The sequence below is a fragment of the Limanda limanda genome, chromosome 18, assembly GCF_963576545.1.
Source record: "Limanda limanda chromosome 18, fLimLim1.1, whole genome shotgun sequence".
NCBI lineage: Eukaryota > Metazoa > Chordata > Actinopteri > Pleuronectiformes > Pleuronectidae > Limanda > Limanda limanda.
Window position 1 is genome coordinate 15,424,190 of NC_083653.1, and position 288,358 is coordinate 15,712,547.

The 288,358-nt window shown below is 42.8% G+C and overlaps 5 protein-coding genes across 5 annotated transcripts in view; 4 read left to right on the forward strand and 1 right to left on the reverse strand.

The window, feature by feature from the left end:
- Positions 1-29,380: 29,380 nt before the first annotated feature.
- On the forward strand, positions 29,381-181,957 carry LOC133024636 (kelch-like protein 29). Its single transcript, XM_061091797.1, has 13 exons — positions 29,381-29,653; positions 66,954-67,101; positions 70,340-70,852; positions 95,223-95,361; positions 102,678-102,874; positions 105,444-105,556; positions 107,474-107,620; positions 120,689-120,887; positions 136,987-137,169; positions 139,695-139,875; positions 166,357-166,550; positions 178,613-178,757; positions 181,774-181,957. The coding sequence occupies exons 1-13, from the start codon at positions 29,381-29,383 to the stop codon at positions 181,955-181,957; spliced, it is 2,616 nt and encodes an 871-aa protein (XP_060947780.1).
- Positions 181,958-186,302: 4,345 nt separating this feature from the next.
- On the reverse strand, positions 186,303-260,072 carry atad2b (ATPase family AAA domain containing 2B). The gene is made up of 28 exons (XM_061091782.1): positions 259,886-260,072; positions 258,008-258,174; positions 257,708-257,739; positions 257,462-257,609; positions 256,831-256,930; positions 256,598-256,721; positions 256,270-256,416; positions 255,680-255,755; positions 255,384-255,485; positions 255,038-255,149; positions 254,767-254,882; positions 254,391-254,565; positions 254,085-254,173; positions 252,269-252,428; positions 250,659-250,749; positions 250,209-250,520; positions 248,679-248,820; positions 247,004-247,190; positions 246,668-246,853; positions 240,606-240,741; positions 239,035-239,228; positions 238,773-238,932; positions 235,848-235,970; positions 233,296-233,424; positions 215,446-216,150; positions 213,736-213,857; positions 194,578-194,706; positions 186,303-187,359 (listed from the first exon to the last, which is right to left on the reverse strand). Exons 1-28 carry the CDS (start codon positions 259,982-259,984, stop codon positions 187,318-187,320), a joined length of 4,305 nt encoding a protein of 1,434 aa, XP_060947765.1. The 5' UTR covers positions 259,985-260,072; the 3' UTR covers positions 186,303-187,317.
- LOC133024625 (interferon a3-like) lies at positions 205,209-206,349 on the forward strand. The gene is made up of 5 exons (XM_061091783.1): positions 205,209-205,340; positions 205,419-205,511; positions 205,746-205,895; positions 206,053-206,133; positions 206,251-206,349. The coding sequence occupies exons 1-5, from the start codon at positions 205,209-205,211 to the stop codon at positions 206,347-206,349; spliced, it is 555 nt and encodes a 184-aa protein (XP_060947766.1).
- Positions 260,073-261,612: 1,540 nt separating the features above from the next.
- ubxn2a (UBX domain protein 2A) lies at positions 261,613-266,901 on the forward strand. The gene is made up of 7 exons (XM_061091334.1): positions 261,613-261,686; positions 262,098-262,160; positions 263,460-263,562; positions 263,983-264,092; positions 264,910-265,047; positions 265,649-265,810; positions 266,475-266,901. Exons 2-7 carry the CDS (start codon positions 262,117-262,119, stop codon positions 266,656-266,658), a joined length of 741 nt encoding a protein of 246 aa, XP_060947317.1. The 5' UTR covers positions 261,613-261,686; positions 262,098-262,116; the 3' UTR covers positions 266,659-266,901.
- A 5,111-nt stretch (positions 266,902-272,012) lies between these two features.
- mfsd2b (MFSD2 lysolipid transporter B, sphingolipid) overlaps positions 272,013-288,358 on the forward strand; it is a 19,083-nt gene continuing 2,737 nt past the window's right edge. Inside the window, exons 1-10 of the mRNA XM_061091809.1 lie at positions 272,013-272,348; positions 276,569-276,694; positions 276,831-276,955; positions 281,686-281,809; positions 283,469-283,547; positions 283,635-283,816; positions 285,077-285,167; positions 286,790-286,911; positions 287,370-287,453; positions 287,848-287,931. Coding sequence (XP_060947792.1) covers positions 272,013-272,348; positions 276,569-276,694; positions 276,831-276,955; positions 281,686-281,809; positions 283,469-283,547; positions 283,635-283,816; positions 285,077-285,167; positions 286,790-286,911; positions 287,370-287,453; positions 287,848-287,931 — 1,353 coding nt within the window. The remainder of the gene's footprint in view (positions 272,349-276,568; positions 276,695-276,830; positions 276,956-281,685; positions 281,810-283,468; positions 283,548-283,634; positions 283,817-285,076; positions 285,168-286,789; positions 286,912-287,369; positions 287,454-287,847; positions 287,932-288,358) is intronic.

A 288,358-nucleotide genomic window follows, 5' to 3' on the forward strand; every position in this document is an offset into this window, starting at 1 on the left:
GCAATCTTAAAGGCAGTTTGGACAAACTAGATAATGTAATATCTAATTTCGTCTCCGCTGCTCAGGCGTCTGCAGAGCTTCCCTCAGTCAAATGCTCACATTCAGCTCGTAGAGGCTGGACAGCTCGAGTGGCCTCCGCAGAGTTGTGTGTTGTGCGGCGGCCGATCGATACTTTTAAATTCATATTTACTTCTGCCCTGGCTGTGCTGAATTCTGTGCTCTGACTTAGAGTAATAAAATTGAAAACAGTGGCACTAGAATACCCCCACCCACCATATCAGATGAGTAACAGGCATGTAGTCCAGACACTGTCAGCACTGCTGATTGAATTTCCTCATTATTGCATTATTACCCTGAAGATGGCTCTTGGCTATGTGATAGGCTGTGTGAATATGCACTTTATTAGACTAGCTAGCCCCCTCCCCCTCCTCCTGGTCTCCCGCGGCTCCACCCCTCGCCGCGCCTCAACCTGTCTCAGCAGTTTTGACTTAATTGGTGGAGCAAACAATAGTGGTTTTAGGAGCTGATGGTGCTGATGCAGGTTTGCTTTGTCTTCCGCCTGTGTCTGGTAATATCATGGTGAAGCAAAGCAGATCAATCCCATCAGATTGATAAACCTATTGATAGGCTTACAGATCTTTAATCTTTGAATAACCCACTTTCAATCAATCTCAAAAGCCTTTGCTATTACATTTACAGGTACTCTGGATGGTTTGGCACACAGCTCATAATAAGTGATGCCAAGGTATCCATTATAATGCAGTGGCAAGTAAGCAGAGCTGTTATGACTATGTTCATCATTTTGACTGACACCTCCAATTCACACATAGCTGACTCAGACAAAGAGGGCAACTATTTCAGATTTGACACACGCCCCCACTTGAGTGCAACTGTACAAGTCATTCCAGAGGAAGAAGTTATGCCAACAGGAAATTATACTTAAAGTGCAAACTTATTTACAGTAAGAGTAAGACGTTTTAATATTTCGATTTTTGGTTGAACAAAGACACATTTTGGGTGCAGCTCTGTTTTAAGCTTTGTTCTTTTTAATCATAAAAATCTCACAGAGCCAGCAAAAAAATTACAATTAATTTCCATTTTAGGAAATGGAGCTACAATGAAAAGCCTAATGAAACCATACAAACTTATTGTATAAAAATATTTGTTATGAAGTTAACTATTGATTATTGTATTGTTGGTTTGATGTGTTTTTTTTCTAAAGGAAGGTTAATTTGAAAAAACAATTGGCTACCTGTGTTTATATTATTCATATGAAAGAGGCAGGTTAATATGAGATTTTTCTTCCTCCTGCTCCTTTTATTGTACAAATGAATTGTTGTGGATAACACTGAAATGGATCAATAAACTAAACCTAACTAAAACAGTATTTCACAAATGTATTATTACAGCAATCATCACTTCCATACAGGGTTAGTAGCATCCAGCTGTTAAAATACAGTAACATTTTATTCTTTTCTGTTGTTTATAGGCTGCTGATCTTTCTTTTTTTCCCTACTCGGCTTCTTTGACTGAATAATTTTACGCACATATATAATATTCTTTTTTTTACAAATTCTTAATTGTACGCTCTTATCTTTATACTTATTGTTGTTGTCTTGGTCTCGATACATTTCTCTTCTTGGCTGGAGCGACTGTAACGAAACCCAATTTCTAACTGAAAATAAATATTTTGGGGAGAAATTAATGAAGTATTTCTGATTTGGTTTTTTAAATGCCTTGGTAATGTATCAGTACTCGATATTAGTCAAAACTCTTAGTCCAGTTATCGGTTCAGTATCAGGAAGAGAAAATAGACTCAATGCAGTGAGATCCTGCTTAAGAACACATCACATCTGCATTGTAATGAAGCAGTGGAAACAAATTCTCTCATGAGCTCAGAGACCCACATGCGTAGCCAAGTTTTAAACTTCTTAGCATAGAACGGCAGTGGGAGAACAGAGGTGGATGCAAATGAAGGAGGTCGGGCCATTTAATACATGGTAATTAGACTCCGCTGTGGCTCAGAGGTTGACCTTTTCCGCCGCAGCCAGGATTTGTACCTGGACAGAGCGGAGCCCTCTGTGGAAATAAAAAAACGGTATTAAGTGGAGTCCAGTAAAAAGACAATAGGTTAAGCCCACAACCCAGGATGAAAATATCACATCTTATCAAGCGTGCTCTCTCTATTTCCTTATTTATTCCTTTCTTCATATGCAATATTTGTAATTGCATTTTAATCTCTGTGGAAAAAAACCCCATTGTCAATTCAATCTCTCCGTTGTTTTTGATGGGAATTTGTTTGCTGCATATATTAATAAATATAACACGTATTCTTGATTGTACAGGGCTTCTCATCCAAATGCACATGAGTCATTTTGGAGATAAAACCAATTTCAAAGCGGCTGGTGCCAATGGATTTGTCTAACAGACAACTTAGTCTGTTTGTATCACTTCCTCCCACTGTTCAAAGTGCTGAATCCATTATTATTATGTTGTGAGTGTGACTGCTGTTACCCTGCCAGCAGTTAATTCGCATTACAAATACTGGATAAGCCTTTTTTAAGTGCATTGGAAACTCACCAACTGATAAGCTCCATGAATCTTTGAATAAAACTGCTCACCTCACTTTTGACTTCCCCCCCCTTTCCAATTTGTGTGTGCATATATGAACTTATGTAGCCCTTGCACCAGCACAGAACTATATAACAAAAATCAAGAATGTAAAATGGATGCAACTGACCTTTTTGCTGAAACCCTCGCATGACCACAGATTCATCTAATCATAACATAGAAACCATAACTTGGCACGGCTTGTTTGTCGAGCATTGTATTTCTCCACATGTCAAAATGGTGTGCCTAGCGCTTTATTATGTGCGACACCCAATAAAGTGTTTGGAGGGCCTGTCATTTAAAAGTTTTCTAAAAGAAAGTGCTAGAGTTAAAAAAAAGAGAATAGGATTAAAAGGTGTGTTCATCTCCTCTGGAGTAAGCTGCAAACCTCAACATGCCTGACTAGCTCACCAGCTAATGTGCCCCAGTGTTACCTCCAAGGCTGAGGAGCGTGTCATTAAAGATCCAAAATTTGTGAGGTTTCAATCTTCCTCGGAATAAGAACAAGGGGAGTAAAGTCAGTGATTCTGTCCTACTGCCCTTTATTAGATTTGTGAGGTTAAACTAAAGCAACTACAGACAAACCGTGGACTGTATAGAAAGATGGACGACGGGTGTCCACCTCCTCTCACTGACCAGGAGTAAAGCCCCACCACGCTGCATACATACGCTGCAGTCTTGCATATGGATCACGAGTCTGAGCAGTTGTGATCGGGGATGCTCATCGCGACATTTCACCACATTGTCGAAAACTATATTAAAAGATTAAAGGCTGATAAGAACTACCTTAAATGACTGAAACCTTTGGATCCATGTCCCATCCACTAACACGGAAGAGGCAGAGTTTAAGACTTTGAGCTTGAGCCACTTGGGCACCACTTTGAGGCAACCACACAGTTTAAAGGCTAAACAAGGTTAAGTTAGCATGAAAGATGGAGATACATTTAAGGTTGGGTTAAACCAGTGCTAACTAGCTCTACAGTCCTGCATTGTCATTTCTTCATAGATCATCAACTGGTGGGAATGTGAGCTTTTCGTCTGGGACATTTAGTTTTACAGCCTCATTCTTTTAGAATGATGCTGTATATATTGCCTCTGAATGTTTATTTTAGAGACGTTTTACAGACTTGAGTTAAGATGTAATGGCTGCAGGCCGTGCATTCAGCAAACACACTATCATTAGCGTGTTTTCTTTGCCGTAACTAATGAAGTCTGAGAACATCAATTGACATTTCAGTCGCCAAAATCAACCGCCTTGTTTAGGAGTGAGATGCCTGCTTTTATCTGCCTTTGTCTGAAATCAAGGACTAACACTACATTTTTTTTACCATGAATGTTAAGTGGTAAAACTAATACTTTTATCATTGTGAACCACGTTAAATATTGCATGAGGCAGACGCCAGGATCCTGTTTTTACCTTAAGCCTGAAGTCTTTTCTTAAAAGAAAAGTTCAAAGACTGCGGAGAGGTTCAAAGTCTGTGTGGATAGTGAAGTATTTAGAGGAGTGATTTCTTTTAAACACTATGATAGCATCTTGAAATGAGGCACTGTGCAGCTGTGGCTTTGTACTTAAACACATATCGGTAGACAACAAATTTGAAAATCAAATGAAAATGTTCTCCCTGAGATTTCTTTTCCAGTGCTGAGTATACAGTCCTACTTTCAACTCTATAGTCCTTATACAGAATAACTGCTGAGGCAGACATTCACTTTTTTTGTGTTTGACCGATGAAAGGGAGAGAACGACTCAAAGAAACTCTGAAGATGACAAAAATGAGAGGTGGGGGGGGGGGAAGCTGAAGAACGCATGATGAGAAGGTGAACCTAGATAAAGGCGGCATGGTTTTATACAAGGATGAAGGATGAGCAAACACAAAACAAACCTACTGACGGCTACACAAACTGAAGCCACACACGCAGACACTAAGCACACACACACTAAGCACACACACACTGAGCACAGGGGTCCACAGCTGTGGCCATTTATTATGGTTTGTTGAGCACCAATGCTCACTGTGAATCCGACCGGATCAAACCTTCTTCAGTTCCTTGGATACAGCAGCTGATTTAGATACAGCACACACAACTATAGTGTGTGTGTGTTTAAACAGTTATACCATTGAAAAATTCTGAATTTAACTGCTCAACAGCTGTGAGGTCAAATAAACAGGGTCAGCAATGCTCCTAATTGTTATCCATGTTTCAAAGGGTCATGTGTTAGGGTCATGTGCTAGGAGCCTTACAAATCAGCGAAGGCTATGTTGTGACCGGAAAGGCCAGTGTATCTGTCGATGAGTTGATGCGAAAGAAAATCAGATAGAAGTGCAAGAGTGTGTGTATGTCTGTGTGTTGCGCATCCACACGTGTGTCTTTTTGTGCTTCAATGTGCTTAAATGAGTTCATTGTGCCCTTACACGTGTTCACATGTGGATGGCCCTGGGTTTGTTTGTGTGTTTATTGAAGTACATGTGGCCGCACATCGTGCACACGTACGTTATATATATACAATATTTTGTCCTTGTCTGTGCATTGGAGTCTGAGTGCTCTCATGCGTACAAGGATATATCTTTGTGTGTGTGTGTGTGTGTGTGTGTGTGAGATTGTCTTTGTGTGTATGTGTGTGGTGTGAGGTCAGTCATGGTGCAGTGAGGAACGTGGGTCATCATGGGGGACACGATATTTCGGTCCCTCCTAACTGGTCTTTTCAGCGAAGGGACACACAAGCACCGCTGTGAAATAACTGAGGAAGAATATCTTTCCCTCTCTGTCTCTGTCTGTCTCTCTCTCTCTCTCTCGCTCATTGACAAACTCTCCGCACGCACACAGTCACTTAGTCACAAGCAGTCACTCTATATCACAGGGTTTCACACCAGTGTCTTGTGCGTACACACACAAACGCATACACGCACAAACGAGTGCTCTAGCAGACACAAGCAGAAAAAAGTACACACACACGCAGAAGTGCAAGACACAGCTCTGCAAGCACAGAATTGAATAGTCACACAAGGTCACAGTCTCAGACCTTCTCTCACACACATGAAGATTTCCTTAATAAGAGGAGGACATAAGGAGACATTAAAAAGGCAGAGTGATTAGATTGATTTAATGTTAAAGAGGTACACTGGGTCTTTAATTATCACTGCTTCCATCCGTATTTATTTATTTACAATTTAAAAAGCATTAAACTGTTTACAGTACACTTCAGTAATGGTCTGATCGGGTAGAATCACCTCTGCAGTGTTGCCCACAGCTTGAGAGTTAAGTTGTGGTGGTGTGGTGTGTGACTGATGTGCATGCAAAGCCTGGTGCAGTTTAGAGGTGGAGAGTGTAAGCGAGGGGATGCAATTTACAGATGCCCCCAAACGCATCACATTGGCAGAGGCGAGAATTTACATATTGGCAGGCGTGCTCCTTAATACATTTCACAGTTTGCAAACATTATTTTTATGAAAGCCAAGTGAAATGCTCACACCGACAAGCCCTGGTACTTTGAAGCGCAAACGCAGTCCATCCATTCATCCATCAGTGCATCCATCCATCCATCAGTGCATCCATCCGTCCATCCATCTATACCACTTATCATTTTGAGGGTCACAGTGGGGATGCTGGAGCCAGCTGAAATTGAATAAAGACTGACACATACAGACAAACAACAATTCACACTCTCATCTATGGACAATTTAGAGATGTTGAATGTCGGTGAACAGAATATTGAAATAACAGAAGAGGTGTATATTGTAAACGTTTGTCGTACGCCTTTGTGTGTCGGCCCTGAGACACTGTGCACCTGGAACGACCCTCAACTTGATGAGATAGGATAGTTAATGGATTGGTTCAATGGATTTATTGGACTCTTACATGTTTCTACCAAACAGCCACAGATACATTTATATTTCCGTCTTGTATTCATTTTTATGTGCGTATGTGTTACGTAGGCAGCCACATTAGTACTGAAATTGTCAATAAGCAAAGATTGAAGATCATTGATCAAGTGAGTCATATGTGAGATTTTGCCACAGTCACCTCTGCCGAGACGGAAATCTTTTCATAGGCGTTTGTTTTTCCATTAGCAGGATTATGACTATCAAATTACGTAACCAATCTTGAAGCAGATCTGGATAAACGGTAGAATCCAGGATATTTTCCCCTCACTTTGTTTTAGATGGTAAGATAGGGTGTAAGCCTTTGTAGAGGTGTGCACTCTCCAAGCCTTCTTCTAGTTGTATATGATTTAAAAATAAGTCTGGCCTGTTAGTGGGATGAAACCAAGCAAGTTGAAACCATCCAATTGGGCTCTGAGAAATAATTTTCTGACCATGTACTTGAAACTTGGTATACATAATACATAAATATGGTATACATAATGCATATACATACCCATTCACACATTTTATAAACGATATAGAATTAACGAGGCGAACTACATCAGATCAAATATGATCTGCCCTCAGTCCATGTTAACCGGCTGCCCTTTGTTCTGGATACTAAGCATCCAAACAGCTGACATTTTATACTCTAAACGATCAGCCTGTTCATCGGATATTAATCAATACTTTAATCACTTTTAATTAGCCGGAGCTCAAAGTACAAATGTAAAGCCCATTTGATAACAACATCTTGTGTTTGCTGCAGTCACTTCTCCTTCTCTTCTTCAGTCCCAGAGAAGACGCAAACAATAATGACCATAAAGGAAAGTGTGAACCCAAACTGTACTAATGACTTTAAGGCATTGTACAGATACATTTACTATGTATACAGCAGGAGGCCATTCAACCCTACATGACCCGCCCTCCACTCCACCCTCCACTCCCTGCACGGCCCTACAGAGAGGGATGCACACCGACACACACGCCCGAAATCTGGATCTGCACACACAAATTTCCACAAGGCTGAAACACAGTAGCTGCACGAGCGGTTTTTGTTTGGCTGTGGCGAATGAGGCAGCCAGTGCAGCGTAGTGGTACAAATACAGTAAACACATTTCCAGCCGGGAAGGGAAGTTGTTTTGAGTGGAAGCGGGTTGTCCCCAGCTGAGCCCGCTGACTGAGAGTTTTGGGCCACGGTTCTGACAGGAACAGACCCTGAGAGAGGGAAACACAGCGGAGATGTGCATCTTAAGGAGGATGTTGCAGTATTTATTTGTGTCTGTGTACAACGGGGGGACCGATGAAGTGAGAGGAAATGGCATTTTATTGTCTTAGTCTGTTTGCATTGTTTTTTTTTCTTGCTGGTAAACTGTATGCATGGCGTGGAGTTGCATACATACAACTTGTGCGTGTGTGCTTCTTCTGCAGCGGTGTGTAATGGTGTGCGTTCATTAGTGTCTGTCTGGGAGCAGAATATATAATACACGGTAATGGTACGTCTTGAGCAAGTGCTTTAACTCTCCTTGGCGCCATTTAATGGGTTGCTTAAAAAGAGGGAATTGATTTCCTGGTTTCTGCCTCAGAGATGCTTCCACGTATAGCACCAAGGGCTGCTTTAGCATTACATGTTTTTCCAGTTCTCCTGTGTGTGTGTGTGTGTGTGGGTGTGTTGAGAGAGAGAGAGAGAGAGACAGAGAGTGCGGCGGGAGACAGAGACAGAGACAGGAGTCGGGAGAGAATAAGAGCATGAGAGAGAGTGAGAGACTCTGCAGAAAGGGCGAGTTTAGTTCCTCCCCAGCTCTTTAGAGTTTCCCTGGTGAGTTGGCTGGCAGCTTGTTTGCCGGCTAGGCGGCGGCAGCAGGAGGAGCAGCAGTCGGAGGTAGAGAGATTGCGATAAGCCTCTTCAGAGACAGACAATAGACGCTATAATGCTGTTGGAATTAACGACTGGCATTCCATCATTTCTCATCTGATTAAGACCCAGTGACAATCTTCTTGCTACAGTCTCTAGTTGTCACCAGCTATGACTAATGAACTGTGATATGCTGCTCCTCTGCCTCTCTCTCTCTCTCTCTCCCCCTCCGCGTCTCTCTCTCTCGTCACTTCACGCTCTATCGATTATTGAAATGCTCTCCGATCCCTCCCCTTCTTTACACACCCTCGCCCGCGTCTCCCCTCTCCCTCTCCGCTCCCTTTCATTTGCCTGTCTCCCCTCCTGTGCCGTCCTTTATCTTGTACCATTCATTTGGATAATTTGATATTTGGAGTTGATAGAGCTCTGAATGGAGGCCCCGTGTTTTTTTTCACGCACATTTGTCTCCATCTCCCGATCCCTCATTTCTCTATATGTTCCCCCCTTCCTCCCGTTTTCAGAGCATGCGATAATGAAATCAGACTCCAGCCCTTCATCTGTATTAGCGGCATTTGCGGGTCTAAGAGAGACTAACAGCCTGCTAATTTTCTGCCTCTGATTCGTTAAACTGACAGACATTTGCATAATTTAGCCGGCCGCTTTCTCCTCCTCAAAGGTTGCCTGCAGACGCTTCTGTCGTTGCATGCAACTGAAAGCTGTCGACACAATGGCTTGTTTGATCAGATTTGAATATTTGTTTTCGAGATTGGAGCAAGAATCACAGAAATATGTCTCCAAAAATGCTATTGATTTTCAAAGGCGCCAAATTGATCCGCTTTGCAGGAGAGTTAAATGTTTGATTTATTTTCTTCCGACAAGTTAACCTGATTCTTTTTAGGTTTTGTACCTCGCCCAAAAACGTCTCACCTTCAAGGTCTGCTACAGTATTCACACACTCCCACTCCCCCCCCCCCCCCATTCTCAGAAATCCACTCCTGTGTTGGGAGGTGGGAGCAGAGTTTCTTCTTCCTTCTCTGTGATGCTGACAGATATGAGCGGTGACGGCAGCAGCTCGGTGGCATCTCTTTCACCGCTCCCCTTTGAGTTCAAGACTCGCACATTTCCAGTGAATAATGTACACATGCACGGTCACATGCGCAAGCCACATGAGTCTATAAAAACACACACACACACACAGTTCCTCTGACTCACACACCCGTGCCTTCTCGCTGTCTTATTTCTTACACACTGTGCATACAGGTGTTCCATTAACCTTGTAGGTTGAGAGTGTCTCTAGGTAGCTTCATTACCTTCAGCATGATTAGCTCTAAACTAAACTGTTGCTTTGAGGTCTCTCTCTCTCTTTCACACATATACACACACATACACACACACGCACACACACAAATTCACACAAAAGCACCCCTCCTTCCTTAGCTTCGTGGCCCCGATTGTCAGAGGGCACTGGGAATTTAGTCATGCTTTTCACCATAGATAAGTGGCTGTGTGAGGGAATGAGAATGTGTGTGTTTGTGTGTGTGTGTGTGTGTGTGTGTGTGTGGTTTGGTGTGTGTGTGTGTGTGTGGGTGTGAGAAACCCTCTCCCCGTCTCCATGCATTAATGAAGAGATGCGGTACCAGGTGCCCTCTGTGAGAAATAAAGACAGTGAGCGAACCCAGTAGAAGAGGAGGAGGAGGGGGAGGAGGGGTCGGTAATGTGGCTTGGCATTTCCGCGGCCTCCTTCTCCTAATGGTGCTTCCGTCTCGTTGGGATTATTCAGCCGGCACAGTGTGTCACGGTCGGTAAACCGCGCCGTGCCGGAGGGAAAGGGCGTGCTGAGAGGGGACAGGGGGTTGCAAGGTGGAGGTGTCAGGAGAAAGCGGGGAAATGTTCTCCAAAATGCCCGCAGGTATGCAACCTTTATCAAAGTGAAGGGGCCTGAGGGAGGGCATGAAATGGCAACCTCCACACCCCCGCACCCCCCCACCCCCAACCCATCGCTTTGTGCTCGGGGATTTGAAAGGGAACCAGGTGAAGAGGGCTGGGAAGTGTAACTCAGAGTCTGCTACATCAAGGGAAAGATGCAGAATGCTAACAGTTAATAAATGAAATAAAATAAAGATATTTTTGTATCTATCTACTAAGTTTCACAAACACCTGTCTGTATATGGAACGCATATATCACGAAGCATTCATCTCTTCTGCTTCACACTTGGTATTCCTATTGTTCCATTCCCAAGGGGGTGCAGTGTCTGTAGCAGTCAGACAGTCAGTGTGGTCCTTGTGGACCAAGTGGATCATGTCTTCTTCTACGTCCTTGGATAAGTAACATCAGTGCTCGAGAACTGGGTTAAACCACAGATCAAAATGAATGTGTTGTTTTTTAATTTCCCCATATCGCACTGACGGACATTAATGAGTGTCACAGTGCTGATCTCTGTCGTGGTAACAGCATTTATAGAATCACTTCCTCTTTAGCAATTTGTCTTCAAAGTAAAAGTGCAACGCTTCCTTTATTGCTGTAATGCTTTATTTTGAGTTGCATTTTTTTTATTTTGGAAAGGTGTGATAGTGTATCTGAGGATTGCACCTCTTGCTGAACAGACCTCTGAAACAGAGTATGTATGAAGAAATAAAAACATTTAAGCGAATCACTCAACCTTGTATAGACCACACATGTTAGGGTAATAAAGCAAATTCAGTTTCCTTTCACGAATAAATCGTCACCTCAGATAAACCGCAGGAGGAACACAAAGTTTTCTAACTTCACTCTGCCCTACACACTGTTCATAGAAAGCTCTGCACACAACGTCCAGCACACACACAATAACAAGTGACAGTATAATGTAGAACTGTTTGAGGAGGACTCACTACTGACAAGGAATTATGCTGAAGCAGCTCCCGAGTATAAACACAGGCCGTGAGAACAGCCAATTTGAAAAACATTCATGTTAACAACGGGCACCGTTCTGGTTATAATAATTATACATTACTTGTCTTTACAATCCAGATGTTTCCATCACTGCTCCTTCTCGCCCTCTGAATTCAGCTTTTACAGGACAATTAAAAAACGGCTGAGAAGAAAGCACTTTGCCCTACTTGAATGTTCTGGAGGGACTACTCGAGAAAGTGTTCCACACTCCTCTGATGAAAAATGTCTGCAGAAATGTATAAAACCGCTCTCCCTCCCGAGAGCGGTTTGGCATTTTTGTTTTACTGATGTCCCCGCCAGCCCTGCTTTTACAATACCTGTAAGTTATTGCTCTGCTCTCAAGCCCCCACCCCCAACAGTTCCTTTCCTCCCCTTGTCTCATCCCTCTTTGTTTCCTTAACGGTCCTCCTGTAGACCTCCCACAAACACATCACATATGTCTTCCAGGCGCCGTAACATTTAGTCGCATACATCCACACGAGCAGCTGCGGGTGTATCTTTTATGCGTAAATATGTTTTTCCATGCTGCTGCTGTCATTGCTCACATCTCAGTCCATTCCCTACATAGTGTATAAATTCATAGGGGCCAGATGTTTTTTTTTTTTTACCTCCTCCTGCTGTACACAAACATGCTTCATCCCTTCCATTTCCGGCTGATCGGCTTTTCCACCGCTCCCACAGAACCTGGGGCTGACCCTTAGAGCATATCAAATTCTACATTTCACGGCTCTTTTTTTTTTTTACTGACACTGCTGAGTGCTGGAAATATTATCCGCACATTTATTCCTCTCCGGGTGAAGGTTTCTCTCTGAATCTGCTCTCGACATCCACGGCCGTGTTTGTCGCCACCAGAGGTCAGGAGGTCGAGGCACTGTCCCTATTTGCGTTGCATGGGTTCCATTACCATCGATTCCTCATTCTATGTAAAAAACGCAGTTAATACTAGGGCGAGCGGCGAGCCTTGTTTTATTTATGAACATGTGCCCGTAGAGACATCCATTATCTTCAGTGGTTACAAAGCCCCAGTGTAGGAGCTGGTAGGGGAGTGTTACACAGAATCCCAAACTGTTTCCACCGTGAGCCCATCCGATTTAATCAAACTTCTAAATACAGGACCCAGGGGCGAGGCGAATTACACCCGTACTATAGCATGCCCGATTTTTTTATTTTTTATAACCGTGGAGTATGAAAAAGCCTGGTTCAAACACTTTGGATCTCGCATTGGAAATGAGAAGCAGCTGCTTTAAAAGGCTGCTTATAAGGAGAGCATTGACAGATCCTGTGCTGTCCAAGGCAATTCCTTTGATGCCAATCACACGATAAGCCGTTGCTCATTTGATGCCGATGAAACGGTGGCAAGGGGTTCGTCGTGGCTGTGTGTCACAGGGTTCGTCACAGGCAAAGGACTTAACACAAATCATTAGACCAACATGTCATTAAAATGGGTTGGTGTGATAGTCGAGCCACATAAAAGAATATTCTTTTTCAAGAAGACAGAGACGCGGAGAGAGTGTGAGACGCCTCATCTGCATCAGTGGGGATGTGCAGCTCTTTGTGGTCAGCTAATTAAGATTAAATTGAGTGGATTGATTGCAGCGGGGTGTGTGCGGCGTGTGGTGTGGCCTGTCAACGCTGCTGTCAGAGAAGGAAGACCGTGGCAACAAGGGAGAGATGAGAGCGGCCTTGGTTTCGTCAGCCCGGGGACGGCTCGTCAGCTGTTTGCACTGTAGTCAGGCAAAGATCCTGCATTTACATTAATTGCATTCAGTCATATGTGCAATCCAGAGAGTAGGCTTCACAAACCTCATTAATGTTCGTGGCAGGGGAAAGAATCACGCAAAGTGTTAGCCCCATTTAATGTGAAAAAATTCAATTTAAAAAGGAAACCAAAAGTAATGTATGAAACTTGTGGATAATGGAAAGATAAAGCGTGTTATAGGCTGCAGAAAGTCACAGAGGTGGAATCAAGTTGAGGACGTGAGAACTTTTATGTGGGAGCCTTTATGAGCACTACAGCCAATGACCCGTCCAAATCTGCCAAATGCAAACTAGAGATGTTTCCGTACTGATACCAGCATCGGAAAGGCCTGATAGAAATGCAGAGTCAGGCATCATCAGTTAGGGAAAGCTATCTACTGATCTGATACCACATCTTTTAAGTATATTAGGTTCACGCAGATAAAACCGAGGGTTTCTGGTACCTCTTCTTTGCTTCTCCAGAAAAGCTGTTGCACTGCACTGCAACTGACGGGTACTGTTTTTAGAGCAGCAAAGAAGAAGTGGTTTGTTGTGTGCACAATGGAAAGTCTCACAAGTAGCCTTCAGTTTGCAGGGGTGAGCATATACAACACTAGCCATCTCAATTGTTATTTAATCCTAGAATGTCACTGTTTTACACTTCCATTGTTCTATTTTAATCTCAAAATGTCTTTTGTTTTGTTAAACACTTACACAGCAATTTAGAAGAAGTAATTGTAGTGTTTTCCTAGATTTATTTTTGTATTTATCCAGTTATGACTGTCAAAGTAAATGTTGCAGCTACTGTCCAAGAAAAAATACTTTTCCCTGTGATTCAATCAAAACAAGATCTATCGTCCAAGATGTGTTTCGTGGTTATAATTAATACTTAATCGGAAATCAAAACATGGCCTACTCTCATCTTTGTCTATAACCCACCAAATTAATGAAACAGCTTAGAATAGAGAAACCACACCCCGTTAATCATTCTGTAGCTAAGTAGCAGTTTTAGTTTTTCCCTTCACGTCGACAAATCTTCAGTGAGACGCTCAATTTGGACGTAGTCATGCATCAGTCCTCGAGACTCATCTTTAGCCTTAGATAGCATTGTGCTGCTGGATTGTGTATTTGTTATGTTTAGGTTTTGCAATGTCGCTTATCTAAGCGGCCAGATAACAGTAGATCAGCTGACACCTGTTGCAGCACATCCTTGATTCATGCCTACTTTTGCATGAACCCATAAAGATACAAAACACGTCAGCTGATTATGACTAAAATCTGTGTTTGGTGATTATTGGTGATAAATAAACCTACAGTGTTTTTCCTTAATCATTTTAAGGATTCTTAAAATAAGGATTATGATTTTCTACAGCTGTTAGTGGTGACAAAGAGCATTTATCCGAGAAGGCTGATGTGTTGCGTTTGTGTTGGGTTCATCCTGCAAGTTAGTAACACATCCAGCCTTTCTCATTAGTTTCCATCAACTGTGAAACTGTTCTTAGTCCAGCCGGGGGTTTGCATTTCAGACCCTGTGCATTTTAGCTCACGACAGTAATGTAGCATTTTTTCTCCGAGAAGCCGTTTCTCCAGACGGTCATTACTCATTTCATTGTCACTTCCACAAATTGTATTTCAGGCTAAAATTCCGAAGACCCTGCGAGAGCTGTTAAAAAGAGTCTGTGATTATTAGTGAAAGGATGCTTCATCTGTCAGTATCTTGCAGCCTACCTCGAATCGACGCACACTTTGACAGTTGTCCAGTTGTGTATTGACGCTTTATGTCACCGTGTCTCCTCTAAGGCTCGGCCGCCCCCATTAAGCTCATACATTTATCTCCATTTGCCCATCTATCAGTCTCGCTTTACTGTAACCCATCCGGCTGCACTGACTGTCCGAAGCAGATGAGACGCCCCATTACTTATTTAGCACCACTTTAAAGGGGGACCCGAGTCAATTGAGAAGCCGCTCTCTTTTACGGTAACAACATTTGCCGATCGGGCCTCAAACACGGGCCGGCGTAGATGAAATTGAGCGCGTGGGGAAGTCAATAAAGGACACGGTGGATGATGTGCCCCGTGGTCAGATAGTTAAGTGAAGGTCAACCTGCCCGGGCGCTGTGTAATCTGGTGGCTCTGCGGAACGATGACAGGCGAGACGGGTCCGTAAGGCCAAGGTGGAAAAGTTGCCCTGCCTTCAATATCCCTTTAATCGATGTGACCAGGAGAGAAGAGTGATAGTTTTTACTTCTGTAATGGAATATTTTTTTTTTTTTGCCCTCTGGTGTTATAGTGGATCCTTGTTTTGAAAGGGGGGGGATTTGATGCATTGAGAACTCATGAGAAAGGACACATGATAAGGGGGCGGGAGGACAAGCTTTTCATCCGGCTGTGGCTTTTCTCCAGCGTGGACACTTTACCCAACCTAATCAGGATTCCCCTCCTTTATCTGAGTGCAGACCGACTGTCCAGGCCTATACATCACAGTCCCTCTGCATACACACACACACACACACACACACACACGCACACACACACACACACACACACACACACACACACACAGAGACACACACACACACACACAGACACACAGACTCCCCTCTCCTTGTCCTCTCTCTCAGTTCTTCCTCGCCATATATTGCCGTGTATCACTCACCGACTCTCTGGCAACATATTAAAAAGAGGGATAGTGGCTGCTCTCTGTTATTGCCAGGAAAGTGATTTACCGTGGGGCCACATTCCCACCATATTGATTAAAGAACATGTGTGCGTGTGTGTGCGTGCGTGTTTCACCTTGCATCTCGCCGGGCTTTCTCATCTTCCCTCTCTGTCATTGCCTCTCCTCCTCCTCCTCCTCCTCCTCTTCCTCTTCTTGCTTCTCCTTCTCTCCTTTCTCCCCGACTTTTATCTCTCACTTCACTTCCGCTATCTCTGATGTTGCAAAACTCCTCCGTCTCTCTCTCTCTCTCGCTCTCCCTCCCTCTCTCTCTCGTACGTTGGTTCCAGATTCATGTGCCTGATTGTGTGTGAGTGAGTGTACAGCTGAGGCACGAGGAGGGGAGGGAGGGAGCGAGGGAAGATGAGTGAAAATAAGAGAGACAAAGAGAGGGCAAGGAAGAAAAACCTTTCCCACTGTAATTCCATCTTCTGTAGCCGCAGCACAATTTATTCATTCAAATGATCACAAGCATAAAAAATAGGTACTATAGGTTTGAGTCATGTTTAAAATTCTTCCTGAGCTGTACTCCACTGCTCCATTGTATTCCCCCAGCTTTGATGAATGGATGAATATTGCACTTTAGTTTAAGATTATTTTCACTATCAGTTAATCATACAGTCTTATTTGATTAATTGATTGATGAACTCTGCTAAACTGACTAACGTCCCAAACAAGGTCAACAAATCCTTTCTGAGAGGTTCACATTTGAAGTTTTCAGTGAACTCAACTCAACAACTCGGTTTGCCATTCATGCTTTTAGGTCCGATGTATTTTCTCCTCTTGCAGCAGACTTGACATGCTGGGTGACGTTTCAACAACACAGTCATGATGAAAAACTCTGTCGGGTTGTGTGGTTTGGAGATCACTGATGCAGCTGTGCCGCTCTCACACAGAATGGCTGACACTTGACAATTGTAAGCTCCACTCCACACGGGACAGTTTCTGGACACAAGCAGCGGAATTTGTGTGCCTTTTCCATATTGATAGCAGAGCTGCAGCTCTTCATTTTCTCATCTTCAGCAGATCCTGGCAGCGCTCGCTGAGTTTGGCTGCATGAAAGGTGCTCGCTTGTTTTTTTGCTTTAATACACTTAAAGGCATGTAAAACTATAAGTCCTGCACAGGTCCATTTTTGCAAACACACCCCAACACAGCTCCGTACTGGACCCAACCTGTTACCTTCTATTGTTGTCAATTTAAATCCAGACCTGTTCATATGTGACTTGCAACCTGAGCCATCACTAAGTGCTGGTTGCTGGTTTGCTGTCAGAAGTAACGATTCTCTGAATAAATTAATTTGTGGCTGATAAGGCTTCATACAAGCTGATCTAGATGTTAAAATACTGCACACAGAATGTTAATTTCTGAATTCTCCCCCCAAAAAACTAAAATTTTAATATATTTAATACCCATAATATAATTTTTTAATATGCCGACATCAGCATATTAGCCAGCAGGACACACACAGTCATGTTGCTCGATAAACAACTTTAATGATTTATTGCTCTGCAAAATTGTTTTCTGTTTTTCGTTTCGGTGAACTGATGTAAGACTTTTGACTCCATTTATATAACACTGCTTTCACAGTTGCTCCAGCTCCATGCTCATAAATGCTAATCCACAAATTACTTTCAGATATAATTACACATAATTGCATAACGTCGAATAAGTACCTTTCTGCCCACTTTTGACTTTTGTCTCCTGTGTTTTTTCTCTGGCGTTATGTCCCTTTTTTTGATGGGACTAATTAAGTAGAAGGTACATTTTCTCTAATGTTATATCAGCCGCAGCGACTATTATATAAACTTTCCATCCCTGACAGAGACGGCTGTTCACTAAATCTGAGCAGTGTCCGACCTTCATCCAACTATAGGTGGGAGGCGGGTCGCAAATCCCTGCAGGATGACACACATCGACCCATTCAGATTTAATGCACTCTGTCACTGTGACAGGGGCATAAAACTATACTGTGGTAGAACACATTCCCCCGGTCGCTACCTCTCCTACAACTCAATGCACACCTCATTCTCCTTATCATTACCTCTCTTTCCCTTTGCTTCTTTTTTGTTCTCTTTTTTGGTCGTTTCAGTGGCCTCTCTATTTGTTCATTCCACTTGCCTCGGCCGTCTCCCGGGCCATTAATCTATACCACTCACACGGCTCCTGTGGGCCGGGGCCCGGGCTGCGGCGCCATTCACCGGGTGCGCTGTGAAAAGGCCACTGTGTTCATACAGATATGAAACGACAGAGAGAGAGACAGGGACAGAGAATGGCTTTTAGAGAGAGAGCACCCAGAGTCATGAGATAAGTGGGGAGAGAGAGAGAGAGAGAGAGAGAGAGAGAGAGAGAGAGAGAGAGAGAGAGAGAGAGAGAGAGAGAGAGAGAGAGAGAGAGAGAGAGAGAGAGAGAGAGAGAGAGAGAGAGAGAGAGAGAGAGAGAGAGAGAGAGAGAGAGAGAGAGAGAGAGAGAGAGAGAGAGAGAGAGAGAGAGAGAGAGAGAGAGAGAGAGAGAGATATGCCGAGATGGGGGAAAACACACTCGCCCCCCCCCCCCTCCTTCACTTCTCGTGTCGTCCTGGGCAGACGTGATAGACTTGTGTATTTTGGAGAGTAAGATGTTGCCTGGAACAACTGCACCGAGGTGACCGTGGCATCTGCCCTTTTGAAAAGGTTGGGATTTGAGGAGATTAATATGCCGTTGGATCACCATGGGGGGGTGGGGGGGTTCTGGCTCGCCTGTCGCTGGCCTGGACATGCAGCAGCCGTCAGTGGTGACAGGGGACTCCAGCAGATGGCCTGGCTTAATCAGGGAGACAGCTCTGTCCTGGGTGGATCTTTGTGTGTGGGCACACGTCAGGGACAGTGTTTATGTGACTTGGAGAGGGCGAACATTCGGATGTGTACTCCATTAATGCATGTGCACTGATACTTGTGTGTCCGCGGCTTTGAAGGAAAAAGCAATGAATACATGCAGCCTGACTCGAGAAGAACGGACGGAGTTGGGGAATGTGGCGTGTGGGAAAATGTGAACTCAGTTTTTTTCTCAACATTAACGTAATTGACAATCGAAGAAAGAAACGTCAGCTTTTGATTGAATAGATATTCCCGTGCGCAAGTCATTTTGACTTAAATCTATAAAAGGTCCCGTTCATGCAGCTACACAAACAACTCGCTAATAGTCCGATGGGTGTATTCACATTTTTTTTAAGCAAAGTGATTACATCCATTTTAGACACCATCAGTCAGGGGGAAGACACAATAACTCATTAACAGTCGGTAACTTTGAAAAACAAATGAATTTGTGTGTAATTACACGCATGATGAATCAGCGTTATTATCTTTTTTGAAATTGGGGTTCTACAAGTGTCAGTCTGCTCATCCGTTATCGGCTCTGGGTTTACTGTGGATATTCAGATGGAGGGCTCACTGGATGTTTGCTTTTCTTTCCCCCATCTCACAGTTCAACATGTTCTCATTAGGGAGCCGAGCAGCACAGCCGGGCTGTTACTGTTGTCTAGGGTGTCACTTGGGGGGGGGGGGGTGGAAGCAAAGGCAGTGTTTGGGAGCAGACCATCCCTCACCCACGGGATCTGGGACCTATTTCCCTCCCGGTGGCACGGATTCAGGCTGCTGCTCAGGTGTTCCAGGGGAAGGCGTTAAATCACCGGCTGGCCTCGAACTCGGATGGGTCCAAGCAAGGAGCAAAATTTGCGGTAGCGAGAATTCCCTGCGACTAAGGGAGGTTGTAGTTCAGTATATCTCGTTCAGTGGCTCAGTGACAGTAGCTGTTGACGGCAGAAAGTGTTATTTGTTCACTTTAATGCTCCCCGCACCCCCAACCCCAGTCTGGGGATCTGAACCAGTGAGCTTTCCAGTCATGAGCGTGCTTTCTGTACCGCTGTCCCCGCTGTCAGGAACCAAAGCTTAAACTCCTAACGAGGGACATTTTGGCTGTATTTCCTCTTCATTTCCTCTGAAATGCCAACTTAACTGGAACATTTAATAGAGCCATTTAATAGTTACTGCTGAGGAATGTGGGGTCTCGGGTGGCAGTGGGATTTCAGTCTTTGTTAAATTGCCTTACACTGTTATGTTCTTGAATGTGAGCGCTTCAGATGAATGCTCTCTGTAGAAATCATTTATATTTCCACATAATATACTTTATTCAGTCCGTGGATGGAAAATCTCTCGTTGCCCTCTGGTCGGGTCTCTAAAGAAGGGAGGGGTTAAGTATCTCGCTCAAGGAGTCTTGGCACACCAGGGGATCAAAACCTGAAGCCCTCCGGTTGGACGGTGACCTCTGTAACCGCTCGGCCAATGCAGCCGTCAACAATGTGCGCGGATGTAAGGGAGGTAGGACCTAAACGTAGAGCCTTTGTTGCTTCGCGGGGGGTCAAGATACAATCCAGCCCCGGAGCATCTCTATGGTAATGACTGAGAGAAAAATCGAAGCGGCGCCGGGTATCTCCATGGCAATGGAGGTGATGTCATGATCCCTGCTGCAGGCGAACTCTCTGTAGCTTATGCAGCCTCAGACAGAACCACGTGCCCTGGTCCAGCTTTACAGGCTGGTCTGCTCATGAAACGTCGCCGCCGTAAATCACATTCACTGGATCCACTCCTCTTCCTCTCTTCCACATTGTCTCCTGTCTTTCGCCCATGTTCATTTCTCCCGGTCTCTTCTTCACTCGCTCATCGCCGCTGCTCTGTCTCTCTTATCGACGTCTGTATCTCCTGATCTCTCCTCCGGCTTGGCCATGCACTCAAAGCCGGTGGTGCTGAAAAAGATGGATGCTCACTGCCCTCTGTAATCTCCGCGGCAGCCATTTAGATAATTAAGTCACTATTCTTGCACTTGCCTACTGTCCCGCTAGCAAAGCCCAGCTGCACACGCTGCAGAAATGTAGGAGCCCATACGTTGTGTCTGTGTGTGTGTGTGTGTGTGCGTGTGCGTGTGTGCAGACATAAGCAAGGAGAACTGTTTGTTTTGATGCTGTTGTTGGTTTTGTTTAGAGAACAGAGACATTTGCAAAACGATGCAACGGAGAGAGAAGGCGACAGCTGGCATGGGCCACAGAGAATACACACACACACACACACACAGACACACACACACACAGACACACACACACAGACACGTGAACACAGGCAGAACCACACTGCAAGATTGGCGCCTGGAAATCTGACGCTCCCACACCCCATACAAAGAGCATGCGGAAGGGCTGGATGGGAAAGTGTGCTCACCAGCCCCGGGGCTTTTTCTCCAGCTTCATGTCTTGCCGTCTTGATAATGTGGTGTTTTGTTGAAAGTCAGTGTTTTAATTAACTCAGCAGCGGCGTGCGGTGTGCGGCGGTGGAGGTAGCAGTGCCACTGCTCCTCAGGCTAATCACTTGCCCGGGATACTGACAACCAAACACTGGCGGGGTGCTGCTGAATCGGTCACGGAAATATTTCAACACGCCGTGGTCATTTCTGTCTGCACGGGTCCCAGAGTGAGAGCCGTGCATTTTTTTGTACAGAAAAATGGCCGTGGGCACCTGCTGTTTTCATCATGCAAAAGCAAAATCACAGCCTGTGTGTTCAAACTACAGTCAACAAGCGTCTTGGAAACCCTTGCATCATGCATTAACGCAAAAACACACATGCAGTAAACACGTGCACACATAACCTGCTATTTCCCAGATTGATAGAGAGTTTTACTTTCTTTTCTTTTTTTTCTTTTTTAACTTTATTTTAAAGAAACAAAGATACAATGAAACACACATACATACCAGGAACAAAAAGTTGGTCACCTTTACATTTATACTGATGGAAATAAATGTCAATTCACACAGTAACAGATCAGTGATGATCCTGTGACGTCACAAACACAATCCATTTTTCCCAATACTGCAAAAATGTGTCAAACCGTAGATTCAGCGAAAAAGTCACTCTCCATATATTGAATATCAGTTACAATATCTATCCAGTCAGTCTCTGTTGGGGGTTCGGCCTGTAGCCATTTCGTGTTACAGCTTTCTTGCTGGCTGCTAATAATATCTTTAACAAATATTTGTCTTGCACCAGTAGGTGAGCTGCGATTTTGCCCAAATAAACGAGAGTTTTACTTTTTAATGCTAAAATAATTTTGCTGATGTACACTGAGGAGAAGTTTGCTGTCAGTGGTGCAGGTATATGCAATATTTCTTAATCCTATGAAAAAAATCTCCCTCTGCCTCCCGTTTCCTTATATTCCTCTTCCCTCTGTGTACCTATTATGCCTCATCCCGTCTTTTTCCGCGTTGAATGATTTGACCTTTGCTTGCATGGTTTATCAAAGAGGAGACGATCTGGAGGTGAATGTCTGCGGCAGAATGTGTGCATGTCACCCACCAGTGTTTCATCCATCAAGGTGTCAGATTAATGTACAAAGTGCCATCTCTCACTATCATCGCCTCGGAAACCTCGGTGGAAATCCTAATGGGCAGACGAGATAAGGGCTGGATTCAGATTAGTTGTAGATCTGCTCAGAGTGACTGGTGATTATTACTCCTCGGTTCAGGTATACTTGCGCGTCAAATGCTTCCCGGTTGTCCTGTAAAAGTAGCTGTTTAATTAAAACCAGCCTATATGCCAAAACACAAGCTATTTCTGTGCCGCTGCTGCAGTGTTGAGACATTTCACGTGTTATGATGCACCACTGATGACACTGTGTCCTCGGATTCTACTCAGGCTGCTAATGAGACGTACGAATTGTAGCTAAGTGCTGATTCCCTTCAAACAGCAGGGATTAATTGGTCCCATTATTGCTAAGAATTAGCTCCGACAATGGGTTTGTTGGTTTCCATGCAACTAGGATGCTGCATCCATTTTTGCATCCCTGAACATCACACTTTTTTCTTTCTCACTGCAACCCCCCCACACCTCAAACCCTGTCCCAGCTCATGAGACAGACACAGTTACTGCACATTTGGTTTCCAGTCTTTGCTTCTCCCTGTAGCTTCCCCTCTGTTGTGTGTGTGTGTGTGTGTGTGTTTTTTCCTTCCTCTGGAACATCAATTAAGATTTCTTCTATATCATGCCTTAAAGAGAGAGAGCTAAAAATACCTAGGAAACCCCGGTTCGTTCCTGGCATATCGGTTTGCTTAATCAATCAATACTTCACAAAAGTGAAAAAAATACATTCCTTTGTCTTTGGAAAGGAAGATCTCAAACGCCTGGGCCACACTAGGTGCGTGAGCAGCAGCACATGATGTGTGCGTCACTGATCTGCTGTGTGTCGGTCGTTCACACAGGGAGCGTTCTCCTGTTTCCCTTAATAAAAGTAGCACTAAAGCTATCTAAGGTGTGAGGCTGTTCATATTCTGGTCCTGCAACAATCACAGTACAAATCTCGTTGAAAGTAATAAATGGATTCAATCCAAAGAACAGCGGGCGTGCTTTTACTTTAAAGGAGCTAGAGGAAGTGTAAAACATTTATGATTTGGACATATTCCACAGATAAGCTGTGTCTCAATTCATGGCGGCGCGACTACTCTGTCCCATTTCGAAGGGTCTTACAAATGCGTTCCACACCTGTAGACTCAGGGCTCATGGGGACAGTGTGGCTGCTCCAACCCCGATAACATCACTGCCTCAATGAAAAGCAAGACGTTCAGTGACGCAAGCGTTAGTAAAGAAAGTTTAAATTCTGTGTAGTTAAGTAAAGTTTCAAAAGTTTTACTGTGCTTGCACATTGCTTAATTGCTGTCATCTATCTTGCTCCTGCAGATGCACATGTTTATGTATGCTCTACCTGAATGTATGGGCATCGAACGCGCACCATCCAAATTGAGACGCTGTCTTCATCAGCTGGTGTGTAGCTGAGGAGGAGAATTTAAAAAAGCCACAGTCTCAGGCTGGCGTTGCTCCGGGCTATTCCTGTACCGACAGTCTCTCCCATTATTTAAATATCTGGATGAACACCTCTGTTGTCCTGGAGGAGCTGTCAGCACATTTACTAGTGTGCGATCTGTATCGCTGGATATGCAGCGTGCGTGTGCAAGCAAGCAAGCTAGTGCACCTGTGACTGTTACACTGTGTGTGTGTGTGTGTGTTAGAGGTTATCTGTGTGCACGTCCCACAGGGGCCTCTCATTTACAGCAATATCTTGTCCTGGTACAGTTACAGCATACCTCTTCTCCCCGGCCCTCGTTTGTACCAGGCAACTTGCCGATGGACGAATTGATCATTAGCACAGACCTGTGAGAGTAGCAGGGGATTGTGTGTGTGTGTGTGCATGTGTGTGTCAGAGAAGTGAAAGCTGGGATGTCACTGGGTCAATATAAGTAAACTCCACTACAAATTGGAAATGGAGCCCTTCCTCTTGGGGAGTATCTGTCACGGGTGGAATAGCAGGAGCTTTTGAACGCAGGGCAGAAAGTGCCAGCAGAGCAAACATCACACCCCCGAACAGAACCGTGACACACAACTCCCGGTCCCGGATCCCATCCTCAACACCCTTCCCCTCTATTTCAGGCTACGTAGCCGACACACACACACACACGTTACCGCTGCTACGTCTCATTCGCTCACTCGTTCACACCAGCTCGCTGTCTCTCCATCGCTGCCACGTCCTGTCCATCTGTTCCGCTCCCTCTTTCTTCACGTCTATCCACAGCCCCCCCCGCTTATTCCCACATGGCTTTGTTAACACTGCTCTGTCACACACACCCGACATGCTGCGTGCCGCCTCTGAGCGACAGATGCTGTTCTTTACAGTGCGCGTCTCACGTCTCCCACCTGCCAGAGAACTTTTTATTTTGGCTAATGACTCCTAACCGCGGTGTCAGCTGGGAAAGTTAAGTTATCGGAGACTCCTGATGTGCTCCTCCTCCCCCATGGGAACGTGCAGAACCACGCATGGCATCTCCATGGTGACGGCAGCGCTGTCATAAGTTTGTCAGCTACAATTGACCTCGCAACACGTGCAGACACTGGCACACACACATGCACTTAATCCTCTCCTCCTGCTGCTGAACTGAACCTCTCTCTCTCTCTCTCTCTCTCCCTCACGTACGTGCACACCCACAACATCTCACTTTTCTGTCTCTGGTGTTCTTGCATTCGGATCATTCTGGCACATCAGCAGCGCCAGAGCAGCCGCTTTCTTGAAACGGGGGGGTCGAAAAGAACGCCCCTCTCTCGCTTTCCTCCGCCGCGGCCAACTGCTTTTAGGCTCCGGATGTGACTGACAGCACAATGGAGATGCCAGTCAGCCCATCACTCAGCTCATTAAGTTTGATTGCTGACATCGTATTTCTCACTCTCGCGTTTCGCGCTGGAGTCTTTCTGTTAGCATCGGGGCTTCCAGAGGATTAGCGATTTTAATCATTTGTTTAGATTTTCATCTCTCTCCGGGAAGGGTTCTCCATAATCAGCCGTTATTTTAAGTGGGAGTCAGAAAATAGCATTGGGTGTGGGAAAGTCGTACCTTCAGGTGAGATTATTAACATGCTGACAGGATTGCGGGAGCTGAAGAGCCTCATTAATCGCTGCAGGGTATGACTGAAACGCTGTCATTAGGTTCTTATAAAACGGGAAAGGCTCTTTTTTTATAGGCTGGCTTAATATATGCAAGCCTCGCAGCAAAGGTTATCATCTCTCCTCTGAAAGACCATTGTCTCGTCCGCCGCTGACAGTGACTTCATTGGATGTGAAAGGAAATGGGCAAATCTTTATTGGCACCCTCCCCCCGGGGCGCCGGCAGTGCCGAGCAAAGTGTCATTGGAGATGTGATGTATTTAAGTGTTTATCTGGTCTGGCAGAGTCCACAGGTGTCCCGGGTGTGGGTTTCCACGGGCGCCTCATAGCCAGATTTCTTTTTATCACATCCTCGTACTTTCCCCCCCTGACAAACAAACAAGCGCATACAGTCTCCGCCTCAAGGTGAATGGGATCACAATGCCAACAAGTGCACACACACACTCACACACTCACACAACTCTTAAAGGAGTCGCAGATATGAGTCGTAATTAGTCGCTGCAATCCACGTGTTTACAAAGGACCATAAATGTTGTGGGATTTGAGTGGATGACACCCGCTCAGCAGGGATCTGTTGCCTGCCTCGGGTTACGCAGCACACACGCTGACATGCATAGTGGAAAAAAGGATGACAGGAATTCACTCTGAGGATTGTGCACACGTTGAAATGTAGTATCAAGATTGTAAAAATGCCACTCGGGAAAGTAGGTGATAGAATTTGAAGCATGGTAATATGAGAGGCTCCTCTGCAGAACAACAACATTAGTCATATGCATACACTTACTTACAACAACCCACATTTATATTTAGTATGAAATGAAGGGAGATGTACCGCAACGTGTGTTTTGGAGATGCCAGGTCTTTTTAAATATCTTGCCGTGTTTCAGGCCAAGATATTTGTGTTCCAGGTGGGAGTATTCGAAGTTCAAAGGCCACTTAATCTGCAAAGCATCTTAGTTTGGACTTGTTTCTTTTAATTAAACCCAACTTTTCTTGTGATTAACCCAATCTACTGACACATCCAGGAAACAGGGGAAGAGTTTATTTAAAGAATTGGCTCAGAACATTGAGGGTGACTCACATCCACAAGTTGTACATCATACCATTTCATTCCCTTCATAACATACTGTTTCCAGTATCATGATGTTAGAAGATACATGTTCTTACACAGTGTAGCACGGTCAACAGCTTGTTTTCGACCACAAAGAGCAGATTTCTCTACATTTTACTGGCACCACGCTGCTCCTAAAGCTATTCACACATATTACCTGGCACAAGAGACACTCAAGCCCGCACAGCACCATCACCCATGTAGTGATAAAACTATATTTGCTTTTATTCTAGCACTTAAATAACAAATAATAGCAAATGTAACCAATAACCCTTTCATAGTCCACAAAGATCTATTCTACATAGATACAAAGATATACGTATATTATTGTGGCAGAGATGTCTCACACGAGTGCAAACTGAAAATGCAAAAGTGACGACACGACCGCAAAAGCCACACAGCATAAACACAACCACACCTGAGGTGAGCAGCTGCATTTTTAAAAAAAAACCATGGCTAACTTTACTGCTGTAACTACCTTTGCGTTTTATATTGTCATCATGCATTGTCACTCACTTTTGATGGTTGTGTTTCCGAATGTCGAAATTTGTGTTGTTTTGCATACTCATTTTCCATTGATGCATTTGTGTGAGACATCTCTGCCACTGTTGTATATAAACTGTTGGATGAACAGATTTATTATCAGAACATTACAAATTAAAATGGCACAAAGCCCAACAGTCCCCTTAAACTTATTAAACCTGAACCAAATTTCTCACACTCCTAGATCAGTTCCCCAAATGTGCCTGATTTTTGTTTTTTTATCGAGATTCACAAATAATTTTTAATAAGTGGTTTTGTGGAAATCTGTTCACTTTTTTCTCCTCTTTGGAGTTAGTGATAACTAAATATAATATTACGAGTATATTAAAAATAATATAAAAGAAGCCTTTCCCAAGGTATTTGTATAACCTTCATAGATTTAATTTAATTTGATTTGCTCTCCTATGACTTTATTCACCTAGTCCTTTATTGGAAATAAGAAAGACTGATAAAAAAGAAACGGCAAAGATTAATTAGAACATATTATTTTCATTCATGACACATGCCCTAGCCCTCTACCCATGAAACCCTGTATTCAAAACATATCCTGTGGAAATATCACATGCATTACTTTATACTGCCTCCACACTGAAGGTTACTGCACAACGCTCTCTAGTGTGGCCGCTCGTAAATATTCTTCTGCATGATCTAATGGATTTGTTTTCCAGTGTGTCCTTGTTCCTGAGGGTTTACAAGGAAGGCAAAAAAAAAACGAGTCTGTTTTTGCAATAAATCACAAAACTGTCTGAACTCGGAAGCGCAGTGGTGGTGACAGGTACTTGCTTGACATCTGAATAGGATTGATAAAAATAAATTGTAGAGAACTGTGAATTGGAATGTACTTTGCCCCGAATTCTAACAATACTGAAGATAATATTCTTTTATTTATTTATTTATTTTTCTCTTCTTGTTTTTTCAAGGATTTTCTGGCTGCTCTCTTATTTCTCCGGTGTGTGGTGAGGTGAGGTGTGTGGGGCACTGGAGATAAGAAAATATTACTTGGCACTAACTCTGCCATTGTTCCAATGAACTCTGGAATATTTTTAGAGATAATACCGGCTTATTCTGTTGGAAAATGTGAGGTTATTAAAAAGGGGGGTCACCGTGGACAGAGTGGGAGTTGCTCCATCGTGTGTTTGGACAGAGCAGGCAAGGAGAGAAATAAATGAAGTGGAAGATTGAGAGTAGGAGTAACATGCATGAAGGGAAAGAATGAAAGGGAGCAGAAGATAGAAATCAAGAAAGAAGTTATACAATGGGATGGTCACAGCAGCTGAAGATACAGTATGGCCAGTGCTCCGACCACACTGCCATCAAAGCGTCACGGCGACCCTTTCAACTTTCGGGCGCCACACTGGAGTTTTGAGCACGTGCGTTCTCATCGCATCCTGCCAAAAAACGCTACTTGCATACACAGCCATTCAGTAGGACTCCACGCTCACGCTTTGAACGCTCACGCACACAGAGCAGCGCGGCGTTTCAAGGCGATCGCTCCACAGTCGAAAGAAACAGCGTGACAGACCCCAGCGTGCAGAATAAAGACTTATCATCCGCTGTCATTCTCTTCCTGGCAGACCAGGGGATTTTGCATGAGGCTTGCTGAACCTGGTTTTGAGGTTGTTATTTATTTATTTCATCTGTTATCAAGGGCTCGGGGAGCGTTATGTGCCTTTGGTGAGGAGGAGTACAATGCACTACAAACCCCCCCCCAGTGATGGATTTCACTACTCAGATCCTGCACCGCTTTGATTCATGATATAATATGGAGTGATACGCTGCTCATGCTACACAAAAGTGCCATACCCCATACTGATGTAATTCCAGCTGCACTGTTGCCTCCATCACAGCATGCTGTAGCTACTTGAAAAGGGGGGGAACCCTCCAGTGCACTTCAAGGACAGTGTGATTGAATTAAGTAGCCATTAGATGTATGAGATGAGCTGTAATTGCAGGGGGTATTTATCTATTCAGATTAATGGGTTTAGAACACAAGGTCATGTACTGGTGCGCTGTACTCGGGTAAACTCGACTTGAGCCGTGTACCTGTTTGCCTCTGGCTTGGCCGTATTGTTTTAACCTCTGGTTGTTGAACCTAGAGGCTCTGTGAACAGATCTCGCTCCTCACGGCGCTTGCACTGACGCTGTTTGTTACGGACCTGCTCAGCAGTGCTCATTTCTCTCCCTCTTGTCGCAGCCCTCATTAATGACAGAGAATAGGAATTAGAGGCAACAAATGAGCTGCGGTGTGTTCATGTCAGTCAGCTGCAGCGTGAGCAGATGCTGCGAGCGTTTACACCTTCGTGTGAAAATGTTCTCTCCTCGGTTCGCTCCGTGTCTCATTCTGTCGTTGTCCTTTTTCTGTCTTTGAAAAAAAACCTGCCTTTGTGTCTGTTTCTCTTCTATTTCCAAAGATGTAATGAAAATTTTTTTTTAAATCTGACCTACACCTCCTTTCTTTCCGTTTCCCCACAGGCCTGCCCCCGTGGTTCCCTCTGAGAGGAAGAGGAAGTGATGTCACGCCACCACCACCGCTTTGAGCGGGACTACCGAGGACCCTGGGAGCGAAGAGACATCCGTCCCTCTGGCCTCCACAATGGAGGAGCCAATCATAGCTGTGCCTCCGCCGTCGTCAATGGCAACAACCGTCCGGGACTCCTTCCCCTCCCAGTGATTCCCTCTCTCCTCCCCATCCCGGCTACAGTTGCCGTGACAACATCCAGCAGCGACATAGCGGTCAAGCGATGCATCGCGGCAGCAGGATCCGTGGCTCCGGCGTCAGCCAAGGTAAGAGCCTCATCCAGATGAATGCCTGGACACCTGCTTCCTCTGACTTGTCTTGGAAACCTCAGAGTGCTTCCTCTTGCTCTGTCAAGTTTCTTTCAAGTCATTGTCTGTCCCTGTGTCAACTTTAAAAATTTGTGAAGAATCCCCAGCCAGATACACTTTCCAACTTTCTTCATGCTTTTGAAGCTTTCCAGCTTCCTTCTCTCTTGTGTGCTTCCAGTTCTCCAAACTGCTCTGCCCTTTCCAACTCCCTGGTATGCCTGTCTTCATGGTTCAACTGTCTCAGCCCTTCAAGCCCCTCCACGCTCCCTCCGTCCTTCTCTGTCTCTCTGTGCTGCCTCCTGCACCCTTCACCCTTATCCCCAGTCCACTTCTGCTACACTCTCCCCATCCAGTGCCCCATTCCTGGCAAACTATCTTCATTCTTCTCTCTGTGCCAAATGGCAGACTTGTCGTGCCTTTGCCTCTTCGGTAATTTCCTCTTTCATTATGTACGTGACCTCTGACAGAGGCTCAGCCGGGTGCTGCAGTCAGAACTGATGGTTAGAGGTGGTGCTTTTCCAAATAAGCAGACACACAAAGGTCCACATCCATAGATACACCCTGAGTTTTATACGATTTAACAACCCATTTCTCTTATAAATATGTGTTCCTTCTGTTCAAATCTCTAATTCCTTATGAAGGGATTAATCATATTTGAAGTAGCACATGGTCATGAAATAACAATCTAATGTTATATCCCAAAATATGTAAAACACAAACTTATAATGAGGCCTTAAGTGACAGAAATAGCAATCTTTGAGTTTAGCATCTGTGTATTTATCCCTAATTTGGCCAATTCTCATTTATGCCTAGACCTTATACATAAAAGTGCAGCTTGGAAATGTCTGAGCGGTGCAGTGGAGAGAGTGCACATGTTTACCCACTCGTCCAGGGCTTTGCCTGCTATCTGGCTGTCAGCAGCGTGTGAAGAGAGGGGCCTTTTTCCAGAGAAAGAGTTGGACATTTCCAGCCTCTCCCCTGCCTCTGCCTCCACGGAGACCATTCATCTTCTCTCAACTCTGCTCCCCACTATCCGATCATTTGCTTTAATTTGAACCTTAGCGAAACCATCTTGGCGTTTCTTTCTTTTTTTCTCTTTTCCTTCTTCAGCCCCTTCTTGGTCTCTCAGTGGGGCCTGCCCTCCAAGAGCAGAGGTAAACAATGCCCTGGTAATTTAGCCTGTAAGTGTGTCATTAGATACACCGCTGCATTCAGTGACCACAGACACAGTAAATCTGCTCTGGCACCACATCTGCCCTTCGCTTTTGTGCAGCCGAATAATTACATACGTCCTGACAAAGTCTGGCCAACTCCCACTGTGGCCATTGTCATCATTCAATGGCTGCCAGAGCAATTAGGTGCCTTGCCTTGCATGTGAGTGCACATTTGTTTAAAGGTGCACTATATGTGGGACTGTGTGTGTGCGTGAGCAGCAGATATTATGCAGATCTGTCCCTAGATGCCACTCTCTGAGCCTTATTCGGGGATCTACCTCTCTGCTTTGTCTCGCCTTTGACAGTCCTTTGTACCGCAGGCAGCAGAGACCAGAAAGATTTAAAAAAGGGAAATACCCGGAGTCTGGGCTCTGCTTTAATTAATGCATCGTGAAGATGCAGAGAACTCAAGTGCCAGCCAACGCCACAGTAGCTTGTCTTTCTATCTCCTTCCAAGCTGTGTGCTGTCCTCGGGTGCTCCCTCTCTCTTTTGTCATCTTCGATCAAAGCCGCTGGGGGTCACAAAGAGTCTGATGGACGGATGCAGCTCTCTCTCTCTGTGGTCCCTCTGTCTCAGCTCTGTCCATGGCTACACTAAAAAGCTGACAGGCTGTTATTGATCTCCACTGTTCAGAGATTCTCTTCATAAACACGGTGGCCCTCGTGGGCACATTGTCCAATAGCTAGACATGTACGGGTGTGTGGCTCTTCACTCAAGTGACAACTTAAATAAACTATAAATAAACTAAGGATTTTGCTTAATAGTAAACCTGGGTAGAGAACAGGTGTGTCGTATCGACCTTGTTGGCATGATGGTGTTGGTGTGTGTATGTGGCATGCACATATAGGTGTAAATGTGTGTGTGGGTGGGTGTAAAACAACTGCTGAGAGTTGGAAAGCACCATCTGGCCATATTGTGAATCCTGATGTAAAGCTAACCACATGGAACAGTGGACTAAAATGAACATAGAGCTACGCTTTGTACCCTGCCTATAATTAATTTTTATGAATTTTGGTGCCGTTGACATGGATCTATAGTTGCCATGCACACTTAATCCACGTTTGTAATAACCACAACTATATCGGTATCCTGCTGATGAACAGGGCTCGTTCTTCCATGTGATACTCTGAGTTTTATTAGGCGATAATTAAATGTTCTTTCAAATTAAGTGATTCCTTAGCCGGTTGGGTTTGCAAGAAAAATGAACCCCACTTTCAATCTGGCTTTCCAGCCAAGAAAGTTCATGTTAGGTCAGTAGCTGCTGTGAATTATACAGAATGTCATCAGTGTGGTGCTGTAAGGGGTTTGTGTTCATTATAGGCATTAAGAAATGTCTGACACATAAACTTTATATGCAACAAAACAACATGACAGTTTCTCTAAAGTGAAGGCAACGTGTCTTGATATTCCCCCTATTGGCTGACTGCAGTATGGTCCAAAAATCCTGCCTCCTCCATGTTAATGGATCAGACAAACCAAACCTTCAAAACGAAAACAAAAGTCAAACAACACCTACATTTTCTCAAAGATGATTACTGTCCTTTAAGGTAGCTCTTATCACAATGATATATCTTTTATTTTGTATTAGATTTTCAGAAAGTTTACCATTTCATTGCATTGCATCTGCTGTACTCATGGCTTTGCCCGTAATGGACTCGTCGGTAAATGACTTATGAAGAAGAAACAACCCAGTTCGCCAGTCACCTGTGTTTTTCTTCCACTGTTCGTACTGGTCAGTGTATCGTGATTGTTCATTGTTGTTTGCTGTTTAATTTGAATATAACTTTAAAGGGGACATATTATGCCCATTTTACCACAAGTTGATATGGTTCCTTGGGGTCGTAATGAAATGTCTGTAAACATTTTTGGTCAAAATACCACAAGGATCATTTAAAACAGCACCCTTTTTACCCTGTCTAAAACAGCCCTCCTCAAATTGACCTGTTTTGAATGCCCCCCCACCCCCCTCTCACCGTGTCACTCACACCCCCCTGTCACTCACACACACACACACACACACATCCACTTTCACGTCTTAAATCTCTCCTTAGCATATTTAAGGTTGTTAAAATCATTTTTTAGTCACTGTCCTACACATATTTCTGTATTTGTTTGTTGTGTTTCTTCATTGAAGCTACAATTTTCAAATTACTACACCTTCTGATAAGGATGTACATTTATTTAAATGCATGCTTCAGATATACGGTATACAGTATATAATTGTATGTGTATATTTATTCATACAGGGCACACACACAGACACACACACACACGCACACACACAGATAGACACAGACACACACACACACACAGACAAAGGGATGTGGGGGCTAGCATTCCCCGGAGCTAACACCGGGACGTCCCCGGAGCTAACACCGGGACGTCCCCGGAGCTAACACCGGGACGTCCCCGGAGCTAACACCGGGACGTCCCCGGAGCTAACACCGGGACGTCCCCGGAGCTATCACCGGGGCGTCCCCGGAGCTAACACCGGGACGTCCCCGGAGCTAACACACCCGACACCGGCGGTGCACGGAGGTGCCGGAGCTAACGCTAGCAGCAAGCTAATGTTAGCTCCCGACAAAAAGCTGTTTTGTATTTATACATTCTGCTTCTACCGGGGCAAAACACACACACACAAGACAGCGTTAGCTGCTGCTGCTAACAACAACAAAGTCACATCCAGCTGAGGCAGCACAGCCACAGCATCCACACAGTGAAGCAGCTCCGAGCTCCTACCTGGAATAAACAGCAACACGTCCACCAGAAGCGAGCCGCTGACATGGAGCCAGCAGCCCCCCAGCGAGCCCGAGCTGAGGAGGGGGCTGTAACTCACTCCGACCGCAGGCTCTGTTTCCTCCGCCTCTCACCCAGCTCCCTGGCTGGTTAGCGTCCCCCCTTGGCTAGCTCCCCAGCTAACACCACCCCCCCTCTGGTTGAGGAGGGTCTCTGCCTCCGCCATGATCACCACCTCGTCGGGGGGGGTTATGCCATGTAAACAGACCAAGATTGACGTCAGAAAAGCCAATAATCCCATTGGACGCACTCTAGCGTAGCGTTTCTGAGGAACCACAAAAAATCGCGGGAGTTGTTTTTTTCCAGAGTTTTTGGGACGGTAGACATGCCAGATACCCAAATTAACGTGTAGAAGCACTACAAAAGTGTAATTTGCATAATATGTCCCCTTTAACATATCGCCTCATCTGAAGAACATGATTATTGCCTGAGTCACGCCAGGTAGCTTTTTGTCACCAATGGGCTGTTCTTTTGTTTGTTTTGTTCATGGCTGTATACAATCGACAAACCACACACCATTACACTCAGTGTTTTCAACCTGCTCATTAAAATCAGAAGCCACCTTTTATTTGACACCTTTTTGAGTTGTGTCCATTCAGCTCCTGAGAAAGCTTTTGTGAAACGGCTACGCTCAGCTAGTTTCGCATACTAATGTCCCGGCCTGTTCATTAGTGTTTGTCAGGATTTTATAGGGTTTAAACATTGGCCAGAGCTGGAGTTTCTCTGTACTAAAACATTACTCAGAAATTCTCCTCCCACAGATAGCCCACTGAAACATGGATTTCCTTGCATGGGTCCCTGATCCCTTCATATAAAAATGTTAATCCATCCTCCCCTGATATTTAATAGAAGCAGTGCTGGACTTTTTATTTCTTTACTCAGTGCCTATTGAACACAAATGCAAGAGCCACTGGTTATATTAAAAGATTAAGTAGTTATTGATATGAAAAGTACATCAAGATAATATACCCAGATCTTCCCAGATACTTTTTTGCTGTTTACTCTGGAAACACTGCATATTATTCATCTTGTTCAATGAAATGTGCTGGTAGACTTTGCTGTTCTCTGATCTACGGAGCAGTCTAAAGTCAGCGGAATGAGCTATTTGTTTTGCCTGTGGGCATCTCGTTAGTCAAATGTTGTTGGAAGCAAACTCGAAGTAAGTCGGCGTTCTTCGGGACCCGTGTTACGCTGGTCAGATAGCGGCAGAGGGGATCTTTAGAGTTCAACGTGATGGATTTAACGTTTTTCTGCAGATTACCCTTTCGCATTTTGTAGTTGTTTGACAGTTTTCTTGCTGAAAAATGAAAAAGTTGGTTGAGCGCGTTGTATATGAGAATGTTTGTGAAATAGTCTGACCATTTTTCAACCTTCTTTTCACAGCACTGTCTCAGAAACATTTCGATGATCCTATTAACTAATCATTTTTATCGCATATCACACTGACATACAAATGCATGGACGCTGATCTCTGTCATGGCAACAGCATTCGAAAAATCCCTTCGAAAGCAATTAGTCTACAAAGTAAAAGCGCAACGCTTGTTGTATTGCTGCAACATGTTATATCGAGCAGAATTACAGAGCTTTTATTCTGATAAGTTGTGTCTTAAGGTCGTCTGTGATTAAGCTTAACAGACCTGCAATAGAGGTTTAGAACGTGCAATGCACTAGTTTCATTAATTTTACTGTACGAGCATAGGGTCTCATACGTACCTCATAAGCTATCGTCTTGATCAACGATGAAGATGGTCAAGTTAATGTTTCGACATCTCTATTTTTTAGTTCTTTAAAATCCATCCTCAAGTACGAGTGTTGCTGCAGCTGGAGGTAGGATAGCTGCTGCTGCTGCTTGATCTTCATCTGAAAATGATTCACTGTAATACCTGCTGCTGGCAGTCCGTTTAAGTGGTTTTCCTCAGCGACACAGAATCGTTCTGTTCAGCTGAGCACGTCTCCACGAAAACAGCACTATACATCCACTTCTTTTTACTGGCTTATATGCCATACAACTTTTATCTTGAAAGATGCCAGTATCCCTTGTTTGATCACTCCTCCTAGCAACGAGTAAAAAGAGCAATGATTATGTGAAAATTTGAAAGCACTGTAATTCTGTACTCGTCACGTGTTTGAAAAGGTCTGTTTTGAAAGCTGGTATTCGCTGTAAGTTGTCATTATAGCTCAGGTAAGTGAAAAAAGAAAATCCCAAGTTCTGGCAGCACCAATCAATAGAGCTAGACTTGAAACAAAATCACACATTGTGTCTTGCTGGTCATTGATTTCAACCAAGTCAGCTCGCCAATTGATTCAAGCCGACCCCATGCTGTGGCCAACACAACGTGGTATCCAGAGAACAGCAGGGGTCAGGGCCTCACTCTGACACAATCAAAAAAACTGAAAGAAAGAAATCTCACAAAAAGAATAGAAAATACCTCGTCTCAGGGAGTTTTTAACTTCTACTAGTTTGAGGCACTGGTGTCATTTATCTAGAAACATGAGTGACAAGGATAAGAAATGAAGATAAAGTAGATTCTGCTCTGCATCGAAACATTCAGTATTTGTAAGCGACCTGTAGTAACAGTATTGGTGTGTGTGTGCATCACATTGGCTTTATTTCTGTTTAAGATCTGTATCAAGACAAAAAAAAACTTGTCACATGAACACCTCTCCGGTTGCCTGGTAATGAACAGACTGGAGGATTGTGAAATGACTGAATCTTTATTGAGGTTGAGGCTAAAAGGGGAAGGAGTCTTTTTTTTGGAAAACTGGCTTAACCTTGTGACAAGTTGCTGTGGAAGGTATTGAATATGAGATGATTAAAGTTTAAGGAGGTGCACGCTGGGGGAGGGGGGGAAGCTGGAGAAGGCAGACAGAACAGAGACAGGCGGAGGGTGGTGGTGATGGTGGCAGGTGAGCTTAGCTTTTGAATCGGCTTCAGATAAGGACGGGAAATTACAATTGTTCTATCAAGTAGTGGAACTCCACCATGGAGATGTGATGGAATTATACACTTTCCAAAGCAGGAGTCCTCCTCGTGCTGTCCTATAGAAAACCCTGCTCGCTTGTAACGAAAGCCGAGAACTTGGAATGTGTGGCTGCAAGAAAAATGGTGGCTTCGCAGTTTGATATGAGAGTCATCCATCCGCTTTTTCTTATCCTGATAGACACAAATTGATGATCCACCCTGTTTCATTATATAATCCAGAATCTTTATAGTTCGCCACAAATCTTGACGGCAACAAATAACCGAGGAATCAAATATGTTTGTTGACATTTTATCTCAAATTGTGATTCAAAGTGACTAAATTATAAGTGGTGGAGGTTTTTTTCTGTCTTTATCTCTCTCTGAGGAGCAGAAAGGTAAACAATCCTCACGCAGCGCCGCCCGGATTTGATTTATTAGCCGCTAATGTACGTGTCGTTGTCCTATCGCGGATCCCGCTGCGTGCCGTTTGCATTCGCAGTGACAAATGCCACCGAATCCATCTCTTAGAAGACAATTCCTCAGAAGTAGACTCAAATTGATTGATGAGAAATGCACGGCGGCAGCTTTCATTCATTATCCACGCGCCACATCATGTAAGACCTGAGGCTTTTTTTTCTTTGTTTCTTCAGTAAGTGAGTCAAGCGTCTCTTTAGCAGACTCTCAGTGTTTGAACAGTTATGCGATTTTAAATATGTAGGGCCAGAGGTCTGTTGCTTATTTTTTTTTCTTTGTAAGTGGTAAAGTGATGCATCTGTCGGGGGTGTTTCAGCGCTGAAAGTCAGCATGTCTGACACCAAGCTGAGACGAACCTGTCAGCTCTTTCTGCCGCATCAGTCCACTTGAAATGTCAGTTTGGATAAAAACAGCCCTCAGTGGGTATATGCAGAAGGTTGCCCTCCAGTATGAGACGTGCCACTATTAGAGATCACACTTCCATTTTGCTCCTTCTGCTTTGATTTCATCTCACTTGGAAAACAGTGATTTTTTACTCCTGGCACCATACATGCTGTTTCCCAGGGGAATACATTCACGACTAGTTAAATGTGTTCACCAGATTTTAATTTGCTCTGACAGTTTAAGAACTAACCATCACAGTTTTGCCTACGCTGCTGTTTTACTTTCCATTAGTCATGCATTCGTTCTTTGTAATCTTCTCTCTCTCAACACAAACATCATCATGATGTTTGCGGACAAACAAATCCACCGCCGGGCGTCTGCAGCAGAGTCATTAAGAAACAGCGGACCTCAAGGGATCCACGCAGCGGATTAGGCAGCGATTTTCCTCAAGATGATATATGGAAAGTTTTGAGTGTTAACAAGGCAACAGTGATTGTGTGTTTACCGGGAGCAATTGCACTGGGGTATGGATGTCTCGGCACCATGTGGGGAGAATTAAAGCTTTTCCACTCGGAGTCAGACCAGGCAACGCTGCAGTGATTGCTAATCAAGGACAGAGATACAAAGCAGGACAGACAGACAGCGAGAGAGAGAAAGACAGCACAACCAACTCAGAAGCAGACAGACAACTCAGTCGTGACACTGGCTACATCCATACTACTCGTTTTTTGTTTAAATTGGCCTTTTCAAAATAAAATGAGCTTTGTCCCTGTAAGCGTTTTGACTCCTTATCAGTCTTAATCCTGTCTACATGATTTAGAAACACATATTCTGTGAACAGGGCTTATGTGCACAACAGCTGTTTGCAAAGTCAAGTCCCGTGATTATCCATGTTACACTCTGCACTAGTAGCCAATTCTAATGCTGGGTATTTTCTTCCAGAAGGGGGTCAGGTGATAGATGCCTGTCTGATCTGCGAAGGCCACATCTGGACCGAAAAGACAAGCTGTTGTGCTTACGTCATTATTTCCAAACATTTCCAAGACCTCTGTCTCAGACCGAATGGACTTATACGCAGCCCCGGCAATTTCAGACTACAACCTGGCCAGCAGCTGTCTAAACTTCTCCATTTTAGTGGGTGTAAATCTCCGGAGTAGTGTGGATGCCAGGCCGTATGTAGGTAGCAAGTGTCAAACTGTCAGGGTAAAAGCATTGTATAAAAAAAAGGGGAACTGTCAGACTTTAGACTTTTGTCATCTGCGTTTTTTATAAAATAGGAGTCAGGACTATGATGACAGGTTTATTATTAAATCTCACACCCTCATCACACAGTCGGGCCATCATCATCTTTTATTGTCAACTGAAAATATTGATGTTTGTCGTTTTAATTTAAGGGGAGAAAGAAGTCTTTACAGAAATGAAACAGTTGGCAGATGTGGGATGATAATGCAGCAGGTCAAAGAATGGGCGAAGGCGAGTGTTATCTTTGTCTTGTCAATCTCCCAGTGACAGGATGTTCTACAGCTTTCATCCAATTCATATCCTCTCCAGGGTCCCTCTGTGTCTGTCTTCCCTTTTCTATAGGGGCAGGATCTTAGCTGACCTTCTGTACCAGCGGCAGAGCTCCGCATTTACTCATCCCAACCACCTGTCTCTCCCATCACAAGCCTGCAAACCTGGCCAAGTCCTCTCTCTCTCTGCCTCAGATGCATCTCATGGATTTTAATCTTCCTGGAGAAAATAAAACAGGCCGCAGAGATGCGTTATTGTTCAGGAAACCATGGATATCCCGAAATAGTTTGACCTTTTAGTGCCCTGGCTTTGTGGTTGGTTTGTGTTGGTTACAGTGAGATGCACAAAAGGCAGCATGCACGGCTCTGGATGGAGAAAAGAGGGTAGTCCAGTAGGGGCTTGCTTTCCTTTTGTCGCTGCCTAGGGGATGGGAATGGAAAAGCCGGATCCTCAGCTCACCAGCTGTCGTACGAGTCTGGCTCCAAACTGACGGGCCTGATGGCTCAATCTAATAACCAGTCATTGAATATCAGATCCAATACTCTCTCTGCTTTTGTGAAAGATGAGATGCGGGCCTCTTCTCTATTAATGTCACAGTGACTGTGCAATGGGAGTGCGTGATGCTGAAAGGGCTGAGGAGTATGTTGTCATCCAATACTGTACATCTGCTCTCCCAGCAGCAGAACAACAGAGATCATTGTCTCGCGGCTCTTTGGCTGAGCAGAGAACCGGCGCGTCGGACGTCACTGCACAAACAACGGCGTGTTTGCAAAGTGCAGACTCATCTCGGAGGTTCTGTCTCGCTCTCTCTGCGTGTCTCCAGCGCTCGCTGTCGCTTTGTCTCCTCGTGCTCAGATGTGATTCTAAAAGAACCGAGGCTTATACTTGTTCTCTGCAGCGGCTCGGCTGATGAAAGTAACAGTCAGAGAAACCCCCTACCCTACTTTATCACTCTTGCTTTTTTTCCCCCCCCCGCCCCAATCACACTTCCATTACTATTTCAGTCTAATTCTTTGGCAAATCTCCCCCCCCCCTGACCACCGCGCCTCCAGCCTCTTCAAACAACTGCTCGTCTTTGCTGAAGCACAGATCCTCATCCCTGCGTCAGCGTAGCCGCCCCTCCGAGCGCGCTTGTGTGAAATTGGATTGCTGATCCGTTGGCGCTGAGTGGCAGAGATGTAATATGGGATAGCGGCAACCGCATGCTCTGATGCTGGAGACAGCTGTTACAGGACACCAAGGGATCACAAATGACGCTTGACTCCCTGGTCCTCATCTCTTCAAGACTCGGAAATGCTCGCAGCAAATCTCATGACATCGTAGAAGGGGGGGGGCGCCGCTGAACAACAAACAGAAACACACAAGGCTCTCGTCAGGCGCATTGCACTTCACAGCATGTGGGAGGTTGTCAGTTTTTCTCGATTCGCCAAAGTGTCACGCGGTCAGTGTCAATCCCCTGGCAATTTGAAGTGGCTGCCATCTTACATTTGCCATTATCATTTGTCACCGCTGCCGCCGCTGCAACTTCTCTCCTCCATTTTCCTCATCAGAGGGTGAAAGGTCTTTGACAAAAGGGGGATTTGATAGACAAATTAATCCTGTGATTATCACACATTCACCCTCTGTTGGTCTGAAATAGATTTGTAGTCTGTTCCCAGCTTCCCAGCAGTCACTCGTTTTTAATTATGGCAAGTTTTCAAAGTAAAAGCTGTTTAAGACACTCATAGAAACTTCTCAAACTTCTCCTGCAGCAGAGTTATCGTCTCCATTCTCCATCCTTAAGCTTGGGACTCCACCAAATGTAGCTTACACAGTCATATTTTGGCAGAACTGATGTTCTGGTGAAAAGACTCTTTCTTAGATTTGCACAGCTGCTTTTATTTGTCACTAAAGCTGCTTTCAGGCATGCAATGACGTCCGTACATTTTTCTGGAGGCTCTGTATGTGAGAACGCAAACGTCTTAGTCAGTTGCTCCAGCCTTTTTCCGGAGTGGGCATGTTTATGACATCACAAGAGATGTACGTGAAACTGGAAAAATCTCACAATTGTGAACGTGTCGAGCCGAGACAATCTCCTGCTGTGCTCTTCACATGTGAATGGGGGAAGTTCCAGACTAAATTTTCCGGAAATGTCCCAAAAATCATGTCAGAAAAGTTTTAACTGACACCACACAATAGAGTTGATAATTGTTTGAGATAATTTGGACTTCAGGTTAAGTTACAATCAGCCATTTTGGCTCCGATAGACAACAGAAAACTGCAATGTAGATGCTTATATCACACAGAGCTAATGCTGCTTCTCCATTCTCGGCACGTATCGTGTTCAGGTTCCTCTGTAAAACTACCTGCTGCATATTTTAGAGGGTACTTTTCTTTTACAGTAGACAGAATTTCAGTGAACCAAAAAGGACACTCTGCTCTTCTAGTTCAAGGCTGCCATTCATCCATCTATATAATTGAGCACATCATTAAACAAGCAGCTCGGCTCTCAAGTCGTTCAAAAGACCACACTTAGTATATTATTCCCCCGATACTCCCCTTCAAGTGTTGAATGAACCCCCTGCTGAGCCGAGCTGATTGTATGTCATTTTATGGGCAGAAAGAAAAAAACCTTTCTGCCAACCCCTCCATCTCTCCATCCCTCTCTTCCTCCCTCCATCTCTTTGTCTGTCCTGATCCAACACGGCAGAATAAAGAGCAATGGCATTTAAAAAGGTCCGCGTGTGTGTGTGGGAGGGGGGGGGGGGGGGTGACATTCAAAGTGCTGCCACCTTAAGGTTAACTCCATTCGAAAGGTGATGGTGAATGCCGGGGCTTTTAAAGCATCAGCCGTGTCATGAGGAATATCAGATATCAGCAAGGGGCCAGACTGAGTAGCGCTTTAAGATGCGCAGGTAAACAATACATCTCCGTCTGCCACATCTGACACCTCTACCTCGTGGCGCTCTCAGCATCAGCTATGCGGGACACTCAGGGGTCTTTCTCGTGTTATGCTGCCCTGGTTATTTTTGTTCCTGCAATTAAATCTGACTACAGAAAGAGTTGTTCCTGGCAGATGCCTCCTCAGGCTGAAACCGAGACATTTACTGTCTCGTTGTGATTTGGAGTAGGTGGGCCAAGAGTGCCCGCACTTTGTTTGACTGTAAATAGACATTGACAGCACTTGCTTTGAAATTTCTTTGCTTGACTTGGTACGGTTTTCAGTCGGGTGCACAGAGGAGACAATAAGCAAGGTTTAAGAGAGCCTGCTTGAAAAACCTTGGAAACAAAATCATTAGCCAATTGACTTTTACTCTCCTCTCCTCCTGAGCTGATATGTGGGAGGGATCTTGGCCATGTTTCGTTTTGCTCCAACGTCTTAGTTGAAAAACACACAACTTGAGGTTTGAGAGCGTGCATTTTGCTTGTGATTCAGGCTGAAATATCTCAACAACTATTGCAGGGATTGCCGTGAAACATCCTAGTTATTCACAACTTCTACGAGCCTTATGGATTTATTGATCCTCTGACTGCTTCTGTAAACCTATCATGATTTTCCTTTAAGGTGAAATGTCAGACCCATAAACTGCTTATAAGGATGTATCACATGTCTTCACTTCCTCCCACTATCCAGAAATAAAACCATAATATCCTGGTTACGAAAATCGCCACCTTGAGCAGTTGGGCATGATTTTTCACTCTGCTTTCATACCATCAAATAACCAATAAAAACCGTTTATGACCAAATACCTGTAAAGAAGACAAATAATGGCAGAGTAGAAGAATTCAAATTTTATTTAAATTTCATGGGATAAGTTTTATTTTACAGATTAAACAATACACAGAAAATATGCATTCATGTTTATTCTATACGTTAAAATATGTATCCATATAATAAAAGTCATTTCTTAAGCAATTCTATTTATTCGTTTAAATTTGTGTTTTCCTTTTAACGGTATTTATTGAGGGGGGGTTATTTTGTCATTCTTTGTCAAGTTGTGATTACAGTCCTAATCCCTACACGGCAATCACTCTAAGTGTCTTAGTGTTTGAATATTCTTATGTTCATATATTCACAATCCGTAACAGAAAAAAATAATTTCCTCTGTCATACAAAATAGTTTGAATTACTTATTACATTATTAAGTTGCAGGAAGTCATTTTGTTCTTTGTAATTTATTTTCTTGAATTTAACAAGGTCCTCATTATGATGGACGCTTTTGCTGGACTCCAGACAACTTTTTATCTGCCTCTCATTATTCCTCCATTTCTCTCCGTCCATTACTCGATTGTCGATCTCGAGCATTGTGGTCCAGTTGCTCTGGGCCTTGCCCGCACTCTGCTCTCAGGGGATCTACAGCCAGCTATTTTAATAATACACACATAAATAATAGATATTTTAAATGCAAATTCTAATAGGGACTTTGGGGGTGACTCAATCATGCAGCAGTTGTGGTTTGACCTTAACTCAGGCTAACCGGTTACCGGGAGCTCGTCTTTTCTCATTAGGAGCGCCACGCATCATCACCCTGCAACGCACTCGTCCGCCATAAACCACAACCACCGTATACATCATGTCAATGTTTTCTTTTTGTCTTCACGCAGTTTAGTAGCTGCGACTCGTTGCATGTTCCCCCGTTTTAGCACCATCGCTACACAGTTGAAGTGTTTAGTGGCACGCAGAGTTTAGAGTAACGCTTTTCATGGCATCACACTCATCAGATTACAATGGTTGATGTGATGAATAATGTACAAGCAGAAACAGCTTAACGTTGCTGGTATTAAAGCCGAATGCAAAGAGATGCTGACACTGCTGCTATTGTTGTTTTGTTTGTCGCAAAGACATTTATTCTGTTCAATACTCAACCACTGAGGCATCTCACATGGGGATGAAGGGGAGTAGACACTGGCTTGTTGTAAGAAATCTATCAAAAAGGTTTGGAAACTTCTGTTAAACCTATCACGTCAATGATATGTAATGGACATGGTGAATTTAGTATTATGTTTTAACAGCTGTAAAAATAGTTGTAGGGTTGTAAAAAGAAAAGTTTAATATGTCCTGAAATGTAGCCAAGTGGAATTTCCTCAGAATTATCCATTGGTACATAATTCAATTCAATGTACTTTACACCAAGGATAGGAAAAAGATGGAATTAAAATATTGGTTTGGCAGATGATACTTGCAGCCTATTAACAATCTTTCATTTCAAGTTAATACTCGTATAACATCCATCCATTTATCCATTCGCCCTCTGTGGAGGACCCCCGAAGGACAAAACACACAGATACAGATTCTGCATGTTTAATCTAGAATCAAAAGATTTGATTCAATATCCATCCATCCATTATCTCCACCGCTTTTGCTACTGCTTGTTCTTCTTAGCTAGAGCCAATCCCAGCTGACAGTAGATGAAAGGTGGAGTACACCCTCTCAATGTCACAAGTGGATACCTGGGCTAAAACCCAAAGACTCTCATGCTGCATGTTGTTATGTAGAATCAAATGACTGCAGTGAAATTATGATATTTCCTTCTAAAATGTAGTTGAGTGGAAGCATTAAGTAGCAAGTAATGGAAATATTCAAGGTACCACAGAATTAGAACACTTGCGTAAATGTGCTTTTCACTGAGGGAATACTTTATTGATTTCAAGCTTATAGTATCAGAACATCCAGCCAACCATACATCTATTTGCCCTCGGTGTAGTAGACCTTGAACAGGTTGCAAGTCAGTACCTGGGATAAAACACCCAGACACCCAACCTGCATGGTTCGACTGGTGCAGACACAGGATGTTCCTGCTGTGAGGTATCATCGTTAACCACTGTGCAACTGTTTTGTCATTCGCGACGATGATGAAGTATCTTTAAGAAAGAGCAGAGCATTCTGAGACTATTGAAACAATTAATCTGGGCTGTGGGGACAGTTACTGCATCTTGTAGAGAAATTCTACCACTGCGTTTCCATAAAAGACACTAAAACATCCCATAAACGGGTGAAAGCACAATGAATATCTGGGACTTCCTGTAGATATGGTTGTGTAAAAACAGGTTATGAAATTTGGAGCTGTGAATAAGGCCGTTTCTTGCCAAATCGGATTTAAGGTTTACATCAGAGAACTCTCAACTGCTTCAACATCAATTCTCCAATCCTATGTGTTGCTCCAGTGCAGCCTCCGCAATCCCCGCTGCTGAAATCAACAGCAGGCTCTCAAGAGTTACCTCCAGCTTTTAGTCCCTCCTGATCCCGTACACGCGTTTCCAAAGTCTCTGCCGCCACAAAATGCGGAAGAAACGCGGCTCATCATCCGAGTAACAAACAAAAGGCCACACAAGTTTGCATTCCTTCCTAATTTCTGCTCTCATAACAGCACTGCCAACGATATTGCAGCCGTAATCAGATTAGATACTTCTGGGAAATAACAGTTGATAATATTTGAAGAGGAAGATAATATCCCTATTCAAATTAGCCTGCAAATTGGAATGGAATAAATTGTCTGTTCAACATAATATTTTACAGAGTCTGGAGGCAAAGCAATCCAGAAGTAATTGAAAGCAATTAGATTATGATTACTAAATTTGATTAATCTGCCAGATTACACTCCTGGTTGATGATTTGAGGCAAGCAATCTGAGATCAGTATGATGTAATAGGATACACTTTTCAAGTAATCCACTACTTGGCCTATGCATTGTCACACTCCTGACACTTCTCTGGAGTATCTTCCACCTAAAATTTCAAGTTTCCTCAGTTTCTCTTAAGTGTGATTCTCTCAGGCTCAGTGACATCATCAACAAAGTGAATTCCTCCAAACTAGAAGTAAACTAATTTCACTGTAATCAATCATTGTCGGCGTAACAGCTTTATTAAATAAAGTAATTACTTTATAATTGCTCGGTGCTTGAGTGGAGCTGTTCTTTACATACCGGCGTGGTTATGACTTAAACGGCTGTACAGGTGTGCGAGCGACTTGTGCGTTTCCTGCCTCTCGTCCTCGGGGCCGGCGGCACAAAGAGTACAGGAAGCTCCTTGTGTTTTCCGGGACTTGTTTAAGATGCACCGCTGACCGGCTGCCAGTGGGCTTGGCGCTGGACTGATTCCGTCTTGTTCTCCGCCAATCGTTCCAAGAGGTACTGTCTGTCATGCGCTGTCATTTAGACAGAAAGGCAGTGTGTGTGTGTGTGGGTGTCTGTGTGTGTCGTGACTCGACACAGATGACAATGTAAGGAACGATTGTTGTACCGCCGCCTGCTCACCCCCCCGTCCATTATGACATCCCCTTTTCATTTGATCCATTACAGGTGCTATTACTCTGAGCTATAGCCTAAATGTCAGCCCGGTTTGGGTCATATTTCCATTTTGCTCTGGTTAAAAAAAACAAAAAAGGCGGATTGCCTGTGTCTCGCAACACAGCCGTTCCCCGTGTGTGGAGGGTTGTTTCTGTTGTTGTCGGATATTCTCCAGCTGCCATCTCAATTAAGAAGCTGATTTCAAGGGGCCTGTTTGCACAGTCTCACCACATCTTGAGTGTCTCCTGATGACGTGCTGTATGTCAGTACAGCGCATAGAGAGAACACTCTCAAGGTCAGATCGAAATTGGAACCATTTCATCACAAGGCATTATGGGGAGTGCTGTGCATCTGAGGGAGCAGTAAATATTGTCAAATGTGAGCCAGGCACACAGTTGGTATATACAGCACTTGTATGTGTTATTTTGAGGGTCAGGATTTATTGCGGACTTGTTTCTTTTTGCCGTGCTGTTTAAATGATGCAGATCTATGATGTCATGTGTTCTCCCTGTTTCCTCTTTATGTCACCGTGAGTCCTCACACAATGAAGAGCAGGACACTCGTAAAACAAATAGGGAAACAATTTAATTAGCATAGAATTTCATTTAATTTGAAGAGACCATAACCAAGGAGACAGAAAAGTGTTGTCAGGTCCCCTTGATGTTTGGAGCTTGCATGTTCTCCAGCTTCTTCCAACAGTCCAAAGACTTAAGCTTAACTGGTACCTCCAATGCCTTTTTTCCACTGGTCAAAAAGCCAACTAATGTCCACTAATATCTGGCTTTTGTCTGCAATGAGAATGGATTTAGTCGGCATTCACTCCCGGGTCAGGTGAGTCTGCAGTAGACATGGGTTTTAATCGGCTCCTGCTCTGATTGCAGTGACAGCCGGGTCACTGCGGGAATTTGGCAAGACAGCCGGGTCAGCGCCTCAGTGTCCGGCACGTTTGTGACATCGAACATGGCGCACTGTGGTATAAAGAACAGATAGGCAAACTCCTGTATTGGCTATGAGAAAGGAGTCAATTGTCTTTTTTTAAGTGGGTTTACCCGCATTTAAAACCCCACATATACTCGCTAATTTCCATGTAAAATAGGCATAAATTTCCCTTAATGCGAGTGGTTCAGCCCTGTGTTTGACAGGCAGCCTGTCCAGGGTGTACCCTGCCTCTCTGTCAGTGTCATCAGTCAGCCTGACCATGACCCTCAAAGGATAAGCGGTATAACTAATGGATGGATGAACCTTGTGTCATAAATTGAAATGTAAATAATGTATATAGTGCAAAATAAAGCGACCTGACTGATATGCTAATCTGCTCACCACCAGCCTGTGTCTTAAATGACTTTGCTGCTCTTGACCTGGAAATGAAGACAATGCATATTGAATGTATTCTGTGTTTGACAAGATCATGTCTATTAACACTAAGACCCCCTCAAACTGTTAGATCTAGCACGTCAGGATTCATTGCTCAAAGTTTTGATAAGAAATGTAAATTTCTGCTCCAAGAGACGTCTCACTTTCACACAGTCGAGGACTTATTCACTTGCCAGACAAAATCTCAATTATTTCAACCACTTGGACAGAAAATATATGCTGCGTTTCTCTTTCCCAAGGAGCTCAAAGAGTATATTCTGCTCTTTAGTTAGACTGTTTGTTGACTCGCACTCAGTCATGAAAAGTCTTTGCAAGCATTTTCTAATTTGTTCTTGAAGGGCAGTCAAGGCTGCATCACATTAAATCACAGAAAGTCTGGAGCAAGCCAATTGAAAATCGACTTCATTATTATCTCAGCCGTTGTGATCTCACAATAAAGATGATTGGAAATGAGGGTGAATTTCTTGGTACTGCAAATTTTGTTTGGCATCTAGGAGATGAAACATTTTTACGGAGCGCAATGTAGGTGTGTGTGGGTGTTTGTGTGGGTGTGTTTGTGTGTGTGTGTGTGTGTTCGTGTGCGTCTTCTCTCAGGAGTGATTAGGGTGTGTCTTTGTTCACCAGAAGACAAGGTTAAAAATGAATAAGTGCAGTTGAATAAACCATCTGTGATTTATTTGAATTACAGTTGCTGATTTAAATCATGATTCATCAGTTCTGTCCACAAGCGCCTGCTGTCAGACAAATAGCCGGCTACTTTATTATCATATTTCCACAAAGAATGACCACAATATTTACGACAACTGCACAAGGTGACAGGACTTTACTTGAGGCATGCTTGAATGCCTCGATTGATTTGTATTATTAATCACATTTAAATCTATGGTGTTTTGTTTGTATATGCTTCAGTTTACCCTGATGCTATATCCTTTCCTCCTTGGGTATCACTACACACCCACACACACGCACACACACACACACACACACACACACACACACACACACACACACACACACACACACACACACACACACACACACACACACACACACACACACACACACACACACACACACACACACACACACACACACACACACACACACACACACACACACACACAAGGCTGTAGGCAAGGAGATAGTGGATCCTGGAAAGGTCGGTGGTTCAATCCTCAGTTCCTCCACTCCAAAGTATCCTTTGGCAAGATACTGAGCCCCAATTGTGCATCAGTGTACAACTGGTGTGCAATGGAATAAATGGAGTACAGTTTCTGTGTGGTTTTGAGTGGTCGATACGATTATATAAAGTGCTATATAAATGTAGTCAATTTAGCATTACCATTTACACATGCAGAACAAATCGGAGCGCAGTCTCTGCACTGAACACAGTGGAGAACATGAAGTAATGTTAACTTGACAAAAATGCTTGTTAGAAATAGAAAATAACATGCCTATAAGATCTTTGTCAAACCGCCTGTTCGACAAACATGTAGAAAAGCGATAATTTCCACTGTTCGTTTCGGTGGTCTACGGGAAACGTGGTTTACACAACCACAGCAGGGTGATTATCCTTTTAACTAATTGTCGTGAAGAAACGAAACGTGTCTGAATGATGACTTTAGTTTGTCGTGAAATCGGCGAAGTCTGAAAAACCTACCGACTGCTTGAAACCAACCAGAGGAACCAGCCGACCGTGAATCACCGCAGCAGCAGAGGGGGGACGACAGAGGACAGTAGGAAGGACAAACACTGACTCATGTCTGCGTTCTTTATTCTCTCCAGACTTCACTTGATTGACGATGTGTAACACGTCATTAAGTTAATAGTGATTTTGCTGTTGTGACCATTACAGCTGCTGCTTAACGAATAGCATTTAATTGTAAGGTCTGACGTATCAGATGCTCTATCATGTTTTATAAAGTTAATGTGATATAATGGATCTTCTTGCTGTGATATAATATATATTATTATCCTAATCCTCCTTCGCACAATTGCCCACATGTTCACTATCAGGTAGACAGAAACATTTGAATATGCAACATAAAGGTCCATTCATATTAAGGAAAAGTAGCATTAGAATCTACTAGTGGCCCTTCCCTTAAACCTTTCGAGCTGGCTACTTTTCCCTCTAACCTGCTTCTCCATAGAAAAGCCTGGTATGTTGCCCACACAATATGTACAGTTTATAACAACAGCAAGGTCGGCACCATGTTGTAAGTTTCTCTCCCTACATCACTGCTGGATTCCTTTTGTCAAAGAAGTTCAGTAGCCTATACAGAAGTAAATCAAGATTCCTCAATACAGTACGCACACACAAAATTAAATGGAAATACCGCAGGCTGAATACTGAATGTCGTGCACCATGTCAGATTTACAATGCAGCCGATGATCCCAATTAAAAGCACTGGACTCTTGCGTATATGTGCTGCTACGTCCTTCAGGGATATATAATGAAACTGTTGTTCACACAAAGTAACACTCAGAATATGTTACATTATGAGGTATTTGAATATTTACTCAATATAACACTGTACCTTTACTCTTTTAAAATAAATATAATATTTAAAATGCAAAAAATCATAAAGTAAATGAGACCACACCATTGTATAAAAGATAATTAAAATTATCTCTGTTGCAGTGTGCTTCATAATCACAGTATTTGGCGGCATAGTGAGTACTTTATCTACTTAAAGTACATTTTGCTCTTGTAGAATACATGCATACATATACTGAAGCAATTCTTTGAATGCTAGAATTGTAATAGTATACTTCAGTTGTTATACTGATATCTCAGACTAATACATCAGTAGGTAGTGCTGAGCCATAACACATTAACAACATTAACCTATAGTAGCTGGATATTTTATACACAAAGTGACATGACGGACATCAATCAAAAACGGTCTTTTATTGAGACTGTTCTCTTGTAAAGGAAAAAAAAACTCTTAGGTGGTCTGTGCCAGCAGCTTGTTACGAGCCACAGTTACATTTTATTGTTAGCTGACCTTCAGTGGCCGTAATTATTATGACAGGAACGAGTGACATAGTTCACTCCAGGTGTGGGAGGATGGATCACAGCACACGGAAGCCAAATTTGTCTTTTATTTCAACCATGACTGATCCCCAAAGTAAACTGTGGGTTGATTATTGTAACCATGACAACAAAGGAAGTACTAATCCAACCCGACCCACTATACTTTCCAGTAGTTCTTGTGCCTGATTGACAAAACCACGACTGTTACTTAAACTTTTTGCAGGATTATGACATACAACAGAAACAAGTTAATCATTTATTAAGCGTGACGGTTTAGTAAATTACCCGTGTAGTGACCATCTGCGTGTACACTACTTTTCATGATGCATTGTGGGATACGATGAGTCCACTAGGGTAAAAATCATTCAGACATTACTACAGAATGGTGATCTACCTATATTTTAGACCGTATAGGGATTAATCAGTGATTTGGGATATAGCCTGGGAGACACTTCCGGTCGATGAACTTTGCTTTCATTTTACATTTAATTATAATATTTTATTTCTTGTCACAGCTTTAGGTTTTGGTCAAGTCAAAAGATCTCCCTGACTACATCAAACGTGATCATCCCTCAGCATTGAAACCAAGCATGGGAGAAAATACAGAACAGCCTTTTAATACAGAACTGTCACCTAGACTTTTCAGTAAAAGCCTTCGTGAGGGTAAAAGAGTTAAATATAAACAACATAAATTATGCAAATGGATTACAGATGTTGTGACTTGCTTACTCCAAAGAGCATCTTTGTTTCTCAAGGGTGTCTATTTTTCTTTTTTCTTAGCAAACTACTTCTTACTTTTTGTCCAAAAAGCAGAAACACTCCAGTCTTCCCTTCAAACAGTGAGCTGACATTATAAAATAGCTTGTCTGAGTGCCTGCTCCCGAGCTGTTTCTTAGACTGTGATGTCAACACGTTACACAATTGGTTGATTCAACTCCAAATCTGCAATTTAACCTTTAAAGCTGAAGCGGAGCCCTCGTTTTTTGTCGCCCAGCTGAATATTTCTTCGCATCGTGACCCAATATTCCCGCTTCCGTGTCCAGGGTTCATTATTCTATATTAAGGTGTGCCCTGGAAGATCTAGGTTGAGCTATCATTACCTGAAGGCAGCTTTTTTCCCTCTCTTTCTGCTGAAGGCACCCACTTAAATTGATTGTGGTCAAAGAAAAAGAAAACATTAATATTTATCAGGTGGAGACAGAAGGAGAAGACACAATCTTACAGTTGTTCTAATTAAAATCCTTTAAATTTGTATTGAGCGAGGTATGGATGTGACCAGAAATCTCATGTGTGTGACCTGCATATTTCCGTGGTAAATGAGACACGTTAAATGATGTGCCAGAGGGAAAATGGGTCTTTTCAAGCAGCACACACTGTTCCGATCATCACAGATAACCGAGCTGGAAGGCCAGGGACCTCATTTAAGGGCTATTTACCATACACCAGATTTTCTATGGAGCTGCAGCCGGCTGCAAGAAATGGGCAAAGAAAAGAGAGAAAACCTGCAAGAGGAAACAATAATTTGCGACCGCGTTTGTGTGCTGATTATATTATTTTTTGTACAGCTTACAAAGACACCGGTGGTTAATAATTCCATCTCATCTCGACATCCTGTGCTGTGAATGTTTTCTCGGCTCCTCCCCGGTCTCAGTACTCTGCACTGAAAATGAGGCAGTACGGGAGAAGAGGACCCACTTTTATCAAAAACAAAGAGGTGGGATGTGACTAATTCCCGAGCACATCCTCCGGTCGTATCGACGCTGACTGATTCATCAGAACGAAGCAGCAAAAGAAGAGCACCTCTATTTTAATGGGAGTCATAATCCTGGATCAGTGGAATTTGCCTGTGAAAAGCTATTGTTGTCACTTCTCAACATGTTTAGACAGATCCCATTAGATGTGTAACAATAAATGAGGAACAATGAGCTGTCTGTCTTTGTCATCAGCTCATTGTCTTGACATTTGTTACACTTATCCCATTGATAATCTTTCCTAACCACTCAGTCTTTAAGGTGGTGCACCAGTCAGCAAACTGGCAAAGCCCTTTACTGGCTATGGGAGTTGTGACTTGTCCGTTGGGAGCAAAGAAAGAAGTAATGTGGTGTTGTGATAAAGACTGAGTCAACTCAGTGTCAGACAAAGCTATGATCTTTTCCTAAACCTTAATCAAGATGTTTTTGTGGCGTAACCAAACCAGAACTTAACCATAGGGGTCTCAGATCAGAGAATGACTGTAATTTTGCAATGTTGCAAATATTCTTGTGGCACAAACAGCACATTGTGAGAAATTGCAGAAATTTGACGGCACAAGGCCTCGTTAGTTGGATTTCGACCATGATGTTGTGTCTTTCATCCATAAATATTTGATCATAGAATTCAAGGGGCTTCTCCCTAAATTTGTCATTGCTGTTGATTAGATGTTTTCAGGGGCCTCCTCTAATCTCGGGGCCACAGACATTTGCCTGCTTTACCTACCCGGTCGCTAAGCCCCTGTTTGTGACTTGTTGTCTTATTTGCCATCTGTTTTTATTGGCGCAATAATGACCACTGTTCCAAACGTTTAATTCACATATAGAAAAAGACAATGAGCACATTTTAGGGAATGGCTCAGTGTGTGTTTGTGTGTGTGTGTCTGTGTGTTTGTGCTGTAGCTGTAGGTGAGAGAACCTTCTCTCGCACTGATGAGTCACAGTAGGTTGAAAAATACCAGCTTTAGGGATTTTTTTTTCTCCATGTGCTTAATTAAAGCAACATAATGGCTACATCACCATGTTCTGTGTACAACACTAGCGCCGTGTTTGGGTTGTTGTTGCAGTTATGATTGGTATTAAAGTTTATTGGACAGTCATAGAGTTGCTGGGAGCTGGCTGGGGCTCTGACTTTTGGCCTGCCCACATGCCTTCGCAGGGCACTTCCCTCCCGCCAGAGTTATGGGGTACTTGACTTCGGAGAGTTTGCATACCAATGAGAAATGGAAGTGTGTGTGTGTGTGTGTGTGTGTGTGTGTGTGTGTGTGTGTGTGTGTGTGTGTGTGTGTGTGCAGGGGGGTCTTTCTTTTGTTCCCGCGCTGGAATATACAGCCTCGTTTTATCGGCTTAACGGCCTCATTTAGATGAGCCTAATGACTCTTACTAATGTTCTGGCATGGCCGAGCGATTGTCACTGTTCTCGAAAGCAATGTCCTCTGCATGCACATTGTATATCTCCATTATGAGGCCTGCTCTCACTGCAAAAAAACAACCTATTCATTGTCCCCTTCCATTGCTTAGGATTTATATTGATACAATGCAAAATGTCCTTGGTTATAACAGTTTAAAGGTTACAATGACTGGGTCATTTCGTGCAGCTGTATAATAGTTTGGGGTAAATTTGAAAGAAGTTGTATTAATCTACTATTCACATAGTTGTTATTAAGTGTATCCTGGTTCTTTTACTTATTTGCTCCCCAGAACTATAGTTTTTGGCCGCAGATTTAAGTCCTGGTAAGTTCACTAAAATGCTAAATACCCTGAATATCATTTCCTGCCGGCTCTTCAAAGTTCAAAGAATACATTGCAGAAAAAGGGAAAAGTTTAATCTCCACTTCCAGTCATTATTAGCACTATTAGCTGTCTCTGCGTTCGCCCCTATCACTGCTTGTGATGACTCCGCTGTGTCTCACTCTGTGTGCAGCCTGATAGCTTCCATTAAAGATCAGAGTGTGAAACCAGCACTTGGCTACTCTGTTATGGATCAATTTAAATGAAGGACCACGCTTGGCGTCAACACAGATCAATATGTGGACGGGCTTCCTGATGTGGTCATAACCACCGAAGCAGGCCCATTATCTGAAGCGCTCTCGTCAAAGACAAATGTAAAAGCACGTGCAGTCGAATATATGACAGGAAATCAATGCTCCCTGATAGGGACTGAAACCTGACAGCTCAATAAGCTTCGGAGGGGAGATGTTCCCTCGTATTCCTCCTCTTCCTCCCCGTCCCAGCCGACCTGTATCCTATTCCTACAAGGGACTTAACAGCTCAACCCTGCAGACTATTTCAGATTACAAGCGCCTGTCAACAAGTGCACAGGGAACGAGTGGGTAAGGGAAATATGAATCTGTGTACTACACAGGTGCTACTGCTGAGCACAGAGGTGTCTTTACAGCCCGTCTCCAGTGGTGTCATTACCTCATTCAGATACAGTAAAGGGGCCGTGCACACTCCTGGTCAAGAAGAGGGACCTATATGTGAAAACTTCATTCAAAAGAAACTTGCTGCATCAGCAGCTGCCAAGGAACTTAAAGATCTTAAAGTTAGAACACTATTTTTCCCAGAACCTTGAACAAATACAGGTATCTATGCAAAATTGTTGTATCAGAGGAAAGTATCTGAGGTGTTGATGGTCTCTGCTTTGAATTGTATTGATCAGCGTGTGTGTGATGTGTCGTCTTACATACGACGACAGAGAAAGAAGACACCCCAGGCTGTAAGCCCCTCTTCTATGTGCATGGGTATGCTGGTTTTATATTTGGCCGCAAGAGCAGTATTTAGTAACATGACTCATCTATGTAAGTGATTAATCATCTAAAAGATTAATGTTGTCTGTCTGAGTCCGTGGAGCAGAAACACTTTTTCATCTAGCACATTATCACATTAATGAAATAACTAAACCGGATAAAACAAATCTAATCATTTTATAAATGCCAAAGCCCAGTTAGCCTGTTAGTCTTCTAAGAAAGTAGATTTGTTTTGTTTTGTTTTAATGAAGTCGTACTTTTTATAGATTCGATGCTGGGATGTACTCGCTACAGGGATCCAAAGCAAATCTTTGTAAGTCTTCATGTTTCACCGGCACTGGGACGGATAAAATGGACACTAAACTATGATTCTCAGCCTCTCAGTTTCGAGGTGAAATGGGGAAAGCACACAAGCATGCCAACTGGCTGGAGGACGTTGACAAGTTTACTGTTTGTGTGATAAAACTGCAGCTCAGCTGCAGTATATGAGTCCACTGAAGAGAGCTGGACACCATCAAAACAGAAAAAACAAAGGGAAAAACAGAATATGGGAGAGCTACAACACGGTCAGGCTCACTGCATCAATTTTGGCTCTTGAAATATGTACCTTCAGTCCAGACAGAGCTTCTCCAGTATTTATCAAAAAAGGGGGAAAAAATAAAAACACAGACTTTCCAAGCACAGAGGATCCTCTTTTATAGCTGGTATGAATGGAATTCTTCAATTTCCTTCAGAATTCACGATAGTCTGACTCTGGAATGCTTGACTATTACATTTATTGGAATGGCATTTTATATAATGGCAAAGTCTCCTTTGAATAGATTCCTTTGATTTCAATGCAGACTTTACTTTTTTAACTAGTTCATGCTCTAGTTTGGAACCTTCTTGATTATTTATTTACCAAACTGCTTGCTGTTAAGGAATAAATCGAGCTCGGAGGCACCAGCACATCTTAAAAAACATCCTAATTTTACTTGTCAATTGTAACTTTCGACACAGGATATGGGCCTTGAAATTACTTTTGCCATCTGTATAGAGTCGCATTTGCATTTGAAAACCCAACAACATTAGAGCAAATCAAGAGAAGCTCATTCAAAAGCAATTGAAAGGCAAATCCAAACAGACAGAAAAAAAAATCCCCCCATAATTCAAGCAGAGGTCTGTTTATCCACCTGCCGCTGTGTAGTTCATGGCTATTGCTGAGTTTCTTTAAGGGTTTTGGATCTCTAATGATCCCAGCATGTTTCTGAAGGGTATATCTTACCCCAAGCAGTGCTCTGTGTCGACTCCCCCCTGTGCCTGCAGGAGCACAGAGCTGCCACTGACCACTTCATCCTGTGGGATAAAACCAGTCTTTCAGTCTCCACTTACACCCTGGGGGAGCAGGGCTGGAGCTCCAAGGCTGAAACCTCAAACGCTGGATCACGGCCACAGGTTACACATGGGGCTGCCTGTGCTTTGCTTTTTGTGGACTTGTGCTTTTGGCTGAGAAAGTCTGAAACTCATGAGAGCCATTTTCAGACATGAACTTTGGAAAATTGAAAGTTTTCCTTTCACATATGAAGAAGGCAGCTGAAGCATGTGCAGGTCAGGCTGCTTATATAAATATAAATATCAGCGTTTAGCATATGAGCACATTTTCTCGTGAGGCTTAGAGGTCGACCATTGAAGCACATTTAATTCCTTTTTTTCCGGTAAATGCTCAGTGGCTTATAAAAAAGTCCCCAAAATAATAGGCTAGTAAGAGGCTTGTGGGCACGCTGGGAATTTGAATACCTTCGTGGAGTCATGAGTGGTTTTGATTTGACTATGCTGCAACGCTGATTCTACTGCATCTCACTTAATACTGCTGTTCTCAGGCACCTCAATGAAAGGTCAACTGTTCTATTCATGTCCAGAGTTCATATATGAGGAGCTGAAATATTTGACCATTGTGCTCTCATAATGTCGCAGCACTGCGTCATTAATTAGGCACATTTGCAGCAACTAGCAGCCAGAGGCCGTGCCTGTGTTTTCAGTTTAATAACTCACATTTATAATCTGAATAGAGATTTTGCCTCCCAGGTGCTGCGGTGATGTAACACTGTAAAATGCTTTGTTGTGTTGGTTCCAGCAAACCAAATCCTATTAGATGTGGATGGGAAGATAAAAAATAAAAAAAATAAAGCCTTATTTTAACTCGTTCAGTGCCTGTTCTAAACCTGTCTGCTCGGAAAGAGCTGTTAGAGTGGCCTGTGTTGATGCTCCAGAGCTACTTCAGAATTCTTTCTTTTCATGAGACGGTTGGTCGTGTGTCCTCCTCAAAAAGATCTACAGTAAACTGTCACTTTTTATTGTTTGTGTGCTGGATGTTGTGTGCAGAGCTTTCTGTAAATTGTTGTCTCTGGTGCAGAGTAAATTAGAAATCTTTGTTTTCATCCTTCCCAGTGTACCTGCAGTGAAGCTGTTGCTTCCAACTGGATTCTGTTTGCGTTTTTTGCACTGATTTATGCTCAATGACTTTCATAGACAGAAACTGAATTTGCTTTATTACTGTTCACATGTTTAATTGTTTGGTGTTATTGTTTCATACATTGCATATTGGCTATTTTAGAGGTCTGTTAAAGCAAATTACCCAATCTGATGCAAGTCCAGCACCGGCGACACCCGTGGCTCTCTGTGTCAGTCCAATACAGTGAAATCAAATTACCTAATTGACCAGGCGCAACAGATATAATTTGCCACGGGCCACCAGTTGGTGACCAAATTGTTCTGTGTTCGACACTGCACCTCCTCGGCTCGTTAAAAATACACATGCCAAGTATGAAGTGGATAAGATGAACGATTCTGTCGTGTTTCCTATACAGAAAGTCAAACATTTGTGGAACCAGTAGGAAGATACTATGTGGTTTACAATAAGCTACAGTTGAGTAAAGTATTTTGTCAGACCAGAATGGGGTGTTGGCCAGAAGCTGTTTTGTACTTGCAGTCCCTATTGACCGAAAGGCTGCGTCTTTGTCTGCCAGATCTCTCAGTGCCCAGTGAAAGTCAATAGGAGGCTCCATTGGGATCGAGGCATCCATCTAACCGCCTGTCTGTCACATTTATAATCTCCCTGTGTATGAATACATCACAGAGTGAGGGTCATCGCCCATGGAATATGTTCCAGACCTGCGAGAGTTCGGCTCATTTCCATAGATGCTAATGCTAGATGTTATTTCCCCCTACACTTATAGTCTCTATAAACGCCGAGGCAAATGGAACCATAAAGATATTGCTTAAAAAAAGATGATCTGCCCAACATTTAACTTTTGTAAGCAAACGCATGTGGCCTTGTGAACTCCATACTTCAATTGAAAGTATCTTTCAGGAGCAGCATCTCCTGCCCCCCCCCCCCCCCCCCCCCATAACCTGCTTTTGTCACTTGTTTCGTCCAAGGAGAGACGAGGGCAGAGGCGGCGCGATCAATTCGGTGAAAACTATTTATTTTGCTACAATAGCATACGGCCCTTTCATATTTACATTAATATTCTGTGATGTTGACCTAATGATCGTTCCTCTGAAGGCAGCAGCGTCCTCAAAACCTCCTTCTGTCAAGGCAACGCTGAAGTACCGCATGTCAGAGAGCCACAGAAGGTGCATTCACACGATGGTAATGTCATTCCTTTGTTCAGATAGTCGGACTTTGCCCGGTGTCAAACAGTAGCTCTGCCACTGCATTTTCCCACTGAATTCCTGAATGAATTGCATATACTACGTGTGTTGCGTGTGTTGTAAAATGTTTTTTTAATCTCCCCACTTTCTTGGCACAGAATATATTATTTCCATCATATTGCAAAATCCAAAAGGAATACAATTTATTCCTTTGTGCTTAATGGCTGTTTGCCCCGTTAATACTCATTTATTACAGCCTCACAAATATATTTAACGCGAAAAAACACACTCGCACACACACACACACACACACACACACACACAGCTAAATAAAGTAGTCATTTTGCCTCAATTTCAACCACAGACAAGAGCTACAGTCGTCTCTAGGTCTCTGAAGCTGCTGCTGTGACAGGCTGTGGATATTTTGTTCCCCAAACACTCACCACACATCAGGCAGGGTCATGCCCTGCTGGAGACCTGTGTCTCTCACTGTCCTGGTCTGTGCCAGTGGAGGGCAACATGCTCCCTGACACGCTCTCCTGGGAAGTGCTACCATGACAAAAGGAAACCTCCCCAGCTCCCATGTCCCAGCACTGCGTCGTCTGTAAGACACATCGCTGCGTCGCTCGGTCCCACAGACAGGACATGTTCATGGTGCGGTTACAGCCCGGTCACTTACGCTGTCTCCAAGAGAAAAGAAGCTACAAGAAGGGGAAGGGGTCGAGGTAGTGTATCGAAGGGCAAACGCTGTAACCTCATGGGATGTTAGGCGTGGTTTCCAGCCCTGCTCTTCCACTCAAGCTTGTCGGCCTCGCCCCCGCGATCACGCTTCTTCCTCATGGTACGTGTGCGTCGAGCCAGGAGCCCGTCGAGCCCGTCGGAGTGCCTAAGCTTGAATTTCAGTGGATGTGAAGTGTGTTCCACTTCAGTTGTTTTGCCAGGGGCTCGAAATTTTACAGTCCGTATCCCTAGCCCTTTCTAGCATATATATATTTATGTATGCAGGCACTTGTGCTGGGGTCAGTGTTTAGCGTCTTTGTGTGGAAGGATCGGCCCTTGTTTGGATTTTCGAAGGTTGGTTTTACAACCTGCCAGTCAGGAACAGTCAAACACCAGTAATGGCTGACACTTGTCTTGTTCTTGTTCTTGTTCTTGCTTCAGTGCAGATGATTCTTTTTTATGTATTTCTCTTTTGGTAAATGATTAGCATTGTTAGGTAGAATAATGACAAATAAACAGCAGCAACTGAAACACTGATTCGACGACCTAACTTGACTTCTTTTGTGCGTTTTAATGTTTTAGCTGTTGAGTCTAACAACACAAACATTTCAGCTGCTAAAACACATTTTCAAAGCCAATTGTCGTTGCACTCAATATTACCCGTCTTTATTTTTGACTCAGCTCTTTGTTCCCCCTTGATTTGGGACAACAATAGAGAGATAACACAAGTTTACAAGCAGATTTTTAAAGGAATAGTTTTAAATCGTGGCTTTTGCATTCAGAGCCGTTATGGAAGTGGATTTTTACTTATCAGCCTCTATCAGCAGGGAGGGATTTCATTAGAGCTTTGCTAAAGATTTTCATCCATAGTGATTTCTCTGACTGTTCCAAAGTGTCATTCATTTTATTCACAGCGCGGTCTGTAAATACCGCATAATATTCTCTTTTTCGCCAACTTTTTAAGTCTTCCTTACAACCTTGATATCTTCAATTAAAGTTTCCTCTCATGTTTGTATAGTTAAATACTTGGATCAGCTCCAGTGAAAATAAATATTACCTGGATTTCCTCTCAGTCTCTGCAGTATGCAGCCATCATACTGAAGTACGCGCCTTTCTCCGTCGGTGGCGCCGCACTGTTTCGGCGTTTCGGTGTACCGCATTTTAAGATGGCGGACAAAAAAATGGCTGCTGTAGTCTCTTTGTTTACCCGGGAGATGCTCTGCTATGTTCCAGTCTAAAAGATTGGACACAGCCGCCCCGTGGTTCTGCTCCGGCGTTCAGCACCATTATGACGGAAGCCCAGAACGAATCCACTCCTCATTTAGGTGTCAGCTCGTTGTCATGGAAAGGAGATACCTCTATACAGTAAGTGAATAATGTCCGAAAAGAGAATGAGTTGTGCGCTCCTTGACGCTCCTGGTCAGTTCCAGACCACACTCGGGTTGGAGCTCTCTACACGGAGCCAGGGGAGGGAAAAAGGAGTTGTGTGCTTTTTTTTGTGCTTTTTCTTTCTCGCTCTCCGTTTTAGAAAAGCTGAAAATGATCTGTCAAAGACAATGATACAAGACTGTGTGATGGATGGCTGTGGCTTACTCTGCCTCTCAATCTTTCACTCCTTCCTCCTCTGCCATTCTCTCTGTTCCTTTTCTCTGAGGAAAGCCATTATTTCCATCACCCTCCACATCTCAGCCAAATTCACTGTATCTGTCCATGCCTGGCCAAAGGGAAGAAAAAGCCATTCTGTCGAGGTTGAATTTCATTTCCCTGCCTGCACACACTGTGTTTTTTTATAATTTGTTCATGGTTTGGTATCACTGTGAGATATTATTTTACAGGCGTGCGCCATATAGCAAGGCGTGGCGGTGACTGCTGTTGTTGAAATTTTGATTATGATAAAATTTTGTGTACGCGCGTCTCCCCAGAGATAGCCGGCTGATTGTGGAGGTGTATTTTCTCATATGCATTTAAATTGCACAATAATGGCGGCTCCACTGTGGACGCACCAGGAATCCAGCAAAAGATTCCCACGTCCACCCGGTCGCAGTAGATTAAACGGAAAAAACCTATCAGGAAAACAAGTGCCCATTAACACACCTTCCTGATTACAATGTCAGCTGACTGACATCGCACCACGCCGAACCTCCCCCTCGCCTGCGGTCTGTTGTTTTCCTCTGGTGTGTAAAGAGCATTGCATCCTGAGAAACACTGAACTTTAAAAGGTAGAACATAATCAACCGGACTTCACCCTGTGCATTACTATCTCATTGGGTCTGGCAGTCGTGCTAATGGCATTGCACGAGATTAGCTTTTCACTGGGCTATTGTTTGTGACACTGCTCTGTGTGTTGGTGTGTGTATGATAGTATGTGTGTGTGTGTGAGGCCCCAGCTTTCCCTCAACCATCCTCTTTTTCTCCTCTCTCTCCTCCTCCTCCTGCTTTCTCAAAACCCAGCTTTGCTACCACTCCAGCCCCTTTTTCCCCGACACCCCACCCAGACCTGTTATTAAATCTCATAGCAGTTAGTTGATTTGATCAGTGTGTACTGTAACGTTGTTTACCGCAATGGGACCTGGGTGTTATAGACACACTAATCTCTCTCCCTCTTCTCTTTCTTGACGTTCCTCCAAGAGTCGAGCAGTAAAGTAATTTCTCTGGGGAAAACCGAAGCCGTCTTCCTAACCGGAGGGGAGCGCGTACGTTCAGATTCTTGCTTTACCAACTCATGTCACAGACGCGATAGGTGCTCAGAGCTGCAGCTTATGCCCAACGTTCATGGTGCCTGTTTTCCTGTGGAGACCCCGGTGTCCTACCCTGTGCTATTGTAGGATTGAACCGTTGCAATAACTCACACAGGCAGACAAGGGCTGTCTCGAACTAAATTTAAAGGCAAACACAAGCAAACATTTTCAGTTTCTTTGGATGTGGATGTTGTGGATGACTCAAAGCAGCCAAAGCCCTGGATCAACACGAGGCCCCTCCTGTGTGCGCCCACAGCAGATGGGTGGCCAGTGGCAAGAGGATTCTGATATAGGCACAATAACGCTGCTGGCTATTGCAGGAAGGCAGGGTTCGCATAGTGACAGTTGTCAGCGCTTACCATGTCCGAGAGAAATAGCTGATCCGTCAGCCGGGATCAGACTGCTGTCTCCGCTGCCCCGGACGGAGCAGGACGAGTTTATATTTAGTGCCTGATGCATCTTGATTTTATCTTCCTCTCTTCAATACACAGATTCTGACATGTCTGCAACATCCAGTGGTTTGAGAGGGGAGAAGGACGCTCCGGATTTTGCTTCGTGTGCATATGTGTGTGTGATCGTGTGTATCGGCATGTGGGATTGTGCACGAGAAGCAGATGGATAGCTGCTTCAGATTCTGAGATTACATTTTTTTTTATATTGCTTTACAGTATGAAAATCAGTAAATGTTTAGAATATCAATTGTACATTTCTATTGTAAAAACAGTTCCTTGATGGAAACGTTGTTTTCTGAAAATAAACGATTATTCAGTAATATTTAGTTGATTAATTGATGAATTGGTTTTGATACGCAGTTTAATTAATGAAATGGAAAAAAAAATCCTTGTAAAATATTGAAAGGTTTTTGGAAGCTTTTGTCTGTGTTTTACCTAAAGTCAATTATTAATGTTTTTCTATGAAAGTAGAGAAATTTAATTGAAAAAGTAATCGACACATGAAATGATTATCAAAATAAAACACACGTCCATACAACCCAAATCGGTTGAGAGGATCTTGGGCTCCTATTAAAGATCCTCTTGAATAGGAGCAATACTAGATGTGCTAGATTGATTTAAAAAAAAAAAAGAAATGCCCTCAATTATAAGAATAGCTCTGTCGTTGCTAGGTCAATTTGAAGTTGAAAGGTAACACACTAACAATTAACGAGTTAAATATACTTAAATTAAATATATAAATATAAATAAGAACTCTAAACAAAATCTCAGAATAAATCAATATAAATTATAACCCAACTATAATAATTTAACACTAAATAACAGTTTATTGGCTTAATATTATATAATATACAAATTAATGGTCTCCCCATTGCTGTGGCCCTCGCTGCCGGCTGATGTGCTCCACATGGGGTCAGTCTTACCCGGAGCCTCCCTCTGCTTTCAGATGTGTCCGTGCATTGACAGGTGACTCATTTAGTTTGTCGTGTTGGAATTGTTTTTACGAACATTCGCTGCAGGTCCCCGTGTGAGAATCCTTTCAGGTGAAATACCGCCTAGCTTCAGGCATTTGTCGACTCCAGCTTGACGCAGCCAACAGCTAACTGTGGACTAACCTGCTGTCAGAGCCATGTAAAGCGTGTGCTGTAATGTCGAAATGCAGAAATCAGCATCGTGATTCCGTCTGATAGATACCGACCATGTAAGAAGTGGTGCCAGTCTGTACCCAAGCCTAGTATACTATATGCAGCTATTTTCAGATTCATGTGTCTAGGTATGTATGTGTGCATCCAAACATGCTTGCACCTTTCTGTGCGAGTGCCACATTCCACACTTGCAGTATGTGGTCCATGTGCACGGATGTTGCGTACAGTACCAGCCCCCCCCCCCCCTATCCCTCCTCCCCTGCCAGCTTGACAACAAACACAGACCGGCTTGGCACGACTCGCAAGTTATCTATCTGGCTCCCGTCCCTGTTCTCCGGCACGCTTTTTTTTGTCGAGTCAGAGGAAACCATCTGCTGCCCGGTGATAATGGGCGACCGGGGAGGAGGGGACTGGAAATAGGGAGCGCAAATAAAATTGAGGGAAAATGGCAGGCGCTGTCCCAGAACCTACGGTACCTTCCTGCCTGCCTGCAGCGAGTCTGCCATCTTAATAAACATCCCGTCTGATATCTCCTGGCTCCTGTGTGTGTGTGTGTGTGTGTGTGTGTGTGTGTGTGTGTGTGTGTGTGTGTGTGTGTGTGTGTGTGTGTGTGTCTGTGTGTGTCCTTGCGTGTGCGCTCACATGTATTCACACCTGCTCTCAGTGCACAAACATACTTCTGTTGTGTGGCTGTGTATATGACTGTGTGTGTATTTTCTATCCAACCTTGATCATTTTCAAGTTGGGATTGTTTCTGAGCCCGAGTTGATATGCTGTCAATGTGATGGCGCAGAGAAGAACCATTTCTTTTTTTCTTCATCTCGGTTTTTTTCTCCCCCGGTGCACTAAAAACTATGACAGATGGATTGGCTCTCAGCACAGAAGAGACAGTTTTTTTCCTCTCTGTTTTGGGTAAATGGGTGGGAGTATTAATGAGAGTGTATTATGAGGCGGGTGCAGGGCTAAAGGAGAGAAGAAGAGTCAATGTTGTGAGTTAATGAGGAGTTACCAGTGTAGAGGGGAAGGCGAAGCGTGGCTGAAGTGGAATACAGTCGAGCGCACGGAGGAGAGGAGGCAAAATGCTCATTATAACAAATGGCGGGCTGCAGAATGCAACTCCTCACCTTGAAAACGCTCTGGATTTTCCCTCCCCTAAGTCTCCAGGGCTCTGGGATGGAATTGAGCGCTTAGGGCATTCTCTGAGTAAACCATTCCAGTTTTCTCTTGTCTGAAGTCGACAGGTTGGAGCTGGACAAAAAGACCTGACAGCCTGTCTCCCCTCTAAACCCCGCGTCACTCTCCCACTCCATCACGCTGTTTTCTATTTTGCCTTGAGATGTTTCCCTTTCGCTGTTTGTTTTTTCGAGATTTCCTTTGCCTCCAGCACTTACAAACTGTCAGGCAACTTTCACCATGGATTTATCGAGGGACACTCGTTGAACTTATCTGCTCTTGTGATATTCTTTTTAACCAATAGAGCAGATGTTGTGCTCTGCTAAGGTCGTGCAATTTGTTGAAGGCCCCGTAGAGCTCCCACTTTATCACTTTACTCAGCAATTTTTGTATTATGTTTTTGTGTTTTCCGTCCGTCCATACATCCGTCTGTCCGTATCTACGCCAGTCCCATTATTGTGAACGTGAACACTGAAGAACGCCTTGAATGGAGCTCTTAGTATCTGGAATAAACATTTACTTGGACCCAAGGATAACTGATTCGATTTTGGTGGTCAAAGGTTTAGTTGGCTTCACAAAGTATGTTTTTTTTCCCTTGTGAATGCGATTTCTCATCTCTTTCAAATCTGCCATACTGGTTCTCTTGCAATCTTGAATTAACTGGTTGATTTTGGTGGGCAAAGGTCACAGTGACTTTATATAAAACCTGAAAAAAATGTTGTGTAAAGAGCTTCACTTGTTGTTGGAGGCAGAAAACTGTGGTGCTGTATTTCTGGTTTCTCCAGAAATGGCTTTGATCCAATTTGCAAAGCTGCACATCAATTCACTGTGATGTGAATAGTTTGGATCGCCGTTTTGTTGTCATGCAGTGAGCTCCCAGTCTGTTGGGGTCTGGTGGCGATGCTGTTGGAATGCATGATGGCGTGCTTGATGAAGTGGATGGCGGGTCAGCGAGGATAATGGAATTGAAGGGATGGAGGGATCAGCCAGGAGGACGCAGGAGGGGCCCGGTGACCAGGTCTTTTCTATTAACTCTGGGGGGCGGCTGGGGTGAGCAGGGGGAATCAGGCTTGGCTCTGCCCTCGCTCCTGCCTGGTTGTTAGGCCCAGCTTCCAAGCTGCAGATAGGGAGAGCAAATATTGCTCAGGGGTCCAGTGGTGATTAACCCTGTGTTTTCATCAGCCTGGGCTTGCCCGATAACATTTCTTACTCCCCTACCAGAGCAGAAATATTAGAGATATGGCTCCAAAGAAAGGCTTAGAGAACTCTCATTTTGGTTTGGTGAAGTTGAAAGGAATTTGCCACTCTGTAAAAATAAACAATATATATTTATTGTCACCTAGCCGTAGCTTTTTATTTTCTGTTAGAAATTACCCTTTTCCCTGCAAAAAAAAGGTGTTTTTTTCTGTTTACTCTATTTGCTGCATTTGTGATCAGAATTACTCCTCTCCCTTAAATGAACACAATGTTTAATTCATTGCAAAAATTAAGTTTAAATTGATTCCACGCTAGAAAGTCAATTGTTATTACTTTCTAAAAAGAGAAATATTGGTCTTTCTCCACAGACTCTTGAGGCCGTAAACACGATTCTCCCCCCCCTGCTTCCCATTATATATAGGCTGTAATCAGCACTCAGTCACTCAGTGCTGATTATACGCCATGCTCCATCATTCTCACTTCAATACCTTTAAGAACAATTCAGAGGGCTGGGATTTTCTGCGTTGTTTTCATTCAATCTAATGAATTAACTATTGTACTTAAACCATAGTTCTTGATGACATTGATTTTAGGGTTATTTACAAAGAAGGTGCATATTTAGGTGTTTGTTCTTTCCCCTCATATAATTCTCTAATAAGTGATTTTCTGTTCCCGCTGTGCAGGTCTCTGGTTTGTCACCCGGTGATAACCAGACCCCAGGACTGCTGCTGGCTCCGGGGGTGAGGTGGGGACAGACGCCCATCAACCAGCTCACACCGTGGGACACCGATGAGCCCCCTGCCAAGCAACATCGAGACAGCGAGCCCACCGGTAATGAATCTCACACACTCACACGCACACGCACAAGCACACATAAACACAAGCATGTATAAGTACTGACAGACACCTTCACACACACACTGGTTCCACAGGATGGGAGCTTAAGGGGATATAAGTTTTGCATCATCTGTATGCCTGCACACGGCAGATTTAACCCTGTACGTGGAGCACTCACTTTCACACACATGCTCACCCGAGACCGCTCTGGCCATCTACGCTAGCCTCCAATGCTAATGAGGCAACTTGACTGCCTTGCCCTACATAAAATACATGCTTGCCTTCACGACATGCATACTTTACATATGCAATCATGCATAATGCACGTACACAAGCGCCATCTTTACATACAGCAGAGTAGTTATACATATAATTATAGAAGCATCACAGTTATATTAGGAAGTTTAAAAAAACTACTATTTTGTTCCCTCACCAGCCGCACCGCCTCCCACCACCGCCACTCTGCTCTCATTGTATTGTTCTTGTTAATGTTATTGTGTCACTAGCTGAAGCTGATTTAGTCTAAATTAAACCTTTGAAGTGAAACTCTGACAGTCTCCACCAGGTCTAATTTAGACGTCGGCCTTATTCGGTGCAAGCTAACACTAACGAGTTAAGCCAATGTTCGTGTTTTTTACTCAGTTGCTTTCCTTCATTTCCTTTCCCCTGCATCTGCCGCCTGCTCATCACAAATCTGTCTCATTCAAGAATAATGCTGGCGCGAACTTGTTCCAGCGGAAATTCTGGCTCAACAAATCCAGATTGTAGACAGCTGTTACTCTGTGGCAGCAAAGCATCACGCTGAAAAAACACGTTTCAACTCTGCTACTGCCTTTTCAGCTCGCCTCCTAATTATAACGCAGATATCTTACAAAGCCAAGAGAAGCATTTGGAGGCGCTCCTGTGATGGAATGATGCGGTTGTGATAGTGACAATGTGGCGCCCGGTCTTTCTCTCCTGTTGTGCTCCCTCCTGCCGTGTGGCCACAGACCCCCTGCTGTGCATTGAGGGTCGGGCTGAATCGGCCTTGACAATCCTGAGACCTTATATTGTGTAATTGAGCGAGACTGCGCTCCAAGCTCACCCCCCCTCCCACTGCCGCAGCTCCTACACACACACACACACCAAAGCATGGATTGAGGTGCGAGCAGAGTGAGATGTCACCGACCCGGCACGCTGTCGCATATGACACTCAAATCCGAGCATAGTGTTGCATATTGATTTGCGTGTGTGCGCTTTTCCGAACTGTCACTGGCGTTTGCAACGAAGCCAGCTTCCCTTCCACACTTCACTGAGCTGTGTTGCCAGAAAGTTCTCTGCCAACTGTGCCAGAATTAATCAACGATTTCTTTCAACGGAAACTTCAGTGTTCTGTCGGTGGCAGAAAGTTTGACTTTGGGAAATAAGTTTTGTTTCTACTTTGGTCGCCTTGTACGAAAATAGTTTGGTTCCATGTTTTGGGTTAAAGTCAATTGGGGAGTAAAAACATATAAAACGTTGAGCTTTTTATAGGCAAACTTGCAACTTTAAGAAACCATGTTAATTCTTAGATCCGAGGCGATATTCAAAAACATGTACTTTATTTTGTTGACTTCGCAGGTGAATCCTATACATGTCGGCCATTGCTGCGTCATCTTAATGAAATGTCTCTCTAATTACTTTCCTCTGGTAAAAGATGTAGGAAATGTTGAAGGACAAGAACATTGAACTGGAGGACACATAGAATGTGTATGTAATAATTTCTATTGAATGCCATCGCTGAGGTAAAACCTTGAATGATTATGTGATATTAATATATTATATGAGCCCATTTGATTCTAGCACTTTTTATCAAGATGAGCTACAAAAGAGAGCAAGTGAAATGCTGTGTTGGTGCCCATTAGCTCAATGACATGTGAATAGTAAACTGAATTGGCCTCTCCTCTCGAGGCTCCTGATCCCACCCTCTCCTCTCCTCTCTCTTTCTTTTCTTCTGTCGCTCTTTATTCGCTCTCTCCCTCTCCGTCCCTCTCACTATTGTACTAGCAAGGCTGGTATTATGAATAACGTGGGCTTATTTCTTTTTTTTCTTACTTAGCTTTTTGCATGCTTTGATTTAGCCTTTGGCCCGTTGGCAGAGTGATGGGCTATTTTTGGAGCTTGGACTATGGCAGGAGGAGCAGAGGGAGATGGGGGTGTGAGCAAATCAGGGAGGGAGGGAGGGAGGGAGGGGGGGAGGGAGACGGCGCTCAGGTCCAATATGGCCACGTCTTCTAAGCACAGCCTCAGCATCCAACGCCTCAGGGTAGGGAAATGATTGGCTCAGAGTGTCTGGGTAAACACAGGCTCCAACGTAGATATTAGTGCAGACTGCCACATGCACTGAGCAAGTTTACTTTCGGAAGAGCATTTTTGTTCATCCAGCGGAAAAACAAATAGTTCAATCTTATTATGGTGTTGATCTTGTGTGCAGATCTTTACATTGCTTGAATCTTCATGTTTTTGTCACGAGTCATAAACAAACTCTGACCGAAGCAGATCAGCTTTGTGGTGCATTGTGGTGTGGAGTGGTGCAATCTTCAACTGTGGTTTTCTTCCTCTTTTTTAATCATCTGATTCCAGATTTTGAATCAGAACCCTGCACTTGTTTACTAAAATATTAGGGAACTAATTACCTAAACCTTCTCATTGCTTTACCTGCCTACCTACCTACCGTCGTGCTAACTGTCTTTGAACACGTCTTCTTCTTACAACAGTCCTCAGCAACTGGTGCAAAAATGATTGGTTCCGCCAGATCATTTTGATTATTTTGTATTCACCGTATCAGACTCAAACAGACATTCATTCAATCCAATTACAACATTTGTTTTTTTTTAGCTGCAATGCTTGAATAACAGAGCTTTGGTATTGCTTAACAGATCTCTGACACATCTGAATTGCAATGTATGAAATATAACAAAACTTCAGTTACAAAATTAAACAATAATAATGAAATTCAGTTTCACTTCATGAAAAACAATGAATCATTGCAGACAACGTCCAGCACACACACAATAATAAGGGACTCACTAATGACAAGGAATAATTCTAAACCGGCTCAGGAACATTAACACTGGAAAAAATAAAATAACCCATTTCAAGATTGCCATTTTATGTCCTCTGAAATGGATTTTTGGAATGGGCACTGAACTCCTGGTTAAAAAGTTTGGTAAAATATAGATTATTTTCTATTCTTTGCCTGTTTGTCCATCAGGTCCCGGGTCCTGGGCTGCACCGGTTGCCGCGGTGAGCCAGCCCAGCCTCCTGCCCCACTCCTACGCCCTCCCTCATCCGCCGTCCTTCAACCACAGTGTGACCGCGCAGTCGCCGATCATAGGAGTAACCGCATCCATGCAGACGCCAATGCCCCCGCAACACCCGCTCATGACCGCCCACTTCCAGCTGACGCCGCATTCCACACAGCAGCCGCCCTCCATGGTCCTGAGCATGCCTCCGTACCACTCGGCTCTGCCCACCATGGCACCGTCCATCCTCGCTGCCCAGGCCAACCACGTGGTTCACCCGTGCCCTCACAGCGTAATGGGCAACGGCCACCTAACCTCTCACCTCATCCAGCCCCCCGCCCTGCCGATGACCAATGGACAGGCAGCAGCGGCGCTGGCCCAAAACACAGCTGCAGACAATCAGGACGCTCCCAACGGGCTGCAAATGCTGCGGACGGTCGGGAGGGGGAAGTACGAGTTCAGCGACCCGGGACATCCCAAAGGTAAGCGCAGCCAGCCTCAGCGGACGCTTCCAGCACAGGAGGCTTTCATAATTTTTTTTTTAGAATCGCTCTCCTCCAGATACAGAACCTGTCATGCCAAACTTTCAGAGGCTAAATCAAAGCAGATCTGTTCTGCAATCTGAGCTCAGAAGTGAATCCAAGCCGGGGTAGGTGTCAGGTATTAAATCAATGTAGTCTTAGCTCTCTCCTCCTCGTGACCTCCCCTTATGTGAGGCCTTGCTGGAATGAAATACATAGGCCTCTGCCCTCTGCCTGTATACCAGAGCAGCTTCGATGCCAACAGTCGTAAACAAGGCCACAGACACTCAAAGCAACGGGTTGTTAAAACACAACTTGCAACCAGAGCTAATTCACTTCAGCTCCTCCAAGGTCAGAGAGTAGAGAAGTTCACCTGCTGCGGCACGGAGACATGTGCAGGGACCTGTGGATCCCAACACGTCTTAAATTGACTTTTTGATATTCAAGGTCTTAAAATATTTGGAAAGGTAGGGGGTGGCATTAAATCTGATCTGGGTATTTTATATTCCACATCAATGACCATCTCTGCCACATCCAATACCTAGGTGATTGTGACGGCAGTAGGCTGTGTGGCTGTGATCTGCATTTAAAACTACACCAAGGACGTGATTATCCAGATTTTGATATCACTGGCACTGGCCCTCGATAAAGTTTTGAAGACATTCAGTTTGTCGCTGCTATTGATTTGCTATTGGTTTAGCTGTACGGACTAAGGATGACTAGGAAAAGCCTTCAGGCATAGCTACCAGTCATCAGGCAGCTTTCAGCACATTCTCTCCGTCCACCACGTTGATTTATGAGAGAGGCGGGGGCGTGTGCGTGTGTGTTAATTGGAACCTTATTTCAGGTTTCGTGTGGTGAGCAAAATTTCGCGGGTAATTTTAGGAGCAGCTGCAGAGGCTAGAAAGAAATATGCGAAGCCTTTGTAACGACCTGGTTTTCTGCTTTAATTCACCATAAGATGCAATCTGATCTCTTAAGTCACAAACTTATTGTAGACAAACCTAATGTGCTTCATGTGGTAGCACAGAAAACAGTAATGATCATTTGTGTCTCTTCTAAATACCCATAAAAGTGGAAGGGAAATGTGGTCATATGCTTGGAAGGACACTCAAGTGTTATAGATATATACACGAAAAAGGGAAATAAGTCTTTGCTGCAGCTGACAGCAGTGTGTACCACATGGTTACATTTGCTGAGAAAATGTATATCCGCATTAATTTTGCAATGAATGATTGCTTTAAAACGCAACATTTACCATGAATTCACTAGATCTTGAAAGAATATTACATTTTCTTTGTTTAGGTTTGAAAAGTGTCTTTAAAGTCTTACAATTTGAGTTACAAAAAGTGTTCTTGGACTTCTACAAACCTGCAGTATCGCCTATAGTGGATTCTTTAAGAAGAAGTACATGTCGTCCTGGTTTCAAACTGCTGCACAAAGGCAGCATCTTATATCGCCGCTGCTCTGAAATTGCTTGGAAGTGTGTCAGGTTTATCTTTTCCTGCTCGTAGTTTCGAGGCTCACGAGGCCTACACTAAACACAAGAGAGGAAGAGCTTTCAGTCCCTGCCCTCACATCTCTCAGGGAATCGTTTGAAGCCTTGTTGACTCGCACCGTGTTTGTGAAGGTGCTCCGCCGCTCCGGCTTCACGCCCGCGAGTCTGCGAGCCGTAAATTGGTGTTTGGTTTAACCTTGGAGTTTATGGCGCAGGGCGCGGGAAACAGATGCTCGCAATCCCCCGACCAATTTTCGCATTTAATGAAGCTTTTAATTTAGGTTTAGATTGTTTTCTTTTTCCCGACTCATTTTGATCAATAAAATGTGTGCAAATGAACTTGTAGATTGCAGAAAAGCAATTATTTTGGGTGGGCTGCCGGAGATATATTGAAATCAGGTAGAATTGGAAACGGATAATTAGTCGAGCTTGTCGGCTCGGTCTGGCCTCCGTCAAGCGAGAGCTAGAATAGACTGTCGTGATCCATTAACCATCTACATGTCAAAATCTGTTGACCTTCATCTCACAAGCCGAGGAATCTGGAGTTTAATTTTAATTACAGTATTTATAAAGACCAATTTGAAAGGGAAGGAAACAGGATGCAGGGTTATAAAAGTAATTCATATGAAGATGAATTTATTACATTCAGTTTGTATGGTTACATTTTGTCAGCTGCTGTATTTCAAAGGCAGGAGGGAAAACATCCCCGTGTCAGTTTCTAGACATCATCCATACTTGAAACCTGGTGCAGCCTTCTATGAAGGTCAAACTGCAAATGGAGGCACTTGAATCCCAAATCTCCTGCACTATTTTTTATCCACCGCTGTTTACCAGTGCATCAACGTTTGTAAGCATGCCATTGGGGCAATAACGCAAGGACAGTGGCAATAGGAAAAAAAGTCGAGCGCTATGAAAATTCGCAGCCATGACGTCTTTCCAGCAGACCTGCCTGCTGACAGGAATACTTAACTTTGCCGCCGTAATAACAACAATGTCACCCTGCATGCCCTTCCCCTCAGCCTCAGCTCACTGCTGTTGTTCTGTCTCTGCGTTGGTATCTCTCTGATTATCTCTGTCTGCTGCTTCCTGTCTCTCTCCTTCCTTTCCTTCTGCCTTATCGCCCACTCCAAGAAGTCACGAATCCCAAGCTCCCACAGGTCTTATGCATTCTGTTTCAAATCAATTAACGCTGCATATCTCTGTGGCGATGGGCGCCTACTGTTCTGCTTCACCGGCATAGTGGTAAAATATGGAGGGTGGAACCTCCCGCGACCTGCATTCTGGCTCGCTTCTGTAACAATGATCTTGCAATTTTTTGCGCATACTTTTCAAAAAAGAAGAGACCGAAACATAGGTGACAGGAGAAGAAAAGTGAAAAGATGGGAAAGCATCTGCAGGTTAGAGGTCGGTGTTTCTGCAGTCCTCTAATGACTGATGTGAGGTTGGCAAATCTGATCCCAGGGCAGTGATTGCGGGCTACGCTCATGTCGGATATAAAAGTCTAGGACACACACCAACTGGTCACAGGATTTTATTTCAGTAACTTGTTATAAAATTGCTCATTGTCCAGCGCATCACACACAAGACTCCTGCATGGGTCCATTTTGGTTAAATACCTGCAACCGGCACACCTGCCAAGATCCATCCCGGACCCGACCCATTGCCCGTAATTATCACCAAGTCAAATCTGGACCCGCCCAGACCAGTTAACATACAAACACACATGATACAAACACATATGTCACTCACTTTAAATGGGTTATGGCCTCCCTGTCCTCTCGTTGTGGTGGTTGAGTTGTGTTCTCGGAAAATATCCTGAATTGCCTTTGCCGCAGCTGTCAATGTTTTTGCCTGCGGGTGTTTAGTTCACTTTGACCTGTGGATTTATATTAAAAAATAAATGGAATAAATGAGGTAGTCACTGTCCGACAGGTGGGACTTTGCTTGAATAGCTGATGAATTATTATCCTGCAATAGATCTAGCAAATGCTCTGGCCCAAATCCACGCATTATTTAACGTGACAATGCCCATTGTGCCTGTGGTTGTTTTCACACCATGAGACTGCACAGTAATACTTTCTAGTGACGGTCAAAACCTGGTCAAGCGTCTCACGCCGGGGGGGTTTCAGCAGTGATTATTTGACGAGCAGTTTAAACACCAACACCGCTACTTGGATGATTGTGTTGCCGAATGAACAAAAGTTTGAGCCGGCAGCCACGACTCTCATAAGCACTGATGTGCAATGGAGGTTTTTGGCACTTTTTTTTTTTTTTGATGGCAAAGGCCTGGATCTTGGAGTAGCTGACAGAGCTCTTCCTCCCTTAATCCAGCTGCACAACAGACCGCTGTGCGTGTGTGCGCACAACTTCTTGGGTGTGACTGCATGGATGTTTGGTCAGATGTCAGCTCCACAGCCTCAGAGCCAAGCACCACAGTGACAGAAATCACACTCCGTGTTTGATTTGGCTTTCCCTTCAAAGGGAGCAATTTGTCTTCGCTCTGCATCAGTGGGCACATCAACAACTGTGTGCTCCTCGGTCTGCGTGGCTGTGTGTATTTGTCATATTCGCCTGTGCTTGTGTTTACTGTGTATGGTGTGTTTGTGTACGTCTTCTCACATGCCATATGTTTGTGTGGCCATGTGTGAGGATTCCCGCAGAGCAGCTTGAAGGCAGCTTTAACCTCATCACCTACTGTGATATGTCAGTCACTGAGCTGTGATCTGCCTACCTAGTTTCTCCATCCACAGCAGGGCTTTTTCCTAATACCTGCCTGTCAAAGTGCACACATCAAACTGCTGCCATCTTGCCATCTTGTTAATTTCCCTCACACCACCTGCTCTCCAGTACATTTTGTCTTCATCTTCTCTTTATTTCCCTCAACCTCGGTTCTTATCATAATAACAGTATTTTACCAAGCTACCGATCGTTAAGCCCCTTTTTCCACTGGTCAAAAAACCCACTAACATCCATTAGCATCTGGCTTTAGTCTGCAACGGGAATGGATTCAATCGACATTCATTCCCGCGTAGACGCAGGTTTTTCATCAGCTCTGATCGGCACTGATGGAAACGTGACACCCCGGTGAATTCGCTAATTTGGCAAGACGGCGAGATGAGGGAGCTCCTTTGTTTCCAGGACATTTATGACGTCAAACATGATAAACTGGGGGAAAAGAACTGCAAGACACAGTCCTCTATTTGCAATGGGAAATGAGTCAATCACCTTCTCTTAGCATGTTTAAAAAACCTGCCTGTATCTGCTGCTTTTGGTTCGGGAGAGGCATTAAATAATCTATCCACATTTGTCACTCCATCCGCAGCTATGACAACTGTCAGCCACTGTTTTGTGAGATGTGGGAGGTCTGGCGTTGTTGTGAAAGACGCACAAGGGGAAAAAAAGAAAACAAAAGAACAGGAGGAGGCGAGAGTAGAGGAGAGTGTGAACATCAGAGAGAGGGAGATGCTGAGAGCTGATTCGCTGTGTGTCTATTGACCAAGTCATTAAAATCGATGGCTGTCCTGATGAATATCTGCCGGGGGAAGCTAGTGCCGAGCTCAGCAGGGACGGACTCACTCGCTGCAAAATGTGATTGAGCACCATTTAAAGGCAACTCATGAGAAAAACATATTAGTAGTCAAAAGGAAGCTATGATTCCAACACATGCAAGACTGGTTTCCCATGTTTTACCGCTGTTAAACCATGCCAGCCACTCAAATGATGTTTTTGATATTGTGTTCCCGGCATCGTTTTTTCCCCTTCTTCTTGTAAATGCCTAAAAATAAGCAGCTGCTGAAATACAGTCACTGCAAGGGTTGGATGATTTAGCTGAGAATGTAGTTTCAGATGTGTTAGGCCACCTGCTGCAGCACGGACCATGTGGCTCCTTCGCCCTCTTTTCTTATGTCAAACATCATTTTAATGCTTCCCTCCTCCTCACTGCCCTTTACCAGCTCCTCTCTCTCCCACACACACACACACACACACACACACACACACACACACACACACACACACACACACACACACATGCATGTGTAAGCACAGACACAGGGACGCGCTCACGCCAGTGCTAGAGGGGGACACACTGGTCGCACTCCTCCACCATCGCACACATTGAGCAGCACCCAGCAGCACCCAGCGCCACCCTGCTCTGCCCAGGAAGTTCATCTTCCAGTCAGCTCACATCAGCCATCATCTGGGGACCGAGCCGCTCCTGAGCTGCTAGTGAATGCAATTAAGATGCCTGGCCGAGTTAAGATCAGTGTTTTTATTTAGCGGTCCGGCGAGACGGGACTGGACTCGGTGCACCCAACGCCGGCTCAGCTTTCCTCCGCTGTAACCGCTTCATCTGCCTCATCTTCCCTATTTAAACTTCAACTTCAATTATGCATTCATTTTTGTTTACTTTCGGACAGAGCATATTGGCTCTGTGGAAACACCGTCCACCGGCGTGTTGGTTCTTGAGCCGTTACTGCTGCAATATTGCAGCTAAGTGAGGAAATTATAGATCACCAAATTAGTACGATAGTGACTGTTTACAAGGCCACACTGTGTGTGCTGGTGTTGTTTAATTAAAGGAGATAACGGACCTGTTTTGTCAAGACTTAGGGTCTTAGCACACAAGTTCTGTATTTTCCGTAAGAGTTTTTTAATCCATCATCCAGTTAAAATTGTCACACGCAGACACCTTGAACTCAGAGTTGGACGTGTGTCTATTCGCTCTGAGACTTCACAGTAGCAGATACGAGTCGTGAGGATGACTTTGTGGTCGTCTCGCTTATTGAAGAAAGGAAAAGTAAACATTGGTTCGATCCAATCTTGAGAAGCCGTCAGGAACAAGGAGAATTTCATCTTCTCGCGCAGGAGCTGCAAATGTATCCTGTCAGCTTCCAAGTCTATTTCAGGACGCCAGTGGTCCAGTTTGATAGGCTTCCGGCACTCAGACGACATATCAAAAAGAAGATTACTAATATCTTTAATCCAGATGATCCCAATCCCACATACAACATTTTTTGCTGACCCAGATTCAGCCCACACTGCCACACTGTCATCCGGCCAACATACTATGTGGTGACTCTATGTCCATTCCTGTTTACCTGATCCACAAGTAATCCATTGCAAGACTGCATGTCAACCAAAGAAGCTATTTGGGCCATATTTAGCATTTACCACATGGGCCGCTTTAGGATCACATCCAGATTACACCTTGCCTAGAGCACTGAATGTTTGCCAAAAAGGGTTCACACTTGTTTTGGGATAATTTGGCCACATTTGCTATTTTACAAGTGGGCCACTTTAGTCTCACATCCATTTTGTGAATGCTAGAAGTGCCACATCATTGGCTGCGCTGACCCATCCCAAACCAAATGCAGCAAATTAAACCCATTGCAAAAGGACAAAGGTTTTGGAGTTTGTGTGTAAACGTGATTGACACAACGTCAGGTCGTATTTATGAGCAAAGACCTTTAATCAAATCTCATCAGCGGTCGTTGTTTTTCATGGTTTTACCTTGTTACATGTTTATGATTTTACTACAAGTGATCGTGACACAGATTGCACATCTCTCACCTCTGGGATATTCCTCTGTTGACTGAAGTAGCTGCCTGCAGTTATCAAGGAGCCTGCAGTGTTATCAATATTATTAGTGGTGCATAAATATTCATTTTGATTCAACCAAAGGAACACACTGTTAGCATGACAGGCTGTTCAAACCAGTTATTAAAAACACAGCCAGTTTGGAATAGCCACACTGAGACCATTAATCATAGCATGCACATTAATTAAACCCTCCCCTTTTTCTTTCTCTCCCTCTTCCCCCGGTCTGCATCTCTCTTTCCACCTTGATAGAGTGCAGACTGCATCCTCCCTGCAATCTTAATTTTTAATATCTGATATGCTGACTCGGATCAGCGTGCACGCAGAATGAGCAGTGGCAAATTAATTAAAGCTGACGCAGTGTTGCGCTATCTTAAAGCTATCTACATCAGGATTAGCTAAAGCAGAACCCGGGTTATTATGATTCCAAAACAGGCTTAACTTGAAATATGAAATGCATGGATTTTCAAGTGTTTTTTTTCTTACTATCTCTCTCTCTCTCTCACAGTGTTCCTTAATTCTAGATAACTTCAGTGGGAGCCGAAAATGGGATTCACGAGCGCCGAGAAGGTTGCAAATTATTAATGAGGCTGAAATTTATTCCAGTCACTGTGGACTCAGTATGCGCAGGTAATTCTCTAAAATGAATACATGCAGTATGACGGCGATATGCTTATGAGCAACCTTGGCGCACGGGTCCATATGGGGCCTACATATCAATGATATTGACTCAAACATCTCGTTTTGGAGGGGCGGGAGTGGTCTGGAGACCGCTGGGCTCGGATGAAGCCCAGCAGCAACCCGACGCCGTCTCTTTAACTTTTGGCGAAAGGAAGGCTTCTATTGAGACGTCTAACTGTTTTCCTAGCACCGCTCGGCCTCTCAGGAGAAAGCGGGGAAAGGGAGAGGGAGGGAAGTAGCAGCAGTGTGTCACAGGAGCGAGGAAAGGAAAGCCGCGTGCCCTCGTTCTTTCTCTTTCCCTCGTTATCGTATTTTAAAGGAGAGGAGCCCCCCCGCCAGGAGCCCCCATACATTACATCCCCCCGCAGTTAATACAGGGACGGTGGATAGCTCATTAAGATTGATCATTCCTCGTCCACCTCCGCCGTGCCGAACGCGGCGGCGGCTTCATTAATCACCGGGATTTGGAGATAAAGCTCCGTGGCGGCGGTGGCGGCGGCGCAGTCACAGGACCTGGAGCCTGACAGCCCGGCTGCTACATGCATAATCACACAGGCGCGGTGCAGCCGAGGAGCAGCAGGCCCCGGCTCTCTGCCACGCTAGAGGGGGCACCGTATCTACACCTCCCTTCCCCCCCCTCCTCTCCTCAAACTACACTCTCCTCCCTCCCGCCCCACCTGTCCTCTTCAATGCAATTGTCTGTCTGTGGATTTCTTCCCCCTTTTCCCGCTCCTGACGTCACTAGTCCTCTACCAGCATCCTCCCCACCCCCCACCACCACCCCAGCATCCACCTGCTTCTCCCACCCTCTTATAGCCTCTGCTTTTTTTCCGTCTCCCTCTCCACTTCTTTCCTCCATATATTCCTTCCTTACTCTACCTGCCACCTGTTCCATGCTCCTGTAACTTATTTCTTCCTCCACTCATGCTGGAGTTGTTAGCCACTTATTTAATAGCCTGCTTTTTTTTCTAATTCCTCAGTTAGCAAAGTGGCAGAGGGAAATTTACGAGAGGGAAAAATTCAAAAGGAAAAAAATAAACGGTAAAAGTCCAGGTGGATATTTTCATCTGAATCATCCCATCAATCTGTCTCTTTTGCCTTATTACCCTCACAAAACGTCTGCACTTTTTGTCCAGAGCCACCTCCAGCTTGTCGAGCATTGTAATTACTTTTATATGAAATCTTTATGACTCTGTTTAAATCACCCTGCTACTGTTTAAAGTTGACATCCACGGATGCTTCAGGCCCCATTTGTCTGTCAAAGAAGAGAAAGGACGAGTTTTGTCTTTATTCCTGTCAGGTTTATTTTTGATTTAATTTTGTGTTCATGAAATAAACAGGATTCTCGCTCGACAATCGATACAAGTGCTGTGTTAGATTTATAAAAGTAGTAACTAACCGGCCAATTTTGATTTTAGCTGTGATCACATCCCTGCTCATTTGTAATATATATTTTAGGCAGGTGGAGGCTCGAGATAAGGATTTTTCCTTTTCCGCTGCTTTTCTTTCCCTCTGTGACACTTAGTTACGCTGTTTTTTTGCTATGAATTTAAAAGCAAATCAAAGATATTATTAAATTGAACAGACCTTGACAGTGAATGACTGACCAACCATTTTCTGAGGAAGCCTGTAATGGTATTTACATCTGTTCAGTTTTTTAGTTTTTCTGTTTGATTGTTCTTTTGTTCAACTGAGCTGTTTTTTCTGAAGCAATTAACCTTGTTGCTTCTTTACATCACAATTAATTTAGAAAGAAATACGCAGTTCTTTTTAATTAAAAGCTGCATTACAGCGATACACAGATACTTTAATCAGTTTATTTCTCAATTTTTAAACTTGTTGGAAATATTACATGATTAATGTTGAAACTGTTAAATCTAATGGGTGAAATGGATAATGCTTGCAAACATAATTCAGATCGTTAGCTTAAGTATCAGATGAGTGGCACGAGGGAAGCTAAATTTCATGAATAAATAGTTTAAATAGCTTGATACATGCATAGAGCTCAACAGTGTGTCAAAAAAGCCTTAATTTTCTGAATAGAGATTTGATTATCAGGCATATTATTGTAACCATCTAATGTAGACTAACTACAAGCTAAGAGATTGTGAAACCATCTAACATGCTCCGGTAGGAGACACAAGTCCTTGTGATATGTGTTGTATGGAAAACGGGTTTTATTCAAGGAGAAATACAGCACCCACAATTCTCAGGTGAAATAGTGATGTTTATAATTGCAGGAGCAGGGTGGATACGCAGCCGGGTAACTCATGTCAGCTGTGATGGGCTAGGTTACTAGACGATACACTATTTGAAACACTTTATACATAGATACAAGATAAAACTACAATATATTCCAACACTACATTAACAATAAAGTAAAATTCAAGAGGAAGCGCTGGAATTGCCTGAAATAAATCTTTTGCAATGATTTATGGGATGTGCAGCGCCGTCACTCAAACAGAATGATGTCTTCTACCTTCGCCTTTTCCTCCATATTCCGATGTATTTTTTGCTCTGCATCAACTGTTTATGGTCCCGATTAATCTCATAGCTGGTCGACCTGGTTCCGGGCTTGAAACTCCTTTTAAGAGGATTTTCTGAAATGTCAGTGGAGAAAGTGATTTGGAAATTTACTTCCAGAACCAGAGCTGTTTCGAGGCCACTGCTCCGCTTCATTCATCTGCTCTACCAATAGTAATGGACAAACACTTGAAAAAGCAAAAGGCAGCTTTGTGAAGGCAAACTTAACCAAAGCAAACACAAACAGTTCAAGTGGGTTCAAAAAGACTTTTCAACAAATCTGTTTTATTTTCATAAATAGTGTCAGATAATAATCTTTTTATAATTCAAGTTCAGGACGAGAAGCAAGCTAAACAAAATGTTATTGTAGATGGTTTAATGTTAACCTAAGTCTGTATAAAGTGTTTCAAATAGTGTATAGTCTAGTAACCTAGACATGAGTTTCACGGCTGTGTTACCACCGAGCTCCACCAATCATAAACGTTACTATTTCACCTGAGGATTGTTTAAACTATAGCAATTATACTTGTTTCATTAGCGTTGCATTTGTTTCATCTGTCGAATTTTAATAAAGTAGCAGTGGAAGTACCTCGCAGAAAAACTCTACTCAGACACGGCACTTGAGTAGATTGGTTTTTCTTCAGCATTTTTTAAGGGGGAAATTTAGAGGCTAATTTCAATCGTCTCATGTACATCTGGGCCCCATCCCAAATTTTAGAACACTCACTGCTGAATGTGTTGCCTGCATTTGTGATGAAGTGTGACATCGTTGCTCAGAGAATATCATGCATTGAGTATTCGGGAGAGGTCTCCAGCTGGAACACTGCCATTTGCCTCCGTGAGACGTGCGCGACCCGCGGTTACGTGGGAGCAAATTGATTTGTGTGTCAAGAAGTGTCAAAGTGAATGTCTGTTACACCCTCAAACGGGCCTGAATCTCAAACACCTAATGTCAGGGGCTATCTAATATGACAAGATTAATTGCCCCGAGTCAAATGTCGATGTGTTATTCCGCGCATCGCCGGTGAAATGGGTAGTAATGCATTATCAATGAGGCTGAGTGTAAACACAGCAGATGTTGCGCAGGAAGCCGGTCAATATCGAATGTTTTTTCTCTTAATCAGGAGCCATATTTGCAACCAGGAAGGAACTCAGTATCCAAAACAGCAGCAGATGTGCGGTTGCATCTCAGCAAGAAAAAAATAAAAAAGAGTCCAGAAGTTGTTCAGCGGCATTAGTTTGCTAATGTTCACGGTGTGCTCTCTTATCTGAGCGCCGATGCCCAAACTTCTTCCTCACGCAGAAACTTTTAAATGGGTTTGATAATGTATGCAGGGCATCTAATAAATACTAATGACAGGACCAGACATTAGCAAGAATGGCTCCCCTCTCCAAGTCATTATTCCGCAGATTTAGCAACTGGCTCGGCATGTGGAGATACTGTATATAACTCCTCTGTGACACGGACAAATGATAATGGCCCGGATGGCAATCAGGAGATCTTCGAAGGCTAGTGCTGCACTCTGTAAGCTAAATGGACTTGAAGCTTTAGCAGTAATACAGGCCGGGATGAGATGTCGAAACAGGAGTACGCTTTGACCATATTAAGTTCACGCAATGTGTTGTGGTGCTAGAGGCTGCAGCTCAGAATAATAGTGTAGGTTTGCTATCACTATTCTTCTGCTGTAGTGGGGTTAGGGTTAGGGCTCTCTCTCACATACAGACATTGTTTTCTTATGTCATTTCTTATAAGGATTAAAAAGAAAAAGTACTGTTTTAGGGAGTTGAATTTGGATTATGACTTTACAAGAACACATCAGCCACACACAAGCAGCGGAGCATGCTGGGACACAATCAGAGTTTGTGGGGCAGCGCAGTCGTCTATTGGACTGTTTTCTCTCCCCGAGGAGGGAGCGAGAGAGCGGCAGATGGAAAGAAAGGAGAGAGGGAGCGAGAGAGAGAGAGAGGCAGGAGTGAAAGAAAGCGCACACAAAAAGAAAATCTCATGAAATGCAAAGATTACTCGCCTGACTCCACTGTGGGCCTTGGAGCTCATCTCAGGTGTGCACTCTGCTGCGAAGGCCCCCCCACCTGACCCCACCGCTGACCTTTCTGCTTGGGCTGCTGTGACTTTCACAAAGTTACACAGTAAACACATTGTCTTTGAGGAGGGAGGGGTGGGTGACATTTATCTTTAAGCCGCGCTGGTGACATGGGAATTTTTTGTTGTTATATTGTTTCTCTGTGAGTTGTAGTCGGGTCGTGCCGCCGTTTCGGGTCATCTCGGACGCAATGTCGCCCCAGTAGAGATCCAGTATCCCACAGAATGCAAGGAATGCACGCAAACCAATCTCATAAACACTGGTGATGTGTAAGACAAGACGGCATAGCTACATTCTCTCACACACACACACACACACTGGCATCTGTCCTCAGCCACCAGTGCGTGCCTTGTTGTGAAAGGTAGAAAGTGAGACTCGCACAGGAGCAGGCTTCTGGTTTCGGTCCACGGAGGAGAAAGTAACTTTGTACTTTTAATTAGCGCATGATTGGAGTGTGCACTTTGTTTTATTTCAGGTCTGTTTTTAATTTAAATATTCTGAAAGGTGAAACCACTTGACAGCTATTCTTAAAGGAGCATATTGGGATAATTTCCTTTGAGTGTTTTCAACATTGAATGCACAACTGTACCTCGTATTTCCGTAATCGCAAAAACTAGCTGCCTGTTCTAAGGAGTAGTTTCACCAGAACTTTGCGGATTTAAAATGCCGATTTTTGGTCTGGCACAGCTGCATTTCATCGTCCACGGCAACAGCTGAACCTGATCACCAATAGCACATGTTGTCAGCGGTGAGTTGAAAAGCTGTAAGTCCAATGTATCACGATATTCAAGTTTTCCACTTTTGTCACAATTTAGTCAACGCAGCGAAGTCAGAGTGTGCCTCATTTGTTTGTGTATTCATGACGATGGCCATTACTCACCTTTTGGCAAAAATAGCGAAAAATAGACTCATCTTCTGGCAATGGGTGCACAATGAGTCCACCTTTTTTGTACAGCGGGTTTAATTACTTTTAGAAAAGCCTGTAAATGTTGGTGTGAAAGAGGTTTTTAGACATTATTACTTGAATAATTACGTTTTTAAGGTGTAAAAATTGATGTTGTATTGCTAATCTGTGGAATAGTGAAGCCCATTAGTCCTCACACTCCAAAGATCATTGCTGTAATAGCAGCAAAATACTCTCCTGTCTTAGCGGCACACCTTCTAAACCGTGCCATGCCGGTACCGGTAATGCCTCTCTAATAACTGGCTCAGCCCGCTGCAACCACTACGTGTCCTGTTGACGTGCCCTTGCTCAGTTTATGTGAGGTGCGTCGTATATTCGAAGGGCATCTGATTGCTTAAATGTGTTTAGTACTCTGTTTATTTTTCCATAGAGAGTTTTAAAAAGCGTTTGGAGTGATTGCTTTGTCCCACTGCCAGGTTCCACACAGCGGAAAACTCTGAGGACGGATGATGCAAAGCCAGAATGGACAGTTTACCTGACTGAGGGGGGGAGACAACGTTAGCGTTTGTTGTAGTCATGACGTCGCGGTTTAAGGTCAAATCTCATTCTCGGCAGGAACAGAAGCGATCCAGTGCAGCTGGCTAGCCGCCATTCGTTTGCACTGTGGGCAGCTCTCTGTTCTGCATGTAAGCAGGTGTGACGCACTCTAAGTAGGTCTCATGCACAACTGGAACAACCTGGATGCTCAGTAAACCATCTCAAGGTGAAGCACAAAAGAAAACCGATATTTCTCTGAAAGGCTGCATTCATGCTGATGCACTGGGCCTCCTGTCCAGATGATTCATTTCACTCACTTAGTCTTGCTTTTTCCACCAAGGTTTATAATGGGGGTGAGACCGAACTCTGGCCCTCGCAGTAATTTATATGAAACAGCAACTTAGCAATTTAATTAAAAGGGAAGATGGAGAAGTGCTGCGTACCCACTCAGTTCTAATCAAATCCCCTACGAATGTATAGTATGTTATCTGCACCAGCCAGCGACTTCTCAGACGCACAGCATTGTTATTAGGATTATTCTCTCGTGACATTGTCTTGTCCAGAGTCGCGTGCGTATGTATTTGGTTGTGTGTTGAGGTGCATTTGTGCATCAGCGCCTGTGTGTTTTTTACACTGTGACAAAGTCATCTGTTGTGGTGTGGATGAATAACTGAACCCCGAGTTTGACAATGACATCCTCCGTAATGCTTGAGCCGAGCGTTTGCTAATCTGTGCTACAGTAGGTCACAGTCCGCTCATACAATTTCATGTGGTTAACAAAAAACACACAAAAAAACAACTAAATCTCCTATTGGCATCTTGCCTTTTTGGCACTATGAGGAATAAGCCAATCCACAAATTCAAGACTCGGCCTGAGCAATAAAAAGACGGCTTTTTAAAGAATGCCTTCTATTTTATGTCAGTTCCCAAAAGCAGCCTTTATTACGAGTGAGGACATCTTTAATTCACATTAAGTGTCTCCTATAATGTAGGTTTCTCTAATGGTAAGAAATTGAGATACATTATTAAATGATTAGCCAGTGTGCAAACCGACCCATTCATCCAAAGCCATTGTTGGTTCTGGAAGAATTCCTAGATATATTTGGAGCTGCATCGCTTTATTTCAACAGGCAATTTGCAGAATGCTCAGAGCGATGGAGGAAACCGAAACTGTTGAATCAGAGTCTGTCGCTTCGGGGACAATTTGGCCGCTCTCTCTTGTAAATGTAAATATGTCTGTTGCCCATAGAAACAATTCAGAAGCAAAACGCTGGTCTGTCAAGGAGAATAGATGTTGACTCCGAAGACATTCATTCAGCAAGCCACTACATATAATGGCATCTATATTTCCATCATGGCATATGGATCCTTTTGTTTTGTGTAAAATTCTGCAACACTTGATATGCTGTCTTTCTGCAGCATTGCATCATCCAATCAGAGCCTTCTTCATGCTGTCTCCTTCCAGTGGCAGACAAACTGAAAAGTGACTGCTGCCTCTCACTGGAGCAGCAAATCTAACTAATTAATTCACAATTATTCATTAATCCAATGTGCATCACATTTCATTAGTCCTCCTTTCTACCCGACTTACTTAATCGTGCTGTAATGTCCTTTTTTACATGTATATATGTGCAGAGACGACAATGACAGAGTGATGGATTGTGAATAAATTTGTGACCACACCACAAGCTCACAAATGAACGTTAAGATGCCTTCAAGGTGCTGATGTAAACATCAGATTGTTTTGTTGAGATTGCATGAATCATATGAGCGAGCGGGTAAACGCGTCATAGAAATTTGTGTTTTTATGTGATGCAGACGTGATTTATGTTGTGATTTGTGTAGCTGTGTGTGTTTGTGGTGACAGGCTGTATGGATGATGCAGTATCATTGGCTAATTTCCTTATTTTTTGACTGCAAGTTTTTTGGTGATGGTTGAGCAGAAGTTTCAGTCGAATGCTTATTTGCAGTGATAGCGGACTGTTCAAAACTTCTGCCCACAACATTAAATCAGCTGGAATCTGGTGGCCCTCAACTTTTTCCCAAAGTGGCCACTTATAGTGACACTTACACAACTCAAGACACTGCAGAGGAGCCTGCAGGTTGCCTTGCACCTTCTTTTGCATGAAGCTGTCATCAGCTCAGCCTGTATGTGGGGAACCGTTAAAAATATCCCCTGCCCCCGAGATATTCTTGGATTGTGATGTTGGGCAGCTTCGCAGACAAGCATACATTTAAGACAGAGCTTTTCACCACCTGTAAAAGGGTTAAACGCTTGAATGGGTCTTTTATTTCAAAACATGAGCACGATATGTTAATATAGTTGGACAGGATTGTCACATTAGTGGCTTGGCACCATATTGACTTTACCATTTTGAGTAGGTTAAAAAAACAGGTTTAAAAACAGCCATGGAGGAGTTGTGCAGTGCTAATGATGTGTCAGGGAGCTATAAGGGGACCAAACACACACACACACACACACACACACACACACACACAGACACACACACACATACACACACACAAACACACACACACACACACACACACACACACACACACACACACACACACACACACATAGACTGAGAAATGGGTTTCCAGGAATATAAATCTATACCCATCTTTGATGTGCCGTTGGATCTTGCTTGATCTAAAGTCAATGTAATTACACATATTCCTTTTTTGCTTCTGTTGGCCCGATATGTCTCCTTTACTTCGCGATCATGTGACCTGACCGAATGACAGGTATTGGCACAATAAGTGTTACCTCTCTACACCCTAATTAAGACGCACTTTTGGTGAAAACATAATTTCTAGCCATGTTGAAATAACAACTTTGGAGGATCTCATATTCGTTTGGAGCATTTTAATTGGAAGTGAAAATAGGCATCATGGTATGATTTGTTTTTGTAGCCTAAAATGCTTTCAGCCGGAGTAAACTCCGCGATCCTCCTTTGAATTATTTTGGAACAGAAGTCATGTCCCAGATATTCGGCGGGTAGAGTTACTCCCATGGTGCATCTGTAGGAGGTTAGACTCACTCGACACTGATTGCAAAGAGAAAAAGCTAGACGTGTTTTTTCATTTTTGTCATGCACCAGGGTGAAATAGCGAGAAATCATGTCAAACAAAGATATCAGTGCAATAAAAAAGAAAGAAGAATGACTTAAATTGGATTCATTAATGCAAAGTTTTGGTTTAGCTCGAAAGATTTGGTTTCCAGTTATTGACGCCATTATTTCATACATAAATTAGAGGATTATTAGAGGAAATTGTTACAGAAAAGATACAGTGAGGAAAGTCTGAAGCAGCCTTTGCCTTCTTAGTGTATATTATAATAAAGTATCTTCTTTGTCATAAACTTATGTTGTGGCGCCTGAGGGTGAGAGGAGATAAGACAGAGCCCTGGTTTGACAGCCACAGGTGTATCCTCTTGTTAAAACCTGTTTGAGGGAGAATGACCACTTGTCACTTTCTGCCCTCTCCCTCCCTCCTGTCTAATGAGGAGGCCACCGCACCAGCCCAGAGCTGAGACTTTCTCCTCTTCCCACCAGACTCAGACGGAAAGAACAAGAGAAACATTGCGTGACATCCTGTCACTGTGTTGCAGCAGGCCAACACACGCTCCCGGGGCTCCCTTTGTTTGTGTTCTTATTCCTCAAAGCCTCTTCTTGTATTTGCCTTGACTTTGTTCTGCCGGTGACAATTGTTCACTTGCATATATGTGAGTGCGTCTGACCCTTTGCACCAGAGAGTACATGTGGAGGTGCGAGTGCCCGGTGCAGGACAGGGAGCTCTCTGTGCTACTTTACTACTCGAGGTATTTTCTGGCATGCCTGTTTGGAGAAGACAACAAAGGCCCAGGCAGTGTCTTTGAGGGGCACCGGTTCCTTTCCTCTGTCATGGTAACCCCCCCAACCCCCAACCCACCCGCCACCCCCCCCAGGCTCTGTCCAGACATGCTGACAGCATCGCTGAGGCTCGAGCAGCTCGGATCAGCAGTTTCGGGCAGCAGGGAAAAAATAAAGCGTCCTCATCGTGGACTATTCTCTGAGGCTTTAATGGCGCCACTGCTCTCAAACACTGAAATCAGGACGGCTAGAGACTCGAGGGGTCTCGAGGACTTGTGATGCCTCGCTTGTGGTGATTTGCCGGGAGTAGTCAGCGGCTGTTGAGACGTCTCCAGACATGAATGTGGCAGTGATTGTTAGAGGTACGTTTTCAGGGACCGTTTGGAGTAATTGCGACGTGAGAGAGACACAGGCTAGATTGGGTAACACACATCTGCTGGCTTTTATCTACGTAAAGCATCATTCGTTCAGCAGATGGCAGCGAGATGAGAGTCCTGATAGTGCTGATGACATTTTGCACCCGTTAAAGGCTGACATTTAGCCATTGTGGCTTTTGAAATGAACTGCCCTGGCTGAGGATGGTGAAAAAAATAAAATAAAAAGACTTGTGAAATGTTGCTTTTAAAATGTAGTGGCCTCCCCTCCTGTTTTGGGCAAATAGGACATGTGTGGTTTTGCAGTGTATTTTTTAGCCCGTCACTCATTGAAATGTTGTGTGAACAATCCAATAAATATTATATATTTAATACTAAGACATTTATATATATGATTTCATCAGAAATGGCCTAATGCATCGAAAACCGTAAAATACATGTTTGTAAAAACCTTCAACAAACGCGTCAGAATGATTTATCTTATTAAAATGTTTTAAAATATATATTTAAAATGTTTATGTTTTGAATATTGGTAATTTAGTTGATTATGTGATTTAGGAGCCTGGTCTATTTGCAACATATTTTGCAAAAATGTTGAGAAAAAAAGATTGTCGCTTTTCCAATTAAATTTAAATTTAAAAAACTGTTTTAAATTATCGTTTGTTACAAGTAAATTTAATGTTTGATCATTATAAGTGCACACAACTACATATTGAATTGATCCTAAGCATTTCTTATTTTGTCTATAATAATAAACAATTTCAGCAACTTAATTTGTATGAATAAGAAAACGTTATACATAGACATAGACTTAAAATCACAACTTATTAGATTGAGAGGGAGATATACAAACATAATAAAACGTTGTACTGCTTTTGTTTTTAACAACTTTTAACCAATGCACAGTAATGGATTTAAAAATGACTTAAAGTCACAGAAATTATATAACATGAAAAATTATTTATAAAAAGCCACTTTACTTGAGTCAAAACATTAACTAAAAGTCAAGAAGTGCAAGATTAGATTTTTTAGAGCTTTACTTTACTGGACATCCATTTTGCAATAGGGCCAAGTCTATGTTATCTGTTCCTGCGAAATCTTTTTTATTTCCTTTTTGAAAGCTTTGGTCAGGCAGTGTTCCGACCCTGAATTCAAATAGCCAGCTTTAAAGTGCGGAGATGGAAAAATCCAAAAAACACATATCATTGTGTCAAGTCATAATTTAAGAACTAGGGTTAAATGCTTCCTCGGCCTAAGAGCTGATATTGGGTTTCCCCCCCCACTGTTGTACGTGGCACCTGGGGTTGCAGAGTAGAGAGATTACATTATCCAACAGCTTGTGCTGACAGTGAACTCTTGACCAACTCTGTGAGTGTGGGTGTTTTCAATGTGTGCAGTCAGAAACAGGGAAACCATTTTAAAGTGGTGTTCTTATCAAAGTCAGCGGGAGGTGAGAAGTTTTATTTCCCCAAACATCCATTTGATGCTGTGAGATCGGCACCATAATGTTTTGGGGTCTGAGGCAAAAACCGGTTTGCCACAATTATTATATGAATATTTATTCATTTATATTCTATTTTCATTACCAGGGCAGCACTTCACATGGGAATACCCCTCACGAATCCTTCTGACATTATCAGTGCTTTGACTGTAGGTTCCAGACCTTCTGTTCTCTGCAGGGGGGGAGACATTTTGTAGGGGAGCCAAATGCTGTGCAAGCTTTTTGCTTGGAAAGAGTTCTTTTGTGTGCATGTATTATATTTATGCTCTCGGCCCACTCTGCTCGTTCTGTCGTAAAGGAACCTTTGAACTGGAATTTCTCAAACGTCTCAGTCAACAGAATGCCTCAGTCCAATCTGCTTCAAACCTAGAATAGTGCTGCTGCTGCTTCTTTGAAAGCAGATCCCTTTAGATATAAAATGAATATATCTTATAATGTCTGTGATTATATATATCATAATATCTTGTAAAATTCATTCAAATATTATCCAGAATACAGCAATGCGACTAGTAAATGTTGCATCATATCACTTTAAACTAGAGGGGATTGTTCATTAATTAATAAAACAATTTTAAGATATACATTTCTTCCTTTTTCCAAATGTCTTTTTAACTGTTAGTGTGATTTGTTTATTAATTAAGCTCTAACTATGTATTATTGGAAAATAATCTGTTGGGAGAACCAAAATCAACAAAAATGTGTCGAATTGGATTGAATTCTATTAATTTAAATATATTTTCAGTATATTTATCTTGCACGTAGAGCAAGACTTTTTCAGAAAATATTGTTGACTTTGCTGATTTTTTTATCAATTGTTTTAAAGACAATTAATAAATCATAAATTAATTTCGTTTTCACGTGTGGTGTGATAAAATGATTAAGTGCTATTTGATTAAAAACTGTACGGTGTAGTGAAGTGCTGTCCAAGCTAAAGAAAAGCCATTATGGCAGACATGTACATTGAATTATTGATCAGCCAGCATGGTTTGTTCTAGGTAATTAAGCTGTGAGTGTTGGTTGGAATTGATTGTTGAAAGTTTGAAAGAGAACAAAAAGGTCAAAGTCAACACCCCAGTGCTCTGTCTGCCAAAACACAGAATGTCAGCCAATTGAAACGAGATATGTGGAGAATTACATGTGTATTTGTGAAGTAGGAACGAGATTTGTCAGGAGAGAAATGGAACAAAACATTTTTTATATTTGAGAAAACATGGCTTTTTAATTTAAACCATCAAAAGTCACACTCTGCTGTATTTATTATAAAAACTGTCTCTCACAAGGTGTCACATCTCACAAGTCTTAAGAAAGAAACTTTACGTATTTTTAACCCCTTATTTTTGATTTCATGTGTCGTTTCATATTAATCAAAAATATATGCTATAAAATTCTAAGTATTCTGTTAGATAATTTGTGATGCCACAATGTAGAACAAATTTTAGAACTTATTTTCAGAAACACAATCCAGTGTGTGTGTCTGATATATAAATGGCTGAATTAAAATATATTTTTATTAAAGGTTTCAAACACTGTCTCACCTCTGCAAACGAAATTAAATTAAATTCCAAGACAATTCATCTTCATAAGGTTGTAGGAAAAAAGCTAAAATATTCGCCCTTTGCTGTAGAACAATTTTTATTTTTGAGCTTTACTTTTCAGTCTTTTCAACACAACTCAGAAACAGTTGGCGAGCTCCTCTGAAAATGTCACTTGTGAATACGCATCCAAATTTTAAATTTTTTCGTTACACAAAATGGTGGGTCTACAGATGCTCATGTTAAATACACGTAGAACCTTAAAATGGCTCCGTGTTTGGCAACCAATGGCACACGGAGTCACCCTTCTTACAGCAACCAATCACAGTCCAGCACTTGACTTGCCACACCTTGTAACATGGTGCTCGCTGATAGGTTACTGGAAATCTCACCCGAGGAAACCCATTGGCCACAGCGCTCGGAGATGTTTGACAGTAGAGTTACTAGGCTGAGCAGCAGAGTTGGCGCCGTGTTCGTAGCCCCTGTGCATGTGCAGTGTGTCAGCCAATCACAAGGAGCCGGCGCGGGGTGTTGTTATTATTGTGAACGGCTTAGGGGCAGGAAACTACTTTGGCACATTTTATCACTGTTTGCAGTCCACGACGTGTACTCCAGAAATGTAGCACATTATACCCCTATGAGGATATCTACGTACTTCCCACAAAACAAACCCATGCTGATATTTTCTGCGTCTGCTTACGACTCCGTGTTGCGCACAGTCCTCCAGGGATTTGTTTCCTTTGAGAGTATTGAGATGTTGGGTGTTTCAAAGCCGCTGAACGTGGCTGTGCCTCACCACACTCCACGCCAAACCCCCGAATGGGGACGCCATGTGCAGTTTCATGGTCCCCGGCGGTGATGAGTTGTTCCCGGGCGCTTCCCAGATCCACCCAAGAAGCTGATGATTAGCTCTTCCATCAGGCATTCAGGTGTATCTGCATGGCTCCGAGGGAGGCGGCCATTGTTTGCTGACAAGTGGAGTTCTCTGTCTCCCCCTCTCACTTTCTCTATTGTTGGGGCGAATGGAGGGTGTGCGGTGTGTCTGATTGGAGGTGAGAGGCATATCGGCCGCTGGAGATCCACTAATGCAAACTCAAAACTACTGTGTATTCACTATTCACAGCCCATGCCCACACAGTAATCAGATAGCTGTCTCACTGACAAACAGCGCTGGGGTGGAATGTGGAGGGAGATGGATGAAGGACAAGGCAAATGGCAGCTTTGTGTTTGCATGTGCATGGTCTGCTCCAACCATACAGTTGTGTAGGTGGTCAAAGCACAACAGACATATTGTCAAAAACTGCATCTATTATAATATTTCCCCTCATTAGCTATGCAGCATGTTTAATAACCAGGTCATTCTCTCTGGCAATTCATTTCTCGACACGATAACTGTGGGATGCGGCGCTCTGCGAGGAGGCTTTCTACCGTAGCACGCTCGTGAATTGCACCGTATTTGTCATGTGTCTTTATACGCTATAATTCCAGCTGCAGAATTAATTCAGAGCTGAGCTGCCAGTGTCAGTCAGGAGAATGGAAGGAGCTAAATGAGGAGATATTCCAGCCAAATAGAGGGGCGAGTGTCATTCCAGGTTAATTAAATCCCTGATTTGTGTCTGGCGTGAACACAGACCTCTTTCAGGATCATAGCGGAAAATGAAGGTCCTTTATTTCAGCATGGACGTTGCAAATACAATCACAAGTCCGATCAGTTTTGCACGATTAGTGGCTAGACGGTAACGCACACGTCCATCCGCACACACGTGCACATGCACACACCGTTCTCGGTGCACATGATGTTGACAACAGAATGCTCACTGCTGGTCAGATTGCCGTGTTTACGCTGAGGTAGAGTGGCTGCACTAGCCTCGGGAAAAATGACCCTCCTTCTGATCAAGGGAGGATTCGCCACCTTTCTTATCTATATCATCATTCCCGTGTCTCACACAGAACTGTGGCTGCTCTTTATCTCTCCTCAGCATGTGTCCTTATACAGCACAGACTGTGTTTGGTGCCATAATACCCTTTTACTACATCTCACAGCCTGCAGTCTCCATGAAATGCTCTGTTAACGCTATAAGACAGTGCTAGAGCCGGTTCCCTCCATGTTCTGTAGTATTCTCCTGTATTTGAATCTCTTAGTCTTTGCCTTTTTATCGGCGTCCTGAGTAGTGGATGGTAGCGGAGATTAACAAAGCTTACAGTTTTGGTTATCTCTCCTAAGGCTGTGGAATATGTTGCTAGTCTCCCGCTGATTTCCATTCTCAGCATCCCCTCATGGTGCCTCATTAAGACGCAGAGAAACAAGAGCCTCCGACCCAGCGCTGCAGCAAGGCCAGGCCGAACATTGTACGGCTGCACCAGATTATACAACTCGCTGTGTACTCTCTGCCTTCGACTGCACATTGGTTTGCTCCAAGCGTGTTTTCTCAGATTGTGTTTTGTCACTTTCTGTTATTGCCGTGTATCTTTTTCCCAGCGAGAAGGACGAGGGGTGTTTTTCTAAGAGTGAGAGAGTGAGCGAGGGGATTTTGGGTTTAAGCTGTTGTTTTCTCATTGAGCAACATTTGAAGGTCAACTCTGTGCTGACTAGGGCATTAGTGAGAAGCCAAAGAATTTTATTTCGATATGAATAATGCATTGACAGTGTCTCTGTTTTCAGCCCACACGTTTTTTTCACTTCATTTAGCTCGGCGCCATCGACGTTTTAGTGCTGCAGATTAAATTGCAAGTCAAATACAGTTTAACAAGTGTCTTTCCCCATAACAACCATTTTTTATTTTATTATATTTTCTTTTCTTTTTGTATTCCTACATTATTGGATCCAGCCCACTGCGACCCCAAGAGGATAAGCCATACATAGATAATGGACGGATGGATAGTTCTGTTAACCACTAGCATGCTTTGACCAATCACAGTACAGTATAGAATATGTGAGCTAATTATTATTTATTTTCTGTCATGCACTCTTTTTCTGTTATATTTACGTACAGGCTTCATTTTGCTTTGTCCGAAATGTCGAATCAAATGTGCACGTGTCACCTCTCGTCTATCATGTAATGAACACTGTTTCCTAAGATGCCAGCAATAATGTGTTCTTCAATCTACACTGTTTAACATTGTGCTCTGTTTCTTGTTGTCATGCTTTTTTTTGATGCACTTGTATTCAAAGAAAGAATTCTGAACCCCAAATGTGGCACTGTCTGTTTCTTTTTCTTCTTCTACAGAGATGTTGAGGGAGCTGAACCAACAGCGCAGAGCGAAAGAGTTTACAGACCTGAAAATAATTGTTGAAGGCAAAGAGTTTGAAGTCCACCAAAATGTTCTAGCTTCCTGCAGCTTGTATTTCAAGGACCTGGTGAAAAGGTTTGCCTTCGCTTCCCTTCTTCCCACCAGCTGTTGATCCAATCTGTTCCTTTCATAGGGCGCATTTGTGTCGCTTTTTTTTTTTCTTTCTTCTTTTCCCTTCCCCTCTCTCTCTTGCAGGTGTGTGAAGACTTTGGTTCCTAGCACAGGGCCAGCAGCCATTCCTCCCCTTTCCCGCTCAAATGAATGTATCTGAAAGTGGAGAAAAAAAAAAGAAAAGAAGGTCAACCCTCGTCATTACCTTTCCTCCCCCATGTAGGGCAAATTTAACCACATTTCCATTTTAATGAGCAGTGAAAATGTTCCATGACTGGGGATGTTCTAAAACTCACCAAAGGGCCAAAACAAAAGAATCATACCTTCTTCAGTTTGGGTGGTAATTTGCCAAAGCTCCACTGTCTTCTATGGGCAGAGGGATTTTTGTCCCCTGAGCTGCCACTTTTTTTCTGTTGCTGTTTTGTGAATTCTGCCACAGAACAGCCTTTTCTTATGCTAATACATCATGGCTAGTCTAATAAGACATTTCACAGTCATAAACAAAAGGACGAGACAAAAGCGCGTCTAAAACAGCTTAATGAACCACCACTTTCACAGGTGAACACCACCCTTCACTGATGTATTTGTTTGATGTGGATTCAAGTATTCCCTCTCTACTCTGCCCTTCATACTCCCATATTTTTTATTTTTGTTCATGGGCTGTTTTGTTTCCACGGGTGCCTGTCTCTGTCTGTGTGTGTGTGTGCCCGTGTGTGTCAGCCACAGATCCTTTTAGTGTCTCTAGACGTGTGTGCACAATGTGTGAGAGTGACTGTAAAGTCTGATAGCGCAAGTATGTCTTTTCTTTGTCTGCCTTGTTTTCCGGAAGGGGAATACCACAATTCCCTAATGTCCTCATCCTCACTTCAAATCCTTGCAGGTGTTTCAGCTTGATTGAGAGTCCCCCGGACCCAGAGTTGTTTTGCCGCCTTGCTGCTTGTGTGCGCGAGTGTGTGCGCATTTGTTCTCACTTGCATGGCTGGGGATGAAGTGTTGAGAAAATACAAAGACAAAACAGAAGAGATGCACACACACACACACACAGTCGCTGGCGGTGGCTGGAACGCCTTGGGGAAGTTTTCCACTTTGCCCTGCAGCCATGCGAGCTCATCAAAAAGCTGCTTATCAGCCTCTGCCGCGGTGGCCTCCTCTCTCGCCACCGATACACTTGTTCCTCCTGAATGAGGACGGAGTGAGGAAGGCCAGAGAGAGAACAGGGAGAGAAAAGCCACAGAGCAGCGTCTGTACTAGGATCACTCATCTCCATGACAGCAATACTCGTAGCGCCGTGAATAAAAAACGAGACGCTTGGTCTTACTTTGACCTTCACAATAGCAGAGACGCTTCCTGAGAGACTCCAGCGGCTTTGGACAGAATTGAAGCCCCTGTAGTGGTCAACCTGTCCATCAGATTGTCTCGTCTTGGCCTCTTATCCGGGAAGTACAGTCGCCCAAATCGTTAATGCGTGAAGACGTGACTCCTGAAAGACACGTCAGCTCCCAGAGGAGTGGTCTGAGTTTCATCAAGCTCATCTTAATGCCTGCTGCTGCCTACACAGTCTGATTTTTCTTGTTTAATTTGACAGTTTAACAGAGCAAATTCTCATTAATTGGTTAATTAATTGTAAAACTGCTTTGATTTATTGTCATAACGGCCGTCGTTTTTCACGAGATTATGTCTAAAATAGAAATGTTCTCATTCGACTCCACGCTGGAGAATATCTGATGGATTTGTTATACTAATTGTTCATTTTGGGAGGCGTCTCGGGCGTCGATTTAATGAAGTCACGATCATCAGCATTATGCTAACGCTGCACCCTCCACAGTGATGGCTGTTGATATTAGAGAGCATGCGGCGCCCTGACTTTATGGAAATGAGAGGTGTGTTAGGAAAGGACAGCGGTGAGAAGTTGACAGGAGAAGGACAGAGAGGAAGTAGAAACGTAGGAATAAATGTCAGTAACGACCGTACGGGGGGGTGGGGGGTGGGGGGGGGGGGGGGGCGACGACGACAGGTGAAGAGGAGAGCGTTTTGGTCGTAGTTGAAAGGCGTTCGCTGTCAGGCGGATTGTCACAAGCTTGGTTAGACAGAAGCGAAGACTACCAAACGCCTCTCGTGTGCCATTCTGGTCACTTCTTCAATGAGTTACAGTGACGCTGCCCGTGGCTCGCTGGCGTCCACATCTTTATAAGGTCACATAAGAGACGCAGAGAAATAGAAAGAGAGAGAGAGAGAGAGAGACTTCATCTCTTTATATGTTCGGTACCCAGTCTCCCTCGTCCATTTCATTCAGGAGGGGTTCACTGCTGTGTAGAGGCCCTGTCAGCCCAGTGTTAACCACCTGTGTGTGTGTGTGTGTGTGTGTGCACACTGTGTGGTCCAAGTCTGGAAATGTGTGTGTGCAAATGTACATGATACGAAGCGTCTACATGATTTGCTGTGTGTGTGTGTGTGTGTGTGCAGGCTTTTGCGTCTGTGCGTGCGTGCGAACACGAAAGATGGAGGGACATAATTCTGGTGTGTTATCCAGGCAGGCTGCCATTAGTGAGAGTAAAAGTAGAGATGTAATACTGGAGGGTGAGGGAGTGCACATCACACTTATTTTCCCTGACCTACACACACGGGAACACACACACACACACACACACACGTTTGTACTTCTATCTTAGTGAGGACAGCCATTGGCATAATGCACTCCCATGCCCCTTACTCTGACAATCCAAACTAAATGCCTAACATTAACCCTTAATCAAACCCAAACCTAACCCTAAAACCTAGCCTTTACCCCTAAACAGTCCATCAAAGGGGGGTCAGAAAGTGAGCACTGAAAGTCCTCACTTTCCCAAAATGTCCTCACTGTCGGCTGTAGGCTCATACTGGTCCTCATAAAGATAGCTGTACAAGAGCACACACACACACTCACCAACCCAATGACTCACTTACCAAATTAAAAATCCTTTTTGGAAAGGAGCCAACATGTAGCAGCATAGAATGACAAAGTAATTATGAAAATTTGTTCAAATTCTTTTTAATCACATTTTGTCGCCCATCTTGACAAGGACTCACCGGCAGAGGAGATTTTGTATCACAAAGGGACTTTTCCTGCTTGAATAAAAAATTTATAATATAATATATAAAAGGGTAAAAAAAAAACACATGCATTATTTTATTTTTGCTTATCTGGCAAATTTTAAATCCTCGCTTTTTCCAACATAATCCTCCAACGTCTGCCTCCCTCTTTCAGGTGTTCTCCTCCGCTGCCTACGCTCACCTAAAATATTCAGGCCTCCCCTAAAGTATATGTTCATTCAAGCAGCCAGCTCAGCCCACGCTACCTGACGAATGTAATGCCTCTCCGAAATGTGCACACACGTCTGCCCTTGCCCCCACCCAAAAACCTATTACCCTACCCTTTAAAGGACCGATGCACAGAGCAGGGAGACAGATCATCTCCGGTAATTCCATTTTACCCCTCGGGATTTTCAAATAAGTGTGCTCCGCAGGCATTTAATTTATGGCCACCGCATCTGTAATGTAAAAATCTTTCAGCAGTCCTGACACATGCTTTCATGCCATTTGTTTTTCCTCCCTTCTTCCCCCCTCTGTCAACTCATGGCTTTCACTGTGCCTGTGAGCCAGAGAGTGTTATAAGATGGGCTGGGAGCTCGGTTAAAGCCCATTACAGCGCAGGCCCTGTGTGAACTCCACAGCTGAGCCCTGTGAGCACTGCTCAGCCCTCTGTTGTTCTGCTGTCTCAGGCAGACAAAAGACACTGTAATACTTCTCTCAGAATTCAATTAGACGATATGTTCTGATTGGCTGCCTTTAAAGGGTCAGTTCATCCAAAACAGAAAACATGTTTTTTAGATTTTGTCCAACCTTTGAAAAACTGTGATATCTGCTCCTGTGCATTTTCACATTCCCATCCAAGTCCTCTTACAATGTCGAGTTTCAAAAAAAGATGTTAAACTTGGAAGGTGGAGCCCTGCTGTCATAAATCTTTTTTTGATGTTAGTTGTTATGTTAGAAGTAATTTTTTTATTTTATTTGGGGTCTTTAAACTCAAGTTTTAACCAGATTAAGCCTAGAATTAAAGAAATCAAATAATAAAAGATTTCTTATGAATAATTTTAGAGCTATATATATATATATGCATACACTTTCTACTATATAGACACTGTCTACTATTTTCAGACAGATCTTTTCTTTGAAAGAAAAATTGTTGTTATCCATTATTTTCTAGAAGGAAATTAAGCTCTGGATTGTTTATTTGCATCTTTATTTGTGATACCAATAAACAACCAGAAATTGAATTCCTGGTTGACCTCCATTAGTCAAATAAAACACTTTTTGTAACACATTTTCTTAATTGTCAGTGAACTGGCCATTTAATAACGAAGCTTCCCATCCGTATTCATATTGGCTTGTGCTTTTTGCTCTGCCATCAATCCTCAAAATAAACTTTTAGGTAAAGTTTTTCAAGTTTTTCAATCAAGAGTTCTGTCAAACCGAAGTCCATATTTCTTTTTCCCCCCCCTCTCACGCTGATGGCCCTCGGCTCACACTAGGACGCAGCTCCGGGCTTTTAAACTCTCCACCTGTCATCCTGTCCTCTTTGTCCTTTTAGAGGGTGTCTGACACAAACCGGGCTCTTTACAGCAAAAAAAAGAACCTCAGCATCAGTACCTGATCATACCTGATGCTGTATCGTGGCCTCATTACTGGAATGCAAAGGCAAGCAAAACTTGAGTCCCGACACTGACGGAGCTCACATTACGTGCGTTTATTTTTATAATTTATTCCTGAATTTATGTTGAGATGGGGGATGTAAATACAAATCTATTTTGGCCCAGAAAACGTAGGCTTTGCCTCGGAGTAACCGTCCATCTTAACACGTCTTCATATTTGGAGACTGTACTTCCACGGAGAGAAAAAGGTCTCGTAAGAGAAAGCTAAAAGTATCGGCTGTAAAATGGGCTTTTTTTAGGTTGAGGGATGTACTAGGAAGTGTGAGTTTGTGTTTTTGTGCGTGTGTGTATGTGTATGTGTGTGTGTGTGTGTGTGTTTGTGTCTCATGCTGCTCCCCTCCTTCCTCTCTCCCTGTGCTCACCACCATTTTTGACAGTCTCTGCTGATTTTAAGACTTCCTCTTGAGTAAATGATTCGTTTTTCACAAACAAATCTCTCTGCCTGAGTGTACCCATCTTTTTCTTCCCCCCTCGTCCTAGCTCTCTCTCTCTCTCTCTCTCTCTCTCTCTCTCTCTCTCTCTCTCTCTCTCTCTCTCTCTCTCTCTCTCTCTCTCTCTCCCGCTCTCTCTGTCCTCTGTCTTCCCGTCCTCCCTCTTTCACTATTTAAATTTGGAGTCTGCAATCAGATGCGGCATAAATATCCACCTCTTTAAGGAGCTCTAGAAAAAAGTCATTACCATAACACAAGTGCTCAGACAAAACAGAACTACCACTCGAGCCGCTTCCAATTGCACTAATTGACCAGGTTGATGAGCATGCTCTTCTTTATATTTTTAGCCCTTTCTCCCCCATCTTTTTCTCCCCCCGCCTCCCTCCATCACTTTAACCCTGAACAACACTCCCCCTCTCCCTTCCCTTCTTCCTGTCTTACTACCTGCCCCACACTGCAGGGCTTTGTGCGGAAAAAGGGGCAATAACACTGTGTGGCTTTTTGCTTTGCAGGAGGAAAAAGAGTAACTGCCTTGGTTTTTCCAGCAAAATGTCCATCCAGAGACAAACGCCATTGTCTTTTATTTTATCTTATTTTATTTTTTTTGGATGTCCTTCTCCCCCCTCTCACCTCCTGAGTGCGCTTTAAATGACAACTAATGTCTCAGTTCATACACTACAGGCGACTGATGAGTATTGCGGCCGGGACACAGGCTCCCTTTAGGTGTGATGGTGGTTTTTTGTTTCTTTCGGGGGTGGGCGGGGACATCTCTTATTTAAAAGACCAAGGCACAGTCATGGAACAACCCGACCCCTCCCTCAGAAGGATGGCTGCTGGCTCCCTGTGGAAGAACCGTCTCACCCTGCCCCCCCCTCCCTTCTCCCCTCCTTCCTTTTTGCTCCACCTCCCTCTCCCCTCCTCTTCTCGTCGTCACTCTAACCATTTCGTCTACCTGTCTCATCTTGTTTGTTTTTGCTGTCCCGTGTCTCACTAAATGCTGACTGTCTGTCATGATTTCTAATCCCACAAACTGTCTCCAGCAGAGAAGTACATACGCACACACACACACACGCAGGGAGTGAGAGAGAGAGGGAAAAAAGGCAGAGCATTATCATTGTGCCGCCATGACTGACAGAAGCAAACAGCTTCCATCCATCTTAATGCAGAGTACTTTTCATATTGTTGATGTCCGTAGCCGCGGGAGGAGAGACAGAGTAGTGGGGGCACGTGTACTGCCGGGCTTTGATTCCATTTATTCTGCCCTTGAGTGGATTATTGTTTCACATGGGACATTAAACATGGGTGGCGAGGTGTTATTTAACGCTCTCATACCTCCCCGGGGGGGGGGGGGGGTACCCTGCATGTGAACTAATCTCGGCCATTTGATCCCGGTGAAGTCACAACGCGGCCCCGGCTCTGAAAGCAGCAACCTGCGTAGCCCACTCTCTGCATCAGGGAGGGATATCGTATTCTATTTAATTTGCTCATCCAAACGCTCCCTGGCACCTCCCACTCCGCCTCGCCAGCGGGAGTGGATGCATTGCTTTGATACCCAGCAACCCGCGGCGTAGGTTCAGCGAGGGCTCTCCAGTGCAACACGCGTCATTTCCATCCAATCACGTGTCAGCGTACGACCTGTGACGTCACTTTTTTCTCTTTCTCTCTGTCTTTCTGTCTGACGGCTCCAACGTACTCTGCCATGTATGCATGTCCACCTCTACAACTATGCATACATGTAAACACACGTGTACTCAGCATGCCTGTTGAAACCAAGTAATAACTCCTGTTTGCCTAATCCTTGCTCAGAGGGGACATTTTGTTTCAGATGCGGCCCTATAGTTGCACATGTGCTAGTCCCATAGAAAAGTAGAAACCATCCAAAGTTCTGTTTCTGTCCCTTTTTTCACTTTATGTTCTTATCTTATTGTGTAATGATTCTCTTATTTTCTCCTCACTCGTACTGGCCGAGGTGTGTTATAGGTGTTGTATGTAGCGTACACGTAACTCTGTGTCCCTATCTTCCTTTCTGTTCTGTTTCCTTCGATTTCCCACCCCACGATTCCTCTAACCCCTCTGTCTCTGCCGTGATTGGTTGACCCAGGTCTTCGGGGGAGACGAGGAGCGGGGAGACGCTGGAGCTGAACATGAGCAACATCAGCGCCGACGTGCTGGAGCTGCTGCTGGAGTTCGTCTACACGGGCTCCCTGGTCATCGACTCGGCCAACGCCAAGACGCTGCTGGAGGCCGCCAACAAGTTCCAGTTCAACACCTTCTGTAAAGTCTGTGTGTCCTTCCTAGGTAGGTGTGGCTCAGAATGTGTGTGTGTGTGCAAAAAAAAACTAATTTCTGAGCTCCTGGTTAAGTTCAGGGATAAGATGTTAATAATGGTTAGGTTAAGGCGAGGTTTGGTCATGGTTTAGGTTAGGTTGGGTTAAAAATGCTTAACTGAGTGTTACATAGGGGCATTTAAGGATAAGCGATTAAGGTCAGGGATAAGGATTTGGTAATGCCATCCACAATGATAGGGAGTAAAAGCAAAGTCCTAATAAGATAGCTGTGCGTGTGTGTGTGTGTCTGTGTGTGTGTGTGTGTGTGTATGTGTGTGTCTGTCTGTGTGTGTCTGTGTGTGTGTGAGTACGTGAGTGCAATGTTTATGACAACTTGTATGCATGATTATTACATCATTATATCCCGATGCAACCTTACCTGCTGGGTGTAGAATCCACAGTTTTGTGTGTTTTCATACACTGTCAAGCATCATCAATACACACACTCACACTGGCAGACTTTCTTAGGCAGAACCTTAATTTACCTCCCTTACTTAAGCCCATCACGCTCCGGTCTCTCATGTTTCCAAAGCCAGCAGCTGTGTGAGTCCGTTCCCAGTCAGGCACGGTGCGTCTGAACTCGTCCCAGCGGGCAGGACCGAGCGCGGGGCGGCAGATTTATAAAAAGGTCAGGGAACAATTGTCACTTAAATGTCAAATCCTCTGGCCTGAACCTGGGATGGAATTGAAAAATAGCAAAACAGATTGATACTCTCCCTTGATGCTTCGACAAGGTATGGAAAGTGGAGCAAAGTGGGGGGGGGAGTGGGCTTGCAGGAGGTCACGTGAACCACAAATGGCATGTTCCAGATTTTAGTGGGTCGGGCGACAAAAAAAGCCGCAAATGTCAGGTTTTGCATCCCATTTAATAAGTTGTTTTGTTGTATTGGTAACACAATGGAAGTGCATGTCGGCGAAAAAGGTCAGCGACAAGAAAAGGAGTGAAAAGAAAGTAAAAGAAAAGCAGCAGTCCACGTTATTGATTTGTTTTTCTCGATTTGGGAACCTAAAAAAAGAATAGAAACATGGAAAACAGGGAAACCATTAGTAGACTTCATCGCCAGGGAGACGTCAATCCATTCTTTCTCGACAAGACACATGACATTTCGGTGCAGTAGAACGAGAGAGAGATACGGGCGCCGGCGTGCGTCCTTGAGCAGAGAAATTGATACGGTGTCAGAAATTATTGAAGTTTGTAACAAATACACACAGAAGAAATAGCAAACATCTCCGTGACCTACTTTTTTCACACAACCTCAGATTCAAACGAACGCAAACTGTCACTTATTGTGTGACCGCTGCTCAGTGAGGAACCGTGATTGCTTTTTATTATCTATTATCTGGAGGTGAATTGGCGCCATGCTCCACACTTCAACTCTTATTACCGCGATGAGAAGCTTTGCACATATTTTTAGTGGCTCTACCTAATATTTATTTTACATGCCCTGCATCTCCGTACATCTGAGTGGAGTCGCGCTTCTATCCGGCTAATTCAATTGCAAACTCTGCTGCGTTGCATTGAAGAAAGTGATGAAAGGAATATGCAACATAAAGCGCGTATACAAGCGTGCACACACACGGTGTAATAACTCTTCATATCCACAAATGGCATTTCAGAGGGACATTTTCAAACAGCCCTTTGTTTTGCCACTAACCTCCTCCACCCCCGACTCTGATGCAGCGTGAAACCAGCGTTTATTTGTTCTCCGCTTTGGCCTTTGTTTAGTTGTGATCCTGCAGATGTTAGGTGACCTTTATTGGCTGATATTAGTTTAGGAAAGACTCTAAGACTCTGTCTTCAGTGATAAAAGACCTGGCGTCGCTTCCGCTCTGATGGCTATTGTTTAATCAGGCCTCTTTTAGTGGCCACTGACCCAGTCGATCTGTGAGTTAATGTGTGTGTGGGTGGTAGAGAACCATCACATTTTCCTGTGATGAATGGCGATGTGCGTAAAAAAACTAAAATAACAGACACACAACCGCAAAAAGCAGCATCCTTACAAGAAATCACAGTCGGTTGCATAAGCATTCTCCCCACCGGCCTGGCCACGCGGGTAGTTTCATTTTTACTATGAAACTACACAGCCAATGTGTGTGTGTGCGTGTGTGTATGTTTGTGTGCGTGTGTGTGTGTGTGTGTGTGTGTGTGTGTTTTTAGTATACCCCAAGATCTGACAGGACTTATTTAAAGTGGCCCCACTAATCCCAAATCCCGCCCCTTGCCATCCAGCCCCTTGCCTGGGCTAGGAGCGATCGATTCCCCTTGTTGTTTGTCCCCGGAGCTTTTTGGAGTTATTATACTTGTTCCCCTTTAGTCTCAGGCAGATACACCCCCCCGATAGGCTACGGCTCTGCCCCACCAGCAGTCACTCTTTCTGTCCCTGTAGCTTTCTGTCTGTGATCTTTTTATGGATGTCAGAATGATGTGTTTTTTCACCCGTCTTAATCAATCTGCCTATGTCTCTTGATTTTTCATGTTTTGCTTTGTCTGTCCCCTCGGTCTTTCTTTCTGTCTCTTGGACCTTGTTCATCGACTTCAGAGAAACAGTTGACTGCAGCCAACTGTCTCGGAGTGCTGGCCATGGCCGAAGCCATGAGTTGCACGGAGCTCCACAACATGGCCAAAGCTTTTGCACTGCAGAACTTCCCTGAGGTACGTGGAGATTCATTATTTCATGTTTTTTTCCTGTTGAACAAAGTTGAAGTTTAAATAAATTAAGAGTGAGTAAGACTATTAGAAACTTAGAATGGCACTCAGTAGAGCAAGTACCTCTGTCAGTAGGTAGAATTCAATCAAACTGCACCAAATTATAAATATCAGTTGTCTAAATATACTGGATTTTTTTAATCAAGGTCCATGAATGAAAGAATGAAATGAAAAATCGAAAACTGCAATGTCGAAATCTGATAGGGAGGGAATTTGTGTTGAAAAAAGAGCAAAGTCAACACTGATCCTTCTGAGATTTAATTTGGAACATGCCGATGGACTCGTCACATGATGGGAAACTGAGCTGAGTAAAGGCAAGATCTTCAGATGGTCTCCTCTTCTTCTGTCCTTGGACCTGCACTGAAGTGTCAGCACTAACACATAGTGTAGAGAATAAGACTAAAGATTGTAGAGAATACTGTGTCAGATGAAAATACCATTTACCGTTTGTGATTAGGAATAAGAAAGACATAAATAACATAAACTTAGAAATTTGAATTTCTGGATTTGCACCAAAAATGCTAGTTTTTGCGTATTGCTGCTTACAAACAACAAACAAACCTAAACAAAAGAACCACTGAACAAACAGACAATGTTGTGTTTGTTGGAGGTAATGATTAGAAAGTCTTCACCATTATTGAGATATAAAAATAAAAATTACTTGTTTTGCTTGAACATTATTTTCTACACCACTAAACTAATCAGTAACATATAACATTGATTAAGCACATTTGATGTTGCATATTTTAAATTAAATCTTGCAAATGTATGGATCTGTTTGTTCAATAGCTAAATTAAAAGGCTTCGCTTGGGTAAAAGCTTTCACCAGATACAAGGTAATTTACTGTAAAAGCACAATGTAATGTACTGTGTGCGACTAACTGCACTTTTCACTTGTTGCCATGCCACTGTTAGATGGGCTGATGAAAAGAATATACACAAAGACACAAAACACACAGAGACAATGCAAAGAGATTTGCCTGCAGCTGACGAGGAATTTTAATAACATGAAACCACGTAGGACAGAAAATTGTTCCACAGCACTCTGGAGTTATAAAGCGATCTATAGAGCAAGAAGAAACAAATCTGAATTGATTTCTCTCTCTGTAGACAGAGTGGTGAATTAGTAAACCTGTAAATGCAACACATAAATCTCTCTTTGCCCTTTGTTACATTTCTGCTTTTGTACAAAGGGATAAGTTAGATATACGGCTGCTTACTGAACATTGGCACGGATCTTCCAAGCAAACTCTTGGAAATACAGATAATTGGCATACTTCTGAAAATGAAGAACTGATTCTTTAACTCTTGTAATCTTTCAAATCAAAGCAGCAAAACTGAGCTTTGATTGGCAGTAATCAACTCGAGAATAGAAAGACGACGGTCCGTGAAAGAAAATCACAGCAGTAGGGAAACGAGGAAATATCAGAAATCCCATTATTGAAGTCAGCATTTCCCTAAGAAGTAATTAAATCTGTGGTGATAACAAGGTTGAATGTGCATGCACAAAAATGTGTACATACACACACAGGGAAGTCACAATCACGCGCAAAACAGATTCTGAGTGATGGGTACTGACACTAATTACCAGGGATAGATAAGTTCTGTAATGAAAGAAAAACTGCATTGCATGCTACAACTGTAGCTCAAACTATAAGGTTTGACTGTCTGCGTGGATGGTAAAAACATTATGGACCATAGCACTTGATAGCTCTTGGGAGAAAAGTTTTTAAAATATTTTGGGGCATTATGAAACTGTGGCGGGACAAATTACAATATGGCAGCCTGCCACAGACACTGAATGTAGTAAATGAGACAATGCAATTTAACTGACTTGTGATTTTGTCTTCCACCACCCGTCAGGTTGCAGGACAGGAGGAGATTCTGAGTGTTTCCAAGGAGGACCTGGTGGCCTATCTATCCAATGACAGTCTCAACACAAAGGCGGAGGAGCTGGTTTATGAGACGATCGTCAGATGGATCAAACAAGACCCCAACTCCAGATCGCAGGTAATAAAGGAAGAGTGATGGGTGTGTTTGTGAATTGTCTGAGCACACACTGCAGGTGTATTATGGGATAAAGAAGTACGATAAAGCCCTTGTTACCACTGACAGTACAGATACTGTAGGTGGTGCATCGACCCTCGCTGTCGGCCCCCGAGAACTGCACAACATGAGAAACAAGAGGAGTTACTCCTCACTGTATCGTAGGTAGTGTTCATCAGCTTTGTGTTTCGGATGCAGCCTAACGCAGCAGTGGTTGATAATAATCCCAGGAGTGCTTTGCCAACAGAATGTGCTCTATTCTTAGTTTCACTTCATTTGTTAGTGAGACAAAAAATAACCAACAAAAAGACACAGCCACCTTTATTCTTCTGTCCACCTCACTGGTGTTTAATTGTACTCCTGCTGACTGTTAATCATGATCTAAGGTCATATCGCCGAGATAGGTATTGACACATTCAGCAGGTAGAATTTTAAAGAAATGTGGAATCAATAAGCCTCAAGGTCGGAGCTTCAACTCCAGCCAGCATTTATGAAAAGGTAAACAGACGCAGCACTGCAGACGGATATCCATCTGGCGGGCGAAAGCCTCGGGTCCTCATGATCTTTTATGGATTCAGTCACAAAACCCCATGAATTTGAAACTGACGATTTTTTAAGTATTTTATAGCTGTTTAAAAATGGAGGTGAGATTATTATCAGATAAATTAAACCAGTCCATCACTGTAAGAGTCACTCAGTCAGAGTAATGTCTTCTCGTCAAGCAGCAAGCGAGGGACGCAGCCTTATATCAGCGGAATCAGGTTCGGCGCAGACCTCGGCAATCAATGTTACTTTATCGGCACCAACTTTTATGTGGTACATCCGTCAATATTTGAATTTTTCACCTTTCGGATTAAACATTTAGCGTTTATCCTTTGAGATTATAGTGAAATCCATCTGGCAGGTATTAAGTGTCGGACAAAGCCGAAGAACAAACGGCTGAAAGCTGACGGCGATGCTTGTCAGAAATAAGATAAAGGGGGTTATTCACTAAGCCATTTTCAGACATGAACTCCGAATGTCTCGAAATTGTATCACAACTTTCTCTGGAGTTTGCAGAAGACAGGAAGTAACGTGTAAATTCCACTTAGATCACAGCACATCAACATCAGAACTGGCCGGTATCAAAACCTCTCAAATCTTCATCTGCGTTTCCTGCTTGTATGACTCCTCTTTTTCATCCTGACACATTTGTATTGTCGTTGTTTTTCACCATTGCATCTGTCGTGTGTTAGAAATGGCTTCAGTGCACCCACCTGCTCACCGTAAATCCTCTGGAGAATCTGTGTTCTCACATCGTGTTTTTACTAGGGGGGTTGGCCTGGAGATCAGTGCATGTCCCAATGCAGCTTTTAAATAAGAGAGAAACAATATACAGGGCTTGTTTGACATGGGTATCAATCTCTCCTCCCGACGAATCCACTAAAATTGGACTGTGTGTGGTGACTGATGGGAAAATTTGACTCGGTGGCCCTGCAAAGTCACATGGAGCCACGAGAAGGCCGGGTGCGCAGCTTTCAGGCGAACATACGATCCCCGTCATCCGTGTGGGGGGGAAAAAAGCCTCCAGCCAGCTCAGTTCAGTGGACTCCCGCAATCACACACTCTAATGGAGAGGTGCAGAGGTGAGTTACTCTGATGGAGTAGAGAAAAAAAAGAAATGGAACATTTTCCCGGTTGTCTGAACAACCCGCCGCACTGGTTCCTGAGAAGAGACACCGAGTCACCCCGTCTCCAAAGAGAGGGAGAGAGCAGGAGGAGAAGAAGGAGGGGTGGGAAGAGAGTCGGAGCGAGAGAAAGAAGCAGAGCGAGACAGAAAGACCGAAATAGCCGTGGAGTGATTGAGAGAAGAGAAAAGCGGTGGCGAGAAATGAAGAAAAGTGGACTGGAGAGAAAGAGCCACTGGGTTCTAATCTGATATCCAGTGGTTTGTGCTTCTGCGCAGAGGCATGACATCCAGGGAGCGGAGATGCGATTGAGCTCTCGGTCAAGCTCAACTCCTCCTGCCCATGTGTGACCGGGAAGAAAGACCGAAGAAACAACTAGCAGGGCCCGGTTCCGGCAGAGGGAGCAGGAGAGGAGGAGGGCAGGGAGAGAAAAGACTGCTTCCCTCATGCCACAGGAGAAGGTCACGCGATCCTAAGGGCTGACTTTACATGCATGGCCCGCCACCAGCTCATCACTCCCATGCTCCCTCGCCTCCGTCCCATCTGCCCGTTCGGAGGCAGAGAGCAGCGGAAATCACTCCCCCAGAAACTGTGACACTTTTTAATGACATGTCAGGGCAGAATGTCACAGCGCTGCCGAGGAGCTCAGGCAACACGGGGGGGGAAAAGCTCGAACCCTTGAGCTAAGTTTGTATGCGTTTTCATTCGTCGGAGCGTGTGTGTTTATGTGGGTCTTTGTGCGTTTGTGTGTCTGTGCATGCGCTGTGGGTTGTAAGCTGCAGGCTACAGAGTGGAAAAGTGGCATATTGAAGGCGCTGGGTAAATAATATGCAATTTTCTCTCTCCGGTATGCTGTCACTAACATCCAATGGCACCAGGAAACGGGGCCCGGACATCGCTCAGAGACAGAGGAAGAGCATTGGAGTGTTGATAATGGTTTGCTAGGAGACACAAAGTCACTGAATGAAAGAGGACAGCCGTTACAGTTTTTGTTTTTTTTTGATTGAATATCATTGAAGGTGGGCTGCCCTGCAAGCATCTGTATACATCTGTTTCCATATTTGAGAGAAAAATGGGAAAATGCTGAGGGGAATCTCTCACAGTTTTTTATTACTTAAAAAAAAAAAAAGAGGGGAAGATTAGACAGATAAACACATCATTCAATAATGCAGCCCTAGAATAAATTATTTATATATATACATATATAATGTACACATATCTATCTATAGACACATTGTGCTCGTGAATATGCAGAATCTGTTTGCAAAGGATCCGATTTTGGGGGGAGAAGGCTTCTGGATTCTAGTTTGACCGATCACAGTTGAGACCAAAAGAGGTGGAACATGCGTGACCTTTTTATTTTATTTCCATTTATATGCAGAAAGCTTTTCACAGAACTTTGCCTTAATTTTGCCTGGACCTGAAACACCTGCACAAAGTGTTGCTGTTTGTTTGTTTAATATGTCGAAAAATCTTGTGGTTGAGTCCGACTCCAATCAGGTCGTATACCAAAAGGATCATAACTAAGACTAACAAGTTAAAAGCTGAAAGGAGAAGGTTGCGGTGCCTGCAGCCGTAACTCCCCAAAACATTTTCTGTTGCCCGTAAAGGCTCATTCGTCATCAGACAACAGCCAATGGGCTCCAAGATTGATGCAGATATAACCTCTAAACACAGAGATACTGTTGCTTTGTACATTTGAGACTAAATCACACTCCTCCCTGAATTTTCAGCACACTGCTCCCATAAGTCACATAAACAAGAGCCTGTATAAAGAGTTCCCTGCGTGGTGTTTTCTCTCTGAAGGTGCTGACACAGAGCGACCTGTCCTTCATTTCTCCCCGTCCTTTGTCGGAGACACCTCCCAGACACACGGCTCCAATTATAACAGGCCCCGTCTCTGCCAAATCCCTGAATAGGACCTCCATTACGCCTGATTTCAACATATTTCATAAAGGATCCTATCTTGCCAGGTGACTTAACCTGACAAAAGAGGCAGATTAATTGGCTCTTTGGAAAGTGGCCAGCTAATGGAACATCTAAAAAGGAGAGTTAATGGTGTATTTTCATGATAAAAAAGGCCACCGCTGCCATTAGCAAGGACCCACTGTCCACTCGTCAGAAATAACACTGGCCTGCCCTTACATTTCCGGCTCCCAAGCCCAATTAATGCAGTTAAAGGTTTTATTTCATACTGTTACGGTTTTCTAGTTATGAATTTGGGGAGTTTTGTACAATTCATTCTGCTATTATGGTGATGTGATTCTTTTATTTCCCCTCCAATACTCATTAAGAAGAAGAAAATCATTTTCCCAGAACAAATGATGCTATCATTATGTAGTTAGAGTGCAAAAATTATCAAAGGACAAAAAAATGCTTTGAGGCTGTTGAGGGATATAAACTGAGTATCGCTGTTTTACGATTCATTTACCTTCAAAACTAGGAATGACCCTTTCACTTTGAATTTAGCGATTCTCTTTTTAAGCTCAACTTTCAAAACAGACACTTTTCCTGATCGCACGCCCCTGTAAAAAAAGGTTAATTGTTTTTTTTTCTTCCTGAGATGAGGAGCTTCATGTCAAAACAATCATCTTTGAAGAGGAAAGAGAAAGTGTTGAGTGGGGATGAATGCGGCGCAGGCCACCGCCAGCATGAACTGTGACAAATACGCCGCTCTGGACGGGACACAGCCCGGCAATGGAGATTGATGCAGGGAGCAGTCGTCGCTTTTCCTTCTGCTTCTCTGCCTCCTTTTCACTTTATCTCTTTCTCTCTAAGACACACACACACACACACACACACACACACACACACACACACACACACACACACACACACACACACACTAGGACACGAGCATGCTGTACTCAAACGTTCACACAAGAGTGGGACTCACTTGTACATCAGCGCGAGCACTACTTGTGTATTATAGAGTGGACGGGATCTGATGCAAGCCAGTGGGCCCCAGACCTCCGTTCTCATCTGTGTCCTTTGTCGTCCCAGAGCGCACTCAGTCCTGATGTGTGCAGCCAGTTGAACCACAGCTGCTCAACCCTGGCGGCTGCATATCCAGAGCAAGTCGAAGGCATCTCATTTCCTCTGAGTTCTCTTAAAAACACAACAGAGTTGCACGAGCGATACGGAGCATGGAGAACAAACAAATTACACAGTCTTTTGAAAGGAAGCAATCTTCAGTTCTCCCAAGATTCATGAGGAATAATAAAAATATACTTATCAGAGGGCAAAATACAGAGTTTACGATTCAGGGAGTTGACAAACAAGCCAGAAAGTTTTATGTTACAGCAAGAGCTCTTTCCTACAAATATATTTTTGAATTAAAAGAGCGAAGCAACGTTTTTGTTTCTTCCTCTCTGGATGAAATCACGCTGAAATAAGGCTCAGAGGAGAACACGCTGCACCTGTCAGTGGTCGCTCAGGGCAGCAGTCAGCGGCTGTCGTTCGCTACGTCTCCCTCCATCCCCCATCCATCCATCCCTCCATCCATCCCTCTGGCTGATGCGCAGTCACAGTCATGCAAGCGCAAAAAATACAAACAAAAAAAACGTCTACAGCAAAGCATCTCTTGAACCCAAATGAAGTGCCATTTGCGAGAGCATATTTTACTCATCCATAATGTGTTACCAGGAAACAAAAAGCACGAGCATGTGTTTTCACACAGAAAAACCTGCGCTGGCTCAAAAAGGACACTGAGCCGTGGTCATTTCAGCTGAGTGGGTTTGTTAGCGACGTGAGGCTAAACATGGGCACACGCCCTATTGAACACACACGTGGGAATCAGAGAGTGAGTGAGAGAGTGTGTATGTGTGTTTTTTTGGGGGGGACATTCAATGCTGTGTTTTAAGCAGCAGGTCGTCCATTTTTCACACTAAAGCAGACACACACTCCTATCCACTCAAAGCAAAGCAAATAGATACGACAATCCATGTGTCATTTATTTGATGCCGCTGTGGCACTGAATGTCACACACACACACACACACTAAGAGGCGTTAGTCTTCGCTGACAGTAGCGGAATGGGAAATGCACTGTGGACATTTGTCATCTGTGTTAGCGGATGGCGGCCTCCTGGCGGTTTCTCTGCTTCCTCTGACAGGTTTGAGAGGCTCCCAGTTAGACACATTATCCCTGCCTTCCTGCCTTTCAACCCATTCTGATCCGTGGACATCCTGCCTGCCTGAATGTGTGTGAGTGTGTGTAAGAATAAGAAAAGGGTGATGTTTTGTTCGGCTGTGCGGCATAATTTTCCCTGGGAGTTTAGCAGTAGAGGCAATCTGACCGGGTCTGCAGAGCATGTGCATCTGCTACCGCTGAGGGTGTCGACATGGTGTGTTTGTGCACTTGGTCGAGAGAGGAAGTCACAAGGTGTTATATGGGATGCATTTCAGAGTACAAGCTGATAAACATATGGACTTGTCATTAAAAACTCCAAGGAGAACGGAAGAGGGGGGAAAAAGTGTGTTTTGGCGGAACAGCTTCAAAGTAGCATCTCCATATGTCGTCAAGCTCCTGCAGAAACTTCCCATATGCTTTTTATTAAGTATGAGAAAAGATCACAACCTGTACTTTTTTTTAATGCACAATAGGCTCTGTATCTCTCCATCTGCGCTGTAGCTTTTATGATTTGAATCCATTACATGTTAAGAGTATACACAGATCGCTTGGATGAGTGGGCGAGAAGATGAAAATGACAGGTCACACCATTCGCCTGGTGAGACGGCGCTCGCACTCCCTCTGCGTGCCGGTGCATGAGTGAGTGGCTGCTTGAGAGCTCGTTGGGAAGGGAAAGAAAATGGGAGTCAGATGTATTCAGCCCGCTCTTGTGTGCTGAGTGCACGCACGTCACTCATTAGCCTGGGTTTAGTGAGTATTCTCATTTACCTGGTTCATGTCACACGTAGACAAAATAACAATCTAACCCTTTTAGCACAGCATTCATAATGGCGTGCACCAGAGGCATGCACTCCTCACTCACGGGTGCTTCCGGAGAGGATGGTAAAAGCCTCCATGCCTTCGCTTCCATCCATATTTACCAGACATAACACCTGAGGAAGGTTTCGCTCTCTGTTTAAATATCACTTCTGTTACTTACCTTTCGGATTAGCTTTTCAGATACAGCAAAACCTGCCTTCGGCTCAGTATCAGAGATGTAAGAAATCTTGACTTATACGCATAAAGCACAAGACTGGAGTAATTTCACTTACTGAAGAAGTAAGCCTCAGTTGCATGTTGGAAATATTATTGTAATCCCATGAGTTTATCTGCCTCCAAAAGAGGAGATTTAATCCACACACGGGTGAAAGAATTTTGGCAGTTTGGCTTTTGAGCTAAAAAGAAAGGGTGAGACAGGAAGAAGAGATGGAAGAATGAAAGGGCTAAACCATTTAGAGTTTGTTGTATGATATTAATGTCATTGTGCAGAGTGATGATCTTTTCTAAAGAAGGACATTTTCTCTGCCTCCATAAGACCAGAATACTTAATAATTACTTCACCCTTCAAAAACATTCTTCAGCTGCACTTTCTGTAGAGGCTTTCAAGGATATGTCTGTTCCATGAAGCTACACTTACTGGAGGCCAATGATGATGTTTCTCATCCTTCAACTTAACAAACATGGGGCAAAATGTCCTTTTTAAATATTTATGATTATTATTATTATTATTATTATATTATTTTATAGGTTGTGTAAGTGTACCTGTTGGTGATTTCATATTTTTGTCGATAAAATTAAAATGTGATCACAAAAAACAAAATGAAGTTTTGGTCCCTGCCATGTTGTGCTGGTGACATTTGCACAGTATTGATGGAGTGGTACAGCTGTGCTTGTTCAGCATGATAAGTAGCCTACCTAAAATGGCAGAAACCATCTTTCGGGAAATGTATTCGACTTGAACTTTGATTTTATTACTTTGCTCCATGTCCCATCTGCTAACATGGAGGGAACAGGGTTTATGAGTTATACTGCAGTCAGCCACCGGGGCCAATCGAGATGTTTTGACTTACCTTTTGGGAATTGTCATATTGTTATTGTTACCTAAATGCTAGCCTTGGCCTGCTTGCATGCTGATGTTCATCAGGTATAATGTCGACCATGTTCACCATCGTAGATAAGCATGTTTGCTTGCTAACCTGTATAAGTTAGCACTAAACACATAGTACAGTTGAAGCTAATAGAAATGTCATTTGTTTTGTGGGTGATCAGTAATGAACCAAATTATTATACAAAGTGAAAATTGGACATCCTGATGCTGCTCGATGGAGTCAATAGGATTTATCCTCTGAGACCCTGAAAATCCGTGAGCTTTGACCAACGTTATTGAGTCGGTCCGACTGACAGACCATCGTCTTCAGAACATGCTGCTAGCACGGCTAACAAGCTTACCTGTTACAGCAGACTGCTTTTCACTGCCATATCCATTAAACTGATTTGTAGTATTTGCACAGACAAATAAAGAGCCATTTAAAAGCTTTGCAGAGCAAATATGAAATTACTCCTCCCCCAAAATACATGATTTAAGTATATTTTGTCAGTGGCAAGCAATTTAAAAGAAAACATGGTAATTACAGTGATTAAAAACCATAACAGGGATGAACCTGACCAGTCCCCCCGTGCACCTGACCCCCACTGTATGAAGGCTGTATAACCGCTGCTGGTTAACTGACCTAAATTTGATTTGCATGAAAGCTTGTGATTAGAAAAGGGGCTGCCGCTGCTAATGGCTGTCCATTTAGCATCCATAAGTGAATTCCCTGTCCTCAATGCCAGCAAACGAAATCATACAAATACAAATAAAAGACGAAGTAGCTCAAAATCCTCCCAGCAGAAAGAAGAGGAGGATATGGAAAGCATAACTGTCTGTAGCAGCATCAGAGCGACAAGCAAATGTTCTTGGTTTTCTCTTAAAAACACTGTATTTCAAAAGATAAAGCACGAACCCTGAGTAAAGCATATCTGCAATCATTTCCGCTTGAGTAGTTTCAATGGCTGGCACGAAGTGAGACTTTTTTTTTTTTTTTTTCTGTGGGGCCCGATACTTTGGATTTGAATATTAGCAGCAAGTGTGCAACTCTCCCTCATTTCCATGCCGATGTATGCGTGTGTGGGAGGAAGAGCGAGGAGCAGGAATGGAGGCGGCGAGAGAGAGAGACAGAGAGAGACAGAAAGTGAAAAAGAAGTGGGAGAGATAGTGAGTGAGTTAGAACTAGAGAGGAAGAGTATATTTTTTTCAGAAAGAAAGGCATGGAGAGAGAGAGATGAGGGAGGAAAAGAGCCCGGAATTAACCCACCACACACACACACACACATACAGGGGGGGGGGGGGGGGGTATCCCCCATTTAATCCATGCTTGTTTATTTAATCGGAGGTCAGCCTCAGTGATTTGACATTTGTCTTAATCTCCTGGACAAGATTTTCAGTCAAACCAGCCTTTGGACCAAAGACACCGGACCAGATTAACAACAAATATGACCACGACCAAAACGTGATTACAGCGCGATACAGTCACGCTACAGACCTCACTGCAGCAGCGTGTCCATCTGTCTCTCTCTGTTTTCACCATGTGCAAATATGTGCATATTTGTGGGTGTGTTTTAGGTGTTTTCACTCTATGTAGTAGTCCTTACCTTAGTTTTTGATTCCAGAGACCAGATGCTGCGTCTTTGAGGGAGTTTTACTGCCATTTTCAAAGATGTTTGGCAAGTGAAGACAGGACACAACAGATGTGGGTCTGTGTGTAGCTAAGGTTTGCAGATGGTACATATGCTTTTGTTTTGTTTTTACTTCATCTTAAGGTAAAGGAAAGTTAACTTGGGGTGTGTGTGTGTTTGTAAGTGTACATGTGTGATCGCACATAGGACATTTCGGTAAAGTGAGGACATCTTGGCCGATCCTCACTTTCCCAGAGGGTTTATAACGTGTAAGGACTTCTATTAAGGATTTGATTTGGGTTTAGGTTAGGGTAAGGCATTTAGCTGTGGTGATTTAAATTAGAGTAACAGGCTAGGGACTGCATTATGCCAGCCAGTGTCCTCACAATGATAGTAGTACGTGTGTGTTTGTGTGAGAACAAGCACTGATGGATGTGGGTGTAGTTTTCACCGTGTGCCAAGACAATACTGCTAATGAGAACATGTGTGTGGAGCCCTTACGCAGCTTCTTCCGTCCATCATGTCCTGAACTCTTGACCTGTTTGACTGGTTCTGCTCAGAGTTCACCTACTCTTTGAATTCTGAAGGCAGCTTGCAGTGTTACCCACACTATTGTATTCTATTTGTAGGAGAAGGTGACTGGCTTCTTACTTCTAAACAAAATAAATAGCTAGACAATGTGTACAGCTTCACTGCGTCACGCTGTGTAGAAGAAGTAATGTGTTGGGGTTTGGTTGTTGCGGTTTGATAAGCTTACCGATTGCAATGGGTCAGTGACGAATGCACCTCGAATGACAGACACTCAGATAGGGTCAGTAAAGAGACATACAGGGATAGTGAAAACTTTATGAATTTATTTAAGGTCCACAAGAGCGAAATCAATGTGCAGCTCTGCAGTGAAATAAGATTTATCCCATTTTAATAGTAAAAGAAGTAGAAAATCAATATGTGGCTGCAAATGTTAATTTGTGGTGGGCCACACACACACATACAGACAGATATCTTTCCCAGGATCCACTGCAAATGAGGCCGGGACACTCTTAGTTGTGTGATGCAAAGTTATACACCGACACACTGACAGTGGCAGGTAATTCAGAGTCTCCAGTCCTTTTGAGCTGCATGTTACACACATGCAAACTCCTAAAGAAACATTTATGTGCAGGGCCCTTCGCTCCAATGCCGACTGCTGAAAGTAGGAGCAAGTTTTTATTTTGCACGTAACAGTGGCTGTTTGAGCACATTTATTTATACCATGGCACTGAGCTCACCTCCCGACTGAAACTGCAGCATATGCAGTTTTAATTTAGCTCTGAGGGTCAGGACGGTCAGTGACAGACCTTTTTCAGGTGACCCGCAAATCTCATGAGCCAAAATCAACCTTAAAATCCAGTAAAGTTGAGTCCTTAAGTCTGATATGTCTTTTTAATATTAGTCTGACACGTCATAAGGATCAAGTAGGTGAGGTTGAGGCAAAACCTGAAGAAGTTTAGGTTGTAATAGAAAAGCAAAGCAGGAAGCCTGGAGCTTAAGTCACCTCGGTTTGTGTGTGACAGGACTCAGTAATTACTGGGTCAAATCTTGCACTATAGGGGAACTTTAATTGGAAGCAGTAGCTTATCCTGAGCTAGTGATTCTTCCCTAAAGAATATCTCTGTATGCTAAGCAGCTTGCTTTGCTCTCACCTTCTCACAGCGTTTGAGCTGAGGCGCTGGGAGCGACCGTCACTGTTTATGTGGGTATTGAGCTGTTTGTTTGATAAACTGTTGGGTAAGCTGTGTGCGTTCGTGAAAGAGAGGGGCGAGCGTTTGGCTCCGAGCTCGCTGGCAGAGAGGAAATGTCATCAGCAGATTTATTTGACTGGCGCAGAACCGTCACATCCTCTCTCCCATCCTCTCTTCAGTCCTCTTCAGTTCAGTTAGCGTGTCTTTTCAATTTCCTTGTCCTGCTACCGCTCTCCTTTTCCTGTGTCCTCTCCTCTCTGCTGTCCCTTTCCCCTCTTGTCCTCCTCTTTGTCCCCTCTCCTGTTATCTTCTGCTGTCTTATTTCCTCCTTTCTGGTCCGATGCACCCGGGACACCGGCAGCAAACAAATGGGACACATGCCAGAGGAGGAAAAAAAGCCTCAGGTGGGAGAGGGAGATGCTTAGGCAGAGTGTCAGCTTATCATTTGTTCTCCCCCTGAATAATGTGTTTTCTGCGAGTGTGTTGTTCTGTCGCTCTCCCTCGCGCCGCTCGGTCACGCTGCTTTGAGCCGAAAAAGGTCAGCGGGGGTCAGACTCCGTCCAGCTCCCTGTCGCTCCGTCCACACTTGTTCGCAGCTTTTACTGTCGACACAGATGAGACTCCCATGGGGGTTAGAGACCAGCACACGTACACATGTACACAACCACAGAGAGAGCAGGAGGAGCTATAGACAAAGTTGCCATGGGAACAGGCTGTCCTGTGTCTGAAAACCTTTATGATATAGCATACATAAATGGTATATGTATGCACACCCAGTGGTGGAACAAACCAGCACACACACAAATACTCAATTCAATTCAAATTTGTTGTATAGTACCAAATTACAACAAACATCATCTTTACAAAGTAAGGTGGAGACGTATATAATATATATATACACACACATATTGTATGATGCTATGGTCAAAGATTTGTATTATTATCAGGTTCCTCACTGTTAAAGCTCCCTCAGAAGAAAAGGGGCCAATTTAAAGCTATATCGGGTCAAAATGTGTCTGATTTTTGTTCAATGTTCACATCTCTAGCAAGTAGTGTCTCCGGGCTAGAATGTGTTACATGAACCATTATATTAACAGAAGTGGGTCTCGATTTAGCTGCTGCAGACAAATAGCACTCTGAAATAATCAGAAGCAGAAGGTGCAAGTGGTGCGATATTCCCTGACTTTTTATTTTGGCTCTTGCGGTGTAGCAAATGCACATATAAAAGTGGGATGGTGAGCAGATCCTGCTGAAAGACATTTGCCAAATGTTATGTCTGTTATCTCTTTATCCAAAGTTCAACGTCTCCATCGAAGAATTAGAAGGTTCTCGAGTTTCTTTCACTTTGTTTTTGAAATGTAATGAAATGAGTAAATACACCGATAATGAGGCACACATGATAAAGGCGTATCTGCGTTCTGAAGGATATTTTTCTCGTTTGTCTTGCTTTGCCAGGTCCTTTTCTCCTGCACAAGTACAGAAATAGAACGCATGCAGGGTGTTGAACTGCAGCTTTGAGGGCCTGACACTGACAGTAACGGATCTAAGGGTCTCACTGCAAATAGGTTTTCACACTCTAACAGCCCCGTGCTTTTATAAAATATCACATGAGATATTACATGAGCAGCTTTCCCTATCATCTCTAAAAAAATAAATAAAGGGTTATTTGGGTACCGGGGAAAAAAAAATCCTATAATGAGATTGGGAGTTAATCCAGCTGTTCTGAGGAAGATGTTAGTGTCTTTGTTCACTGACTCTGATCCAGTGTGTTTTTATCTGCTATTTGCTTGTAAAATCTCTTTGATCATTGCTGGCACATTCACTCAGTCCAAACTAGTTTAGATGTCTGCAGACGCTGTTTTATTAGCGTTTGCTTTTGTTTTCTCTGTATTTTTCCCACACTCGCTGATTGCTGCCTGCAACATCCAACTGGCCTTTTTTCTAAAACGTGAATTTCCATCTCTCTGTTGGTCTCCTCAGCATTTATCCGAGCTGCTGGCGGTGGTGCGTCTTCCCTTCATCCACCCGTCCTACCTGCTGAACGTGGTGGACAACGAGGAGCTGATCAAGTCGACGGAGGCGTGTCGCGATCTGGTCAACGAAGCCAAGCGCTACCACATGCTGCCCCACGCGCGGCAAGAGATGCAGACGCCCAGGACCCGGCCAAGACTTTCTGCTGGTAAACACACACTCCTCACATGTATATGCAAACTGAATAATCTTAAGCCTGGGTGACAGTAGAAGATAGGTTCATGATCTGCCATCTACTGGTGTAATTGATTCAGAACACTTATTGGAGCTCTCTTCATGACAACACGGAAGCAAGTCAGTTCTTTGAAATGGGCTTTTCTATCTTGGGCATGTCTCGTCTCGCGGTTACATTTTTTAGTCACGCCATGACACCAGACTCCAAACACAATCTGCCAAATACCGTGAGAATGAACACATTACAAAACATCTCAATAAATTATCAGACATGTCGAATTGAAATACAAGTGAACACAGAAGGATGCTCATCCAGACGTGACACGGAAGGACATTTACTGATTAAATTAACACCTTGTTGAACGCTTGGTGTGAAAAAACTTCTTGAAATGTCCCTTCAGACCTGAACAAAATGTAAATGAATGAAAGAAGCAGATCCTCATGGCACATCGTTCCACAATGAACAACAAAACATTAGTTTCAGAGAAAAAAATTACAATATGGGCAGGTAACGCATCTGTAATAACAACATTTTAGTATTTTAATTTATCATTTTAAACTTTCATCAAATTAATCGTTAATCTATTTAAATGTTTGTTGCGTAGAATTATGATGAAGGTTGATAATCATTTATCAATGTATCCTGAACAATTTATGTAACCCCACTTATTTGCTCCCATAAACAACCATCCACTATTCATAATATTAGAGGTAATACAGTGGTCAAGGAGTCACTGACTTGCCATTGCAGTGTATTAATTTGTGCCCACAGCTGGAAAGCAATGGCTTAGAGCTCTGTGATGTTTTCCACACAATGGGTAGACGGTAGTATTTCCAGATGACCATTTTTTACTTTCCACTGTCAAACAACTCTTCTTCTGAGGCCAAGCCTGACAGAGGCTACCACAAAAGCTGAAAGTCGCCAAGCAGAACATTGGCTTCCCGTGGTTTCTGTGTGCTACCGAGTTCTTTTACAGAGAACATGTTAACATCTCCTGTCACAACTTCTGAACGCCAGCGAAGGCACGGCCGGGTCTCTCCTCGCTTTCCTGAGCAACCCAGCCAACCGTCCCCTGTCCAACTACCGCCGATGTCCAAGCCATTGAAGACCCGTGTTTGTTTACATCATTAAAATCAAAGAATCATTCATGGAAATTGGAAGGCGGCTGCAAATTGCTTTTGGCCGCTAGATTTCCCCCCCCTCAGGTCGGCCAGGGACCTCGTCTTTCCCCCCGTAAAGAGCCGGCTAATTGCGGTGTCTGCCGGGCGTTATGAGCCTTGCCCCAGCACACCTTACCATTCAGCACGAGTCATTTTCTGCTTGGTAGAATAAAGATAATTGCCTAACAAATGGCACTTTATGCGGAGGTCAGTTCACCAGCCAACTCTTGTTGTCCGTCCAATGTGTGCGTTTGTGAGTCAACAAATGCTGGGGGAATTGCGTTAGGTTAATATTTTTGCTTTCTTAATTGCCTTTAATGCAGTCGCACGAGGGTTTATAAAGAGTCGTTTGCCTCTCGAGAGGAGACATTTGTGGCTTTACATGCGCACAGCGTTGTCCCATTACTCATCCTCGATCCAGCGGTTTCTCTTTGTTCTCAGCAGTTTTCTCCAAGTGCTTTCTGCCAAGGCCCATTTCATAGTGTTTGGTATGTGCATATCATATACGTCCTACAGCCCCATTATGCAGGCTGAAGTGAGTATTGATTTGCAGCAGCTTGTGGCTCTGTACAACAGAATTATATAAATGCATAAACGCTGCTGGGATGAATACATTCATGATGCATTGTACCCCGATGGCTTATGGGATGAGAAATATATGTAAGTTTTCCCACATCAAGTTTTGAACTCCTGCAGCTGAAGTTGTTATTAAGACTGGCAAAGTGTGCTTTGTGTTTGTGTGTCTATTTCATGAGGTGGAAAATGTGTGTACGCTGATTCTTTGTTCGGATAAATAAGAACCTACTCCGACATTTTGTTTCGTTGTGTGTATTCCTGAAGGCCTGAGCATGTTTTTTTTGTTCATGCCTGAGCATGCATCTCTGTGTCGGCAGTCGTAATTGTTTGTGTGCATGCATGTGTTGCTCAGCCATCTGCTGCATTGGACAGGATGGGCCCAGCACAGCGGGGGGGCACCGTCACTGGGACTGCAGGCTAGACGTCGGGGACTAGCACGTGGACATGCAGGACAGAGAGGAAGATTGAATAAAAGCTGGTCGCGGAGCTTGAGGTTGCTGAACAATGTGGTTGCCGTGCAGAGGACCAGAAAGTGACGGGACGTGGGAGAACAAGAGGAGAGGTCGGGATGTGGTCGGAGGGAGCGAGGCGGAGAGGGAGCCGCAGGGAATCGGAAATGAAATTTTGAAGGGCAGACGTTTGATTGAGTTTATTCCCGGAGCTTGTGTCTACTTGTGTAAGCAGTAAGTGAGCGTGTGGGCGTGCGTGTTTCTGCGTGTGTATTTTAAATGTGCGCAAGCAGATGGGGCACCACCTGAGCTCGGTTGATAAGTCTGTCAGGCGGAAAAAAGAAAGGAAAACTGCCATCCGTGAAGCACTTCTTGCTGAGCACAGTCAATCTGTGAACTTGTGAGTCGCGTGCATATGTGAATGTATAATAGTGGGAGTGTTTGTGCTCGTGCGGTGTGTGTGTGTGTGTGGACACGTGTTTAAAGTGACTCAAACCTTCTGTCTTTTTACCAGTGATAAATAAAGAAGCTTTTTTTTTGGTGAGACAGAATTTAAACTAACACTCCTTCAATTTAGTCCAATAATAGAAGTTAAAGTATATAAATATATATTAATACTTTAACATTGAAGCCAGTATCAGTGTTTGGAATAGCAGTAGTTTAAAGAGCAACTTGCAGTTTGTAGATAGCAGTAAATCAGTGTGTAGGGAAATTCTAAGAAATATGCTCAGACTTGTTTGTTAACATTAATAATATTAATAATAAAAACTACAATGAAAATCGTAAGAGCGCAAACCTCCGCCAAGTCCCAACAGTGCCCTTTAGTTCAATCAAGCTTCACCAAATTACACACGCTCATAGATATCAGTTCCCTAAATATGCCTTTTCATCTAAATTCATGAATTATTCCCTGGGAAGATGTGAAAATGTTTAGAGGCGCCTGTACGGAATGTTGGAGACAGAGAAAGAATTATTCCTGTATCTTCCCCATAATCTGGATCCGCACCACAATGAAATAAATTCTTCCCTGACTCATACAATGTCTTTTTACCAAGGTTTGTGGAAATCTGCTTGGCTGTTGTTGTGTAATCTTTCTAACAATAGGACCGTGGGTTAGTATAGACCTTAGTATAGACCTATAGGTTAGAGTACATTGTTGTAGGAAGTCAGACACACAGAACCATGCTCAGCGTCCCCCCTCCCCTCGTCTTCAGCCTTTGTCAAAGCTTAGCCACGAGTCAAGGCTGCTTGCCATTCTCTTCTTCATATTGGAGACAAATGAATCTTTTCGCCTTACTTTACTCGAGAAAGAAAAAAACATGTATTTCATTGTCAAACTGTTCCTTTAAAGAGAACTGTGCAGAACATTTTGGAAAGTAAAGTTGTCAGTTCTTTCATACCAGTGGCACTGCGTGTAGATCTCTGTACATTCAACAAATAGAACATGGACAACATATGTTGTGGGCGGCCATTCATGCACTGTACATACATATATATATATGTATATGTGTGTGTGTTTATTTCTACAGTGTGTGAGTGTTGTGTGATATAAAAAAATGCTGTATATTGAAGCACTGTATTGTGCTTGGATGAGTGAATGTGACTGGTGCTGTGAAGGGCTTTCGGTGGTTGATAACACAACAAAGCTCTCCATGAAATACAGTGTGTTTACATATTTGTGATTTGCTGAAATAGGCAGAGACATATTATTTTGTAAAGTCGTTACAGCAAGTGGGCAATTTACTCATCCAGCAGACCCAAAGCAACAGTAACATTAATTTAAGTCAACTGACTCATATGCTGTGTTTTTAATATTGACTCTGCTTTTATCTCTGTTTAGCTTTCACCAGCTCCTCAGGGAAATATCTGTTGGTTTTCAGCTGCTGAACGTTCCACTGTGTTACCATCCAGTCGTAAACTTTGTCTGACTGCCACTTGGTGCTGGGCAGGTAGCAGTGCAGTGGGTGTAGAGAGCTTGTTTTTGCAGGGAACCGGTCCCTGCTGCTTCTGCTTCTGCTGCTGGAGGAAAACAATCCTGCTGATAGAGAAGTGGGAGTGAATTTAAAACAGTGAAGATATGGGATGTTAAACCAATCCAATTAGTTAGAAATATAATGCTGTAAGTCTCCGTAGAGCTGCAAGTGCAGAGTCGCTAATCACGGATTCTTTACTATAGTGACACCTTTTACATTACATTAAATTACATGTCGTCCTTTTATCCATTTTTAATAATGACTAAAGCAGCTTTAAATATTTTATAACGACGGTTTAGAATCCTGGTGAATCGTCGATAGTAGTTTGAAATGTGTTGGGAAAATCTCTCCCATTCTTTATTTACCAGTGAAATGTTGTTGTTTTTTTGTTCATCTTAAATCTTTGGTATCACATAAAGGATAAGAAAGCTATGATTATGAATGTTAATGGCCTATGAATAAACACCCTGCGATGTGTTCAGGGACGGCATGAGAATGTTTTTATCCAACGAAAAAGACTGATGTTTAATGAGCCATCGCTGCATTAGCTGTAAGCCCTAAAAGCAGCATTTCTATTAGAGCTGAATATAGAAGCATTTTCCACAGACCCGTTAACTGTCTTGTTTGCTCAGGTTTTCCCTCAAATTGAATCCTGCTGTGCCGCATTGTTGTAACTCCGTTCTTTTCCCTTAATTGCCCGGTTTTTATTGAATGTAAATTTTTATAGCACACGCTCTGGAAGGTCCTGCCATGTCTTCGTGCACTTTGTGCTCCTGTGCAGAGTTAATGGAACCAGCCTCAAAATGCACCGTGTACCGACACTGGACAACATCTGCACACAGCTGTTTTCCTCTCAGAGTTACGACGAGGCAACAGTCGTAAAGGTCTAACCAGCGAGACATAAAGTTTATTTTTGCGTCGCCCGGCTGACTGGAAATGAGACAGTTCACATTCGCACTTTGCACCTACTTTGCATTTTGGAGCGTTTAACTAAGTGAATAGTGTTCACATTAATTTTATGAGATTGTTAATTAAGGGGCCCAAAAAGATATTCGGCATAGAAATTGCTTTGTTTAATCCTCAAACTTAAACATCATTTCAGATTTAAAGAATGCTTTGTATGCTTGGCTTTTTAATTTGCATCAGAGCGTGTGTTCAGTGGAGTGTGGCTCGGCCTTCTATTTGCTAACACAACCTATAAATGGTCAGTATTTATTTGAGCCTTTTCTAGTCTTGATGACCACTTGAACACCTCACTGTAGTCCCACCCATTCATCCATTCATACGGTACATCTATGTGCGGCACTTTCTCTACCATACATCACTTATACCCCTGAGTTGCCCAAAGGCACTTAGGCATGCAGAATGGGGGAAATGCGGATCAAATCGCCAACCCAGCAACCCTGAATCCAACAGGACATAGATGATGACTGATTTTGTGTCTGAACCTATACACCAATGTTTTCCCCAATTACGATCAATGAATCCAATTTTATTTTTACAGCCCGTTATCACATCACAAGTTTCCTCGTAGCACTTAAGATGATGCAACATCCTCGGCCATCAACCCTCGACTAGAGTGAGGAATAAACGACTTAAAAACACAGCTAACATGACCAAACCTGAAAAATTCTCCACAATTGTAGATGGCATTATGTGTTTTTATTCTATTCGTATTACTTACTATATTTCCTTCCTCAGTGTTCTGCTGCCGTAGTGAACTCCTCAGGGTGGCAGAGAGGATGTAGCTGTTGTCTTGTTAACAGCCTCGTGACTTTTGCCCAGAAAGGAGTCTTGGGTAAAGTGCAAACGAAGAGTGCCTCATAGTGAATCCACTGTATTCTGCGTACTGTATGTGTATCCAGTAGCGGCTAATTGGCTAATTAGAGTGTGGATGTGCATCTGATTAGATGTCATTAGACTTTCCAGGGGATCGGGGGGATCAGCCACCAGGTGCTGGGATTTTCCTCACAAACCTTCTTTTTTTTTTGTCTGAAGACAAATGCCGCGCTCTGGTTTCGGTGATGTTTACATCCTCTTGTGTTTGTTGTGCTTTAGAGGAGCGAGAAAAGTTTTTCTTCAGTACACATGATGTGTGCTCACTTGCACGTGCAGTGGCGAACCTTTGGGTTTTGCTCCCGTTTCCTCGTCTCTACATGTGTCGCTGTGCTCAGCTCCGAAGAGGGAGGAGAGCACCAGGGCAAACTGTTAACTCAACCCAGCCAAGTGGAATAGCACTCAGACAAATGAGCTGTAATGACTAGGAGACACAGGGGTCCAGCTCAGCTCACACTGTTTCTCTGTCTCGCTTGCATACGCGCACACACACACAGACACACACACACACACACTGTTAAACCTTTAAGTACATACACTGTGGAAAGGAATCCTTAAACAGTGGCTGCACTCTTTCCGAGGTCTGTCTCTGTCTCTCTCCGTCAACTTCATCATCTGTAATCAAGTAATCATGAGTCTAAAGGCGGAAACGCAGCAGCAGCATTAAGGGCCACTGAGAGGAGATTTTTTATGATGCAGCCCGTGTTTAACATGAGTGCAGCACAGAATTCTGGGCCCTATACATCAGCAGTCTCTGGAGTCTCTGTGGGCCCCCTTCCTCTTTTGGGCTACATCCACACCACCACATCAACTCTGGTACACATACCCCTAGCGTAGAGTGTTAGAGCCACTGAAATGTGGAAGTGTGGAAATGCTGCTGGTCCAATTGAGGCTGCGTTTACTATCGACAAGCAGAAAAGGAGATCTTTGGAAGGCGATGACATAGACGCTCAGACCCGCTTGCTGACTTGGTCTTTTTTCTCTCGTCAGGCTCCTATGACCCCCATTACAGAAGAAAAGAGCTGTTGTGCAAAAAATACATATCCTGTAATGCATACAATGAATCTGTAGTGTTTCTTATAGTATAGTATAGTCACTAATGCACTTTTAAATAAATACTAACACAGTAATATGTGGGTCTGCACAGTGGGAACTCTGACCAAATTTAAACCCTCTTAGTTCCACAGTAACTTACATTTACTGTGGGAAACTCTCACTGTGGCTCAATGAAGATCAGTTGGAGAATCAAAAACCTTATTTTCTTCATTAAGTATTTATCCTTCCCAAGAAACAAGACAATACTACACAAAAAACATCTTAGTTGTCTAACCCCTACATTAAGACATTTGTAGTATACTGCATAATAAACGACAACTGAATAAAACGTCACTGGAGTAGTGTTTTATTTAAAAACAAAAAGAATCAGACTTCCAGTAAGCACTGGCTTTTAATCTCTTTTAGGAGCCAAAACCACAGTCTAGAGGTTCAAGAGCATATAGGCTTAAAAGATAAATTATTAAAATGTCAGAAAGATGTACAAAAATAACAATGTGTTGTGTTTACTGAGAATATGGTGATAATGAGTCATTTGTAACCAGGATAGCACGCTGTAGAACACACAAGGCCCAAAATCCTTAAATGAAATCATGCCTTATAGTTAAGCCGACAAACGATGCAATCATGAATTCATAATCTCCGCTGCAGAAGAATTATAGTTGTTATTGTGCTCTTCTCTGAGAAATGGGTGAAAATGTCTTCATCCTCAGCAACATTTTAGGACCTGTCACTGCTCTCGGGGCTGTTTCTGAAACCGAGGGCCAAGTGTTTCATGATGTTAAGCTCTGTTAGGTTATGCTAATAAATGTGCCATATGACATTGTAGCTGTGTTGCTATTTAATTTATGTTAAATATCAATATGCTCCAAGCTAAAATCCTACTTTGCTACTCTTCATACAAAGTTTAGTCTCATCTGATTTATTCAGTCAATTTTAATTTACAAAAACAAACTTCTCACTCCAGGCTTGAGGGCCCTCTCCCATTGGGGCCCAGGGTTTCCCTTCCTCTGAAACGCCCCTGCGAGCGCGTGCATTCCTCAAACATGAACAGATTAATAGAATAATCAGTTGGAAGCTCCCCTGTAAAAAGATTGCATTTATTTTCTTAAACTCAGACCAGAACCTTGGCTTGTGCTGCAGCAGGGTTCGAGCTGCTCCCTGAATTCCTCTGGAAATGTTGATATCAAGTGTTATTGACCGTTTTACATTCCGGCAGCAGAAGGACGGCCAGAATAAAACAGTGCGTTGGTTGTACGTTTTTTTTTTTAAATGGCTGGAATTTATTTTAACAGCCCACACAATAGCTTGGCTTGCGTCAACCCTCGGCATTGAGATAATAAAGCCAGGGCTGTTCTGCAAGGTCTGAGGCCCCTCAGGCGAGACATTCATCTACGCGTTCACACCTCCGCCGGCCAGCGGCTCCTTGGAGAGCGGCCGCAGCGCACCGCTGACGCCACCGCAAAGAGAGGACAAGACGTTTCACACTTTGTGAGCAGAATAAATGCTCATCAGATGAATTTCCTCTCAAGTCTGACTCCCACTGCTTCTGGCCCGGCCCTGATTAACACCGTCCTCCCGATCGCCCCTACCTTTTCTCAACTGTTCCTCCATCAGTGCAGATAGAGGCTGTTTTTCATGCAATAATTTAATTTATTTGTCATCTTTTCTCTCCGGTTACACATCCTCGACGTTAACCATTAAGTGAGGTGATGGCGACGGGGGAGGCTGTCAGCAGGTTGCAAAGACATTTCCAAGCTTTGTCTTTCTTATGTCAGGATTGTTGTTGATTGCTGTCCTGCTCTGTGTAATTATTCAGCCTGGTTTGTCTTTTTAGAGTCAATGCAGCGTGAGATTACTCCGTTTCACCTCTCCAGCTGGAAGAGCGGGATGCGGGAGAATGTGCCAGAAATGTCTTAATCGATCAAAGTGAGTGCCCTTCAGCGGAGCCTCTTCCGATTTTATTTCTGGAGTCTGAGATTGTACTCGAGGAAAGAAACGGAGCGAGTGAACCGCAAAGAGAGAGAAAGTCGGATGCAGCTACAGTAGTCACTGGAGAATTTAAGTATGTGTCTCTGATATTCGCCGGGGCTTATCAGTGAAAATCTCGCGCAAACATATCTATCTCGGCTCATACATGTAACATGAAGGCAGTAAATCCAGATTAGATAACCTTTGGCCTAAACGTCTGCATGAGCTGTAGCCAAAATTAAGTTTCTGTCCGTTTGACCTTTTGACCGGTGACCACTGTCAGGCTGAGTTATCGAAAAAGGAGGAGGAGAGTTGTGGGAGGATGCGGTTGAACAATCGCTCCGGCTGTTGCCAGAAAATTTGACTCATTCTCTTCCGAGAGCTGCTGTTCGTGCTCGGTGCCGAAGCGAGCAGCATTTACAGGAACACGGATCAGCCTAAGCATCTCTCATAGCACATCTGGCACTTTGACCCGCTGTACCTGCTGCAAGGCTGCAAAGCTATTCCTCATCCAATATTCAGCAGACAGACCGAACCTGGTTAGAGGTTTATCACCGCGTCTGCTGATGGTGCAGATCTGTTGTTCAGACTGCGTGTGCATGTGCGCCGGTATCTATCAAATCACAATGTATGAGATTCAAATTTCTGCAAAAGTTGGAAGGTTCAACGAAATTGCGAGAAAACATTTCCTCAGACTCCACCAGTTGTGTCTAGATGTGCTGATACTGCAGTTTATATATTTTTTCACCCCCAGATTTTGTCCCTTAAATTTATGTCAAGGTTCCAACACAAGATATGGAGGGGGAAATGAAATTCCATGTGCACTGCTCACAGTATTGAATATTACATTAGAAAAAATCAACAGCAACATCTCTTTCCGGTGACAGTGTCCCTGTACCTGTGGAAACTCCACAGAACAAACCCTGCAAAGTTGGCATTGGAACTTTTTCCTCAGCAAAAAGTTGTTCCAGCAAAATCTGTGCATAGATAGAGAAGGTATATAGATCATTCTGAGCATTGGGGACATGATACTGTCGAGTTTTTAAAAATGAATGTGATAAAGCTACAAGGACCACGAACCAGATTCAATCACTTTAATTGTCATGTCCCTTCTGATGATTTACACATCTTCCCCAAGTCCCAAATAGCCTCAGAACAATTAATGTACATCTCACAAAAATGTATTTAGTATCACAGTTAATTAACAAAAAGTGACAGTAACCTCTTAGCTTCAGAGTGGACAAGGGCCAAAACAACAAACAAATGTATCTGTATAAAAATCAAACATCACAATAATATTTCTACATATCAACCAGTTAAATTACAATAACTAAGACTAACTGACCAAAAAGAGGCAATAATGTAGTCTGAAAAAAAATGTCAGTCCACTCCTACTGAAAATAAAATTCAAAACTATGTGCATGCAGGATGATGATGATGCAGTTTGGGAGAGGAGGAGGATACAAGACGTCTTGCAGCTCCACTGCGACATTCTTTTACGTTGCAGCGGGCCAATCAGCTGTAAGGTGCACCGCTGTCCACCAATCACAGTCTCGTCCTGGCACAGACCTGTTTGCATGCATCACTCAAACATATATCCACCGCAGACAACCGGCCGCAGTCATAATGATTGTCAAAACCTGTGAGTCAGTAATTTGAGTCAACTGACACTTGAGGCCACGTTAAATGTTTGTCTCCGCTTCCAAGTGCGACAGACACAGCGGCATAGATCTTTTGCTGAGCAGAAGCCCAACAGGCCAATAACAAACACATGCACACAAACACTCCAAATCATGCGCATACATACACACCGCGCCCTCCCCGGACCCGGACATTATTTGGCAGCCTTTGGCCCCCTGATCCTCACCATAGCAAATTAACACCCTGGGAGAGAAATCTTAGGATTACAAAAGGAAGAAAAAAAAGTCAAAGAGAGAGAGGCAGCAAAGATAAGAGGAAATGGACCAGCAGTGAGATATAAATGGCTCCGAGCTGTGAGAGTGCAGGTGTCACTGTGGCCGGAATACGTAGTGAGTTAGAGACCCAGGTAAACACTGTATAACAGCTATATTTGCACATATTTATACAGGTATTGTGAAAATTAACATCACACATCTCATAAGACTAGAATAAGTTGCTTTCTCGAAATTTCATCAGTGATTTATGTGTTGACTTTCTGGCTGCAAATTTTCTTAAGGATAATGGTGGAGTTAAAACAGAGCTCCTACCCTCATAAGATCTGTGTATGGATGATTTTTGCTCTGTGGACCTTGAGCTGAGATTATGTCAAAAGCCATTTCCAAAGTCAAATATGAACTTTTGAAGATGGACTTTGTTGGGCTTCAAACTAGCGGGTGAATCTCTGCTGCCATGTGGATCAGCAAGGCATGGATTCCTCGAGCCGAGGTGTAACCTTTGATTCAACTTCACCCCAGAACACCCTGCAGTGTCCCTTTGACTGGAGCCGACGTATGGCTGGTTAAAGTAAGGGCAGGGAGGCTGAAACACTCGAGTGAAATGTGCATGAGGTGAATAACAGGAAGCGGTGAAGGAAGATGAAAAGGAGAATATATATTGGAAAGACCCAGCAAAGGTTCCTGGGGTTTGAGGGAGACAGGACTTGCAGAGAAAAAAGAGAGATAGAGCAAAGTCTCCCCCTCGGGTTTTCAAAGTGAGAGAGGGAGGTATTAACCACGGGGTAAAAGAGAAGAGGAATAAGGGAAGCAGGGTCCCAGCATGGGGCAGAGAGCAAGGAGACACACAGCAAGGGGAGATAAGGCCCAGTGTGGCAGCTCGGGGGAAGAGGAAATGACAGATTTCTGTTCTGTCTTCATCTCTCCATCAGTCGCTCCTCTTCCCAAGTGACTGTACACTCTGCGTGTCTGCATTTGTGTGTATGTGAGGACCCAGCTTGTTCTAGCACGGGGCAAAACGTGGGCAGTGTGGCTCCTGTCACAGACGGGTTTCATTTAGTTTGGAGTTGAGAGGAAGTAACACGAAGAACTGTCAGGGTTTGTGTGTGTGTGTGTGCATATGTACAGCACGTGTTAGTGTGTGTCACGCTCCGTGGGTGGACATCAGCTTCAATTTGAGATTCAGACCTTACACATCCCTGTCCGTCAGTCCCAGTCCCAGCTTGCAATGAGTGAATCCTCCTTTTTAATACTGGGCTGAGTGGGCTCTGACCAGATGTTGCCCTTGTAGTTTTGCTGGCATCTCTCGCTCTCCTGCGAAGACTTGCTCTGACTGACCATTTTAATCACTCAAACAGCTGTCATCAATATTTTTCTATTAACGTTTTTTAATAAATTAAAAATGGACAAACCCACTGGAGCCTGTCTCGCAAAGTACCGGAGAAAACAGTATTAGTGAAAGGGATTTATTATTGTTGATGGGGTCCAGGCAGATATAAGGCGAGTTATTATTACAGGGTCAGTTCAGGGTCAGTGAATATTCAAAAAGGATAAAAAGAAAAGAAATAAATAGAGCGTAACAGTGATTTTTAGAATAGCTGTGGTCCTGAAGTATATTTGTCTTTCATTTTCTTTATTGATGTTTCAAGAAATCTTGAAATCTAAACCTGGAACCAGGTCGACCAGCTACAAGAGAAAAAATATTGGAAAACATTGCTAATAAAAAATAGTTTTTCTTTAAATGCAGTTGATATCATACAGACCTGTGGCTTCTACAGGAGCATATCTTCTACCTTGGATGGTTAAAATATTATGGCTGATAATCTAAATTTCTACTTCCAGTACCACACTGTTGACTAGTTTTTGAAAGTACAAACAATGTAAACTTTGGAAGCTATGATTCACAAACAAGACCTTTCCAGTAGAGTTGCTAAAAACTGAGGACCACTGGTGCTAGTTCGCATCAGCTTGAATTTCAATTATCTGCTTGTTTTCCTCAGTTATTATTTTTTGCTTTATATAGAAAGGTTAAAAATAAAGCAGAAATCTAACAAAAGGTCTGCAACAATCAGGAGAAGGAGACATTTTCTCCCCAAATTGTCATGGGTATAAACTCTGTCAGTAGGAAAAAAAAACAAGAGCTGTCAAGAGTTGGTTATTCCTTCATCCCCAACCGGCTCGTCTCCATTCTTCGATCGCCCATCCCTTCATCCCTCCGCCAAACTCCCATCAAACCTCCGACTGACTGACAGCCGTCCCTGCGAGGCTTCGTTGCCTGAAAAAACTCGCACACACCCGCACAACCATCTGATCCGATGCCGTGACTCCCACCCCCCCAGCCCTCTCCTGTTTTGTTGCTTTCTGACAGGCCGGTGTTGGGTTGCGTGGCCTCGTGAATGTGTTCAGGGCTTCGGGGGTCACAGCCGCGCAGCAGCCCTGGTGCCCAGATGTGGATTCTCCCTGACGTGTCTTGTCAAGCGGAAAGCGTAGAGAACAGCCGAACACATGTGCACTAGGTGATAATAAAGACTCGCATGTGCACAGACGCACAATCCGGCGCATTGGAGCGGCATGTTGAATTGCTTAGGTCGGCCTAATTAGAGACTGTGGGGGTTCAAGTGTAGTGGAGGAGAAATTGTACACAGGAAAAAACAACTAAAGAAATGACTCTTTTAGTCTGTCGACATGTTTTAGGACTTAAGAGGAAAAAATCAAAGCGGCAGCATCAGGAAGTATTTGTATCCTTGCTGTGTTTTAAGTTGAAATTAAATATCATATTTCTTTTTGACTGAAACCAAACTTTAAACAGTCGAGCATTGATTGACATGCACGACTAGAAGAGAAAATCCCGATATGGCTCAGACACTGAAACTTTGCCAAGTTAATTGAGACAGTCAATATAAACAGAGTGAAACAGCTAATAGGATGAAAGGCAATTAGATAAGAAGAGATGAAACTTCCTCTTCCTGCAAAGGAAGAGAAAACTGTCCCAACTTTTAAAATCCAATAAAGTTCTAAAAACGGTGTGTGATAAAGACAAATGGAGCAGAAATATGTAGAGCAACGCTGAGGAGGAACAATAGTGGAACAAAGTCAGTATAATTAATCTGTGTGTGGAGGTATGGTTGGAGGCTCATGAGAGGAAAGACAAACAGCCCATTTTCACTTCATATTTTTTCAAAGAGCCTCTGCTGTAGCTGCGCCCGTCCTATAAAACTACTCTCCCATTTATTAGCCGCACGCCCAAGGTCTGTTAGAGGTCTTCAGGGCCGTTTGAGGCTCGGAGCCGGGGCCCGATGCCACGAGGCGGCGGAAGCTGGCCTGCCGCGGCAGCGAGTTCAACTCAAATATTTTTTTAGCTGCGCTCCAAGTTAACACATCTTTCACACGTGCTGCCAGAGAGGCGGACAACTCCTCCGACCTCTGTATTTTGTCATGATTGTCCTTGTTTCAGCCTGTGTGCCGGACCACCTTCGCCGTGACACCGCTGCAATTTCTCCTTCAGCCGATACTTTGTTTTTCCCCCGGCTCTACGCAGGGGAAACACATTCTTAAAAACTCACAGAGGGAAAAGAGCAGGGCTTAAGCTGTCCACTAAGTCTAAGCTGTATGTCCACGATATGTCTGAGGTAGTGCTTACTGCTCTGTCTGTTTGCTCAGCCTCGGCAAAGCCCATTGTAGTTTTCATTTTTCCCCCTATCTCTCTCCTCGTTTACCCTTTGTTATGCTTCCTTGAAAAAGCTCTCTGTTTTACCAGTTTTGATAGAAAGTGAGAGGCTTGAGAAAGTCAAAAATTGTGGGGATGGACAGAAGCAGAAAGAGAAATACGAGGCGCCTATAGCTATGGACAGGCCCGGGAGGAGAGTGAGTGTGTGGAAGGTTATCGATCAGGGCAGATGAACCAGCGGTTCGTCTCGGTCCGGAGTGTATGAAGATTAGCTCTTCCTCCTTCTCCTTCCTCCTTTCTCTCATCCCGTCTGTTACTCCTTCCCTCTCTCCCTCTCCCTCTCTTTCCTTGGCTCCCTTCCCTCTGCCCGCCTGCCTGCTGCTTACAAACACACAGCTCATTTCTGTCTGGCGGCTCGTCGTCCTGCCTGCTGCTGAGGACCTGAGACATGCACTCGGCAGCCTGCCAACCTGTTTGTGTGTTTTGGATCACTGGTGTCTTTATCCCGAGTGTGTGTGTGTGTGTGTGTGTGTGTGTGTGTGTGTGTGTGTGTGTGTGTGTGTGTGTGTGTGTGTGTGTGTGTGTGTGTGTGTGTGTGTGTGTGTGTGTGTGTGTGTGTGTGTGTGTGTGTGTGTGTGTGTGTGTGTGTGTGTGTGTGTGTGTGTGTGTGTGTCTGAGTGCAAAGATCGGGTGAGGAGTGCTGAACATGTTTCAAGTATCTTCTTAATCACATGAGGCCCTCAATACGTGTGTGTGTGTGTGTGTGTGTGTGTGTGTGTGTGTGTGTGTGTGTGTGTGTGTGTGTGTGTGTGTGTGTGTGTGTGTGTGTGTGTGTGTGTGTGTGTGTGTGTGTGTGTGTGTGTGTGTGTGTGTGTGTGTGTGTGTGTGTGTGAGACGAGACACATTTCCACCTATAAATGTACACAAATTGATTCTTGTGTATTGATTTTGTGATTCTCTGAGCAGTGTGTGTATCACTGTGTGTGTTGACAGTGACTGTGTCATTTGTGGGAACATAGACTCACAGAGCAGACTGCAGTCCCATCAGTCCTGGTAATTGAGTTACACTTTGCCATTTACCTTTTTTGCTTATTCTTCACTTTGCATTTCCCCGACAAGCTAACTAACTCAAGGCCTGCTCAATTCAAAACAGCAGACTGGTAATCTATGGCTGTTTGTGTTCATCAAGGCTCCCGTCTGCAAATGAATGTGTTTTTTAAATCGTTTTATTATTGAATGTATAAAAATATTCACATTTCAGTGTTAAAGTCGTGTATAAATCTTTTAAACAGCGTGCAGCGTGCCAGGAGACATTATGCTGCTCGTTACTGCCGCGCTGAGCGTCTCAATGGGTCTTTTTGATTCAGTCTTGGCCCTCATTACCTGGTGGAAACCCTGACAGCCTGCTCTCTTTCCGTCTCTTCATTTCCTTTGTCCACCCCCATCCTCCTCCTCCTGTTTCTTTGTCCTCCAGGTGTAGCCGAGGTGATTGTTTTGGTGGGAGGGCGTCAGGCGATCGGGATGAACCAGCGCTCGCTGACAGCCGTTACCTGTTTCAACCCCCAGAACAGTAAGTGGTACCCGCTGGCCAGCCTGCCTTTCTACGACCGCGAGTTCTTCAGTGTCATCTCAGCGGGGGACAACATCTACCTGTCAGGTGAGTTAAATCGCTCCACTCCAGCAGCACAACCGTAGCTTTAGAGGATCAGTGGAGGAGGACAGTAGATTCCTTCAGTAGAGAACGGTTATCCCTGCATTCAGCAAGACTTCATATTACTTCTATCCATCAATTATCCATACCACTTATCCTTTTGAGGCTCACAGGGGCAGCTGGAGCCAGTCAAGGTTCGACCAAACAACCATTAACACTCACATTCACACCTAAAGTCATTTGAAAGGCTCTCATCAACATAACCCTGCATGTCTTTGGAACGTGTGAGGAAACTGGAGTGCTCGGAGAAAACCCAAGCAAATACAGGGAGAACATTCAAAATGCCTAAAACAGGGATTTAAACTTCTTGTTGTGAAACAACCTGGGCAGTGCTAATATCTGCACTCATTAACTTTTGAAGTTTGATAAAAACTAAATCCATCCCTTTAATTAAAACAGAAGTACATCTCCATATGGTCAGATCAAATACACGCTACAAAAAAGTTGGATTGTGGAATCTTTTAAATTAATTTACTTACTGCACTAAATAAAACCAGAACGGCACTCAGCCCCATAAGTCTCTCTTTTATGAAACCACATTTATATTAAAAAAAACTCAATGTTAAAGACATGACTCCTGATCCAGTTCTGCACCAAAATATTTTTTGGTTGATCTTGCTTTAAAACAAAAATACAAACCAACTAAAAATCTAAACAGATTAGGGTGAACATCTTGATGAAGTCGACTGAATAAATTTGCCTCAAGAGCAAAATATTTTCGAAAAAATGGAAATATAATCATGTAACATCTGCAGTTTTCTAACAACCTGGAGATGAAGATAGTTAGTCATTATGCATTCTGTGGTTTTGGCATCAATGGTGATAGTAGTAGTAGCAAAAGGTTACGTAATACATGATCAAATACTGACTGCTGACTTTCTTGTCTCCGACCTCTTTTGTCAAAGTCACTTGCACCATAATGAGACTCAGGATTCCAAACTTGACATTTGTGATCCGTTATTACGGACATTTTCACTCTGTATCAGATATGATTCAGTAAAGTGCAGCTGCCCAGGCTGCAGCCCTCCTCCTGTGACCTTTAACAACTGTTAGTGTTAAAAAGCGTCCTGCCCCTCGGGCCTCAGTCATCAGCTGATTTGAACGTTTCTCTCTGCCTAACACAATAGACATCAGAGTCATCGTTTATTTATACAATGTCTCTTCTATTCACCTTCTCTGGTGCTTTTTTCTTTAAACCTGACTTTTTTTCTCTGTCTGGCTTTACAGTGTCTGCAGTGTTCTGCCGTGTATTTTGTTCCACAGTCGCACACTGTGCACTCTGTGACTCCCTCAATGAGACACCTTTAAGTTGCTCCTCCAGAGCTAGACTGAATTTCTCCCTCCACGCTCCATTTGTGCGAGAATCCTGCACGGTAATCAGACCTTGACATTGCACCGTGGAAATGCAACAGGATTTGTCCTGCGTGTACCTTTCCTCTCCCCTTTTTTCATATAAATGTAAATTTGTGTTTGGGCATCGGAACAGGTCTGCATGTGTCCGCTGGGAGTCAGGCGGCCGGTGGGGAAATCATAGGTGTTCTGGCCAGCCAATCAACGGGCTCTGGTCTGTAACCTTCCTCCTCACACTGGGAGCAGGGGCGCCGAGACACAGGCGGCGCTACATGTCCTGCTGCACAGCTAACAGAGCTGCTTTAAAGAGAGCTCAAACAAGGACACGTTTTGTTGCTTGGCTGGTTCACCTGCAGCTGTAAACTACTCTCCGTCAAAGTTGTCCAAGTCATTCACTCTTCCTATAAACACCCCAAAAAAAGATTTGGGAGTGAAGATTTCCATATTGAATAGAAGTTTTGCAGAGAGAAATAAAAACAACTTTTTAATCTTTATCCTGTCACTTGATGCCATAAACCACAGGAAAATAGTTTATTGCTCTTCTGTGCCACAAGTTGAACTCCACTTGGAGATAAGATTTCTTTTTGCACTTTATGTTCCAAAATCATGTGGAGAAACAACGACAGATTTAAGAAGTTACAGTTTCCTTACAAATGTATTTTCTAACATGATTAAAGATTCGTGCTGCTTTTCTCTGGATGTAACGTGATCCGCCTCTTACTGTTTTTCGATCCAATGCAAAGAATGAAAAGGCTGAAGACTCCAGTATAAATCTCTCCATTTGACAACCTGCTACATTCATTTATTTCTCTTGTAGAGCCAGACGATGATTTTATTTTTAGAATATAGGACAAGATGTTGAATATCCCTGTTATGGGGAAGCTGAAAAATTAGCTTTCTTTTTCACTTTAGTATAACATTCCAATAACTTGTCCGAATACAGTCACTATATTGGAGCAGGGACTTTTTCATACCTGCAACAAGGTTGAAATGCAGGTAAAGTTCCACTGTTTCCCTAAAGGTTCTTGTTTCCCTGTTTTCTGCTGTGAAAACACCCATGTGATCACCTTCCGTATTTATTAATATCAAACATTCACTAACCCTCATGCTTCACATTCCAGGTGGTACGGAGTCGGGTGTGATGATGGCTGACGTGTGGTGCTACATGTCCCTGTTGGACAACTGGAACCTGGTGTCTCGCATGACCGTGGCTCGCTGCAAACACAACAGCCTGGTGTACGATGGAAAGCTCTACACCATCGGAGGACTGGGCGTGTCCGGGAACCTGGACCACGTGGAGAGGTAAGGGGTTTGCGCCAAACAACAAACAACTCCAGCAGCTGCAGCTGGCAACCGCCCAGTCCCATTAACCAATTCCACAGCCATCTCTGCAAACACGTGGATGCAAAAAAAAATCCGGTATGCTGGATTGCTGAGCGATCCAAATAAACATGCACTGTGCGCAATGGAACGTGGCAGATAGTGTGGCGTGCAGCGGCGTGCAGCGGCGTGGCTCGGCATATTTGCAAAAGGTGTTTGTACAGGTTTGTTAGCGTTTATGCGAGAGCCAAGAGGTGCAAAGGAATGGAAACGAGCTGGTGCATATTAAACGGTCACAGCTGTGAGTGTGCGAGAGCGACAGAGCACCTCTTACTTGTTTGCGAGCGGCGCATGAGTGAGAGGCTTTGCTTTCAGGGAGCAGAGTGGTATACTTTGTCTGATTCTATCCACTTCAGCAGCGACACATCATCGAGACTTCACCAGAAGGTCGTCCACTGTGGCCTCTTCAGCTGGGTCTTTACTTCTGTGCTCCTGTGCTCCCGCATTGGTTATAAGTCTTCGGCATAAAACCGTCTATAGACAGTTCTCTCATGAATTCCTAGTGACACAAATTAGATTTTCCAGATATAAGAATTTGATTCATATTCATATCGACTTTTGCACTGCTGCTGCCGCTTTTGTTGTATTTCCCTCCAACAACCAGGGCTGAGGTCTGGTGTCAGCGGCGGGCGGGGGGCTTCCCTACCCCCCCATGCCCCCCCCCCTGCACGGCAGAGCGAGATTAACCAAAGCAATCAAAAGAACATTACTGACTATATTAGAGCAGGCCGCTGCCGCTCATTACCTAGCAGCTCAATTGATCTCCGAAGCTGTTCGCAATGCACAACAGTCCTCCAAATGAAACAGCCTAATTTGATATTTCCCCGTAATGCTGCCACACAGTGTCGTTATGACAGGGGGTAGACGGAATATTTTCCCCTTAATGGAAATGCATTTGATTCCTCTGTCTCCGAGCTGCTTAATTTGAGAGCTGCCGGCACATCTAGGGCTTTCCCCGGCTCCGAAGAAATCAGTGTTTTCGCCGCACGGTGCGTTTGCATGTTGCTCCGCCTGTGCCCATGTGTGCATTTTCTCTGTGCCCTCGTGAAGCTTCTCCGAGGCGCCGCGGCAACCGGACGCGATTATCGGCTCTGAAAAACTTTAACCTACTTTCCCTCTCCCTAAGAAGTGCCCCAGGCCTCTTCTGCCTGGTGTAACGGCCCCGGCGCTGCACTCTCAAAGGTTGCATGGGCAAAGGGAGACACAACAACCCACACACAATGAAATAGCCAGGGTTCGGTAGAAGACGCTCAAGCGGAAACAAAGGGATGGTAATACGGGGGGTCAAGGTTATTTTCACCGGCCTTATCGTGTAAAAGCTGACAGGTCTCTTCATCTGCTCGCTCACATTGTCAGATCAGGCCACAGGCTTGTTTCTAAGCAACCCAGGATTTAATTTAGTCTTCTTCACAAACTGTTGTATGGAGCGCGAGTCCTAATTGAGTCACAAGGTCTAATGATTCATTAATCTCGCAGTAAAATGTTAAAACACATGAGATTGTGTTCAGACTTCCATTGAAAACATGGCATATATATTTTATATACACAAAATTTGTTGCGTTGACCTAGTGCCAATGCCTTTAACATTGAGCTGCATGTTCTTTTATACAGACCAGTGTCTCACTGTATTAAGGGCTGTACTGGTGACAGCTCTTAATGGGGAAAGATTGGCAGTGTAATGATGGGACATATTTTGCTTCCTTAGGTTGTGTGTTCTTGCATTATGAGTTTAGTTTGGTAATGTTACATTTTCAATAAGAAACGTATTATATGCTGGAAGCAAACTTTGATATTGCGGGTATATTTTCATAATTGAATAAGCTGAGTATCGCAGCTCTCCCAACTTTCATATATCTGTGTATGTATATATGTATATATGCCTCCACAGAGAAAGCTCATCTTTTCTTTGTTGAGTCTGTGTCAAGAAACTAATGTGTTTTGTTTCACATAATTAACAGTTAAGGTTTTGATATTTTGATATGGTCTACCTCCCGACATGTGTTTGAAAACATGGTGTTCATTATGAGTGAATGACAATGTGGCCAACTGCTCAGAAAGCACAAACACCTGCGTTCAAGCCAAACGGCAGATTTACACCTTTGAGTAATAGTCCCACCACTTTTCTCTAAAAGGTCACTACTTTAATGCTGCTGACAACAGAGGCAGGATAATTGGTTGTTTTTGTCCCAGACCTCTAAAAATACATCAGTGAGTCTCAGCCGAACAACACCGCTCACAAACAACAGCGTCACACACACCGTCTCTGCAACCTGAAGCAAGACTTCAGTCATGGCTGGAAAAATAAAAAACAACAACATTAGTACATAATGAAACAACAGATTTGTCAGTGAACAGTTGAATTCATCAATATATACAGAGTGTTTATGAAGATGACATCACAGCTCACCATAAGCCTAAACGTCCCCTAGTGGCTGGCTGCAGTAAACATCTTAACCCCCACCTACTCCATTTTAGTGAATGGGACATCGAGCAAAATAAAAAGTCTAAATACAAACATTTTTGGAGAGGTTCTTATCACACTGATAATTTAAGTTTAGCATTAGTGTGGTTGTGGTTGACTGACAGCTGGGATTGGCTCACTATTGGTTGAGGGTGTCTGTGCGGCTGTGGTCGAGGGGTAGAGTGGTCGTCCTCCAACCAGAAGGTCAGCGGCTAGGAACCTAGCCTATGCCGAAGTGTCATTGGCTCAGCCCCGAATGGCCCCTCATAGATGTTGGATGCACTAATAGGAAGACGCTTTGGATGGAAGCTGAGCTAAATGGCATGTGATGTAATGCAATGGGTGATATTGGGATATTTTAGCTTGATTTGGAAGTAGCTCATGGTAGCTAATGTTAGCAAATTTCAGAAACTCCAGAAAGAGTCAGTTAGTTATCTGTTTGACTCAAGGCTGCAGGGATAAACTGGTTTGATAGTAAAGCATGGCATGAAAGTTTATGTTTATTTACATTTGCTTAGTGCTGTTATTAAAGAAAAATGCAACCAATTGGAAAACCTCTCTTGCACGTGTGTTTCCTCTCCTCCTTGACACATGCAGTTGAGAAAATTACAGAAAAGAGTGAGTCTGATATCGTAAAACTGTGTCCCCCCCCCCAAAAAAAGGAATTAAAATCATCTTGAGATTACTCCGAACAATGTGATTGTCCTTAAGGACTGGTATTCAGTTTGGAAAAAAGTGGAGGCAAAGTGGCTGCTGAAGGAGGAAACACATCTAATATGTTCACTCATCTGGGAGAACATTGCCCATCTTTGTCTGTTCAACGTCTGTTTCTAACTTTTGTCCCTAATGCAAAAAAATATATACCAGAAAACGTACTAAATCAAAATAATATTCCGCTTCCCAGCTCCAGGCTACGTCTGCGTTTTCAGATGACTTACAGACACACACTGGCCCTGATGTGTCAGCCCATACAAAACCTTCCTGACTCAGGAGGCAGTCGAGAATATTTCTAAAGAGCTGCATGAAAAGCGGTTGTTCAACCAAAAACTCGTTCTGTTTTTCGTACCTTAAAGGGTCACAGTAACCTCTGACTAGAGGGGTGCTCTTAAAGTGCACACCTCTGCCAAGGAGGGATGTTTTGCTCCATCGCTGCATTGTGAAGCTGTGTGCAGCACAAGTTGTTGTCGTCCACCTAGAGCAAGGGTTTTCAACTGGTTGTCCCAGAGACCACGATTCTGACTTTTGGACATTTGGTTTTCCATGTTGGTTTCATTTAAAAACCTCAAAAAAATCTAGATATATCTACTTAAAAACCTCAAACAAATCTAGAAAAATCTGTGTAAAAAACAACAAAAACAGTTGATTTTCAGTGCTTAAGAATTGAAAACAAAATTAAAATGCAGTTTGTAGTTGTACTGCATCTCAGAACCATATGTACATCAATATATATAACGTTCATGACTTAAATGTACAGACATGTAGCTGACATGTTGAGAGAACGTTTAAGTAACGGTGATCAGTAACAATCAACATAAACTGGGGCTACAACTGAAGAGGGAAGATGACAAAGTAATGCAGAATATGTCACAATTGATAATCATACAATATCACACAAACAATTGAGGCCTACTTAAGTTTAACCTCATGATCACCAGCACCTTTACATTATTTTAGACATATTTTTCTTATTTTTGATATTTTGCACGATATTCAAGAGTAATCTGGAAATGTGTTGAAATATCAGGAAGACTTTCGTCAGAGAAATCTTCCATTTGCATTTGCATAAGTTACATTTGGTTGTATAGCTCTGATCTGGGACCTCCCTGTCCTTACACGTGCACATGTGGAAAGCTTAAGACAGGGAGAGCCGCAGCAAGACTCCCAAAGGGAACAGAACAGAGTTTGCATCAATGAATACAGAGATTACACTGAATGAATCAAACATAGTATGAAAAAGGAAGAACTGGGGTGGAAGTGGGTTACAAACGTTTGTTTCAGCTTTGCCAGTGAATGCATGGAAGGGAGCCGAGCCAGATGATATGGTTTAGCTTTGATATCAACCGCTGTAGCTGTCAGGTGAGCTGAGCTGGACTTGCTGTCCTACCTGAACTGACACCATGCTCACTTTCTGTCACACAAAATCTGTCACAATTTTGTGTGTGTACCTGTTTACCGAATGTGTTGTGCGTGAGGGGACGTTTGTGCGATTTGCAGCAACTTGTGATTGTGGACAATTGTGAAAGTAACTTTCATCTATTGTCTCGAATTGGAGACGTAATGTTGTGATGACTGACACCATGACTTATGGACTATAATGTGTCCCAAGATAAGATATTTAAACACTGTGAAGCAAACGGTATTGGGGCAGGTTGTGCACCTGAATGCGGGTGTTTGTTTTGCAGAGGAAGAGCAATTTCGAAGATTAAGGAGGATTTGTGACTCCACAGCAGATTTGTGAACAACAGGCAGCTGGTCTGTCACATCAACTCAAAAGACAGGTGCTGTTAATCATTCACAATCTCGGTGCCTTGGTAAGAGCCTGACAGATAAACTGCAGCAATTCATTTCACGAGAACTATTATCTGCAGTTTATTTAATTCCTCAAATCCATTTTTTTTTTCGGAAAACAAGACAAAGCACAGATAAACAGACAGATTAGTTATGTGGAAACTGTCGAGCGGATTTGTACTTTTGAACCTGAAGAGCGTATGTTGTCTTTTTTCTTTCTTTTTTAAAAAACTTTGTTTATTGATTTTCACAGATATAATTAATAGTCATTAATACAATACTTGTTATTATTGTTGCCAGTAAACAACAAACCAATGAACAAACAAACAAACATCCTATCTCGGCACACGCCACCTCAGAGTGATACACAATTAAAAGCAAAAAAGTAAATAAATAAAACAAAAACAAACATAATAAAGAGAGAAATCAACAAATAAATAAAAAGATAACTTAGACAGAGTACGCCAATCCAATCTAATGCCCAACCTTTTTTTTATTTTTAAATATCAATGGCAATGCAAGCAATAGCAACTTATGTCGTTACCATTTAGTGTGCGCAGGAGCGCCTGAAGTTTGCTCCCACATACATTGAAAGCACCTTTTTGACATTCAAATTTAAGATTTTTTTTTCTTTAGTTGACATTTGAATCAATACACAGATCTCACAGCCAGAAAAGAGAAACTGTTGAAGGCCACTCAAGATCCCTTTCAGGCCGTTTGCGAAGGTGTTCTGTTTTGATAAACGAGCCCCATTAAGTGCTGATCCTTTACTTTGTTGCTAACCACCAGATTTGGCAGGTGTGGCTGTGCCGTGGGCCAAAACTCCTAATGATAGGCCACCGGTCCGCAGCAGGACTCAGTTCTGTCCGGTGGAGATAAGAGAACAGTTCCTCAGCCAGTGTTTGTCACCTCCACATGAGCAGGAAGGAGCTGCCTGGGTGTGATGTGCTGTTGTAATAAAGACACCTAATAGCATTCTGAAATCATTAGTCAGTGCATGTGAGTGGCTGCCTTGTTTGATATGCAGGCGGCTGTTGGGGGGTGTATCTGAAGGCTGGGGAGTGGCGCCGATCGCTGCAACAGCCACAGTCGATTTGCTGCGCTCATACAGTGATTGATGCGGAGATTGTTTACACACGGCCCAGGTTTTCTCCCGTTGTGTACGCGTCTGCATTTCTGTGCTCACTTATGTGTTCCTGCTCCTTGAGTGTATGTACATATGTTTGCCTCTGTTCACACACACACACACACACATTGTGTTTTCTTTGTGCGTCAGCATATATCCGCTGGCCCTGGCCAAGGTCTCTCACCTTCGAGCTCTGGCTGTGGGAACGCCGACCCCTAATTTGCAGTCCTTCCCGCCTCCTTCTCATCTCTCCATCCATCTCACTGAGGGTTTCACGCTGCTGACCGTGAAATTCCCCCACATTCACAATTATGTCTTCAATCAGAGCCATCTCCAAGCCAGGAGGATGCAGCCCGTCTCTGGGAGCGGCAGGAGGTGCAAATAAAGACTCGGAGGAACGAGCGGCCTCCTTCCTTGCTCCGGCTCTCTCCACTAATGAGTGACATATTTTTAGGGATGGGAGCAGTCGGGTTCAGGAGCCTTTTAACTTGCAATCAGGTTCCTTGGGCCCGCATGCTCCTCAGCATGTTGATCTATCAGCAAACCAATATGATTGCTGATATTGAATAATTCATGGGTGTCTAATGATGTGTCAATCACAGATGGTTTTGTTTTATTTATCGCACACTATGCACAGGTTTGTGCGTCCTCCAAGCTCTATTGTAAGTTAATATTGCATGAAGACTGTTTGCAACGTGACACTGAGTACAGCAGCTAGCGCTTCTCATCAGGGATGTTGCTCTGTTTGGATAACAAGTCGGGAGGAGAGGGGAGCAATTTGCGAATATCATGTTCTCTGGCTTTTACATCTAAAATTAACCTTCCCACTAGCATATGAGAACATGTGCCCATAAAATCTTTGGCGAAGGCTCCGCTCTTAATGTGTTGCTTTTCAGGTTCATTAACTGGCACATGTACTGTTGGTAATGTGTAGGTGTCCTTGATCTGGGTTTTGTTATCCAGGCATTTTCTCTCTCCGGCTAAATACCAGGATTGTTTAGTTTTTTTCTATCTCTGAAGGTTGTTGAGTTCCTCGGGTGGTCAGTCTCACTCTGATGTTATCCTTCTCTTAACACAGTCTTCTATCTATTTCTTGAGTTTTTTTCTCACTCAATTAAGTACAGTTATACTTTTGACCGGCGTAATGGGGCATTTGGAGAACGTTGGCTCGGTCTAACGCAGGAGGCAGATCGTGATCCTTGCGGAGGAGCAGCAAAAGGCTCGTGGGAGAGATTTCATCAAATCAGCCATGACAGAGAACATACAGCGAGATGGAAAATCCAGTGGGAGGTCTCATCATGCCTCACGCTGCCCACAGTTGAAGTCCTCTGTGGGTTGGCCTGCAAAGCGACAAGTCTTTAAGTACTTGATGTCCATGGTTGGTGGGCACACTGGATAGCCAGTCACCCAGAGAAAGGTCCCCTTCTGTGGGGAGGCCGAGGGTGGGAGAGACCCCCACGTCGCTCTCAGAGAAGGAAGAGGCTTCGTTCAGCTGCTCTTTGAGTTTCGGCGAGGCGGGGGGTCTCCTTCTGGCTGCCTGAATGGGCCATGCTCTGATGGGGATCTGCTCTCTTGTGTGCAGTTAAAAGACGCCGTCAAGTCAGAAAGTGGAGCTCACTGTCAGTCCAGTCCAAACAGAAACATTCAGCTTACACATACTGCCACTTCAAACATCGTACTCCCTGTATGCACGTGCATTTTAAACACACACGTTGCATGGGCGCAGACAGCTCTCTTACACATGCAACACAACGTCTTGGTGATGGAAGTCAATCAATCAATCAATCAAATTTTATTTGTATAGCCCATATTCACAAATCACAATTCGTCTCATAGGGCTTTAACATGGTGAGACATCCTCTGTCCTTAATCCTCAACAAGAGTAAGGAAAAACTACTAAAAACCCTTTTAACAGGGTAAAGATACGTAGAAACCTCAGAGAGAGAGAGAGAGCCACATGTGAGGGATCCCTCTCCCAGGACGGACAGAAGTGCAATAGGTGTCAAGTGTAGGAAAACATCATCAAGAGAAGGGTTTTAGCAGCATCGATGAGGGTAAACATTTTGAAGGATAACTTCAATACTATATGTCAAGCAGTCCTGCTGCAGTCATAGTCTCTGGTCAGCAGCCAACAAGATCATGATCCAGCATCAAGATCGGATCCACTATAGTCCACAGTCATTGTCCACTGCCAGTCAGGATCCATATACACAATACTCAAATTATTCACCACCATCCGATGCCAACGCGACAAAGGATCCTCCATTACTACTACGATCAGCCAGCACGGTACAGAATCCACCAAACTGGATCCACCATTGCGACCTCTGATGCACGATCCACAATCGTTATCCATGGTGCGGCCACAGCTGTGGCCCTGCATCTGTCCTCCTTTGTCCATCTCAGCTGCCTGCCCAACAGCACTCTCTTTTGGAGACAGTGGGGAAATAATCAACGGGGCGATGATGCTAATAACAACAGAGCGCCCCCCCGCTGCTCGGCCGCCCCGGGGGTTTGGGAACCCTTCAGCGAAAGAGTTGAGAACGAGGGGAATGGGGAGCGAGAGAGGAGCATGCTGGGAAGAGTTTAGCAGCGCAGAGCCGACGAGGAGGTAGTCGAGAGGGATGTGTGGAGGAGGCAGCCCCCCCCCCCAGGTGGGCCGATACACTCCCTCACAATCAGTCACACTGGAACCGAAGGGCTCATGTGAAGACGCCCCTCCCTCTTCTCCTCTCGGCCCTGCAGCCGCTCCACAGCAAGAAGCAACTGAGGAGCTTGCAGTGCATCTCTTTTATACGTCTATGTGTGTGTTGCTGTGTGGCTCATCACCACCTACTAGGTCAGAGAGCGCCCAGGGCTAGCTTCTGAGGGGGGGCACAGCCAGCCCCTGCTAGCCTTGCAGCGTGGCACTGTGGATTGGGGACATCGGGCTCCCAGAGCCCCCCCGCCGTGCCGGTTCCCCCCTGCCGAGCTAATCCCAGGATTAACCAACTTCACAGCCCTGGCCCCCACTGCGCTGTCAAGGCACCGGTTCACCCTCCAACCCCGGTACCCCTTCTCCCTCCACCCACCATCCCTCCCCCGCAGTCATAATCTCATATACACCCTCATTACCCCTCGATGGTGCCGTCCCCCCCCTGCTCCCTTCTCAAACGTCGGGGTAGATTTTCACTTCTTGTGTCTCTGTCTGCCTCACTCCTTTTTCCTGCATCCCGCACAGATCCATTCAGTTTGATAAATGGTAAAATGGATTTATATAGCACTTTTTCAGTCTTGATGCCCACCTAAAACATTTTACAGTACAGTATTTTGGACGCAAAATTGGGCAAATGGCAAAAAAAAAAAAAATACCTTAGGCAAACTCTTGAAACTTGTTTGACTTGATCCATCCATCACAGTGAACGCCGTGGCAGCATTATTGTCAAAAGTTACACAACACCGATGAGGTTGTAAACAAACGTCTTCTTAAACACTTAATTAGCTCCAGTGTTGAAACAATAAGTCAATTAATCACTTCTGTTAATGGCCAATAACTGTGTCATTTTTCAAGTCCTCTGAAAAACTGATTCCAGCGTTTCCTCCGCCTTCACATCTTTGGAAAGTGAATATCTTTCTGGTGCGGATACAAGAACAGAAGCAATTTGAGGAGCTGCTTTTTTCCGATTAGTAGTGAAGCTGCTGAAAACACACTCACTCTCATTTTCTCCTCTGGTCCCTCTGATTAGTGGCATGATTGAAACAACCACACCCCCCCCGAGCAGTTCATCTCATACGTCTTCATTTAAAACTCACAGCGTACGCCTTGTGTTTTTTTTAGACTTAATTTTAAATGTTGAAACAAGCCTCAAATACTATACAGGCTTCTGTGTCGTGTGTTGACAGAAAAAAATCCTCCTCTTGTTTTGTGCGTGTGTGCGTGTGTGTACGTGTGTGCTGCGTGTACGTTCAGTCTTCTCCTTCCCTCTCCTTGCAGCTGCCACTGCATCTCTTAGAGATTTCGACGCTCCGGGGCGGGAAAAAGAGAGTGGGCCCAAATCAAGCCCATGATCACGTCTCCCTCATATTTCTCTCTCTCTCTCCACTGCTCCTCACATCCCTCTCTCCTCCCCTCCTAGTCTCCTCTTTTAACCACAATCTCTCTCCATCTCAACTCAAATCTAGCCTTTGCAGCTCCTTCTGTCCCATCGCTCCCTCTGTCTCTTCACGGCACTGATTAGGTGGGCAGAGGAGATGATGGGTGTATTTGGGGGCCTGCGAGGCCGGTGATGTTGAATCTGTCTGACATGCTCCAGCAAAGCCAGTGTCTCCTTTATATTGTCTGCTAATGGCGTGCTGAGGTCCCGGAGACGCGGAGGGAGATGCTGCAAAGAGTGTGCGTGAATATGTGTGTGTCTGTCTGTGTGTGTGTCATGGTTATAGAGAGACAATGGCGAGCGGTGGCAGGTGCGCCGGAGGATGGTATTAGGGAAAAGCAGAGAGGGGCGGCAGGTAATGACTGGTATGAACAGAATGTGCATCCGCCTCGTCGATAAACGATGGGCTGGCACTTCAGACAATTGCTAGCCTTTACCAACGGCCAAGTCATTTTTCTCGGGCCTATCTTTCTTGCTTCTGCGCCTTTCTTCTCTCTCTCTCCCTCTCTCTCTCCCTCTCTCTCTCTCAAAAAACGAAAAGCAGAGGTAAAAATAGCACATGCCCTTCGTATCCCCCCTCCCCTCAGTCAGACATGCTGGAGCAGTGTAGTGAGTGTGTTCGCTGGCTAATTATCAGTGGTTAGGATGTGACAGATGCCGGCGAGGTGGTTGGCAGTCAGTTCGCCGTCGCCGCCCCCCCGCCCTTCTCCTCAGGAGAAAGCAAAGACTGACCTTTCCCGAAAAGCAGGGCTCTGGCAAACCATCGCAATATGTAGACGCGGCGCCCGGCAGGCACCCGGGGAGGGATTGACTCTGGAGGTGGGAGGGTTGGTTGTTATATATAGATTTGTCCTGTGTGAAGGTGAAGGTGCTCACATTAATGGGAGATAAATGCCGACCGGGCACTTTGTCGGTTCAGGTCTTGTAATCGCACGTGTGTACACTGTAAAAATGACTGTATGAACAGTATATACATGTAGTGTGTGTATAGTGTGGAGAACAGCATTTCCCTCATATATATGAATGGACATCTGGCCGTTGAATGCACTTCATCTGTACTATTTTTGATGCATCAATGGAATAATAATTTATTGATTAATAGCTTTAATATCTTTTTGGGATTTCCATTTGTTTTATTTATTCATTCTACTCATTTATACCTATATATATGCACTCATAAAGCCAGAGCTGTTATAGATACGTGGCTCAGGAGGTAGACCGGGTAGTTCCCTAACCAGAAAGTCGGTGGTTTGATCCCTAGCTCCACCAGTCTTCATTCTGAAGTTCCCTAAATAAAGATACTGAACTCCAAATTGTCCGGATTGCTGTGCTGACAGTAAAGGTGTATGTGAATAGTGTGTGATAGAAAGTGCTCTGTTTGTGTGTGTGTGTACACGTTAATATATTTATAATTATATATGTACGTGTTAATTGAATACGATCTAAATATCCCTGTTCACACAAGGGAAGTGATAATTTAGTCGTGTTGTTTGTCATAGACGTGAACAACACATCGCACACTGTAGCTCCCTTAAAACACACACAACCTTACAGCTAGGCAATCAAACCTCAAGTATCAGCTGCATCCAATCCTGCCTGGGAATTTGGATGTCAATTTTAATTTTAAACCCCCCGCCTCAGTACGACGGCCAGCCACCCGCCAGCAGCCACCCCCGCAGTGCTACTCTACATGGCTGCTGTCAACACAGGGGGCTTACTTTGTTAATGAAGTGGGTTCTAAGTCTTCCATCTCCCATCTAGTTTTGAAGAGGGTGGAACAGTAATTGGTTTACGACCTAGACCACCGGCAGCACTCTTGTTCCCTGTCCTATGTGACATTCCCATCCAATTAAATCTGTGTCTACTCTCATACTCACACACACACACACACACACGTAGAAACACTAAAAAAGAACACTCTCACTATTATCATGCCACCCTACATTCTCTTTCAGATAGTTGTTCAAGGTGCCCTCTTTTTTAGGTCTGCACGGCTGTTGAACAGCATATCTGCAGCTGTCTACATACAAAGTTTGTGTGTGCGTGCATGTTTGTGTGTGTGTCTGTGGTTGTGAGTGTGTACATACGTGGACAGATTGTGCGCTCACACACTGAGGAAGCAGACTTCTGCTCTGAATTAGTTCATTCACAGGGATTATGGGTAAATCTGTGTGGCCACTGGATGGATCGCTCGCTGTCTCACAAGGATTAACTGAAGGTGACACTGAGGTGGCAGGTCTGTGTCCATCTGTGTTTGTATGTGCCACAATAGTGGTGTGTGTGTGTGTGTGTGTGTGTGTGTGTGTGTGTGTGTGTGTGTGTGTGTGTGTGTGTGTGTGTGTGTGTGTGTGTGTGTGTGTGTGTGTGTGTGTGTGTGTGTGTGTGTGTGTGTGTGTGTGTGTGTGTGTGTGTGTGTGTGTGTGTGTGAGTGAATGCGTCCCTGCATTTATTAACGGTGTGTTATTAGCCTGAAATTTGCTGTAATCCATCAGAGTTAATGAGTTCTGTGTGTCCTGTAGTGATGGCAGTGGAGTGTGAGTGAGTGTGTGTGTGTGTGTGTGTGTGTGTGCGTGTGTGTGAGTGTGTGTGTGTGTGTGTGTGTGTGTGTGTGTGTTCGCTTTTGGCTGACCTTGACTTCAGTCTGTCGGATGAACACACTTCCCAGTCGTCCATATGGAGAGCAAGACTCCATCAGATCCCCAGATGTCATCGTACACAATCTGTCAGATGTGTGTACTATGAGCAAATAACAAGCAGAGCAGCTCTGCCCTTGAGGGGGGGAAGAGGGATATTTGGGAGTTCATAAATGAGTAAATGTGTCAAAGGTTAAATCACTGCTCCCCAACCTGGGGCTCAGAATCCCTGAATGGGTCCCCAGATAAATCTGAGGAGGGTCACGGGATAATAAAGAGAGAAATCATCTCACTTCAGTATTTATCTCTTATGACTTTGGTCTGTTTTTGCTGCGTACTGCAGCTGTGTCTGAGCCCCAAACGTCTCCTCATCTCCATTAGTAATAATAAAAAAAACACTTACCACTGATTCGGTTTGGTTTCACTTTCTCTGCAGCGTTTCTCCCAGAATTAATTCAATCTATGGCAGTAGCAGGGATGCACGTGCACCAACGTCAGAGTCACGGTGACAGATTCACAGACTAAAGAGTGAAAGACACATTCTCATGTGAGAGAAAGAACTGGATTGCAACTGCCGCTGAAACGATGAGGTCGGACTGTCTGTGTTGATGCTAACAACTTTATGGACAATATATGAGCTTGCTGCAAGTGCTGCTCCACACACCAATAAAATGCAGCAAAATGGAGCATAGTACAACAGATATCTCTTGTGTTATTATTAGAATTGAAATAAAAAATGTTGGTTCATTATGAAACTGTAGCGAGACAAATTAGAATACATATGGGTGCCACAGTTTGCTTAATCAATTGGAAACATTGCTTTGACAGGGCGAGACAGGCATTAGCCCTTTTAGCTGTTGGAGTTTTTCGTTCTTGGTGAAACAAAATGGTTATTTTTCATAGTTGGTTTGTGATACCTCAGTAACTTTCTCTTTGTATATAAAGTAGGTGATTGCCTTTGTTTGGGCAGTGCAAAAGAAGTTGTGTTGTTTTTACGTGCAAGGATGTTTATTCGATTTTAATAGAACCAAATACAGTAGCTAGTAGTTACTAAGAAATTGGGAAGGTGTATACATCCAAATGTAGTGGTCTGTAAATACTGTTTCAACCCAATGCAGAAACAAAGTGTTGGTGGAATTATTTTGTTTAAGGGTGATACCAGCAGGAGACTAGAAAAATGAAGAACTCTCCATTAACTTTGAATTAAAATGACGAGCGACTGCTGTTTTGTTCTTCTTTGCCGTGCCCCTAACGAAGCTGCAAACACGTCAGCAAAACTGATGTGCTCCATATAGGATGCAAATTCCCACACATTTACATTTCTGAACAGCACAGCGCCCTTTCCTCTCCAAGGCAGGACTCAGTAGATTTCACCGTCAAACATTGATTAGCAATCTAGGGGGAGAGAGAGAACACGGCTACAAACAGCTGTCACATACCGAGAAAATCAACACGAGGAACAAAGGTGCATACAAACGAGTTCAAATTAGTTGTCACGAAGCTGTGGTTTTCGTTTTCATCTCTGACAATTTGTGTCAAAGCATGAATTAGAGTCTAGCGAAAGGTTAGTTTGCTCATTTGAGGACCTTTGTATTTTCAAGAAACTCGAACGCAATTTGAGTTAAATGTTGATATCACACATCTTCATGAAACTCTCTCACTGTCACCTGCTGTAACAAGGACATCTCCATTCACTGAACACTGCAACCAAGAAGTGTAAGTGGGCAAACACAGACAGTTTTGGTTTATATCCAATGCAGCTTCAATGGACTTTGAGTATAGGACTTAAAAGTATCTATAAAGAGTAGTGTCAGGTCCTCGGAAACAACAATATTAAATCAGACGAGGACAAACACAATGGCCTGTCGGGTCCTTTTAATATAACAATGTTAAAAGAAGTGAAAAAAATACTTGGATCCACAGCAACATTCATGAGAGCTCAGCAGCAGTTGTTCCAGAAGTAAAAATCCCATTCATTTTTGAAAGAGAGATTTGGATTATCAGCCATAATATTTAACTATCCAAGATAAACATGTTTTTATTCATGATGTGAAGGACACGTGCTACACTGCCCACATTCCTCAGAAGTAATGTGTGTGATTGGTGGAGCTTACTGTTTCCATGGAACTGCTTACCACAACCACAAATGGTCGTTCAGTGTCACATAATGTTCACCACAGAGCAACCATGATTTAACCTTCTAGCTTGCTGTGTTGTTTTTAGAGATGAGGAAAATCACTACAACGGAGTTAAATTCAAGAAGAAAAGCTTATAAAATAGATAATTTACAATGGTTGATGGGATGTGGAGTTTCTTAACTTGTAAGACTCTTATAATAATTAGTTACACAGTCTACTGTTTTTGTTTTCTAATATTATTTTTTTCTCTAAATCCTATTTTATGGTCCAGATTCATCTAGTAGGTAGTTGGTCTGGTTCCAGGCTAAAACTCTGAAACACTGAAACGTCAATGAAGAAAATTATTCTTCACGAAAGCTGCTCTAAAACTAGGCGGTCACTGTTAAGTGCAATGAGTTCTTCCTTGGATCATGCTCCTCCCCCTTTTTGTGGAAATCAGTTGAGGCGTTTTCGCGTTGTCTTGATAACGACCAAAAAAAAACATCACAGATGAAAACATAATCTCCTCTGTGTAGGTAATATTAGACCAACTGCTGCTTCAGGAGACCAACATGCATGTGATGATTTCATGTATGTCCATAAAATCATGGATTGGAAGCAACTGTGTGTATGTGTGTGTGTGTGCAAGTGTGTAGTGCTGGGAAAGTGTAACCGAACGTGTGCGAGTGATGTGTATGCGTGAGTGCTGGTGCCCAACTGACAGCAGGGTGATAGTGGAGGTGTGGTTACAGGCCTCACAGTTTCTGTGATGTGCTGTGACACACAGATGGCAGCTGACACAACACAGATAGACTCTGTCCTCTCGCGCCCACTCCTCCTCCTCCTCCTCCTCCTCAAAAGTGGATGTTCCTTCTCTCATGCGCCTCTATCTTTGTCCTGCCTTCAAATTGAAAATGAAAGCAAAAAAAATGCAAGCATCGCTCTCCTTTCCATATATTTGTTTCTCCTTCTTGACCCTGTCTCCCATTTCTCCATCCTTCACACCTTTCCCTCTTGCCCAGGTTTAAGTTAGTAATTTTGGACGAAATACAAATGCTGAGCAACAATTTGCTTGAAAATGAAAGTTCAGCAGTCGATTTCAACTTAGTTTTTTTAAGCATAGAGCAGTTTAGGTCATGCTGTTGAGATTTCCCCCCCATGCCGCTGCTAATGAACATTCTTGGTAAACATGAGAAATGTTAATTTAAGCAAACGATGCCTATATTTGTGTGCAAATTGTTTTGCGTGCCCTCCAGGCCAGGGCTGATTCACACAGTAGCCTTGTTTTCCTCGGGCCAATCACAACCTCTCAGCTCATTACTTCTGACAGGAGGCAGAAGGCTAATGAGGGATTGATTCACTCACATTCCCGCTCTCTTCTTGTGCTTGTTCCAGTGACAATATAGAGAAATGACAAAACAGACATGGGACTGCATGCTAATGTCTCAATGTATTGATGTGTTCTGGTGTAATGACATCTGACTCCAGATGAGCGAGGTGGCAGACTTGGGATTTAAAGGGGAATTCCTGTATTTCTCAACCCGGGGCCGATGTTTATAAATGTGAGTGTGTAAAAGTGAATGACACTTACAAAAACTCTTGGAATCGGTCCACTAAATCACTGGCTACAATGTTATCTTATTGGGAAACTGGGACAGTCCACAAAACGTCCACTTAAAGTGCTTTTTCACCAGTAAAAGGCTTAAATTGTTATTGTTATTCTCCTCATTCGCTCTTCAATTTGTAAGAGCTCTTCGTCCCTCTACTCTGACTGAAACAAGTAGAGAAGACCATCGAAGTAAAATGCTTCATTAACATTGTTAACATCTCAAAATGACTCAGCCATTGTAGTTTCTCTCGCTAAAATCCTCCCTCCAACTTTCTCTCACTCATGGTTCCACCTCTGTCTTCCTGCAGCAACACAAGTCTCAATAGACTAACTGTAAAGTAAGAGGAGACCGTGTTTATGCACCGATATCCTCAAATATTTAATGCCCAAACTTTTATACAGAAATAACATTTTATTTCAATGTGACTTTCTACAACACCAAAGAACACTCCACAATAGATCATAAATAGCACATAGCATTATGTTGTAATGAAAAAAAGAGTACAAAACATCAAAGACAAGTTATTTCAAATCAGATATTGTCACCATATAGCCTAGATAACTCTGATTCACACTCCCAACACAGTAGGTGGCCATCTGCCACAGGACTGAACAAAGAAGGAGAAGCTATCACATATCAAGGGTAATGAGAGATACAGTACCAAATGAGGAAGAAGTGAGATATTGAAAAACACATTGGTTGCCACCTGCCAATAAACCAACAAAGAAGAAGAAGAATGAGCTATAACACAAAATCTAAAATTGAAGAGCAGATCTAATAAGAACTGTTATGCGTGGAGGACTGATCTCAACAGATGTGTTTTGAGTTTGTGGTGTGAGGTGGCAGAGAGGTTCTGAGTTGTGGTGCAGAGCAGCTGAGGCCGTGTCCCACAGTGCTGAGTCTAAATGTGTGGAAATTAATTTATAATAAAAATCAGCAGAGAATAGAAAAAATCAAAGAGTGTGAATTAAATAAAAATAAAAAAACAATATGCCGCCATGCGAGTTGCTCTGTGAAGCCGTACCTAGGCACCACAGTGCTAAATGCTAACATCAGCATGCTAATATGCTCAAAAATACAAATATTTGACTTCTTCAGCATTTTAAGTTTGCAAATTAGCATAAGAGCATTTGCCAACAAGGACCACACATTAGGAACAGCTGAGGGCCATTGGAATGTCATTAGTTTTACAAGTATTTGTTCATGAATTATTCGATAAATTAACAATTTGACCTGCCAGTGGCGTTCGTTGAAAGGCTGGTGGATCAGCGGGGGGCGTAAGTGTCTTCACCAAGCATCACGACAATCAAGCCAATCGTCCTAGAAACATTTCACTTAAAATCCTAAATGGCAGCCCCCACAGCTGTGACGATTAAAACCAAATGCGACATTTTCGATTTGGATGCGAACTGAAGATGTTCCTTGTTTGTTTTTTTAAAACAGAAACCTTGTGTATCCGAGGTGGGCAGCAGAAACAGAATGCAGGGCAGACCGAGAGATGGCGTTCTTGCGAGAGAGAGAGAGAGATAGCTAGCTGGGGTGTTGCAGGGATTAATGTGAATTTGTAACTTAAGGGCATGAGTTGCTGCTTGATAGAATCTAGAGCATCAGCTCCTTTCTGCAGGCAATGTTACGCATTTTTTTTTTTTTTTTTTTTTTTTTACAAACTTGCTTAAATTGCATCCCAATACACACACTCACTTTTTAAAGGTTACGGTTTTGTTGTTGTTGTTGTTGTGGGCCTATGTGGGGTAAGCGTGACTAACAGCTTAAATGAGTGCAGGTATTTTTAATATCCTGTCTAATCAGGAACTTCCATAACGAGCTGTGTGCATCTCAAGGCCTTTAATAGCTTTATGTGCTATTGTTACGCAGCCAGTGTCTTTATGTCGTTGCCGTGTGGTTGTAACGGCTGTGATGCACTCCTCTGGCTCTTAATGGATCTTCTTGTCAGCATTGAGATGCATAGAGCCCGATTGGTTTTGTTATCTGATCGAGAGGTGTGTGTATTTGTGTGTGTGTATGTGTGTGTGTGTGTGTGTTTACTCTCCTCCCTCTGACTCTCCACCCTCATTACTCACTCCATATACGCTGTAGTCTGTATCTCAGGGGAAATGGATATGTGTCAGTATTTCAAACACTGTCAGCCCATCAAACCCAGTTTATCGTGTGAGTGTGTCAGCGTGTGTGTGTGTGTTTGTGTGTGTGTGTGTGTAATAGGAGAGAGATATGAAGATAAGTGTGGTTCATCATCCACAATCCCTTGTAGCTAACCTTATTAGTGAATTGGTGGAGATGCGGGAGGCTCCTTGTTTATGATTAGATTGCATCATCACATAATGTATAGCCTAAATATTATATATATGTATATATATATATATATATATATATATATATATATATATATATAAGCAATACAGACAACTGGTGCGCTATATAGTACATGGTGGTATTTGAGGTCAGCTTAAAAAGGAAGACATTGGTCAACAATTTTCTTTCATTCTGTAATCGTATACTAAAGATGACCACATGACTGCTCCTCAAAAGTGAAGCCAAACCATATTTTTCGCCACCTAGTGACTGGCTGCAGAATACGTAATAAATAATTATTTTATCTCTTTGTAGGTATTTGTTATTACACTGATGTTTGATTTTACTTGGTTATTTTAAGATGTATTATTTTATTGACTTATAAAACTTAGACTGACTCACGGAGGACGTAGATATAAGCCTTCCAACTTAATATACAGTCTTTGATTAAAACAACGTGCTGAATATCTTATTCATATGTTTGACATTTACTTCTCGTTGCTGTAGCACGCCGCTCCATCGTGGCTGCCTCATAAACAGAAAAACAAGACACACACATCAGGACTTAAGACAAACATGCAACTGAGCAAATCTAGCGGAATGCTGCATAATGCTTGCATCTTTACTGCATCCATTAACTTTTATGGTCTGTGACCCAGATGTATATTTCCGAGTCAATGTTATGGAGAGAGGGCCCCGGGATAATATGTGCCTATGTGCCACATTTTCTGAGCTCGGCGTGGTTGACATCATCACAGAGCAAATTATTCTTCGTTGGTGAAGCTCTCGCTCAAACACAATCCATTCTGTTCTTGAAAAGGACAGAGATAGATTTAGAAAACAGGGTATTTTTGGTTTCCTGCTGTGGTCTTCTTGACTCTCTTGTCTTCCTCCTTTGCTTTTTGGAGATGAAGAATATCAACTATTTTTAGAAAGTTGAATCTAAAATCATTTCTCAAGGATACTTCGATAAAGATAAAGAGCTAAGTGATCTCCCAGCAAAGTCAAAGGTGTTAGCCATGCTTTGGGACATCAGGTGAAATGCTTCTTCATAACTGATCATGTGCACTCATGTTGCAACAGGGCTGGCAGAGCGGGACATTGCCTGGGGCCGGAGCTGAGGAGGGCTCCCTTAGAATGGATGATAATGTTTGTCCACAGCAACGACAATTATGTGAAAGCCCCTTAAATTATATTATCGGCTATTTACACGAGAGACTGCAATAAAAAGAAGCCTAATGAGGCCCCATACCAACAGCTTTGTAATTTCTGAGGTTTGGTTGAAGACTAGAATGTCTAAATGTGTGTGCAAGATGAGCCTGGGATGGTGGTGGTACTTTGCACTCTCTACTTTGCTATTTTTATAGCATTTTCTTCATAATGTGATTCCAGAAAAATCATTTGAAGATTTGAATGATGTGATTTGGTATCATGTTTTTCTTGGGTTATCTTCTTGTTTGATGTTTTTGTCAAACACAAAACAGCAGCCTTGTCCTTTTCAATCAGATTTTTGATACACACAGCAGAGACAAAGTAAGAACAACAATATGCTCTGACCTACCCACTGTGACATAGCGTAGGAAACCTCCTCATAGGCGAGTGGGGAGGGGGAAGTTTTCCGCGAATCACCGAAATGACAGCAGATTTAAAGTTTGAGCGTCTTCCCCATGTTCCTCTGCCCACTCCAACCGGTTGAGGCAGATTGAGTCTAAATCTATATATTTCTTCATGTTTTTTCTCTCTGCTTGTTCATTGTTGGAACTGTTGGGAGTTCCCTATAATTGTTTAGGTCTCACCCTTACTATGTAAATTGCCTTGAGATTATGCGTGTTATGAATTGGCGCTATCCAAATAAAATTGAATGAATTCAATAGCATTGTGAATGAATGAGATGTAGAGAAGTCTTAATTAACCCTTGGGGCGCATTGAGGAAATTTTTTTTCCATGAAGGAAGGAGTTTTAAAACGCAGCCCTGAGGGTTAAGCTACCAACCAATGGGAACTATTCTAAGGTATTTGTTGTATTTTGTACATTGACATATTTTTATAAAGTAGGAGAAGTAAAGGTTTTTTGCCGTGGCAACAAATTTGGTATCTTGACATCCCTGGTAGGTTGAAAACTGGTATATTAAGTACCTTCAGTTTATTATGTGCATTAGGAGCAGACAAGCAGGTGGGGAGACGACAAATCCATCCAAAATTCTCTAACGTGTTCTTTTCCTGATGGGCGAGTGAAGAGGAATGCACAGAGATGGTCCTCTTCTTTACCAATGCGATGACGTTTACACCTTGACATGGGATTCAAATTGTGTCCTGCGATGCACCAGTCACAGCACATGCTGCACAAGGATGTTTTTCTTTATCCAGATTTCAGACTCAGAGGGAAATCTGTTTGCCAGTCTGGCCGGTATCTTTCATTCGAAATCTCTCTCTCTCTCTCTCTCTCTCTCTCTCTCTCTCTCTCTCTCTCTCTCTCTCTCTCTCTCTCTCTCTCTCTCTCTCTCTCTCTCTCTCTCTCTCTCTCTCTCTCTCTCTCTCTCTCTCCTCTCCCTCTCCCTCTCCCTCTCCCTCATCATCCAAACGGTCTTCCTTCTGTCTCCCTCTCTCACGACACTGAAGCACACAATCATTGTTTGTTCTGTTGTAATCCTGCAGCAGCATTTTCCAGATGATTGTCCCCGCATGGTAAAACAAGCCCTGTCAGGAGCTACAGCCGATTACATGGCTTCATGCAGAGATCAGTCCTTGTGTATAAACACTGAAGAAAGAGAGGGAGGAAAAATAAACAATCGATGCAGCGCAACACGTTGACGGATAAACTCCTACACTGTCTTAGTGACAATAAGGAAAAAGCTCTGTCTGCCTTTCCTGTATGACGGAGAGATTCAGAGGAAAAGGAGGAGAGATTTCCTCATTGTTTTTGTAATGAATGCAGTATTTTCATTCTTCCTCTGTCTATCTCTCTCTCTCTCTCTCTCTCTGTCTCTCCTCCATCTCATCTGCCATGGAGACATAATTGAACAATATACTCGATCTGCAGCGATGAAACCGTGACACCTAGATGAACAATCTTTATTTTCTAGAGGTTGATGCTTGACTTTTTTTTATGCACCGTTATCATTCGCATTGAACTTCCGGCAGTTGCCGTGTAAATAGCAATAAAAATGTGTCCTTGTCAACGCGCAACAATGGCAAGAAGTCTCTCGATTCTCCCACTCAGAGAATCTTTTTAGTGTCAGTTCTAATGTCATGGTTCATATTAAAAGCTGGATGGTAAATCAGTCATGTAATGAATTTAATCAGATTTGTGACCTCTGAGACAGTCGCAGACGTCGACTTTCCTCTGACCTGCACTTGTTCGCTTTCATCAAAAACTCCTGACTCATTTGACGGCTCGGTAGCCGTGCCGTGTTTACATTAATGGCCCCTTAAAACCCCTCCTCTTGATCCGCCGCTCGCTAAAAGACATGGGGGTCTCACTTGAGCAAGCCATTATCTGACAAAGTTAGACTGGCTGTGGTGGTTCGGGCTTATTTTACATATTCGTCTGTGCTTCTCTCAGATCAGATCATTTGAAGCGCACAAAGTCCTCAGAGAAGATTACCTTCGATTTGTAGGGTTGGATTGTTTTAGGTAATTTTAAAGCTGTGAACACAATAATGACGTATGATCGCCTTGTGAACCCGTGAGGCTTAACAAACAGCTGCTTATTTACACATGCAACTGACACTGATCATCTAAATTATCAGTATTTGTCTAGTTTCAGCTCTGTTCCTGGTAACTGATGGTAATGATTGGTTCTGTAGCAGCTAAGTGCTCTATCGGGCCCTGGCATTAACATTCACTCGGACATATCTGATCCTGAGTGGTCAGCTCTAGGTCTGTCTGTTCACACCTGGTAGTAAAATACATCCGTCTCCTGTGACCACTTGGGATTGGATCTCACTTCCCTGCTCTACATGCAACTAGAAGGGCACTCTGAGAGAGGATACCTCCGACAAGGCTAATGCCATATCTCGCAATATTTTAAAAAGTGAAAAACATCCAGAATCCATCCCCTTATTCGACCTGCCTTGGTCAGTGTTTATAGTGTGGCTACAAATTAATGAAGTATCGGACACTGTGAAGTGGAAAATTACTTTGGGTTCATTATGAAACTTTGTGTCAGAAATTTCAGATGAGTAGCTGTGTTCACCGGCTAGATGCTAACTTGTCCTTTGGCTGTTTTGCTGATCTCGAAAATTTGCACTCAAAGCAACATGTTATCAATTTTACTAAGCCACAGCGCCCTCTGCAGCCACATGCCGTGTTCGATTCTGTTGGGCTCCTTGTCTGAGCGATGAAATGCTTTTCATGTAGAGAAATAACAGAGCGTAACAATCTGTTGACCGGTGCCGTCCGACTCACTGAGACTCAACTGAGCGAGTGATATTACCCTTGAGCCACCGGCTTTATGAACAAAAAGATTTACAGCTGAAACAAATTCACCAAACTCTTTCCGAATTCCTCATATTTTAAAAGTTTCCTCTCTGAATATAGATGTTAAACGCTGGTGTTAATGACTTCTCAGTCTCAGCGTTTCTCTTGGGCCTGATTCCGAAACAATTTAGGCTGCGATCATCAGTTACACACTTCTCACCGGAGATTCCACCTGATCACCGAAGTTGCACAGAGCAGGAGAACAGGTGTTCAGGATGAGGAGAAGGAATGAAAGCAGCTAATTGTGGAGCTGCCATTTTTAGATTTAAAGAAAAAGTTGCGTAGTGTTTCTTTAAAAGCAGTTGCTTTAAAGTCGATTAGAGAAGTGCGATTGAGCCAAAATGTGGGATCAAACTTTGCAAATGAAAACGCTCAAATGAGCCGAGGAAAAGTTATTGCCGTTCTTACTTTGTTGTGTTTTCAGTCAAGTTTTAAGGAGAAAACATAAGATTGAAAACCACATTACAGGATCTGAGTGATTTTAGTCTTTCTTGTCTTTAATCTATTTTCCTCACGGCCCGCCCGCAGTTTGCTGTAGTTCCCTTTGGCCTCATGTCTTAGCCCCTAATCAGCTTCACTCTGCGCTGTCTGACCCTCACAGCTCTGCACCTCCTGTGATGTGGTCCGAGGGGTAATTACATCTGCCAGAGAATGAGACATGTGTTAGTCCTTCTATATCAGTAGGGCTCAGCTACTCAACCTGTGTGTGTGTGTGTGTGTGTGTGTGTGTGTGTGTGTGTGTGTGTGTGTGTGTGTGTGTGTGTGTGTGTGTGTGTGTGTGTGTGTGTGTGTGTGTGTGTGTGTGTGTGTGTGTGTGTGTGTGTGTGTGTGTGTGTGTGTGTGTGTGTTTTCACGATGCTACTTGGCACACTGAGTGTTCCGAGTCCACCTTTTCTCAGAGTGTCTTCTTTGTCTCTCTCTCGGACTGCCAGTCAATTTAAACCCTTCTCATCGACCGCTGTTGCCAAGGACATGATCAGACCCCTGAAGCGAATATTCCCGACGGCTAATTCGCTCGTCTCCTCTTGTGCTTCATCTCGCGGCCTTCTCACAGGAAGCTGGATGCATCCGGCGCTTCCAGGTGTCATTTAAATTCAGCCTAACTTTTAAAAAAAGGAGCTGAAGCAGTGAAACATCTGCAGTTGGAAAAAAACATCTTTCCACACATGTACGTCTTTTGCAGGAGTGCTTTGTGAAGAAGTGAATATGAAAGTAACAGGAGCAGACACCTGATGAAGTTCCTTGACCCCTGTGGGAAAATCACACTTCAAAAAATTGCCTCTAAATTGACAGTGTGGGGGGGTCTTCGTTTCTTAAGCGTTTGAAGTGTAAGGTTTCTTCTCCCGAGGGACGCGTGGGTTTTCATGTAAACGTGTTTCTTTCTTTTATAACAAAGAGACAACCTTGATTAAGGCGGCTCGCTGTTGTCTGAAAGGACGTGTGTGTGTTGTAATCACAGATCCTGGATCCATTTGCGTCTCTTTAATGAAGCCCACTCCAGCTGGAAGGCTGTCGGCGTGGCTGCTTTGATCAGTGGCCCGTGGACACAGGATTTGCCGCGCTAACACACTGCGCTAATGGAGCCACAGGGCAAAAGAAACACACACAAACACATGTCTGAACACTCACAAATGCAAATGTGACAAATAAACACATAAACACACCCACACCCTCCACTTCTGACAAGGGCACGGCCCTGCGATGGAGCATCTTCTTGTCATGCAGCCCATTGTGTCGGGGCCCTTTCATCTGTCTGTTTGTGCTGGTTCGGGTCGGTTGAGTTTTCCGGCGCAGCGGTGAAGTCTCTGCCAAGGGGGGGTGGGCGGGGGGGGGACTCACCGAGGAAGGTCCGGAGCTCGGCATTGACACACAACCCAGCTCTAGAGAGTAATGGCTTGTAGCTCCCAACATATGTTGCTTTGGGTAATTGCTTTAATTGCTGTCATTGTACGTAATGGTCGGTCTTTTTCATCTTCCCTGGTGGTGGAGGCATTCTGCTAATTACATCTGTCAGGCCTGCAGCTAAAACCAGCATTTCTCTGCGAATTCAGACCAGTGGGAGCAAAAACATCTGAATGTTCCTGCATACTGTTGATGTGTGTGTGTGTATAAATGAGACTGCATTGTGGCAGAATCATTTACAAACTCCTCATGTGGATCTTTTTTACGTAAGTGGCGTCATTATATCAGTCAAGTATGAACCTCGATGTGGATCTTATCTAATTTTTCACAATTTAAGATGTTTTCTTCCTCTTTTACACCAAACCTGGGAGGAAAACATGGGTACTTCAAACGCACAAAAAGCAGCTTGACTAATTTCAAATTGCTGGTAGAGGAGTTTGGCTTTCTGTGCTGTGAGTCAGGACCGTCGTCACAAACCTTTAGGACACTGTGAAGCTCTCTCTTCACAATGTGAAGAGAGAGAAAAGAGAGACTTCTTGCCATTGTTGCGCGTTGACAAGGACACATTTTATTGCTATTTACACGGCAACTGCCGGAAGTTCAATGCGAATGATAACGGTGCATAAAAAAAAGTCAAGCATCAACCTCTAGAAAATAAAGATTGTTCATCTAGGTGTCACGGTTTCATCGCTGCAGATCGGGGCCAGAGCCGATAAAAACCTGGTTCTACCACAGAGTCCATTGGACCTGGGAGTGAATGCCAAATGTATTCATTCCTATGCAGACAAAAGCCCACTTTACCTCGGATAAAATAAAAAAACAGTATATATAGGAGCACTAACAGATAGCACTTTGTAGTTTGGCTTTCTTGAAGAAAATTGTACTTGCTTCATTCTTGTTGTTCTGGGTTTGTACCCTCATGGTTGAGTGCACTTATTGTTAGTCGCTTCTATATAAAAGCGTCACCCCTAACCCTAATGAAATGTAATGTAATATAAAAAAGCCAGATGTTACTGTACGTTGTTCTTTTTGACCAGTGGGGACTGTCATAACTTTTTAAGATGAAAGTTTCCCCAATTGTGTACAAAAACCCAAAATATCTATTCTTATTTCTCTTCTCTTAAGATACGACACCATCACCAACCAATGGGAAACAGTGTCTCCCCTGCCGAAGCCGGTCCACTCTTCAGCGGCCACCGTGTGCGGAGGAAAGGTTTACGTGTTCGGCGGCGTGAACGAGGCCGGACGCTCGGCCGGCGTCCTCCAGTCCTACGTGCCGCAGAGCAACACCTGGAGTTTCATCGAGTCTCCCATGATCGGTAAGAGGGGCGACGGCGCCCGCTGTATTTGTCACACATTCACAAGCGCTTTCATTCACACAAAGTGAAGACACGTTATGTCCTCGGGGGGGATGTGTTGCCATTGTTACCGTCACTTTTTGTTTCCTCACAAAGCTGTTGTTTCCTATTTAAAGTGCTGTGTATGAGGATGTGGTTCAATAATCCCAATTGTTTGGTTTGGTTTCTTTTTCCCTCGTTACGCTTTCACATTTTCCATTTGAGAGCAAACAATCCACCCGCTAGTTAATTTGCTCTCCTCTCACACATCAGAAAAAACATGAACATTGGCGCTTGGTTTTAAATAGCGATGTAACAGCCGAATTAGAAAAGTTACATATTACTCTAACCATTCATTGACGTGCATTCCTTTATTAAATGGTCGTTGACATCTGTATGTCTTTAGAGAACAACAAGTTGTCGTTGAGCCTCCATCATGGTTTCCCGGTTCCCTAGCAACAGGGTTGTGTCAACTCTACCCACTTAAACATCATCTCATGTACTTGACTCCTCTGGTTGCCACCATCAACTGCTGATTGCCATTTGAAGGCAACTTATTGTCACACAGCAGATGAATGTCTAAGGCTCTATAGTAAGTGCTTCATATTGCCTCTGCACTGGAAAACCCTCACAGTGTATTTAAAGCTGCTTTCAGTACATGCACTGATTTATGTGAGAACACAAATGTTCTAAGTCAGTTGTGCCAAACGTTTTCTGGAACCTTTCCTGCCAGCCCCCCCTCGTGAAATGGTCTGGAAAACGGTCATGAGTGAGCCCATGTGAGAATACAGCAATGAATCCAGCGATTGGATGAGTTGATGAGGCGACAGATCCCAAAAAATCTGGGAAAAAAACACCAAAATAACAGAAAGATCCTAAGATGAATAATACAAGACCTAGAAGCAGACAACACAGACGAAGATGTGAACTTGGAAAAGCGACGATAATTAATACATGAATGTTCACAACATTGTCCTGTTGTCATGAATGTAACTGGGGCGCTGTGATCTTCATATGGGAAATACATTCGAAAAACAGCTTAAAACTGTTGTTGTTACCTTTTGAAAATATGCAACCGGTACATGCCACCCCCTCCTATTGGCCTCCTCTTCATGAAGCCTTCTAGAAGCCGACTTTTCCCCGATTTGTTTGCTATTTTCTGGCTTCCGTCTCTGCTTCAGTGGCGTACATCTCTCTGGCTGAAAACTCCAGTGATGTCCAGTGAGAGCAGGGGCAGGCAGGTCAGTTAGTGACACACAGGTTCACCAGCCAATATAGAGGATATAGAATATTTGAAACCCACAGTAGTCGTCAGTATTACAGCTTATTACAGCGAGAATGTTGCTCCACACTCGTCTCAAGAGAGAATTCAGTAATCAGTGACCTAAGACCAAAGCTGAAATAACATGTTGCTCCGACCACAGTTTTGACATGTTACTGGCCAAACTGTTCTGAAGTTATTCAACGCACAAACCTGCAGCCACATTCCAGTCGAGGCCACCAGGGGCCTGTGAAGGACGCTGCACCAGTAGGGAATACTTTAACCGAGCTGCCATAACTCAAGGTAGCAGGAGAAACGCTCAGTGAGCAGCTGTGTTTGCTGTGGAAAGATCCGGAAATATGTCCTTGTGAGATGCAGCACAGGGACGATGGCTGTTGATTTAAAAAAAAAAAAAAGACCCCAAAAAACATATCCTGCTACTTCTCGTTTAACATTCGGGTCTGAAAAACGTATTAGTCACACAAACAGATGTGTGAGAGCCAAAAAATGAATTGCTCTAAAATGATGGTTTGACCTTTTGGGTAAAAATGCAATAATTTTCCTTATTTTGAAGAATGAAGAAAAATGTCTGTTAAATTTAAGGTTTTGCTTACTTTTAAACCCACTTGTTAAGCATGTTTAAAAACAAACACAATTGACCAAAGTGCTGAAAGATAAGGAATACAATTTGATAAAATAAAAAAGCTATTTTGTGAATAACAACAACTTAATGACACTCAAAAGCCTGCGAGAACACAAGGGGTCTTGATTTTAGTCTTAAACATGGCGGCAGAGAGGGAGCACTTACATGTTAAAGAGACTTTTCAAAGGTGGAGTGGAAAGGGGGCGGAGAAGCTCAGAGGTTTTCAGGGGGCAGATCCTTTAGTACTTTAAAAACTCGTTCAATCCTGAACTTAAGGCGAAGCCTGTGCAGTGATGCAAGCACATGTGTGATGCTGGGTCTAAAGTCAGGGGCATCTGAATGAGCTTTAGAAGACAGATTGTCTCACAGCAGCTCAATGAGAGTGTCCCATTCATAAGTCCTCTTCAAATGTGGCCTCTCCTAATCAAGGAAAGACAAAGGCTGCGTTCGAAATGTCAATTTTGCTTCCAAACCTAAACTTAATGAAATGAACCAGACGGATTTCCGCAAGGGTTAGGAAAGGAGCTTCAATGCTTCCTCACTTATCTCCTTTAGCATTGGAAACATTGCTCTTATGACACAAGTCAGAACTGAATCCTCACGTGGGGAAGGAGTCGGCCCCTGAATTGGGACACAGCTGCCGTCTCTCTTCCTGGTTCCAGTTGTAAAATGTTATAAAAAACGGGTTATATCTTGGTTGTTTAATTTGCACACAAACAAAATTGTAAAATCAATAATTGACTGTTTTATGTTGGATTCATCTTAAGTGGTATTGATCTCCTGGTCTGGTATTGAACACAGAATTCCAATGATGTTGAAATAGTCCTTTAATTCTGCAACAGGAATCATATTTTCAAAGCAAAAAGGAAAAAAATATGTATATTTACTTTCATTTAGATGAATTTTCTACGCAAATATAAATTGTTTATTTCAAACTGGATTACCCCATTTAGGATGTTGGCACATGAAGGATCCACGGGGAGGAGAGCTGCCTGAATGCCGCTCACAGAAGAAGAGAAGCATTAGTGTCGAGAAGACACGGGGTCACAAATGAATTTCCCTTCGAATGTTTCCTGACACGTAGTCGTTCTCGTGTCATTAAAGCGCCAGCACGGAGGCACTTCCTGTAGCGCCGTGGCCCAGAAAGCGCCTCTCTGTTATTAGTGGCCTTTTACAGACACACACACTACTATGAGCGAAATGATGATTATGTAACGCGGGTGTTTGGGGTGAGAGCTGAATGGTATTAAAGGGCTGGCAGAGCAGCTGGCAGAGGAGAAATGAGAGGGAGAGAAACACACACAACCACACACACACACACACACACACACACACACACACACACAAAACTCTGCTTACCTCATATCAACCATACATCCCCCGGGGGCACAGGTACACAGCACATGAATTATGTAACGAGCCAGGAGGTTACTCCACGTGTGTGCGCACGCATTGTGTTTGCCTTTTTATATATATGTGTGTGTGTGTCTGTGTGCGTGACAGATGCAGACAGACACACCGTCATCCGTCAGGTTGTAGATGAGCCTGCATCTGACAGCCAACGAGCCGGGAGATAATGGACGGGTTTAGTGCTTCCTGTGAAATTGGGCCGGCGATGATTTTAGTGAGCGGGTGGGGAGCACTTCTCCATCAACCCTCTGCCTCCCTCCATCACTCTCCCTCTCTAATCTCCCCGTTCACCTCTCTCTCTTTCTCTCACCCCGTGCCCTCTCTCCCTCTCTCTCTCTCTCTCTCTGTCTCACTTTCTCCCCCCCACCCCCCCTAACACCTCGCCCCTCTCTCTCTCAGCGCCGTCTTATCGACTGACACAAATACAGCTGTGTGTGCGCGTACGTGTGATATCCAACCGCTCGGACCATCTCCCGCCTGGACTGCAAATGGGTTTCACAAACACGTATCAGGACCGACCTCCTCTCCCTGGCAGAGTGAAAAATATTATTACTCGTTCCAAAAATAGTCACGAAGTCTATCGAGAAGCGCGGCGTCTCAACGGCTTTGTTCATCTGTACCGTCCTTTGTCTTCCAACTGTCTTGTGAGCGCCGTATGTGCTGGAACATGGAGCATAATCGAGCACCCGCACGTGCAGGAAACTATTTATGAGGCCTCATTGCTTTTCTCAGAAGGTCAACTCACTGCAGCTCACTCAAATTACCAAAATGCCAAGGTTTCCAGATATTTGTCTCTGAGATTTCTGCCTCCGCCCCCACAACAATGGAGGTGAAAGGAATTTTGTTTTTACCGTGACATTAGAAAAGAGTCAGCCTGACACATCTCTGAAAAAATGTCCTTGCTACTGAGAAGAAGCCGCAGACCTCTTTAATTTATCATTTCTGTTGGCACTGCAACCTAGATTAGGCAAATAGGACTTTGACACTTCCAAAAAACCTTCCCCTCAAAAAAATGTTTTGCTGGATTTGTATTAAAATCCTTGAACACGTATCTCATTTGATCGAAATTAGAAAGACTTTAATCTTTTTATCTCTTTTTTACACACGCACAAACACACACATTTATATATATATATATATATATATGGGATGGAAATGTTGGTCCACCTTCATCCAAACATATCTCGATAACAAGCTCACATAAAATACTAATCATGCAAAGCTTTAACACAAACAAGTTAGTATTCTTATAATGTATACGTTGGCTCTCCAATAGTGAAGCGTGAAGTGTATTGGTTGCCCCCTGGTGGTTGGCTGCAGTATAGTTTGTACACCCTGCCTCCTCCATGCTAGTGACTGGGACATGGACCAAACTAAAAAGTTGAAGTACACGTCAAATACCCTTTTTCTGAAAGGGTGTATTATTGCTGTAGCTTGAGTTTTAATTAGTGATGTGATGCCAAAAAGAAATGTCATGATTGACTCGCTTAAAAAATACAAGTGTCATTAAAAAACACTAAAAGGAGAATTATTTTCTTTTCTTAATTAAGGTGAAGTGCCTCAAACAAAGCCGTTTACAATTATACATTTTCACACATCCTCTCTGTCTCTCACACACACACACACACATGCACACAAACTCTGGCAGACCACCCACCCGCCCCCCCAGTTTTCACCCAGCATGCTTCACCAGGTGACACTGGCCTCCATTGACTTGTCGGCTCGGGGGACAGGAGAGTCGAAACGCCACGTCCAGATTGCTCCATCGGGAAATTGACTGGCGAGCAATTACTGGCGCCCATGACGTCGCAGCCAAATGGGGAAGGGCAATTGAGGGGGTGCTAATGGAGGAGGAGGAAGGGAAAGAGCAGGAGAGGTGGACAAGATGTTTCCATAGTTACCTAATTGGACATGCCCCCGTTCCCACATTCGTTCTCCATCATAGCGAATAAAGCACATCATCGTCTTCCTGCTCTTTTGGCCCCGTCATTTCAAAGGCGGCTCTTACTCTCCTCACACAACATGAAAGGACATTGTGTGAAAGAGAAAAAAATAATAATAAGTTGTCGCTGCCCCAATTACCTTGTTGTTATCTTATCTAAGCTTCTGGCAGCGAGAAGTGAAGGTTCTTTGTCCTATTTCTCCCTCTCCCTCATACTCTCTGCTGGGACCAGGGACGCCCGAGAGGATAGCCTCCACCTTTTCCTCCATCTTTACTTTTTCTCTGGAGGAGGATGTCTTGTTAGATTCCTTGGTCCTGCTCCAGGTGGGACTGCACGTTACTGTGTCAATGTTGTGCCGCGGCTCAGCGACAACGCCCGCTGTTTGGGAGTCTGTATCAGAGAGAGCACTCTTATCTAGATCTGCACAGTATTGGTTTGATGGAAGTTGCCTGTGATGTGTGTTTGTGTGTGTTATGCTGTGGTTGTGTGCTCCGGTTTTACAGCATCAGATATCTACTGTTATGATGCCGGAATCAGATAGTGAAGGATGTGAGGTGAACAACAAAGTGTTTGTTTAAACAGAGATGACAAATTGCATCATGGCTGTGTGTAAGCTTGTGTGTGTGTGTGTGTGTGTGTGTGTGTGTGTGTGTGCGTGTGCGTGTGCGTTTTCACTGGTTTGCTCGTCCTTGACCTCAGCCTGAGGGTCCGCAGAATGGGTGACTAAGCTGTTTTATCAGGGTGTGAGAGGCTGTGTTAACTTGTGTTGCCCTGCAGGCGCAGCTGTATTTCTACCACTGTTAGAAACCTTGTTTTGTTTTCCGTTTTTTTTTCCTCTCCGTCCCTTCAGTAATTCTTATGTGTGTGGTCGGTAACCTGCATGAGCTTTCTCACCGCCGAGCAGCGAAGCCACACAGGATGGATCGCGAGGGTTTGCGTTTGAATTAGAAAGTTTTCAGCTGATGCAGACGATACGTGCACGCTCTTTGCTGCGTGTTGTTTCAGCAGAAACGGCTCGTTTTCTGCATCGGCGGCCAGGGGACAAGAGCGAAGGCAAAGTGGTGGAGAGATCTCGAACCCCGACAGCAGTCCTCCGAGGCTCGCTGGCTGAGAATGAGATTTACCTGCCTGGTGCCTCTCCAAGCCCTGTTGGTCCACGAGAGGGAGGGAGGGAGGGAGGGAGGGAGGGAGGGAGGTATGAAAAGATTGTGAGTTTCTTTTGGGGGAAAAAAAAAGAAAGAATCCTTTGAGAGGATTGTGTTATTATTCTGCCTCAGGTGCCGAGCAGAGAGAAATGAGTGTTCTGTGTTTATGGGACCTAACACAAAACACCATGTACACAAGCTTACACTGACAGACACACACACACAGACACACACACACACACACACACACACACACACACACACACACACACACACTCGCACACGCACACACACAGACACACAAACGGACACACACAGACACAGACAGACAGACAGACAGACGGACGGACGGACGGACGGACGGACGGACGGACACACACACAGACACACACACACACACACACAGACACACACACACACACACACACACACACACACACACAAAGAAAATAAACACGTCAGGCAGATTGCGACGACCAGTTGAGAGAAGGAAATGAAGCTGATGCATCCGATGGGAGTTACCATTAGATCTCAGTGTGTTTATGATGTTTGGTAGAAGAACACATGACACAATCAAGTGAAGTCAGCAAACTGGGTTGGTTGGTCCACCACTTTAGTGTAGACTAAAATATCTTAACAGCTATTGGCTAGACTGACATTCTGTTCGGATATTCATGTTCCCAGGAGGATAAACCACCTTTTCCTCCCTGACGTTAGGATTTGTGACTTGGACGTTTGAGTTTTGTGTTTCTGCTCAGGATGAATCATAATAAATTTGATGGGACATTACATTTTGTTCTCGCCACCATCAGGTCAAAATTAAAAAATGTTAATAAAGTATTGAGTTAAGTGAACAGACTGTATAAAAAGATGGACGACACATCTCCACTAACTTTCCCTGTCTAGAAATTAAAATATCCTGGATATGAAGTCTGCCATCTTGAAATTATGACATTTGAATTTTTAAAGCATCAAATAAATTAACATTACCAGATAAATTACATACTTTAACATGCATCAGTTTGATAAGAACCATCTAGAAACGTTACAGTTTTTTTCCATCGCTAACGAGCGCTTACCTATACTTAAAATACTTTTTCTAAACTCTTAACACAGACTTACACCTACAAAACACAATTGGCCAAATAGATCATTTTCTTCTCAAAAGCACATTTTGTTAACTATATACTAACTCTTCATTTCAAAATAGAAGACATCTTTCTCTGCACACACTAACTTTACCAAAACACTGGACATCTGACTCAAAATGAAATTATTCTTTCAAAGAATAACTCTTGTTTTCACTTCACAAGGAACATGCAGCCAATCAAAGTACACCAGGTTTCAAAATACTGGCTATTGTGGACATTACAAAACTGCATAGACTTTTATGTTTCAGTTTTACAGGTATTTGTATGCAAAACATGCAATCCACTGTTTTTAATGCCAAATTTTTTGGTTGGGAACTGTACTGTATATCCACATGTAATGTTCACATTCAAAAGCATTCCAGTAAAAAGCGAATCAGTTTTTTTTTCTTTACTGTTTACTACAGGAGGTATAGTAGAAATACTGTTTACAGTATGATACAACAGAAAACGTTTTACAGTATTGTTTAAAGTTAACAAAATATCCATGAACAAAAAAGCAACACCAAAAAGCCCAGTAAAAAGGGAGAACTAAAAAAAAGCACAAAATTCCTTTATCTAATCCCTGCGATCTTCAGGGTTAGGCCACAAGTTTTCATCCACATCGCATCTGATGTTATCCAAGGCCATACACCTTGGATAAAACCGCTTGGAATGCCTGATCCACCCTTGACAATCATCAACTGTGATGTCCCTGCAGCCAGCATCCATGGCTTCAAGGAGGGACAACTGGTCATGTGGCTGATGGTCATAGACTTTCCACCTCCATGTAGAAAATAACTCCTCTATGGGGTTGAGGAAAGGTGAATAGGGTGGGAGAAATAGACGAATCAGTCTTGGGTGGACCTCAAACCATGCTGTAACTGCTTGTGAGTGATGGAAGGCCACGTTGTCCCAGGTGATAACGAAGGTCCTCCTGTTTTCACCCTCCTGATCCTGCTCTGGAACCAGGCGCTGGTGGAGATCATCGAGAAAAGCAAGGAGGCGCTCGGTGTTGTAAGGTCCAACCTGACATTTGTGGAGGAGTGATCCTGCATTTGAAATTGCTGCACACATAGTGATATTTGCCCCTCTCTGTCCAGGAACATCAACTGTGGCCCTTTTTCCAATGACATTTCTTCCACGTCGACGCCTTTTGGCCAGATTAAATCCTGCCTCATCCACGTATACGAATTCATGAGGGGCCTGGTTGGCCTCCAATTCCATAACTCTCTGAAACAAAATTTATGTAAATCATGCCATTATAGTACTATATACCATACAGTACTGTAACCTATTACTGAGTAGGTTACCTACTTGAAAAGTGCAAAGCTTATAGAACTGTACATTGAATTGAATATACACACTATACCTGGACATATTGTTGTCGTAGCACCTTGACTCGCTCACTGTTCCTCTCAAAGGGAACAGTGTAGAGCTGTTTCATCCGCACTCTGTGTTTGGACAATGTCCGCGTAATGGTTGCGAGGCTGATGCTATTGATATTGTGAAATATCTCTTGGTCCTCCAAAATTCTGCTTTGAATATCATGCAGTTTAATTGCGTTATTTGCAACAACCATATCTACTATGGCAAGCTCTTGTTGATGATTAAGGAGCTTACCTCTTCCCCCAGAGGGAGGAAGACGTTGCATTCTTTTGAGGGACAAAAAAAATCAACATATGCATTACTGTATGGCCTCATTGACATGTCAAGTGAGAATAGAAACAATCCATGTAAAATGCAAACTTACCTGTTGGTTTGTTGAAAGATGCGTATAATTGACGCAACCGTTGACCGCCCCAAATTGGGCTGTACTCTTTCACCAGCCTCCCTTAGTGAAAGACCGTGGTTTATCACATGGTCAATGATAGTGGCACGAATTCCATCACTCACCACTGCCCTTGTAGCCCTTAGAATGCCACCACCACGCATTCTTATACCTCTACCTTGCCCTCTCCTTAGGCCTGCTCTTCTCCCTGGACCTGCTCCTCTCACTTCTCCTGCTCCTCTCACTACTCCTGCTCCTCTCACTACTACACCTCTCACTGCTCCTCTCACTGGTCCTGCTCTTCTCCCTGGGCCCCTTGCTCTAACTCTTCCTCGTCCAGACATCTTTTTCGGTTTCTGTTTCCAAAAACATCACTCCTCAAAGTCCTCCTTTTAGTAATGCCATTGATTCTAAGCCAGAGTTGAATCAGCTGTGGTTGACCCAATATACCCAACATACATCAGCTGTGTGTCAATTATTCAATTGTTTGTGATTGTTTGTGATTGGGCGCTGAGATATATTGTTTTAGAACTGATATTACTGTATTACAGAAGCAGAGGTTTTTATACTGTATCTAAGGTTTGGAATATTGTGTTTGCAATTGTGGGATGTTGTGTGTTAACATTTGTAAATAATACAAAAACAATCCATCATTTTGTTTGGAGGTATAGCTTGTCTGTTAAGAAAATGTAAGCATTATATAAATGTGTTCACTGACTGCATATTGTGTGAAAACAACATGAAATGTGTGAATGGTATGGCCACAAAGGACCGATGTTGTGCTAATCGTGTTTAGAGTTTTGAAAATGTGACTACTGTTTAGAAAAACGCTTGTTAGCGACTGAAAAAAACTGTAACTTGACGTGCCGTTATAACCTATACTGCAGCCAGCCACCAGGGGGTTGTTGAGATGCTTTGACTTCACTTTTGGGGAATAGTCATGGCTTCCATTTGATGCTAATTAGCAAATGTTTGCATTTTAACACAACAAACTTAAGGGTTAACATTAAGCTTAACGTCGGTATGCTAGCATTGCCATCGGAAGCATGTTTGCACGCTGATGCTAGAGCTACTGTAAAAATCATGCTGGGTTGTCACCAAATTGTAAGGCGCGTTCGTTTATCCTTTAAGAGAAGATTAGCCGAACTCGGTTTGTTCAATCAAGTATTTATTTAGGAAGCAATGAACAGGTTATCAATCAGCAAATCAATGCTTCCACAAACTTGTTGTATCAGAGCACCACAAACATCCGCCGCCTGTCCATTTTATGACAGTAGATCTTCGTTCCTACTTCTCGAAAGTACGCACGCGCAGGCCATCCTCCTGGCATTTGAATACGGAAGTGAACAGGGAGCCATTCCCAATGACGCTCCTACTCTGATATTTGCTAGACAATTCTATCCTGACAGTCTGATGTTGTCTTATAACCTAGCCTTGAGTAGAAAATGTCATGTTCCTGCTCTCTCGGTTGCACCAAATGAACCATAACAAAATCCCTCGGCTCTCTTATCAAGACAGATGTGAGACTGACCATCGTTGTGACACACATACTTTCTAATTTCACGATTAAACACTAGGAAGAAAAAGGCTATTATTAATCATTTGTGTGAAGGCATAATATCTAGCTAAAACTACTCCTATCTTTATTGTTAAGAGTACAAATATAATTTGAAATGTTTCTATCTTTATTTGTTAAGAATTCTGTCATGCACAACCTATGGTTAAAATATTGAAATCCTCACACTACTAGCATGGCAGCGACTCCTCCTAGCAGCTGGGGTGAAGGCCTGGAAAAGGGTTGAGGCGGTTCACTCCACCAGAGGAGCGTTTGTGGGCTGGTGTCATCATTATCAGGGCCTCGGACTTCAGCCCTCCGGTCGCCCGTCTCCGATGAGGGATGTCCGTCGGCTGTGGCAGAAAACAGACGGCGGCTTGATGCCTAGTGAAGGTGCATTATTCATGCCGGGTGTAAATTGGCCAGCTGCAGTCTGCTCCAGAGAAATCCCTCCGAGTTTGAAACACACGTCCTCTTCCCGCACAGCACGGCTGCTGCTCGCGAGCTGCGGATTTCCGACGGCATCGCTCCACACAAACCACTGTTTTCATTTGGTTTCCCATCATCTATAATTCTTCCGCGGCGCTCCTTCAACGCCTCAGCGCTATGCACGGTATCAGATTGAATTATACAGTATGCACAGTATGCACTAGGCCACCTGTTCACTCATGTATTTGCAATATATGTGCAGTGTTTTCCTCCTTTATTTATTTCGCCCATTCTCTCTCTCCCCCCCTGGAATCTATGGAGGTGCCAGAGGTTGTAATGCAATTGTGAATCATTGGGACTTAGGTAACTCTTATATTGCTGCCCAACCCAAACACATTCAGGAGCACAACCCAATAAAGGCGCTGTGATTTATGAACTGTGCTTTTTTACCGGTTTCACCATCTATTCCGTTTTCTCTCTCGCCAAGCAATCTTGTGAATGGCACATCTGTAAAGTGATAAGGAGAATGTTGATGATGAGTTTTGCATGCGGCCGGGGGGGGAAACCGGCCGCAGACGAATAGGGAGAGGCAGGCAGACGAATAGGGAGAGGGAAATAAATTGAGACCATTACACTGAATGGAAATTTTCTGCTGTGTGAGGGAACGGTGTGCAAACAATGGTTGTGTTTTAACAAAAAGCTCTTCTCTCCTCTCCCCCCCCCCCCCCACTCTCTCTCTGTCTTCCTCTCGTATCTCTAGATAACAAATACGCCCCTGCAGTGAGCTTAAATGGCTTTATATTCATCCTGGGAGGAGCCTATGCTCGAGCTACCACTATCTATGACCCAGACAAAGGCAACATCAAGGCTGGTCCCAACATGAATCACTCTCGGCAGTTCTGCAGGTAAGAGATTATTAATGCAGCAGCGCCACGTGTAATTTAAATCCCCAGAGTGGATTTTTTTAAAGAAATTTTTCTTTTCTTTTCTAAATATCAAATTCCAGGTCTGTCTTGTGCGACGCTTCAAAAAACACTGAAATGATTGTTCTTGCACAAGCTTTAAAAAGATAAAACGCACACTGATCCTTCAGTCGTGGTGTTACAACACGGAGCTAACAGCTGCACAGGGAGGAAATATTCAGGCCGGCTAATTAAAGTTGTAACAAATCCAGTTGTGCGTCTGACAATTATTCTAACATGATGGATTTTCGTTTGTGAAATTTCTCCCTCGGTACAAAAATAGCTTTCTAATTCATGGGCTCGTTTTTTAAATTTTTGATTTTGATTTTTAATTTCCCTGTTTTACCCTGAGTTATATTTATTATTTGTTTGCCTGCAGTTAGGTGAGTGCAATGTTTGTGTTCTTAAAAGAGCAGGAAACTGCAGAATGCATCTGAAGCTCTAATAGAATTTGTGGAAACGTAATGGCTGATAAGGGCAGATAAATGAAATGAACACCAATGGGATGGTGTTCTAACATCCCTGTCAGCTCGAGCCACTGAGGTGTGCCGCCTGCTGGATAACGAACCCAGTTCTCTACATTCCAGACGCTTTTTTTCCTGCAGAGGCAAAGAAAAGAAGGGAGGAGAGAAAAAGGAGGAGAAAGAGAGAAGTCTGAGATGCATTCGGGAAGCAATTACAGCCGGTGATCTTATGTGCCCAATGCATATCATAAATCACGTTGTCAGAGTTATTGATAAGCTGCAGCCGACCACGCCAGGCAGCTGTTCTGCTACATTTAACTAAGTCTGACACAACAGAGGAAGAAATGGGGGGGGGGGGGGGGACAACAAACACGCTGAAAAGAGAGCTGCTCAGAAATCTGCACTATCTGCACTGCACGCTCCAACACCGGGGCTGGAGTCTCGCAGGACATCGTGCAGGAGAGCTGATATTCTCCCCTCGCTGCGTCCACGCACCTCCCCTATAGGCCTGCACCTCCCCGTATACCCGCACCTCCCCTGTAGGCCCGCACCTCCCCTGTAGACCCGCACCTCCCCTGTAGACCCGCACCTCCCCTCGCCAAGCAATCTTGTGAATGGCACATCTGTAAAGTGATAAGGAGAATGTTGATGATGAGTTTTGCATGCGGCCGGTTTCCCCCCCCGGCCGCATGCAGGGGAGGTGTTCTTCGGCACCTCCCCTGTAGGCCCGCACCTCCCCTGTAGGCCCGCACCTCCCCTGTAGACCCGCACCTCCCCTGTAGACCCGCACCTCCCCTGTAGGCCCGCACCTCCCCTGTAGGCCCGCACCTCCCCTGTAGACCCGCACCTCCCCTGTAGGCCCGCACCTCCCCTGTAGGCCCGCACCTCCCCTGTAGGCCCGCACCTCCCCTGTAGGCCCGCACCTCCCCTGTAGGCCCGCACCTCCCCTGTAGGCCCGCACCTCCCCTGTAGGCCCGCACCTCCCCTGTAGACCCGCACCTCTCCTGTAGGCCTGCACCTCCCATCTGTTTATGGAGGAGAGCAGCTCTAGGCTTTGCCCCTGTGCGCTCTCCATTCTGGATCAACTGCGCTTTCTCCCTGAGTAGATTTAGGCTTTATGTAATAATCTTTTTTAGTCCCAGCAGTGTTTTCTGCAATAGGACTGTTTTTTTTGCCCTCGCTCTCTCTCTCTCTCTCTCTCTTGTGTGTGTGTGTGTGTGTGAGCGTGCACCTTATGTAAATGCAGATCGTTACAAACCCCAATAGGAGTACAAAGCTCTAATCAGCTTACAGCCCAAGTTTTAATCCTCTCTGCACACAAACTCGTGTTTCTGTTTCTCATATCAAATGAGCACATTTGTACAGATATTAGCTTTTTCATTATTTTTCTCCTTTGCCCTCGAGAGGGAAAGTAATGTGTGTGTGCGTGATTTTTTTTTACCCGAGCATACAAAGTAGCCTTGTTGGGCATGTCGAGATTGATGTCAAATAAACTCCTGACGTGGCCCCCAGCGTGACAATCAGCGTGTTTTTTTTTTAGAGACGCTGTCTTCTGTCTGGCTTTGTTGTTTGGTCACGATCAACAACAGGAGTAACATTCCTGCTGCTTCGACTCACACTGTCGCTATCTCATATCAAAGCTACACCTGCGTATCCTCACCGACACACCTGACAGAGTTCCTCTCATCATTATTTGTGCTAAAATGTGTGTTAGCTTAGCACAAAAACTGGAAACGGGGGGAAACTGCTAGCCCGACTTGATCAAATAACCAAATCCATCGGCCGGCTCCTCAAAAGCTCATTAATTAACTTGTGATATTGTGTTTGTACAGTTTATTTTTAAACATCAACGTGTAAACAACAATTGCTCTGAGCAGTTGCTTAGCAACCATCAGAGACTCCAAGAAGTTATTGTTCATGGTCAAAGAATCTAGCACATAGTCCCTTTTTAAATGACAATTTGTTGTTTTCACACCTGAATCGTTTTTTAGGTATTTAAACAAATAACATTAAACATTCTATTTGAATCTGAACCAATTTTCACACAGTCAATAAATGAGTCTTTTTTTTTTTAATCAAGATCCATGAATAACTGTTGAAAAAGGTCCCATCCTGCAATGTTGGCAAAAAGTGATATAAAATCCTCGATCAGCCCCTTTATCCAGATCCACATCTAAATTTAATGGATTCCTCTTCGGCCCATGTCCCATCCCTCCACCATGTTTCATGGGAATCTGTGTTGTTGTTTTTGACAAACAAACGGGGGGAAACATAACCTCCTTGGCAGGGGTGATGATGGGCTGCTGAGCTAAGAGGCTGTGGACTGTCGTTATATGTATCTAATGGAGAGACACAATCTATCCATTAGCTGTGTCATCCAACACTCCACAGTAGATACACACATTTACTACAAAAAACATTCAGCTGTTCCATTAAGAATTCAAACCTTTAAAAAGGAAGAAAACTGAACTAAACCAACGTTTGTCTTTTCACAGTGCCGTGATCCTGGATGGGAAGATCTACGCCACAGGGGGCATCGTGAGCAGCGAGGGTCCGGCCCTCGGCAACATGGAAACCTTCGACTCGTGCACCAACTCCTGGTCGCTCCTGCAGTCGCTGCCCTGCCCGCTCTTCAGACACGGCTGCGTGGTCATCAAGAAGTACATCCAGAGCGGCTGAGGGCAGCTGGCACCCGATCCCACTGGGTCCACGCCGACCACCAGCTGAGCTCCGGTTGTGGGAAGATGCACGACGGCAGCTTGGGGCCGGTCGGTCTGCGGCCTCCGGACTTGACGCCAGCATCCATCCACCCTGTTACCCCCAAAAAAAGGCCCTGTGCAGAATGTACTCATGTTCAACTACTCAGCCATGCCAGGTGGTGATGCCTAACTTCCAGTACTGTACGTGTCATGGTAGTAGTTCATCCTCTCATCCAACAGGCACAGGGGCCGTCTTAGTAATTTACAAGCTTTGTTTTTCGATTTTGAGTTCTGTCTTTTCCAGATCTCTGTGAACTCACCAACTCCCAGTTTCTTTAACAAACTGAGTCTGCGCAGGGGAAGCCAGCGCAGATCCAGATTCTTGTCCGATTCAGTAAATTTTGTTCAGGCTTTTTAGTCTTTCATTAGAGCGGAATTTTGTTTGTGGTGTGTGAAGATTTATTTCAGTAGTGAAAATAAAGGACAAGAGGAGAAGTGAAGGAAAGGACTCAGTTCCTCTTGTGAAAGTGAAATTCCTGCAGCCAGCTTGAGTTCAAGGTCATTTAGAAAACAGATATGAACTTCACGTAACCCAGTTCTTTTAATGACTTGCTAAACATAGGAAAAAACATCCATAAAATCTGGGTCAGGTAGTGTTAAAAAGAGAAAATCTTTATTTTTCTTCAGTAGTTGCAACCTGATTGAGGTATCATCTGAGTGGCCTGTTTTTCCACTTGATTTTCACTCATGCTCTCTGGGAAAAAAACTGATTCAGAGAGATAGAGGGAATTCTCCCTTTCGCTGACTTCTGATGAGATGTTAGAATTGGGGCTGTTCCTCTGGATAAAAGCACAATAATCACCTGTAACTGTTCTCATTCAACTTATCTGATGATCCATGTTCATTTCTTTCTCTCTGTCTTTCACCAGTAGCTCCTCCCACCTTCTTTTTGATTTGTACAATGTGTTTCATTGCAACCCACAAAAGATTGTTGGGTTGGTATTCTGTAAATACAAGAAGGAAATATGTATATTTTAAAAACCTGAAGGCAATTCTGTATAAATGTTTTTAGAAAAAAAAAACGGATAGGTTGGAATCAAACGGTATGTCTGTAAATCTGTACCCAAAAAGAGGAAATTAACAATTGTTATTATTGAAACCTAATACATATACCAGAACAAGAAACATGTGTCGTCAAGTCTGTTTTTTTTGGCATCTGTGATTCTAGAGGTATTTTCAGCTTTCTCAAGGAAGATGTGAGGTGGCCGAGAAGTCTCACACAAGCAACTTAACTGTAAACACGAAGGCAAAAGCCGCGACACAAAAAAGCCACACAACCACAACGGAAGTGAGCGACAACGAATGTTGACGAGGAAATGTACACAGCTACTTTCTGTGGTCAAATGACTGTTTCTGTTCCAACACAGACTTGAGTGCAGAGAATAACTCCGCTAGTTTCATTGTCAAAGTTGTGGTTGTGTTGAGGGTGTTTAGTTGTGTTTTAGCTTTTGAATTATGTTTTCCGTTTACATCTCAGCAACCGTGGGAATCACTCTGCTTGAATCAGTTAAGTCAGGTTTCAAATGAACATTTACCATAGAGTGAGGGTGAAAAGAACATTTTGGTACAGAAAAGTACCAAAGACTAATATAATTATTATTAAAGAGTGATTTTTGATACTCACATATATAATATAAAATATACTTTCTTGCTGCCTGTAAACCAGAAGCAAGTTTTTCTTATTTGGATACAAAACTAAAGTAATCCTGAAAAACCCTCGTCCAATCTTTCTTTTCACAGCTTTCTCTTCGGGATTTCTCATTTTTTCAACATTACCACAGGAAAGAACAACACTTCAAATTTTACAGTTTGCACCTTTTTATTCAAGTATATCACAGCAGTTTATTTGAGAAATACAGTAAATGTTTCATTTCCAAATATAACTTACACTAAAGTAACAATTGCGAACAGGTGTGTTAAATACACAAAAGAAAAAGAATTGACAAAGCTATGAAAAGTCTCGACTAAATTAACTTTGAAAAAAATAGGGAAGAACAAAATCATTCGGGATAGAACAAACCCTTTCGCCTTCTGCATACTGGACTAAGTAGTCTCAACTACCAGACAAAAATTGGTTGTTAGTCCAAACTGGCTACTATTTATAACAAGAAAGGAAGATCACAATGTATGACATTTAAAACTACCCATATATTATTTCCCAATGTGTTTTTAAATCCATAAAAAGTTATTCTCTTGGCAGAAAGTGAACAAGAATACAAAAGTTCAACTGGTCCTGTTTCTCTTCCTAGGGTTTTACTCAAAGACACTACGTTTTTTTAAATATCCTGTTCCATTCTAATAATCGTCACTTCCAGTATGCCACACTCCGTAACCACTTCAAAACGAAGAAAACACCAGAACAATGAAATAAATAGAAAAAGCCAAAAGGGTATGTTGTCGCGTGTTAAACCTGAGAGACCTGTAAACCCTTTATTCCCCCGTACACGCCCTCCCACCCCAAAAAAACCTGCTACACAAACGCTGAGCGATTCAGCAAAGTTGTTGTAAAAACGGACGCATGTTGCTTCCCCATTCTTTAAATTTCAGACGTACAAAAAGACAGTTGACTGAATATAAGATGAAGAACATGTTGAATAATAAATAATAACAATGGATGAGATGAACATTTTGGGGAGGGGGAAAGATGATCAAGTGTAAAGAGGCAAAAAAGAAAACAAAAAGTCCTCTGTAGATTCGGGGTGATGCAGTGAAAGACGAGCAGATGTAGGACGCCTCCTCAGTGCCAATGTACAGTGGAAAATAAGACAACCTGAATCTAAAGCATTAAAAAAAAACTGTTTTCGAAGTTTCCTTAAAATGTATGCGATCGTCATCTGGCTCAATTGCAAACGTACATAACACTCAGAGAGATAAAACAACTGTTGGATTACTGCAGCAGCCTTGGTTGCACTGATCTGGTACAGAGGATGGTACTGTGGATGGTGCAACTGTATTTTTAGGGGGAGGTGTGAGAAAAATAAAAATACTGTTTATGTACCCAGTAAACAGTTTTTTAAAATAAATTAAGCTGAGGTAGCGTTGGTTTTATTCTTCTCTGCAGTAGTCCAAGTGCTAACCTGTCGTTACCAGTTTGCGTCTATTTGTTTCACCCAGAATCAGAGTTAAAGGCAGAGGTGAGCCGGGGTAAGAGTTTCACCGGGAGGAGTTTGAGGATTGGAGGGGGAGGAGCGCTCGGAGAGAAAAGGAGAGGGCCTCCGTCAGGCTGCACCTGCTCGGAACACGGCATCTCTCCCCCAAAATCAAATGTGGCATGAGAAAATCCAGTAAACACCTTCATTTACTGCAGACAGAAAATGTACTGTGTGGGCCACAAATGAGAATCCAGCTTCTCTCGTCTGGTGTTGAGAAAAAAGAAAAATGAATCCGTGAAATCGGAACATACACGTGTGAAAGAAGAAAATCAACTGAAATCATGTAATGCTTTGTACACCTTAGTGATGAGCACTGCCTAGAATGGCCTTGTTCAATACGGAATCACAACACATGCACAAAAAAAAAAAAAAAATTCAACTCAAGCAAAGCATCTTATAAAAAAGTAAAAAAACAGTGATCAAATATGCACCGTAATACATCAGTCGTATGAGCGTCAAACAGAACATTTTCAAACAGGACTCTTGTGAACGGGCGCTGTTGGTGTCAGCACCTTGTTTGAGGGAGTGGGACAACGCTTGGCACGAGCGTTCACGTGACTCACACCCTTATTATTGTTATTATTATTATTTATCTTTCCCATGAAAAACTGAAGAAAGACCTGCCCTGACTGCTTTGTGGTACAAGGTAACTACATATAAATTCCGTAACTACACAAACGTTAATATATTGTTTTTTCTGCTTTCAAAAATTTTTGTTGGCCCATTTTGACATTAGAACTGAGCAGAGATGTAAAAACCTAGATATGACGTTAATCAACCTAATGGCACCGAGATATATACAATTTTTTTGCTTCAAGGTCACCGTGACCTCAATGATTAAGACCCCTCCCCAACTTGAGTTCATTGTCACGAGACTTACGTAAATAATACCCAAAAAAACCATCTTGCGAAATATTTCAGAGTTTCATGAGGTTTCAAATAAGGCACACGCTAGGCAGTGCAAAACTACAGACGCGTTCCAATTCATACTGATTCCAGTATCTCGGCCGGGGGTGTCGATAGAAATCATCCACTGGTGGGCAAAAGCTTGAGTGGGAGCGGAAAACATTCATACTGTGGAACAAAGTGAGGGAGGGAGGGAGGGAGGCGTGCATCTAGCGAACAAACTATTTAGGACACGACAATCTGCTGAGACGGTGAAGGACAGAGGCCGTCTGTGAGCAAACGTGTGGAGTGAGGTGGATTTTACAGCTCTTGAGAAAGAAAAAAAGAAACACAGGGAAGGAGGGGAGGAGAGGGGGGGGGGCTAACAGCTTTCCACACCTGATGACTGCTGAAGAGGAGGTAATCGCTCCTCGTCCCGCTGTGCTGACCTCAGCGAGTTTGTGTTCGCACTTAAAAAGTTCTCTGTAAACTCCAGTTCAGGTTGAGTGTCCTCGACGGTGGCTCAGATATTCAACTTATCAAGTAACTAAAATGGCAGATATAAAAAAAAAAGACAAGTCGGGTGATATCGTGGTGAAAACTGGCCGGTGATGAGGGGCCACTGCACTTATGGGCGAGATGGGCTCTGCCCCCCCCCACCCAGTTTTGCGGCACTTTGCATTCACACCTCTGCTGGTGAGGATCTAAAAGTGTGTGTGTCTGTGTGTACACATTTCTGGTGTGAATTTGTAGAAATGCATACATACCCAATCGTCACTGTGTGTGTGTGTGCAAGAGTGTATGCACGGCTTGCTCCGGAGAGAAAGCGGCCAGGTTGTGATATGACATCACCCGATCTGTTGGTTTTGCTAGTCATCCAAGTTAAGAAGTAATCCCAAGAGCAGCATGGATAAAAGTTGGGATAGCACCCGAGTAGCACCAGAGTTGCCCGTCCCCGTTAGTGTGTGTGCATGTGATGTGTGGCTGACACACCTCCAGGAGTTTGGTTGTGTAGAATAAGTCTGGATCTGGCCAGGTTCCTGAGACGATAGCACCATTGAATGTCTCCATCTTCAACCTCGTCCTCCCTCCTTGCCAAAAGAAGGGTGCTGGATTTTTTTCTGTGTTAGTTTTTTCGTGTCGAGGGCTGGACTCCTTCACGTTCCCTCATTCAAGTTTGTGTTTGTGTGTTTGTGGTCCCAGGCTTGTTCAGGATCTACCTGAGGGGTACAGTTTCTCCAGGTCACAGGAATGTATCAAAATGCTGGATTCCCTCCTCCATTTCCTGTAACACAGACAGAGAGAAGCACACAAACACACACTGCTTAGTCTCAACCACCACAGCAAAGTCGGATGTGTGCATAAAGCATCTGTGCACGGTTTTCAATTTTACTTGGAAATTTCCCTCAGCAAACAACAGCTTTCACCATGATAAATGATGTAAAATGAAGCAAAGCTGTGCTGGAATGAGACAGGCCATTTTTCTCAGCGTGAAAACAGCAGAGTTTGACACTGACTAAATCTGAACAGAGCCAGAGGAAGGGAGATGGATGTTAGGCTGCAATAGACCATGATTAATGTCTTGAAGATGTTACAGTGTGTGTGTTCTCTCATCTGAACGGCTGAGTCAGTGCGTCAGACGGCGCTACCAAGATACCAATCAACATTTATAACAGTTAAAGATAAGGGTGGGTACCGAACTCTGTACTTTTAAGGGTATCAACCAGATTACGTGGGTAACACTGGGTACCGATTCAAGATAAATCAGTCGGTACCACATTCCAGTACCTGTGAGCGCATTGGAGTACGTTTTACCTGAGTGAGTGAAAGAGAGAGTTTATGCATCCGTGTGACGCATCCCTGGAATGTGATCTAGCCAAGCTCATGTCTGATCAGTGCGAGTCAGAACAATGGAGAGTCAACGGTGCAGACACCCAGGGAGCCATGCACGGCGCTAGGACACAGACCCAGGGACCGGAGAGTGCACACAGCCCGGTAACAGCTCCACCAAGGCAGACACCCAGGGAGCCTTGCACGGCTCCACTGTGTCCGCTTACAGTGTTCATTTGAGTCTCTTCAAATGTGTTTGGATGGTAAAAAAAGTTACTTTTTACAGCTTTGACTGGCTGTGTCAGTAATCTACTGCTCCTCTCTGTGTCTCCATCATCCGCACTGTGCCAAACGAGTTGAGCCAAAGCGAGCACGCCCCGCCATCTCCTCCGGCTCCCCAAACATTAACTGAGTTTACAAATTCTGTTGTGAGAGAAGAAAGCAGCGGAGTCGGTGCGTGTGTATGTGTCGCCGTAACCTCCTTCAAGTGTCTGGACTATCATACAGAAGCTATTCAATGCTTTAAAAGTAAGCAATCACTTATAGTGATGGATTTGGTTAGCAGTACCGAATTCCAGATACTGGGACCATTACAGGTTAAATTGTGAACGGCACCCAACCCTACATAAAGAATATCAACTTCACAGGAGGCAACAATTTTACACTTTGAAAAGAGGGGGAAGATTTTCCAGTGGAGAGACAGACTGTTACTTTAAGACAAACCTTTGCACCACAGACACCAACATTGAAGAATTTGTGAGAATGAAAAAGCTATTTGCATATTTATTACCCAGTAGCAGATATTGCAAATGCCTTTTCAGCTAAGTAATATAAAAATACTGATAAAAGCAATATCTTTTATAGCTGTAATTTCTACAGTGTAAATCTATTTAAAAGTGTTTGTAATAACTCCCAAATCGTTTCTTTAACCAAGACAGAAAAGGGCAGCAAAGGTTTTTGCTGAAACTGAGATGATAGTCTAATTAAAATTCATTGTTGAACGCAAAAGAAAAAAAGTAACGGCTTCCAGCTTCTCAAACGTCAACATTTGCCAGTTTTCCTTATCTGCTACAATAATAAACGAATATATATTATATTTTTGGCGCAACAGCTGGATAAAACAATAGACTTTATATATAAAGATGGATGACGCATCTCCACTTCCTCTCACATTCTGGAAATAAAGCCAAATTACACAGCATGCAGTAGTCTCTGCAGGGGGGGGGGGCGCAACGGTAGCGAGGTCCAACTGATAATTGCGCTCAACCAATTGTGAGCCAGTTTCAAGCCGTCTGTTCTGATGTTTCACCATTGATGTTTTTTATTGCATTGAATTATTACTGGAGAGATGAACGCTCCAACAAACATCAAAGTGAAACGAAATACCTCAAATGACAAAAGCCGTGTTTTGATGTGTGCTTGGACTTTTTAATCTGTTCCATGTACAAACCACTAACACGAGACAGGATTTGGGCGCTGTACCGTAGCCAGCCACCAGGTGATGATCAAGACACTTTGGCTTTACTTTGGGAAGCTGTCATGTCGACAATTCTTACATACAGTCACAGAAACTGTGATGGGAAGTGTGTGTAATTGATAATCAGCTTTATGAATGTTCCTTGTAGCCTTGAAGATCATATCAGAAGTGTGTTTCTGGAGTTTTCGTTTCATATTCCAGTCAGTCAGTTTCTAATCAGAAATTTGGCCTGAAACCTCCATGTTCTTTCGCACTTTCGATAACTTGTGAATTCGATGTCATTCTACAGCCAACTCCTGATTATGCCATTTGTAATCCTCTCATGTTCAAATAGTTTTTAGCCGGTGCCAAAGTCTGAGAGTTAAAGGAGATCGAGTATGCTGCGCCAACTGTTCATTAATAATCAGGATAGTGAAAACAACACCAGACATATCCTGCAGTTTATTCTGAATAGATTTGAAAAGGTCACAGGGCTGACATTATGCTGCACGTGTTTCTGATGTGATCATTTAACTGCATTTATAAGATCCATTAGGCACTTAGCACTGGGAGGGACCCAGTAGTCGGGTCGCTCCCAGCTTGTTTGACAATTTGCCGTTTCCTGGAAAAAAAAAAAAAAAAATGCTCAAACACTAATTTTAAAAAAATCCCTAAAAGGTTCAGCTCATGCTTTTAACATATTTTTGCTTAACTGACTCTTTCACTGTAAACTCACACATCAACACAGAAATAAGCTCTTTGCCAGCTTGACGCTTTGCACCTCTCTGTGATCATGACTCCATCTGCTTGAAGCGCCATCACCTTCTCATCCTGAAAACACAGCAGACAATCCAACAAGCCTCTGCAGCACCAACTCTCTGTCTCACTAACATACTCCGTCGGAGAGAGAAACACAGATCTCCATAAGCCCTGGATGCCGGCCATATAGACGCCTAGTCACTGAAGTCCCGTCGGCTACTGAATTACTGGAGTTCATGAAAGAGTGACTGGAGCCTTAATTTACCTTGACTGCAGAAGCTAGCTTCATTTGAGGCAGGCTTTTGTTAAAAAAAGGAACCTTTACAATTCAAAAGTATGATTTGCCGTATTTAATTCAAAGACCTGTTTGACCTCTACCTGTCATCAGTGCATTCCCCAGACACACGTGGAACAGGTAAAGGGGAGAGGCTGTGGTGGACACACTAAACCAGCTGAAGTGAAGATAACTCGTATTGAAAACAACTTCACTGGTAACGGTCAGTGCAATAACAAGTTAAAAAGGCAAATAAACACTTTGTCGAACCCCCTGTTCATCAGACATACAGTGAAAACTGTTCAGTGTGCAGTGTCCAGGCTAAATTCTTTACCAAACCATAGCAAGGTGGTTAAACTGACAGTGAATTTTTATGAAGAAGCTAAAACAAAAGCTGTCTTTCTGTACACTGAGTGATCATCTTAGTTTGACCTGAAACTGGGAGATTCTTGTAAACTGAGCTGCTGTCTGAGACTAACAGGCCCCCCCACCTCTCTACCAGAGTTACCTGCCGACAGTGAATCACATCAGCAGCACAGGGAGGATGACAGAGGACAGACACCAACTCATGTCTGTTTTCTTTATTCTCTCTAAACTTCACTCTGGGATATATATTGTATTACCTATGACCTTTGGCTACCAAAATCAATTAGTTATACTTTCCAGAGATATCACGTTCACAGGGCAAACAATGTGCTTGTGAGGTCACCGTGGCTGTGACCATCAGAATCTAATCAGTTCATCCTCGAGTGACTATTTGTACCAAATTTAATGAAATTTCCTTCAGACATCTTTAGATATAGTGTTCACGAGAATGGGAGGAACAACCCGAAAATGTAATGCCTTCTGCCACTGGCTGGGGCCTTCTTGTAGCCAGAGAAACATTCCCAAGTATTAGGACTATCGAGACCAGTCCCACAAATGACCTACTGCCTATGACCACCCCTTGTTGGCTACTCCATGTCCTAATGGAGAGCCATGAGACAAGTTTGCCCTGTAGTGCTGTCATTTATTCTCTATTATATGTGGAAGACAGCCTACATGTTAAGAAGCTCTTGCATAGCTAATGAGTAAAAATGTGGCAAAATTGCAGATGGAGATTTATTTCCCTATGGAGCAATACAATGCATCAAAGAGAAATCCAGAATTTTGTGCACCACACTGTTAAGATGTCATCAACTTGTGATGTTCAACCGATTTGCAACAAAGGTGTTATAAATTGCTTTGGCGTACCCACTTTCTTTGAACCCATCTTATCTCTTTCCACACCAGTTACTGATTTCCTTCGTTTCCCAGATCAAATTCTCTGCAACGCAGGGGAGAGCAGGCTTCTCGTGTAGATTAGGAAAGTAAGAACAACAACAGTGCAAGTTGGGGGAGTTTTTTCACTCACGAGAGAACAATCTTGTGTATTGTGCCTGAACAAAGGTGTTGTTGCACAAGCTATTGACAACTGAATCTGTATGATGAAAGCCGATGCTGTATTGCTTTCTGTTGTGCGGGGGCGACTGTCCATGAAAAAAACCCAACTCTGACTGTTTTATGATGCTTTTCTCGTGACAGTAACACAATAGGTGTCTTGGCAAGTCTCAAAAGAAATACCTACCCGTCATCAAAGCCAGACGTTTAACATTAATGATTTAAAGAGTACACATGCTCCAAATGTTGTCACGTCATGAAGTCAGGACAACTCATTTCACTGTCTACCTGCAGGAATCAACATGATGCTAAATATCTGGGAATCCAGTGTATTTTTGCAATCTTTATCTGCTATTTGCAGCAGCAAACACACAAATTGGGCAGAGAAATAAACAACTCTTTGGATGTTCAGCTCAATCGGCCAGTGAAACAAAGTTCTGGCATCACACAGAATCAGGTTAAAGGTCAAAGGCTCCTACAAAGTCTGTAATTGCGATCTGAGACACAGGCAAAATGAATTACTAAGCCAAGGGTGATATAAACGCCAATTTGTAGATGGGAGCATGGCTTGGCTTGTTATTGTGTACAAAGCAGAGATGGTCCCTCTGGCGTTAACTGGAAGCAGGGTGCAGTCCACTCCATCTGCTGAAAGGTCAGCTCCTCCAGAAGACGGAGACAAGCCGTACCCAGAGGAGGACGGGGGTAGAGTAAAGGAGACAAATGTATGGACACGCTCCATTTCACTCTGCTCTACAGCGAATCACGCGCTGCAACAGAGTGCAACAGAGTGCAACATTAAGTGGAAATGGCTTCAGCCTCCTGCATACGTCTATGTATGTGCATGTATTTTTTTCCACATTCTCCGGGGAGCAACAAGGAGATGACCTGCTGGGGAGCAGAGATGTGTGTTGGAAATAGAGGTAAACAAAGCACGTGCCAAACGAGCTGACATTTCTGCTCTGGGAACACCAATTTAGGCTGGCAGTATGAGACAAACCCAGACGTGCACTCTCTCCCCTCCACCACCAGCCGGCCTGTAGACAGGCGGCACCACCTGGCTGACTGCTGACTGCTCTCTCTCTCTTTCTCTCTCTCTCTCTGACATCCTGACAGCCAGGCTCTGGCTACCGGCACCAGGACACTGCCATTCCTGGCCCGCTGTCTGCACTGACATCCTACAGCAGCAGCAGATGACCAGATGGGTTTCTGGGAAAATAGACAGCAGCTATTTCTGTATGGATCATTGTCAAGAGAGATTAGAAATGAATAAAGAAGAGAAATTACCTTGTATGGAGGGTATTTTGTTGATCCTTACTCACCATATGCACAGAATTTACTGTATTTTCCAAAAAGGCAGTCACCATGCTCAGAGTGCTATAACAAACAGTCTTTACGGATTTTTTTTTATACAATCTTTGATCTTGAAAAACAGCTACTATGCGACAGCAATTAAAAACCTCTCACTATTTTTCTATGATAATTCAACTTTTAGGATTTATTTCGATGTTTACATTCAGAATGTTTGAAATAGAATACCAGTGAAATGGTAGTTTTCCCTTTTCCATAAAAAAAAGCTAAATTACAGATTAAAATGAAACCTAACTGGAGCATTGTGTGGAATCAAAGATTCTTTTAAGAACCGTTTTGGATTCCAGCTCCTGACTTTCTTAATCTCTGTAGATTTCACACAAACAACGACTGAATGCAACCTTTTACAAGTGCTCACTTACAAGTCCCTGCTGTCCTCATTAGATCCTGTTGTAGAGCAACAAGAACACAAACAAAGAGACCTTAATTTCAACTAAACCCTGAACTATTCCTGATATATATACCCTCTCTGCTCGACTCCACCTGCACCTAGCTGTGTTTTTTGTCTCGATGCTCGTCACTTCCAGATGCTAGTCCCCCCTTCATTCTCAGGGAGTAGATGTCTAAACCAAAGCTCCCAAATTAGGTATATATTCTATTTCAAACACTTTCCCGATTTTATTTGCTCCAATCATTTTTTTCCACCATAGAATGTTAATAATGCTACTTCAATGACTGTTAGAAGGTTTTTCAAACATGCCTCAGCATGATTCAGCATGTTACTTTAACTGAATTACTCTCGAGGACAAATCTGCAGCACAAAATTTAAAAAACAAGGCTGCATTCGCCAGATCATTGGTTTCCTAACCTTGCAGAACTACCTAATTATCATTTAATTTGTATTGCACACAAAAGATGCCCAGGGCCTCATATTCATTTGCAACTAAATTTGCCTAATTCACATGTTCATTGAAAGCCCCCCCCCCTTATCATAATTTTCAGGAAGGTTTAAAAACCAGACGATCAATTAATTAATGGATAATATAATAAGAAAATTAAAACACAATGACAATCACCATTAATTACAGATATAATAATAGTAATTTGTATCTCATAATAATAATAAATCTGTCAAGTTAGAGACTACGTCATCCCCATGGATATGTCACTGTCCACTGACATTTAAGATGTAGTAGTAATAATAATAATAGTATAAAAATGGCATACTGTATACACTATAGTATGAAAGTAGGATATGGAACCCTAGAGGAAGCAACTAGTAAAATGAGGTTCAAGTATTAAATCAACTTAGCACTGATATATATAAATCTGTGCATGCTTTCTTGGTATGGAGACATTGTGATCAACTTTAACTGAATGTATTTTCTACTCAGATATAGGTCAGATAGTTTAAGACAGTTTATAAAGGCTGACACAGAGTTCTCTCCGTCACTGACCTCCAGTAGCTGGGTCTTGTCGTACTCTCTGCGGTACTTGTAGATACACTGGCTGAGAACGGAGTACAGTCTCTCCAGCTGCTCTACGCTGTAGCCAGTGCTCTTCTTCACCACCATATCCAGTAGCACCTGCAGGGAATAACACAAAAAGAAACAATACATCAGTAACGCACTAGTATTAACACATTCAGACTGGGGACTGGGTAAGTAAAGTAATGTGGTGACACCATAGATCTTCACAGCGGCTGTAAATACTACTCTGATCACATGGTCACGTTCCGTCTTCTCCTAGGCTCCACATCTCTCCATGTTTTAAGTGTGTTGTGTGTGTGTTCACTTTTCTGCATTCAACAGTAGCGTACACATTTCTCACTCGTCCACACATTCCATTCACTACCGCTGCAGTTTCTCCACACTTCAATGCCTTTGGTGAGCAGTTGTGTTGTTTATTTTCCAATAAAACCTTCAATCGGCATTTTATCCAGACTTGTCTCCCCACTTTATGTGACAATAGTAACACGCACTACGGTTGTGAGGACAGACGGAATTGATGAGCAATGATGGCCAAAGCAATAAAAGATATAATATCTAATTTCATGAACATATCTGCCTTGTTTTCCCATTCATCAAAATATTATCATTATTCCAAGCAGTAGTACGTTTAAATAAATTTTACATTCAACCTTGCAATAGTTTTGAGTCTGTATCTCTTATAAATAAAAACAACAGTGATACGCACACAAAGAGATTTCTGACTGCACTGTTTGTTTTTAGGTGCCCCACTGATGCTAAAACAGAGCAGTGGAGATCATAGAAAGACAGAAAAGGGAGATTTCTTAGTCCCACCTAGCTTTCCACTTTTCATGGCTGTAAATAAAACCTTCGGCCAAGTGAATTTCAAGTAGATTGAGAAAGAGACACTGCTGCAAGCCATAAACTGCTGTTTCTATTCATTGCGCTGACCCTGGGAGAGAGAGCTTTTCTCAACAAGGGCAGCCAAACCAATAATCATATAATAACTTATACCTAGTATGGAGTGTGAAACAGACAGTAACTGCAGTACAACAGAGATAAACTCAAATATTTAAGAGGCAATGGATTATTTACACAATGTTTTCATGGTGTGTATTATTAACATGATATCAATACTCCATATAAAGAAACACAGCTATAATCAATACTAGAAATATCACAACAAAGCTATGACTAATATGCTTCATCGTGTGTATGGAGTCGTAACCAAACAACAGACAGTGCTGAATAACCAGTCACACAAGCTAAGCGCTGAGGCTGGTGCATGGAGATGAAGAATTTGGAGGTCAGCTGTATTCAAAAGCAATTAAGATTAGAGTGACAGCTAATTAAAGCTAATCATAATTAGAACCAAGTTTACATTTCACTGCTACTTTAATTAAAACATTCTGGACAGTCAAAAGCCCTTTTAATTGACCTGTTCCCCACATTTTGTGTGTGTGTGTGTGTGTGTCTCTATTTAAACACGGGGCTCATCAGAATGCATGGACAGAGAGCGCATGGGCACAATAATTAAAGTTACCATCACAGACTAGAAGCAAACAGAGAAACCTCAGTAGAAATGAAATGGTGTGTATGCGTGTGCACGTGTGAGAGGGACGAGTGACCACTTTTAAACACATAACACCAAGGCAATGTCAAGATTAATAAGACCTGTGTGTTTGTCAAAGCCTCTCATCAGCCAACGTCTGAGAGATAATTATAGTGAGGCAAAGAAAAATTACAGAGGCAAAGAGGTTAGCATTGTATTAATCGCTATGCGCCATCTGACTGTGATTTTCTGTTTAAATGACAGAACAGTTGTCTTCATTAAGACTACATGCTGAGCCCTCACATCAACAAAAAAAAACTTCAGTAAAAACTTAATCCCAAAACAGACTTTACTCATGACCAGATCCTTGACTTTTAAGAGCAGTACTTCACTTTGAAAGGACGCTTTTACTTTGCAGCACACAAACGCCTCTGATGGAGTCAAGGAAGGGAATTTAAAACACGGGCTGCCCTTGGGATCCACGGTTACTGTTAGCAATTCAGCTGCCTGCCCAAAGCGCTCTACATAAATATCATGGACAGGCTAATTCATCTCTTGCAATGTGACACTGTAAACATTATGAATATAGAGTGGCACCAGGTCGAACTTTCTGCTGCGGGGAATAGCTAATCAAGTCAAAGATGACCCGGTTTCCAAAAGATAAAGATGAAACTTGTCTTTAAAGGGATAGTTCACCTAAAAAACTTCACTTATTATCTACTCCTCACTATGCCGATGGAAGGGAGGGTGAAGTGTTAAAAACATTGAACACTTTCGGAGTTTCAGGGGTAAGCAGTGTTGTAGCCAAATCCAATACAATTGAAGTAAATGGAGATCGTTTTTCAAACTTGGTGTAGATTTTTGAATTGAATATGAATGCCGGGGCTTGCGGACACTTTGATGACACCACAGGAGCAGTATGGAGGCATGTTATGTTTCCTTTGTTTTATTGTATGAAAATTTGATCACCAGTTAGCTCAATTGTATTGTATTTCGCTGCAACACTGTTTTCATGGAATTCTGCACCTTTTCCCCCAAACAAACTTTTTCTCATTGCCGACGAAAAGTTCAATCGGTTGAATTTCATCAGTCCACAGGACTTTATAAAAATAAGGAGGAAGGCGGAGTCTAGTGGATGTCTGAAAGCAGCTAAAGTGTTTCATCCTTACCATGGGTCACATAAAGAGAAAGCAAAAACTCTGGATATTGCTGCATGATTGCTTTTATCTACCCACAACAATGTCGACAGAACAAGTACTTGGGCGACAAGGGAAACTCTTTTTTACACGTCCGCATTCTTGAGTTCTTCCTTTGTTAAGGTTATAGGTTTCTCAGCATCCTGTTGACTAAAGACAACTTCAAGCTTTTATAGAAAAGAATAATAATAAATGATCAGATGGTCGGAATATGGTGTCTGTTAATTATGTCACATAATGTAGTAATTAATTAATGAAAACATTTTTTTGCAACCAATAACATTAGAGATAGCTCAATTAGATGATGAAATGCCATTATTACAACATTCAAGTCGTAGAACTGCCTGATTGGAGTATATACAGCCTACACAGGGCATACATCACCCTTCTGATGCAAACACCTCCATTGAATATCAAGAAGAAAGCTTTTCAAATCTCTCTTGTATTGTGTCACTGAAATCAGGTTTCATTTTCTGTGCTTCACCAGCCTGACCTCCAGTGGGTTCTTCTTAGCATTCTGAACTCAAGAGACTGGAAACATGACTTTGAGCTGATAATGCCTTTCAAATACTCACACTTTCATAACTTAATCTGGCAGTCGAGCAGGATTCACCGGTAATATACCTATGACATAAAAAGCTCAACCTGGCCAGTCTAATAACGTTGGGTCCCTTGATGAATAAAGAGTGCATACAGAAGAAGACAAAGACTATCTCTAATATTCAGAATTCATGCAAAGTGATAATGATCATCAAGGCTGCCTTCAGAAAGCAGAGTCAGCTGCTCTGTTGTGGGCATATTTTATTGGTTTGCTTTATATACAGTGACTCGGGTCTAATATCAAGGGACTTTTTAGGTTTCATAGTTTCGAGCCAGCTCTGAGAACTCATAAAAAGAGGACCAAATGGAGCACATCACGGTGAGATGCCAATTTTAACAATACATGTATAAAAGCTTTAATAAGCATCATTACAGCCCATCTCGCATGTGTGTAATAATGTGGAATTCTCTGCGATGCACTGCTCTTGTCTTCCTTTCATCCAACTGCTAGTGCATTGCTTTCTATTTTTCATGGTTTCTATCTCTTGCTTTCAGTGCATTTCACCACTTTATAGTGCACCTTCTTTTCTTTATAGTGCATTTTCTCACCTCAAGCCCATTTCAATGTTTTATAGAGCCGCTACTCACCTCTTCCTCAACCCCATTTTTTCAGAAAACGCTGCTCTGACTTTGTGTCCATTGCGTGTCTTCTCTTTAGCTTCCTCTTTGTGTGTTTCCTTCCCTATTCCCCCTTTATTTATCCCCTCAATTTAATCTCCTCTTACTGTTAGCCAGCAGATTGTGGCCATGTAGTTTCCGGCCTTTGTCAGCTTGATCAGGATGTGTGCAACAGTGTGGGCTAAACGGAGCGAGTGTGTCTTACACAAGCTCGGTGATTGAGTGAGCCCACTGCACACAAAAGGGCAGTAATCCCAAGCATTAAAGAGTGCTACTGACTTGGACCATTTAACCTCACCCACTCTAAACTCCCTGCTCCATCTTCCCCCTCTCCATCGTCACTCACAACTCTATCTATCCCCATGTTTGTTAAGACCACAGATGGAGTATCTGATGGAGTTGGTCAGTGGTTAAATTCTGCCTGCGGGTGGATTTGATCATAAAGGGAGTTTTTCATGGTGTTAACTGACAGGATTTAATGCAACACTAAAACTGGATTTATCTTTGCGTCTAAAGAATTCTGATGGGACAATTTCAATATTTAAATTGCATTTAACAAAATCCTAATGCTGTGCTAGTCCAATAAAAAAAACATAATAGAAAGGTAATTAATACTGAAAAATATAATAAAACAGAAGTGATTCATTCAACTGGATACAGGCTGGAGACTGGGCACAATAACAAGAGACATTCATCACGCAGTGTTGCAGCGCTGCTATTTAACCCCCGACCCCTGAATCGGATGACATGCTGATTCTAGTCACATAACCAACCCGATGCACGGCCATGCTGATATAACTCCAGACCAGGCAAAGATCATAGAGAGCCTACTCTTATTATGAAAGCTATATATACACAGCTATATCAATCTACATGGTTAATGTGTGTTACAAAGAACATATTATATTAAGAAATGAATAAATGTCACCTAACGCAGTCTGCAAGCTGTGCTTGTTGTGGACACCTGAGAATCTCGATCACTATTAAGCAATTTTCAGACATGAACTTTTTTACATATGAGGACCGAGCAGGATATTGACCTGGGTAGACACGTTCACAACAATAATAAAATATCAAGATCATACAGGTGAGGGATGGCATCAGGGTAGATCATACAGGATGCAGGACACGACATAACAATTCTGTTGCGGAAATCACATGTTTTTGATAAGAGCACATAGAGACTGTCTCATTGTCTTTTCAAGATGATATCTTCCTACAGTATAGCAACTTGTTTTGATCCTGATCCTGATATTGTATAATTTGTTCAACACGCCCACTCACTGGTGGGGAATTGTTCTGACAATATCCTGCTGAATTATCACGTGCGCTCACTCAGTTTTTAGACTAAGACGGCTGGCGGATAAAGTTCGGAGCATCTGACTCAGATATTTGCATAGTCACAGGAATCCTCTTCAGATAATTTCAGGGCAATATATAAAGTTTGGGCTTGGCTAGAAGCATCATTAGTTAGGGAAAAACAAGATTTTCTGTTGGTGTTATGTTTAAAGAAGTCGACCCAACAATATATAACACAACTAAATTACTTACTAAATGTTTATTGCACTTTGAAAATGTTCTAGCGTGCTAATTAAATGTTCCAAACTTTTTTCTGTGGTGCAGTGAATTTATTATTCTATGATATACTATTCTTAATATTCTTATTCTTTTATCACTGAGAGATGCTTCACTAGCTTCGTGCATGCGTGCATGTATGCCGCTGAATGTATATGAAAAGCCTGTCTCCATAATGAGCAAGAGAAACGAGTTAGACAGCAGCAAGGGGGGGGAAAACACAGGGACTTGAAGCCCAACATTCTTAGTCACCGGAGACACTGTTAAGCCCTCGATATCTGCCTCTAACAGAACAATCCAACCCCTTCTTCCTGTTTTAACTCAAGAAATAAATCAATAATACATGATTCTTGTTTGCTTGTTACCATGTATGGCTTCATAGGGGGTAGAAGCTGGCAGCGGGGCTAGTATAGCGAGATGTGGATGGTAAAATATCAAGTCAGTGACAAATAATGTGGCTTACAGGGCACTTGGTCACACATATAATGCAATATTGATAGTGCTGCAAGGGTCAGGGACAATCATGACAAAATATTACCATGGTTCCAGCAAAGTAAAAAGAAATGCTCTCCCCCTTTTCAGCTGGGTATGTAAAATCCTGCTTGGGTTGACATCTCATCTAAAATATGCAGGGCCTGGCTTTACTTCCAACATTAAAACCAGTGGAACATGCCCCGCCATTTAATAGCTGTGAATTCTGTTTAGGTCATTACAGAGGAGGAAGGTCAATTGTGTCAGAACTACATTAATTTGGATGATTTAATACATTTATAAATGGTATTACTTAAGTGTGCTTGTGGTTTTAATAATAATTGGCATAATTAAGATGTGAAGATGGATGTAAATTAACAGCTCCATGTAGTTCAGTATTCACGTCAAGTTAAGCCTAGATGTCACTAAGTTTATCAGTGACTCAGAAATGTTCATAATCAAAATACATTTTCCAGTAAAAGCACATCTGCAGCAGAGACACAGTCAGACCACATTGATAAAATGAATAGAGATTAAGCGCCAGTTTCCTGGACAGGCTATAAACTAAAGCAGGACTAGGCCATAACAAAGCCTGGATATCGACAAAGATTTATTTGATTTTAAATTGAAGACCAGAATGGATTCACGATGACTTGATTGTTGACGATTAGTTACTTTGGATAACCACCAATGTGACATGAATCATTTCTCAGAAGGTGAATTTAAATTGTGAGCAACACTGCAGTTTCCTTGCATATAAGACTGTCTAACGTGTGTATTAGGGGTGTAACAGGATACAAGAATCAAGTTTAAGTACATACTTCGGTAAGGAGGTAAGGGCTAGGTACGTTTTAGGTATAGTATAAACAAGGCACAGAAAACTATGGCTGTATCACCTACCCAAGTCATTTTTACAAATGTAAAACAACAAAATAAACACTCATAAACAAATAAATAAAAATAGTACAAACGAATATCCATTAAGGCGCAGCATGTAGAAAATGACTGTACTTAAACTGCACAGTTATCGTATCGTATGTTTATTAATTAATATTATGCATCTTTGTTCTCAAATAATTTACTACCACCACATTGTTTGCAGGTGGCCCTGCTGGTACAAACAATGTCTCCGCTGAGGAGAACGCCCTCACATTAGAGACAGAGGTTCATAAAGGACTCGTATGACGTGACTTGCAGGCTGAAATGCGGACGAGAGGGAACTTCGTAACGGGGTTTGATAACTTTCAGTGTGTGTTTGAACCCTGAGTTCTCAACAACAGAGAGCGGTCGCATGTCCGCTGCTATAAATACACCTATGACGCCCATTATTGCTTTGACACAGACTGAATTATTTGCAAGCAGCAGCTTTAATGCTGTGGGGAAGCTTGGTTCGCACTGAACTGGATTTTTTCCGTGTCCAACTAATGTTAGTATTATTCCCAATGTTAGTGGGACATCACTCTGGTGATGCCATTTCAAACGAGTCGGCATGTTCGATGTGCTTCACTGCTACATGTCCGATAGCAGTCGTGCAATGTCTGCAAACAGCTTTTGTACGGTCCACTTGTCTTTATCCGCCAACATTATAGTGACTGTGAAACTGAAGATTTCTCACATAGCAGACTTAAATGATGAGGGAGGGTCTTCACACTCCTGTCCATCTGTGGTCGCTATGACGACGAGCCTACAGCACATACGATCCTTCCCTAAAGTTGTACCTCTGAATTTGAGACACGTACAGTATGTACACAAATAAGTTACGCACGTGGACACGCTGCATAAGTTCGGTACACGTGGGTACTGAACCGAAAGGCCAGTCCCAACAAATTTCCCTAGCGTGTACTTCAGTCATAAAACTTAGAATCAGGGATTTATTTTCCTTGGCAAATTCAAACTTCAAATATGATGCATCTTAATTTTCATAGCCAACAACAGACACATTGAGTTCAAGTGACAGATGCTTTAACTAAGTTCACACATACTTAAATTATCACTGCATATAGTTTGTGTTGACATGACATAAGCCAGGCAGGCAGCTGTTAGCTAGTGTTTATTCTCCAGCATGGAGAGACTGAAAAGAATCCAAACACTGTTCACTCGATTCCTCGGGTCCTCCACAAACCTATGAAGGAATATTTACTTATATTGTATTTTCCCAATCATATTGGGTCCTTAAGTATGCTTCTCCATACATGTCACATTGAAGTTAATCAAAATTAGGGTTGAACCTATCGATAATTTTTTTATCAAAGTAAAAATTCAGGTAACTTTCTGGAAGGATATCAACACTGTGTAAATTCAAGTTTAGCAGTTTATCAGAAAAGCATTGTAGTGGTATCAATGTCTGTATGAAGCCAACAAACTGACTGTGAAATAAGATGATGTAAGTATAATTCAATTGAGTTCAGTATTTTAACAATATTTATTATTCATTTTCACATTGAGCTGGAGGGTACTCTAATCAAATAACTATACTTTTCTCTTTTCAAGTAAAATAAGGTTGGCATTTTTAAAAAAGGGCTTTTGAATCAGGCACATACAAAGCTTAATTTTTGAACAAAAGCAATAAAAAGATGTAGTTTGAGTTCCCCCCATTTCATATTTAGATATCACATGTAGAAACGGTCTGATAATCGAATAACAGGTCTGGTTCCATATAGAGCTGCTTCTGGGACAATTGGTGACCTATGCTTGTGGGCGACTATTTTCGCTTCAGCTTGCTCTTCAGGTGAGTCCATGCTTTGACTGTGTGCAGCCACCTTCCTTATGACGCGTTCCCCCAGCCCTAATCAAAATAAGTCCATTATGTATCTTTGGCATAGCTGTTAAGATGCTTTTGCCCATTATCCATCAGCAGTTACCATGGTAACCAAAATTACGGTACAGACACTAGAGATAGGACAGCCAGAGCTCCCAGATCACACTTCAACAGCCAAGATTGACAGCCAGCACCTTAAAGTCTCATTGTCTTTTCTGCAAATGGTCTCCAAGTACTGCAATAAAGTGAGTCTGTATTATGTGAATTTAAATACTGAAAAGCACAGCTTTCAGAATTGGGTGGCATTTAACAGCATTAACTTGTATTGCTCATCTCTCTTCAAGCATCTATAAAATGCTTCCACTTCAGACATCTAGGTCTCCTGACACATCTTACAGCAGCTCACAGGATTTCCAACACAATACCAAAAGCTCTGATCAATGAGCAGGGTCTTTTTTTCAGTTCGTCCCTCTCGTAGATGGCATCAGCTTTCTGAGTGCCAACACTACACTGTGCAGATCTGCCCCGAGTGCAACTGCTCAGGTCACAGTTCATGAGACAACCGGGACTCAAGCTGTCTCATATAGCCCGCTATTTTCTATGTTGCCTTTTTTTCTTTAATTAAATTTAACTTTTTTGTGTAGGGTGGAGTAATTTGATTTCAACGAAGTAGAAAATCAATACATCATGCAGCTCTGACAAAGCCAGTTTCAACAACTTAGTTAATGAATATTTATGTGTTGTTTTTGGTACTTATCATAATTATACTAGTCAATTCTAGTTGGATGTGTCCAAGATAATGAGTGAATTTTCATTTCTAGGTGAACTATTGAGACTCATTTTCACCAATTACTTTAATACCTCCATGCCCCTGAGACAAGACAAGCTGCATCTTTTTAAGAACAAAGCTCATATTGTAGTGAAAATCCAATGGATTCAACTTTGACCTCTTGGGTAAAGCCTTATGTTGCATTAATTCAAAATACAATAGAATAAAGCTGATTGATGTGGACTGATTCAAATGCAATTAATTAATTTATTGTTTAAGACGTGTGAAAAACACAAAAATAAATAACTTAAAAACATAAAAAAGAAATGCATTAAAAATAAATAAAAATGTAATAATAAAAACTGAAATCAGGCGATCTAAAATGTGAAGGAGAATCCCCTTGTCTGGTTTAATACGTATGAGCAGCCCTGTTTTTCTGGTTTAAACAAGGTGAAATGTCACAGACGCATTCTCTTGAATGAGCGTCACAGTGCCGCAAGCCACAGACACTTTCATTTTCTCTTTCATGGAACTTCCCTTTACCACGCCTAATGGACACTGACACCTGCAGATTTATCAATGAAGTTATATTATGAATCCACAAAGAGACAATGATGCAATTCCGATACACTTATAAGAGCCATGTAGAAATATTCATCTTAGCCTTCAAAATCAGCAAATAATATAACATAATCGCGTGTATAGAGATATATATTTATATCAAATATTGTATAGATGTTATTTTTTCTATTCAATGCATTTCATGGTAGCACTTTACAGGAGCATTTTAAATATGAATACAGGGTGAGCTGTGATTTTTCTTTTTTATTATGGAATAAATTTTGCATCAGTTTTCACAATTTAAATAGAAAATATTTGACGTTACGCCTGTAAAGGATGTTGAGGTTTTACCTTGAACTCTGAAACATATGAAAGCCACAAGGTTTCCCAGACAGTTTATGTCAGGAAAATGAAAGGTGTGTGTCCTTCTTTAAATGAGGCTCTGCAGGTCAGCTCCAACACAATCTCCAGAACCTGAATCTGCTCTATAGAAAGTCAACTTCTAACTGGTTCTTAAAGATGCTTAACAGGATCTTCTTCGTTTGCCTTTGCCTCTGTCTCTACAGTGCAGGCTCAGCGATGAGCTGCAGATGGATGGATAATAAATTCAAACAGTACAGCGAGAACTCTTTGGATCTACTAGATATGATGGTGAGTGAACTTGTTTGCATCATGTTTTAAAGTCATTGAAATATCTGAATGAGATAACTCATGATGTGTGTGATGCAGGTTCAAAATTCCACCAACACCACTGAGGATGCTGAAGTGGAGGAGACTGTGGCCTTTCCTGGAGATCTGTACAGCCAGGCGTCAAAAGCCTCAGTGAGTAAAATACATATCTGCAGTGAATAAGAAACATAGATAAACATAAGAAAATATTTGATTTGCTAGTCTTAAACATGAGGAATTGTTTTCAGAGAAAAGTGTGTATAGTAATATTTCCTATCATTATCGGCAACTTGTTTTTTGTCTTTCTCTGATTTCTCTTCTTCCTCGGAATCTTATTTTTCTTCCCCTTCTGATTTCTTTGTTTCATCTGAATTTTCATTCCTACAGGCTCAGGACAAACTTGGATTTACAGTGCAGGTTCTGAAGGGGGTGGCTGCCCTGTTTGAGAAGGATTACAGCTCTGCATCATGGGAGGAGAAACGAGTGGATGACTTTCTCAATATTTTGACCCAGCAGGCTGACGGCCTTTACTCCTGTGTAAGTGTCAGGGTGGATGAATACAGATTCACTCATTTTGTTTAGATGTACTTCTTTATGTTGCTCCAAGTGTTGACTGAAGTGATCAGTGGCTCAATGGTGACACTAATGGAGATTTTTTTATCTTATGAAAGCTTATTTTGTTTTAATCATTTAGATTGCGAGCCACAGCCACAAGAAGAACAAGAAGCTGCACATGTATTTCAAGAGACTGTCAAACCAGGTCCTGAAACAAAAGGTAAGTCTGCCAACCCACCTAACCACCAAGTTACCTACCTACCTTCTGCCTTATCCTTCCCATCTACCTACAGTGTCTATCTACCTATCTATCTAATGATACTATTCTTGTGTGTAGGACTACAGTGCTGAATCTTGGGAGCTGATCAGGAGGGAAATCAAAACACATCTAATGAGATCAGACCTGCTGATTTCATCTCTACTCACCATCAACTAGAACATCTCCATCAGATTAATTTATTTTATTTATTTATTCATTTATTTATTCATTTATTTATAGAGAGCTTTGTCTATTTATTAATTGATTGAATGTTTGTTTTCCCAGTGAGGAAATTGCAATATACATTTCTTACATGTCATATCCAATAAAAACATGTATTCTCCCACAAACAGAAAAGTGATTGTTTTTATTCCTCTTGCATCAACAAAGACGATACAGATTTCTTTTTTATTACTAATATACATTACTCAATATAGAGTTCACTTATTCAGTAAAGACCATGCAGTGTAAAAATGTAAAGGCTGTTCAAATTAGAAACACGAGGTTCCCATCTGATATTTTATTTCTTTATTTCTCCTTTATTTCTCTTGACTTGGTTATGTGTGGTTTTTTTGTTTGTTAACTCTGCATTTGTGGAAAGAAAATGATAATAGGGAGAAAAAGTTTGACACAAAATCCTAAATGTAAAAAAGGTTTACAACAGTCGATACCACACACATTATTGCATCCATAATGATAATTTGATAATACAGTGTTAGGGGTTAGGGGTTCTAAGTGCTATACTTGTATATGTGTTTTGTAACATGTTGAGGCAGCTGCTAATATTTGTTAATATTTTCTTTGTAGTTCTAACAATGGAGATTGACTGTGCGGACTGGCTTCCCCCATAATCTTACAGTAGATTACAGAAGATATGCATCTGTGTTTGAAATTAAGCTTGCTCTAACACAGCCCTGGGTTTATAAGCACTGACTATGTATTTAAAATATTAAACTGGATCAGGAGCTTAAAGTTAATTTGACTTGCCTCCCTACTTACTGAGGATATTAAAGACAGAGTTAGTCAAGTTAAAGTTCAGGATCACATCAATTTTTCACTGGTCTTTAAAGGCTCCAACATGAGTTGAAAAGGCAGATCAAACCTCTGAGAAGGTAAAAATTAAACATAACCATATGAAATTAAAAGGGGATCAAATAAATATTCTGTTACCTTTAATAAAATTGGGGATTTATCTGGGATTGAACATTACTGTGAACATTTTGGATAAGTCAACAAAATGTTTAATCTAGTCATTTTGTGCCATACTATATCTTTAAATATGATTGAAATCAATTCAATGATATTTACAGAATATTTTAGTATTTGTCAATATGTATCACAGTATTGTAATAGTCTGCACTTGTTACAGTGAGTTTCCATGAAGCAGTTTCTCTCTTTTAGCACTAACATCACTACAGAACATTGAACATAATGTCATTAGTAACTGCAATAAAGGGAAGTGTGCCACATACCGACTTAACTACCTTATCAATCTTAACCATTCTGATGTTATCCAGCCATGGCAGATTATAGAAGTAATTGTTCGACATTATACCCAGCTCTGCTATCATGATATTATGAAAGTGTGATTTTTTGTAAAATAGCTTGAGACAATTATACTCTATACATTATAGAATAAAATCCATCCCTGTCTGACAAAAATGATCCTCCAATAGGACAATGTGGCACAGTCTCATCTCTCACTATTTGCCACTAATCTTATGAAGACATTGAGGCTGATCCATGGTGGGGTTTTTTCTTTGATAAAATAGGGCTATGGTTACAGTTTCCAACAACCCAATAGGGAAATGTGAAGGAACTCATAAAATATGAAAGAAATACCTTCAGAGGATGAGCATGTAGGGGGGTGTAGATAAGTACGAGATCAAGGTGACAATAATGAATAATGAGAGAAGAAAAAAAAAAGATGAAGCTACCTTTACTTGTCTAAATTAATTTTACTGAAATTTTTCCCAATTTGACAGCTGAAAAAAAGTTAGGGTGTATGGAGACTTAATTTAAGAGGTATGTCGAAAAAATATGTTTGGTAAGTGGTCTACAGGAAAGAATTTAAATATTTTATAAGTTCAAGACAGAAGAGATCCAATATTACCAAGTAATAGTAGGAGAGACATTTTAGCCCTGACTTAACACAAATAACCACAAGCACACCTGCAAAGTTACCCGAAACAGAGATGATGCTTTTAAAATAAATGCGATAGAGGCAAAAAATCCAATAAAGGAAAAGTTTAAGAGTAGGTCAAGGGTATGGACAGGATTGGCTATTGACCAGGTATGGTTGAACTTAGAGTTACCCTCAAGGGAAATAAAGGTCAATCAATGTAATGCCCTTTACATGTGTAGAACAACCAGTGTGTGTGTTATAGAGACTGTGTTAAACACTGAGATCCGCTGACCAAGCACTAAACATTTCGGACCATATAACTATTGCATCATGACAATAAGTTGTCTGCTTAAAACTCTACAGTAAACATTCTCTCAAGGGTTTTTTGAGCAGTCAAGTAATGGGGCTTTTAATCTATTAACATAATTTTCATTTTAAATACATTATCAACACAGTCTTAATTGATATTTGAAAGCAAATGTAAGACACTCAAACTTCTCAGAGTGATGTTTGTTTGCTGCTATTTCCTACTTGTCATGTTTTTATTTCACCCTGACTTATACTCTCACCTTGGCTGTTAACAAATGTAATAGCAAAATCATTCAAATTAAAACTCTGTGCTCGCACTCGAATATGTGAAACGTAGGCTCTAGGATTTCTCCTCTGCTCAAGCAGGGGCTATTTGAGTTGAAAGGACAACAATATCTGAACGTTAAATCAATAAGTCCTGCTCTCAAATAAAGCTAAAGGGGAAAAAAATCTAAAAATCCACATTCCCATCAGCACCGATGCTATGAAATGTTTGCTTTCACTGGAAGACCAACACTGGCTTCTATTATCACTGTCAAGGTTGACAAATGAGAAGCTAAGCATTTAATATCAACTACAAAATCCAACACAATGTGATTATATATATGTTTAAAAAATATATAAGCTCAGGGTTAAGTGGGATACATAAGGTGTGACCACCTAAAACGAGCAAAATGAATCACCCTAAAGGTTTGACAAAAAGGCAAACTCATACAGAACATGAAGAAAATGGAAATTTGTATGTTGTCTGCTATATTGACACTAGTGGTTCTAACATGCCCGGCCAAGAGGCAGAGCAATGCAAGCGCAATTACATGCAAATCGCTGCTCTGTCAAGGCCATCAGTGGCAATGAATGAAAATAAAAGAAGCACTTCAAATGCTGTCTACTTTATTGACAATCAAAGGCTGGTCCAGCACTACTATTAAGCTGTTCTCTTTTGAAGAGACATGTGGCGTGGCTACTTCGCCAGAGGGGCCCCCACTGTTATTAGAGCTAAAACGAAGGACGGTGACAAACTGAATTGAGGCAATTTCTGTTGACAGGCTTCTCTAAAACAGTAAATCCTGACATGCTGTAATAGCCAAGCGTCAAGCCAAAGATATTGCATACCATGCCAGAAACAAGAAACACTAGCTATTTCTAGGCAGCTGCTAAAGAAAATCGCAGAGCAGATGATAATCTATGCGTTCTTCGTAAAATGGAGGAAAAAATTGCCGGACCAGATTGGATTTCATGTAACGGAGTTCTCATTCGCAATCGTCAGCACCACTTCTCCCAGCCCATCTGTAGACAAGTGTCTGATTATTGATGAAAGAAAACAGCTGAGAATGAGAGACATTTTGGAGCAGTGATAGAAACAAGCCTCACGACCTGCTTATTCATGCCGAGGAATTCATTTTGTTTTAGACTGCATCAAGCATCCTCTCAGTGAAACTGGCAATAATAGAATTTGATTTTGCTAAGAGAGCAAATAACTGTGTCAAGGCTCTGAAGGACGGGATGTGAATACTGAAATAATAACATCTCTGTCCTACAGGCTTTGAGTGTAGGGTCTGGGAACAAACTCTGATAGTATTTAATTCTGGAGAGATTTCAGAGCCTCCTCAATCAAGTTAAAAGTAAGGAGTAACGAGCCCTCTACAATCAATGAATATGACTGAAGGAAAAGGAAAAGGAAATGGAACAGTACAACACTCACTGCGGTCCCTAGCACACATCAGGCATCGTGCCAGTCCCGGCTCTGCCAGCAAAAATCTGCTTAAATGATGACTCTCATCCTACATACCGGAAATTCAATTTGTTCCGTAAGCCTGGGATGAAAAAGCAATTATTCACAGTCCCCTCTTTTCACGATCTGTTTCTTTAAGATATCTCTCTTGTTCCCCCTTCTAACAAATAAACCCCCAGATTAGTGCTGTGTGTGGCTGTTCATAGGGGCAGCCGGTTGAAGCACTAAGATTCAAGCCAACTGAAAAACTTGTCAATCAATTTGAAAAATGGGAGTCAGATTCGGCAAGACAAGACCTACCTCGCCATCTCTTTCATCCCCATCGGACACGGGTAAAAGCCACTATATAATGGATTGATGGCATATCACTATGTAGTACGGAGGACAGAAGTGAGATCCTGTCAGAGGAACCCTTCTTTTACACCAATTACACTACACAGAACGCCTTAAAAAAAGGCCCCCCTACCCGATCGGTGACGAGTGCTGTCAAGGGATTCCACTGAGCCGAGACTCCAATTTACACTTGGGGTATTAGGTGGGACCCTAGCGTGACTGTGCAAAGTACCACAGAGCTGCTTCACATGCTCTCTGTTACTTGGAACACATCCTTGGATAAGTTGGCAGACCTAGCGAGGTGGACAGAGACTCATGTTTGAGGCATAACCATATTTCATTCCACTGTTGTACGAACAATACCTGTTGATTGAGGAATGTGAAAATCGCCTGACATCGTAATTGGCTCGCTCTATCTCTGGATAGCAGCGATACAAAAAAATGTGATAGTTGAAAAATAAGGGGAGAGAGACAGTGGCATAACTATAGGGTGAATGGAAAGGCAGGATAAGCCTCAGAAGTTTAAGAGTCAGCCCTCTGAGAAGGGCAGTGTGACAGCGTCAGCCCCAGGCAGACCTATGGATCCGGAAGCTTAAGGCTGGTCATCCATGATTGAGTTTCCAAACCCTCCATACATTAAATGCCTCAAAGCTTTCAATGCATCTACTGCATGCCTCGGTCAAAAAATGGTGTACTTCTAAAATATCTTAAACACAAATTGGCCAGCATGCGCAAATAGTTTTTAAATGTTGGTAAACCCCCTAAAAGAGGCGATTGACTCTTTTCATTGCCAGTAGGAGTTTGCATCATTTTTTTTCCTTTGGGCGTCATGTTCAAAGTCACGATGAAACAACGACTGAGGCGCTCGCACACTTTGCCGTCTTACCAAATTAGCGCCTTCAACCAGGCGATACGTTTCCATCACCGCTGATCTGAACCGGAGCCGATTAAAACCTGTGTCTACTGCGGAGTCGTTTGCATTGGGAATAGATTAAAGCGGCATTCACTCCCAAGTCAAACAGATGTGAGTGGATGTTGTTGTTTTTTCGACCAGTGGAAAAGGGATTTGATTATCTAGATACCTGCTCTTTGTTACCTCTTCTATGTTTGGAAACCACAAAAGGATGGATTGATGGCAAGTGCAGAAGGATTCTGACATGAAACCATTCATCTCAGGAGCCAGTGCACGTGACCGGGTACGCAATGCAAGAAAATGAGAGAACTGGTCTGGCTTCTTGCAAGACCTCGCTGCCGGCTCACTGATCTGAACATGAATGCTTCCTCTTCAAAATGGGACCATGCCAAGTTGATCGTCAATGCCATTTTCACACCACCCCCCTATTAAATGTCTGTGCACAAAATGTGATTTACCAACCCATGGGAAGCAATAAGTGACTAATTTCCAGCATTGAAATTAACAACAGCTGCTTCTTTTAGAGAAGGGAGGAGAAACCACTCAAGAAAGCTCTTCAACCACACTGGTGACAACATTTAAACAAGCACCCGTGTGAACTCAAAGGAGACAAAAACAAAAGCATATTGGTAACAGTTTCAGATTATAGCGCCTCTTTTTCCATAATCACAGCGTAATTAGTCAGTTGCAAAACTTTGACAGCTCACCACAGCTGGTTCTGCAGCATCAATTAGTCTATATTCTAGTGCTGTCTAATCTCACTGTTGGATTTCAGGGCCCTTAATCATAATTTTGTCAGGTTTCTTAATTCTTTATATATAAAAAAAAGTGTATTAATATTTGGCTGCACTGTAACTTCTGAGTATTCTGTGTCTATAGCTGCATAATTTATTCTGCACAATTATGTATCTTGTCTCTTTTTGGAATGTGTTGCAATATTCTCTGTAACATATTAACACAAATCAGTGAAAAATTTTAAAAACGGTCATAAGACGTGACCACCGATATTCAAGCTACTTTTAGATAATGACTCCGGAGAACGTCCACACAATTGGGTCAAGACTTTCTCCATGTGAGAACAACGCAGCAGGAGATTCTCCACTCTCAGATGCATTCACAACAACACAGACATTTCCAGAGCCTTCAGGCGAGGGGGGAGGTGCAGCATGCAGAGGCAGGAGGTAAGGTAACGTATTAATTCCACCGTGGAGATCACATGTTTTTGTTCACGGCCCATGCAAACCAGTGCATGCCCTTATCAGCCATTTGAATACTTTGTGTGTCTTTCAGTTTTGCATCGGTCACGTGTTAAATACTTCGTCAACACAGTACATCACTCACAGTGAGGATCCCCTGCTGTATTACAACAAGGGCTCACTCCGACATAATCCAGAGTTTTAACTGGGGGGGCTGGCAGATCAAACTACTAATCCTTCATAGTCTGAATTCCAATAAATATGTAGAGTAAAAAAAGATGGTGACAAGGGAGTGCGGTTCTAAAAGGTAAAATATTGGCTTGAGTTTGGATTATGTTTAGGAGTGGGGATAGAGCTTTTCTGTAATAATTATTTGTGCACCACTGAAGGTGTTTCCCTGAGGTTTGAGCCGTCAAGCTCTGTCGAGGGTCGAGTTTTAATCAAAAATATAGAACGTCAACGTGCGTCAAAGTCAGAGGAAGATGAACAGCAATCAGGTTGAAAAACCTCTGGGTCTTTACCAAACGCTGTTTTCTTTCAGGCCCCTCATCTCTGAGCACTTACCATTTTTCCGAGAATGCAAGAAATATTATTCTAATATACTAACTTTTTATAGCTGTGAGGGCACGGTGTACAATTTGGATAACTCATTCTTCCATTCGCCTTTCATTTTAAAAGTACAGGTGCCACTAATAACAATGAAAGTTGCTCTGTTTTATTAAAGCACCCTACTAAGTCACGACAGTTTAACTATGAGCCAGAATACATGATAGTGGTACCCTGAAATTGGAGGGAGGAAATGGGATACAGCCGTCCTCAATTCACACCTTTGTATTCTTTTGTTTGTACTTAAAACATGCTGGAAAAAAAAAAAATCACAAACTGACAATTTAGCAGGTGCCACCACTGTTACACCACTAAGGGACAATACATTACTTAAAAAAAAACATTTTACCGTAAGTTGCTGGTGGTCAACCACAACCGGAGGGACTGGTTGTGGCTCCTCCTCCGGCGTTTCAACAGATTCTTTCAGCTGCTCTGATGGGCTTCTCTTGTATTTCCTTACTTTGGAACCTCCTGTGAAGATATGAAGGGATGATTAATGGAAGGAAGGTGAACTGAGAGGTATGCAGTTTTATGAATTAAAGCAACTTTCAAATTAATGGGAGAGCTAAATTTCAGAGCTCAATTTGTTTTTCTCATGAAACATTCGAAAGCACAAACTGGACGGTTTTATGAAAATAAATCCCAGCTGCCATGGACACAAGATTTATGCAAAACCAGGGTACAAGAAAGAAAGTCTATTTGAAGCTACTACCAGTTACTGAGAGCACAATATTTCACATCTGGCCTCTTTCCTGTCCATTTATAACAGTGTTCGGGAAATGTTTTTGACGGGAACAAAAGGGCTGGCTCAGCAAGGGAGCGAGGAGGCGGAGCAGCTGAGTTGTTGTTTGAGGAGCCGTAGTTTGTTTGTGTTCTGCGGTCGGGTGATTTTGTCATCTTCTGATGGCTTCTCCATATTGTAAGCAGCATCATTACTCTGGCTTTCCAGCTTGGCCTCTGCCCATCACAAACCGAGCAGGCCGGTGATCAAATACAAACGTATTGGTTTGCGTCTGACTTGAACACTACACACTAGTAAAAGGGACATATTGGCTCATGGCAGAGAAACTGAATATATGTGGCGGTTCAAAGATGGAGAAATGTGCACCATCGAGGAAACGTAATCGTGTGGCATTTATGCTCCTGGAGTTTTTCTATTGAAATACAGCATTTGATAAGGCAAGGGATAGCATTTTTATATTCTGTATAACTTATGTTACATTATTCATGTTGTCTTCTCCATTTTTAATAGCTAAACCACGTGCAAGTCAGAGAAGCTGGATGATAATCATAGCTACATGTGGGGGCAAAACGCTGGCTGAATGTGTGAAAATTGACCAACTCTCTTACCTCAGTAAGATTGGATGAGGAGACATTTAACAGGTAAAAGCCTATCACTGTGTATGGCTGAACAGTGTATAGTCAATGTGTAAAATGAACTGGTTAATGGAACTGCTGTAAACAACTTGACAATGGAAAGCCGTTGAAGGCTGCTCACGAAGTCACTTAATGTCACTACATGACGCAATACACAAATTAGCATATTCATGACATAATGACACCATATTTGCATTCTGCCTGGTGTCAGCGCATTTTAGCCTTTTATCTGTTTGCTACTCTTTTTATTCTGTGTTGACATAAACATGCATTTTAATAGATTTAATAAATTCTATACATTTGCATGTTTTTCAGTTTCTGCTGTCAGACGACGGAACAAGTAAGAAGCTGTGACTGACCCAATAAGAACACCTGTTAATCAGCATTCAGCTAGAAGCCATTTTCAATTTGATTTGCACTGATAAAACTCGTCGCACATAATTTAAAGAGAACGTATGTGCTGTGATTTCGGCTGCAATATAATCAGTCAGGCTAAAAGTAAAAAGCATATTTTATGTCTTTGTCAGGTGCCGTGCCTTCAAATGAATAAGAGGCATATAGAGATGCACCTCTAGAGGGAAAGACTGACCTTGTCCTTTTGGCACAATTGCAAAAAATGTTAAGATATAATTTGAGCACACAGAAGAGCACTGTGTTCTATTTTATCAGTCTACTCATATACCTTCTATGTCTTGATCTTCGTCAGCACTCTCAGTAACGGCCCTCCAATCCTGGTGGGGGGGCTCCTGAGTTGGATGGCTCTCATGTTTGTCTTTGTGCTCTTCCTGCTCTGGCTCATTAGAGCCTTCACTGCTGCTCTTGGGGCTCTGCAAGTCCAGACTGTCCATTGACACGTTTCCATTCACACAGTCCACTTGTGCTACTAGGACATCCTCTATGTGCTTGGACTGGGCCTCAGCATCTGAGGTCTCAGATGTTTCAGCCAGAGGATGGAGCTCAACCCGCTTGGCCTGGCTATCCCCGTCTGCCTTGGGGTGAGAACTGTCATCAACGCAATACAGCTCAGTGTCCTTCTCCATGTTCTCAGACTCGCCCTCGTTGGCTGTGGTCTCCTCCTCCTTAGGTGTTGGTTCCTCTCTAGCTTCATTGTCATCTGGAGGTTCAGCAGGAACCACAACAAGTGGCTCACTGGAGCTCTCCTCCTCAGTGGAGGGGGCATGGTGATGGTGGCCATTGGGTTGGGGACCTGAGGTATCGCAAGACGATTCCTCATCCGGCGTCAAAAATGAATCACTGGGTCCTGCAGCTTCCACTTCTGCCTCGGGCTCATCCTCATCCTCTTCCATTCCTTTCTTGTAGTTCTTCTTTTTACGGATGATGCCCCGCCCCCAAGAAGGCCGCCGGCGAACCTTTCGCTTTATATGATCTATGATGGAAAGAGAAAGAGAGTTAAGAAACTATATTAAATCAAGATAACTAAAAGAAACCACAATTCCCACAAGGGAAAAAAAAACAGTAGTACCACTGCATTGCAGATGCCCATTACACTCATTGACTACATGACTGGACATGTGATTCTCAGACCCAACATTTCTCTGAGGCAAAAGGTTCTGGTGCCCAGTTGAAAAGATGCAGGGAGGATGAGGATGACACAAGGCACAACACACAATAAACCATTGTTGTCTTATTGTTAAAACAGCTGAAAGTAATCCAAGACTTTAAATTCTAAACTGCAGAATATTTTCTCCCTATTGTAAAAGATACTGTAGTGTAAGAAAAAAAGTTCTCCTTCGTATAGTTTGCAAGTTGACTTCATTTAAAGCAGAACATTTGGTCTTTCTCCAAGGGTAACAAGCAATGGGTGACAAAGACGACAGAGACCGTAAGAGAGACAGAGACAGCAGCCGGTTATATCACTGATATTTGGACACTAATGACAACAGATGGTGCTTGGGGTTTTAAGAGGAAGGGGAAACTAAAGCCTGCTCTCTGAGATAGCAATAAAAGTGCTGCAGCAAGCAAAAAAACGAATGCTAGACTGGGTGAAACTTCAAGGCATTTGCCTTCATTTACTGGTTTCCTGAAGCAGACACTGAGATGCAGTCCCGAGCGACTAAGTCAACGAGAGTGACTGTGACAGAAAGAGAGTGAAAAAGAGACACGTAGGGACCAACACAAGGCAGTTTCCTGACAATGGGCTGTCAGGGAGACACACACCCTAACCCCAGAGGAACCTTTGGTCTTTGCATCAAAAGGCATTCACAAATTAAAATCATCTGTTGAGTCCCATGAGGCAGCTCTGACACTGCATAATTCTGAGTAACGCCAGGATATAAAAAGTAATTATTTCATAAAACAACCATCTGAAAAAAGGACAACGAGATTGCTTAAAATGTGAGTGTGTGCAAATCAGATACTCCGTGGATAGAATCACTAGATCACAGTGGACAGTGTCAAAATCCATAAGTCCTTGCCATTATAATTCTGTCAGGAACGAAAGGTCGAATATAATTCTGGGATCTTATGCAGAATAAATAACATATGCCAGCTTGGTTCTCGAAGGACCAGGATTCCTTTTAAGATATTCATCAGACTGAACTGCAAAGGGTATAGTGAGGAGAGATTTTTGCCTCAATACTAAAGAGGCTCTATTCTGTTAATTGTACCTACTCGAGGACATGACTGAGCAAACTGACCAGAAATCACGATGTACCGTTCCCTAACCCTAACCCAGTGATAACCTTTTGCTGAGTATTAGTTTGTAATTTATACCAATACCGAAAAAACAAGAAAATGTAAAAAAAAAACTAAGGAACAGAACAAACTAGACAAAATGGTGACCCTCTTAATAAATGACCAGCCACACATTTCCCGTGAGCCACAATCACAACACCAGATAACCAAGTGGTGTCAGCTTATGCTGCAAAACAACTGCAAAAAAATTGTGATTTACATGTGTTTATACAGTGGCTACATTTGCATATGTACTATATCTTATCGCACACTTTCAAGGACATTTCCAAAGAGTAAAACTTCTTTAAAAAACAATAAATGCATCTATATCTAAAGGACACTAAAGAACATGCAACATCTTAGTCAAACTGCTGGTCAGTGCAAGAGCATCCAGTACAATCATTTTCTTCAACTTTCTCTGTTGCTTTTCTTCACTCTCATTATGATTTGACATCCAACAAAATGACCATGCATTGCTCAGGCTATGAATGCAATCAGGCTGGGGGACTACTGGATGCCTTACAAAAACAGAGTAGCTAGCATTCTGCACGTACGAAAAACAATGGCAGCACATCACAGAAAATTATCTCCATTCTCCCACAAATATCTACACAGACTGGTGTGGTTAGAGAAGAACTGGGCAGTTTTCCCTGTGAGACTACCTGCGCTGGGGGTTTAAACAGAACAGTGAGACACACGCCAAGGTCCCACAACCACCAGCAATCAAGCCCACAGTTTGTAATCTCACTGTCAAGTGGGTAGAGGGGCTGCTGGCAAACTAGATTTTAAGGTGGGATGCTGCTTTGGCTTTTGGTTCCACCTGATCTGATCTGGAAGGAAAAGGCAATTGGATAAGTTTCATCTCCAGCTATGACTGTCGCTCTGCTCTGCTGTAAATGAGGGACCAGAGGTGGAGAGGAATTGGATATTCCTGAATGCTGGCATCCTATCAATAAAGCTTCTTTGTGTGTGTGTGTGTGCGTGCCTCTTATCTGTGCAGAATGCTTGGACGACCATTTATTTAACCTTCAGAATTTAATTTTATTTAGAAATGCCATGCTGCGATGCCTAGTGCTTAATCATAACGCGACTGTTATTTTTTATCGATTTCAACACAGAGAATATTACTTTTTGCCCAATCTTATACGTTGGCCTTTTTTTGATATATTGTCACTTTTATCAAACACAACAAAGTTAAGGAAAACTTCAGCATTGTTAATCTTAAAAGATAAGAAAGACAAAAAAAAGCACATCGCCTAGCACTCCAACAGGGGTTGTGGGTTCAGTACTTTTTGGTATTTTGGAGGTCGGGTGGTGCTAGCTGGCTCTCACAACAGGTCAGGTGGATGTGGGTAATAGAAAACCTTGACTCATGTATATCCAACAGCTGCTTATTTTCAGCTGGCCCTTCACTTCATTTTTTTTACACATACAAACCAAAACAAATAATCCACCATTTTTTCATTCTTGCAAAGGCCAGCTCCTATCACTCCTGAAGGAATTTAAAATTTTAGACTGAATGGCAGCAAACAACTGGCCACACTCCGCTCTTAAATTATGTATAAAGATCCATGTAGCGGCAGAAAAATTTTAACTGCCATCACATACTTCTTAGAACAGTGTGTGGGTTAGGGACACACACTGTTGAAAGCAAAAAGCCCCAGGGAGATGAGTATCCAAACATACCAGCAAGTATTAAATAAATAAATCATTCCAGTGACACCGACAATTCAGCGGCCTCTTGGTAATGTCTTTAGGCGGAATTATGAATCAGTGTCTCCAATTCACTTATTGATTTTTTGTAAATAATTCATAGTATGGAGTAATCAGATCACAACCCATCAGAAGACGATTGTGTTTTTAACAGAAGACATAGGGAGAAGAAGCTCTGAAGAATCTGTAACATAAAGCTTACAAACTGACAGCTTCTATACTGTGTGCAATGTTAATGGGGTTTTCATTGCAAAGGCATACAACTCCAGATCGACTGTCTCTATAGCATAGGCAAACGAGTAAAAGCCCCAAAGCCATGTCAGTATAATACAGATGGGCTTCTATATTGAGTTTATAGTAGGGCCATCCAAGCAAACTTAGAAGCACTCCATGCCTATAGTGTTATATATTATGCTGTGGGTTATTTATTACTTTTATATCTTCCCAATCTCACACTACCATAAAGGCAAGTAGGATTGATATGATTGGTCTCTGGGCTCGATGCCACATTATCATCAGTACTAACTCATACTTACTGTGTACCCCAAAGCTAGTTAAACAAATTTAGGTAATCAATCCAATCTGCCGCTGATCTTTGCCAAGGAAAAACATTCAGCACTGATTAACATTTAATTCTTACATTAAGGGACATTGCATCTTTAAAAGGAAACACTCTTTATTTGGGAAAAACCCTTGCTTGATTAATGGGAGAGCTGACACCTCAGTAATATCTGGAAACTACAAACAGCTAGAAGACTGAAAATAGAAAGAAACAGCTCAATAGCTCTGTGTACATGTAACAAAATCCATCTTCAAACATCTGAGGTAAGAACAACAAATTGCTGCTTTGCAGGGGGTTAACGTGGAAGGTAATTTCCAGTAGCTTCCTAGAAGGGTATTAGCTGGTTGCTGGGCAACTTTCTCTGTGCAGCTTTACTTTAATGTTGTTGGTATATCAGTATGGTTCCCCTAAAAGGTGCAGACCTGGAGAATGAGGTACAAACATTCTCTAAATATGTGTGTTTGCATAAGGGCGATCACAACCATCAAACTGTATCAGCCAAAAACATTTGTCAATGATAAACCTTCATATCTTTATGCCTTAAAGGGTTTGGTTAGCCTATAGTTTAGCCTCCAGGAGTTTCTGAAGGCTGGTCTAAGGAGAAGAAGAAATGAATAGACGATGAAAGAAAATGAGCTCTTAGTGTCTCCAGTTGTCTTTACTACTAAAATGAGACAGGAAAGCTGTCAAACAGCCAAGAATGACATCTGTTACAATGTTGTGCTCGAAAAGACTGGTCTTAAAAATGTGTTGAAATAATTAGGTAAGAGGAACGTGTGAGAGAAAAGTCAACCCTTGACCGTGGTGATGTGCGGATGCAGTTATACCCGCGGACTCAAGGTTGATCCTCAGGTCAGGTGGGTAGGGTCGTAAAATTAGCATATCTGATGATTAGCGAAAGGGTTCGGGTGGGTGAAATAGGCATCATACATCATTAATGTGTAATTTACTAATGAAATTCTCTAAAATGTGAGTGAAAAACGTGGAGAATCGTATGCATACCTGCAACGAGCACTCATTCAGTGCAGCCGGGTGCATCATTGAGACCAGATGGAGTCTTACTTTTGGTGCAGTGAGAAATTACTAACCAATGAAAACATACGGCCCTATTTTCTTTGCGCCAAAGCAAACTGGCAAAGTGCAAAGAAATGTCCAGTAAAATCAATAGGTGTAATATGTAACAATATTAACACCAGTAGAGATGGAGTGGAATGTTCATGCAGATGTTTCTAAATTGGAGAAAATAATTCCTCCAGTTGGGTGATGGGCGGATGAGTCAAGCTCTACTCTACAGTAGCTCAGTCAGCAGACTTCTGGCCACTGTGATAGTGAGCCGTCCTAAAAACGTACAACCAAACAAAAATTTTGTCAGGCAGAGTAACACTGTTACATTGTCAGATAGTTAGTAGAAGATGAGACAATCTCACTTCAAATCCATTCAGCCTAAATCTGTTTCAATGTCATTATGTATGACACACGTTGTAATCACTCACAAAGAAATGACTCACTTTCACTCACTGGTTCACTTGTAATGAGTGGGTGTACTATGAAAATCTACCAAATTGAGTTAATTTAATGAATATTGTTGCAAAAACCGTCCATTATTTAGACGGAGATGATAATATTAATTTGCCGATCTTATGCCCTTCCAAGTCACTGTGAATAATGGGCTTTGTGCAAATTCTTGCATAGATACAGTATTATCAGAGAGCATGCAGAGTACTGTAAGAATAGCCAAAGGCACAAACCTAGCAAGCAACTCAATTTTTTTTGTCATTTGGGTTCATTGGAATCAACTTGACTTGGGGCCTCAATCTTGTAACAATAATGAAATATTGATCAGCCAAGGTCCCATCACCTGCAACTGATGGGGAGGAGCTTGGAGTTAGGAGTTGTGTCGCAGCCTTAACATAAACATTAGGGAGAGAAATACACCTGAGTACAGAGGTGCAGCATGAATGTGGATTAATTTAACTTGTACTGAAAGTTGTACTGTAGTTGGTAAGACTGCAAAAGCACTATATAAATACAGTCTGTTTTTCCATACACATTTAAAACATTTTTAACGCACACTGTTATGTTGTTATGTTACACAACTAAATTAGACATTGGGGTTACATGTTCTAATAGTGTTTTCAGCTCGTAGCTTATTTCAAACTAAAGTTCCATCATATTTCAGATGGAGAGAATAACCACTATTCCCATTTATCCACTTAAAAATGTTTATAAATACTCTGTATTTACAAAAGTTACTGGCATTACAGAAATGTCCAGCTTTTATGTTTATATCACATAAGTGTTTTTCTTTTAATCTGCCAGGTCCGGATATACTGTATCTTAGTTTAAAATGACATTCCAAGCAGATGACCAAGAGCCATATATCAAATAGACTATGAATCTATGAACAAGCAAAAACAAAAAGGTTTTGCATTCATTTTAGATTTTTCTGTTTGTAATTAAGTAAGTTAAGGTATATTAACTAGGCTCATTGTGAAAAAAATTGGTTGTGCTGTTCTAAGCATAAGCAATAAAAAAATGGTATTCCTGAAAACTTTATTTTCCCAACGGTATCCCTCTCTCAGCTGTAATTAACACAGCACAATGGCAGTATATCCACGGCCATGACTGCTGAACAAATTCCAATTCAACGGTTCCTGATGACTTTCACTAAGGAGTGATTTAAAATGTTTTTTTAAGGTGCACATAAAGCAGACTATTAAAAATGTCAAATGGAAAACACCTTTCAAGATTAATATAACGAAAAAAATGATGTCTTTATATGTCTTAACGGAGCAATTTATACTCAAGAAACTCAACATATAGAATTCTTAGCATAGCTGGAAACCAAATGAAGACTATACATCAGGCTGGAAATAAATCCGAACGGAATTTCTTATAGTTTCTATTCAGCAGATCTCAGTTCAGTTCATCTCTAGGATTATCTTAGAAATGCATCAACTATTTTCCACCATTGATATTCATCTTGAACTGCAGCTAATGACTCTCTTCATGATCAATAACCGGATAGATAACTTGTTTGGAATATGTGATTACGTAAAAGGAAAGCAAAACGGAAGATAACAGGGGAAACACTGTAGGAGACAGAGAAGACGAAAGATCGTCATGGTGACACAGGGCCTCAGGGCGTCTGGGTCAGGAGAGCAAGACATGCAGTTTGTCAACTGATGTGACACTTTGCACTGACACTTAATGAAATGTCCAGATCAATAAATGATCCCATCATTGCCTCTTGAAATGAAAAGATCAGTCACTTCCTTCAATTGCAGTGTTGCCCTACCTTTTTCCGTCTTTCAATCCTTTACTCTCACATAAAAGCCTACATGGCCATATCACCTTGCTTGCTTTTGCACTCAAGGGGTTTATAAAAAAAGAACTAAAAAAAAACATACTAACAGAGAGGACAGCATTTTCTTGTTTCGGTCTGTACTTTTTACATGACTGCGTCACATCATTTCAGCATTTTTGTCAGCAACAAATTAATGCTGTTCTACCACATTGCTATGGTGTTCTACTGGATTCAGATCAAGTGACTGTGGAGGCCACTAAAGTTCAACGATTTTCTCTTTGAGACAACGTATTATCATACTTGAAGTCGCCATTAGAAGTTTGTAAAGTGAGGCCATAAAAGGTTGCACACAGTCAGCAAAAATACACAGATTTGGCCAGGATCCAAAATAAACCACCCACCAATTGTCAGATACAGGTAGACTTTCTCTCGGTTGAGATCTCAGAGGACTATCTCCACTACCTCACTAGCAGGAAAATGCTTGTGGCAAAACAGTCATCAAATAAAACACTGTCCTCAGTCTCTAGGGCTTTTTGATTTATGTGTGCTCTGCTTTTGTCCTCTCTCTGTGCTTTTGTGTGAGACACACATGCACGCACACTCTTTCTAAGAAAACAATTGACCACCATACACATAACCAAACAACAAACAATATCTAATCACAGGTAGAGTAGGGGTCTTAAGTGGAATTTAGGATAAAAACGATCACTTGCCACCACTCTGTTGCGAAATACTGACTGAATAAAAAGCCACCTTAGAAATGATACCCCACCGAGGAACGGGGTATAAAATAAACACCGTTTCCACAGCGCTTCTTCACTTTACATTACCACCTTAATGGTTCAGTTTTTTTATTGTGACTAATTCAATCAAAAGGTCAGTCATTAAATTATACATATTATTAATAAAAGGCTAGTACAGACCATTGTGCTATGGTTTAAGTAAGTAAAACACTATTTCAATGTTTGATGTGAACATTTCCTGAAGCTCCACGCATCTTTCTCAATGCTGGTTTTATTGCAGTGCTGGAGATAGTTTACAGCTTTAACTTGTGCCGGTGTGTGGTAGAAAACTGAAATGGTGCATTTAACAGGATTGGATGCAAAATCCAAAGATTTGCAAAATCATACAAGTTTATCTTTTTCAAATTAAAAACAAAAAACACTTCTCTTTTGAATTTATATATGTGTGTGTGTGTGTGTGTGTGTGTGCATGTGTGCGTGTGCGTGTGTGTAACTATAGCCATTTTACAGAGCTGACAACTCCCAATGTCACTGGTTTAGGGAAATCACAGAAGAATGGACAGTAGTCCACTGGGTAATGATGTCAAACCTTGCTACACATGTTCAAAAGCTTGGCTATGCAATGACTGCATATCAATACAGCAAAGAAAGAATGGTCTCAAGGTGGAGGAGCTGAAGACATGATTCAGTCAGAGCCTCTGTCTCTTTCTGTCATCTCTGCTGCTCAGTAAATGGCCAGTGGGATGACGGTGCCAGTGGTGCCCCCTTCTCAGAAGACAGATATGCCCTAATGCACCAGCAGCTCCAAGTACTAATGAAGATAACAGCCTACGCCCACACATGCATACAAAACAAGGCATGAAACCCTTCCAGCGGAAAGGTCTGTTGCCCAAAGAAGTAACACGCAAACAGGCAAGTCAGGAAGGAGAGAGGACGTTAGGAGCCGTGTACTCTTTTAAATCCTCTGGATTCACATGCATTTTCACACTACTTGTGTAGGAGGAAGGACAATGGTGGGGAGAATGACAATGCTCAACAGCTAGCTATACTGTGAATTGAACAATAACACAGTTACCATTTCCATCTGATGAGATAGTATGGTAAAAGATGCTTTGATGGCATGTCAGAAATTATTGCGCACGGCAGACAATGCTTCGAGGATGAATGAAAAACAAACCTGTATCTCTAATTAAATTGCTGCGATATTTATATAACAAGTCACTGCTATGCTTTATTACACTCTGCTGACCGTCTAACAAAAGCCATGATCTGGAGCCATATCCTATTCACTGTGAAGGATAGCCATTGTACACTTGCTCAACTGATTAGGTTAGATACCAATTAGATACCCTGTGAGTCTGTTAAGGGATTGAAGTCGTCACAGCTGTATATTTATAGGACTCGACAGAGAGGGATATTAAATTATACACCGTTTACACAGGGATTCTACATATCCACCTTACTGAATCAGTTCTTCCTTTCATATTTATTGCTTTTTTTATTAAGACAAATTAAATTACAAAGGTTCTCTTCAAGTCACATATATGGTGTCATAAAATTATACTGAATAAGTAATAAAAACAAAGTATACATTTGATGAAAGCAACCGTTTACATTTCTTCAGAGTACCAAATTTCACAAATCCTGAGTCATTTTGATCCTCCTCCTCTCAGTGCTAATGTCTGCTCCCTTAAATGACTAAGCTGTAATATATTCCTATTTACTATTAGTGTATTTGAAAACTAAGTTTTCAAAAGTCATATTCAAAAGTTGAGACAATGGTCTCCTGCTGTTCCGAACAGCATTGAGGGAGAATGCTGTGTTATGATTGCTGATCACTGCTGCATGCAAGACATACTGCTGTGCTCACAAATAAGAACTGAAAAGCAGAGCCCATCTAGGATACAATTAGCTGCTCCATCATTCAGAATAAAAGCCAGTTTAGGCTAAAAATAACAAGTTTGTTCAACACGACAGGATTCAATCTTCTTTATAGCTTGTCCGAACAGCTACAGTCAGAAGGTAGTGTAAAAATCCTACTGGCAGTGGAGAGAAAGAGATGTGATGTAGTATAAATATAAGGATAACTGCAGTATGTCTATATTGGAGGGCATCTGATAGGGAATGCATTATTTAGTCTACACATTAGGTGCAATAAATAGCTGTGTAACAAATCTACGACCTTGAGAGATGGTTGTATACAGCTTACTCCCGCATCTCTGCACACCAGACAATGGCAAACACTGTCATAGTCATGTCATGGTCACAGACCCATAACTTATATGACATCAAAGAGCTGCAGGGAGAGTTGGTTTCTGAAGCTATTTTACCATCAGACAAGCAGTTCTGACCTAGTGTACTGCTGCATCAATAGCGTGGAGTTTCTGTAGCAATAAAGTTCGCCCTATAGAGGATTTTGCTTCAGTACATCACATATCCTTTTGTTGTCCAGGGAAAATAACAGTTTACATTGTTTGGCATCTCCTTGTGAGAAAAATGGGATTCCAGTTTGTTGTGCAGTTGTGTTTCTTTCCACTAGATAATGTCTGTTTTCTCAGACAGTGACTACAGTCAGTAAAGGCGATCTTAACTCAAACTCCCAAAGGTGTTTTTGGTGATGGAGGGTTAGTATTGATTGGTCCCAGCTCTTGCTATGGCTGATTTGACAACACTGCTTATCAACAGAGGCTGACGACAAACGAAAGCCTCTGTTATCATTCTTAACAAAAAATGTCCTTGACGGAAGTTGTCTTCCCGAAATGCCGCGAGTCTGCTTGTTCAGGTTGGTGCAGCAACTGAATGGTCTATTTAAGGCGTTGAACTGAGTTGCAACTTCATAACCACCATTTGTGCTGCCAGTGCTTCCAATGCCTTCATCCACATGGGAAGCTGTTTAGTTGTTGTTTTTTTCTTCTTGCTTCTCCTTTTGCATTGTGCTGGGAAACATTGGAAACATTCCCGAATATAACTCAGTGTTTCCCCTACCATTATATGAGGGGGGCGCCCCGTCCCCCCAACGGCACCTCCCCTGGAAGGTCAAGAAAATTGTTATAATAATTTTTTTTCTTTTTTTAATATAGCGCCAGATCTCAACATAATGTTGAGGTTACCTTTCCTATAAAACAGGTCTATAGCTTGCTCTTTTATTAAACAAACTAAATGGCCTATGTTATTTTTTTCTGTCTCTGCATGGTCGCGCGTTTAGATTTCTCCCTTGCTCTCTGTATCGCGCACGGCGCATCAGTTCCATCCTGATGCGCACACACAGACACGCGCGCACACACAGGTGAGCACTCTCCCACCAGTGTCCCAAAAGTCAATAGAAAAAGCGTGATCATACCAGCATGCCATCAATTTAATGGCTAAACAAGACCCATTCTTGACAAAAGTATGTTGTCATACAAGCATAAACAAGGTCCATGAACGATTTACAGCTTATTATTATCACTGATACAGAATAGCATGATGGTAGCACCTGGTTCACAAAACAATTATAATGTTACTTAAATTTATCATGTTAATGCCAAAAGGGCATTAGTAATTGACATGTCACAAATAAGATGGCTTAAATAAATAATGAACTATTCATAGGTTTCACTTAACTGATAAGTTACTTACTGTCCTTGACACTTGTGACAGGTCTTAATGAGTGGTTTACTGGAAACCGGCAGCTATGTTGAAAGAAAATGCATCTAATCTCTGGGTTGAATGGAGAGGTGGCAATTAGCCTGGATAAGTGTGAGTCTACGAGTAATCTGCTGTGGGCATTAATAGGCGCACTCGTATTCTTGTGGCGCACTCGTATCCATGTCTCTTGATGTAACCATCTCTTTGAGGGTCCCCGGAGATGCAAGCAGGGATGGTTGAGTTGAGTTTGTTCGTTAATTTCCAATACAGAATATGTAGACATAAGCTCATTAGCAGACATCAGTCCAGGAAAGATGATGTAGTAGTATCTGTAGCAATAACGACCAAAACTGAAGGACTAAGGCTATGTCCATACTAGTATGTTTCCATTTAAAAATGCATCAACTCTGGTACGGAACACTACTCTGGAGTTTTAGGGCTGTGCTTGCTGATTGGGTCTGTACAGTCAATATGTAGCCTTCCCTGATTCGTCAGGGACCTATCACATGACCCACTTCCACAAGCTAACAACCAGCATTAGCTACGGCTACCAGCGTAGGAAACAACGTAGATAATCAATTACAAGTGTTTGCCGACAATATTGTCTCGGCCGACAGTAGTTGTGCCGTTAAATTCTGTATTTTTGACACAACCAGTGTTTCCCACAAAATGTATTCAATCTATGGCAGTGAGATAAAGAACTGCATGCCACAACGGCAGCTGAAACTGAAGTCTGACAGTCTGCGTGGACGGTAAAAATGTTATGGACCATAAAAATACACAAAAGGCGTATAAGCTCAAACATCTCAGAGAAATACTTTTGATGTTTTCAGTGGCATTCTCAGAGTTAATTAAATAGTTACCACAAAACCCTAATACACAAGTTGGCCGCATTATAAATAGCTCATAGGGGTAAAGGGATGCCAGTTCATTTACCACAGTTCACTTACCTAGTAATGAATTTAGTCTTATTTCGATGTCACCAAGAAATCCATAAGTTATTCCAACAAATCAAGTAGTAAAGTATTATGTTTTTTTCTGTGGTTTTTCCACTAATCAGAACCAACCAGAAAGAGGGAAAACACCCCATTTGGCTACCTGACATTTACTAGCTTCTGATGTTTACTGAAACTGACGAAGAGACTGCTCTACGGTTGAAAACAATGAGTGTAAAAGCCCAGGAGGCCTTGAATAATTTTTAATCTGCAGCACAGCCTAAATGCTATGATCCTGCCATCGTCTGTACAACATTAAGCGTAGCATCTGAAAAGGCAGCACCCAATTTATATCATAGTTGGGAATTGTCTGCATTATAATTCATTCTGTCTCACACATTCACACTCTCTGTTTTCCATCAGCTTTCTAACATCCTTGGGCGGCACAGCTTGTAGTCATTGAGCATGCACAGAGGCAGTGAGCAGCAACACTCCATCATTTCACTGCAACTCTTCAGGCTCAGTTCTTTCAGGCAGAAATGTAAGCTGTTTACAATAATATGGTTATCTCCATAGCACAGTAATAAAACAAGGCATTAAAATCCCACGAAGAGGATCACCACCCAACCTTGTCAACTGTGTACACTTAGCACGCAGCATCAACTGTGCATGGCGATATACTGGGAGTGGAAAAAAGACCCGCAGAATGGGAATCACAGGATGAATCTTCAGAAACACGCACACTGATGTCAGCTCATCTTCACCCGAAAACAATGAATGGAGGCAAGAGGCATCATGGATGATTTTACATTCATTTCACGCTTGGTGCCCCAATCCATGAGGAATCTGTGCCCAAATGGCAGCTTACGCTCAGTGCTTATTCGCTCAGGGCTTTGCATGCTTTGCATGGATTTTATTAGTGGGCGCCACAGGGTCTCAGAGTGTGCAACTCAAGATTGTTTTTGCCTGGTGGCAAATAGGAGCTGGGGAGAATTCAGTGTCCAGTTCTAATAACTAATAACAATGTCACCAGCTCAGTTTCAGGCAAATTATGCTTTGTTTTCTCTTCCTGACTGGCAGCCTACTTGCTTATTTTGTACAAATATATTTAGGTAAAACATAATTTCTTTCATCTTCTGAAAGATGGATCAAATACCATTTAGATTGGTTTATGGTAATTCACTTAATAATGATATATAATATAAATAAATATTTAATTAACATGATCTTATTTGAGTATGAATGTATAAGTGCGAAGACATATGTTGTATGTATGATACATTAAGTTTGATTAGAACCCTGTTTTCCATTGCATTATTCTTTATTAAATTTCTCTTTCCAATTTTCACATGTGGAACAGAACTCGGTTCTGAAGTTTGAAAGGTTTTACAGGTCACTTGGATTGAAGGAGCAATTTGTACAATTATGTAAACCAGCTAACAGTTAGTTCATATGTCAATTAAGTCTAAAGTTTTCTGAAATGATGCGGCAAATGCCGAAGTCATTGAGTTGAGCTTTACAAAAGAATCAATGGCGACGACTGGTTTAGAGTTGATTGAGGTAAAACAAATACTTGGGAGAGATACTAAGGACATGAGCTAGCATGCAAAACCCACTGGCTTGAAGGTTAAACTCATCCATTCTGTGAGTGTAATTGATCGTGCGTCCTTGTAAAGATGGAAGGCATAGATGAGAAATTCAGGTAAACAAAATTGCCTTCTACGGTGCTTTGTGTTTCTTAAATGAAAATGTAGCTTCTTATTAACCCATTTCCTTGTGCACTGTGACCAGCTCAGCACGTTACTGGTCGCGTGCCCATTGTCCCTTTGTCCTGAGAAAAATAAAATCCAGGCCATCCTTTTATGCAGTAACTGCTTCAGCCTGAGGTGAAAGGATATGAGAGTGTTTATTATGACTTTAAATATCCTATCAAGGTTTTGTGATGGATTGACATTGGCAACGGGGAGTGGAGCTGTCTGTTTACTGTGATGCGAGATACAAGGAAGGGGAGAGGCAAGACGCAGCAGTGTTCAGTCTACATGAATGCAGCCTGGTGGCTGTTGCCTTGGGCGTGCTTTTGAGTGACGCAGAGGACACATTATTCAGCGTCTGCATCGTTCTTCATTTCTTCTGCAATCAGTTCAACAGTTGAATAAGGACAACTGGAGGAGGACAAAATACTGGCTCACTGTGCCAAGAAAGAGTGACTGAGAAAGGTTTTTGCCAAAATGGAAAAGCAGCACACAACTTACGTTGGAGTGTGACAAATACAGAAAACAAGAGAATGATCAGATATGAAATTTTTGTTAAGGCAATGCATAGCATATGCCTTTTGACTGTCACAAAATAAACCCAGCTAATTTAGCTTGCGAAAAACAGTCATGTATGGATAAAAAAAAAACTGAGATGACTTGATTATTGATGAAAGTAAAGCACTCCATATGAACCAGATCCTTGTGGTGTTGCACTACGAATGAACCCAGGGCTGTGCACAGGTAATGGCCTTGCTAGGTTTGCTTGTTCTCCTGGGACAGAGTGACAGGAGAAATGCAAGGGGGAGGAGAAAGAATAAGGGAGTAGAGAAATTGACAGAGCGGCCCATGCACGCTAATGGAAACCACATTCTGATTCCTGTTTTCTCGTGCATTAACAGCAGCAAGGTCTCCCATCCTCCTACACCTGATTGACCTGACAGTAGCAGAGGATGTTCCGGCTTTCAGCATCGCAACAACTGGACTGCATTCACAGTTACTGCTTTTAAAACATGATTCAGAAATATCCTTAGCCTTGAAAAAGCTTTTCACGTAACTTTCACTGTACTTCCAAACAGTGCATTTCCTCCCTTCCACCACCACTAAGTGTTATATCTTAATGTCACAGGCAACTTTCAGCTCTAGGCAAACGGAAAAGAGGGATGGAAGGAGAGGTGGCCCAGATAAAAGCCATATAGAACTGAAGATACCAAAACAGCTCCAGATAGGCTTCACCCTAAAGGTAATGATTTAAGATAACCTGGACCTTCAAGTGTCGTGACCTTCAACAGAAGAGGAAGGGAGAGCCAGCAACCCCAGATGACCTCTTTTATTTAAATATCAGCAGAGGAAGAGGCAGTTCCTCCAACAGATGCAGCGCACTTTCACTTGTGAGGCTGTGTCATATCGAGACATAACTGACTTTGTGATCAATTAGCCTAATAGCCGCCTTGCTGAGGTGCTCCAGGTGAGAACTGGCTGCCGATGTCACAAATTAATCACCTGAGTTAGCCTAATTAATTAAGCCTCTGGTGGAGGCTGAAAACGACTCTCCCAAGAGCTTCTAAATTGGTGGTCCACATCTGTGACATTTAGCTTGGTAGATAAAGACTGCAGCGAAAAAGAAGCTTGCACGGGCCAACGGTTGGCTGCAACCCGTAAAAACTGATCTGTCCCGATTACAAAGTCGAACAATCCCCTCTTATACTTTAGAAATGTGTGAATAAATAATGATATTATTTTTTGCCATATAGGATTGATGAATAAATTAATCAATACTTACATAAGCGTAGTTCTAGCCTTTGTTGAGACACCAATGTGCAAGTTTAGGATAAGATACGATAGATATGTTGCAGATGTGCTGTCATAGGCTGTAGTTACTGTGGTGTGTTGTTGCACAGTACCAGATTGAATGTTTTCTACATTTCCACCCCAATAAAACTGTCCTGTATCAATCCTAATGTAAAAGTCTGACCTGGACCGATTTTATGGGGATACAATTTTACAATTACATCTGAATATACCCACTCCACCATATTTTCCAGTTCATCAGGACAAGATAAACAGAAATGAGCTCAAGACTTAGACGTGCCCAGAGTCTTACAGAATTGATGGTAGCCAAAAGAGGCCCTCGTCTCTCAAGAGGGGACCGATCTCCCTGGGAAAAGGAATGGTTTACACACACAGCAGGGGTTATATTAGCAGTAATCTCCTGAGAGACAAGCGCCACCTTGTGTCCATAAGTTAAACTACAAGACAGCAAATATTAAAAAATGCAGGCTCAACTTTAGCTTCAACAAACAGAATATTAATATTAACATAAATGTCATTTTTCAATTAAAGCACTCCACATTCTCTGCCTGCACAATCCGGTCTGATGTAGACTCTGTACATCTCACCCTGACATGTGAGGGTGCTGCTTCCAGTCCATCTCAACCTCCATATTGTCCAGGTGGAAGCTAGAGGGCATTTTTCGGATTACATGTAAAAAAAAAGAAAAAATGCTAACCCCTGATTTGTTCAGGTAACAGCCTCATTAGTCTGCCCCCTGCTCGTGCCCGGGCCTCCCTTCACCCTTAGGCACCTGCCGTTTGCCACAGGTGGGCATGTAATTGCTCTGTGGCGTGGACATGTTCTGAGTGTTTAGGAGTGAGCAGTCTTGCTAATGAGGCCACTCGCTGTGTGGCTTCTCTACTGCTGTAATGCATGTGTGTTCGAGTGTGTGTAGGCAGGTGTATGGCATCACATACATCTGGCACAGTGATGTAGTGCAACACAGCAGCTTGCAGCTGCATCAGAGACTGACAAACCCAAGATGAGAAAAGGAGTTGGAGTCCGAGTGTGCGTGTGTGTGTGAATAAAACAGAGGGGTAATGTGTCATTTGTGTTTTTGTTTGAACTCGGGATGTGTTGCATTCAATGTGTGCATGTCCCAAAAAAGTTAACAAAATGAACTATTGAAAAATTGCAAGTCATTTGTCACCAGTACATCTGCAAATTGGTTAGATAACGTACAGTATCCAACAAAATAATAATTTTGAGTGTTTATTCCTGTCATCTAACTTCTCTTATAAAAAGAGTCTCTGTTTTGGGTAAAGAGAGAGCTCACGTTCATGATCACTCTGTACTTCTCATCTATCACCCGGCTCAGGTTGCAGAGCAATTATAAAAGTGTGTGCTGCGAAACACTGAATACCCACTATTGGTGCACTGCTTGTCAGTGGCCTCGCCCTGAGTGCTGCTCCTGGCCGGCTCCTCTCCTGTAGCGTGGTGCTTTCTGGTTGCCACAGCGCCCGGAGCTGCCGTCTGCGGAGTTGGCGTCTGGAGGTCTGGAGAGCCCACAGAGGATCAGTTGCAGACAACAGACAAAACTCTTTGGAGTGAGTGCGTGTTTGTGCGAGTGAGGCTGTTTGTGCAAATGGGAAAACACTTCTGAAATACATTGCTGGAAAGATGGAGTGTGTGTGTGTGCGTGTGTGTGTGTGTGTGTGTAGGAAGGCACACACACAGACATCGATAAAAATGTGATCTGACAGGCAAAGATGACCAGAGGGTTGTGATAGGGTGAATGTGGCACAACTACATGTCAACCAACAGCAATTACATCGATACAAACACCAAAAAAATACAAATAATTATTCCCAATGGCTTTATGTTTCACTCTAAGAGCTTGTCAAGGATGAAAAGAGAAGTGGAGCACAAGGCCTTGAACATTTGTCATTTGAACATTGACATTAAGTGAGTTTTTGGCCGAGATTATCGCAGATTCATCGCAGCTCCCTTGTTTCTTGTGACAGTGGAGAAAATCCCACCCAGTTTCGCTTTGAGTTGCGAACAAGTCTGCGACTGGACATCATGCAGTGCTCGGCTAATTGATAGTTTTACAACAGGACCTAGACTGCGAGATGAAATATTTACACTGCTGTATTCCTCCGCTCAGGGAGTTGACTTCTGCTCCTACAATATTCATTTAGCATCTCCTGCTTTTAGTTGCTAAAAGAGAAAATCAAAAGCAACAGAGTGATTTCTGAAAATTGCTTCCTCTTTGATAAGTCCCCCGCTTGACATGGAGGAGTCAGACCTCTGTGGCTCGAGTCAGGAGTCAATAAGCCCTCACAGGGGAGCACTGTGCATACTGTAGATAATAGTTTAAAAGAGAAACCAAGTCTACTTGTGCAGCTCCCTCAGTGCAATAGAACAGAACAAAAAGTAGCGACATATGAGTCTCTGTGTAAAGTAAAGACAAAGGCATATTTGATGGGAGAAGTACTCTGTAACACAAATGTCTTTCTGATGCAAGAGAATGGTTCTGTTTTCTAATGCTGTTAATTTAAAAAGAAAGTGGAGAAAGGGACATATCTTCCTGGTCTCCCAATAAAAGAAGAAATGCACAATGTAGGAAGTTAGATTTTTTTATGATTCTGCAGTCTAGGTTAAATATTTAATATGTGTTGTATAAGTCATTTTTCCAGTGCACTCCGATACTGTTGAAGCAAGATATAAAAAAAGTGTCACAATGCAGTCCTACAGATCAATTTGTAATGGTTGACTTAGATTTTGTGCATAACATATGCAGGTGTGTATGCAAATGCTGATAAGACACATAAAAAAATATTATATTTAAATCCCTTTTAAACAAATGTTTTACTTTACATGGATAAAGTGTTTAATGTACAAAAGTGTAAATTAAACATACTACTCTAAGTAATTTCCAGGGGCTCTCTCAATCAAAACAATAATTTAAAGACCTAGTTTGATGATGAGAGTTGTCTTCACGATCGTTCTACCAGACTCGACTCGGGGGCAAATTAGATTTGCTGGTAAGGTAATGTATTTAAGTTGTAATCATGTTATGCAGCAAACGACAATGATTGACCGTGAACCATTACGACTGACACACAAACAACTGACTGGGGAACTGGCTACTAGTGTGTTTTTCCTTCATCATACAACATTTGTCATGAAAGTTACAGCTGAGACGGGCAAAGCGACAGGTAAATATGACGCAAATAATAAGGTGAAAAAAATGAAACATTCTGATTTCTCAGAGTTTGAACATTTTAGGAAACATTTAGGAAAATTCAAGTACCAAGTCTATAAACATAACTAAATCTACTTCTAATGAAGCATTATTCCATATTATATCTGTAACCTAATTTATTGTTGATAATATTTGACAACTTGCATGAAAGCCAATACTTAAAAAAAGTGTATATATTATTTAACTACAACATATGTGTGCATTTCTATGGGCGTAAGGATTATTCAGCATTATCCAAAGTCCATTTAGAACTGCTTGGGGCTGTTTGGTGAGCGTACACATGCAAGGCGCCAAGCAGACATCTAGCACAGAAGGTAGTGTCTGGAACACTGGAGCCTCGGGCATCTCTCCTTTCTGCGCCACATACTCTGCACTAAAAACTGACTGCTTCATCAAGTACTGCTCAGCTACATAAGATATTTTTTAAAGGCAGGTTTCTTTTCTCCAGAAGAATCTATGGAAGTCTAGCACAGACAGGCTTCACGGTCACATTAATCAAGTAAATGAGTATTGGTTGTACACAAATTATGCTTTTAAGTTTACAGTTATAAGTGTGCTCCAAATTTAAAATGATGAAATCAACAATCCCTTGATAAAGTAATCGATATTTATCCAGTAACAAAAGATGTAACAGGAAAATATATAATAGCAAGTGTGTCTTCTTTTAGTAACTGAACATTCTGCTTTGTTGAAATGTTTTGTTGTCCTTACCTTTCTTCCTGCGCACTTCCTTGATCTCTTCACACATGCGATCAAACTCGGGGTCGAGCTCAGCGGCAAATATAGCGTGGGCAGAGTCCTTTAAACTGCACGCTCGGTGCCTGATCACCTTGTCTGAGAAAAGAGGAGACAGCAAAACGAGTGTCACATAACATAAAACTCTTTGAAGGGTATGCCCTTTGAAACAGAGGATATGAGGCAGTATCTCAGACAGTACAATGCAAGAGTTTTTATGCCTTTAGATATAAATTTCCTTTTCTCCCATCATCAAGGCTTGTGCTGGACAGTAGTTTTCAGTTTGATGCTGCATGTTCTCCACATCCTATCATGCATGTAAGGCAAAGAGTCGATGGAAAGCCTTTCCCATTCTACTGTATCTGTGAGAAAGGGGCTTGTAGCATTTTCTCACAGTTTGGAATATAAGTATGGACGCAGTATTGGCTTTTTGTTTGAGAAATTTAAACGGAGAGAACTCAGACATGAAACAAAGTCTTGACATCCATTTAAGACAAGGGTGGGTGCATACATTAACACTCGAGTGAAGACAAGTACAGCATACCGGACAAATTACTGAAAGGTTTTTTTTAATGCGCACTCATTCTCTCTCTAACAGGCACAGTCCTTCATAACGTTTATTCTTCTTTACCCTTAGATGTATGACAGAATCATTAAATCCTCCTCCTTTTCATGCTCCCACATCCATGGAGAGAGAAAGAAAAAAAACTCAGATGAAGAGGAAGACTAGAAGCATGGCTACTGTAAACAGGCCGTCTCTCATTACGGCAGGCAGAAGGAGAACAGTTCAGGCAGAGAATGACAGAAGGGGTCACAATATGCCAGCTTCCTTTGTCTAATGAGGATGGCTGGCTAATTGCGCCAGAGGCTAGATTTCTCTCCTTCTCTCTCTGTGTACCTGTGTGCGTGAGACAGTATTTCCGAGAGAGTGTTACCTACAAGTGCATTACAAGGGCAAAAATGCCTTCCACTGGTAGGCGTCAAGGTCCAGGCACAATAGCGAAAGGTAATCAGCATCCTTATGGGCCCTGCCTAACCTCCCCTTTTGAAACAGAAAAGGGCATCCTAGTAAACAACCCTGCAGTTTACATGTTCTTTCATAGGGAAGTTAAGGATTATTACCATTTCCCGTCAAATATTTGTGACACCGAGTGCCATTGTTGAGAGATAGTGAGCAGATATTATCCTTTTAACATGAAGTAATTATTTAGCAAGGTGGGGAGGTAGAAGACAAGGAAGCCGACTAGATTTTACATGGAAGAAAGTGTGAAGGACAAGGATAACCCGACCACAGAGGGATAATGAGGGTTTTTTTCTCAGCACTTTGTGAGCTGGTGTAGAACTTCCCCAGGAAGCATAATTGTGCAGGGTCTTGGCTATATTCCCCCGGCCCGGGCATTGGATGAGCAGGCAAGAGCCTTCGTTAGTCTTCTTTATTAAACTGCGTAATTGCATTTTTCCCCTTTAGTGTATCATTTGTAGAACCTGCATTCCAACAAATGACCTAGGCCCTTGCCTGCAAAGACAGAGATATGATTTATTAATTTCAGCTGGCAGAGAATTGCTTCCCATTAGTATCAGCCAGCTATATCCTTGTGAGGGAACCGAAGCAGCTAAACACACAAGGCGAAATTAAAATGGTCACATCAATTGAATAGTCAGAACAACCTACTGTATGCAGCTTTCAATTCACATTTGCGGCGTTTCTACTAAGGATTTGATTTTAGTAGAAAGACATTTTTTATTCTTTTGTCCAACAAGTTTTTCCCCAATTCTCCATGTTATTTTTTTGTGTATAAACAAACATGTAACTCTCTTTACACAGGCCTTCTCTGTCATGCATGAAAGTACAACATTGAAACAATTTATACAAATCCAATTTATTTGGAAGCTACTGCAAATAACCGGCTTCTTTGTTTGTTTGTGTGTACACAAGTGTTCCAGTACTCATTATGAAGAACGTATTCGGCTTAAAAAAAGGTGAGGGGTAAGGAGGGGATAAAAGTTGGTTCGAATTGCAAGAAAAGAGACAATTATATTTTCATGCATATGCAGCCTTCCTTAACTACAGAGCATGAATTACACAGTGGTAATGCTATTTTCACTGGGCTATATGCATTTCACTTCATTTTAATTTCCAAGTTGAGGAAAACTATCTGGAGGCTCTGCAGTTTTACTGCCTGGAAGCTCTCTTCATTAGTCATTCAGGGGTAAATCTCATTACTTTTTTACTCACACAGACTTAGTCTAATGGAACACAACAATAACTAGGGAAACAAATTAAACATATTTAGATAGTCCAATGTTAGTATTGTAACACCACAAAAGATAGATTTAGATATAATTATTACTATATGTATTATATATCATGGTATGAGACAATTATGAGTTGGGGATTTTAGGGAAATCAACAACCTTGAAAACTAGTAAGCTTTCCTACTGTAGGTTGTATGGGAAGCTCCATCACTGTGAGATCAGGAGAGAGGTCCTCTCTATAAACAGATTCTGCATGTGAATATACAGTACCTGCAAAAAGTATTGCTGTTTGTGTTCGGTGTGGAGAAAGGTCTGACTCTTGTGGACTTGTCACATAGTAAACAGTGTACGGCAAACAGAAGACAGAGTCCTCGCCCAGATATACACTGTCTACCCAAATATTGTTTGTTGCCCCAGAGGCTTATTCATCTTTAGCGATGGGCTCCAACGGTGAGAGAGATGCTGTGATGAACTTAGCTCAAGATTAGTGGTATGGTTGTGCTTACGTACCTAGAGGCACTCTATGTTGGATAGCAAGCACACAAATTGTGCACACATTTTTATGCATTTCATCTCTACATTGCATTGTGAGTATCATAGAGGTATATGCATGTGTGTACTCATGAATCTAATTTTCCTCCTCACCTGCAGGGTCTTTGTCAGGATTGTATTCTAAAGCGTTACTGGAGATGAGGTCAATATCCAGCAGGAACTCTTTCACTGTCAGGTACTTATGGGTGTCAATCTTGGTCATGACAGTAGACAGGTCCATGGGCTGCCGAATCACTTCAAGGTAGTCTGACACCTGACACACAAAAACACAATATTAATAAAGGTCTAAAACCAGCTTAGTCAAACTATGGACATACCAGAGTGTGCATTTCTCTCTGAATGCATCCTCACTTGCCTCATCAATGTCAACTGGCTTGCTGAAGATGTTAAAACGTTTGTCAACGGCCAAGCGTTTGGTCACATCCCTGAGAAAGAGCCTGAGCTCCCGTAATGTGTTCTCCTCCTGGTCAGCCAGACGGCGCTGTTCCTCTGCTGACAGCACTCGGGGGCCTGGAGGGTCGGCCACTGGCAGTAGCTCTTCACACCGCTCTGTTCGCAAAGAAGAAGAGGACAACCCAAAATAAATACACTTTCCACACAGCTCCCGTCAATGAGCAAGATGTAAAAGTCTGACACCAATAGTTTCAGAAAATGGGTAAAGAATCTTTCTTTGATCTCAGCTGCACAACAAAACACAAGGGCCTCAGCTAGATGCCCAATCCCTACCACCAACTGGGAGAAAAAAAATAAGCACAGCTGGACATAGGCTAGAAAACCAAACAGTTCCATCTCAAACTTGATCTGTGTCCATTTCCTTTAACACCATTAAAAAAACTTGGCCTTGGAAAAAACATGTTTTACGATTCTTGCAGATGAAGAAAATAATACAGCCACATTCCTTCCCAAACAGAGATTTTGAAACACACTAAGGAATAGCCTCTGGCCATGACAGAGCGATGAAGCAAGGTAAGCAGATATCCTTCCTCCTCTCCCAAGGCACCAGTCTTAGCCCAAGGCATCTGCAGACATCGTTAGGAGGGCTCCACAGCACCTAAGGCCACTTCACTCAGGAGCTGCAATCCAAACCCTGATTCTAATTATGGCTAATAGAGGCCGGGCCTGTCTCAGAGTAATTCCATTCCCTCCTTCTGTGCTGTCCTCTCTGCTGGAAGTCAGCCTGGTGTCTTAGTCAGGCCGGAACCCCTGAAGAGCACAAGGTAAGTAAAGCAGGGGGCCCCTACCTTATGTCAATGAGGTATTGGCGGTTCGCTGCTAGGCACCATTTCTATTCAAAAGCCTGAGTGTACACTGCTGTCATATTGAACGGAGCACTGGAGAGCACAGAGGAATGTAACGCAACAGCCCCTTGTTTAAAGATTGACATTTAGAAGACCGCTTGTTATGCCACCTTTGCTTGTTTACATTGAAACGCACACAGCATGTATTTTGCCACATAATGTGTTATTTCACGGCGCCGGCGTTCTGTCCTGCAATGCAGACTCTCCCTTTCCACAGACTGGCTTTAGGTCTACTGCTACTGCAGACATAAGCAATATAATGCCCCCTCCAAATCTGTGTTGTACTTTTCATATAGAACGGCGAGGTGTAATAAAAAGGAGCTTAGGACATTGGGTAGTTGGAATGTATCTGTCCAAGCTCACATTGGGCCAATTTTACACTTGAGTGTGCACAGCCTTAAATATCTTGCATCTTTATGCCTCTCCTCTGAATCTGATATGAAATCCATTGTGAACAGGTCCGTCATTTAACTCCTGTGTGCAAATGTGATGTTGTTGCAAACAGGAGGATCTTGCAAACATGCCAATCAAACACCTTCTGCCTAAAAGTGAGAAAGACCACAAACACGTGGACAACACTGCCCTCTAGGAATGACAGCAGAGATGTACGGGTGAATACAGTATGTACCTGTGTTCCTGAGGCGTGGTGGAGCCCGGGCCGCTTGGACCAGCAGCAAGTTAGAGAAGAAGCTCCTCCTCTCTTCTTCTCCTGGAGGGCACAGTGTTACTACCTCACCGTAGGTCCTCTGGAACAAACTTCTCACCTGTGTTCAAAATAAATAGGGAGTTGGGAAAATAGCCATTACCATATATTGTAAGCCCTTACAATTTAAACTACTTTTTATTTATATACAATGTAGAACAAGCATGGAAGCAATGGTCCAATAGCACTTGTCATTTATGTCACAGGTTCTTTCCTCTGTCTTCGGTTTTGTTCATAGGAAAGTAAAATCAACATCAAATCAGAATTTGAGCATACTTGTTTCAATCTAATTCTATTCATTTGTTACACTGGGTAGATCACTTAAAGAGCACAATGATAAATATTAAATTGTTGAGTATGCAGAGAAGCTGATGCGTCTGTTCTCATCAGCCACTACACGAGGTGAAAGCACAACTGAACAAAGTAGAAACTCAAACACGCTGCTTGGATATTAACGATTTACATTTTTTAAGTCCAGCCTTCTCATTTGAGTGCAGACCAGTGATGAAGCATTTTCCCCCAGAACCAATGCCAATATTAATGCCAATCACTTTCTTGCTTTGTTCATATTTAACATATAGAGAAAAAAGAATGATAATGTGATACACAAGCCATAACCCAGCTACCTTAGTGAGTCTACTCTGGGGCTACAGGGGGCATCAAAGATCCCAACCCTGTTCTGTGATTGAGCTCTATGAGGCTAAGGCTGCTCCCGACGGGAAGCCCTGTTGCTGGCTAAGCACCTGCTTTCCACTTTATCTCCCCCCATCTGTCTTTCACATCGATCCTCTCCTGTACGAATGGGGTTTGTTCTCCCTTTCTCTCAACATCTTCCTCTGTTCTCTTTCTTATACTCTCTCTCTGGATTGCACAAGAGGAGTGGGAAAAAAAGGAGGAATGGAAAAAAACGAAGAAAACAGTAGGGGAGACTGAAGCCATCAAAGTAGGAGGCAGGTAATGATTATCAGTACTTTTCATCATGGTATGAGCTGCAGGGGTGTTGACACAGGGAGGGCTAGCAGATCTGTGAGGATAGATGAATGGTTTTAAAGAAGGGTGGGCTTTAAATGAGAGCTGGAAATAAAAAGAAAATTGGGGACTGACTAGAGAAACTTTAAAATACAACTGGACACCCGTTCTCATAACATGATCAATTCTCATCTGTTGGAAAACCACACTGACAATGTGAGTACACTTTTATTGTGCAGGGATGCTCTGTCACTATTTCAACAGCAGACTAGGTGCTCAAGAAACAAAAGACCAGATATGAAAGAATGGTACAGTCGGACGGAAGATTTAACCAGGTGATTTATAAAAAGTCAGTCAGCTCGTGTTAATTATTATTTTTATTTTTTTTCAATTGCAAAATAATTCAGAGCAGATAATAGTTAACAAACATTTTGTGTCCACAATAAAAATGTCTTTAAGATGTTATAAAACTAAAGATGTCAACTGTGACACCGAATAATGGTTGATGTTAAATCTTAGAAATAAAATAATGTGGCGTTCTCAATGACTTCACCTTAAAAATTAACTGTCTCAGAAACTCACCTGTGACAAAGAACAATAAAAGGCATTTAAAAAAAAATATTAAAGCAATCTGGCATTTTGAGATAAACCCCATCTGCTGAGCTCACAAGGCCAATAAACAAAAATATGTCACACACATTTGCAGAGTGCAGACATTTTCTATGACTTATATTTGCTTAATGCAGTTCTACATAAGCACATTTTCTATTTCAAATATTTTGTGTTTCCAAGTGAATAATGCATTGGAATTAACCAAATTTAAATTTAAGTTCAGCAATTTTGTGTCTTTGTTGCCATTACTACTAAACAACATTATCAGCATTATCGAGTAGCCATTTGCCACCCATCTCACTAAATATCAGTAATGCCAATTGAAAAACCCATATTCAAAATCCACTAAAAGTAAAGGGTCTGAATATATTGGTTAGGTGACATAGCTGTTGTTTACTACATTACATCTGTTGTGCCTCAGCACTGACACCAGATTCCTGGTGCATCAATAATCGTGTCCTTGGGGCAAAATGGAGCGTAACATTCATAATTAACATGCAGTTCATGCATTATAATGTACTTGTAATGCCACGGAACACAGATCCCCAAAAAAATGTTAAAGCGGTAAATATAAATACTGATGCTACGCCATCTCTCCCTGACTGCTGTCAATAACGGCTGTTACTTCACCCTGACAATCTCATGTTCTAGCAATTTCCATCAGTCCTCCACCGCAAAAGCAAGTCAATCTATGCATAGTAAACGGCTGTTAAGGGAGGGAAGGAGGCCATGTAGTTGGACCCGAGCCTGCAGTGTCAGTTTTGGCTGGGGAGGGATGCTGCCTGCTCCCTGCTGAGGTTTGAAGCTGAGACAGCAGCTGTCACTGTGTTCTCGGAGCCAGAGAGTGAAGCAACACTGTGAAAGATAGCCAAATCACTTAAAGCACCAAAGACTGTAGCGTGTCCCTGACTAAACATTAAAACCGAACGTTGCCCGAATGATGCTCCAGAGACCAAAAATAAGCAGCATCGTTTAAACAAAAGACTTTCTTGATCCAATTACTGGACAAAACCAAAAATGTAAGTTTGCGAAATTTCTCTGGAAAGCCTGGAACAACGTTTCAGTGGGTCCAACGACAAGATATGATCCCCTTAGCATCATAAGCAGAGAACTTGTAATCTTTGCATCACACTGAAAATCCCCATCAGCTGTAGCTCTGTGGAATCGGTCCTCAGTGTTTTGGATTTTCAGACACGGATGGTACACAAAATATCTGCACAATTAGGTTAAGACTTTCTCCGGCGTTTCCCTTTCACATATGAAGAATGCAGAAGGAGATTCTCCGTGCAGATGCGTTGACAACGAGAGAGAAAAGGCAGCAGGCAAGACATAATGTGTACATTTCTCTACAGAGATTACGCGTTTTGTTTACAGTACTTTGACACCAGCGTCAGCCTGTATCACCAAAAGCTCTCAAATCTTGTCTTTCCATGTTGACATCTCCATTGGCATCTTCTAGGCCTGATTCCTCTTCTTCATCCTGAGATATTTGTATTCTTTTGGGGGGGGTTTTGTTTTGTGCCTGTCGCGTGTTAGAAACATCATCAACACTTGCAGTGAATCCTGCTGAGAACTCCTGCTGTTTTCTCACATGGGCTCACACAGACTAGAGTTTTTACTAACGGGCAGGCAGCTCACTGAATGTCTGAAAACAGCAATACAGACAATTTGTATTTCAGATTTTTGGACTGTCTTTGAGACAAATGACTGAGGTCATGTCAGAGAAGTATGGAAACAAATCGTAAACCGTCTTTAGGGTTGATGCATTTATCTGGTCATAGGTTATGTGTTATATGTTCAACATAAAATGAGTTTGCTCCGAAATAACCAGAATCGCTGATATTTTAAATAATTCATTGAACAGCTGCAATTACCAAAACTGCTAAGCTTTCAAACGGAAGCTTGTCTGAAGCACCCAGTGGGGCCAAATGGAGCTTACTTCAAAGAGATCAATCTTCAATTCATTAACAGAGCAGCCAAAATGTCAGCGGTGTTAAGAGTCAATTTCTCGGAGTAAATAAAAGCATAAACTGGGCAGCAGTCCAGCACAAGGGTAATGCAATAATGTTCATCTCTCTGTCAAGCATTCATCATCACACATATTACAAAGGGTTTAATCATTGTCAGTGTGGGAGGACAGAGGCCCGTTGTGTAGTACAAGCAAACTAATATGCTCTTTATATGACTTTATAAAAAAAGATGTTTTAAACCTGCTCGTTTCAATCAGGCTGTTTGCTTGGCCTGTGGTAATGGGGGTTGCTGTTGTCTCTCTGAAACTGTAAAAGTGACCTGCAGCAATTGAGTCCCAGCAAGTTAAGCAGGACTCAGTCCACAGAGCCATGCAGGTGATCACCTATTTATTCAAAGCTCGGTGAAACTCGACCCAGTACACAATACCCCCGAGCTGCTATGAAATGCTGGTTGCATGTTAACTTTATTGCAGACTTTATTAAAACTGAACATATCGCACCAAATTCAACACTGGACTTCCTTGGGCCCTTAACAATACACATGGCAAGTATGAAGCCGATAAAATGAACCGCTGTCAAGATACGTGAGCTACTTAGACAAAGACAATGATTTCTGGAATTAGATAGATAAATTAAAAAAAGTTAACAAAGAAAGTGATTCCCAAGTGCAATGGGGTAACCCTACTGTGAACTAGCAGTGCAAGACCCTAAAATGGTTAGCACATAAGAGAAAGTCTTCTTAGTCTAAGGACAGCCTTGATATCCTCATGCTGGCTCAATTTTGTCCTGAGCACACCGTTGGTCCCATCAAGTTTCACAATCAACATTGTTTGTGTTCAATGACCAAAGAAAAGGTAATATAAGGAAAGCAGTAATTGCCAATCCTGCACGTTGCTGCCAGTCACCGAGTATGTAATGAAGAGCTAAATGGTCTGCAGGATGTGATTACCTCCATTTTCATGCTTAATTTGTTAACACAGCATGTGAATCAAAGGAAATGGTGGAGTTAAGTAAGGTAAAACCTAAAAACAATGCAGAGAATTGCAGGGAACTATCAGGCAAACATAAAGAAAGTGAAGAATGGCATGAAATAAAGATATGACTAGAACAGAATAGGAACGAATAAAGGGAAGAAGTGGCTACTACAGCTTTAGAGATTAAAAAAGCCCAGGTGTGTCCCTGTCAGCTACAGGGAGAGAAACATCCCATGAACCCTTCCAGCTGTGAACCATGTCCAGGGTTGATGCACAAATACAGAAACAGGAAAGAAAAAAAAGAGTCTGCACAGATATTCTGATAGGGTGTGTGTTTCCTGGGCCTGCCAACCATCTGACCTAATTAAATCCCCTCTGTTGCTTGACAAGAGAGGACCCTCCTCCTCATTTCCCTCCATCTCTCTTTCCAGTCTAATCTTCTCCCATTTCCCCTCACTCTCTCAATCCCTCCCTAACAGCCAAGCCCACTGCGGGTGGTCTAACTTCGCTTTGGCTTTCAGAAAGAGAATAATAAATCCAAGGGAAAGGATAAAGGAGCAATGCTGAGGATACCAAGGGAGAAAAGTGGGCAGTGGGATAAATGACAAGAAAAGCCAGATGGAGCCAAAGTAGATAAAAACTCGGTGGGTGCAGAAGACCTTGACTGTGAACTCTGTGTGTGTCTGCACCAGTGCCCCCGACTACAAGCGGAAGGAAAGAAACCTTTGAATCAGGATTTAGCCTCTTTTCCATTTAAAAAAAAGACTTCAGGTTAACACACGACCCTGTCAGAAAATGGAAGCAATTTCATCAAAAGTAATATGCAAACCCAAAACATAGGACAGGCCTCCAGTTAAATCTGAAAAAGTCAGCTCAGATGCGGATGCTAGTGTGGCCACTAATACCAGGCATTAACCATAGACTGTATACATATATTAGGCATTAACATGGGTCTTGGGGGATCCTATCACTAATATAAATGTCAAAAATGCATTGAGACCCAATCGCTCAGACAACGTTTGGAGATCGGAGTTGCCTGTGGCCACATTCTTTTACCAGTGTGTGTGCTAATGTGTCTGGCTCCGCATCGAAGGACCTCCCTACTCAACTGGCATCCTCTCAAAACACACAGTTTGTCCAGGACATCTGAAAATTTGGACAAGCACGTAGAGTTTACCAGTGTGCAAAACATGTTTGCCTGGAACAAACCAAAGTAAACCCGGTTTGCTATTTTATGATTTCTTCTTCTTCATTTCTGGCAGAATAGCCACAGGAAGTGCATTGCTAGCCCTTCACCAGCTGAAAACAACACTTCTGGCATTGCAAAGGAAATTATGTGTTTATTTGACGCACGTGGAGACCTCTTCTAATGTGATGGGTGAACCCTACTATTAGGAACTTTCTTCTTGGGATCACATCATACATTTTAAAGCCAGGTTATAAACAGAGCTCGTGGGGGTACCTCTTCTGACAGCTGTGAGTAGTGAGTCTCCGCAGTGGCGAGGATAAGGATAGGGCTGAAGGAGGGCATATCCTGCAGCAGGGTGAGGAAGGTGCTCTTCACAGTGTCACCCACGGCCTCCCACCATTCAGAGATATGTGGCATGAAGACAACACTGGGTACGCTGCGGCAGGCCTCACGAAATACCTGCAAACACACAGATGTATACCTTAAGTCAGGTATGTTGTTTATTCTCTCCAAACTTCAACCACCAATACAAACGGTCTGTTGTGGGTCTTTATGTGTGCGAATATCTTCACATATACATCTGCATGCATGTGTGAGTGTGTGTGTTACCTGAGCACAGGACTCTTCTGGTGTCTTAGCACTGACAGAGTAGAGAGTGGGTAAGTCCAGCCGATGCACTGGCAGCTTGTCCAGATGGTGCAACAACGCAGGGGCCAAGTTGGAGCTCTGTCCCGAGCCTGAGGCCCCCGTCAACAACAGACGAGGCCGGTATGCTGTGGGCTGTTGGAGGGCGGAGCTGGAAGCAGATGGGAGTTCATAGTTAGTTTTGTATATATTACGTCATTATCACTGATTCTTACACATAAGTAGTTTAAAACTGTGGCGGGACAAATCAGGATGTCCCATGACACAGCAGTCTAGAGAAAGAGACAGGCTAACGTTGTTACATGTCTGACCAAGTGAGGTGATAAATGGAGACTCTGACATCGAAAAGAAAGTTTGACATAAGCGTTAAAGCCTTTGAATATGTTATATAAAAGAGATAACTTTGTGTGCCTGTGATATGGACACAGAGGGAAGCATCCCCGCAGCATAGGCTCTGCTTATAGTCGATTTAGAAGATCTGCATTAGTTAATAATTCCACTAATCTTACTGAGAGCTCTGCCAATGTGAGACAAGCCAGCAAGGACTGGGTCTCTGCCCTCATCTTGCTTTTACATGATTATGATTTATCTGTGACTCCACCTGAAGGACAGTCAAATTTAAGCTACTAGAGATCTGTGGGCTCCATTGTGGTGCAGTTGTCTGATGAAGTCAGAGAGCCAATAGACAATAAGTGTTATTGAAGTGCTGTCTAAATACCTTTTGTTTACCAGAAAAAAAGGCTATATATAAACTGGCTTACTGGGTTCATCAATAAGTGATCCCAGTAAATGAAAAGCAAAAGGTCAGTCCTTGATGAATACGGTTTCTTCTGCCATCTCAATTTCTGTCAGAATTTCTGAATGGAAGCAAAGCTTGTGAGTCAGATTTCAGAGCTGTCTTTTTGCCTTCTCTTTTCACTTTCATCCTCTCGTCTGATCTAACCCTGTGGTCTCCACTGGATCTGCCTGTGAAGCCACTCAGCGGTTTGATGCTCATTCATCTTGTTATACAGTTTGACATGTTAAATAACTTGTGTGGGAAATATGGCTCATGTTTGAATTTAGAGGTGTCCCTCTGAGGTTGGGTGGTGAGAAAATCCTCGAACCAATTTAATATCCAGTCAAACATCAGACTGGACCGGTGTACCAAAATGTACCACTAGGTGTCACATTTGACTGCCATTTGACTAGCACACACTCCCAAGTGGACTATAATGAGACAGAGACTATGAATGAGTGTAGTGACTACAGTCCACTAAATTAAAAGCAGAGAGTGAAGAAGTGCCACAGTCAGCAGGACCACTGAGTGACATCTGATATTATTTGTAACGATGACCTTTCTCTGCTTCAAATCCAAAATGTTACCGCATTGGTGCAGTTTTAGTTGTAAATTAAGTCTTAGGGCTAGGAGATGTGACTTCAAATCTAAATCACGATTATTTAAAACTTTTACCTCAAATAATGAAATCTCCGAGTCTGTACTTCACAAAAAGCCAACATTTATCATATTTCACTCTGAAAATACCGCAATCATTTTTGGTAATTAACTTAGACACAATTATGCAAGCACTATTGTACTTTCTTTAAACTTTGCAACTTGTCACCATATGCCCATGAAAAAAAAGGTCTGTGGACTTACGTGGAGAAATGGATGAAGGGTCTGTGCATTGCAGAAGAGAGACCACTCTTTGGGGAGGCAGCAGGCTCGACTTCATAGATGGAAGTAGAGCCTACCTCATCGTCGCTGTACAAGTCCTCTTCTAGCAGTTGATTGTCGCCGCCTAGGACAGAGAAGAGCACTGCTTATAGAGCCATGCACAAGCAGAAACTCAATTTTCCTGAAATTACGGAACAATAATGGTGGTAAATGCACTTAAAAAGGTTGTTAGTACAAAGTTCAATCCTAAAAGCAACACTTTCACCGACATTAATGTGGTCATTCTGCCAAAAAGGTGAGAATAAAATAAGGGAGCTGGCTTATTAGGCGAGATGTAATGTGACTTTTAAGTGACACAGCAACCTGGGAAATTCATGTCATTATTGGGTGCAAGAAGCACAACTCTGGGACTGCGCTACAGTGCAGCTAATCTGGTGTAAAGACTCTTGACTGGAGTGGGAGCTGGGTTATTGAAGTGCTCACAGGATGACTGGTTATCCAATCTCTGCACAATCACTTCTGCATACTGTTCAGTGCACGCGTTTGACACAAAGCACTTTGTAGTATTTGATTATCTCTATCTCTCCACCTTATTACAGAAGTGCCAACAGGGAAAGCACACTGAGACAGGTAGCAGGGGAGGAGAGGGCAAGATAGAGTCAAGGCTGGAAAAGCAGCAGCAGGAAAGTGAAAACAAATGATACAGCAGTGCTCCGGGGTGCAAACAAAAATCAGTGAAGTGCGACAAAGAAATGTCCTCGGTCGCATCGGTGTGCCAAACATGTAACTGGTGCGTCTCTGTATTTGACCAAGTCGGGTCACTTCCTCATCTCATCTGCGGACTTACACTCACACACATAGGCCCCAGGCTGGCTCCGCCCCCACTCACTCACACATGGACATTGACGCAGAGAAGACAGAAGCGAGGTAGTGAACCAGGAGGTAACCGCGAACAGTGACGACAAAAAGTGTGACACAGTATTTCCATGGCGGACCGCTAACACTAAACTATAAGTGCTGCTATCTCAGGATCAGAGGAAAAGCAACGGTTAGTTTGTAACATGTCAAGTTGTAAGGACATATACTGAAGTTTATTTTGTGTTTGTTGGATTTGCTCCAGAGTTCAGAAGAAACATATTTAAAAAGACACACACACGCACGCACGCACACAATCCTAGAGGAAACACTGGAATGCTCACTTAATACAATACAAATAAAAAAGCTCATCTAAATCACAAACATCCCAGCCTGTTTACTGAGCTGGTAACATTTATCCTGTGACGAATGTTTAATATTTATTCTAGAGCAATTTTATTAAGCACAGCCAGGCAGTCCATTTTTTCATTGTTCTGGTTGTGTGTGGTTTATTTTATTATATTATTAAAAATATTACGGTGTATTATTGAAGTGCCAAAAGGGGCAGTGAAAACATTTGGGTGCACCCAATTATATGCTGGTGCTCCTTAGTCTAGAGCCCTATGCAACTCAAACTATGTGCCCCTGGATCCTTACCCTGTGTGTTGTCCCTGTCAGCACACTGAGCGTGGGGGAAGACTCGGAGCAGAGCGTTCAGCACCAAAGAGAAAGAGCTTGCAAGAAGGGGCCTGAGGGTGGGGGACAGGGCTCGGCCAGGGGGAGCCATGGCTCTCTGGGAGGCTGGGACGATTGTACTTATGGCCTTGCTGAAGTCGCCAGGCCCCAGGACGATGGATGTCACATCTAGCTTCAGTTTGACGCTGCTGCCGTAGATCTGGGGGTAGCGTCGCCGCAGCGCCATCAAGGTTGCCTCTGTGCAAAGTGCTTTGATGTCAGCACCACAGTAGCCTTAGAGCAAACCAGACACACAAAAGTTAGTTCATATTTCATTCCTTGATTTAAAAATAGAGACCATTAATGTCAAACAGTTGCCCAGTGATAATTTGAAATCAAGGATAGAGTATTATTTACAGATGTAGCTCTTACCGACACATTTTTCTGCAAGTTCATCTACAAATGGCTCAGCCAATTTGGGATTCCAGTCCTTAGTGTGAATCTCCAAGATTTGCTTTCTGGCCTGAAAAGAGGATGTGTGGTGGACAAGGGTAAAAAGATGAGGAGGGCAAGGAGAAAAGAAAGCAGAGTCAGAACATTTGGAAACACCAGTCTCTATAAAGCCTTCCTGCAAAAATAAGCCAAAAACCACTGATACTGCCATGGTGTGTCATGTACATGGAAAGTTACATGAGACAAATGAAAAGAAAACAAAGCATGTCTTTTATACCCCGAGAAATCAAATCATTAATAGCATAACTTGAACATGTCTTACTGAGTATACTATTATAGGGATGAATACAGAAAGCCAGTATTAAACAGGATTTAGTGCGTTTGTATAAGACTGCAGTATCAATAAACTGAGACATTATCGCTTCTGCTCTGTACTATTTATCAGTCCCACATGAAGGATAACTTGCAGAATCTGTCTCACCAACTCCATTCATCATTCAGAAAATCAGTGTTTCAAATAAGTAAAACCAGTGGCAGATTTACAGATTTGGAGGATGCCGGCAAGCTACCACAAAGTAAAAACACAAATAAAAAGGCCCTCATGCTATAATGATATACCAGTACTCATTCCTACGACCTGTCACGTTACCGGATTGATAAGCAGTGCCAGTAATAGTCTCTGTGCAGATCTAAAACCTTAAAAATACCATTCCTAACTGATGGTAGCAAATGTTCCCCATTTCAAACCAATAACACCAGGAGAAAGATCAAAAACTGGATCTACTGAAGGGCTCACTCCCACTTCAGCACAGTACGCTCGTCAATGCACTGCAACATCTCTACAGGACTGTGCTTTGATGAGGAGGCTTTAACAACAACAAAGTGGTCTTTGTCATGAAAACCAAGGGAAACAGTTTATCATCTTTCATCACATCTCCCCTTTCTATGCAAACAGCACAGCTGGGCCATAATTCATACAGGCTTCTGGTGACACCAGGAGGGAGCTGAATAGAGGAGATCGAGTCGATGAGGATATGTCACGTACAATGAGCTGTTTCCCACATTGACACACGTGTAACATTGTTTTGCGAGTAGCGGGGGGGAAGAAAAACGAGTTCTCCCAAGTGCATTATTAATGCATTTAGATCGGAATCATAATGAATCTGCTAAAATTGATTTGAAATTTTCCAGTCAACTAATGAGCATCTGCTTGTTAGATCAAAATGCCTGACAGCAAATTAAAAAGAGCAGAGGCAACTCTTAACACAGGCTGCGTTTACTAATTCTGTCACCGGCTTAAATAAGTAAACAGTAATTACATCAGCATTATCTTGTGTCTCTACCTGGGTGTACATGTGGGTACAGTGTTGTATATGCTTTAAGCTACCCTTACACAAAATACTGTAAGCTGGGACCTAGTGTTTGTTTAGAGAAACACAGACTCTGTAAAGCAATTTACGGTTATATAGGTATATGTTCTAATAAGCAATGTTTTAGGTATGCTAATCAGTGCTGCGCCAGACTTCAAGTGATAACAATGCCTGTGTCCATTTACACATGTCCAATATTGATGTTCAGCTTTGTCTCACCTTCTTGTCGGGCAGGTTGAACTGAAACTCCCGGTCAAAGCGTCCAGGCCTCCTGAGTGCCGGGTCGATAGAGTCAAGTCTGTTTGTAGCACCAATGACCACTATCTCCCCACGACTGTCCAAGCCATCCATCAAGGCCAGCAGAGTGGACACAATAGAACTGGACAAAGGGAAAGAGATTATAAGACATTTACCAATACTTTTAGTATTCTGCTGTATTTAAATTGATACCCCAAATAACACCAAACAAAAAATTTGATTATTTTGCAAGACAGTAATAAAATAAAAGCAAACTGTAATTTATTGTGCACACAATGTTCCTGAGACGCACTGTTCCTGACTCATTCACACACACACACTATTGACCATGGGCCTGTACTACGAAGCGAGTTCAACATACCCAGGTTATCTTTCCGAGATCAGGGTGAACTTAACCTAACAATCACAAAAGGTTAAGTGATCACACGAAGCTGGTTATCAACTTGTTAATTCAACCCAGGCTTTCCTACTCTACATATGAGCGTGTGCACATGAAAGGGGAGGCATTTACTGCGTATGACCAATCACAAGTGAACTGAGAGCAGAGCCGAGTATTTCACAAATGTATTTGGATTGCAAAATGGACAGGAACACTGGGATTTCGTCGTTCTCTCTAGACCCTTCCCTTCTCAGACCCTCTAAAATTCCAAGAAAACTCAAGGGGATAAATTTTGGATTGTTTGCTCCACAGGATCCTCTTACAACGGATAGGTCATGTTTCAAAGGACTTGATTGGTCAGTGGCTGGAGATTTTACACAGGTTTATCTCTCATCACCAACTTAACCGGCTCTGAAGCAGTGCAGCTTTAGTAACCATGGTGATTTACCCCCGATACAAAGCTTGTCCACTTCTTAGGACTGAAATCCCTCAACTAAATCTTAAGTTACCCCAATAACTGCAAATCCTGCTTCCTAGTACAGGCCCCCAGTCTTATAACAAATAAACAAGGTCTTATTTCTGCAAATACTTGGTCCATCAAACAGGCATAATGAACAAAACAGTGTGAGACAAAAATATCATCTCTAATGTTTCCCTGTTGATAAGATTTCCCTGTGTGTAATGAGCTTGTCCTTTTCCACTTTTAATAAATTGTGCTCCAGGATCGAAATGTTACTCAAATATACATGTTTTTAGATAGCGCTCTCAGCAATCAACTGCAAGCTGTTTGTTTTAGAAGTGAAATTTTTATAATGGCCCATTTTTTTTTCCTGCTTTGATTGCTTAAGGCAAGTTAAACAAACAAATATGCACTCTTGTATAATTTATGTGAAGCACTAAATCCAGATGCAGCCACAATGTCTTCCAGAAGCAAAATCAAAGCTGCAGTTCCAGCAAACCTCTGCCACCTTTTGGCAAGGAATGTAAGAGCAGCAGCAGTTTAAACATGAAGACATACTTGCATGCAGAAGTGTGCAAGAGGAAAGACGCATGCAACACTTTCAGTAACACATATCTTCCGATTGTGAAGTAAAGCCAAGGTTTTTCTAGACGTTTGTTAGCATTTAAAAAGTTGTATACAGTATAAAGTGGGTTAGTTTGGTTTGAGGCTCTGAGTGACTTACAGGACCTTGATATACTTAGATTCTTTCATTTCCACTTTAATTAGGATTCCACACTGACGATTATGAACAACTACGATTGTGATTGACAGTAAGTGGAACTGATGTAGTAATTTGAAACTGGGCCATGTTGGAGGAGCCAGTACTTTTCAGGCATAAACAAATGCACAGAACAGTTGTACAGTCTTGTATGAGGGTTACACCACATTAGTCTCACCTGTGTATCTGATCTTGCCTGCTGGAGCGAACGGGAGCCAAACCATCAATCTCATCGAAGAAAATAATGGATGGCCTCATCAAGTACGCCTGAACAAAGAGATATGTGTATGGTCAGCCCATAGAAACATTATGCTCATTTCAGTAAGTAAAAACGTGCAAAATAAGTTACAATAAGCAGCACACAAGAGACATCATTGAAGCAGCAAACAACCAGTTTTCTATTTCCAAATTGTGAATAAATAAGACAAGTGATGGTTGCTAGGATATCAAATTTGCTTTGGACCTTACCAAAGCACTGACTCACCTGATCAAAGAGCAGGCGAAGCTGGCGTTCTGATTCGCCGACCCACTTGCTGAGGCAGTCGGCTCCCTTCCTCATGAAGAAGGAAACCTTCTTGTCTCCCTGGCTACACTCGTTGGCAAGTGCCCGCGCAACCAGGGTCTTTCCTGTCCCTGGTGGGCCGTAGAACAAACATCCTCTGAAAGTGGAAGGGAGATGAAATGAGTTTTGTAATGTATAGAAACACCATGTTTTATGTACTTACGGAGACAAAAACTAAAATGTCATGACAGCGGCCAAGCGCATCTGTTGTGGAGTTTCAATTTAGTATCTTTTTCCATCACTCAACAAAAAATAGGTACAATCTAGAAACAACCTGCCACATGTTAGTTCTTCTCACCTGGGAGGCTGAATCTTGAATTTCTCAAAGACCTCAGGGTAAAGAAGCGGGAACACTACCATCTCTTTCAGTGACTGAATGTGATTGCTGAGGCCTCCCACTTTGTCAAATTTCACCTGAGGAGAAAACGGATGGCACTTAACATGAATATTTAAAATCTTTGAAAAATGTTAGGACGCTCTGTTTAACTACAAAACGAATTGTGACTTCCAAACTACAAACTCATACTAAAATCCACATCTTTTTGGCATTTATTATCATTTCCACTCACAGAGCTATCCAGGTTCATGGGATCCACATCAGCCAAGCTGGCACCCACTTTCCCCCTATCGCGCAAAACCCCGCTTGCAAGGTCTTCTGAATTCAAGTTCATGGGCAAACATCTGTGAAACACATAAAAAGGATATGAGTTATTACTTCTGAGGAGTACAACTGCATCAATGCCATTGCTAAAACTCTTGTACCAATGTTAGCAGCCCTAAATATCAAATGATTGAGAGATCATTTTAAAGAACAAGGACATGATAATAAAAGAGTGTTTCTATCAAAGTAGAGGTAAATCAGAGGCAGATGAAAGGAGGTTGAAATGTAGAATATGGACAGACAGAAGTCATCACCTGTTTCTGGCCCGGCACATGCTTTTGCTTTTTCGCCGCTCAAACCGCTCTTCATCAGATGACGAGGTGGTGTCACTGCTGTGAATGGCATGTTTCTTCACTCTGGAGAAGTGTGAGAATCTAGATTCAGTATCACACCACAACACCATCGCAGTCCTCAATGATGAAAACAAACCTATTTATAACCACAGACTGGATTCGGCATGGTATTGAAAAAGCATCTAATTACTAACACAACGTTGTAAATTCGGCATCACATCCGACAGGGACTTTTCACATAGTAAAGTTCTACTAACCTTATATGGCTTCTTCGTGCTGGGGATCTGTGGGTGTCAAAAAGTGAGGGGTTGCTCTGTTTTCTGTTCACAGGCTCTGAGAAAGCAAACACAAAACGACTGGTTGTCACAGATCCAGACTAATGTGGTATCAAATGAAGTGAACATGTGGCTGAAAAAATTCATATAGGCAAGATTGATTATAAAGGGTGTAACTAACTCACTGTGTGTTATTGTTTATATTGTTTCTGAATGTGCCATTTTCACTTCAGATGCAAAATGTACATAGAATTATTTGTAACTAACCCACAGTGTGTTATTGTTTATATCCCCAGAAGTGTCTCTTTTATTCTATTGTAAACATGTCAGATGATGTTATTTTGAAATGGTTCCGGTAGAGTCGCCTGGTGATGACGACAACGGCGCTACAGAAGAGTTGTTTTGTTTTTAGCAACCCTCGAAGAGGCACAATTTCTTACTGTGTTTCTAAGTTGTTTAAATTTTATTAAGGTGTACGGTGACAAGGACCGTTCAATAAACGACCTGAACATCAGTAAAGTCTCAACCATCTTTCGGGGGGATCTGCTACAAAGGGAAAAAACAGTAATTACCAATAGGTGGTGCCTCGTATCTCTGCACTGTCTTTCGCTGCCTCAGATTGTATGGTCTGCCATTTTCCTCTCCTGCCTCTTCTGCTTCATCCCCTTCATCGTCTTCATCGTGGTCCTCTACATCTTCCTCCTCTTCCTCGTGAGATTCTGAAAGTCACAAATGTGGTTTATAAAACAGCAAATGAAAATACTACCAATATAAGCTTGCAGAAGATTATCTAAAACTATTCTAAGCAATTGCCTCCTTTTGGATTTGAGGAGAAGATGCATCATAAAGATTTCATGATCTATGCTTCACTGCATCATGAGTGAAGATTAGGACGCTGACCTTCCGTCCCTTCCTCCTCTTCCTGCTCTGTTTTGCTCAGGGCTTTGTGGTGTGCTGGCAAGTTGAAAGCGCTCCTGCGCATGGATTTCCTGCGCTTCACCCGGGAATACATGTCCAGGTTTTCCTGAAAGAACAAATCCTTAAGGCTATCACTCATGTTCAAATAATATCATAATGCAGCGGCACTGTACTTTTTTAGTTTGGCTTTTTGTGTTGCAGCACGGCCGGCTCACCTCCACGGTGTCTCCAGTCCACATGCGAAGACGCTCCACCTCACGGTTCTGCCTGATGCTGCTGAAGTTGTCCATCTCCTGAAGGACAGCCTCAGCAGTGCTACACAAACACACCAAACGCAGAACAACATAGAATATGAAAAACTGAAGGAACCTTTATAGAAGAGCAACACAAATCAAGATTTGTGACTACGAGGTGTACAGCAGGTAATCTGCAGAGCACTTTTTCACAGTCTAGCTACTGTTGTGTAATCTCTTTATACCATGTGAATTCCAAATGAAAGAATGATAATGAAGGTAAAATACTGTCATCTGTTATTTTAAAGTGCTTTGTTTTAACTCTTGCGACTGCAGTAAATGGAGCGACAACACCCACACTGCTTGGACAAAATTTACATTTTACACAGGTTTGTTTCAATATCAATGTGCCTAAATATAAATAGTTGAAATGTAAAATTGTATGTTTTTACACACATACAAGATTTCTGAAGACAGAAGACCTGGGTGCTTTAGCAACCAAATAATTCTCGAAAAAAGGTTAAACTTTTCATATTTATCATGCATCTTCTTTCTTTTCCTGTGTTCATAGCAATACTGTTGAACATGTGTCAGCAGTGTGAGTGCCTACTACCTGTTGACTAGCTGATCGAATAGCCGGCTCTGATTGAGGTGTTCAAATTGGCTTTTCTTCACTCGGCAGCTCCTCTTTAGCTCCACATGGCCATTCATACGAGAGTGATCTCCAGCTCCGCTCTCATTATTCCGGTGACTCACATGCGCTGCAGGATTGACATATTATATTAAATTATTTGCTTCCCAATTGCATTTGTTCACTATACAACTTAAAAAAGGATCAAATTGAAAAGAAGTGAATTACCATGCCCGTTCTGCATTATACGAGAGGACAGCCTAGGAAAAACAAAGGGAAAATATGTATGAACATTTGAAGATGGTTATCAATCACACATAAGTTAGTCTGCTCCACTGATTGCATGTTGTTTACCTAGATAACTATATAGACTACTCTAAGTGTAGATAAATTATTAAACTAAATTACTTTCATACAACTCTTAACTCAAATAAATTGTTAAGGACAATCTATTATAATATGCTCTGCTTACACACTTTCATAAATACTTATGTGATTGAGTGAGTGAATTAAAAGCCAGCAACTGACCTGGTGCGGTAGGTAGGGATTTCCCAGCTGACCCTCTGGCCCTTGGTCTGCGGGGATGGGGAGGTATCACTGGAGCTGGGCTCAGAGGCCGTCTGCCGCCGCGTGCGTTTGGAAGGGGGAGCCAGCTGGGGGCTACTGGGACTGCTCACATCACTACTGGGCTCCTTCTGCACAACAAACACCACAGCAACATTTAAGAGAGGTAGAAAGCAAGTCTGTCAGTCAATCAGAATAAGCAAGCAACGGAAAAACAGCCTGCCACTGCTTTTTTATGCAAATTTGTGTAGCAAAATCCCACTTGTCAATCATAACATAAATCAGAATATTGAGCAAAGAGAAGGCAAGTATGACCAAACTGATCAAGTGAATATCAAATCCACAACAACAAAGACAAAGACAAAACTACAAAAGACAAAACAAGAAGTCTTGTCAGAGACATGGCACCTTGATCCCAACTCCTCAATGTATTCTCACTATCACAACACAGCACCAAGCAGACATATGCCCTTGATGCTCACGCCCTTCACAGCTCAACTTCCCTGCTGATACCAGAGCATATCTCACTGTCGTCATAGGCAACCGTCTGCAATGCCTGCAGAGGGGTTTGTCTGACAGGCTGGATCGACTCAGACAGACTGAAAAATTGCAAGATGCATAAACAGGGAAGCAACGAGCAAGAGGTGGCCTGACACTTGCACCTCAACAACAGTCAATCATTGAAAGAATGTCTCACACCGATGGCCATTTTAAACCACAGGTGTCAGAGGTCTTGCAGAAACAAGCTTTTATTCTTGGAAACCTGATAAGTTGTAGATGTGTAAAGGGCTATCACTCTTAAAGCTTTTAAATCAGAGCATTGCATTTCCATTTGTCATCAGTCAGACTGGCTTGCAATCAACAAAACTGGACAGAAGCCCAGGAATCATTCGAATTTGTTGAACCACAATGTAGAAAAAGTGTAAGTCCTCGCCAAATAACCCGGTGAAACTCCCAAGACATGTGCTAATGGCTCAGTAAGTTGTCAGATGGGTGATTGATGTTGCTCGCCCGTGCTAAGAGCAATAAGAACCGTAAATTACGCGTTGACACAGAGCCTGTCGACTTGCATAATCTCTGTGTTTACATTTTGAGACAAAGACTGTCAGCCAGTTAGTAGGTCAGACGACCAGGGGGAGAAACTGAAGCCATAAACTGAGTGTGCGTGTCCAAATAGTATAGAATATCACTCAGTTTAATTACATATCCACGCTTTTCGAGCGCGTACGGTAGAAACGGACGGTGGGGGTCTTTGGGGGACACACAACACAAAGTTCACCAAGTTCAGACTTGCTAAACACGGGACTGGAGCCAGCCAACTGTTGTGAACCGGGGACTCCCTTCCCCCACTGGAAGCTAACAGGCTAGCTCCAGCCAACAAGCGCTAGCTCAACTATCGCTCTATCTCTTCACATTTAAGAGAAATACATGAGAGGACAGCCCCGGCATGGAGACGTGACTCACGGCTGGTGTCCCCATGTCCATGTCCCTGTTGTCTCTGAAACAGGGGGCTGGTTCGTGGAGGCAGCGGTGAAACAAGTGAGCCGGGTGAAATCGCCAAACACAAAGGGAACTGAAGTTGGTGCTAGCCGGGAGCGAGCGGCACTAGCTCGTGATTTGACAGCTGTGCGACGCGTTCGCTGCGGGTGACACACGCACGACCCGCCGCGTGCCCTGCGTGCCTGCGTGGCCGTGCGGGTGTCAGGCTCCACGGTGCCCGCGTTGGTGCGCCAGCGACGCGTTTGGTTATGGAGGCCACGGCTGCGGCTAGCTAGCCGGCTAGCCAGAGAGCCGGGCAGGCAGCTAGCTCCGCCGGGCAGAGACAAGGAGACGCCGGCTTACATGATCCTCGGAGCTCCGCAGGGGTCTCGACGACGAGCGGGTCCTGGAGGAGATGAAGGGCCCGCTGCCCGTCCGGGGGCTCTTTCTGGTGTTCACCATGTTTTCTGTTTTCTTTTGTCTTGCCCTCACTGGTTCTCCCTGACCGGCTCCAAACACTGGCTCAGTGAGCGCAGCACAGAGGCGCCATTTCTCTCTCTATCCCTCTCTCTCTCTGCCTCTCTCTCTCTCTCTCTCTCTCGCTCCCTCCGTGACCGCCTCTCTCTCTCTCTCTCTCTGGACGTGGGACTGTTAGGCAGGTGCACTATTTTTTGCTGACTGGTCGATTCCCAGTATGAACTAGTGCCTCAGTTATCATAAGGAGAAAATACAAACATCACACAGGATCACTCAAGTCAACACATGAGGTTGTGCTTATGTTTCATAAGCTGCAGTTTATGGTCTGGTATTTTTATATATTTTAATACTCATAAATTCTTAAAGTTAAATAAAGCCACTTGAATACGTTATCCCGAGGCTCATATCAAGTGATATTCAATGAACAATTTTAGGAAAGAGAAAATCTGCAGTGTTTGTAAAGTTGAGTACACAGTGTACCCATCAAAGGGAACTGCATGTTCCTTTGATGCAAAGGTTTGAATGTATTTTTGAGAGGAGAGGAATATAATAAATCGGTCAAGTTAATCCCTGGTTTAGTGTATTTAATTAACTGCAAAAAGTTCACGACATAGTTCAATTCAGTCTCATAAACTAGACAGAAATTGAATATTGGTGACAGTTAAAGTCAATGCAACTCGAGTGTAAAGTATTGAGAAAGGAGGATAATTCGCCCTTGTCGTCATGTGCTCCGCATTGTGTACACTGTGTCCTTTGGTTCCCACACTGGAGAAATATGAGATAATAAATGAATGAATCATCAGCGTGAAATCACATCGTTATGTTAAACCTGCTGTTCTGTCTCTACTGCAGGTGTGACAATAACAGAGGACTTCAATTGAATTTAAGGAGGATGCAACTGTTTAATAAAATATTTCATAATATTGGCTTCATTTTGGTTTGCGCAAACATTATCAAAACTTTTTTATTTTCTTGGAAACTTTACAGCACTATGTTCACACACATATATTTCAAAGGCCCAGTTTGTGGATTCATATTCTGTTAATTTATAATTAAATTGTTTGAAAAGGTATGGGTTTAAAGCAAGAACAAACTAGACAACAGCTAATTCTCATGGTTTCTTAGCTCTGTTCACTTATTCTAATCTTCTAAAGAAATATATATTCATGGTCAGCACAAACTCTGTATTAATTTCTCACAATTATTATATTTATGTTAAAAATGACATACACATTATGTCCGCATGAATATGGCACATTGTGCTTTTACATTACAGATAGATAGATAGATAGATAGATAGACAGACAGACAGACAGACAGACAGACAGACAGACAGACAGACAGACAGACAGACAGACAGACAGACAGACAGACAGACAGACAGACAGACAGACAGATAAATAGTGGATTTAATTGTGATTATTTGAATTAAATTGATCTAAATTGAAGTGAAGTGACTTGAAGTAAACTGAAGTGAATTTAATTTAATTAATTTGAATTGAACTGATCTACATTGAGGTGAATTGAAGAAGTGCTGAGACAGCAGTGTGTGGTGCCACGACAGTCGCTGTGGACTTACGGCCGCGTCGCGTCGCACATTATTGCTCAGGAGAAGAAGAAGAAGAAGAAGAAGAAGAAGAGGCGCAGCAGATGTGCACCTCTGGATCAACCGGACACACACTGACTGGTAAATCTCTGTCTGACTTTACCCTCGATACGCGCAGCTGCCATGGTGTGTGTCTGTGTGTGTGTGTGTGTGTAATAATCTGGGTCGTGTTGAACATACCTCATGTGTTGTTGGCTCCATGCACGTCCGTTGCTCCGTGACGCCCCCTTACATAACGAACCAGAAATAACTGATTTTAACGGTTTAATGTTAACGAAATAACGGGTTTTTTTGTGGATAAAAACGTTTTTAAAATCATTGTCATCCGTTTTAACACACTGGAAGTCAGCTGGTCAATTTACGTCTCAACCCGCCGAGCTAATAAAGGTCAACATGAACACACCAAGAAGCTTGAGGTCTTCAGCTGACTCCATCATGACCTGTGCTTTCACTGTTTAATACCTGTGTACTAATGCATCTTTTTGTGTTTAGATGGGAAACACAAGAGGTCATGAAAGAGATTGATACTGTGGGGGGTGAGAAAGATGATAACTGGTAAGTAACAAGTTCATTGCATATTATTATCATTATTATTATTATTATTAATGAAGACTGTACAACCAGCTCTGCTCCAAGTAAAACTATCATGCACCACCACTATGGACGGTCACATTAACATTTCTCAACTGTGCAATATTCACTGTACTAAATTCATTTGTAAAAAAAAATCTGTGCAATATAAACGCTTTCGGCAATCCATTCACTGTACATGTTCTGAAACATAATTAATTTCTTTACACTGTATATACCGGTTTAATTACATTTATATTTGTTCTATATAAAGTTGTATATTTCTATTTCTTTATATTCACTCACCCAAGTACTTATGTGATGCCTTCTGCTGCTGTAACATTGCAAATTTCCCCATTGCGGGACTAATAAAGGACTTCTTATCTTATCTCAATTATTTTTAGGTTTTGGTGAAAGAGATCTATTGGCAAAAATTGAATCTAAAGTAATCCTAGTGATGTTTTGACTCGTGTGTGATTGTTCGAATTGTAATAATAGTTATCTTTACTCTGGACCTTTTATATTTAAATACCTCACTTCTGGAGCAGGTCCTCACTACTGAGGTCGCCATGTTTTCTACAGTAGCCCAAACTGGACAAACTAAACACCTTTTGAGTTTTTATGACAGCTGAAGTTTACCACAGGTTCTCTTCGATGTTTTGATGGTGAGGGTGAGGTGTATTCAGCTGCAACCTCCAACTTCACCACTAGATGTCACTGAATCCAACACATTAAACCTTTAATTACATATATTGATAAAAATGATGATGATGATAATAATTATAACAATAACACAATACACTTTGGTCAACAACACATAGACTCAAGACAAGAGGGGGGACCAGACTAACTACATCAAAAACAAAAAAGCAAAGGTGATTCAAATTATTGTTACAAGTGTCTGTGGATGAGCGTAAGGGTTTTTGTTTGAGAGCAGAAAAGACAGTGTTACAGTATTTGCCAGATAGAGAAAGAAAGAAAGAAATGCAATGTCATGCCTTTGGGCTTCACTGGTTGAGCACTGATGACAGGGAAGAGCTCTGGAGGTGAGAAGTTTCATATAACATTATTCCACTTTTGATTTTATTGTAGGCAACTTAAATGAAACACTTCATTTAAGTTGCCTACAACTTAAATGAAGTGCTCCGGCTTTTTCCTCTGACAAAAGCCGGAGCCAAACAAGTCAGACTGTTCTTAAAATAGACCTTGCGCCCGCAGGCTGAACTCAATAATACATTTAATGAGTGAATTACACACATGTCAATTTTCTTGAATGGCTGACAGGGAAGAAAATGCAGAGGAGGCTCCGATGAGGCGTAGTTTCTCAGTTGAAGACCTTCTGGATGAGGTGGAGAAGATTTGTTACGATGCCTCGGGGTCATCAAAGGTCAGTAACAACTTCACCTCACCAAATCCCCTGAGCCACATCTGTAAACTTACCTCCTGCAGCTGTGCATGCAATGGAAATCTTCATGAGCTTTCTTTGAGTTACCTTGCATAGATATAGTCATGGACCTTTTATATTGTTTATGATTAACATTTAACACATTTAAAACAAATATACAAATACAAATAGAATGACAGTTTATCTGCAGCAAAATTCATTTTGGCTGACACACGGAAAAAGGTTACATTGTTATATCGAGCAATCTCTCATGACATTCCAGGTATACCATGACATATGGACCCCGCTCTTTGTTCATACTAACCCACTCATGTTGACAGCTGCATAGCCACCAGAGTCTTTGGCCAGTTTTACTACCCACTGAGGCCGATCAGAACTCGTGTGTGTGGCCTTTCTGTCCAGGCGGAGATGGTGGTGAGGCTGTGGAAGGACGGCTTCACTGTAAATGATCAGGAGTTTCGCAGCTACTCCATACCAGAGAACCAGGACTTCCTGGATGCAATCAAGAGGGGGTGAGATAATTGAGGCCATGCTCAAACTCTTTAAGAATATTAAGGATTAAAGCATGCTGCTTATTATTCAGCCGCTGTAAAGCACAAAAGATCAGCAATATCATGATGTCTGATAGTTGATTATTACCAGGGAAACAGTAATTACCTCCCACATGCTGAAAATTAGGGCTTTGATGACTCAGTGTTCGACCCATACTTTCTTTGAAAAGCACTTAAATTGAAAACGGCACAATGTGCAAGTGGCCTGTGCTTTAACCCCTGTTTCCCAGCTGTTGATAATCATGCAATGCCATTATTACACTGACTTCCTATTACTTTTCTACGGTTTCTGTTGGCTTTCATCCATTGCAAGCTACTGCTACCGGTACCTGAATGACTTACTGGTTTACAGTCAAACACCATTCCCCTTTCATACGTGCATATGATGTTGAGTTCAATGAATGTTAAGTAAAAACTTGTTTGACCCATTAATATTAGACAGCTGACTTAATTTCAGTGTCATTAACATTACTGTACAACCACAAAGCTTCTATCTTTAGGCTCTTAATCCAAACCTATTAAAATGAAAGGGTGTATGATGTGTGAAAGTGTACACTGTGTCTATACAGTGTATATATCTGAGAGCTGCACCCTGCATGTGTCTCATATGTAGCATAACGTGTGCACTTGTTTTGATTCATTGGTTGACCTTGCAGTAAAACATCTTTGAGCCCCAAAGGGAAAATTAGCTCCTCAACGAGGCGCCATAAGACAGATTAAGCATAATGCTCAGTACAGCTCATTTGTGATATTGATCGATCGATCATATCTTTCCCAGAGAGCTTCCAGGAGAGTGGGAGAGCAGAGCGGAAGAGCAGGAGTTGGAGATCAATGTGGAGGACCTGACAGAGGAAAATTATGTTCCCAGGAAAAGGGCCTTTCACCCTTTTAGCGGCAGAGGATACCGACTTGGCAGGTAGGAGATTGTCGCAGCAAAAATGTTACCTAGTAAACTGATGAATTTCAGAGTATGACACGTGTTGATTAATAATATTCCTTTTATTTCTCATATTTCTCAAATATCTATGACCATAGGTCAGAGGTTCCTAAACTTTTGAGCTCCTGAACCCCAAAGTAACCCTGCCAGAATCTTGCAAGCCCCATTATCCCAAAGAATATGTCTCACAGCCCCCAGGGGTTCCTGACCCCCTAGTTTGGGAACCAATGCCACAAGTAATAATTTACTTGTGTGTTGCCATTATTATATACAGCCCTAGTAGTGTCTGTGATGTTCAAAGATGCCACACTACTTTGTACCACTAGGTGTCCCTCTGAATCCATGTATCAAAAAACCTGCAAATCTGACCAGGCCGACAGTCACACCAATGAACCGAGAGCAGCAGAATTTTCAGAGCATCACTTTATGAATACTAAATTATCCCAACATATTTTTGAACTAGATTTCGTCTGCCCACACATAGCTGTTATCAAAATTAGACAAATGCATACAGCACAGGCTATAAATACCGTACTCCCAACTGGCTCTTAATCTGGTATTTATTCCTGCCTCTCCCCAGTGTTGCACCCAGAGTTGTGGCCAGGTCACCGTCTGTGCATGAGGATGGAGAATCTCCTCCTATTCCCATGGTAACACTAGACCACGCCCTTCCTGTCACCTCCCTGCAAATCTGGTTGGCAGACGGCAGGAGATTGGTTCAGAGGTTTAACCTATCGCATCGGTAAGTATCACGGTGTCAAGGCCAAAACGCGTCTCTGCACATCTCAATCTGTGAGCTCGACAACATCAAATGTCAGCGACATATTTAAAAAAACAGCGTTGGCATCCCATGCAAGGAAGAAAAAAAAGATTCTCTCTACTCCTGCTGTGCTTTCTGCAAATCCCATAATCTCGAGCGTCGCAGGATAGAAGTAGCTCAAGGAATGACAAAAGATTTTTGTTTGTTCCAGCTCAAGAGATGGCGAGGGGTGGGGGGGGGTTGTTGGAGGATTACGTAATGCCTTGTCCTGGTCTGCTGGAGTTTGAAGGCACAGTGCATGTTCTATCCCCCTGCCACAGTGCATGGGGCTGCAGAAAACATAATCTGAGATGTAGCAACGGAGTGGATCTATAAAATCCCCAGAGAGAGAGATTGCGTAACTCTGATGCAGCTTTTATATAACAGGGTTAGCAGCTAAAGGATAGAGAGGACTGAACCCCTGCAACCTCCAGCTAGCCTCGCTGTGTGAAGACAAGCGCCGCCATAGGATCGCTTCTGCACGCTGAGTCCTGATAAATAATAGATGATGATACCAGTATAGTGCTTTATAGTATCTGGCAGGGGTTCTATAGGGAATATTTCTGTCTATTGTTTTTATTTTTCTATAATTCCGTTTCTTTTCCAGGATCACCGACGTGCAGGATTTCGTAGGGCGCTGCCAGAGGAGCTGCCCGCCTTTCGTCCTGACCACATCGCTTCCTTTCCGTGAGCTCGGCGACAAAGAGTTGAGCCTGGAAGAGGCCGACTTGGCCAACGCTGTCATTGTCCAGAGACCCCTGAACACACAGGAGCCGTTTGGACAGTCCTGACCAGCAGGGCCCCTGTAATTCACATAACAGGCCACTTTTCCTCCTCACTGACACACACACCCACCACCCAGACAGCAACCTCAGTGCCCTCTGTAACTTAAAACCTTAATATTCAGCATATTGTGCTGCATTTGATGATTGTTATTTTCCCTCTACGGTCTCTGTGCGGGATTATCGAATGGAAATGTTGTCTGTTACTTACAAAGGTGCTGCTGAGGGGTTGTCAATACTCTGTCTTCTTCCTCTGGGTGGGTGGGGGGGTTGGGGGGTGGGGGGGGCAGTGTTTATCTACCAGTGGAGCTCCCCTAATTGCAGAAAAAACATCAACACAAAACCATATCTATCGCCCTGTGCAGATGGTCGACCACGTATGTCCATCTGTTGGTTTACTACATATGACCCTGCGTTCACCCTTCCCCCATAATCCCACACCACCAACAGCCAGCACCAACAACCAACTCTCCAAAGTCTTCCCAAACTGTGATAACCATTTTTCTGCACTATCTACAGTAAAAACAAGCAGCTGATATACCAGTTTTTATCTCGTAGGTTTACAAAATATATATATTGAACATATTATACTTATTTTGCCCCATATATTATATGATGAAAAGAAGAAATATATATTTAACAGCTTGCTATTTATGTTGGCCTGACTGATTTTGCGCCAATTTGCCTTTTTTTGCGGAACGAGATTAAATAAAACATGTGATTTGTATTCTTTCATTTGACTGCATCACGGTACAATAAAAATCTTCCCCAAACTTTTGTGCGTTTTTTATGATTTATTTATGAAGTAGTTAATCAATATTCATATTAATGCTGCCCAGGTGTTGTGTGCAGACCGCGGGTATGGTGATTATGGCATTGACACCAAGCTGCCCCTTGTTTCATGTTGTAATGCAACATCTGTGCTGTCAGTACGGTACTGATTTAATGGGGCCTGAGATTAAGGAGGTGGAGGAGGGGCTGCTGATGTCAAATAAGTCAGATTTGAAGGAGTGATGTCTTCACTGTGTTGTTCCCTGGCCTACTGGATATGGAAGGCATTTATCTAATGGTATGAAGTGGAACTACTGATCACTGAGTTAAAAAGCGGCCATTCGGGCGTAGAAGTCAGTGGCTTCTGAGTTGAAAAGGGGTGAAGAAAAATGTATAATTCAGATGGGGTGAAACAAAGTTGAATCCTTGCTCTATTTTTTTTCCTCATGAGTCTTGAATCTTGTTTTTCTTGGCATGTGTGAGTGTGAGTACACGCGTGTGCTTTTACACCGGTGTGTGTGCTTGTGTCTCTGTGTCCGAGCTTTTCTGCCAGGCCTTCGCGAGGAAGGCGAACACCATTATCCATCTTCAATATTTAAAGCAGTGGGAAGGAGGGAGGGATGTAAGTGTGTGCATTTGAGATGACAGCCCCAGGATGGTCAAGGTCAGGGGAAGGAACTCGGCAGCAGGAACATCATAATCCCTTCTTGAAATTTACCCTCTTGTGAGGCCGTGCTGCACATTTTAGGATCTTTTAACCCAAACGTGCAGGCTGTGAGCATCACTCGGCTGACAGCCAGAGGGGGTCTGGCTAAAGAGTAAAAGAGAGCACATTTCCTTTGTGCTACATATTTAATAAGGCTAAGTATGCAGGGAATTACTTTCCCTTTAACTCCCACATTTCCTTTCAGAATGACCCTTTTACTCGCGCAGCAGCCAACCTTTCATTTTGCACATTCCTCTTCACGCATTATCGGAAACATACCCGTTCTAATGCAGGTCATATGCCTGACTTCTCATGTCTTGGTGCCTTTTCCTTTGTCAGTAATGTAGGTTTGCGGTGTGCGTGCTTGGAATTCATTGGAGAGGTGCAGGGTTCAGGAGCCGAGGTCTCCATGACATGTTTGTTGTCATACTCTGAGGAGAGGCTTACTGTGGAGAATAATCATCCCGCGCTAAAAGAACTGCTTATGAGGGGCTTTGTGGGGAAAAACAAAGGGAACTCAATATGCCAAAAGTCATATAGAGCTAAAGTGAAAGGCTCTGTAAAAATAGCATCAGGACTTTATCTCGACCCAAACCTGAAAAATACACGTGAAGACATCCTTTAGTGGATTTAATGAAGTCTAGTCTCCGAAAAATGTATTATAAATGAATCATTTAGTTTGATGAGATCAAGAGTATGAAACTTTTTTTGTAATTCAAAAATTATACATGTTGTTGGCTCACAATACAGGGGACAGAGAGATGACTAATAAAAGTGAAAATAGAATAAGTTTTAAAAGCAGCATTCACTTTTAAATGGTCACACCACACTGTAAATCTAAATATGTTGCACATGAGAAAACTGAGGGAATTGTACACTGGCATATTGCAACAAGTTAGATTGCACAAAAGAAACACAGAATTAAGTGTAGATGTAAATTGCTCACACTGCCCATGAATGTAAGTATGTTACACATGAAAACAAGTGTTAGTGCATTGTACACGATGCATATTACTTAGAGACAGACTCCACATCAAAAGATATCCCACAGTGAAAATCAAACTGACATCTTAATCCGGCCAAAGACAGTCGAAACTAAACCGAAAGTCTGTTTACAGATCGGGATGCCTGTGATTCAGACTAACACAACAAACCTGTCCAGAGTGGAAGTTGGCACAGTGAAATTAATCCACAACTATTAGCAAAATATTTGGCTCTACAGGTTTGGTTGCACAGGGAGTCGACCTGAAGGGAGACCGGGTCAACGGCTGGTGACGAAACCTCCTCCTAGCCCCGGCTCCCTGTGTTCTTTACTCCTCGGAGCGTTTTACTCACAGAATATTTCGGTCCACAATCTTGACAATCTAACTGCTCAGCTGGAAAATTGATAAAAACTGATATTTGTACACTATTTTTAATGTTGGCGTGACCAAATCTGCATTATTGGAAATTATATAATGGGACTTATTAAGCACATTTTGGGAAATATCAGTCCAGACACTTTGGCCTCTGCTGCTTTGCTTTTGACAACAATTCTGTGAATCAGTCTTATGAGTCCGTCAGTGCTGAATCAGTGGAGTGACCCACTGAGCATTGAGGCCTACCACACTCACACTACACCACAAGTGCAGAAAACAATCACAAATGACTTTAGATTTTGGTACACACTATAATTATGCTAATGGTTATATCATCATAATGGTGATGGTGGTGATACAGTGTGGGAAATATGTGTGAGGAACATGATGGATGCTCAAACGTGTCTCTATGGAATTCTTGCCACACCAACACACCTTCAAGTTCCTCTTTCCACAGAACCGCACATTTAATTAAAATATAACCAAACTACATTTTACACATTCCTCCAGCACATCGCGTGGATTATAGGTGTGTTAGATCATTGTTTTTTGATGGAAACATGTCCATCAAGGGTTTTATTATCTTGGTGAAGAATGCAGAGGCACATATGACTCACTGTTGTGTCACTGTACCATTGTCACCGTGTCATTAAATTACGGAAGGAAGGAAGACTCAAGGAAATATAATAAAAACAATTTTTTTGCATAGCATCACTAGGTTTACAGCCAACTCACCACACACACACACACACATACACACACACACACACACACACACACACGCACACACACACACACACACACACACACACACAGTCTTGTGACTTACTCTAACTTTAACCATATTTGCTATTTACCTAACCCAAAACCTAACCGTAACCTAAATCTAACAAACCTGAACCTAACCATAAGCTAAGCCTAAACCTAAACTTAACATTAACATTAACATTAACATTAACATTAACATTAACATTAACATTAACATTAACATTCACATTCACATTAACCTAAACCTAAACCTAAACCTAAACCTAAACCTAAACCTAAACCTAAACCTAAACCTAACCTTACCCTGACCCTGACCCTGACCCTAATGTAAACATAACCTTTAGACAAACATAACCTTACCTTAACTCACCCTTGAACTAACCACAATCTTAAGCTAAACCTTACCCTAAATCATGTCTATCGCCATTTGAATATTTAACGATTTAAGTCATTGGGATTTGCATTTTGTGGCTATGAGGAAAATAAGTCCCTACAATGTGGCTGTGTAAAAAGATTTAAGTCCAAGAGCGTGCACACACACACACACACACACACACACACACACACACAAACTGGTGTCCCACAGTATTATCCATCGCGGCCGCTGCAGGGCGCAGCTCCGTCACTGCAGACCCGAGCCTCAGAGAGAGAGAGAGAGAGAGGAGGCGCGCAGAGCATCTCCATCCTCCGCAGTCTCATCCTGCTCGTCCCTCTGGAGTCACACCAGCTCCTGGATCACTGACTGACCCACAGCTCCGGCTGCTTCTCCATTCATATACAGGGGTAAGTAAGATGATGTGTGTTCTCATCCAGTTTGTGTGTTTTTGGTGTGTTATCGGTGCGCCTGCTCGATGGATGTACTATCACACTGTGATAGTAAGATGAGAGCAGACAGTCCTGCACGGGACAGAGACGCGTTCTGCGCGCTCCTGTTCGCTTAGTAATAAGAAGCAGATGTGCAAGCGCGTCAAACACAGCAAGTGATGGGAACAACCTGGATGACTTGTGCACTAACTGGTATTTTGTGTGTGTGCGTGTGTGTGTGTGCGCGCGAGTGTGCTTGCAAAGGTATTACTTGTGTTGTTCCTGCAAGTCCCCAAGGGTTTGGGTTGGGCTTAGGTTTAGTTTGAGGTTAAGTTAAGGTTAGGTTAAGGTTAAGGTTACATTTAGGTTTCGGTTAAGGTTAGATTTAGGCTAGGTTTGGTTTACGTCAAGGTTTACGATAATGTTAGGTTCCGGTTAGGTTCAGGTTATGGTTAAGCTTTACTTAAGGTCATGATTTGGTTAAGATTAAGTTTAGGTTTATGTTCAGGTTAAGTTAAAGATAGGTTAAGGTTAAGGTTAGACAAGTAGGAACTCTGGTTAAGGTTGGTCAATGGCATTTCATCTATGGAGACACAACTGTTTGTGTGAGTTTTTGTGTGAGTGTTTGTTTGTGTGTGTGTGTGTGTGTGTGTGTGTGTGTGTGTGTGTGTGTGTGTGTGTGTGTGTGTGATTTCTTGGTGCTTTCCTCTGTATTCATCTGTGCTCTGTACATTCATTTGTTTTCTAAAGAGCAGGTCTTTGTCTGTGCTCATACGTGTGTGTGTTTATGTGCCTGCATTCTTGTGCTTGTATGTTGCAGCACATGCTTGTTATTGAGAGCATGCGTGTGTGTGTGTGCAACATATACATATATGTGTGTGTGTGTCCTTTGCATACGTGTGAGTCTGACTGTGCCCTTCCCTCCTGGCCTCATTCCAGACCACAACAGCATGTGAATGGCGGCAGAAAGCGGCAGAGTTGTCACAGAGGAGCAGGAGGAGCTCCCAGCCCACGGAGCCGTCACTCACACCCAGCACACCCGCAGTCAGAGCCACATCCAGTTCCAGTCTCCGACCTACACCACCCAGTGGCAGGCTCCTCGCTCCGTCGCACACACGAGGAGTCACAGTCACACACACTTCAGCACGTCGTTACACACGCAGCCTCAGAAGTACGGCTGCCGCCTCACGCATAGTCTCTCAGCCATGACCCGAGGGGAGAGGGGAGTGCAAGGCTCTGTGGGGAAGCTCACCAAGCCCACTGAGCCGCTGTTCCCCAAAACACCTCAGCAGGTAAGATCACCTGTTTGGATGCTGCTCTTCTGTTATTCTACAGGTTGTCATCTCACGTATTGGTATTATTTCTCCCCACATGCCTGCTATGCTTGGCTGTGTAGTGGGAGAATCTCACGCTTCTACAGTTGAGTTTGTCTGTGAGCAACTTGACATGATTGGATGTAGAGAGAGAGAAGAAGAAAAGAGATGGAAAGTGTGATTTCTCGAGTTGCTTATCTGGCTGTGATTAATCAGCTGCATTGTTTTCCTGTGAACTCTAATCCCCGGGATTGTGGTTTCAATGGCTGGAAGTTGATAGTTTTCATTTGAGAGAGGTTCTTCCCACTGATGGGATGTGACCTGCCTGATGGTGATTGCTGTCTTTTGTCTTTATGCACGGACGTTGGTGATGATACAGTTGTAATCAAGGGCACAACAGGAAGCGAGAGAGGAGAAAGGAATAACACTCAAATTTGGCTAAACACAAGTAGACTGAGGTGACTTGCGTGTCAGTTTTTTAGTTTTGCCTCGTCTTATGTCATTTCGCTGAATGCCTCCCGCATTATGTCATTACTGTGTGTGATAAGTCTGCAAAGCTGGCATTGCTCCTGTGGAAGAGTGTGTGGATGTGTGTGTGTGTGTCCTCACACTGATGCTGCTCACATGCACACACTGTTAAAACTAGGCAGATGCAGTGCTGTCCCATTAGGGAGGCAGATACCGCCTGATGCAGACGGTGCTTCTTGTAATTCCATGCCACGGCTGTTACTCACTCTATCTGTTTCGATACATGCAGCGACTCATGGGTGCCCATTAAATGGCAATGCCACACATGATCCAACCAGTTCGGCCACTGTCTGGTCTCTGCCAAAACCAGTCTGATATGCAGTGTTGTGTGTGCGTGCCTGTGTTACAGTGACTCTTCTAAACTGAGGTGGATGATGTGCATGCAAATACGGAGGCAGATCTATGTTTAACTTCCTCTAAATAATACATTAAATAAACATAAATACTGCATGTTAGATTTTTTTTTTAAGTCATTCATTTGAGACAATATACTAATAGTGAAAATAATGTTTCTGTAAAATGCTTGGCATTGCCGCCTCACAGCGAGAAGGTTCCCGGTTTGAATCCCAACTCAGTCTGAGTTTTCCTATTTGGGGTTTGCATATTCACCCCGTGTGTGTGTGTATTTTTCCCTGGTACTCTGGTTTCCTCCCACAGTCCAAAAACATGCAGATTGGGGTTAGGTTAATCCAAGACTTTAAATCGGCCACTGTGAATATGAGGATGAATGGTTGTGTTTCTCTGTGGCCCTGTGATGCCCTGGAGTAATAATGGAGTGTTATAGATGTGGACCGGTATCAAAGGATCGGTATTTATACTGGATGGATGTTTCTTTAAAAAAAAATGACACAGTTTAATGTGAACAAGAAAATTAGAAATTTCAAATTGACTCAACTTAATAAATCACATATTTTATAGTTTATTCTGCTAAATCCACTGGGGATGTGTGAATTTCATTGAATAATTTATCTGAAGGACTAGAACATGGAAGAAATGCCAAAGTTTTATGTATGATACATATCTACTAAAGATGCCTGAGGCGAACATGATACATGAAAGACGTTGCTCTCTTTGTGAATGAGACAGAATGATGGATCCTTATTCAGTAACGAGTAAACTGTCACAGCTCATGCGAAGAGCCTCCCAGTCCATCACAAACATAGAATTTAAAGAAAGTCTGTGCATGTATGGGGCATTTTAAAAAGAATGAATAAACTACTGGTCACAAATTCTGTCCATTTCAGATTTTGAATTGATTCCTTTGGAGTTTAGCCAGTGTCCCCGGGCGTCTGTTGACATGTTAGCGGCCTGTTGCCATCGTTGACATATTTCACCTCTCATACTCCGTAATCCCTAATCTGCAGTGACGGGGACAGAACCAGCGGCTTTCACTCCCATGTCCAGAATGTGTGTTATGACCTTGAAAACCAAATCAACATTTTAAACTGCTTTATGGATCCATTTGACCAGCTTAACGTAGGCATGCGACGAGTGTGTGCATTTTATTTGCAGAATATAACTAAGCTGGCTCGGGATCTTTTTATTTTTGATCCCCTCCTTCTTTCTTTGTAGTAGAATTATCCTCAATCCTGATTTAGGTTGCGGTGCAGTTCAGGCACTTTAAATTGTTTTCCCCCGAGCAGTTAAGGATTCATTAACTTTGGAGATTAGTCTTATCTGTCCTTGTCCCCTTGCTCCCTTGCTTGTTGACGGTCCGAGCTCCGCAGATGCTCCCTTCACTTTGAGCCGGTGTCTCCATGAGCATGTGTGCATGAGGTTTTGTTGCTGCGTCCAGACAACAGTTGACGGGATATCCTGTTTATCCTCTTTGATGATAAGAACTCAGTAATGAAAGCTTGACAGTAAGAGTTTGGAGGGAAAAGAACAAGTGTTTAGAGTGAAAGAGAGAGAGAGAGAGAGAGACGGAGCAGTGCTGGGTGCACAGAGTATTTTTGCACATCATCAGTTAAGCAGCATTCTCCAGACGCCAGAGACTTTGATTTTTTTCTCTCTCCAATTAGCTGTAATTGCAGTGAGAGTGGGAGAAGAGAGAGTTTTGAAGTCGGGACCGCCGCACAGCCTTTACTTACCTCTGACCCGCTTGTCTCGAGATTGAATAATTACACACCTCCCTCCTGGTAATTGTCGTTCGCGAACCCCTCTGTGTTTTGATGGGGCAAAAAAAAAAAGAGGAAGAGAAAACGTGAGCCAGATAATAACAGTGTGCCGATCACGGCTGTGGTTACTTTGGTGATTTCCTTCTTTCATAAAGCTCAGAGGGGAGCAGCTGCGGGCCATAGCCTGGGCCACTGGATGTGGAGTGACACTGTTTTCTGTGTGTGTGTGTGTGTGTGTGTGCGTGTCTGACACCAAAGGTTGTACACAGAAGAGAGGAACAGCCAAAGGTTGATATGTGTGCACAGCCTCGGAGACGGTCGTAAATATCGGGCTCCCGAGACTGTGGTGTCTTGTCTTATTCATGTGTGAAGATGAAAGCCGGCTCCTCTCGCTAGACACACACACACACACAAACACAAACACACACACACACACAGGCCTGATGGTTTTAGCAGAGAGGAAACTGAGCTGTGGATGACTTGGTGGGTTTCCTGGGCTCCTCCATCAGCCTCAGTGTCTGCAGAGATAGACCACAACGCAAACAGCCAGGGGGTCTCCTTCTGATCACACACACACACACACACACACACACACACACACACACACACACACACACACACACACACACACACCGCTCAATTTGCACCATTTTCAAGTAGGGGAATTCATGAGAAAACGGATGCATCACAGTGAACACACCTTCCACCCACTGTACATCATTCCACTGAATCACTGAATGACAGGGTGATGGAGACAGAATGCTATTTTGAGCACCCGAGGTAGAATGTGAAAGAATTCCGATTATGAATGACCACCGGATTCACTATCTGTGAGTCACAAGCCTGCTTTCATGACTTAATTCATTCCAAGACACACCTACTTCCCTAATGGCGTGTCCGGGGGAGAGGTTTTTACCGTACGTGTTCCTGGTTTTTGCCAAATAAGGAAAGAATATAAAACATTTTCGTGGAAGGAAACTGATATTTTAAAAAAAAGGAAGTTCGGATGGCCGGATTATAAGGGTTTCAGGTTAAAATCTGCTAACATGTTTATTGTGTGAAAAAAAGTTACATTTCACTGTGTTAAGACTGAATCATCGATGCTTATTTCCAAGAAAATCACACAGTCTTTATTTAAATCACTTTTCTTTTTCCAGAAATGAGTCTGATGAAATATGTGAATAATACGTACCTCTAATGATCTAAAACTATTATTCAATTACATTATTGGCTGTAGCCTTGAACTATCGTTACTTCATGAATGTGTGACTTGCAAACAATTTGTGTCCAAAAATGCATTACATTTTGGAGGCAGTAACCTTATGTTAAGTTTAATACAGTACCTATATAACTATTTTATATAAGTAAGCAGTTATTGTGCTTTTCTCAGTGTTAGGCATCTTTTATTTCCCACATTCCCTATCGCACCTGGAAGGAGAGTTATCATAAGAACGCTTGCAGTGCAGAAAAGTTAATGTGCTCATTAGCATCCTGACCCACAAGGACCATCTTACTAAGTATTTTTCTTCTCCCTTGTCACCTTTCTTCCCGCAGACCGACTTGAGCCAGAAATTGACATTATGCAGTAAGCTGTGTTTCGCCATCGGAGGTGCGCCCAAGGAGGTGGCTGGCAGCGCCACTGCCTTCTTCCTGCAAATCTACCTGCTCGATGTCGCTCAGGTAAGGTTTCTAGGGGACAAAGAGGAGGAGAGTATTTATGAAAGCGGTTGTGGATCTCATAAACGAACAAATGGGTTTTGTAGTTTTATGCCTTCAAGTGCTGTAAACTCCAATCTGTCCTTGTTCTGCTCTACAGATCACCGCCTTCCAGGCCTCTATGGTGTTGTTCATTGGTAAAGCCTGGGGCGCTGTGACTGACCCCATCGTTGGGTTTTTCATTACAAAGAGCAGATGGACCAAGATTGGCAGACTCATGCCTTGGTGAGGTCACGTCTCACACTACAAATACGACACATATGTTTCTCCAATACTGCTGTTTCTCATGTTCATTTTTTTTTCAAATGTCTGGTTACACAGTTCTGAAAAAATCTGATTAAAACATCTTAATGCACTCACATACTGTAATAGTAATAATATAATAATATTGTCATTACCGGGAATGGCCCCTGCTGCTGTCAGGTTATTGGCACAAAAGAAAATGATTAAAGTCTGAATTAATTCACAAAATGATATTGCTGAGCTCTAATGCATAAATAACAATTACCTTACATAATGAAAATACAGGAAGCAAGTTCTGTGGCTCAGGTAGTAGAACGAGCTGTACACTAAGTAGAGGGTCGGTGGTCTGATCCCCAGCTCCCCATGCATAAGTGTGTTTAGGCAAGATACTGAACTGCAGTGTGTGAAGGTGCGTAATAGACAGTATGAATATGGACTGTAGTGTAAAGGGCTTAGAGTGGTGGATAAGACGAAAGAAATGCTAAATAAATACAGTTGATTTACCATTTTAGGGTGTTGATCTAATCTAAAGTTATGTGAATATGTTAGATATGCATGTTTTAGTTCCTTTTCTTAAAGAAAATAATCTTAGGCTAAATTTCCCCCCACGGCAAAGTGCTGCTGCTGTTGACGTTCAGCTGACCTTGCATCAAGCTCTATAATTTGTTGGCAGATTGTGACACACGTCTTGGTTTTCTCAGACACAACAGTGGCCGCTAATGTTTGCGTGAGATCTAAATAAAAACAAGCCTCGTGCTCCAGATTCAAATGTCTTTTTAATGATTATTCTCAGGCCCCTCACCTGAGGATTGAGCTGCATAAACAGCCATTGTGCTTTAATTACACTGCTCCTGGCGCTCCCACTGATGAGTTAGCCATACTTCAAGGGTGTGGGCTGTTATTTTTTGGCGGTTGATGCCCTGACAACAACTCTGCAGCCATGGAAGTTCATTCAAAAATCTCCTTCTGCTGAGCTGTTGCGTGACATATCATCACGTTTGTCTAACCTCACATCATTCAGCTTGTCTTTGTTTGAAAGATGGTTCCCTGTGTTTCATGACCTTTAAGAGCGAGTTAACTTTAACTATGTCTCAAGTCAGGGTCTGCATCCATCAATTTGGGCCACATAGACTGTGAAGGCCAAGTCTAAATGTTAGCTGTTAGCTGTTAGGTTAAGTTGAAGCTTGATACTCAGTCTTGGCGTCTTGTCGCTTGCCGGCGTCGTGAACTCATTGCCACCGAAGCAAAATGAATCCTGGGATAGGTTGGGCCGGGAATGATCCACCTGGGGAGCCTTTGTTTCTCTGCGATGGAAGGAAGCATTTGAATGAGCCTCCGAAATAGGGCAGCCGAGTCATGCTGTGACACAATCGGGCTTCATATGCAGACTGCAAAGGATGCAGCATTGAATTCAGACACATTGTTTGTGTCTCTACTAAGGGATTATATGAATCCATGATCACATTTTCCATTTTCCAGGTTTAATCGGCTATATGTGTATTAATTGTGTTTGTGCAGTATATTATGAACACACTAGCCTGGCATTTACTGTAATTACACTGCCTAATGCCTACTGCATTATAAACCATAGATTACTCACCAGCTGACAGTGTTGGAGGGGGACAGGTCCACTGTGGCCGGTCACGCTCGGTAGCAGGCTTATGCTGATGGCTGTTAAATCAGCTTTGATTACCTTTGGGCAGCTGTAGGTATGTGTGTATGTGTGTGTTTGTGCCTGTGTGTGTGTGTGTGTGTGTGTGTGTGTGTGTGTGTGTGTGTGTGTGTGTGTGTTGTTTTCTGCCCCTTTGGAAAGTCCCCTCTGCCCGTCCAGCAGGAAGTCCTTTTCCTCGTCTGTCTGTCCCAATCCACGGCGAGACGTAAAGCGATTTGTATCTTCGCCTGATCTCTTTAGGATGAAGTCATTTGGACCAACATGTCCCCGCGGGTGTTGAGATGTTTATTATTATGCGATCCTAGTCGAGCATCCTCCCAGAAGCAAGTAGAACCGTGAGAAAACACAAAATTGAGTCTATAAGTGAAAGACTATGTGACAGTAAGAGAATATTATTGGTGGAAGAAGTACTTCTTTATTTATAAGTAAAAGTATGAATACAGTAGTGAAAAAAATCTTGAAGTCCACTTAAGTAAAGAAGTATGATCAGTAAAACAAAAAACTATAATACCTGGGACTGGTATTATTATACACTATATTACAAAGATGAATAAATAATTATTAGATGAATAAATGCATCAGTGCACAGTGATTTAATGCATATGCAGCCGCCTCTCACCACTTTGCTTGGTTAGTTTGATCAAATGGTTCCCAGCTGAGGAGTCAGCCTCCCCTCTCAAAGGGTCTCAAAGTAAATCTGGTGGGTCGTGAGATGATTAATGAGAAAAGGAAAAATAAAGGAAAAATACAAATAATGCTGAGCTGCGCAAATCTGTTTTCACTTTCTGGAAAATATTTCTGTAATATTGGCTTTGGGTGTCGAACAGTTATTTAAACGATTACCATCTGAGAATTTTGGAGGGAGAATCGCTCTCCGGTGCTGACAAGTCAGACGTCTAAAAACTACAAACAGGGGCCCCACTCAGACTCAGACACTGTATTCTTCTTTGAGGGAGCAGCAACCAAAAATACTTGAAATTTAAACGATAGAGTTTATCCCATGTATTTTATGTATTTCCAATTTAAAATCTTAGAGGGGAAATGCCCTGAATTTACAAATCAAAGTTTGTTTATAGGTCTTAAGTTGTAAAAATCCTATTGCATTTTGGATAACTAAAGCAGTGCCCATTTAAAACCTGCCTGTTTGCTTGGTCTGTGGTGATGCTGGTTGCAGTTTTCTTCCTGAAACTGTATATCTAGCTGTGAGAAGTAAACACAGACTGCAGGACCCTGAAGCTGTGTCCCTGCTGCTGCACATGGATCTTCACCTGTTTATTCAAAGTCCAATGAAGCTTGGCTCAGTACGCACAACCCCGAACTGGAGAATCAGTCTAGTCAGCTCTTTGTTCCAATTTGATTAAAACGTTATTCATCACAAATCCAAATAGCATTGAATTCGTCGCTGAGCTTCTTGAACTCTTAGCTATACACATGCCAAGTGTAAAGCCGATAAAATGAAGGGTTCTTGTGATGTGCGAGCCACATTCAGAGAGAGAGATTTCTGGAATCAGGAGATAGATGTAGCATTGTGGGTAATGATGAAGGCAGCAGGTTTTGACAAGGAATTAAGAAAGTGTGTAATATAAAAGGACCATATCTCTGGTTTAATTGCATTGATTGTGGCTCATGCTCCTTCAATTTGGGAAGCTGTATAATGAAGCTGCTAATAGCCTAGATAAATAGGACCTATATAGTATTTGAGTGAAAGTCGTTAGTTACTTATTATTTCTGGGGTAAATGAATCCTACAAAACCCCAAATCATCCAAGGGAACACACTCTCCGCTATCAGACCTCTTCTAAATCCTCTCTGTTCCACTGCACATCCTCTAATTAGCCTGCTCTAGGTGTCCCGGACGAGTCAGTGAGGAAACTATTATAAGTGTCAGCCTCCTACAAACCTCCTCCGTCTTAATTAAGACTGTCCAGATAACTGATGAGTGTGAATGTGCGTTAATGCGTCCCTGCACGGGTGAGAAAGTCAGACACAGTTTTTTAGCGTGTGTGCCCCCCCCCCCCCCCCCCCCCCCCTTCCCCGAGCACAGTCATCTTGCAGGAACATTCTAAACTGTCCCATTCACCCGTGCGGACCCCGGGGCCCTTTCATTGCTCAACATGACCGAGCGGTCAATACTGCAGCACCAGCGCTGGCCGCCCGCCTTTGTTAAAGCAAACAATCAGGAGGAGAGGGAGGCTGGGGCAGGCTGGACCATGCTAGAAATGACCGTCACTGGCCTCTCTCTCCCTTTTTCTCCCGCTTTCTCTCTTCATAGTTCACAGTGCCGAGGAGGTCAGAGGTCAGAGCCTAGGCAGGTTTTGTCACAGTCGCCTAAATTCCACCACTCCCCTTTATTTGATCAGTAGATGTTTTGGTGGTACTGGCCTTTAGTCCAGATTACAAATGAAAGAAAGGGAGGAGAGGTCGGATGATGTACTGGTGTTTGCACATGTCTCGTACTGTTGACCGTCCATCGTCTGCCCTCTTCCTCTTCCTTTTTAAAACACACAGCTGTTCGCCTTAACCATAATGACACACACCAGTTGTTTACTTATGAATTATACATGGCCCGTGGATTGTATCGCCCCCAAGTCCTGAGAAAAACACAACACAGCAGAATTGCTTCATGCTGCCTTTGCCTGAGTGTGTACTGCATATTTATATGTGCGTGTGTGTGCGAGGGATGATATATATGGGTTTTAGAAGATTGTGGTAGTTCCCTTGCTTGCGTGTCCCTCCCAGGACAGATTCCTGCCAGACTGACGACAACATAATCATTGAGCAGTCAGCTTAGTCCCACTGTAATCTGCATGAAATATGGCCTGATTTTAACGCCGCTTTGAAAATTACATAACACAGCCACTGTCATGCATTTTCTGACGGCTTGTAGTGCTGACAGCGGCTGCTTTTATGGAGCACAAAGGCATAAAACATAGTCAGATAATTGTCATTCTTCAGGGCGAGAAAAATGTAGGCCAAAAAATATATAAAACTTGTTGTTGCTTTTGCACTAATTTGCACAAGTTTGTGTCTGTGTTCTGCAGGATGGTGGGTTGCACTCCGTTCCTGGTGGTCTCCTACTTCTACCTCTGGTTCGTTCCTCCTTTCATCGGCGGCAAGTTCATCTGGTACCTGGGCTTCTACTGCCTCTACCAAACTCTCATCACTGTAAGTGTTGCATGCATGCTCTTTCAGAATCTCTGTGTATTTCAGGAAAAAAATCCACATTGGCGCGTTGTGCTTCATACTGCTCAGCGGGATGTCAAGTGTGAAACCTAGATAAAAGCTCGGGTTGATACCGGAGATGGCACGTTACAAACCGTACAGATAAAACGCAACAAAGTTTAAAGAGAAGATGATTGCCGTCATCTTCACGCCAGCCGCCGACAGCTCCCGGGGAGATTCACAGTTTGATTTGTGAGACGAGCAGCAGATTAGAGCCCGGATACCTCACCTCAAAGTGGAAGTGTAGTTATTTAGGTTGCCTTTTGTTATTGTGGAACATCTCCGCTCTGGGGTAACCCGTATAACATGTGCTGCTGAGCGTGTAGACCGCCGCGGCCGCACTGTGGCGAGCTGTAATGGCATGTCATTCTAACTACTTGATAAGTATATGGTCAGTCCTGCCAGGAAACCTCTCGCTGGGTAAATGCTGGTTACCACTTTTAGCCTCCCCTTCATTGTCTCTGGATCTGGTGTTTGTGTGGCGTTTGCTGGGAACGGCCAGCTGTCGTCATTCAGAGGGTCGCAGTCAGTAAACAAGAGGTTAGAGTGCAATATGTCGACCGCTCATGCAATCAACGGATAATGGGTTTCCATCAAATGAATCAGTTGTCACTAGCCTTCGGGATGGGATATCTATTCCCGCGCAACTCAATAAATGTTTGCATCCAGGAAAGGCCCCGTAAATGACACGCTGTATGAGAAGCAGAGGGCTGAAAAAGAAAAAAATTCACGGCCGCATTTATTTTCATCGCATGCTAGTTTGGCCGCAGTGCTGACTGAGCCCTTGTGTAAATTACAAAGTGAAGTAGAGCTGGGTTTGTTCGCCTATTCTCTGGGAGAGGTGGTGAGGAAGGAGAAAACAGATCTGAGGTTCGCCAACATGGAAACTGCAGAGATTGCGTTTAGTATATATAGTCGGCGGAGAGAATATTGTGCATCGGCTTTTTTCACGGGATCACGTAGATAAAAGACGGCTAAAGATATCTGGGGTGCTCCCATCTTATTGTGAGTCAAATGTAAAATGCTAACAAGGCTGAAAGTCCAACTGGACGACGTGTCCCCACTTCCTCTGTTTGTACAAAAATGAATCCGAAATATCCTCAATATGGGTTCCAATATCTTCCAATAACTTGTGGTAAGAACTGTCTAAAATATCGAAACCCTCTTTAAGAAAGATTCGTTTTACATGTAGGCTGTAGGAATTATTTGTTTTGGTCCCGTCCACTAACATGGGGGAGGCAGGGTCTATGATTTATACTGCAGCCAGCCCCCAGGAGGGGAGGAAGAGGATTTGCCTTTATTTTCGTGGAGCTTTCATGTCGTCTTCAGACACAGTTGTGTTCATCATCCTCATTTCACACGATAGCCTGCTATCACAAAAAAGGAATTTGGACTTAATGGCTTATGACATTCATGGCAATCCATGCAATCACAGTGTAGCCCCAGCATCATTAGGATTCATCCTCTGGGGACCAAGAATGCTTGTTCAGAGTTTCAAAGCAATCTGTTCCACAAATGATGACTTTTCCAGCTGCTGTTTCAGACTTTAATTCATTTTTTGTTTTATCTAAACCACGACTGTGTCTCTTTGTTCCATTGTAGTGTTTCCACGTGCCTTACTCCGCTCTCACCATGTTCCTGAGTACAGAACAGAAGGAGAGAGACTCAGCCACTGCCTACCGTAAGATCTTACAATAAGACAAAGGTTACTGAGCAGTTATAAACGTACTTCACTGTAATAGTTGTATCTTTAATCACTTGATTGCAGGAATGACGTTCGAGGTTCTGGGGACACTGGTGGGCGCCGCCATCCAGGGCCAGATTGTGGCCAGCGCTCACACGCTGAAGCACTGCCCGACTCACAACGTCTCCGCCGGTTACCTTGGCAACAGCAGCGGGGCCGAGATCATCAAGAGCCATGTGCGCTCGCAGGACCACCTGTCACACGCTGTAAGTGTCACGGTGCCAAGCCATGCAGCCCAGGTGTGCTCAAACTAGGCCACAGAGTTGGGTTGAAAATAACTTTGGGAGCGTCAACTTAACGTGGAGCGTGTGTGTGCTCAAGGCGGCTCACTTTTCCTAAACACCCGTGTGAAAAGGACGATTTTTCGAGAAATATTTCCACATTATAGAGCGTCTGCAGGTTCTGACATCCAACTGGGCTTCGTGTTTCAACCCGAGTAACCCACAGGTTTGAAAAGGAGACGCCAGTGTTTGATATCTGAACCCGACATCCTGAGCCGGCACCCCTCACAAGACCACAAAGGGGGTTCCTCCCTCACATCTCCAAAGTGTGGCCCCATTACACTGAGGGGTCTCCACAGTCTGTAACTCATTAAGTCTATTTATACTTCACCCAGCACATTTGAAAGGCACCCCATATTCCATACGCTGGGAATATTAGTCTTTTTTCAAGGCGAGTGCAACGGAGTGGAAGGGAAAGGACAAAATCAGTTCGCAGAGCTGCAAATAAACACGGCCCCTGCTGCTGTGAATCTATCATGTTAAGATGAAACGAGCCAAGAGTCCAGACTGTCCTGGATTATGGTCGCGCCGCAGCTATTTGGGATTGAAATGGGTGCTTTTCCGATGGATTTTGGGTGAACCCTATCAGGGGCGACCCGCCGGCCGTGCCAAACCCTCCCCAGCCACCCGCCGAATTCCTCCGCGGTCGCTGGTGAGGGTGGCACACCGTCTGCGTCTGCCCTCGGAAGCAGGGAGCGTTTGATGTGCGTAAATAATAATGAGCCGCTAGGGCTGAGCCACACATGGAAAAAACAGCAAACAAACAGAGGTTGTTTAAGGCAGAGCAGTTCCTGTCGGGGTGTTTCAGCTTTAAACGGTTAAGGCTGTATTTTGGGATGCAGATGTACTTGAGGGTTTTCTTCCTGTTTGTATTTGCGTTTTGCGTGATGCGTGTGAGTTTACACTTTTTAACCGATGTGGAAAAACAACACAGAAAGTAAATCATACACAGATACAAAAAACAAAAACAAAAACAAAACACCAGTCAGAAGAAAAACTGACACCCACTGTGGCAGTTTTCTCCGCAATGAGACAAATGACAAATTGTCGGGTCTCTTAAATTTTTCAGGCATTTGGGAAGAGGATGAATTAAAGATTGAGGAAGAGGCTCAGAATAGATCTGTGCTGCCTCTGTAAGGACAGATGGATTGATGTCGGTTGCATGTTTGTTCTGTCTCTCCGCAGAGGGAGATGTACATGATCGCAGCCGGTGTTATTGGAGGAGTGTTTCTCATCTGCACGGTGGTGATGTTCCTGGGAGTTAAAGAGAAAGACGGTAAGGCTTTCTCTGTGTGTGTGTGTGTGTGTTGTCTGAACAAAAGTGGCTGTCAGAAAATGTAAAACTCTCATAGTTGATCAATGATTTAAGTGTTTTAATAAGCCCCAGCTTCTCAAATGGGATGATTTGCAACTATTTACTTTTAGATCACCGGAAAATTCTCCTCTGCCAAGCCCCAATAATCCCCTTAAATCCAATCAAGCCGTGCCAAATTACACACAGTAATAGATATCAGTCCCCTCAATATGTTTGATTATTTTCATCAAGATTCATGAATTATTCACAGGGAAAATGTGAAAACGTCCAAACAGTCCTACCTCTCCTAATGTTAAAGACAAGGAAAGTATAATCGGGATCTGCACCAAATATTTATGGATTTTTTCCTGATCCTTCCACATTTTGGTTTTAAACAGTTTTAGTTGGGGATAAAATTTGTAGCTTGGGGTCATCCTTCAACTTTAACATTCTAAAATCTATGTCTGACTTGCAAGTTGTATTTTGACTGGACACCTCGGTTGAATGGAAGCCAAAGAAGTCATATGAAATTCACTTTCCTCTGCAACTTGATTCGTATTTATAGGTTTTAAGCTGAATGGATAGCATGACATCGACAATACTTCCATAGGAACAGGGTCTTTAAATGAGACATTAAGACATTTACAGGCATATAAATGTATATTATGCTTTCAGACATGCACTGAAGTCCGGAAATTCCCTGAATTTTGTTTCCATGACAAGGAAAAGCCCTAGAGTCAGAACGCTCAGGACATTTTCTTGAACTTGTCCTGCAGCTCCCTAGTAAACGTCAGAGTGATCTGAATACAGCCATAAAATGTATGAAAATTCCCAACGAGTGAGTGGATGTGTCGTTATGACTTCTCTAACACACAATTGACGTGAAATCGAAAGAATACAAATATCTCCATGGAATACACTGACAAAGATGTCAACTTGGAAAGACAACAAGATTCAAATGCTTTTGGCGATAAGTTTCGACATGATGACAAGGTTTTAAGGCCCTTAGTTTTTTAACTTGTGTAATGTTAGCCCTTTAGTTGAGTTGAAACCTGATTCTCAAGGAGTAGACGTCTTGTCGCTTTTCGGCGCCATTACCTCTTCGAAAAAACGGTTAACCATCAAAGCGCAATGGATCCTGGGATTGTGAACGTGTCTGACCTGAACAATCTCCTGCTGCATTCTTCGTATGTGAAAGGCAAACTGCTGAAAATCTCCCGATCCATTTCACGTCTGATAGCAGCTTGATTTTCATATCGTTAATATTTAAGTTAAGGGTCAGTTTCTCCACTTCACTGTATATATTCACATGTATTTCTTAGTAGGACCGTATATATGCAGCTGTGAAAAAATACAGTTGTGTATTATATCATCATCCTTACATCTTTGGTAGGCCTTCCTTTCCAACACACTGAGTGTCTGTGTACTACTTCTGGAACCCTGCCACTCTCCGATCTTTATTACGCTATAAATGTCAACACTCAGTGGGACAAACAGCCTCCACTGCAATGCAGGGGCATCTCCACCTCCACCTCCACCTTCCTCTCACTGCATGACACCCGATACGCCGCTCACGCTCACGCTCTATATTCCACATGTTTCAGATCCGTACGCCCCGAGGACAGAGAAGCAGATCCAGTTCTTCCAGGGCTTCATCCTGGTGATGAGACACGGGCCGTACCTCAGTCTCACCGCCGCGTTCCTCTTCATCACCGTCGCCATTCAGGTAAATGCAAATTTATTTAGGCTGCACTTCTCAGACATGACCCCCAACATTACGGTAAATAGAGCCGGTCCTGGATCCTGACAATGCAGGAGAGAATGGCTGGCGCTCAATGTTGATTTGATCAATGTAGAAGAGCACTTAACTGAAAGCTCATGTTTTTTTAAAGCCCCAGGACTCTGGAGGGTGATGCCGGCCACGTGCATTCTTTTTTTTTGCGGGCAGACACGGCAAGTGTACATTTGCATCAAGTCCGTTCCTGTATATATTTTTTGTATATTTTCCTCTGATCTCAGAGGAGGTGTCAGTTGTCATCTGTGGAATAAATCACTGCAAGCGTCAGCAGCTTCTCCAGTCACTTAGTTTGCCGCTCAGAGCAGCGAGCTGAGTGCCCAGCGACAGTGCTGAGTAGACAAGCGTGCGGAGTGAATATCTGAACGTTTAATCTCTGATCCCTGCAGCTGGTTCAGAGCAACTTCGTCCTCTTCTGCACCTACGCCGCCGACCTGAGGGATCACTTCCAGAACATCGTGCTGACTATCCTGGTGAGTGCAGCCGCAGGCACAGATTCACCTCACAAGCCCTCAGACACATGTTACGTAGACATACTGAGACATGTAACTCAAACTGAACAACATAAAATAAATATCACTATCATCAATTGTAGAATTTGGACCCACCGTCCTCATTGTTGTCATCCTGTAAACTTTGAGTCCTGTTCAGCATTACTCTTTTATTATTCCAGAATGGGGTTCTCAAAGTGGGGAATTGGGACCCTAGAGTTTTAACTGTTATTTCATCCATAAGTTACACACTGATTGAATGTTTGACTATTTTGGTCCTATAATAAAACCTAGAAGCAAAAATCTTTCTGTGGTTTAGTTTTTGTCCACTGTCATGTACAGTATGTCTCATATGATGATGTGTGTGTTTACCCAGGTTTCCGCTGTGATAAGCATCCCACTGTGGCAATGGTTCCTGCAGAGGTTTGGGAAAAAGACAGCAGCTTTCTGCGGTATCACGGTGAGTGCACCTTTTATTTTGGTTTTCCCATAGTAGCCTAGGTACTAGTACGCTTTGATGTTTGTGCCACCTTGTGGACAAATTTGGGAGTGTGCTATCCTTGATTTGGTATTCAACAAATCGCATAAACATGTATATCTGCACCAAATTCAGCTGTTCATAGATATTAGTATTCTTCACATGCCTGAGATCTCTGCATTATTTCTTGAGAAACTCACAAATAAAAGAAAATGACCTATCTCAGAATGTTAAAGTCACTGAAAAAAAGGTTCTTGGTTACACCCCTGTGATTGAATAGCCTCCAAAAGTGAAATGCTTCTTCCTTGGCCCTTCCACCAATTTCCAAGAAAATCGGTTCTTGGTTTTTGCGTAATCCTGCAAACAGTCAGACAAAAAGCAATGTACACCTCTTGGGTGGAGGTGTAAA

Bases quoted from the DNA above. Each gene is read 5' to 3' on its own strand.
- atad2b (XM_061091782.1), bottom strand. From the start codon at position 259,984: ATGGTGAACACCAGAAAGAGCCCCCGGACGGGCAGCGGGCCCTTCATC. The intron at 255,756-256,269 runs GTAATTACTGTT...TTGCTTTCTCAG, and splicing joins ATACGAGGCACCACCTATTG to AGCCTGTGAACAGAAAACAG. The intron at 248,821-250,208 runs GTAAGGATCCAG...TCTCTGTCCTAG, and splicing joins TGACAGGGACAACACACAGG to GCGGCGACAATCAACTGCTA.
- LOC133024636 (XM_061091797.1), top strand. From the start codon at position 29,381: ATGTCACGCCACCACCACCGCTTTGAGCGGGACTACCGAGGACCCTGG. The intron at 70,853-95,222 runs GTAAGCGCAGCC...CTTCTTCTACAG, and splicing joins CGACCCGGGACATCCCAAAG to AGATGTTGAGGGAGCTGAAC. The intron at 139,876-166,356 runs GTAAGGGGTTTG...TCTTCTCTTAAG, and splicing joins AACCTGGACCACGTGGAGAG to ATACGACACCATCACCAACC.
- LOC133024625 (XM_061091783.1), top strand. From the start codon at position 205,209: ATGCTTAACAGGATCTTCTTCGTTTGCCTTTGCCTCTGTCTCTACAGT. The intron at 205,512-205,745 runs GTGAGTAAAATA...TCATTCCTACAG, and splicing joins GCCAGGCGTCAAAAGCCTCA to GCTCAGGACAAACTTGGATT. The intron at 206,134-206,250 runs GTAAGTCTGCCA...TCTTGTGTGTAG, and splicing joins ACCAGGTCCTGAAACAAAAG to GACTACAGTGCTGAATCTTG.
- ubxn2a (XM_061091334.1), top strand. From the start codon at position 262,117: ATGAAAGAGATTGATACTGTGGGGGGTGAGAAAGATGATAACTG. The intron at 262,161-263,459 runs GTAAGTAACAAG...AATGGCTGACAG, and splicing joins GGTGAGAAAGATGATAACTG to GGAAGAAAATGCAGAGGAGG. The intron at 264,093-264,909 runs GTGAGATAATTG...TATCTTTCCCAG, and splicing joins CTGGATGCAATCAAGAGGGG to AGAGCTTCCAGGAGAGTGGG.